Genomic DNA, 205,625 nt, shown 5'->3' with positions numbered 1-205,625 from the left:
TTGCCTAATGCGATATCTTCGAGCATCAACGCAGCCTCTTCATCGGGAGATCGCATGGCAGGGTGGTGCTTCTCAAAGTCTTCATGAGTCAGTTGATGAGGAGGCATGGTGATGGACTTTGGTGGACCGAAACAGCCGTTGTCGCCAGACCCAGACCCAGACGCGATTGATTTGGACAACTTGGAGACGGTCTTTTCCAGGACTGCAACGCGGTTGACGACATCGTCTAGTGTTTCGACTGTTGTTTTGCTAGAACTAGAGATGTTAATTGAGAGGTGTTGCGGAAGAGTGGGGTTCGTCGAGCAAGTACCTGGCCAGATTGCGGTCAACCTCCCGACAGACATCTCCTTCACCACGCAGCAGACATGGGGCACACGGGTAAGCTCTGTTGCCTATATAGGGTAACGTTCAGGTGGGTTTGGAGGCAACTGGATTGGGCGCACATTTAATCTTTCGTTTACGGCCTAAAGGGTCGCTCGTCAGCCCCGCGCTCGAGAGGGAAGGAAAGAAAAAAAAAAGACTTGCATTGGAAACAACTCTGAATCGGCCGCGAGCAGGTTCGCACTTCCGACATTGTGCGACGGACGGTGGACCACGGAGGGGAAGGCAGGAGGAAGAGCTGGGAACGAAACGAAAGGCAAGGTACTTAAGAACCGATGACATGTGAGAACACAACCCGAGGTAACTTGCCATTTGGGAGTTTCCCAAGCAAGGCGGCAAGGAACCCGCGAACCCTGCAGTGTCACACTGTCACGTTCACGATCGCTCACCGGTCCGATCTCCGATCTCGCACCTGTCATCCGAGCTTTTTTTGCCTCCGCACACGTCGGGACCTTCCCCCGCCATCGTCAAGAGCAACCTGCGAGCTCGGTACGCGCCACATCAGCTAATCGTCCTCGGCCGAGTTTTACCCACTTGAACGCTATACGCTGCGTGGACGACGGAGAACGGAACCGATCATCATCCCTCTGATTTTCGAAAACGACAAATTTGACGCGAGGGCGCGTCAACCCCATCAAGCTTCGATCCGAGTCGGCCTTTGTGTGGGTGTTTTGCCTCTTGGCTGATACCGACAACGGAGTCGGCGGGAGTTGAGTAAACTCCCGCCCCCCGCCCTGTCCTTTTCCGTAAATATCCGCAATATCCGGTCTAAACCCTCCTATCGATCAGCACTCTAATCGAGACATCCATCAGCATCGAGAGATATCGAGGGGGCACAAGGCTGTTTCTCAAATTTGGATTATCAGGGCGCTCGAATTGTCAGCACCCATGAAAAACGCCGTCCAAGGAAGTCGAAGAGGTACGCCACCAACCCTCATATGACGTGCGTCATGCACTTCACTATAATCATTCTATCACGGGGACCGCTCGAAAAAATCCCCCGAGAATCCCCACTAACTGAGTGTGGGTCACCTCAGCGAGCGTCGAGATTTCATGGATCTGCACGGTCAAACGGTTATTAAGTATCGCCTTCCCCCCGCCAGCTCTTTACTTAGCCGACACCCGAGTCTAAAATAACTAGTCGAAATCAACCCTCGAAAACAGTCTAGAGATGTCAACGGCTACGATCGCCACTAACCAGTCCCTCGCGAAAACCTTGTTTTTCAGCGTTTCGACGTTCACTTTACGACGCCACCCAACCAACCTGGGGTAAGCGCGCTCAACGGCGCTGAAACTACAACTACACCACTCTAAAGCGCTCTTTATAAAACGAACGGTGGCGACGGTACGCACAGGCTCCGACGATCCAAACTCCAAAACCCCAAAAATTTCTGTGTTTTTTTTTTTTTTTTTTCCGGACCCCGAGTCCAAGGCACACACACCAACTTAACTTACTGTAATATCCGTCCTCGAGGGAGAGGGGAAGTCGGGGAGGGGGAAGAAAAGGAACAGGTAATACAAAGTGATCTGCTTTTCTGCTTCGATGTGACGTGGTATCTGACAACTGGCAAATTGCAACTCAATAATCAAATCAAATCAACATCAACATCAATAAGTAGTAAGTATATGTATACAACACATACGCCCGAGTGACGAGTCATTGGGTTTCTGAATTGAAGAAAAAGTTTGCATCGTTGATGGATTGATCCAACGGCCGGAATTTCACGACAATCAACAAATCGACAAAATCCACAACTTTACAGGGTAGCCTTTGGTACAACTTCGAACGCCCTCGAGGGATGTGGGTAGGAGGAAGGAAGGGTGGCACATGGAGCGGCCGAGTCCTCCCCCCCCCAACCACCAAAGTACCGATCTACACGAATCTTGAGTGATTACAGTTCCAAGGAATTCAACGTCAACGGTTGGGATATTAAGGGGGGGGATGTCGATGAGGGGGCGGGAATTAAGGGAGAATATATAACGTAGAGAACATGGACATGGGCATGAAACACGATGCAGTGAAAGCTCTGCTTTCCGCCCGTAATTCGTTTCATACTAGGTGGGAGGGGCTGCGCTGTACTGCCCGGATCGGCGGAAATTCTTATTCCAGTAAATGACCGGACCACTATGTTACATATTCTCATCCCCTCAACCTGCGTTATCGCGCTAAACCCCCCCCTCCTGGCCATAACAGTACACGGTTTCGGAGAAACGAGAGGGTACGTGTACATATATGGCCCACATGAACGTTTGAACAGCAGTCGGGTGATGCTATCAACGCTACGCAGGCTTGGACCGCAAGCAGATGGCAACTGTACAATGTACAGTGTTCGCTTCCCCACCTTACAGTAATCAAGCTAATATGTTATAATTGCTTGAGAACTTCGGCACTGGGGTCACGGTTCCAGTCAGAAGATCTGCACCCTTGATAAAACAAACGATGACGCTACTCTATCCATATTTACATTTTACGCAGTTGAGATGATGGTGCTTGGATACGAAGTGCGTAATCCCGATTCCCGATAGTCTGTTTTTTTTTTCATTCTTCTGTTTCTGGTTTTCTATGTTTATTTTTATTTTATTTTCTATTCATTACCGTAACTTCTTTACCCGTGTTTCCGTCCCGACCTTTCCGATTTCCGATGATGTCACTACACTACTTTTCATGTCCTAATATATCCGGAGAAAGGCTCTTTAGGAATTTCCGGAACTGAACCGCAAGTAAACCAATCGTCGCTAATTCCTAGACAATATCATACTAAGCAATGTGCTCTGCGGCACCTCACTCCATGTACATTGTACAAGCCAAGAGTAAGTAACTACATACTTATGATAATACAATAACCACAAGGGACAAGGACAACGGTACGGACGGTCGAAATGAGCGATATTCGCCTTTCGTCGATCTCAGAATTCAAAGGGCGAGGCGGGGCGGGGGAGAAGAGTAAGAGTAAACAGTAAACACACAGCATCATCCAAAATTCAAAAGTTCAAAAGCCGACAATACCCAGCTTTCTTCTTTCTTCTTTTTTCTCACCCGTGTTTCCGATGACGTAGGACCAAGTACCCACCGTTGAATATTTGAATATCCGGAAGCATACGGGATATGCCTATGTCTTTTTAACGAATTTCGAATTGAACCGTAATTAGAGTTAGACTACAGCGATAGACAGTATATCAAGAAGCAGAGTCTCAGCCTCCAAGTCGCTCTACGTAGTTCTCTCCGTGTTGCCTAGAGTAACTACATTTCCCCTACGTATACTTATACTTACAAAGGCACGGTACGTCCAAATGAGCTATATTCGCCTTTCGTTGGCGCCCAGGAGAGAAGTAAAATTTAAAAAAAAGTAAACAACAAAAGGCAACAAACACCCTTTTGACTCGGATATCCGGAAAATCACAAGGCTAGGCGAGAGTGTCGGAGTAGATCTAAGTAGATCCTTTTTTTACCTTCTTTCTTATAAGATATACATATAAATTGACTGTGACGGATATATACATCTACATCTACATCTATGTACAATTACCTGGCCTGCCAGTGACTAGTGACTAGTGACTGCTTAGCCACGCCGTTGTTGTTGAAAACTTGAAAATGAGCGATATTCGCCTTTCGTTGATCTGGAAGGCTGAAGGGCGGCAGGCCTCACTGGCAAGGGGCAAGGGGCGGGAGGAGACAATCGCCACTCCCGCAATATGGTTATGTTTATATTATGTACCAATCAATACCAATGTACCGTTTTCGAGAACCCCCCCCCCCCCCCCCCTCCATCTTTCATTTCCGGTTTTCGCCAACCCGTGATTGATTTGATTTGATGGGCCGGTTAGTTATCGGGTTGTTGTGATTCAGTTTGTGCAAATCACCACCGCATGAGCTTTGAACTATGAAGTTTATGAGGTATTGCTAGACCTGGGTATTGTCATTGTTACCCTTCTTTCGAAACCTTGATAAAGTTCGTCCTCGAAGCTTTTTTTCTCCCTTTATACTTTTGAAGTGAACGGCTTATGCTTAAGTACACCTTCCCACCCCCACGAGCCCAGTTTATTGAAGCCCTTCGGAAGTTTTCGTCAGTTTGTTGAACTTGCGTTGAAACGGGGGGTGAAAAGTCCCCAACCGAGTCGCAAGCTACAACTTCACACTACGTCATGCGTGCGTGGTATAAATACAAATACTCGAGTACTGATTAAGACTGATCATACGTATATCAACCAACAAATTTAAGATACCCCGTACTACCATCTGACAGTGGAGCTCCTCTTCTTCTAATCAGCAAAATGTAAGTTCTGAAACACCATCTAGAGACTAGCAATCAGTCCGCCCCCCGCCCTTCTTGTTCGGTTTGGGTCCCCGTTGAACGAGATTGAACGCCGTCGCTTCTGACTTGGAGGTTACCCCCTTGCGGCCCTTAAGTTTCAAAGCATGAAGTTCACTTACACCTCTGATCATGAACAGCTCCCGGAAATAACATCATAGCACAAAACGCAGACCCGGGGCCGTAGCTCCACCTTTCAGCGCTTCAGCAAGTCTGCGTAACCCGGCAAGTAAAATCACTGTAACCGAATTTCGGGAGCGCAACCAGGTGTGTATGAGTATGCCAGAGAAAAAGAAGGGGATCCGACATTAATAACCAACCTTTATTTAAGTACGTCGAAACAAGCCCACAACGCGAGGAGGGAGGGTGGGGGGGAAACGCCAAGTCTCCCAGGTTCATCTCATTAGACTCATTTTTTAAATGCTACCATGCGATTTATTTTTATCCTTTGCAACAACAAACGATCGCGAATAGCGTCAGTGTCAGGGGGGGGGGGGAAAGGGAAACTCCGAGTCTGCGCGAGGTTATTAATACTTAACCCCCCAACTTACCCCCGCTTATCGACGAATTCGAACCGTAACTACGCAGTTGGAGTAAGATTAAAATTCTCTCGGTTCCTCATGCATCATATATCAATATTCGATTGTAACTGTAACGCGCTGTGCACACTGTGTTCACTGTTTACAGCAAGCTCGGATGTCGGAACGAAACATCCGGGTGAACATTTGAACCACCTCACTAGAACGCCCGGGTAATGTTCGCCGTTTCAAACGTTCAATTTCAGAAGTCATAAACGCGACAGAATCGAGCGTAAAGGACCTTGGGGAGCCACATGCGCACCGAGCAAGTTTCGAGGTTCATTTGTCGTTTTTCCATTCCAACAACATGAATTCGGAAATATGTTATGGTCGTGATATGTGCACTGAGGGCGGTAGGACGCGGGGTCAGTCGGGCCGGTTCCTATGAAGACTCATTGCATAAAACCGGGTAATGAATCAGATACTATTATGCAGTATGCCACGATACATACGTACCTGAAGAATCCGAGTCGGAGGATCTTAAGAGACGTCACTTGAGTTTATAAATTGAGAAAATGAGGAGCCCATGAGAAACGTAATGTAAACGAAACAACTTGCCGAAGCCGCTAGGCTACTATCTTGAACGCTTCCATAAGGATGGAGAAACGGTCCAACGGCATCTCCGCATCGGACCGTTACCCACTGGACCTAGAAAACAGCTGTGTATATAGGAAATATCAGAAAGGCTAAACCTTTGGAACCCGAAGTACTGAGGAATTGTCGGGATTTCAACCCAAGGAAGAAGAGAAACCACAAGATCCCTTAGGTCTGTGGTTCTGACAAAGTTCCTCGAAGAAGAAGCTATCCGGGATACTGGGACCCCCTGGACCCAAGGTTAGGCAAAGTGTGGGGTCAAACCACATTTGAGAAACCATACTCAAGGTGAACTCTCTTGGAAGGGGAACAACTTCTATAGCTACTGTAACTGGGTTCTGCCCGTGAAATATGGATTCGACGGCCTATATTAAGATATTTCCAATTACGACACGCCGATTCTCCCGAGATCCCCTTTATCGACGTCGGGATCACCAGTGAGAGCGCTCAGCGTTTCAACACCAGAACCTAACGCGTAAAGACAACAACTCGAACGCTCAACGGCACAAAATAACCCAAACCCTTCCTCAAACTGGCTGAGTTGCTAAATAAACTTTAAACATATCATGGAGTACTTGGCGGACCATATGGTAGAGGAATGTGCTCAGACTTCTGGAATTTGCTCTCCGCCGGCACAGTGTGGGGTCGGCCCAGGTACATGTGTAATTACCGTGACGGACACAACTAGGGACCTACATACATCATATCGATCGAGGTACAACCGATGATTATTAACAATATAACAACCGATTCTCCCGAGACCACCTTCCCCTCTCTCGGCGGAGTTGAAGAAGTCGAATGAATTTCAGAGTTCACCGATCGTCAAGAACGTGGTGAAGCCATGCTCTAGTCATTACACAGGGACTTATGTACTTTTCGTATTCAGGTTATAACCCGCGGTTTGGAAGAAGCCGTAATTCACCGTACAGTATTCGTATTTTCGGGACAGACTGAGTTTGCTGTGGCATGTCAGAGAAAGGAGAGGGTATATCCGCAGTTGGGTGACACTTTTGTACAACACTATACGCTATAACAGTGGGGGAACTCGGCAGACGGTAATTTCTCCCTACTCCCGAAGCCGGTGATCCCCGTTGCAATTATTAGTCCTTGCTCAATGACGTCACATAAGCAAGTATGGAAGACGTATTCCCGAAGTCTTCCGCTTTCGCTTTCTGAATCAGTCATCTACATATTTACAGAGTGGGATGATGATGCTTGATTGAAGATTAATTGGTGGTAATCCCATAGCTATTTTCTTCCAACTTCTTCTTTACCCGTGTTACCGTTCCGATGATGCGAAAAAGAATTTAGGGCGGAAAGAGTCAGACTTCAAGAATAACTTGCGCTTATTGAGTTGCCTAGATACCTTGAACTTTTCTTCCTACATGACCACACACGATATCTCTCAAGGGGGAGAAACTTGGTAAAACCAACAAAAAACACAAGGCGTACCCGGCGTATTTCCGTTGCGATGACGTCAGGACTGCCAAAGACGGATATCCGGAGAAAAATACGGGAATATGGCCTTTGTGAATTTCCGGATCGAACCATAACGAATCGTGGCTAGTAGTTATAAAGTATATTCAGAAGGAGATCGTCCGAGTCGCTCTATGTAGTCTGCGGCAGCTCATACTGGATTCATTACATTCTTCCTACAAGGCCACACGGAGACGGTGTGTCGAATGAGACATATTCGCGGCGTACTAGGGAAGGGAGAAAGGGTTAGGAAAATACAAGAAACCATTGACCATACCCATTTCCTAACCCGCGTTTCCGCTCCCGATGATGCGAAAGAAAAAAGCCAGGGCTACGGGACGGATATTCGGAAATCAGAAGGAGTTGGTCATTTACATGTGTGGCACGGGCCGTGCGTTGAAACGAGCGATATTCGCCTTTCGTTGATCTGGGAGAAAAGTAAGAAGACAACAGACGACAATCGTCACTCCCGCCGTTTTTTGTATGAGTCGAGGCTTCTTCGCCCCCGTCCGACGACTCATGATGCATGATGCATGATTGTATGATTGGCCGGGACTTGAAATAGTCTTACCACCGGATGGGAGGTCAATTACCGGGTTTGTGTAAATCACCGCATGTCTTTTGAACTATGATGGGTATCACTATCAGAATATACGTGGCATTAGGTATTTCCGTCCAGATTTTGATTCCTTATTCGTCCTTGTTCTTCTCTCTTTTATACTTTCGAGTGCAAGCTCGCACTGCCTTCAACTGGGCCGAGCCAGCATTATATTTTATCGAAACCTCAAGTTCGTCAGTTGCAGTTGTTTTGGCCTTTTTAATCTTTGAGCACAGCGTCATTATTGATCATATCAGCCAACAAAATACCCCGTAGCTTTCCACGCGTCCTCTCTTCCTTTTCCTAATTAGTAAGTCTCTGTAGCTACTAGTATTACTAACTCTATACCAAGCCCTCAGCCCTCATTGTTCGGTTCGGGTCCTCCTCGTTGAACGAGTTCAACCGCCGCTAGCCTGCGCTTGTTCGCGATTTGTATCAATTAAACACTTCCCCTTGCGGCCCTGAGGTTCAGGTCTGAGGGATTGTATATGTATTGTAGTGATTGAAGGCTCACTTGCGGTGCAGCGGACGGTTGTCTGGCTCAAACATCAGAGCGCTAATTTTAATTTCGACGAGTCGCCGTCAACCCATCTTCCATTCCAATTTCCTCATTTCTGCCTTGAGCTATAAACTTCGATCTTTTGGTGATCATGAGCAACTCCGGGGAAGAGGAAAGATTCAGCCATAGTTGATTAGCGCTTATCTTTTACGCCCTAGTCAAGCTTTGCATAACGTAAACCCGGCAGAAATCACAATAATTCGGGAGCGCAACAAGGTGCATGGCATGGAAGGGTCGGTAGGGGAAAAGAAGGGGCCGGCCGCCGAACATAGCCATACATAATCGAGAAACCAAGCTTTGTTTATGTCAAACTCTCATAAACGCGGGAAAATGCCAAGTCTGACCAGCTTCATCTCATTAAGTAGACTCATTTGAATACTTTCCATCAAGTGCATGTAGGCATTTAGTGGTGTTTTTTTTGGGACAAACGAAAAGCGTTGGTATCAGGGGGCTCTGCGCCTCGTTAATAATAGTCCATTACTTACCCCCGCTTAGTATCGACGGATTTGAACCGTAACTACGCACTTCAAGTACTTCAAGTAAGATTCTTCCGGTTCTCCCTGTCACAGCTGCGTGGATGAACTTGAAGCTCGGGCCGAAACATCCGGAATGGATGAACGTTTTGAACCACTCAGAATGGCACTGCCGCAAGCGTACGAAGATAGATAGATGCATTGTAGTGTTAGCCATTCAATTCCAAAAGTCATAACACGGAAGTCTAGTGTAAGAATTGGGGAACCGCATCGAGCAAGTCTCGGGTCATTTTCCATTCCAATCATGTATGCTGTGAGTGAAGTAATTATGTGCACTAGGATGCAACTATATACCAAGTCGGGCCGATGGGAAGACGCGCTATACCCCGGTACGTACTGTGCGTCAAGATTGGGAGTCCATTATAGGTCTTGAAGAGGCACGAACTCAAGAAATTAAGTATGATCCCTTGAAGCGCTAGCGCAAGCCTGAAAGAAACGAAAGCTCGCCGGAGCCATTCTGAACGCAGATTCAGAAAGCCCTTGAGACTCGGCGAGACAGATGGAGAACGGACTCATCGGACCGTTTCTCACTGTACATTCTCACTTTCAAGCTAAAATGTGCCTGCCATCCACAAGAATTTTCCATCCGTCCTTCAAGTTGACGATATAATTTCTCGAAGAACCTACCCAGGAGCCATCATCATCAAGAATGGAACGGGCTGTAGGGGTGGGTGATTTATGAAATCTGATGGTCATTTCAAGTGCGGGGAAGGAGATTGTCGGTCATTGACATTATCGTCAGGGAAGATTATTCTTTTACTCTACGACCCCGAAGAACCAGCGTCGCGCAATACTGTTCAATGACACCGATGTGCACAAAATTCCTCGGCCGACTTTGAGGGGCGGGGTTCTGTAGTATGCACAGGGACGGTGGGGCTCCGGGAACTTTCGTCCCTACATGTCTACACTGAATGTGGTCCCCCCAGTATACAGTATACGACAATCATCACTTAGGCATGGCATGACGAAACTTGTACAATGGAAGATCTTGCGGCAAGACATGCCTGAGATTTAACCGGTCTTTTTTCCCCCGCTGAGCTATATAGCTTTAGAATGCGGGAATCATTATTGATCATGATGTGCGCACAAGTACCAACGCTACCTAGTATCGCTGTATGATGTATTTTATCATCTACGTCTCGTTTCAAATCGTTTCTGGCGAGTAAGGAAGCCGAGAAAAGTGTGGGGTCAGCAACATTTACCAAGAAACGATAGAATGTATACCTGGCAGGAGCTGTGATTTGTCCGCCCGGAAATCTTGTGGATACAGCTAGGAATCAAAATCACGGCCTCACCTCATAATAGTGTTTGAACCAGTTACTTACAGCGAATGATTATCAACAAACCCGATTATCCTGAATCCCCTTCCCTCTTTCCCCTTTTCTTTCGGAGTATCGACGTCGGCATCACCCGGGTGCGAGGGAATATAAATATAACCTTAAGTCAACACCCGGGCCAACTAACGACGCCAGTGAACCGGATTTTCGCAACGCCGTAAAATCCTGTATTCCACATCTTCTACCCATTCCTCAAACTTGATGAATATCCCGACTCGGAGGTTTTTGGCAGCTAGTATGTAGGGCCATATGACAAAGGAATGTGGTATTAGATCCTCCCCGCCGGTACAGTAGTGTGGGGACCGCCCAAGCACATGTAAGGATACAACTAGGGACCTATATCCAATCACTCCCGAGATCCCCTTCTCCCTCTAACCTGGTTTCTCCGAGTCGGAAGGATTCCCGCTTGGGAGAGGGAACGTGTGCTCACTGAGAATCTCGCCTGAATGATTTCCCATCCAACGGTTCCAGTTCCAGTTTGAGGACGGGTTTGGGTGGGAGACGTACTTGATGAGATACAGAATTATTCTGTGGCGTTGAGGTGGTGTAACGTGTTATAACCTGTAGGGCCATACTATAAGAGAGGAACCCGGCGGCGTATGGTTCCTTTCCGCCGGCACAGTGTGGGGTCAGCCCAAACCTGAGCAAAACAAGGTACACACGTTACATGTGTAAGTACGGATACAGCTGGATGATTATTCAACAATATAACAATACAACAAAACCAGAACCCTAAATCCCCTTCCTCTCTCTCTCCTTATTTCTCGGAGTATCGAGGTCAGACCACGAATAACGCCCACCCACCACACCGCACCGCACCCCCAACTCAACACCTGGGCCGACTAATGACTCGAACATTCAACGGCTTCCTTAACGCCACAAAGTAATCCTGTATCCCATCAAGCCACGTCTCCCATTCAAACTCTTCCTCAAACCGGAAATGAAACCGTTGTATGAGCAGAACTATCACCATCATCATCTCCCTTCGAGCGAGGTTCTTGGCTACACAACTCGTAGGACCGTATGAGAAAGGAATGAAGGCTTCAGTGTTTAGAATTTCCTCCTCGCCGGCACCGTCGGCAGATCTCCGGGGGTCTGAGGGAGCGTTGGAAGTTGGGTTGAATTCGTGATCGGATAACCAGCGAGATGGAAGGAAGGATTCGGTTTTAGGGTAGAAGTGGTAAGGACGGCGGTGGACGGAATATGGAGGGATGTAGACTTGAGTGCCTTCGGGAAGGAAGCTATGGATAGTTAGTTAGTTCACAGACGTGGAATATCAAGAGTAGAATAAACAAACTCACTGTCCAGCCAATTCTTTTCCTCCACTTCCTCTAGGTACAGTTCTAGGTCCACCAGAAGGAACAGGTGGAATCAACCGTAGTGTTTCGTTCCTAAAGGAGGGGAAAAAAGTATAAGTAAGTAATTCGCGCTGATCGAATGACCACGAATCACTCACAAACAAGCTCCGAGATACTTCATCCTCGGATGCTTCGACGTATCCATCGCATCCTCGTCAGGCGGGTACACCTCATCCACTTCCCTCTGTAACCGTTTATAACACTCTGGATTCGCGAGCAAAAACCAAAACAGACAGGTCATCGCGGACGCAGTGGTGTCCGAACCAGCTACGATAGCCAGGGCGCTATCACTCGTCACCGTTTCTCTGGATGGTGGTGTCTTTTCAATCCCAGCTTCGTCTGTCTATTGTAAAAGAATCAGTAACCCATAGAACAAAGGGAGGGGGAAAGATCGAGAACTCACAAGATGATACCACAAATCCTTCGTCTGCGCACCGGAAGTCACCCTGGAATTTGACCATTCACGACCGAAATCCAACATCCGCTGAACGTTCTTTGCGAGTACCGTTTGGTAACCCGGGAGGAGCGAGATCCAGGAGATATGTGTGAGTATTTCTGAGGTCTTTGCGGCTACTTCGATTAAGGAGAGTAATCCGAGTTTATCACATCCGTTCTCGAGCATTTGAGGACCGGCAGTGCCTCCGAATCTGAAGGATGAGAATGAAGTTCAGTAAAAAAAATGGAGGTGAATCATATGAGGTGGGAAATGCGTACGCCATGTCAGCCATGAAATCAACGCTAGGGAGATATGAATGTCAGCATTACAGAAGGAGAGAGAGAGAGAAAGTGGGAGTACTGACGTGAAATATCCCAGCCACTTAGCCAAATCAATCTTATCTCGAGCTTGCAACGCCTCCACAAGCTGATTCGCTCTCCTCGCAATGATGACTTCATACTCCCGAAGTGATTCAGTACTCATACCGCGATTCCATATTCTTCGACGAGCAGCATGAGGATCCCCAATAAGTTCGAGTAGGCTTCCCTCGGTTCGAACGTCTCGGCGGACTTGGTATCCTAGAAAGGAACAAAGAAAGTGTAAAATGAGTTAAACCGATCAAAAGAGAAATCAATGCGTAATACGAAAAAAAAATCACGTACCTTGACCTTTCGGAAGCCCGTCGGGACCTAATACAGCTTTCATAGAGAAAACATCAATGATTGACACCTCGTTTGGACCTGTATGACCGTTGATAAGCACAAAAATCGGAAATAGGAAATAAGCAAAAAGCTTGTCAACCCACCAGTCCGAACAATAGTTCCGTACTCATCGTGAAGCGCTTTCAACGCCCGATGTTGTTCTCCCGTCCAACATATATAGGCTCTCCACAGCTTAGATATCTTGAACAACCTAGGTCCTGGGATATCTGCTAAAGGGTGGTACGGCGAGAGGCGGTATGTGATGATGGATGCAATTAAACATGCGAAGAAGGAAATGTATGAGAGTGGCGTCGATAGTGGTGTGGAATTATCGGATGAAATGGCAACGGAAAGACAGAAAGGAGACAGGAAGAGTAATGTCAAGTAGAGGGGAAGTGTTGCCCTCGTCGGTTCATGAGTTCTGAAGAGTTGATGAATGGCCTATAGAAATTGACGAAGACAGTAGAAAGTCAGAGACGCGCCAATGGGGGAAAAATCATGATGCACGTACAGCGCCCGACAATGCAGACGAGAAAATCAGCTGCAGTAACGTATTAGTACTTCCCATTTTGGAATGAAGGGGGGCGGGAAGCGAAGAATGAAAAGGTGTTTAGAGCGTGATGAAAAGGGTAACGATGAATTCTCGGTGACTCGTCTTTATGCTTTCGCAATTTATATCGTTTGAGTTTTCCTTTCAATCATTCTGGGAACAAATTTGAAAGAAGTCTGTGTATGCCGGGAGCGCGAATGAGGCTGTGAACACAGACTTCCATTAAGCTGTCAAAATCCCACGCTCCACAAAACCCGCTTCCATGGCAGTTATCCAAGAGTTATGGATAATTGACAGGTCTGCACATCTGAGCGGCGCATGGCAAGTTGACAGGCGATTCGGCGGCAAACCATTGCCGGGAGTGAAACGTGATGTTATCATGGATCATGATTTGAATTCAGGATGTTTTGATGATATCTGTAAAGTAGTAAGTCCTGTGTTAGATAGAGTTTATAGCTAGACCTCTACTGCTGGTAGGGATAGGAACAGGCGCAGCTTTAAGGTATAGTTTGTTCGAGTACACAGCCCAGTCACGGCCCTCTGGTCAGGTTTATATGTCACTGACGCTCACTACTGGTACACGGTAAGGCCCAACTTTTGAAACACCCACGCAGGCTCCCTCCCTCCCTTTCTTGCAAATGATCCAAAGGGGTGAATCAACCCCCTGGAGGCTAGAGATTAAGATTGAGATGAGAAATGGACAAGTGAAGGTCGATACGTACCTGAGAAAGTGCTCAATGGTGTAATGCACAGTACTTTTGAATGTACCCCACGTACCAGCTACAGACATCCGATCTCATTGGAAGTGGACGCCTCACGGACCGCGTAGGCCATGTCAACAGATATCGCAAACGACAAGGACGTCTGGCTAGGAGAACAAAGTCAAGAAACACTGGGCTTGAAGTCGTGAACTGTGAAAGGCGACATCATTGCTGTGCATTCGGGTGGGGTGAGAAAACATCAACTTCTATCAAATCGGAAGCACGTACTCATGTGAAAATACTTGAGGCTATGCGTTACCTCAGTACACATTTCAAAACTTGCAAGAAGTGGAGACTAGGTTTCTGACTTCAGCCAGCCGAGGGGATCGACAGAGATTGACTCGAAGCACTCGGCACCGTCTCTCTGAGATCAGGTCGTTAATGTGAACGAAAAGCGGGTAGGACATCTTTGGTAAGCTCCAAGTGTACTGGTAGAGCAGTGCACGCAGCTCCGATTGGAGTATGGCACTGACGTTGAGGTTGAGAATGCCGTGTTCGAATTACAAGCGCTAGGACAGCAGCCCATGTACCGCGAGCATTATTCTGACGAATCCTGGCGGGCGTAAGGTAAAGAAATCTTCGTGTCGATGGCATCTTGGGCGTCGAAACCGCAGGCACAACTCGACCTTGAGTAGTTCATTGCTCGATAAAGAACCTGTAAATCGTAAATTTATAGCCGTAAGGGATGTCTCAAGAGACGCAACGCGACGGACCCCACACCCTTGAACATCCACGAGGTCCTGAGCACAACACCTTTCCCTACGTGTAAAAAAACTCCTCCTCCTCCCAGGCTAGAAATCATGATTTGAACTGGACTCATCTTCATCAACAAATCACCTTTGTACTTGGATTCTAAAAGCATACCTTGAACGAACATTTAGCCTTGACTAAGGAGTTGAGGAGGGTACCTCGGCCAGCTGATCTGGCTTATAGATAGTATCTTCATTCTTGGATGTCATGATGCAGAGCATTCCTCGGTCTTGAATAAGGTTAGATGGGAAACGTGTAATGACCTGCGGCCGGGCGTGACCCTGTGGCCCGAGGAGTGAGCAAAAATGTGACGGTGGGAAAAATAAACACAGCCATTTGCGCTTGTGGCATCGGCCGCCCATTGAAAGGGCAGCAGGTACCGGGAATGTACGTAAACATACCGAGGAAAAAACTATCACAAAACCATCACTATCACTTAGCCAAGGCCTCCGCAACTGCACTCCCGCAAACCCACTCGACTATGCCTTGAAGCTACAAGGCCGTCACGCACGAAAATGCCTGCGACTATCTTTTTATAAAAAGCTCTGGCCGTGCCTAGAACTATCCTCTATCCCCTCGCTCCTCTTTCAACTTCAAGTCGAAAGAAGCAGAAACAGCCATGTTCGACCGTGACAGGACTTCGACTTTCCACATTATGGCCTACCGTGATTGGCATAAACATCACGAAGTCAAAGACAACGCAGGAAACCCAGCAAAACCCCCTTCAACGTTCCACGCATGTATGATAGTCGCTGCCTGTTCTCTCTCAAATTTGGTCAACGTAAGTTTTCTTCGGAGAAGTAGAAATCCATTTTGACCCTTCTTATCCAGACATTGAACATGACGGGTCCATCGATTTCACTTCCAGCAGTCCAACGGGAGTTCCAATCAAATCAATCTGACCTCGGATGGGTGGTGTCTGCATATCCTCTCAGTTCGGTATGTGCTTCCAAACATTTTCCGATTTTTCCCGCTCCCTGACGCGACTCCATTGATAGGGTTGTCTGCTGTTGTTGGTTGGGCGTCTCGCTGACTTGTACGGGAGGAAAAGGTTGTTTGAATTGGGTCTCTTGTGGCTATTCGGATTCACTTTGGCGTGCGGTTTTGTAAACGGTGGGTATTATCGCGTCTTTTCTTTGAATGCTTTGGTCCCTGATATCAATATCAGATCCTATCACACTCAGTGTTCTTCGCGGTCTTCAAGGTTGTGGCGCTGCAGCTACTATTCCCGCAGCTGTAAGACTTGTTTTCTTGAATCTTGCCAATGTCTGTTGGAATTGACACTTATCGTTTCAGCTCGGTATCATGGCAAATGTCTTCCCTCCCTCGAAGGCCCGTTCTTTGGCTTTTGCAGTCTTCGCCGGGGCATCTCCCATTGGGGGATGTTTTGGTATGGCACTCGGCGGTGTCATGACTCAGCTCACATCGTGCGTATAATTTCATTCGGCCGTGTTCGTTCTACTATGAATTATATCTCATCCGTTTTTTTAGGGTTACCTGGCGATCCATCTACTACTTCTCTGCAGCGATCACTGCAGTTTCATTCCTGATTGGATACCTGTGCATTGACCCTGACCAGCCGTCAGAGGAAGAGGATCAACGGGTTGATTGGATTGGTGGAATTCTTTCCATCTCAGGACTGGTATTGATTGTCTTCGTTCTCGGACAAGGTGAAAGTGCACCTGGCACCTGGGCCAACCCTTGTACGTCCATCCTCGCTCGTCTGCTAATTGGTCCTGACTGTACCCTCAGACATCGACACACTCCTCATCCTCGGTGTCTTGCTTACGGTTCTCTACGTATTTTGGCAACGCTTCCTCGAGAGAGTTCATGATGGAAAGGCTGTTTCACCATTCTCCTGGCTCCCCACCCCTCAACCTCTCATGCGAGTGTCACTATGGACAAGGTCACACGGTCAAGTCGGCATCACCTTCGTCATCGCCTTCCTCGATTACGCTTGCTTCATGGGCTGGTCTCTCTGGGTTCTGCTCTACTACCAGAACTACTCCGGTCTCTCCCCCATCCTCACCATGGTTCGCTTGATTCCCATGTTTATCGTCGGTTTTGCTGGTAATCTGCTCATCGCGGGTATCGTCGGTCGTCTATCTCTTGTTACCCTCATGGGTAAGTGTTCTTGTATACATTCTCCCTACCGAGTGATTGCTTATTTCCGATTTACTAGCTCTTGGAGGAGTGGTCACCGCTGGTGCACCTCTGCTTTTTGCCCTCATCGTCCCATCGACAACTTACTGGGCTTTCGGTTTCCCTGCCACCCTCCTTGCTGTGCTGGGCTCCGACTTCGTCTTCCCGACCGGAACCATCTTCGTCGCCAAGGTCGCCCTACCAAGCGAACAATCCGTCGCTGGAGCTGTCTTCCAGGGTATGACTCAGGTAAAGACTTTGATTAATTAACCTGTATCTCCCGCTGACCGACCCTTGTTAACTATCAGCTCGGAACCGCACTCGGAGTATCCATCTCCACAATCGCCTACAACCGTGACCTCCTAAAACAAGCCACGGAGCTCGGCGTGTCACCCAACGACATCCCTCAGAACCAGAGATTAGATGCTCATCACGCCGCGATGTGGGTCAACTTCGGCTTTGGTATCGGCGCTGCCATCTTGGCTTTGATCTTCTTGCGGGGCGTAGGTCCCGTAGGTGCCAAACCATGCAACAACCACCATCGTCACCACTACCACATTCCTGGCTGGCATCTTCCTCACTTCAAACATCATAACCGTAGCGCTTCGACTATCGTCGGTGAGGAGGAGCAGCCAAAGGAAGTTTCTGAAAAGCAGGTGGATAACCAGAAGGAGAACAAGGGCGACTCTCAGTCGACTTCTGTCGAGGTCCGTAATGTGAGCGAGTAAAAAGTTTTGGGGTTCGGGAGATTTTTCTTTTCTTTTTTGGAAAACCGTTTTTTTTTGTGGTGTTCTCGGAAGGAGGACAAAAAATTGGTTAACTCGCATGACAACTGATATGTATTTATGGCGAACGGTTTTCTCTTTCTCCCCATCCTCCCCCCCCCCCCCCCCCCAACCCCCTCACGACAAAGCTTCATTTGTACGGAGCCTCTGTTTTTACGACCGTTCACATACACAGTGCTCCTGACGATAGCTCTGCTAGTAAGGGCTTAGAGATCGCTTTCCTCTCCCCTTGTGTAATATGGTATTTAACTTGTATATTATACATGTAGTAATGCTGCTAGATAATACAAATCCGCATTTTGATATCTCATTTTCTGTTCTCGTGTCCCTTGTGCGTTGAAATGATCCTTCCAAAATTCCTCCCAAGGTTTCCTTTTTGAATCTCAATGCACGGTTCGGTATCTCTCCATTTTACGGTAAGTAGGAATGACGCTTGAAATTGAGTGCTGCCGGAGTGTTCGATTGCGGATGTGCATCCGACTCCGGTTCTTGCACTGAATCGAAACAGAATGGTAAAGATCAAGTATAGTATCTTTAGTACCATACTGACGGCCGTCTGAGAGCGAACAATAGCTGACATCAGCTCCGTTGAGGGGGATTCCATTCTAGTGCGCTGACCAGTGAGGCGGCGCTTGAGCGCTTGAGCCACAGCTCCCTTCGCGGATTGTGGATTCATTATAATCATTTACCTCATTCAACTCGCTGAATGATTAATGATTAATGATGACCCGCACAACGACTTGGTATACACTATCCGGGCGTGACTACTCAGTGTCGTCTGGTCTTCATTTGTGCTCGGACGTCCCAAGATGAATCTTCTTCTAGCGGTGAGAATGGTGTACCGGTACGTAACGACCTTGGTTTTCAGGCCTCGGAAATCAATATTCAATTGCAAAGAGGATAGCGCCATCAAGTAAAAAAGAAAAACAAGAAAAAACAGAAGCCAAGCCTCACCCTTTCAACAGACGCAAGGGTTCACGTCCAACGCCTTCACATAGGCAAGCTTGACTTCCTCGCTGACGAAGGAGGGGAAGAAGCAAGGGTGTCTGGAAACATTCAAGTGTGTGTTAATGTACAGTGACGGTATCAGAAAACAAAACGATTACAACTCCAGCAACAACACAACAAGGAAAGGAAACATCGATATAACCATTCCAGACACTGATACAGGCCTCGTTCACAGCTTCTCGAACATTCCCTCCTGATGTTTCAAAGAAATAACTTCATTATCCTTTGCCCCCGACCTGTCCTTAACATCCTGAGACAAATGAAATGGATACCTCATCCCCCCATCTACCCGACAGACCCAATCAAAATCGATCAACAAAACCTTCCCATCACTTTCTCGGACAATCAGGTTCGGTCTTCGAAGGTCCGCAAAAATATAACCAGCACCATTAAGGACTTGAAGGGCCTCTTGAACATCCCGTTTGACATGCGTAGGAAGCACGCGATTTTCGTACTGCTCGTAGAGTGTCCCACCCTCAACATACTCCATGGCTAATAGCACCAAATTGTCATATGGGGACTCTCCGTCTCTCAACGGGCAATAACCAAGTAACTTCAGTGCAAATCCTAGCTCGCCCATCATGACATGCGCTTCCTTGTTATAACGGCGGGCAAACTTGATGACGATGTAATTGTCGTCATCGGGGCCCGAGTCCTCAGCAAGAAGCTTTTTGGCGAGGAACGTGACGCAAGAAGGGTTCACCTCCAACGCCTAGGTAGAGGAGACAAATGAAAAGTAACAAGCAGGGGTTTTCGGGAAGGTATATCTTGTCCGGCTGGACAAAGAACTTCCTGAATAGTGAGATCTGGATCTAGGTCCTCGGCATAATCTTCCAAAGGCTGTTGCTTGATGTCCGCGCAGAATTTTTTAAACTTAGGCCTGCCGGGTCCGTGAGGCTATGATGGTTTGAGTATACTTTTTACAACAAATGATAAAAGACTGACACAATATATGGTACCTCTTTGAACTTTGTGCCCCTCGTAAGGTCGACGAGAAGTCTACGGTTGATTTTTTGGCAATTGTCATTCTGCCGCACCATTGTCCCTCGTACTCCAAATTATTCCCAGGCTTTCACTGGTCACTGAACATCCGCATCGGTGTTATTTACATCTACTCTTCCTTTCTGGGGTTGCTCTTTACACATTGCTGTCTTCGAGTCTGGGAATACGAGGCGTTGAAAGCTCTCCGAAAGGTGACGAAGGTTCGATACCAGTCTCCAATTAATGCAACTGTAAGTGCACGACGACTTGCATCCGGCGCAGTTCTCTCTTCAGCCTCGTCGAAGTGACCTTAGGATTCCGGATCTTACTTACCGAAAATTTCTTCAGTTTGAACAGGTGATCGGAAGAGAAGGGAAGGAACACGGAACACGGTGTTCACGTTGAGTGTAATGGCATTCAGTAGTTTTGGATCTGAGGGGAATAATTTGCCCGTGAGTGTTACTTTGTTCAAATCATAGCAACCGTCATATCCTTCAAACCTTTAGTGCTGACCAGGACCAACACGAGCCCCTCCCGCCCCCTTATCAGATACGGAAGTTGGAACAGGCGCTGTTCGCTCTCACTCTGGTAAACCAGGTATGGAGTCATGACGAAGAGGATCGCAACCGTGAAGGTAGCTCTTGTTCACTTCAAACAATCATTCGTCACCAAGAGCTGATGAGGAAGTTCCAGTGATCATGCCCGCACACAGGCTCGTTCATTCCGTCACCCAGGGCGGCCTGTTTCCAGGTTGGTTTCTGCGCCCTCTACACCTTGGCCACTGCCAGCTAGGTGGCACCCAGCACCCTTATCACCGCGGCCTCTGGCGTGGATGGCGACCAAGGTAGATGAGTAATACGATATGACTTTTGGGTGGGATGTCCCCCAGTGAAATTAGTCAGCGCCATTGCCAGCAACGCGCAACGCGCCATTGCCTCCTCGACAGCAGCTAGACGGAGCGGCTGTCACTTCTAAGCTCTGAAATTTGGTGAGTACACTTGCTACCATGTCTGTAATTTACTCTCAAATTTTCTATGATTCAATCTTCGATTACCCTTCTCAATCGCGTGTTTATTCAACTTGAACAAAGGATGAACGCGATGTTGATTTGGAACGGACATTGGGAAGGGACAGGTGACCACTGCTGTCATCTGCATCTTCATGCTCATCATCGGTGTTGCTCTTGTTACACCCTTCGCCGTCCGAACTGCTGACTGTCTATGCACAGCCCCGTTATACATGGAGACCGCAATATTTTTGAGGTCGGGACTTTGACATTCAGAGATATTCTTTGGTGTTTTTGGCTTCCTCAGGCAACACCATGTACGAGAATAGTCCCTCCCCTCGTTTCCGCTGATTCAGATCTCAGACATCATTCACAGGTAGATTGCTTGGCGTAAGGGGGTTGATTGCTTGGCTAGACAGGGACATTGTTGCCTTTGCACTATGTATACGGTACTATAGATGAAGAAATAAACTATGTTGTGCCATGCATGAGCACTTCAATGGCCTCTGCCATCTGTGCAAATATCTCCCACCCTCGCGCAACAGCTTGTGATCCTTCTAAGCTTGGTTGCCCAATTGCATCATAGGCATCCTGGGCGACACATTCAAACTCGTCACTAACCCACCGAAGGATTTCGGTACGAGCTGGGAGGCGTTCTCGAAGCAACTGGATGGCCTCGGGGGTGACATCAATTCCAACATCTGCCATGCCGTAGTCTTGAGGACACTGCATGACCTGAGTTGGAGTTGTTCCGGATGGCATGGGTGAGTCATTTTGTTTCCGAGTTCGATGTCCATTCCAGTATTTTACGTAGTCATCCAAAACCGACTGAACGATTTTGGGCCAGAGCCAATGAAAAAGATCACTGAACACTTCGGGGTAAGTCCAGTCTTCTCTCTATACTGGGCATGGACGTACCAATGCATTTGATAGCTTGAATTGAATAGCCCGTTGGTCTTCCCCTCCTCTATAACACCACGTAACTCAACACCTGAAAACTTCCGAAACCACTTCCAGCAAACCTCAATCATAATGTTGTGTTTGCTCTGGAGAGCACGGAAGGACGGATATTTCTCCAAGTCATAATCCCCAAATGCTGTTCTGTAATCATGTTAAATCAGAAAATTTCGGTAGATAACGGAAAGCTTGGAGTTAGCTTACCGTAAGGCTTCCTGTTGAGCGAACATTTCACCGGTCTCAGAACCTTTGTCGACTGTAATCTGAACAGGCATTCCTGACAAAACGGAGGATCAGAGGGTCAAATATGAGGCGGTACTTGGAACGGTACTCACGGAACCCCGCTTCCTCAATGACATCTAAGTGGATATGGCCAATAGCATTTGCAAGCCTCGAGTTTGGCACGACGACCAGCTTCTGGATAAATCCGACCTGTTGACGAAAGCCATAGATATCAATCCCAACAGGGCCCATGCTAAGGGCTTTGCTGGATAATTTTTCATGCCCGTCACCATGGAGCTCTTGCCAAGGACCTATAACAAGATGATGTCCTCGTGGAATCTTTCCAAAGCGATTGCTTGGAGCACGAAGAATGGCACCCTCGGGATACTCGTCTTTCATCACACCCCGTATAAAGTCGCTGTAATTTGCAACATTCTTGAGTCACGAAATAACAATTAAGGCAAGGAAATATGAGTTACATTGGGACAACTACATGTTTCTTTGCCATGATCTCTTGAATAGTAGCCGGCCCATTCCGTTTATTCAGATCGTTGTCCAGTTCAGTCATGACAAATGTTTTCATAACGCTTTTGCTCCAACTCTTTGCATGTCTTCTCGCAGTGTTGTGTATCCCGAGCTCTTTCATCTTTTTGAATATAAGAGCTCGTCTAAAGGAGGCACGATGGGTATAAAACTCTGAGCGCAATGATTGAGAACTCACTTGGGTGTATAATTGAACTCGGCAGTCAACCGTGACTGCATCTCCTGCCATTTCAACCTCTCTTCAGTATATTTCTCAAAGGCTGCACGCAGTTCAGCATCAGACGGGCCTGAATAGATATTCAATTCGGGGGTTTGGCGAAAAAACAAGAGAAAACTTACAGATGCCAATGTTTGTTCCATTAGCACCGGTGTCATTAACCATAGTAAGGATGAGAGTAAGAATGAGAGTGTGGCAAGCAGGTGGACAGTTGGCAAAGAATTTCTCTTGCTTTTATATGGACAAAATCACTGGATAATGAGGACATTGAACGCAGAATGGAAGACTGAAGTTGACTCGAAATCATGGCAGTGCATTACATAATACGCAACAACGACGTGTATTGTGCCCTGCATTCTTTCTCCTCCTGCCCATGATAGACTCGACTACAACTAGCTATCAAGCAGATGCAGAAGTTGATTCCTCTACTCAATGCTTTTCCGTAATACCTGGAGATGACTGTAAAAGCAATTTCCCAAACAAAATGCACGCTGGTCTATGTGTTCGTTGCTTACTATTGAACAACATGGAACCCGGCGAGATACGGTCTATTATTGCGGTAGTGTGTTTTCCATTGTCTTTATCCAGTGAGCAATAACACTGGGCAATAATGCCTGTTCTTTCAGGAACTTGACCAATGTTGTGGATGTGGACGTCTTGCAGAACAGGTGAATGCTACGTTCACCGAGGGACTCTGTAGCTTATGTTCAAACGAAGCAGGTATGGCATCTATCCACTGTTTAACAAAAGAGGAGACTCACCCGAGATTGGCCACAGTTTATCAGCAAGCACTTGAAGTAGTGGCACTTGCAAATCGGGCAAGAGACCATGCATGGGCCATTCGCATGCAGAAATGACTCCACCGGCCACCATATTCCTATTCCATCATCACGTTTTTCATTGTACAGTAACACAGTCCCGTTTTTTCAATCACCGAGCTCATTGTATAAATATGGCCCAAATGCTCGTAACCATCCATTAACACCTATCATACTTTCACCATATCCTGTGCAGAGATGTCTGATGCCAACAATCACACCAAGTGCCAGGGAGTAGATCCAGGATCAGGCTGCCTCGACATATTCCAGTTCAAGACGGAGCGGGGCTTGTGTGCGAAATGCGACCTTGTGGATGTCCAGTTCAAAGACCAGCCCGAAAAACAGAAGGAATACCAGGTACGCTCTTTGGTCATGTAATGCAGATCTGAATTGAAGCTCAACTCCATTTCAGAACATGCCGCAATGCACTGGTTGTGGTTCGTGTAGCAAGAATCTAAAGGGTGTTTACTGTGGTGCATGCAAGCAAAAGAGTGAGCTACGGCGGTAGTCCTTGACTTTATTTTCTCACAGGCTAACTATAATCTTTCTGATCAGACGACACCGTAGCTATGCCACCTCCGCTACCAAAGTCAACACAAGTGATTACGACATCTTCGGCTCCAATTCTCCACACGTCCCCGTCGTCTTCTATTTTGCAGTCACCCTTGGATCACGCTCTTGCTATAGTTAACTCAGCCAATATCACGACACACTCTGGTGCTACACCCACCAGTAACTTTGGATATGTCATGCATGGTATGAAAAAGATACAGCAGGAGCGGGAGCAACAGTACGCCAAAATCAAGGAGGCTAAAACCGGGATTGGACGCCGAGTCAACTTGCATTTAACCTTTCATGGAGACAACAACGTCAAGCCAATTCATGCAATTGGTCGTCTCGCGGACACACATTCAGACCAACTTACTCTCAAAGGTATTCATATTTTTAGCTCCTTACCCACTGCCGAGCTGAGTGATGCTTAATAGAAGCAGTGATGTTACACGTCGAGAAGGTCAACAAAAACATCTGGGAAGATGCAACGTCAGGGAGGTTGACAGGGTATAAATTTGTTGCCACCACCATCACCATCTCACTCATAGTAAACTTATAGCGATGACTTCTATATCCGGTTTCCCGGGAATAATGTTCTTATGGGATGCACTGAGTATGACACTCTCGGTCGCGTTCATGATGTGACATTGTCTCTCCCAACCAGACAGATAAGTTGGTTCAAGCCGCCAACGGACTCTGGAAAGACGGCACGTACTACAAATGGCAACATTGTAGTTCTCATTGTGTCGGTTATTCTGAAGATCTCAAAGGTTGAGGAAAGGGACGGTCGCCTTCCAGTTGAACTTGGAGGTACGCCTGTAAGTGGGAAGAGCAAAGGACGAGGCAAGAGATCGGCGGGTGATGACCTGGCATCTATGACATCAACTGTGCGTCGACGAATTGGTAAGACAATATTTCCAGGTAGATTCGGGAAATCTCACCGTGCACCTATAGATGCCCCTCTTCAATCAACATTCCGTCCCCGGGCACTTGTCTCGGCCACGGTTTCAGGGGGACAGGACGGGGTCACTCATGATGATTTTGAATCAGTCAAACTGTTGTTGGCACATGTAAATGTGCTCGAATCAGGTTGGGTGGACATTAAGTGGGAGGCGGGTGATACAAAGAAGGCAGAAATTGTGACAGTCCCATGTGCTCATGGAACCTCAAAGCTGGTATATAAAGTAAGTCTTTCTCTTGAACTTCAATCTGCGTGACTCTGACCGGTATTTGTAGCTGAAGATTGGTGGGGAACGATTTGTAGCCAAGCGCTATGCAAACATACCATCAGGAGGTTTTGCATTGCGCTCTAAGCCAGTGACTATAGCGGCACAGGCTCGACCTCTACATATGGTGACAAATGCCGAATATCTGGTGAAGGAAACGGAGGTCCAATACAGCATGAAATATTTCTTAGAAGAATTTTATGCAAACGCACGAACAACGGGTGAATCGTTCTCAGACGGTATGGTCTTCTCATTAGTAACCTGAAGTTGCCATTTTTCTAAGCAACATAGCAGATTTCATTGTTACCGATTGTCTCCTTGCCCGCGAAGTTGTCATTGATTCGACGCCCTCCAGGGCCTCTGGCCTTACCAAGGAGGACTTCGCCATCCAAGACAGCGTCTTTGACAATGACCCACCAGATAGCGAGGATATCGGGAATGATGGGAGCGAGACAGCTGGTCACCCGCTACCGGAACGCTTGGGGCCAACCTGGCTTATTGAGCATGAGAGACCAACTCAGGTCACGAAGTACAGTGGCACCCTTCAGCAATCCAGCCGCCAAACTCTTCCTTTTATGACGATGTCTGCATTTGCACATTTCAGCCTGATTTGGTCAAACGGAGAGCGGGTATTTGCTGACCTTCAGTGTATGTTGTTTGTTCCTATAATACGGATAATTGCTGACCGGATTACGGGCAGCCTCTCCTGGTGTCTTGGACAGTATGCCAGTGCGCATCCTCTTTGATGGAATGGCTCACACAGAGAAAGGGTAAGTAAAACTGAAGGGCATCAGGTAGTTACTCACCAATCTACGCATGACAGGAACGCCGGACCTGGTGACCATGGAGAACAAGGCATCAAGCAATTCTCCATGATGCATATCTGTAATAAAATCTGTGATAGTCTCAGGATTAATGAAACTGAGGATTCGGAGGACGAGGAAGACGAGGGCACCAAAGGACAGAAAAACCACATCATATGAATTGATTATCCTCGACGTCTAACTACGTACCACATGTATCATGTATATCTAACAGAAGAGAAAGGTGCTCATACCGGTAGTAGAGCCTGTATATGCCATGTGCCCCGTTCCTGTCATGATACGCCTCGACCATCTCACATGTGCCTTCATGTGTAGCAGATAATCATCCTACGAGGGGTCGTCAAGGGACGGTTTGCCTGCTCAATGAACGTTGAGCGGCTGAACACGTTCAGGATGAACCCGTCCAAACCTATCGTCGTGATGACCCTATCTTCAGTCTTCATTGAATTCCATCCTGGTTCATTGCAATGTTCAGCTGATGCAAACACTTGAGGTAATCTGTATCGAATGCGAGCGGGCCACCTCGGTGTCAATAGACCAGGTACGTTGAGGTAGTGGCGAAGTGGGATGAACGGACATTTTTGAGTATCCAATTCTGCACAGGTCCAATTTCGCTACAAATCTGATGGCATGTATTCAGCTTTATGTCTCGCCGTACGGTCTGATGTTAGGACCTACCAGTGGGAAATCCAATTTGGGAGACTTTCTGGTAAGTTGAACGTAAACGCAAACAGGAGCATCAGTTGATGTAGCTTCGAGAAGGTCCACGTCGAGAACAGGAACGAGAAGATCGTTGTCGAGAGCGCCGGTGTTGACAGATGGGGTGTCCTTGGAGAGGAATGCGGAGAGGGGTGGAAGGAGGGTGGCGAGGGGGTTGGTGGATATAGCTACTACGTTGGGTATTTCAAGTGCTTTGGCTTCATCTTCTTCGCCGTCGTCTACGGAGGAGGAGGCCTCCTCACCTTCTTCATATGGCCATGTTGGTGATGGGGTGCCTATGGATTTGTCGAACATAGAAGAAGCTTAGTTGTAACACCTGGCGAGTCGCGACCCCTCCAGAAGTCATTCAACGCTACATGTTCCCGGGCTTCGAGTACAGCGATGCGGAAAGAACAACTCCCAGAAAGGAAGAGCAGGTGGAAACCACTTCAGATTTGGCTGCGAATCTGGGAACATTGAGGCCAGTTGGTGTTTGTAAATGTTTGTGATTTCGCATTTCGCTGAATTCGCTGTGCGTAAATCCCCTTTGGACGCAGTGGATGCCAGGGACCTGATGTACACTAACTTTGATACACGTCTTTGATTACTCAGTAACTAGTGAACCCAGGAATAATTCGGAGTATGAGGGACAATGGTGCTGCGGAAGGACAATTGCCAAAAAATCAACCGTAGACTTCCCGTCGACGCCACCCTCGGGAGCCTCCTTCTGTGCCTTCTCCTCCGCATGGTCCACCAATGTTTGGACGATTTCGTCGAGGGAAATTCCGACGACTGCGTATCTAATTGGATTGATTGTCTCGATTACGGTATCTGTCGAGGGGTTGACGTAGATAATATACAGGAGGATGGTGTGGACGTTCATCGGAGCGAGAAGAAGGTTTGTCACAGAAACCCATTGTCACACTATTACAAACGGTGACACGTGATAGCCGCATGTCTTTCGCGTTGTCTGCTGTTTGTACTTGTCCATTCTCGTGTTTCTGTACCGCCGCTCGTCGCCGTCGTTAGCAACAACGACGGCGAACTGGCATTTCTTTTTTTTCACATTTGTCACCTCCTGCGCACCCCGCTCCGAAGATTACTCGATGCATCCAGACATGAATCTGAAACATTCCCCTTGGGCAGCGACCTCGACAACGCAGCCCTCGCCAACACATCTGTTCTCCCGTCGTTTGACGGCAACACTCATCTCCGCAGGTGCTGCCTTGTATTTGTATTTGCGGGCCTCACCATTGCCTCGTTTTCCGGATCATTCTTTCGTAGTCAAGTCTTTCGATTGTCAGTCTGGGTCGCGCAAATGGCGATATCGCCCGGAGAATCCCTCGATCCCGAAAAACAGAAGGAATATGAGTTTCCAGCAGACAGTGAGGTAAGGATCGAGAAGTACAGAATGTACGCTCTGTTTCCTTCACCCTTTTCTGAAACTAACGATGAATACATGACAGATTCTCGCCGAAAATGAAGGAGGATGCATCGAAGACTCTGCCGGAGGTATGAGCTAGGGGTGAGCGGAACCGTTGCCGCTTTTGCAGGCAAAGCTCAAGGCATTCAGTGAAGACAGTGATCAATGGATTCTGTACGTGCAAGATTACATTATCGATGTCTCGCAATACTGACATTCCACTATCTTAGGCTCAAGGTTGGTGCACGCCGAGCTCACAATGGTCCACAGCAAATCCCTGGTGGTAAAAAGAGAGCAGTCAAAGGTGCCCAGCTACGTCGCGAAGAGTGGCTGGGCCTTGTGGATGTTCTGAAGCAGGAGGTAACATTCGCAAAGGCAAAACCGTTGCTTGGGTACGTATTTACTACCTACTTCATTGTTTACTCATAATAGATTCCAGTCGGCTTCCAGTCTACTCAGTCCGAAGTCGGCTTATATTCACAAAAAGGGGCCAAAACACCGTTTCCTGTCAAGAGGCAACAAGGGGAGAAGAGCTGACGTTGTGCTGGCACAGTGGGGCAAACGAAAGATCATGATGGTCAAAAACTCGTCATCTTCGACTCCAGAACTCTGAACCTCTCTCTCCCGTACTCCCGCACGATTCCGCCACCGTCAAGTTGGGTGACGCTACCTCAGCTGATCGGGAGGGATACTGGTATGAAGGGACGAATCCAGCTTTCTATTGGAGCTTTACGGAGGTATGTCTTGTTCTTTTACTTGATTAAACGTCTTGCTGACCCTCCTTCAAGTTATCTCCAGGAACCCCCTTTGCTGCTCCAGCTGGAAATTTCCCAAATATCTTGTTCTCGAGCCAACTCTGGATATGCTCGACTTTTGATGCCTTTGACGTTTATAGTTTCGCGCGGGCCTCATTCAATTCTGCGTTTGATCGTCGTAACATTTCAATATCATGATTCACGAAATGTATGGCCTTCAGTCAACCCAGATGTTACCCGAAGACAGGCTGCCTGAACGCTCGAGGCAGATCCCACGTGGTAACTTTAAGCTCATTCAATCGTTAAGTCATTGAATCATGCTTTAACGTTCAATGTTCAACCTTCAGATAGACATAGCCCCAGGGGTCTGTCCTGTCTAAACGTTACAGGCATATCCGCGCCAGCGTTATCATTGTTAGTACCGTTGTTACCGTTGTTACCCGGTAAGGATGGGTCAACGGCGTTGAAATAGGCTTGTATTGTCCTGTCGGTCGTTGGTTTCGGAGTTCATGTGCTGGCGTGGTGGTGCAACTACAACACGTACGTTGTAACGCTTTGCGAAATGAGTTCAGAACTTTTCTATGCTACTATTTCCACCTGAATTCTCCGGAAATCTATAGAGACTCTTAATTAAACCCTGCAAACCAGTGCTGGTTCTGGATGTATCTAAAGCTGTCTAGGATGACGTTCTACTAATGACCAGATGGCAAACTGCGTTGCGGCAGACCCTTTCCCGGAGATGGAATTTTGCTACGTTTTAAGCAGTATTAACCGCGTAATAAGGTGATACAGAACGCACCTATACTTACCTGTTCTCTCACAACCCTTCGGCTCTTAATACACCAACCCGTTCAAATACATCGACTTAATTGCATGATCGACTGGTTCCGAGTCCGGTCTGACAATATCAGTGGCCGCAACCGTGGTGGTAGGTTTTGCGATGGTGGTGCTTGTGGTGATAGAGGATGATATTGATACAGTTGTTGTAATGGGATTATTAGGAGCGAAGATTGAGGTAACGAAGGAGTTCATTTTAATGTTTGCTGGGACGTATGTAGGAGATGGAATGTCAAATGTTTGAGGTTTTGGTTTTTGCGTTCGCTCGTTTTTATATTCCTACGCGCCACGCTCGTCAAACCGAAAGTAGACTTTTCTAAACATAGAAACCCGATGAAAGTTCGGCATACTTCGACGGTTGCCAGTTGCCAGTGGGTGCATAATGCGTTAGGCCCCGCAAATCACCCTCTGTCCCGTTCTGTCCCCGGCAGGCGGTTTGCTTCAACAGACGAGAGATCACCTTCAAGCAATTGCAAGGCTTTATGGTACGATCTTCAAGTTCGTTTCGCAATATCCGGAACAGTTTGCGTAACACTTGTCCATGCATACATCGGTCGACAGGAAGTGAAACAACCCATGATTATTTCCCCTTGTAAGGCTACCGACTGAGAACAACTCCAAGGAAATATGATATCCTCGCCGCCATCTTCTACTCAAGTATGATAAATACAGAACGATGGCGGTATAGGTATCGGCGAACGTTACGGGCCTCTCATGTTCATCGTACTTCACAGTATAGGAACTTGGAAAATTTCCCAGGCATTCCTGGAAAAGCCTATTCAACGAAAGTGTGAGCTTCAAAGATTCGAGGAACATGAGAACCTGAGAAAATGTTGTGTACCGCAAGCACTTGTAGCCTCAACCTCCCAGATAACCTCTCTTTGCCCTCAGTTGGATTTAACCGCGGTAGTACCAAATGCCGGACGAAGGTGCTCGCAATAAGAGACGAGCGATAATCTGAGAGTAAAAGAGTGGTCAATAAGTGCAGAAGGAGAATTAGTGAGTAATAGTATACCGGATTTCATGCTTAACGCGAGGTGTGGGGCTATCGTTAAAGTGTTACTGAACCGACGTCCAGCCAGTTCATGGAGTGCTGTTCGTTTACTTCACGCGTCATCCGGATTTGAACGCAGTAGCTTCGAAATCGAAAAACTATAGTTTTTCGTTTGAGCGGGAAAAAAGGCGCGTAGCCTCCGAATTCGACAGGCCCAAGATGCTCCACATCGCTTTCGACATTTTCGTCCTGGAGAAACGGTTCCTGCCAGGAGAAGTATATAACAAGACTCGACTTGGCAAAAAAGAAGTAAGGAATGAAGAGACCTTACTTCGATCCTATGCCAGTTCATCCAAGCCTTTGGAAGCGACGCTCGCGTGCCACGGCGCCGAAGTGGTTTCCACCCCTCCGTCGTGATAGGCTACTATAGCGAGATTTACATTCGCGAAGTAGACCATAGTAATCGCCCAAAGAAAAGATCTACGAAATGTACGGAATGGAAATGAACATTAGCTGTGACAGATTGGCAGGTGAAGGGATGGGTTCATACCAGATACCTGAGATGCCTGATGATGCTGTTAAAAGTGTAGAAGGGCTTTGAAGCTTGGAGCTTGAAGCCTGAAGCATCGATATTCTCGTTGCGACCATCTTCTGGTTTTTTATCTGCCTCTTCGCTCTCTCGTAGACTTAAGAACGAGCTACATAATCATACAAAAGAGTTGTCAGTGTGCATCTAGGGAGCGCAAAAAGAAGACACACCACGCAAATCTTCCTTAATCTCTGCATGGCAGGTTCAACAATTCTAAGAACATCTTCAACACTTTCTCAATCCGATGGCTTTTGTGAGAGTTTTGCAACGGGAAAAGTAATATATGGATAGACGTTATGTGAGAGAGGGATTCTGGTAGTATACAGGTGGGGGGAAGGAAAAAAAGTGACCAAGGTTTCGCACGATTCGGCGCCGAAATATTTTTTTAATGACCAAGCACTTTCGAGCTCGTACTTTCATGCACCCCACGAAATTCGAACCGCAGCTCCCGACCCTGACAATGGCAGCTCGTGACTCGGATGTGGTACATCAAGAAATCTTTGGGAGTCCTTAAGATCAAAACAGCTGCTATCCATAACTGGACGTGTATTCCAACTCTAGATGGGCACAGATCCTCAAGTTTGATTTGCAGTCCATCGTCTGGCAGGATGCACTGCAGGCTTTGTGGACCAAATCCGGGTGAGATTCCATGTATTTTCCTTATCTTTATCTCGCCTGGAATACTCAAGCTGAAGTATTCCATTTGTGTCAGATTCACCACGTAATTTCCTCTTCCGAATAATGTTAATGACCACGCGGCAATTCAGAGAAATCCAAAATCGTTCACTCGCGGGGGGGAAGCTTTTGAGAACGTTGCACGCAAAAACCCCCTTTACCCTTCAACACCGCATAAGCCCATGCTATCACAACATCCACTCGCCGTAGCTGAAGCGCTGACCGCCCGCCTCTGAACAACATCCACAAAACAGACATGAACACTCTCACACTCGCCAACGGTCCACTTCGCATCCGCATTCCAAACCCAAAACCATTCGAAATCCGGACGTATCAACCCTCTTCTTTCCATCGCATGAAAGGGGATATTCTTCGTGCTTGTATCCATTATTTACACTTCCTCCGCACAACTCCCACAACAAACGTCAAACTGTTCTTCTTGAACGCGAGAATCAGATTAGTTCCATCCGAAGGCGAAGGCAGCCTTGTTGAACCCGGCGAACTGGAGGGTGACGAACGTCAAATCCGGGCACGAGCACATTCGATAATTCAAGGCGCTTTGCGTATCGCTGAAAGTTGGGTTCGAGAACAGACGGGGATTGATTTGGTGCATAGGTTGACGGAAATGGGGCTGGATCCGAAGGAATGGGTTAAGGATGGATATGCTACGGAAGATGAAGTGTTGGATCGAAATTACCATTTTACGCTCATCCAAAACCAGGCCAAATGCCCTCCGGAGCTGGATGCGGCTGGGATTCGGGGGTTATATGATCTGATGAAGCTCTCGCATCGAGGACAGGAGATATACTCTGGAGAGGCACAGAGGATGGCGAACTTGTTGGATGATATTGTACCATTTGCGCAAGAGGAAGATGGCAGACATATTGAGAGAGGGGAATCGGGCGATCCTGACAGGACAGTGTCGACGATAGAGATGATGGAACGATTCCGAGGTTTGTTAAAACACTGTACAGGACAGAAGATGATTGTGAACAAAAGTGGCGGGCAATGATTCTGACGAGTCCAATAGTGAGATCCACAGTCTTATGAAGGCCTTCTAAGTGACCATTCTCCCTAGGTTGATGATGGAAGCTCTCCATTTATATAATCTTGATCCACGGAAATTGGCATGGAATCTTGCTTGGTTGGACTTTGAACTGCGAATTACGCCGTAGGAAGAGGTGGAAAAAAGAAGTCGAATTTGAGAGTTGTGTGCGTTGATGAGGACAAAGGAAAGCTATTGATGGCTTTGATCACTGATGTAGGCTACGTTTACTCCCAAGTCCTCCATGCTAAATGAGAACCAAAAATCACTTGATGTCAGGAATGAATAGTACGGCTCGGAAGTTTCCGCTTTCCGTTCAAACGCGCGAGTTTGCTTACGGGCCGGCTTCCTTTCCTGTCCTCCATCATCTCGAAGCCCAAGTCGTCTCATGATACTAGCGGCGACCGGACAGTATTCCTCCAAACAATACTCGTCTTCGCAAATTACTGCGCGTCGAGTCGTGCGTGACAAGTTCTTCCTGATGGTTCAATTCGTCCCCCACGGTTCCTGAGGTCAGCGGTTATGGAGGTCAGCCAGCATGGGACCTGAATTGTGAGCAATTAAACTCAATTACTACTTTCACTGGTTCAAATTGACCTGGTGTAATAATAGCGTGTTCTCCAAAATCCTGGCTGGAATCCTCTCAAAATGCGCAGAGCTTCAGTCGTAGTTTCGGTTCGGTATTCCGCTGGACGAAACCCGAACTAAGAAACTGGAAATTCCTGAAGGGGGCCATATTCGTGCCTTCGAGTTTAACTACTCACCTCTTATGGTCTTTCGTTCCTTCCCGTGGCTACGGGGTTTTTCCGAGGTCACACGGTGACCATTTTCGTTTAAAAACGGCCAGGGGCCCGGTTGAGAGCTTGAGATTCTCCAAAACATGTTACTATCTCTCGCATTTCTTGCTTTGGGTCATCTCGGGGCTGTCGTTGCCCAAACAACAGTAAGTGTAAGTGCTACCGCTAGCCATGCGATACCAACGACGCTATGTGAGTCGCGCTGAGGTTTCTTCTCTCCGTTCTGGTTTCTGAAGGGCTAACACGACAATTACTAGGGGGACAAATGTTCGAGGTGGGTCTTCTTTCCCTGTGCTTTACTCGTAAACACGAAATTTATCCCTGGACGTTCTTCTTTCGTCGGACTCAGGACATCAGCGTGAGTACAACACGACTTCTATTTTCATTCACACTGCTTATGGGTGACGTATTTAGCATGTGAGCATCTTTGGACATGTTGAAACCTTATACATTAACGGGAACCCCACTTCTTAGAGTGGAGATGGCGGATTATACGCGGAACGTGCGTTGGAGCATGGCCTCTCTTGATTCGCTCAATCTCATTTATTCATCGAAATTACAGTTCTTCAAAATCGAGCTTTCCAACAAGTCCAGCCTGGTTCGTAGCTTTTGCGTCTTCGAGGGCGCCAACAAGCTTTTGAACGTTGAACAATTCAGGATCTTCGGGAGCTCTCAATGCGTGGAGCGCTGTAAATGGTGCACAGATATCCGTTGTTGCAGATACCACCCCGCTCTCTAGCGCCATTCCAAATTCCCTCAACGTAGTCGTACCGACCGGAAGAACTGGAGCTGTTGGTGTCAGTAATTCTGGTTATTTCGGTGGGCAACGATTTCCGTTCTGTCCTTGACATAAACATAATTAAACGCGCTTCGCTCTTCTGTTTCTCATTAAAATAGGTATCAAAGTCACCGCGGGTACCAGATACGCTGCTTCCTTCAACTACCGTTTCACGACTGCATTTTCTGGCAGCCTCACCGCCACGGTCAGCTTGCAAAGCAGCAGCGGTCAAGTCCTCGCCAGCTCTACCGTCGCTCTCTCTGGTAGCCAGACTAGGTTTGCGCGCCAGAGTGTGGTGTTGACTCCAAGCAGGTCGGCTAGTGATACAAATAACAAATTTGTTGTTACGGTTGATGGTGCGGCTGCGAGTGGTCGGACCATACGTTTCGCGTTGTTTTCGCTCTTCCCTCCGACGTTTAAAAATCGACCGAATGGCTTGAGGGAGGATGTTGCTGAAGTGTGTTGGTTTTACTCTGTAGTCAAAACACTCTTGGTAACACTCCTACTTCCCTCTTCTTCAGGCTCTTCAAGAGATGGGTCCCAAATTCTTTCGATTCCCTGGAGGAAACAACGTTGTGTGTCCGAACATCATTACCTCTAGACAATTTACGCTCATTTTTTTCTTTACAGGAGGTATTTTATTAGTACTACTCACGATACAGACAGCTAATCCGGAAATGTGTCGATCACAAAAGGGACAAACCGTCGCTCAGAGATGGCAATGGAACAATACAGTCGGACCTCTCGAAAATCGTCCAGGTACACTCATAAGCTCTGCTTCATCGTTTAGCTCTGGTTTATTTTAATTCTTCTTTAACAGGCCGGGTGGGCGATTGGGGCTATATCAACACAGAGTGAGATCTAAATACACATTCTGCTTACCTCTAACCCTCATCTTTCGTGGCTAGTGGCCTGGGATTGTTCGAATATCTCCAATGGTGCGAAGATGTGGGTATGGAGGCCATCATGGCTATCTGGTCTGGTAAGTCTCTGGGTGTTCGGAGGCTACACTGTTTACTAAGCTTTTGACGGGCGGAAATTTTTAGGATTTGCTTTGGGAGGAACGAGTGTCGCACCTAACCAGTTGGGGCCGTTTATTCAGCAAGCAGCTGATCAGGTTTGTTTCGGAGGACATGCTTGAATTCCGGTTCCTCACTGAAGCTGAACGTTTTGTTTTCCCGGATTTAGATCAACTTCGTCATTGGAGATCCTACTAGGAGTGCACCAGGTACGGTCCTCGAAGATGGCCCTCGCTCCCGTCTAATCATTTTTTCTTCGATTCTCAACTATCTAGCGGCACTGCGATCGAGCCTTGGCCATCCGGCACCTTTCAAATTGAACCACGTCGAAGTTGGGAACGAGGTAAGATTAAGCTTTCAACACTCGGATATTTTCCAATCGACTTACTAACCGGCGCTTTTGTTTCCAGGATTTTTTTGCTGCGTCTACGTACGCTATGCTTGCCATCTCGACGTGGCTACTGCTAATAATCCGGTTCCCTTCCTTTCAATCACGACAGCTACCAAGGCCGGTGGAGCGCTATCGTTCAAGCTCTTCAAACTCAATTCCCGAATATCAGTAAGCGTTCAATGCATCTCGTTAAACCGACGTCGCGGTCTTATACAATCATTGGTTTCCCTAACCAGAATTCCTGGCTACGACAAACGTCGGTGACCCGGCTCTTACCCCAAAGCCGGCGGAGTACGATGTTCATGTGTACCAAACGCCCAGCATGTTTATGTTTCCTCATGACAAAGCGATCCCACTGACCGTTGTTCCGCATCTACTTTACAGCTTGGTTCTTCCAAAATGCATTTTTCTATGACAGCTTTGTGGTGTGTTTGGAGAACTCTATCATTGCGAGAACCGCTCTAAATCGTTTACCTTCTGCGATAGCGCGACGGTACACATTACTTCGAGGCACGTATGCGTTCGCTTGTCATAAACTATTAGGCGCTCTGCTAAAATTGATTTTTTTACAGGGAGAATATGCTGCCATTTCAACTAATGCAGGGGATATCTTCGGAACTCCTGCAGATGGGCGACTCGTTTTCCCCACGATGGCTAGTGAGTGTGGCCGGCAGCCAACCAGAGCCTGGCGTCTTTTCCCTTGAGGGTCCTTTTCTTACGCTTTGCTCTCGGTCAGGCTCCTCTGGAGAAGCTTGTTTTATGACGGGGTTGGAAAGTTCGTATTTCAGCTATTCTGCTCCGAGTATAGCTTACCACGCCGTTGTTGGGGGTGAAAATCAGGGAACAGTGATATTGTGTTTGCGGCTTCTTATGCGCCTTTGTTGAACGTGCGTAGTTTTTATTCAGGGGGTTTTACGTTCGTGTGTTTTAACTTCTTTTCCCTCCTCAAACAGCATGTCGCGAATTCGCAGTGGGTAGGTTATCTGGCTTTTTCCATTCTTGTTTGTTGAGAACTTCTGTTAACTTCTTCGCCTTTCTCTTCTCCCGCGAAGACTCCGAATCTCGTCAGCTTCGAGTGAGTTCTTTTCCCTTAAGAAACATGACAGAAAAGCTCATTTATCGTTGAACCTCCAGCTCGGCGAACGTCTATCGATCGACAAGTTTCTACGTTCAAAAGGTTCGGACTTAAACTTACCCCTACCTCACTCCGACCTACATTACTCATATCGACTACCCCCCACCCCCACTCCCCCTCCATCCAGCTCTTCGCTCAAAACCGAGGAGATTCCTACCTCCCGAGTACTCTTCCATCTCGGAATGGTTCACTTCACTGGAGCGTCGCACGTAGTGGAACCAACGGAATCATTATCAAGGCAAGATCATTCCCCGTGTTACGGAGTCTTACTTCAAAACTAACTTGTACCCCTCACTTGCAAAAAATTCAGGTAGCAAACGCCGGCTCATCTACCCAAACTCTCACCTTCTCCCTCCCGTTCAACACTGTCTCGAGCACGGGAACGCTCCAGCTTTTAACGGGTGCATCTACAGCGAGTAACACCCCCGATACGCCTAGCGCTGTTACTCCTAGGAATTCGACGATTACGACGGGGAAGACGTTTAGTTATCAGGCTCAGGCGTTTAGTGTTGGGGTCATTACGTTGACTGGGCAATGATCAGCAGGATTGGAGAAAACTTTATTTTTTCTTTTTTTTGTGTAGTATGAATTTGAATCATACGATTCATATATGTATTTGGGATGCGTAGGATCGGACCCTGGACAACTTCTGGATGGATGAAACTTCCGGGCAAGATCTTATTTTTGGAACGTTCACTGTAATATTACATGTTCGGATCGTGATTTCAAGTTGGCGTTACAAGGCGGCTAATCTCGGGGAAGCTAACCTGAACTCGACCAGACAAGTTTCTGATAATGGCCATATCTTCACCAGTATTAGACCAGATTGTCGCCTATGTAGACCGCTCAGTGAAGGCCAGATCGTTATGGACAAGGAAAATAAAAATCTCCTTACCCGAGCGCTACGAAGTCATCGCGAGTTCTCTCACGACTGTTGAACAGAGCAAGCATAGTCTAGTGCGATGGAATTTTTAAGGAATGAATTGGAAAGATATGTAAGGAAATAGTTGGGCCCACGTACGATGCTGTGGTTGTAGGCTCGGACATTGCCAGAACCGTAGTTCGGGAGGAGTGGTTCCGGGGCCTATGATGAGCCGGAGTGGTGATTAGCATCCGGTACGGTACGCTAGAGAGTTGATCGAAGCTTTCACCATTTCAACGTTAGATTCAGTAGAGCTCTGATCACGATAGAGATGTTGAAGGACGTAATCATCTACGGGAGATCGGATTAGGTCAAGCCATATACTAATAGCCTGTGAAGGTATGGCTTCGGAGGCGAGAAATGAACGTACGAAGTAGTAGCCGGCTTGAACTATTCATCACACTCGCAATGTTCTTCAGAATCGTAACTGCATCTGAGTCTGGCCAGTCGTGGATGATGTAGCCCAACTGGTCATGGCCCAAATGTGGATGAAGTAACGATTTTTCAGAATTCGAGGTCAGGGAGAGTCTGATAGTGAACTCACGAAATACACATCTTGCCCTGGTACCGGTGATTCTTTCAAAAAATCCACAGGAACAAACTGTACATCCCCGCCCGGGTGCTCGACCGACCAGATCTTTCCAAAGGTTTAGCGTGAGTAAGAATATAAACATCGGAGACATATTACCGTCTTCGCGTGCTCAAGTGGTTCAGGCAAGTCCTGAAGAACAACTTTGAACTTCTTGTTGTGAGATTTGGAGAGTTGGAGTGCGATAGCACCAGGTCCCGAGCCAACGTCACAAAATGTTAAGGAGTGTTTCCCAGAAGCGAGAGATGACTTCAACAACTCTTTCCAAGGATAAACTGATGGTTTGATCCGTAAATAGCTGACGGAATGGAGAGGCGATAGGGACAATGCACCTTGGACGACAGCATCTGAAGAGCCGACAGAACTACTCAATCCCTTCATGGCTAGTTGAAAGCGCTATAACCGATGAGATAATGTTTCGAAGAAAAGACAAAAATTTTGCCAGTACCTTTATTGAATGTGGCTAGATGTGCAGGGTCAGTAAAATTTTAGGGTTCATATCGAGAAATCTTACATTTGACTGGACCCAATCGAAATACGAAGCATTCTCCATCTCGTTTCTGATCAGATACGAAAAACTGCTTCTGTTGACTGCCCTGCTGGACGCATATTCGGGATGAACTAGCGCCTCAGGTAGCATGGAGGCGCCCTGGAGGATCTCTCCCGAATAGAGCGCGACGGTCGAAGACATTGGATTGGATGATAGGAGTTGGAGTGACATGCGGTTGTTTGCATAAACGTCCTTCGACACTATTGCGCATATTTATTTCTCAAGGATTGAGAACGAAAAGAAAAAAAACCAAAAACCTTCCTGGAAACACCCTCTAGTCGATAGAAGGAGCATCATCTGGTTGAGCTTTTCCGGGTCAACTTTATTCTTCGTCTTAGTAGCAATATCGTCAATGTGCATTCCCTTGGCGTTATTTGAAGCTGTGGATTCAAGAATATCAGCTATCCCTTCCTCAACGACAACTTTGAGGCAGGGTGCCTCGTATGGCATGGCGCGCTGGGGGACAACATAAGTGAGTTGAAATTCAACAAAACCACTTTAGAACAGAAGTCCTACATTGTGTAGTGTGTGCATTGGCTGAGCGAGAGTAGTGCATAACCGTTCGCAGGCAGCTTCGAGTGTCCGTATGGCCCTTCTTAATGCAAGGGCACCAGCTTCATTGTCCAACGGATGAGATTTCGAGGAGTTGGGGGTAGGAATGCCATGACCGGTCTTCTCATACTCTGACATGGCTGCTTGTGTTGACGAGGATATGAGGCTTAGAAGGGCCTCAATTTGTGTGCGAGGGCTCGCATCTGAGGACATGGCTGTTCAGGACGGTCACGGTGATTCAATGAGATGTAATTATAGCAGGTCTCGCTATGACAGTACTAACCCGCTGGACAACTCTAGGTTGACGTGTGAAGGTCTTTGGAAGATAGTGTCATTAGAAAGTCGACCGCGTGTCGCAAGAAATTGAATTCCCTTCAGTCGTGTGACCACACCGACCAACTTGTAGAATGTTTCCCTGACGCAAGAGCTTCCCGTCAACTGATTAACATTCATGAATCAAGGTGAGCCGCATGGCTTACGTACATCGGACCGACGAAAGTAACGGATGCGTTCGATGTGGCAGAAGCTCGACGGTAAGAAGCAAGGCGTAAGTGTCAGGTGATGTGAACTGCCTACCAGCCCGTTTGACCGGGCCGGAGGCTCCACGGTCAGATGACTGTTTTGCTATGCCACTTTTTTTTTGTGTTCCAAGTTTGTCTATACGCGTTCGTCGACCCATCCTGTTCCTCAAAAAATTCAACAGGCAACGTAGACTCACTACGTTCTCGAATCTGAACAAGTCGTCAAAAAGCTGCAAACAAACGTAGAGGATGGGATATTTGAAGAAGGACCAGAGAAATGAGTGTAACAACTCTTTCTTCTCTACTCTCGACTTTCTTTTTTCTTACTCCTCCTTTAACAGTCATGGTGAAAGTTTACTCACGAACGAACGAGGGCTCGGTCTCCGCTTTATCCGTCAAATAGTCAAGTTCTCATCCTCGTCTTCGGTGCAGCCATCCCTCTATCCTAGTACGGTGTACAAGACTTGGTAGAGGGTAGTGTCATCACGGTGATTGTTGTCTTAGATTTGCAACCAGTTTCATCCAAGAATACAGAGCCGGAAAAAACCATGGACTCTCTACGATCCCTATTCTCACCTATCGCCACAGCACGTTTCCTCGTGCCGGAAGATATTTTATCATCAATCGTACCGACAGACCATCACAGACCTTCGAGATTGATGACGACGGAACATGAACATCTTTTTTGACCCGTGGAGCGTTACCTGTGTCGAAGACGCTTCGATTCATCAAAGCAATGTTATCGCCTTTCGTGACACCCTCCCACTCCGAGTTAGAGATGGAACGAACACGGTATTCGCTTCCACGAGCATTGTGAAGGGAGGGCAAATGGCATGGGAACTCACGTTGGTGGAATCACTCGCGTGTTTCAGAATAAGAGAAGAAGCGCAAATCAGGCAAAGAAGGTATCGTTAGCCAAGAGGTTCCATGAGACCATCGTAAACTACTTTGGGCTTCGGAGTGGTACATCGTTACAAAGCAAGTGAGTTATCCTTACAACTCGAGTCTTCTCTGGATATCCTACAGACTTCGCCTTTTGTAGATTGAATAAATTGGGGTATACCCTTTGTTCGTAATCGTGATCATGTACGCCTTGACTCCTTTCCCTTCCCATGCATTAATGCAAGCTCATGTTCTTCTCCGTACTCTCAGCCACGCAATCATTGTGTTTGTTGTAGCAAAGGTGGGTTCCTATGTTTCGTCTCACGTGTTTCTAACCCGCTATCCCCCAGTTCAAAGTCGATACCGAAGTAGCTATTGACGCCATCGCTCTCGCCATCTGCGCCATCGAACCCCTCTGCGCCATCCTTGACTACCACCATGTTAGCGGGGACCTGGCGAAGGTCGAACCAAACGTTATCGCTCGGAAGCTCAACGCCACGGATACCTTTTCGGACAAACGGGTACACTGATGGTAATCAAAGCGGCTTGGATGCCCTCCAACTGTTCTCCGCCTTCGAGGCAGGAAGGAAAACGAGGCTGAAAAGCTCGAAGGAGACGAAGGACGGAATATGTTACGATCGCTAGTATGTGTGCTGTCGCTAACATGAGTTGTTACCCTCCTTCCTTCCTTTCCCTCGTTACTGACGACTACCCTACCCTTTCAGGTTAACCAAGACCGAAGGTGAAAGCAAAAAAATACATTGGAAAGCAACCAAAGTCGCCCTCCAAGTCTTCTCTCAACCGGGTGGCGTCCTCATATCCGTTACCAACGGCAGCCACTATACATACCGCTTCAATTCGTCCATCACTATCAAACGCAAGACTACCGTCTACGCCGGCGGTAAAGGTAACGAGACCGGAAAACTGAATATATCACAATCGCATACGAGGAAGGAACATTGTCTGAAAATCGATATATACGTTTTCCTACGACGCGGTGCAAGAGAATTAAGGCTCTCTGTTATCCCAAAATGTGGCTACAGTAGAATTTTAGGAATTGATATTGATATCAAATAAGATTAATCTAATAGTGGAGGACGTAATGAATGAACTATGAACTGCGTTGGGTCATTTAGATATTGAACTTAGTCTGAAGAAAATCATGGCTTACTTTGAGATCACGACCTCACACTGGTTGTTTTTGCGGGCCAGGAAAGAAAGCTCGGGAGTGATGAGTGACATGCGGGGTTATGCTGTATTAAACAGCAGATAAAAGATAGCTGGCTGAATAATCATAATATCAAAGAAAGCCAGATTTTACGAGGATTTTCCTTTGGAATGAATATGCTCAATGCAATAAACAAGTATCAAACTCGGAGAGGTGGGGAAACTTCTGTCCATCCTCTCCGAGAGATTTTGAGTCACAGTTTCGGGCTCGAGAACATGTTCGGGCCGGGCGTTGTCACCACCACCAAAAACGGCCGCCCCGAGCATGTTCACGAGAACCAGAACCGTGACTCAAGTTCCTCAGAGGATGCACAGAGGTTTGCCCTCCTCTCTGAGCTGGATACTCATTTAATAAATTGAACATAGTCTTACCAAGAAAAGAAAATCGAAATCGTGGCTTTCTTTGAGATAACGATTACTGAACGTGATGGAGTTGTGGCGTGGTGGTTTTCACTGGGTGGTAGGCGGCCCGTCGTTCCCTCTTGTGCGCAACTTGATCTAGAATCAAGGACGTGAGTTGTGGTATAGACAATTCGACAAGAGATAAAGCACATACAGGAGTCACCGTCATCACAAAGGACTGAGCTTCCAATTCTGGGTGTCCTTACGGTGTATTTGTGAGCGGGTACATTGGGGCTGATAGGATCTTCGTAAGAAGGAAGGTCGGCTGGAGAGTGGCGAACTGAAACTGACCTTGAAGCTTGACCGGCCGACCGCAAGGCACTCCAACCCACCGACCTGTATGCCCACTTTCTCCCTGGGAGACCGTTTTGAGTGAGAGTGAGGTTGAAGGAAAGAAACTTGGCAATTTTCGAGTTCCTTTTATACGACGAAGATTGTGGCAGGTGGAATGTCTCGGGACTGTTGTCAATGTATTAATTACGATGTATGTATGTACTGATATCCCGATGCATAGACCACATCCATAAAAGGAAAGTAGGTAGCTACAGGCCACACTTTGCCCCAACCTAGACAGAGACTGTTTCAAGCCAAAGCGACTCATGCCACGACTCGAGCCCAAATCGAGTCTCCAAGCCAAAGCGGGTCAGGATATGAATCAGGCCACGGCCATAGCCACGAGGACGTAGACAATGGTACAAGACCGATTGTATCCAGAACCAATGATGATAGTGGACAATGGGTAGCCGCACTGACTCCGGCGCCTGGTCAGTGCGCACAGTGGCCCCATCTTGACTCCTGATAGGTTTCTATTCGACGATTCAACAAGTTTCCTTTGAGAGCTCATTTTTTTTTCCAATTGAAGCTGCAATGCTACCCTTAGAACTTAAATCGCTAGTTAGATTCAAGACGGAGGGGTATGATATGGAGATATCGAGCACGGGCAAAGCGGTTGCCGTCTATCAAAATTTCAATGATCAATGCATCACGGCACCTCGGCCTCAGGTCCAGCGGCAGGGCCCGAAGAGATCGTGAGAGAGGAGCTGTCACTGCTTCCTTTTTCGCTCACCGACGCAAAGGCGGCGGCCTGCTGCATGTTACCGATTGCCAGTTGGAACCCTTGAATATTTGAATAGCTCAACCCACCCGCCTAGTCTAGTTACCTCGCCCAACTGGTGACCGTGCGGCGTGAATTCGACTTTTGAGTCCAGACGACTTTGAAAGAAGTATTAGAGCGCGCGTTATACAACGAGAGGCTGGTCCGGACGTATTTCCCTGATTTGAAACTCACCTTGGTGGTCGGAACGAAGGCGGCTTGGTTGTGCGCCTGGACCGCGTTGGAGGTTCAAAGTACCCACAACGCGCGGGTGGCGCGGGGCGCTGCGACACGACCGACGAAAACTTACAAGGTCATGGCCTGAATCATTCTGTAAGTCTCGCCATTGGAGGGGTGAGCTCGCTCTAGGGTAGTATGGTAGTGCCGATGGTTCCCATGTGGGACCATACCGAGTAATATATCTATCTATTTATCTGCAGCGCGTACGAAAAGCAACCTGGTTGATTATGGATGGATTTGCCATAAAGTGAAGAATCAAAAAAAATCTATCGGAGCCATTGAGCAACTCATTGATGTTCAAGGATAATCAAACGGTTCCATCGCTCGAACAGGGGTTTACACCAACAACAATCTGATATTTCACTACTAAATCAACTACCAATACTCAAACTTGAGACTAATTCGACGACAAGTACTACATCCAAATCAGGATATCCAATCGAAAATCCTTCGTTTCTCATCCGAGCGATGTTTAGATGGTAACAGGGACGCATCCGACGCTGATGAGAGTGCCTAAAGATAGAAAGAGAGAACAGTCAGTTCAAGAAATCCTCAACTGGATATATCAAGGGGCAGAGGATCATGTACCGTGGGTGTTGTCATTGCAAATAACTTTGGTGCCTCCGGAGCTAGGAGAAAGAAACAAGGCATCATTAGTTCCTATGTTCTATTAGTGGAAGAAGAGGCAACCCGTGAACTAACCATGCACCGTTGCCACCACCGATAACGGTAATGGGGCTGCAGTTGAGGCCAACTTCGACGGTGGCGAGGAGGCCCGCCAAGACAGAAACGACACCGAGGCTGGTAGCTTGGGCAATGATAGAGGGGTCGGTCGCGGACCCAACCTGTTGGCAGCATTGGAGGCCTGGGCATTGTTCATTAGGCTCTTCACCGCGGCGCTCGAGGGCTGTGGCGGCAGCAAGAGTAGTGAGTGCAGAGACGGCGAAGACTTTGTTGAAGAGCATGTTGGAAAAAGAGAACTAGTACTTGAACAGACGATTTTTGAGTGTTCGAGTGAGGAAAAGGTGTTCGATTTGGGGAGCCTTTTATACGTTTTCTTCAGTGGCTGGTGTCTGGGGTTACAATAGACTGTGCATGCTCACCTTGCTAGTTGGGAGAACCCCAAAATGCCGCTGTTCATGACAGGATGAAATTCATGGGAACGCAGCTTGACGCCTTTTGTGTTGAGCAGGAGGAAATCCCAGGAAATGTCAGTCCGGTATTAAAATTTCGTTGTGAAACTCCATTGCAGTGACGCAAGTGGCTGGTGGATACTTCGCAGGGTTGCAGGCGTTGTGAAGCCATGTACCCGTGCTAGAGTTCAAACGGCGTCATATTCAACTATTCTCCTTGAGTTCGATTACTCAGGTGCCTTCTAGAACATTCAGCGACAGCGTTGCTTTCGAATTTTCGTTCCGGCTGTCAAACGAAAAATTTATTGAGCATAAAAGCGCATTCACAGCGCGTACCTGGAATATGAAAGAGACGGGAACGACTTAACCTTTCATGACGAACCAGCTTTGTAATGTAGGTTTTGTGAATAGATTTGCCAACTGTGCCAAGTCAATTTTCTTCTTTTTTCTGGAAAAGCCATTGTCATCCTTTGCGAACGGGTCTTCCTGGTCGTTTGCTGTATTCCTGAGTCTAAAGTAGGCGATGTCAATATCCCAATACCCGGTATAGAGGTGGGGCACGGACTTGCCCAGTACAAACCAAACGTAGTGCAACGAAGGGATCACCGTGATCTTGGATTTGAAGCGTGAAACGTTATTGCTAAGGATTCAAATGTGTGTGTGGGCAACATAACGAAAGAAAAACTTTTAGCACACACTTCATAGGTTTCGAAGAAATCGGACGAGTTGTGATTTTTCTCCTGGTCCTACAACGAGTTATTTGAACCCCAGAAAGCAGTCAACATTAGCGAAACACGCGACTATTCAGAGAATAATTCGACTACATTACTTGTTCGCGATAGAGCCCATTTACGAGGTATAAACCCCGTATGACCATGAAAAACGAAAACGCAAAACCAGTGAGTCACAACCAACTTTCTGAGAACGTGATGCACCGGCTCCGAGGGGGAGAAGTGCCGGCGGCAGGCGGTGACCTCTGTCCACGTTAGTCACGTCCTCCATTGTTCCTAAGCTGGCAGGAACCCAACCGATGGAAAACGCGAAAAGGTGAGCGTCGTGGATATGCAGTCGGGTCGTTCAAAAACTCATTTCGCGTTTCCGACAGCTCTATTTTGCTTCCAGATAGATAGATAGATAGATAAATTACACGGCGTGGTCCCAGAATTCGGAACTGCCGGAGCTACCAACACAACCTGAGCGCAATCTCGGCGTACGTCCGAGTGGGGGAGATGTCATGAAATATTTATATATGTGTGAAGGGATGAGCCCGTTCGTTCGTTCTTTCTCAATTACTGTTCCCACTGCTACTTAGTAAGGAAGATGTACTGTGATGTATTTGGGACGGGAGCATCGAGTGAGGATTGGGAGTTTATGACTAAGTAGTAAGTACAGGCGGGTAATAAAAAGCAAGATAGAACAAAGATACAGAGATGGCTCGGTGATATAAATACAAAGGATTAGGAGGCTGGATGGTGGTAGATCGATATTATGATTATTATGAGGGACTTGAAGGAAAAGAAAGAAATGCAACGATGGAAGAAAGAAGTAAAGACGGAGTAGATTATGATTATTATGAGGAAGAAATGGTACTAGGGAGCGTGGAGCCTCGCCCAGCACAGCTGGAGAGTAGATAAGAGAAAGGAGAGAGGAAATATTAAAGGGAATGTGTAGATGATCCGCGTCAAGCGGTGAAGGAATAAAACCGGAAGATGAAAAAAGGAAAAGAAAGGAATGAATAGAGTGCTATCGGGATACCGAGATTGCAGCCAAGAGAGAAAGAGAGAGAGCTCGAAGAGGAGACCCGACGATCCAGCGCCATCAGAAAAGAAAGAAAAGTAACCGAGTTCCATACAAACCTCTACTCGAGTCCGACCGATACTACCCTCGAATTTGGATCTTAATCCTCATCAAAATCCTCTGAAGCCGCCCACTTGGACTTACTACTCCGATCAAACGTTACCCCAATTTCAACCTTCCAAGGCCCATAATAGGGGACTCCGGGAGCTTGGAAGAGGGATTTGATCCAAAAGTGAGAAGGGCTTTTGATACTTAGGAAGTTGTGGATGCGGCGATAGCCTGGACGCTAAAAAAAGAAGGGAAAAAAGGGTCATTATTAATTAGGTGGAACGGAAGAGGGGAGGGTAGGGTTTTCGACGAACCACTAGGAAGGCTTGGAGGTAGTATGCGATGTTGTACAATAACCCGTCTAATGACAAAACTCCGTGGTCGCACGCGAGTGGGATCATGACTTCTTCGGTTTCGGGGCATCCTGGGATCTACGGAGAGCGGAGTTAAAGATGGTAAAAGCGATAAACTGAAACTGTGGGTCTCACCTCAAGTATAACCTGTATATCCGTAGTCCTCACTATCTTTCGGTCGAACGGATGGGGACCCATCGTCATTGGTGTCAAGTTGGGTTTGAGTTTGAGGATGTGTAAGATTGAGATGCCGAGAGGTCCGACTCCTTTCCTTTGTGTATTGTTGCGACCGGCGTCAAAAGGGAGGATAGTGGATCCAGTTGGGACGGTGGTGGTGAATACTTCGGTAAGTGCTGAATTTGCGTTGAGGGCTTTGCCTAATATATGTTTACCCTGTTGATCGGGACATCGATTAATTTTTATTTAGTTGAAGTAGAAGGGGGAAAGAAGATATATATTTTGAAAAACTCACAGATCCCGTGAGAAGGTGCCTCGTCGCTGGGGCAGAAACACAACAATAGTCTTTTCCCTTTCTACAAAATGAAGATGAATCCGAGTGGCCGGGTTCGTTGATGATATAGGTGATGGGGAAATGATGGCCGAACATGGTGTTGTCCACGGAGGCGTATAGTTTTGGGGGAGGGATGTGACTACTGCCTGGGTCGCGCGTTTTTCTACGAGGTAGAGTTGCGGAGGTTGAGGAAGATGAGGAGGCCACGGCATTACTGGTACTTTGGGTAGCGGGTGGGTATGAGTTCGAAGAGGCAGTAGCTTGTGGTGCTCGTGGAGGAGCATCGAGGTTACGACTACTGGTACTTTGGGCGACGGGTGGGTATGGGGCAGTGGTTTGTGGTGCTCGTGGAGGAGCATCGAGGTTACGACTACTGGTACTTTGGGCGACGGGTGGGTATGGGGCAGTGGTTTGTGGTGCTCGTGGAGGAGCATCGAGGTTACGGCTACTGGTACTTTGAGCGATGGGTGGGTATGGCTTCGAAGGGGTAGTAGTTTGTGGTGCTCGTGGAGGAGCATCGTGAGGACGGGTACTACTGGCACTTTGGGCGACGTGTGGATGTGGGTTCGAAGAGGCAGTAGTTTGTGGTGCTCGTGGAGGAACATCGTGAGTACGGGTACTACTGGTAGTCTGGGTGATCGGTGGATATGGGTATGAAGGAACGGTGGTTCGTGGTGCTGGTGGAGGAGCATCGAGGGTACGGGTACTCGTATGCTTGGTGACAGGGGGATATGGGTTTGAAGGAGCGGTGGTTCGTGGTTCTCGGGAAGGAGTATACGGACGTTGTTCAGAAGAATGATGAACCGGCATCTGTGTCGGGTGTGGTGGCGGCTGAGGATGGTATCGAGGCGCACCGGGCGCATGTGTGGCAAGAGTAACGGTACGTTTAGCCGTTGGTGAAGTTTGGTTTGAACCAACACGGGGGTAGGGATAGGAAGACTGCGGAGGTTGTCGCACGTTGGCGACTTTCCCATTTTCTCCACGGATGCCTTCTGGCCTGTTCTGATAGGGTTGCGCCTGCTGGGAGGAGATAATCAAGTTTCAGAGGTCGAGAACACCAAAGGTACTTTTTTGGAATTGCTTACGCGGTTGTCAGGAACCACTGGCCTGTTCTGATAGGGTTGCGCCTGCTAGGAAGAGGTAATCAAGTTTCAGAGGTCGGGAAAACCAAAGGTACTGTTTTAGAATTACTTACGCGGTTATCAGGAGCCACTGGCCTGTTCTGATAGAGTTGCGCCTGCTAGGAAGAGGTAATCAAGTTTCAGAGGTCGGGAAAACCAAAGGTACTGTTTTAGAATTACTTACGCGGTTATCAGGAGCTACTGGCCTGATCTGATAGGAGTGCGCCTGCTAGGAAGAGATAATCAAGTTTCAGAGGTCGAGAAAACCAAAGGTACTGTTTGGGATTGCTTACACGGTTATCAGGAGCCTCTGGATCCTGATCGATTTGAATATCGCTCAGACGGCGCGTGAGCTCATCGGATTGAGAAGGACAGGGGAATCCTCGTCTTGCAAGGTTCTAGATTAGACACAAGCGATGAGTTGGTGTCAATACATGGTGACGTTTCGGAAAAGTCACCTCGGTTCGTCGATTCCTCTCCTCTGTAGCTAGGTGGTAATAGAAAGTGTGATCCTGGGAGGTTCGAGTTGCAGTAGATACGACTCGATGAGAAGAGAAACACGCACGTAAGTGATCACCGATGTAGATGACTGAGGGACAACTCTCTGAGTGTCCGGTTGGTTCTTGTGGTATTTGTGAGCAGGTACGTTGTTGGGGTTGAATGGGTCCATTGTGATTATTTGATTATTATTAATGACGGTTGCAAAGGGTATTGAGTGTTTTGAGGAAAGGAAATTAAAGCAGCAGACGTCGAGGATCCTTTTATACGACCGCAGATTGTGGCTGGGGCATATCTGACTGTCATCCATACATGGCAAGTCATGGTATGCCAGTGGACAGACCAGGTCTATAAGTGGAAAGTTCATAATCGCCGACAGACGGCTTCAGGCCAAAGCTGCTTGATTCCTCTTGCCATAGTAGCCAGAAGTGGAAATGGCTATTGAGCCAAAGCTGAACAATTTGTATTGGAAGGTGACTCAAGACACAGCCACAAGTCCAAGATGAAGAGGAGTCAGAGGGCCATCCAGGGCAAGAAAAAATCAGACTAGTAAGACAATGGTAGTTGCGTACTTGCACCAAATGGGTGCATCTTGAGATCTGTGTCGACGATTCATCAAGTTTTATCTTTTGAGAACTCGTCCCAGTTATTCAAATGATTACTGTCGTGTACTTGGGTAGAGCAGAAATCGAAAGTCAGGGAAGAAGAGCAAACAGTGTACACAGTGGACATCGAGGAGACGGACAGAAAGTCGTGAGAAAATTTACTTGTTTCCCGGCGCCGAAATCTGTTCTCCACTCTGTTCGTGCAACGCCTTCGCCTTCACGCAACGTTCTTCACTTGCCTCTGCTACCCAGAAATCGGTTACAGACTCAGAGAACTCGGGGAAAAAACGTCGCGACAGAAGTAAGATACACGAAATGTTTTGTAGACGTGTGTGCAGGAGGTATGCATATTTGCAAGCAGCTTTCTAACACCGTTCTCATGTCTTGCCAGTTGACGGGCTCACAAAACGAGTCCTGTTCATGGAGCTTTTGAAATCCAATCGGACCTTTGAACTCTTGGCATCGATGGATTGATGTGTCGCAAGAGGCATATTTGGACTGTTGGATTTTGGAAGAGGAGCGAGTCAGTTACATCCCAGGTACGCAACTCGCTTTGAACTCTCCTTTCCGGTCCAGCGTTAAACATTAAATCCTTGTCCCATCACCAAACAGCCTTTCATCTGGATACAACAGCAGAAAACAGATGAAAACGATACCTCCTATGAAAATACCGCCATAGACTCAAGCTCAAGAACGCTCAAGTACACCTCATCCTCGCATTGGACGCTGGTGAATAGCTCTTAAAGCTGAGGCGAACGCTGCGCTCCGAACCATGACGATAACGGAGGGCAGTCGTGTTCCTTATCCTACCTCTCATCATGCCATACTACCTTGAAGGACGCTAGTCTTCCCTCATTCCATGGTCATTTCATCTCTCTTTCCTGGTCGGAGCACGTGGAGGCTCGTCAAAAACGACTGTTCTGGCGCTCCTTTTTTCGCTTCCTGGACCGCTGTGCAGGTCTCTCGTTCCCTGGTCAACGAACTGTAATCCTGGGAGAAGGCGATTGGCAGCGCTACATTGGTGTTCGCCATCGATTCTGTGGGTCGATTTCTCTCATTCTCTATTACCTTCTTCTCATTCAGTCTGTGTTCTAGCGCCTCAAGGTCGATGTTGAACGAATGAAGTTGCGCTTTTGTGTCTGTGCGGGAGGTACGTGTATATCTGTAAGCTGCCTTCTGATACCGTACTAACATCTTAGCAGTTGAATGACTCTTTCTTGCGAGATGTGAACGTTCCGAAATTTTGGCTCTTTGAACTTTTGAGAATGAGAGGGCAGATTTGGGAATGTTGGATTCACATACACCAAGGTACGCAACTCGCTCCGAAGTTGCCTATTCCTCTATCGCTAAACCTTGACACATCAACGGACAGCGTGGACACCGAAGAGACGAAAGCGGTGCCTCTATAACAAGCTGCGCCATGAAGATAAAATTTTGAGAGGCCGCCGTGTTTGCTTATACGGTCCTCGCTCTTACGCTCAAGAACGCACAAGCACCCCCTCATCTTCGGATCTTCCCTCTTCTTCGAGTGCTGGACTTTCCCTTGCTCACAATGCCCCCCGAACTACGGCAATACCGAACGGCAGACGCGTCCCTTACCCTCTCCCCTTCTCATCATGCCATACAAAAGAAAAGGACGCTCGCCTCCCTTCGCTCGATAGCTATTCCATTTCACCTTTCCTGGCCGGAACACTTCATTAAAAATGCCCGTTCTGGTCCTGTCCTGGTACATGGACGGTGACGACATCGAGCATTCGAACACTCCCAAAACCTGCTTCTTCCTTGACACCCCACGAGAACGGAGGTGATGTGGTGGAGGGTGAAATCTATGCTCAGGAGGATTTACAGGGGGATCCTATACGGTTCTGAGTTCCATGGTATATGGTATATGGTTCCCTGGGGGTACGTACCTGCTTTTCCCCGAATTATTCCCTCCTCAAGTGCTGAAGCTTTTTCGATAGCCTTTTGTTTCCATCGGGATACAACGATGTGGACGAGAAGCATGGGAAATCCGAGTTCTGCCTGTGGTCATGGCCTATGATGACGATGGCGTCATTACTCTAGGTACCAGGAGGTACGTCCGAGCTCGTACCTCTCTTCGCCTAATGTTGATCTTGATCTTGAGGTTTTCCCCGTAACTGGAAGCCCTGTGTAGGTACTAGGACGGTTGCTACAACGGTTGGAAATGGACATCATCGGTCTATAGCTTCAAGCTTATATTCCGCAGTTTTTAACTGGGGCTGAGAAATGGGAAGATTCGTACGGTTCGCGTTCAATAGCTGTACGTCGGCAGGCTGACGTTCCACTGCGGACGTACAAGGATGACAAGGTAGGGAACAGTTGATGTGGCCTGATGGTCTAGTAGTATGATTCCTTGTTAGGGTTAGTTGACATGAACGCCTAATACTATCGAGGAGGTCCCGGGTTCAATTCCCGGTCAGGCCCGCGTAGCTTGTGGCTAAGGATATGTTTTTGTCCCCCCCTTCGCACGTCGAAAATAATAAATTTCCCAGCCAGAGTTGGGTACCAGAGAATCAATGCTATTGTTCAACAAATTTAAGAAGTACTTTACTGGCGGGTTTGTTTCTCAGGTTAAGAGTGGCTGAATTGGACGAGGGGTAAAAGTGTAATTGAGGTCACTCTACAGTCCACAAGATATCTGGAAACCTAAGAGAAGAGCTGATCATAGCGACGTGTTTGGGTGAAGGGAGATAGTCCCTTTCATGAGAAAGGCATTCGATACTCATTAGTTATAATCCCTAATTAACTCGCTAGCCTGAACTCGATCAGACACGTTTCTGATAGCGGCCATAACTTCACCAGTTCAAGACCAGATTTTCGCCTAGTTATTAGACCGCTCAGTCAATATCGTGAGCGACGAATAAAACAAAATAAAAAATCCTTACCCGAGCGCTATAAAGTCTTCACTTGTTCTTATGCAACTATTGTATAGAGCGAGCATAATCTGGCGTGATGAATAAAATAAAGATTCAGTGTGAACGAATATGTGAGGCCACTGAAGGCGAAAACGTTGGGTCCCACGTACGACATTGCAGTTGACGGGCCGAACGCAACCGTAGTTTGGGAGAAGTGGTTCTGGGGCCTGCGTGGGGTGATTTAGCATCCGAGAGGCTAGAGAGCTGATAGAAGGGTCTCACCAGTTCGCTAGATCCGATAGAGCCTTGGTCATGATAGGCATGTTGAAGGATATATTCATCTGTGACATTGAAAGAGAGTTTATAAGAGTATACTTGAGTATCGTATGGTTCGGAGGCAGGAAATGTGCGTACGAAGGATTAGCCGGCTTGAACTCTTCATCGCCTTAGCAACGTTCTTCAGAATTATAATTGCATCTGAATCTGGCCAGTCGAGGATGATGTAGCTCAGCTAGTCATACATTGCGTATCGTTTCAGTGAATCAGTTCGCAACTTCCAAGTTCCATAGTGAACTCACGAAATAAACATCTTGCCCAGAGATCGGCGACTCTTTCAAGAAATTGATAGGAACAAACCGAACATCCGCTCCTGGATGTTCAGCCAACCAGAGCTGAGTCGTCGAAACATCATCCATGAGCGGCAGCCTAAAGATGGAAATGGGCGCTCACTGTTTTTGTGTGTTCGAGCGGTTGAGGCAGGTCTTGAAGAATAATCTTGAACTTGTTGGGGTAAGATTTGGAGAGTGCTAACGAGACGACGCCCGGTCCTGAACCAACGTCGCAAAATTCTAGGAAGTTCTTCCCAGAAGCAGGAGACAGTAATTGTTCCCAAGGATACACTGATGGCCCATGGGTTTTATCCGTGAATAGCTGATAGAACGCGAAGGCAATAACGACGACAAAGACCTTGTACAACTGCATCTGGGGAACCAACAGTACGGCTAAATCCCACCATGGCTCGTTGAAAGCGCTATCGTAAGAGTCATGAGATGGAGCTCCGAACAAAAAAAAGCAGAGCTTTGCCGGTACCTTTCCTGCATGTGGCTAGATGCGCAGGGTCAGTAAAATTTAGGGTTTATATCGGGAAATCTTACATTTGACTGGATCCAATCGAAATACGAAGCATTCTCCATCTCATTTCTTATCAGATACGAAAAGCTGCTTTTGTTGACCTTCCTGCTGGATGCATATTCCGGATGCACGAGTGCCTCAGGTAACATGGCGACGCCTTGGAGGATCTCTCCCGAATAGAGCGAAATGGTCGAAGATATCGGACTGGACAATAGTAGTGGGAGGGAGATGCGGTTGTTAGCGTAGACGTCTTTTGAGACTATTTTGAAAAGGAAATCCGAATTTATCAACGAAGATTGACAAACAAAAATGAAAAGTGGGATGACCTTCTTGGAAACACCCTCTAGTCGACAGAAGAAGCATCACCTGGCCGATCTTCTCCGGGTCAGCTTTATTCTTCATCTTAGTAACAATATCATCGACGTGCATTCCTTTGGCGCCATTTGGAGCAGTGGTTTCAAGGATATCGGCTATCCCTTCCTCAACGACAAACTTGAGACAAGGTGCCTCGTATGGCATGGCGCGCTGTGGAGGCAACATAAGTCACAATCATAACGACTTTAAGATAGAAGACTCCTACGTTGATTAGCGTATGCATCGGTTGAGCGAGAGTAGTGCATAACCTTTCACAGGCACCTTCGAGTGTCCGTATGGCCGTTTTTAACGCAAGGGCACCAACTTCATCGTCCAATGGATGAGATTCCGAGGAGTTGGGGCTAGGAATGCCATGACCGGTCTTCTCGTACTCTGACATGGCTGCTTGGGTTGACGAGGATATGAGGCTCAAGAGGGCCTCGATTTGCGAGCGAGCACGGGAATTTGACTCGGAGGCCATCGTGTGACAGTGTTGTCAAGGGCGGTGGCATGCCACTGCCTTTGTCAAAAGGCAGCAGGGCGGTGCCTTTGGGGCGGGCACCAGGTGGTTTAGTGCCCCTGAACTGCCTTTCCCACGATGTATGGTGGTCTCCGCAAGTCTGTCCGAGTCTGTCTGAGAAAGTACGATCGGTGATATCGGAGTTCAGAATATCAGATCAGATAAGACTAGATTAGTTGTCATCACGAAAATGCCGGACTCGGCAGGTCACTAAAGGGCAGCTGCCTCAAAATGTGCCCATAGGGCGGTGCCCAAAAACCACCGCCCACGTTCAAAGGCAGGGCACCAAGGGGCACCGCCCGTCCAACACTGTCGTGTGATACAATGAGATGTAATGGTGGGTTGCCGACAGTGGGTACTGAATATAAGTCGCCAGGTGAGTAAAAATAAGTCCATGCTGACATGTGAAGGGTCGACTTTCGAAATGCGTGTTTACAAGTGTATTTCGAATGGCTCATGATCCAAACCGAAGCTGAATTTGCTGAATGGCTGGGGTTTCTTGGTTTTCTCCGAGGCCGAAGTTTCAATTCCTCTATTCGGTTCCCACGGTTTCCACAATTTTCCCATTGACTTAGCACATGAGACCTTGAAACAATTCCGTTAAGAACAGGTATAGACGCAAGAACACGAGACAGTCCCACAGAGATGAGGACAACCGTAAGGCGAACTTGAGACGTAACGCTGCGATGGAGGGAGCAAAAAGAGGATGGATTGATTACATACGATGTACCTAACTTACAAACGTGACACACGACCTAACGCCATTTCCGGCATCGAGCCAAAACCACAGGATTCCGACAAATGCTTGCTTAACGAGAACTTGAACACCAGGTTTACCGAAAGTAAATAAACTTATTTCAAAGTAACAGGCGGAAAAACTTGGAAGTGATTCAGCCCGCCAACAATCCCTTGAGGTATTTTGAAAGACAGGGAATGCGGATCTCGAGAGCATCTTTATCAGCAGAACTGTTTTCAAATTCCTGGATTTTGTTCCTGTTCATATTCCTACCCTGCATATGGACGAGATAGGCGATTTAAGTACCGAGGACGTAATCCTAGCAAAATACGTACACAAGAAAGCAAGAGCAAAAAGAAGGTATCCTGCATGATAGATATCCATCAGTATTAAAGAAAGGTAGGTAACCCGTGCCAACCTCAACTGCCCATGTACATTTTATAAGGATTCGTCTAAGGAATCTCATAGAAAGTACCACCAACAAAAGACGCAAATGAAGGACCGGATATCCGACATCGATTGTCGAATTCCGTGGAAAGGTAAACTTCATCGAAAGGATTTCTGTTGGATAGAGGTGCGGATGGGGAACACGGGGGTGTTGGATATGGGACTATCTGCCTCGGTGTTTGGAACAACTGAAGCTGAAGACTTGTAGATGGAGAAAGAGGATTGAATTGGGATTGAGGTAGGGTGAGGGGCATCTCTATCTGAGGAGACGAAAACGCTGACGATGCGGCGACCGGGTATGTTCCGTGTTCCGTACTATCTTGAAGACCGTTTCCAGGCAAGTTCCCTCTTCTAGATATGGCGTTCGTGTATGGCCCTACGGCAAAGAGTGAGAAACGTGGAGGGAAGGAGGATAATGGTGAACGTACAAGATGTCGCGCAGTTGCCATTTCCACGGCAGTCATTGATGCCTTCGTTATCGTCAGCATCGGAGTCATTCGTGTCCTCAGATCCATCATCCGAATCTCCTTCCCGAATGCCATGATCAGCAGATTTCCCATAATCTAGTGTTTGAACTGTTAATAAGTTGGAAATTTACAAGCAAGGATAAAGAGAGGCGTACTTGTTTGAACGTTATTACCAGTGATATTCCTGCTCCCAGAGTTATTGGTTTCGCACCGGTTGTGGATACGACGACTAGTGCAAGGACTTTTGTAGTAGGAACGGTAGGTCGGTGGATCCCTGGATGTTAAAAACCCGGCAATTCTTGCACATTGACCTTCGGAGAGTAAAGGGATGAGAGAGAGGGGAAAGCAGGAACCTGGACAATAACGGAGCCAGATAAGGAGGGCGTAACCGTTTCCTGCACTGCAATGATATCAACTGCGTTCGGCTTCACACGAAGAGGATATCTGGATTACGGGCTGTGACCGTCCGAGAACTCTATCGTATCCTCGTGACTACCCACAATAGGGTTAGTGGTCAAACTAGTCGAGGAAATCGCGGCCAGTTGGGACTTGACAGGAACGAGATGCGTTGATAAAGCGGGTCACGACGAGGTATCAACGTACCAAGCGAATATCTCGTCGTTCTACGAACTTGCATCGACTGTTTATCCAACAGTCTCCTCCGCGCCGTGACCTGTGGGATGAAAAATCCTTTTCTTCAAACCCTGGAGGTTGGAGACCGCAGTCGAAGCTAAGCAGAAGGTTTGTTCTTACGGTCTACATTCCCGATACTGAGGAACATGCCCTTAACAGTCCCCCTCCCTTTGGGATGATAAATCCTGCACCAATGGAACTCTTATCGGTTTTTCAAGAACGACGGACTAGCCCTGACAATCATTTGTGGAACCTAAAAAGACAACTCAGAGTTTTAGTCAGTATTTTTTCAACTGGAAAATCGATGGAAATATACCGAGCGAGCCCTTATAAGTTGTCAATTATCATTTTGGTGAACACTTTTTGTAGAAGGGACGCGTACGGCGTCGACAGAGGGAGACGACAAGGACGGAAAGGCTTACGTAGGTAGTTACTATATAAGGTACTAGAATATGTAATACCACATGGACTCGGGATGGACGGCGATGTCGGAGCGACCGCAGCCAACTATGATCGGCCGATCCTCAACACTTTTGGGTTCAGCGCGGTCAGGGGATCCGGACAAGGATGAGCGAGTGGCAGTGTGATGACAGAACTTTCAACAAGATCTTATCTTTCTAATCTAATCATCCAAATTAGATAGTCAACCAGTCATCGACCGAAGAGTATTGTTACACTTAAATCCAGACCTACAAAAAATCCACCGCGATTCACAACTACGCTCCACTTCCCGTTGATGACTCAAAATCTACAATCTTGACGTTCAAGTTTCGTTAGGAAGCAAGGATGACAGTTCCGATCTGCGTAGAATATTGAGACTACGAGAGTCAATATCAGTCTAGAAATTGATAATTGATCGTACTCACCCTCCCGGAAATTACAGTCAACCTCAGAGATTCATAGTTCCCAAACGGTTCCCCACAGTTGGCACCCTATTAACAACTCCATTCCTCGGAGTGACATGTACTTGAAGAGAAGGCACGATAGGACGCAGAGTCCAAGTATCTCCGTAATATGTCGCGCCTGAGCCAATCCCGAAAGTTTCTACGGCATCGTCCTCTTGAACAGCACTTCTCAAAATGACGAATGAAAAGACTGAGCCCTTTTCAGTTTAAAGGGCCCCGCCGATCTGGGGTGAGGATGGAGTGTGGTCTAAGCAAATACGAAGTAGGACACTTACGACCAGCGGCGGCATCTGGATAGAAGATTGGAGGTTCAGAAGGGAATAATTAACGATTTGGCCCCCATATCAATGATGTCGGTAGGAAAAGATGGGAAACTGACTGTCAGGAAGGACGTACCGAATTGTACAAGATGAAGTAGGCCGAATAATGAACCAATGCAGTCCCAATCAAACAGACCAAAGCGGCAGAATAGATGGCGGCTACGTTCAAGGAAGGTAAAAGACACCTCCACATATCATTGGTGAAAGAGAACCTTACCTGATTCCAGGACAATAACGGTCGTTCTTGTCGCATGATATCGGCAGCGGCTGGCACTGTAATGGTGATACTCGTGACCGTCTTCAACAAACTTTAGATCCCGCTGTGTACGCCACAATTTGAATCCAATGAGAACTACATCGTGACATTGGACACCATCAGACACCTGATGAAATAATGATGATGAGAAAAAAGGACGCACTGGTGCAAACCAGATTGAAAGCCAGCGTAGCGGCGAAAAAGTATAGGGAGCGCTGATATGTGGCTGAATCAAGAATACTACTGCCTGGTTCCGCTTCGCCCACAGACCAGGTATGCCATGCCGACATCGCTGTCAGTGAGAGGTAGGTCAGCGAGACATTTTCGGTAAATGTACTGAAGGTCGAACCCCCGTAGCTTACTTACCGACGTCCACTATAAACAAAGAGACAGTGACGAGCAAAATCCACCAGGTCTTTCTCCATATGATAGCCGTCCTATATAACTTTGCTTTATTCAGATTCACGATCGAAATATGACAAGAAAACACGTACCATGACAAGGTCACCAATAAGCGTCACCGTAACGTTCGACGCAACTTTGCACATGTTGAGCGAGGTATCCCCATTCTTGAAATACGCCTCTGCTGCACTTCCGACACTGATATTGGCCGTAAAAGCTTGGAAAGCTCTTGTGAGATTCGCCACAACGTGCTATCGGGAAGTGTGTGAAGGTCAAAAACGACACACGAAAGAAAGAAAATAGAGTTCCACGGACCACCGTTATGACCGACCACAACAATATCATCGTGAACATGAAATAGATAGCGACTGAGCTACCTATTTGCCCCTTCTGGCCCTTGTACCGACGCCAAAAGATTGCCATGCATCGAGGGAAAATCGTAAGGTAAATTCCTTCGAGAAACGATGGAAAGAGGGGGACAACGTAGTCAGCGACGTCACTGGTGTCCATCGAATGATGGATAACAACACACCATAGCTAAAGGTCTCAACGAATGTACCGATTAACTGAGAGGTAGCGACTGGAATCGTAGACGGTGGAGGCATGGTCCTGAGTAGAGCGGGTAGATGTCAAGACGCTATGAAAGTTGAGCAGAAAGAAGTTAATTTAGCCTATGTAAAGTGTATAATAATAAACACCCCCAGTTATGCCACGGTTGGGCCGCACACTTACCTCTGCTTTGATAGCCATACAATTATCCTACATCCAGTGTAGGTACATAGACACGAGCGGCAAGATTTCCATGCTGTGCGACCGTTCGTGACCGCCGTTCATCAACGAGTCCCGCAATTCGCAGGAGGCTGAATTCCAAAAGAATGGTCACAGTTCTATTGGGCTCTGGGGCGCAGTTGGAATGACAGAAGAGCGCCAAGTATGATTGAAGGACTGGTTGATGTTGATGGAGTCGACTTTTGAGTCAATGCTCGATGAAGCTTGACATGTGGCAAGGTATTCCAGGGGGATCAGAATCAGATAGATGAGCCCGATAAGTCACCAGCTGTGCTCTACACTCGCACTGAGCCAATCCACCCGTAGAGCTTTGGATACTACGAGCCTATTGGACGTTCGACAGAACCAGTTTGGAACCAGTGAAGCAAGAGGTTCAGCATTAACAGACGTCAGACGTCAAGTAATTGGTTCCCACGCACTGCGCTGTCTGGAGTCATATGATGATGCAGTGATGATCTGCACGCGTCAGGGTAGCAATGTACTGCAACTTGAAGATATAGATGGAAGGTTACAAGTGTAAGATAGTACTAAAAAGAATGAAAATCCCGAGAGTGCCCCTGAAAAGCTGAGATGAAGCTCAGAATTATCCACAAATGAGCCGAAACAAAGGAAGAAGTATAAGGTAATTGGAGCCGTACATGGTATTAACTTGATTAAAAATTCTATACGTCCAACATCCAAATCAACATTCGGGAGCCTTCAATAGCTCCCAGAAATGATAAAGGACGGGATTATAACGCTGGAAAACCTCCATTCGAGCCTTCGGGACTCGAGCTAGCGCTCTCGGTATAATCGGATATGCAGGATCGAGTTCCTGGTAATACCAAACATAACACATGAAGGCATGATGCGGGTAGTGTTGCGCATATTCTCTATTGATAATCAGATTCCAAGAGAGCGTGAGCACCGGTTAATCAAGAAACACTGAAAGCCACTCACTCTACCAACATCTTAGCAACCCTCATAGCCAACCAGACCTGATATTTCTCCGCCGCATACGCAAGACGGATTAAGTCCAGGAACACAAGCCTGTGGGCGGCGCTTTTACCGATACTTTCATCTTTTGTGAAAGCAGGATGCGTGAATGCGAGCAAAATTTTGACGATATCTCTCCTGCACCCCGGCATAGGAACGATCCGAAGTTGTTGTCGGATATGGAAGTCAGTGTACCGGCTTAGTTTACCGGTGTAGTGGCGGAGGTTGGACTCGTGAGCGCCGAGAAGGAAGCCGTCGGACGAAAGGAAGAAGACATCTGGAGTAATATCACAATCTTTTTCGAATAGGATGTGAGGTTCCCGGAAATATGAGAGAGGAAGGATAAGGTACTTACGGGTACATTGAGGTAATACATGACTGTCAGCGAAGCGTGATTCGAGAAGTTCCTCCTTGAGTGGCGAGTTCATGCTGGAGGAGGAGACATGGTATGGTTCACGATCTAAACGGCTGGAACTCGCGGATGCGTCAAGAGTAGAGGTAGGGGGAGGGGGTACGGATTCCAGGACAAACATTGCACGAGAAGGGAGGCGAGAAACACCAAAGTCGGTTATAAGTGGCATTTATAGAAACGGTTGTGGCTCATGCACATTTCCGACAACAAAGACGGGGACCTCGGTTTACATTTTGAGGTATAAAAGGGCCGGTATCGGAAGGTGAAGGGTGATCAAAGCTTTGTGTGGCATCACAATACGGATGGAAAACAGCCATTCCACGACGCAAAATGGAGGATTGTTGAGAACTGGGATGGATAGTGTGAAAGTCGTCGCGAACTCTGAACACCGCGCTTGGCTTGCCCCGACGAATAACTCGGGTTTTATCTTCCGACTGTTTCAAGAGGAAAGATTATCTGTAACGACAAGAGTAAGAATCGTGTAGGAGGGCGGTATAGCAGGAACAAACGCACAGTATTCAGATCATAGCACGAAATATCCCCAACCCGGTGTTAAGGTAGAGGCTGTGGCTTCCCCGCATCCACCGTCAATGCCCAACCTCCAACTCCATCGAATCCAACAGTTGTGTTATTAAGAGCGCCTGGTGGCAACCCTGAGCGCGAAGCGAACCTTGAGAATCATACTCAGCCCCCCGGTAGGCTTGAGGGGTAGCGGTGGGCACGTCAGTGCGCCATTCCAGAACAATGTCCTCGAGGTTCTAGATGTCATAATGTATGTAAGGATAGCGCAAAAGATTCAAGGATATCGCAAGGGCGGACGTACCATATTTACGTCGTTCCATCGTCTAGCCAAAGGCACATCTCAGGAGGGGCTCGAAGCTGTTCGAAACATTCGCGATGTCGTACCGAGGGGTACCTTAAAGCTCCATGACGGAGAGAAATCTCAACCATCAACCCCATTTTCCCGAGGGACGCGACCCGGAGTCGTTTCTGGGACAAGGGAAGGGAAGGATGATAGGATGATTGAGCCGCCTGTGTGTTTAGAGTGCCAGAATTTGCGAGGTGAAAAATTCGGGAGTTTTCTTCAGTGATGACAGAAATATGCAGGGTGGATTCTAGAAAACTGATGGTTACGAGAGAAGGTCCGAAAATCCGAAGACTAACGTACGAGCTCAACGTTCAACCATCACCGTTCACCAACACACAAACAAATCCGCTCCCGCAAGCGCGTTAAGCCGCCTCCAAGTAAAAACAACCTTCTGGAGGTCCCGGTCAAGTATTGCCCGATCCTCCGAGCCCGTTGCCGCCGAAACTGGACTGGTAAAGGTGAGATGTTATCAGAACGAGAAAAGCAGAAACGGGGGAAAGGATCAGAAACGCACCACTACCATTCACAACAAGAATGACCAGTACCGATTTGCGCTGCCCAAGACACCTGCCTCTCGTCGTGTAGATGGCAACCGCAACACTAATGATTAAAATGTGTTAGAAGGCTGGGTAGGAGCGAGTGGAGGCGAATTCGACAAACCTTCGGGGCTTCACGTCACATGAGAATGAACCACGACTAATACGTTGAGAAGCAGATGTTCAGTTTCGTTGATTGAAGAGAAGAAGCCCGAAGGGGAAGTTAGCAGTGGCCGTGGATATAGAACTACAAGCTGACGTGCACTTACCCGGTGTTGTCCAGTATCTCAATAACGCAGATGCGAGCAGTAGATCTCCTACGGATTTTAGATCAGAAACAACGAGGACCAGTAAGTCAGAGCGAACGCTACCGATTTGGTACAAAAGAGATGGAGATGACTGAAGCAAGGACATTAAGGAACGGGCGACACCGTTATCAGATTAACTTCCGAGTTTTTCATAGCGGGGAATATTGGAGGGAACTTTGCGAATGCGTTAGAGTGAACTGTTCAGAATAGTCAAGTAGGCTTACCGACACGTTGGAAGATTAAGATCAGAAACAAAAAGAAAAACACTTCAGGCTAAGCGCGGAGCGCGAAACCAGTTCTCATCACCTGACTCTTACGCGTCTGCTTTAACCGATACCACATCCATCCATGCTGGGCTGTAGAATGACTATCCTTCCCATTAAACTCGCCTCAGTATCACTTTACTGTTGATACTTTCTCTGGAAAACGCGAACGTTGCTAAACGTTGCCATCGGAACTTGATTTTGCACGAATATATGAATAGTTAATACCGTATGGACCCTTGTGGCTTACGAACTTTTCACCTCAGCCAACAGGACCTAACAGGGCTTGACTCAAGATATCCGAGTACCGATTTCTGTACGTCGCGCAGCTCTTTTCCACAAAGCTAGCATGTCGTCAGGTGCAGAAAAATCCGTAAACGGTTCTATGCGAACTGAGGGCACGGTGAGCGTGGCCTATTCATTTGTGCTCCAGGATAGAGGCTGACCTTACGCAGATGTACATCCTAGACTTGTCATCTCGATCTACTTCCTAAAAGGCTGAGCCAGCTGGTCGATAAGGAAAAATTCATACATACTACCGGACACGGTACATCGCTTCACAGCCTGCTTATATATAACGGCAAATCACATTAATCACACCTTGAGAATACTACAAACTCGACAACTCAAGAACCCATGTCCGAGTCCACAAGGCCGGTCATGGTATCCTGACTCAATGGAATCGAATTCGCTCGGCGGTGGTTGCATGCGCTCTCGAGTTTCCATCCTAGGCTCCCGAACCTCTTCCCCCAAATCACGGTTCTAGAACTCATGTCGTTAAATCAGGAGCATCGTGCGTGCTTTGTTTTGTTCCCGTTTCAAAATCCTCACACTTGCAATTGTCACCCGCTAAAATAAGCTTTCACTACACGACATTTGCGAAAGTGAGCGAGGACTTTATACTTAGGTAAGAGCTTTCATGGTATTCCCGTTTTTTGACGTGTTATCCCCAATGAAGCGGTCGGTACGGTAAACGAACTGGCCTGAAGGTCGTGAAGATATGGCCGTTTTTGAAAACATGCTTGATCGAGTTCAAGTTGGCCAGTCAATGAATAGCATTTTGACTTTTCTCTATTGGTGGCATCTCCACGGTGATTACACATAGGTATGTAGTCCTCGAATGTCCTTGAAACAAGGTCACTGGCTTCTGTTATTCTAGATAGAAGGTGGTTGACTACGGTTCCGACATCCTCAAGTCCATCCCAAAAGACAATGTAACCATCAAGTAACCATGTCAATATAACGATGTGTATTACTTCTCTCGCCTGTCGGTGCGCCGTCACTTTATAGTATCAGCGGGACAGCATCAATCGAGTCGTCGCCCACTCTATCACCTTGTGCCCTTGTCGCACTGGTGACCTAGGCAGTGGACTAAGAAAAATCTCCTAGTCCAACTCGCACTGGAATGAGTCGACATTTATCGTTGTTCACACTGTTCCGCTCGAGCGGTGAGCGGTGGCCAACAGAGAATTCGAAGTTGACACAGGTTATATTAAATCAGAGGCAGTGGTCTTAAAAGCCTCATGATCTCAAATTGCTGTAACTTACACGTCACGTTGGCTGCTCATGGTCCTAGATTAGAACATGGAGGCCAGAAGTACACCTTATGCTTGCACTTAAGAGAAAACCACCATCCGAAATGAATGAAGCTAAGAATTTAGTCGCAGTTTTAATTTTTCGTTATGTAGTTGGTAAAGCCGTACCCACCTGTAAACGTTCAATCCCATTCCTTTCAGAATTCCAGGTCTATTATTACGAGTGACTCTTCTCGTTGCAATATTTTCAACGCAGTCCTACTTCTGATAAACGTTCCAGAATTAACTGTTCCCATATACAAGTACAAGCGCTCGTGCACCGCCTTGACCGCCCAGCCCCAGATCGTTATACCAACTGACCAATCATCGCCTCGGTTACGACTGAATTACCATGTTCTTCAGGGCCCTTATAATTCTTCTTGCCCCTCCCCCCGACACGATACATTTCTCTCTCTTTAACCACCAACATCCGCTGCGCCATCCCCACGTCCAAAACTGCCTCAACCCTCCAACTCAACCCTCTAACCAGTATACGCCATAACGCGAAAGAGAGAATCGGAATTCAAAAGAACTGAGAAATGGCGGCTTCCGCACTATCTGGTTGGAACCCAGGACACGATCCATGGGAGGACATGCCTCCAGCCATACCAGTCGGAGGAGGAGGAGCACCACCACCACCAGGTGCCACATATCTAGGAGCTGGTGGAGATCCAACGTTAAGAACATCATTTCCAGGGTACGTTTTCTCCCCTTCCATATCGCACGGGTGAAACTGAAATTTCCAAACTTGCAAGTGCAACACCAGGACGATGGTCACATCCTAATCTCCCAGCACTGAATGACGGTTGGCACCAGCACCCACATTCCCCGTACACCCCAGCATGGCACGCCACCGGGTATCCTTATCCTCATTTTCATCCCACACCAGCACCCCACTACGCACCACTCCCCGGTTATGGGGGTTGGGCACCCCCACCCGTATGGGCCGCTGGCGCTAGTACTTCCCCCTGGCATGGGAATATACCGCTTGGTGATATTCCCGTTCCTCCAACGCAGGATTACCCGCCAGCGTGGTATTCGCACTCACCTTGGCCGGGAGGATTCGGAGGTGTAGGGGAAACGCGAGGTCGAGGTCAAAAAGGCGTTGATTGGTTTGCAGCAGATGCGAAACGGAAGCGTTCGAAATCCCGTTCAGGCCAGGGAAGGAGAAAGTCAAAATCGCCTCATCCTGCCTTTCCTGGGGTTGATAGTTACTTCGACCATGAGGATGAATACGAAGATGAAGGCGAAGGCGAACGATGGGGCCCTAGTTGGCATAGAGGGGATTCGGAGAGACGACGTCGAAAGTATGAGAATGGTGAGAGAGGAACGAACTGGGATCTCCTTGACGGATTTCGTGGTTTATCCCTTGGACAACAAACGCCTAGGAAACGGTCGTTGTCCTTCAACGCTGTGGATCGACCAGCGCACCACCGTCGAACGATATCTAACCCGATCTATAAGGGTTATCACGTCACATATGAACAACACATGGACCGGTATGGGCATGCAGCGAGAGAGGGGGATTTGCCATATCGACCCAGTTCATGGAGAACAGATTACTCCGTGAAGGGAGGGTTAATGCATGCGTTGGGAGTTGGAAGTGGGTTGAAACGCAGTATCAGCGATGTTAAAGGTACGCGTCTGTTGAGTCCGATTTCCCTCAAACCCAGCACTTATGGGTAATTGCAGAGATCAACGACACCCAAAAACGAACCCTCCACCCTCATCTCCGATACGACCCAAATGCAACGCTGCCTTCCATCTCTCTAGACCTCCGACTAAACCCATCGATACCTCATTTTGTAGCACCAGCCCTCAACCTCTTTTCCTTGCCTCAAAGCCCACACGGAGTATCCGCTGTCGACCTCGTGCAATTCGCAACTCATCCGCCTTCATCCACCATGCGCCTCTTCCACAAACGACTCCCTTGGTACATCGACATTGACGTGTCTTCGAGACGGGATAACAGCTATATCACCATCCAAGATATCATCTACGCCCTGTTCACGACTCTCACAGGTCAGGGTTCTGGTGGTAAAAGCCAAGTCACCGCTGCTGAATATTGGTGCGGGGAGATGGGAGACCATGTTGAAGCGACGCCTCCACCGCCTCCACCTGGCGCATTGCCCGGTAATGGGAACACACCGTTGTTGCGGTCGATTACGCCGTTACCGCTTCTGGGACAGAAGAGGGCGAAGCACACTGCTAGAGAGCAAGTGAGCATGTCGTGGAGGATACGAGGGCGACTGGCTCATCATGTCACATGGGCAGCCTGGCGAGGTAAGGGAGATAGTGAAGAGGCTGCTCTCGCAGAAGGCGCGAAGGCTGAACAGGACGAACTGGCAAGAGGTGTGAGGAGGGTTGATTGGTTGGCTATTGGTACGAATGTGGATGACCAGAGGGCGTTTAGGTGGATAGGGTTGAGAAAAGCCAGGAGAGGGATGTGGGAGATAGTTACGGAGGGTTAGGAGGGGTTGAGACTCGTGGACAGAGACGGCCTGAGGGATTATTAATTATTTCTCGAAGAACGAAGACAGCCATGGACAGAACGACTGAATTTCATTGTGCATTCTGGCATCGACGAATCTCGCGCCCTCTTCTATTTCCACAATCAAGTTCGCTTGGTGAGATCTGGACGTGTCGTGGATGTATTCTTAACGACGGTTTGGTTGCAGGACTGAACAGACGTGAGCTGGAAGAGATTTGAGGAACGATATAATTTTTTTTCACGTACCGCATTCCGGGCGGAATTAGATACCAACTATTAGAAGTGTTCTCCTTGGTATGAAAGGCAATGAGATTGATTGAGAATGACTAGATCAGAATGGGCACTCCTGAATGACTGGATAGTCGACAAGCACCTGGTACGAAGAGTGAGAATGACAACACAGGAGGCGTGCGAGGTTGAATTAAGGGCAGGTCAAAGCGGTTTTTCGGAAGCATCCTAGCGCTTAACTCACTCATGACCCACCGCTGAAGAATCTTTAGAACGGCACCTCGAATCAGCACCAATTCACGAACCCGAGAATCCGACAGAATGAAAGCCTGACATAGAGATCGAACGTTGAAGGAGATGCAGTAATAGTTTGAATATTATAATCGGTGTGTGTTTTTTGGCAACAATTACTCCAACGCTGAGTAAAACAAGTAGCCCAGAACGAAAGGGAGAATTATGGTATCAAAGGAAGGTATTGACAATATAGAACATAATAGTTACAATCAGGTAAGATATCGATTATACATCATACACAAAAAAGAAACACTGAAATAATGGTATATGATCTAAGCTCAGTTATAACTCGGCGGGCAAACGATCACTTTTTCAACACCTTCAACAACGCCTTAACACCTTCAATCCCAAATCCACCCTCCGTGGTAGGATAACAGACATACATCGGTACCCTTCCAGAATCGAACTTGGCCCTGAAATCGCCTCGTTTCAGTAATCCGGCCGTTCCAGCTACCTTCGAATACACCTTCGACAGTCCAGCAATTTTCCATCCCGAGAGGTTAGCTTTCGGATGGAGCGTGTCGGACGCTGTTATTCCAAAAGTGACCTTGGGAGGTCGTGAAGGCGATGCTTTTTGAAGGAGCTCAAGCGAGGTGTGGATGAGGAGCTCAGACGTTCCTCGGGGTGCGGAAGGGAAAGAGATGGCGTTTTTAATGAGGTAGTAACGCGAGGTGAGAGCGGACTTGGACGACATATCGAGAGAGAAATCGGTGTTGAGAGAGGAGGAAGATGAAGAGAGACTGTGGGACGAGAATATGGGGGATTGAATGGGAGACTCAGAATCCGACGAAGAGGTAGATTGGGAAGATCCTCGTTCGGGAGATGTCTCCGGAGAGGACTTTTGGTGCCCTCGTGCAGGAAGGAAGAATTTGCGTTTCTGTTTCGGCGATGCAGTTGTGACTGGGGCTGGGGCTGGTACGGATGATACCTCGGAGGCAGGGGGCTGGTATGGCCCGTGAATGGGAGTGAGGATCAAAATCCCGACAATGTGGCCCTCGTGGCGAGCGACCAAATATCGGCGGTGCTGCTCATCTACCCATGGAAGTCCAGTGGTCTGCAGGGTACACGGTAAGTGCTCTGATCCAAATCCCGTGGAAATGAGAGAAACTTACAGAGGCCAACTGGACACCTTTCAGACCTTTACTCCTTCTCCACTCAAATAAGCCATCTTCCACTTCCTGTCTATCATGCTGCGACCAGTTTTCGGTCGTCTCGTCAACAGAAACACCAGCTCTCTCTGCCCTCCGGAGATTCTTTTTCAAATCCTTGACTGCACCGACCCCTTCGCGTTCGTCAAGTTCAGGATATGATCCGGATCGAGAACTTCCTCGTGGATACACTCGACCGTAGACCATCCGAGACCACGTTCTTTGTTGTTGTTGGCCAAAACGGTCTCAAGAGCGAGATCGGTACAACACCACACGGGTTTTGCTTTTTGTTCATCGACTGCCCAGGACACAAAGGCCTTGGCGGTGGGACCGAGAAGAGAAGGATCGGAGACGAGAGGGTTACCCCATGCAAAGATGTATTGTTTGTGTTGCATGTACCCTTGGATGGGGAGGAAGGTGGAAGTGGGGTTCTCGGCGAGGAAAGAGGCGGGCGCCTGCCATATTTTGTAGCGGGAGAACTCGAGCCAAGCGGTGGAAGAAGAGGAACCGTAGGTGGAGATCAGTTGGGCGATGGAGGATTTGTCGAAGGAGGAAGACGAAGGAGACGAAGGCTCGGCGCGATCACGTTCGTCCTCATCGTGGTCAAAGTTGAATACAGAGGGCTCGTCAGAGTCCACGTAATTGGACTCCTGGTGTTCTTGGTGTTCTCGGGATTCCTGCACTTGGATCGACATTGTGTTAACAGGGGAGGCGAGTGTAGGTAGAGAGGATTTGAGTTGGAAATGGAATTGCAGAAGGTGGCTTTTTATAAGTAAGTCTGTACCGTGGCCCAAGCACATTCTTACTCTCAAGCGCTCATTTGTCTTGCATTTGTGTCCCCGATTTTTCGGAAACCAAGGTCGTCTTGCTGACCTCCGAGGGGGAAACGCCGTACACGGATTCCTAGGATTTTGGGCAATCTAGGCCGGGATACCCGATCGAACCGATGATGTACTACGACCTGGCGGAGTTTGGATTACATGTCTTTGAAAGTTTGTGCGTTGCCCAAATTGAAGCAAGTACGTTCGACGAACCCACATTGCTATGACTTTGACCAGTCTCTCGGAGGAATAAACTCGAAGTTGTTGGTGTTGGCGGGGGAAAAGCACATGACGTCCACATCTTATCTCATCAGTAATCAGTAATTTCCGGCTTTTGAAAGCCGCGGTCCAGGGAGTGCGATCTTAATTTCGATTGATAGCCACTGCGCATAAGAGTGTGAAGGAACCGTCTCTCTAGATTCTGCTCTCAAGTTTCTCGAACTAACGACAAACCAAGTTGTGGATGTCGCGCCAGCAAAAAAGCCAAAAAAGGCCGAATATGCCTGGTTCATCTTATCTTTCACCTTGAAGCAATCGGAGGCATGGAGGTTCAAGGAGAATGCAGATAAATTGCGTATTACTTTGTATTCTATTGAAATACATGGTACATCTGGAGTATGCATAGACACACATTTGTAATGTCGACACAGAGAAAAAATCGAGAATGTCTGTCCGGCGAGGCCAGCGATGCAAGTGTGCATGCCATGAGTGGATGGTAACGGCCAAGCAATGGCGACGGACTTCTCCCCGAATCACTCATGAGAACAAGAGCAACACGTCCGACGACACTTGCGACAAGAACATTGCAAGCGATAACAGTGATGCACATGGGTATCAAGCGAAATGGGAGAAAGGCCTAGGAAGTTCGGTGCTAAATCTAGTAGTGGCGAGAGAGTGCTTGTAACGTTGCCACCGTGAGCGCAACACCGAGGACGGGGAGCACAATGATGCCTCAAAGAGTGGAGCTTCAGAAAGGATTATGAAGAATATCCCGAGGGGTAACGAATGTTGAATATTGAATATTGACCCTACACACATGTACGGCCCGAAGTAAATAATAATCCTCCGTACATCATGATTCCGAGCACCCCATTACTGACTGTAACACACTGATGAAAACTTAGGAGGAGACATGAGATGAGAACTGGAACTGGAACGAGAGTTAGATTCCTGTGAATGGCATGATTAGGGAGTAAAAAACCCACAATGTTCAGTACTTCGTCATCTCATCCAACTTATATTATTGAGGGTCAGAGGAAATCCCTAAAGATAGCTTAATGGCATCCACCAGGTCGGTTGATGGCAACTGCCTATCTTCAAGCGATGCATTGTGGGCGAGAATGACAGCGCGGGCTTGCCCCGATATGCCCAAACCAAACCCATCTTGGCTTTCTTCCATACGTACCCCCGCCCGCTGAACCTCGTTTCGAAAGGAAGACCACATAACTCAAGATAAATTCTTCTCGTTTTCCTCGGCGTTGTATTGTTCTTTGAGGCGAATGTATGACGGGTGTTTTTTGAAACAATTCTCCTCGACGAGGAATGCGAGGGCAATTTGAGTTCCGTAGACGACTCGTAATTTGGGTAATATTTCGCATGGTCTCTTCTGGGTTTGTTCCATGATGGCCTATGTTGAATGGTTTGAGCAACAAGAATTTGTGGGTATTTCGGAAGGATAATGTTGGCGAGATGGACGTTGCGTAACGGCATATCCGGCATCATGTGTTAATACTACCATATATGGTATAATTTGCTCCGGACTGTACGGTATCTACGGTATGCCCGAGAGAAAGGGATCTTATCAGTGGATAAGATAGCGAACGGTGAGAAATCGATGCTTTGACTGCGCGTCGTTCATTCTTTCTCTCCATCGCGCACTCTTCACCGCGCCGCTTTCTCCAGCCTTTTTACAAGTAGCTCTTTCTCCTTTAGTGCTGGGGCCCACAGCTGCCATCCAGATCTCTCCACTTTTTGGCACCTGAGCTCGGCCTTCAAGCTTCAGGTTAGGCCCTAGCCCACGTTGGGGGCTTTTTCTTTCCCAGAACGCCCTTCACGTGTCCCAAAAAAAGTTCCAGCGACCCACTAAACTGAGATAAAGCTAGACATACAAAACAGTGATAGAGCAAGAGTTATCCTATTCTATGAGAGATACCTCTCACCCTTGCTCTACACTTCTTCTTTCTCCCTTAGTCCTCTCCTGAGCGGAAGCAAGGAGCCTATCTTGTCCACTTTCGGAGTACTTAACGCATGCACATGGAGGTGAGGTTCAAGGAGACGCTTAAACTCTGGGCCCGGCCTTCACTGACTCTAAGTTATTAGGGATGAAGTTCAAAATTCCCATCACCTGTCACTTACGCATACTTCCTCCTCTTGGACTGATGACAGTAGCCAGTGAATGAGTGTACTTCCAGCGGAACGGTGTCGAACCAGAAACGTCCAGAGTATACTTTTATTGCGTTGCAAACCTCCATGCACTTTAGAGAGCATGGCGCATGGCGCATGCCCGTCATGGGTTCGCATGTATGTAGCAGTCCACACCCACATCCCTTCATTCGTTAATGCCGTCGTCACACGACCTTCAATTGAGATACCATGCTCAGCTTTCAAATGAATCGAATGGCACAATTCGAAAGATAATATCGATAATGCTTCGCACATCAACATAGAATCGAAACCTACCATTCCATCTCATTGAACACCCATCAAAAACAGTATGACTTCGAATGCGAGTGCTCGCACGCAAATTGAGGCCCTCCTAAGCCTCATATCCTCGTCAACCCAAGCAGCCATGTCAGAGTATGAGAAGACCGGTCATGGAATTCCTACCCCCAACTCCTTGGAATCCCATCCGTTGGACAATGAAGCTGGAGCCCTTGCGTTAAGAAGGGCTATACAGACACTTGAAGCTGCATGTGAGCAGTTATGCAGTACTCTTGCTCAGCCAATGCACACGCTACTCAATGTATGACTTTTGTTTAGAATTGCTTTGTTAATGTTCAACCTTACCGACTAATCTATCCATCTATCTGTTACCTCTTAGCGCTCCATGCCATACGAGGTACCCTGCCTCAAGCTTGTTGTTGAGGAAGGGATAGCCGATATCATTGAAGCCACTGCTCCAGATGGCGCCAAAGGAATGCACATAGACGATGTTGTTACTAAGATGAAGAATAAAGCTGACCTGGAAAAGCTCAACCAGGTGATGCTTCTTCTGTCAACTCAAGGGTGTTTCTGAGCTAATAACATATGTCAAAGTATCTAAGGGCGTTTACGCGAACAACCGCATGTCACTCCCATTACTATCGTCCAATCCGATATCTTCAACCATTTTGATCTACTCAGGAGACATCCTCCAGGGCGCCTCCATGCTACCTGAGGCGCTGGTTCATCCCAAATATGCATCCAGCATGGCAGTCAACAGAAGCAGTTTTTCGTATCTGATCAGGAACGAGATGGAGAATGCTTCGTATTTTGATTGGATCCAGTCAAATGTAGTAAGATTCCGGATATAAATCCTAAAGTTTTGCTGACCCTATGCATCTAGCCATACTCAATAAAGGTACTGGCCAAAACTTTGCTTTTCTTCTCGAAACATTATATCATTGGTTGTAGCATTTTCAACGAGCCAAGAGGTGTTCACTGGCAAATTCCGAGACATGGGGTAGGGGGAGGGGGGGGGGGGGCCTGGAGGGCCTTATGTTTGAAAGGTGCATGCACCCCCAAAATGATGTGATACTGTCTCAAATCAGTGTGTTTGGATCCAAATTATTGTTTTTAAAAGGAAATGCACTTTTCCCCAGTTGTGGCAGTAAAATTTCCTTATTTAGCTATCAAAATTTGCTCAAATTTCTGCATCAAGTCTTATTGATCAGACTGAAACAAACAATCTTTTTTTTTCTTCATGCATACATATAGCAAAGGCAAAAAAAAAGGTACTATCTCCATCATATGTGGATTATTGATACTTTTGAAGGCTGTCTACCTTATCTGCTCTTTATAGTATCACCTGTGCGGCTGTGGTCTAGCTGGCAAGCCCATAGAAAAGTATTTTTGTGATGATAGATGTCACAAAGAGGCAGCAAAGCAGAGGAGAAAGTGAGAATGACACGTCAAATATCGGAATATAACGTGGAAAATTGGTCTTGCCGGGCATTTGGTAATCAAAAATTTCCATATTAGGAAGGTGCAGGGGGGGGGGGGGGGGGGGCACACCAGAAAAGCGAAAAATTATTTCGAGCTTAATTGACTACTGAAGGTAGCTAAATCAGGATGTAGATATGCTCAAATGTGTTATGATAGTAGACTCAGTGTTCGTAATGACAACTAAGGTAAATATATACTACCTGTTATGATAGTAGACTAAGTAGAAAGAAGTAAGTGAGTATGAAGGTACAAGTAAATTGTGGGGCTCACCTCAGTGTTCGTAACGACAACTGAGGTGGCCCCTGAATGAGTGCGATGAATATAAGGTAAAAGTGAACGGAAGTATATGGTATGAAATGCAGAAAGATAGGGGTGATTGCGGTGATCACTGGACCTACGGATACTATCACAACACCCCCCTTACTCCGTAGTGTCCAGTATTATTGAAACAGGTTTCTTATGTTGAGGTCCACCTAGAGGTTTGGTAAATACCTCCGCTATATTTTCCCCAGTATCCACATCCGTAATGGCAACTTGACGTCTCGCCACTTTTTCCCGGATGTGGTGGTGCCTCATATCAATATGTTTGACCAGTCCATGGTTCTTTGAATTCTCCGTCAGGCTCTGTGACCCCTCATTATCGCTGTGAAGTTGTATAGGTCTGTCGATCTTCATTCCCACTTCCGACAGCCATGATGCCATCCATACCGCTTGCTGGCTCGCTCTCGCCAGTGCGATATACTCTGATTCGACGGTTGAAAGTGCTACGGATGCCTGTCGTTTTGAACCCCACGATACTGGTGCTCCGGCCATGAAAAAGACGTAGCCTGAGGTCGACTTCCTTGTATCTCTGCATCTGCCCCAGTCTGCATCTACCCACCCAACGGGTGTCAAGCTCCCTCCACGTTTGTAATGGATCTTGTATCCCAACGTCCCTCTGAGGTACTCTGCTACATGTACTAGAGCTTTCCAATGGGATTCCCCCGAATTTCCTTGGAATCTCGCCAACAGGTTTACTGCGAATGATAGGTCCGGTCGGGTACAGATCTGGGCCCATTGGATCGAACCCAATAATTCATGATATGGTTTGTTCAACATGAACTTTCGTTCTTCTTCTGGTAGTGGGTTCGGTGATTCGGACAGTACAATTCCAGGGGGTAAGGGCGTTCCACGAGGTTTGTGTTCCCATAGATCAAAATGTCGTAGCATTCTTTCAATGTACGTCTTTTGTGTGAGGCATATTCCCCCGTCTGTGCGCGGCTCAATCGCTACGCCCAGGAGTATCCCATTATTTGCGTCGCTCGCCTCATATTTCTCTCCCAATTCCTTCCTTGCTCTGTCCCTGCCCTGTGTGCTCTCTGAACCTCCAAATACATCGTCAGTATATGTATTCGTGATGGTGTATTCCCCTTCGACTTGTCTAACTCGAACACATGGATCTGCGCGCGATTGATAGTAGTTCAGTTCGTTGTATGAGTTTGACAGTGTCTTGAACCACTCGTGTGCACCCTGTTTCATTCCATAAAGCACCTTTTTCAGTTTACAGACTAGATGTTCTTTGCCAGGGACCTTGAAACCTTCAGGCTGTCGCATGTATACATCATGTTTGATGGGACTGTTAAGGTACACTCCTTTGAAGTCGATCTGGAACGTTTTGAGTCCCATCGCTACGCACATGGCGATTGTCATCCGAACAGATTCCATCCATACCACTGCCCCATAAGTCTTGTCATAATCAATCCCGAAAATCTGTGTGAAACCTTGTGCGACCCATCTTGCCTTTCTTTTCACCACTTCACCCTTCGTGTTCCACTTAATTGCGTATGTCCATCGACCACCAACTAATTTCGCTCTGGGTGGCAACTCAACAAGTTCCCAACATCCCTTCTCCATTAGCGTATCATATTCTGTCCACTCTGGTGGTCCCCATAATTCGGGCCATTTCATCGCCTCTTTGTGTCCCCCGGGAATCCAATGTTCACTATTTGTGGATGTGAATGCCCACGGGCTGTTAATGATCATTGCATGCATTCTGTCTGTTGGGTTCCTCGGACGTTTCGTATTGGTGGCCCAATCTGATTTCGATTCCTTTGCTACCCTTTCTCTTTCTAACGTCTCAGTCATCTCCTTCATAGATCTCAACTGTTTGGTTCCACGTCGTGGCCGTCCTATTTCTTCTATCAGACCTGGTTCTTGACCTGCCGGATTATGGTGTGTATTGGTAGATTCACTTGGTTCTGCGGGCTGTTCTTGCAGTCGAGACTCGCTCGTCAGTGATGTTGGGGATAGAATCAATGGGGATGCCTACGTCGGCATCACCATCATCAGTAGCTTTGTCCTCGGCAATAGGTAACGTCTGATGTGGCGTTCCCTCTTCGAACCGAACCTCCCAAGATTCCATAATGGAACATGTTTCTGGTATCCAAAGACGGTAGCCTCTTCTTCCCAGGTAACCCAACATTTTCCCCTTTATTGCTTGTTTCCCCAACTTCCCATCATTATGCCTTGCTGGTAACTTTGCCCATGCGTTGCAGCCAACTGGCCTCAAATGGGAGACATCCTGTCTTTTATTTGTCCAAAGTTGTGCGGGTACGTCATCGGGGAATCGCTTGGATGGCATGAAGTTGTCTACGTAGCAGAATGTAGAGGTCATTTCGGCCCAGAGAAATGGTGGTAACCTGGCGTCTTCTAGCATGGTACGTGTGCCTTCTATAACTGTCCAGTTTGCTCGTTCTGCCATTCTGTTTGCTGACAACAAGTATGGTGTTATCCTTTCAATCAAGATACCCTTCTCGCGACAGTGTCCCTCCATCAATTGGTTGTCTAGCTCGCCACCACCATCAATCCGAATAACTTTTACCCTTTTTCCGGTTTGTCGTTCAGCCATTATCTCATACTGCCTGAACGCATCGAGTATAGTCACCGCTTCCTTATTAGCGAGGAAGTATGGGATGCGGTATGATGATCTTCCATCAGTGCATAGTAGTAACCACGATTTCTTTCCCAGACTTTGCGTTCTAGATGGTCCCCATAGGTCCATGTGGATTCTTTCCAGCACCTCCATTTCGTGAGTCACCTTCTTGTCGAATGGCCGTCTTGTCGCTTTTCCATATAGGCAGTCCTCACACATTCCTATTTGCTCCTTTGTTGTAATGTGTAAGCCGTCAACCAGATTTTTCGATGCTAACCGCAGGATTCGTTGTGTGCCATTGTGCGCCCACCTTCTATGCCAGGTCATTATCCCGACTGGCTTGTCAAGTGAACATGAGTATCTCGCTTCCGTTTCAGGTATGTTAGTTATCCCGTACATTCTTCCCTGGAGTTCGGCACTTAGCAATATCTCTTCGCTTTTAGGTCTGCAAATTGTAATCTGGCCATTACCCCACTTTCCATGGTATCCTTCAATGTCTAGTGTTGGCATGGACAGGAGATTGTTGGTAAATGTAGGTGTATGTTTGACATTTGACAGTGTGATTTGCTTCGGATTCTTTGACCATAGAGGTACTTCTCCAATGCCAGGTATGGGGAACTCGCCTGATGGTCCCAATTGGGCTGTCTGTCCTCTGCCTCTTGTCTCTCGGTACATTGTAAAATCACTTCAGTTTCTCCAGCAATGGTCTGACGCCCCTGAATCTAGTATCGTCCTGGTCGATGGGGACACCGATATATTGTGGGAGACATATAGGTAGCATAGGGTTTTGTCTACGAGTAACAGCGGTATGTCTACACCTTCCCCTCTTTCCCGCTGACTGACGTTCACCATGCCTTCTAGAATGGCAGGGTGTGTGAAGTCATCGCTAGGATTGTATGCATCAGGGGGCGGCAGTCGTATATGGGGAATTGGTGACATACTCTCGGTCATGCTGTTTGCACTGAGAGCATAGGTATTGGCTGGAGAAGAGACAGCAGCACTAATGGCAGGCTGCGGGCTGACGGCTGAATTGTTTGAGCTAGAGGTGGATACTGACGCAGCGTTAGTCAGTTCCTTCGGGTCTAATCCTTTTGGGAATTTCCACCCAGTAGGTGCTTTTCCCTCCATTCCTCCTCCTTTAGCCCAGCACCTCGCTTTTGTTGTCCCTTCCTACAGCATATTTCACATACAGGTTTGCTGGTGAGGGACTTGGTCGAGGTGGCTGCGGCAAGGGCCTTAACCTTGGCTGTATCGTTTGTGCGTTCTCGACGGTGTTCTTCTCGCTTCACCCAAACGGCCTCGAGGTGATTGATAGCATCAGCGCTGGAGGTACCGCTGACGTTTGTGGTGACGTCGTCCCATTCTTCTGGGAATGAGTCGAGGATGATAGACCGGAATTGAGTATTGGTAATAGCTGCTCCTACATATCGGGCATCTTTCCACAGGTTCTGCATAGCCATAATGTGGTCTTCAAAGCTCTCAGTATCCTCCATTCTTTTGGTACATAGGCATTTCTCTCGAATCGATATAAGTTGCTCGGACTTCTGATCAAAATCCTTGCAGAGCTCTCGCTATATGTACCATGTGTCTTGATGTTCGTCGATCCTGACTCCAACAGGATCAATCGTGTTGGAAATGATTACCGATGCGACATATCGGTCTCTCGCATCCCATTCTTCGGGCGAAGGTTTAGTGCTCCACAACGGCGTGACCTGTGGCGGTACGAGAGTTGCGGGAGACTGCTGTGTTGGTATAGTAGTCTCCTGGGGTTGCCGTGTATCGGTATTGGTAACAATGATAGCGGGCATGGGGGAAGGGGTGGACTTGGGACGTTGAATGTCGTTGTTAAGGTATCCTAGAAGACCTTTTGCTCCTATCTGAAGCACAACTTCTCGTTTAAAAGTTGGCCAGTTTTTCCAACCATCTAGGCGTTTCTCTTCAGTAAAAATGCAGAAAGATAGGGGTGATCGCGGTGATTGCTGGACCTACGGATACTATCACAACAAAATGAAATATGATTTGATATCTGGCCAATCAAACTATTCGAAATTGTACCTGATATTATCCTGTTCAGTATTGATTTCAGATGGACAAACAGGAAAATTGATTAGAAAACTATCTCTTTGGCCGAAAAGCAGGCAAGTTTTCTGCAAATCATTTCCCATCTTGGCTGAGGCAAAATGCCGGATTTCGCCTGACTTAAATGCCGTACTGATTTTTCCGCACTAACGTTGGCTGGAGAAAATCAGTCCGGCATTCTGCACAATTAAAATCCGGCATTTCGCTTTACCCAAAATGGGAGGTGATTTAAAGAAAATTAGTCTCCTTTTTGGCCAGATAGATAGTTTCCTAATCAATTTCCCTGTCTGTTTGTCTGAAATCAATATTGAATAGGATAATATCGGGTACAATTTTGAATGGTTTGATTGGCTGGATATCAAATCATATTTCACTTGAGTGTATCTACATCCTGATTTAGCTACCTTCAGTAGTCAATTAAGCTCGAAATAATTTTTCGCTTTTCTGGTGTGGGGGGTCCAGGGGTCCTTATGTCTATGTAGGAACCTCATATGTAAAATTTTCGGATTGAACACCTCTTGCAACGAGCCATGAAGGGATTGAGTACTATTGTTGGTTCCTCGGATGGTGTAGTACAAGGTGTGCCGAGTCCGTTTCCTTTTTGTTCCATCAGCTCTTTACAGACTAAATCTTCAGTGTATCCTTGGAAAGAGTTGTTGGAGTCATCTCTCGCTTCTGGGAAACACTCCTTAACGTTTTGTGACGTTGGTTCGGGACCTGGGGCTATCGCACTTAAACTCTCCAAATCCTATAGCAACAAGTTCGGAGTTGTTCTTCAGGACTTGCCTGAACCGCTCAAGCACGCAAGGACGGTAGATTCATTCCCGATGATGCCCAACTTGTTCTTTTTTACTCACGAAGGTAAACACTTTGCAAGGTCTGGACGGCGGAGCATCCGGACGGGAACGTTGGCTTTGTTCCCGTGAATTTTTTGAAGGAATCACTGGTACCAGGGCAAGATGTGTATTTTGTGAGTTCGCTCTTAATTTTTGAAAGATCGCTACTTCATCACATCCGGGCCACGCCAGATGGGCTACATCATCCACGACTGGCCCGACTCAGATGCTGTTACGATTCTGAAGAACATCGCGAGCGTGATGAATAGCTCAAGCAGACTACTAATTCGTACGTTTATTTCTTTAAAATTCTTGCCTCTGAACCATACTTAACCTATTTCTATTTCCCCGCTAGATGATTATGTCCTTCAACATGTCTATCGTGATCAGAAATCTACTGAATCTGACGTTGAAATGGTGAAAGCTTCAATCTGATCTCTAGTGTCTGTAAAGAGACCGGACGCTAATCATAATCCCCGCTCGGGCTTGTCATAGGCCCCAGAACCACTCCTTCCAAACTACGGTTCTGGTAATATCCGGCCCTACAACTACAGTGTTGTACGTGGGCCCAACTGTCGCCTTCCATTCCGAATCACTGGTTCACACTGAAAAATCTCATCGCGCTAGACTATGCTTGCGTTGTTCAACAGTCGCGAAAGGACTCGCGAGGACTTCATAGCGCTTGGGTACGAGGATTTTTAATTGTATACTAAGATGTGCCTTCACTAAGCGGTCTATATAGGCGACAATCTGGTCTAACACTGGTTAAGATCTGGCCATTATCGGAGACTGGCCTGATCGAGTTCAGGTTAGCGAACTGATTGAAGGGACGCATCCACGGTCCGAAATGATGTAGCATTATGAACGTTACTAAATAAGCTCTTGGCGGAAAGCTTCGTCCAGAACGGACGGCTAGGAAACGCGAGGGATTCCAAACACTTCACGAAGTTAATAGTGTGCTGGGCTCTAGCGGCCGGTGATGCATGATGATCCAGTGAGCCCTGACCTCCAAACAAGTTTCCGATCCTCGCAAGAACGTTCCTGCCTCTGAGTCTGTCGGCAACGAAGCTGTGCTGTTTAGAAGTGAACGTGCGTGAACTGTATGTGGGCGAGGAGATGGGAAAGGAATAATTGGACGTACTGCCAACTTTGCACAGCGGGTTTGCTTTGGCCAGAAACCAAATGAACCGTATTGATAGAGGACAAATCACCTGAAAAGGAGGTTGATAGTGAGCGGCTTGTTTACGACAGGTCAGTCTATCCGCCCAGAACTATATGCTCGTCTTCAGCAGGTTGGGAACAAGGCCATCCGAGCTCACCTCACTTGATTCGATGTCATCAGGCGCCTTGTCCACACTTGGCCGTCTTCATATCGTTGTATCCTGGGCACTTGCAAGCCTTCAAGTTCTGATGAGCTCAAGATCGGGAGGGACCTACGTTACAGATTCAAAAGCCTTGAAGTGGTCTTGAGCGCAGTTCATAAGTAATGATACTTGGTAGCGTTCAACTCGAGATCAGCGCACGCACGCACCCGCTTCCCGTTGTGGCTATGAAACCTTGACAACTGGCAGCTGCGAATTACCGCTTTTTGATGTATAACGAGAGTATACGAACAACGTTCTATTCCGGAGAGTACCCAGAGAGATGTCCTACTTAGATCAAATCAGGTGGAATGACGCGCAAACCAGAGCATCAGTACAGGAAAACGGTTCCGCAGAGCCATCTACGAGTGACAGACCTTATGAGATTGTCAAAGCAAGTTGGACCATAACTGTACAGGCGCCTCGCATTTGAACTTTGAGGTAAAGCTACCCAGATTGTATCGTTGCGAGGTAACATGGCTGTTATTCAACAACCACATCACTCGGGTGCGTGAAACTAGGAATAATAAAAGACGTAAATAACATAAGTACACTTCTGTCGCCCGGCCAGTTCTTGGAATTTGCAGGACGACGGACACGGTCTCCATTGTCTAGCGAAGGACTCACTAAAAATAATGGATCCGGGTTATAGTCGGTCAAGAATGCCTAGCGGCCACGAAAGGAATCTGACATCGTTTGCATCAATCAAAGGCTGTAACGGGTTGACGTTTTGGATACGTTAGCTTACCTATCAGCGATTTGGATGGATCAGGTCACTTCGAGCAGCGGTACTACCGGAACCAAGAGCCTCATGTCTGAGGTCGGACGATCTCACCAGCTGTCGCCGCGAGATCTCTCGCCAACTATAGTCTCTCCGTTTTGCCAGAAGCGGTGTGATTTCTCCTGGCTGAAAAGCCAAAGGCACGTAAGCCAGAAACCTTGTTGAGTGGCTGAAGGTTTATCGCCCAATTTTGATATCAGGTGATGGCGAGCTTTTCGACGAGATCCTGCAGGGGTTCAACTTGTGCTGTGTCATCGATTCCTACCGAGGGGAACAGCAAGTGGATTGCTACCATCAATAGCAGCAACGGCGAAGAAAGCAAAGCTTGTGAATAGCAGGTGGAGAAAGAAAGGTCGTCGGAGGGACGGAATTTGTGAATCGATTGTGAATGAAAGGCGTCGAGAATCGGGATCGTAGAGAATGCCCGTATGTTTGGAGTTAAAGAAACCCGTGTAGTCTTTGAGCAAGTTGACTGTCAGAAAAGACGCTTGAATGGTTGATGGAATGGATTGCCACGCGTCACGCCCAATGAGGTTTCCCCGGACATTATCGGACATTATCGGGCGGTCTTTGACTTCGAGTGCTTGTCCCGATAATGTCTGATACGGTTCACTGAAGTCGGAAAAAACCTGAATGTTGGTCTGGTTAAGGACCCTATCCGACCTTATCAGACGTTGTACGACAGTATCGGACTCAGCTTTCTGTACTAATTTTTCACCCATAAATTCACAATTTTTTCAATTTTTTCTAATGTTGTCTGAATTATCAGATGCTATCATAAACAAAACAGATTTATACGATTTGATTGGAACCCTGCTCTGCATCATCTCCGTTTTGCCATCCCCAGTCTATTCCATCAACCACGACAACAGCGTACAGAGTAGGGCGAAAATAGACAGATAGGTGGGAATGCATAGATTAGGGAGACGGAATGGAGAATGGAGGAACAGGGAACACAGGGAGGGAGCCCATGCGAGGGAAGGGTTGGACCGGCGAAGCCATAAGGAGCGTGTGGACACACAAGTAGGCGCATGAAGAACGGCATCAAAACATCCATCTGTTGTGGAGTAGACGACAAACAAGTCAGCGCTGGGCAACCCACCAACAAAAAAGAAAATGATCACTCACCAGGATAACAAACGGCCGCCGACTCTGGAATATCCTCGCCTTATACGCTTCAACCGCTAAACTTATGCACCACAGCTGAACGAAGAAATTCATACCTATCTGCGCAGCCAACTATCCCGAAATCTACAGAAGTTGTTAGCATGAAGCGGTGCATCTTGAGAGTCGAAGACACACGGTTTTGTTTCTATCAAAGAACATTCACCTTGTTCATAGTTCCCAGTTACCATCTTGCTAGTCTTCTCCCAAGAATCCCAGGGGATCTTAAGAGAGGGGAAAGGAAACAGACAAGAAGCGAATGGAAGAAGGTGGTGGTATGAGGAAGAGTTGCGCGGCACGTTGGTTAGGGCAAAGGGTTTGGAAAGACCTGCTATTCCCACGCACAGACTATGGTTTGAACTTAGACAAAGTTTTGGCGGCTGCCCACTGTACTTAGAAAGGGCGTTAGATTGTTTTTTTACTCACCCGGGCATGACTGGAGAATTCTGTGCGATGGATGCGGATTCAAAAGAAAGGTACGACACATTACGACGTCATTGTCACCATGTGTCCGAATTTTTCAGAAAAACTCTAAAGTTCACTGAATTGGAACGATAACGTCCAATAATGTCCGATACTGCCCACGGACACCTCACTGGGCGTCACGGGTGACACAAATTTCAGATTCCGTCTGGCGCTGCCGGGCCGATCAGCTGGTCCAGCACGTGCATGTCGCTTTTGTATTTTCTTCATTGTTCATTGTTCTTTGTTCTTTTTGTCTTCGTCCTGCTATTGTTCTCCAAGCTTTGGTTATGGCCGGGATGCAAATAAAGTCATTGCGTGGCAGTCATTCTCTCCAACTTTCCCTCTTCTCTCTCACCCGAACCCCATAACAGATGGCCAACCTCCACTCTTACCACGATGAAGCTGGCAAATCTTCATCGCAAACTAGTCTTACTCAATTCATTTGTGAACGGAAATTTCGTCGTGGTGCCGTTATTCGCAACCGTGTATTTGAAAGCAGCGACATGAATGAAGAAGCTATTACTTACGATGAATTCTGTTCACGGTTGGGAGGGTAGGTCTTTACCTTCATTTCATAAAATCAGAAAACCCTGACGTTCCTTACAGAGCATCTAATCAACAAACCGAAGCACATATGGCCGTGGAACGGGACGACGAAGATTCTTCTCGAGATATGAAAACGCATTCTTATGTTCAGAGATGGCGCAAGAACATCAACTTCAGAGTAGAAATTGGACCTCCCGTTTCTCCGTACGTTTAATTACCGCACTCTCTCTCAGTGTCTGATAATTAATTCATCCCTGATAAAGGCTTATTGCGACTGAATTTCCGTCTTCCCCTGTGGCCGTCATCCATCCATCCTCTTTAAGAATGTCATGGACTCCCAATTATGACGTTGCCCGAATGGCAATGACATCTTCTCCCGAACTCGCGAGCCCCTCGATGGTCGACAAACCCACCCGATTCTATGATCTTTACGATGCCGAGCTCGAACAACTGATAGACGAAGCCTCCGAAAGCCAGTCTTCATCCGGGACTTCTGACTCAGACACGATCTCGGTGTATGTTCCTCCAGGTACGTCCCATCGTTTGACCTGTATCGTAGCTTCGGCTGACTGTGGTTCTCTGCAGCTGCTACAACGTCAACGCGGCCTCAAAGCAAACAGAAAGCTCTAAAGTCCGCCATGCGATGGCTTCCAAAAAGAATCAAATACACATTTCTGTCTACGGCTGCCGGCCGTAGCCTTCGACGTTGAAGTGATGATGAAATGAGACCGGCCCCTCGAAGGGCAACCACAGACTGGTGGGACATTCTTTACCCTGATACTGCATCATTTTGTACTTCTCTCCTTTCATCGATCACCCTCATTTCGATCACTCCTTCTGACACTCCCAAGTTTAATCCCGACTTCCACGCTCTACAACCTCAGTCCTACGAATACACTATCGCACTAAAGGACTACAGGACCGTTGATTCGCTTCAACGATTGTTTTTATTGTACCTCTCATGTCGAGTCATCGCTTCTTTGTACTTATACACATACCCAAATCACCAAACTTTCGACAGCTCTGATACTCGTAACAAAAGGGGAATAGTCTGATGACTGTAGACTGTTCTTATGGTTGTCTGGAGAGGATGTATAAACTCCCCGATTGCTCTATTGTCATTCGGAAGTTCCGATCGTAAGTAACGTACATACCATTGGAATACAAGATACAGATACAAATCGATTTCGTATTGTTCGAGTCTGTTAGCAGCCCACCTGAACTTCAATTTTAGGAAAGCACTCAGAGTAGAATATGTTCTCCCGCCACCCGGTTGCGAGGATACGTACATTCATAACTTGCGAGCCGAACGGTAATATGATGGAACATTGAATATCTTGAAATGGCCGAGTTGTGAAAAGTTTTTATTGAACAATTCAATCACCCTCGTCTCTTGGATTTTCCCTCGCTCCCACCTTTTGAACGATCAAGGAGGCGAGCGCGAACAATATATACCGTAATCACTGCAGATCTGATGCTTATACATACATTCAGTTCTTTACTTCGAGATATCGCCCTTGAGGCCTGTGCCTTTTAACCGCATTAAAATTGTTTGATATTACAGACACCAGTACTGTAGTTAAGTACATACACAATCATCTTTGAAGGATTCTGCCAGCCCCGATTTTACCTTTTCCGTAATCAGTTACAAGAGTACTTGGTGCGTGGTACCATCGAAGATTCGAAACGCGGCGAGACCACACTCGATTGGTGCCAAGCGAGGTTTGTCGTGCGACTAATAAAATCTGGGTTTCCGGCCCTCGGTCACTGTGCCATTCCGATGTTCGCATCCATGTAGGGACAACAGCATGAGATCTTGCGAAGTATTGAGTCTATCCTCGTGGGTAAACATAGTATCGACTGAATTTCGAGGGCTCGATATTCAGAGCGTTGGACGAAAGTTCCATTGATCATGAAGTTCCAAATTGTGTGTGGATCTACTATTCGAGCAGTATTGTAGAAATCACGAGTACTTATAATAAACGTAAATACAACATATGTATACTAGTAGTAGTCCGGTTGACAGATGTCAAGTTGACAATCAAGAAAGATGCTCGACTTGACTACGATTCCGAAGTATTTTACGTTCATAAATCGAATGTAGTGACACCTCGTATTCACCTACCCGCGCTGTAAGAGCATTCCATTACGCCTAAGAATCTTCCACATCCATATCCATCATACTTCGGTCAGCTACTTGATCCTCCGAGGGCTTTAGGGGTGATTGTGGCGTTGGATTCCGAATAGGCTTGGTGCCCGCATCTGGTACGGTTCTCATGGAGGCTGGCGAGGGGAAAGATGAGCCCGGTAAGGAGGATACCTGCTTCTTCGAACGTCTGGAAGGATTGAAGTGTTTGCAATTTGGACAGACATATTCTAGGGTGAAGTGAGAAACCGGTAAGTCAGGAAGTAAACAATGTAATACGCACGAGTGTCCTCCCAAACACTTTCTTTCACCAGACCGTTATGGGAAAAACACTTTTCGCAAATCAAAGCGAACCGTGCGGGGTCTTCGTCTCCTAGAACGACATCCGCGAGCTTGTCGAACCATTGCTTTCGCGGTGGCCCAGGAGGTGACAAGACAGCTAACGAAAAAAAGATTAGCGCAAGAATATGGAGAGTGACACACGGAGGCCTACGGGACAACTGTGTTTGAAGACCGGTCGAAAGTGGAGTTTGGAGTCGCCCGTTCGAGGGCACATTCAAACGAGGCTGTTGGGGTGTTTGGGCTGGAGTGGCAGCCTGTGCTCGTTGCTGAGGCGTCCTTTGACGAAGTGGAGTCGAGGGTGAGCTTTGTTCATCGTAACGTTGAAGGAGATCGCGTGTTGAATAGTAATTGGTTTTCTTCTTTATTTCTTCGACTTTGGCTCGTTGTTGCTTCAACAACTGTTGAAGTGTTTTCTCTGCAGATCTATAAGAACGAGGACAGCGAGACAAAAGTATCAACTGCTCACCTTCAGCATCGCCAATACGAGTATACCATATTTGTACGATCCGGCGGATGAAGAGGATGCTACGGCCAGAGTGAGCAGCTCCGCAGATTATTGAGAAGAGTCTGACTCACACGATTGGGCCCAATACAACAGGTACACCTCGTACCGCTCTCTGGACCGTCCCACCAGTATATCTCCCAGGCAAGACACGCGTGTACCACAACGCAACATACGCCGCCCAGCCTGCCAACGTGTACAACGTCACCAGTAGAGTCGCCCTCCGTTCTCTAAGGCGAATTTCCGAGAGCTTCACTTGACGCTTCTGGATGTCCATCGCTATTTTAGATAGAATAGAATCGTAGTCCTCGTCATCTTTCTGCAAAAAAATGAACACGCTCATCAATATAAAACGATACTTTGGAAGACGTTGTGACCTACTTTTCGAAAAAGCTTGGTTAAGAATGACATTGTGGAGATTAAAAGAGCGAGTATGAAGTCGAGGGAGGGTGGTTGGCCGCCAGCAATGGGCTATAGGGCGTGGCACCGGTTGAGGGCGGACGTCGTGGATGGTGACGAGGAAATACACGTGACGTGACTTTGCCACGCGTGACGCCTACCTTTGTCACTTGTCAGTTCCTGTGACGGCGAGCGACAAACCCTCTAGTTCCGCTGACCCCATCATCCTCCGCGTCCTCCGCGAACGCTTATCTGAAATCGTCAACACAACGGAAACTATACGGTAAATCCATTTTATAGCCACGTGGAGCTTAGGGTGCATGACATGTATCATCGTGTAACCTTTAATTCAACACAGCAACTGCAAATCTCGATCACTCGACGCAAAAATCATACGCGTACGGTCATGTAACCCCAGTGAAAATCGACAATATTATCGGCCTTTGTCTACAATTGTCGGGTAAATTTTAGTGGCAATAGTTAGGATACCTCTGACAATGGTGGAAAACGGTAGCTCGACCTTGTCCCGCCTATTGCTCACAAATTGTGCATCACACCGGGTAAAAATCACATCATTAATTTGTCTATTCCCCGCTATTCTTGGTGATTTTAGGTGAAAACATCCAGTCAATATCTGGGATAGGTCTAACAATGGTGGAAAACGGTAGTTCAAGCATAATCCTAGCTATTGCCTTGATTAACATGAAAACATGTCATTGAATAACTATACGAGTAAAATACATGCATAATTAATTTAATTCACTAATCGTACGATATTGCTGCTGCCAACTGTCGCCCCCAATACTTTCTTGTACCCGCCCCCTCCAACCTATGCCCTAAATAAACTGCCCATCCTGCTCACGAATCACCCAAACTAGAACGAAGTCCGCTGCATTCAGAGGGGTTGAGTTTGCATTTAGTACTGTGCATGTATGGTTCTGATCAGCATAAATTAGTAACAGAGATACAACGATACCTACAGTCAGAAATCACAGATTGACAACTCAAAACATGGTAACCTGGTGGGTATGAAGGGATATCAGAACAAGAAATATGTGTAAGGCAAGGCTACACACCTGTTCAGCAACTAAGGCGACAACATGAGCCTGGACTTGAGACAAAGGGCGAAAGTTGAGCGTGATGGTGGTGGTATGAAGAAGAGTCGCGTTGCATGTTCAGGAGGTTTTAAGTTAGAATGTTTGAAAATTCCCACGTGGCAGAACAGCATGCTGAGCTCCAAATTCACTAAGTTCACATTTTTTACACTTGTTCATGTGGGCGGCTACAAACTCGGTGAAAAGAATAGACAAGAATAGGCAAGAGCAGCTCAGTGAGGGCATTGTGGTTTTGTTGTAGGGAGGGTTGGTTGATTTCACATGTTCATGCGCCCATCCATTGAGTTCATTCATGCATGCTGTCATAAATGTTGTTCATTTGCCGAGTGTTCTCATTGCTATTAACTGCTATTTACTGAATGATTTACACAGTTCTTGTTGGGCGCAATCTGGTGCAAAGCACTAGCTACAAATCGTTGCAGTGCCATAATCTTGTTATGAGAATAGGTTAGAAAGGTTGAGTATATTGTCTCAGGTGCGATAATTCCAAGATAATTCTATGTCACATGCTATGAGAATATGACAAAGACAATATGACTTTCAGGTGGGGATTTCCCCCAGGAAATTAGTCAGCAATTTAATCTACTCTAATTCAAAAGGAAAGAGTGAAAAAAGTACAGCTATACATTAACAAGCCCTTGGCAAGTCCGGCCACTGGCCAGAAGCAGAACATACTTAAATGCGGTGAAGTCAGGTGTATGCCATGTGGGCGGCTACTGTATAGGCGGCCGCTTCACATATTTCACCAATGTTGCACCGTGTTCAGCGCGGATGCCTCAAAGTCAAGGTCAACTTGGTGTCAACATTGGTTAGCCGGTTATGGATATATATGGGTGAGGAACAGAGTATTTTGGGCGCATTATGGAGCACTAGCTGCAAATAATTCATCTGCCATAATACATGGTACCGAATAGGTGTGAATTCCCCAGAATATTGTCGATTTTCACTGGGATGTAACCCTGGAGCAATCTTTAGAGGATGGTATGATTCTCAAAGCGCAATATCAAGTCAACATTCTTTGAGTATCGGTTGTGGTGTCTGCGGCAGTAGGCGGTACGCGGCAAGACTATTAGGACCAATGTAACGCCCTAGTATTCCGATATACTAGTAAGATCTCTAGTAAATGCCACGTTGAGTGAGTGCCAACAGAACTGTTTCATAGTTATAACAGCCACATCGCTGACCGTCGACGCCCATTTTTTGCACAACACTAAAAGATTGTATCGCTCTAGTCTACTAAAGAATACTAACTCCAAAGTTTCAGGAAGTTATTTTGGTCCTAGTGCCGCCTCAGGCACCAAAACGGATACTCTAGAAATTATATCATCCTCTAAAGGTTTCGCTAACATGGCTGTATAATCTTTGTGTCGATTGCTCACGATCTGCAGGTGCTACGGTGACTTTCAAATGTTCTAAGGGACATGTCCATGTGGGGAATAAAGTGTTGCTGCGCGCCCTAAATTTTCGCCCAGATGGTTCTAGGTCCATCATTCATAAAAACTCTCACCGCTCACCTCTTATCAAATCCCGTGGTAACTCCTTGATGAATTTATCACGGGCCTACTTAATAGATGGCAGCGCTACTAAATCCAATCAGTAATAACGGACTTTCCGGCTAAAATGAAACACGGAAACTTGTAAGATTGTCAGGCCTGGACCCTAGTACAGACGATTTCTACGGACTCGCTTTCGTAGAGATACATAATATTCCGTCATCAGCTTTCCTTCTACAACGGTGGAGATCTGGGAATCCCCTCGCAGTGAGTGAGCCGGAACCGCCTTCAATACTTTGAGCAAGTTAATGATTTCGTGGAACTCTGCCAAATTGAACAACATTTCAAGACTTTGAAGGCTCGTGCACGGAAGATATTCTCCCGTGATGATCGTTGCCACCATCACCTTATTTTACAGCTTACGACACAGATCGAGACGCCTAATTCGCCTTTTTTCCTTCCAGGAGGTGACTGTACCTGTTCTGCTACAATATCCTGTGGGCGGTCGGACATTGCGGTTTTCCATCCGGCGGTTAGTATTTACAGATGCTGTATGTATAGTAATTTAGAGATCTTGTTCTCGTTGGGAGCGTATTTACATCATCTTACTACCGGCTGCAATTATGGAATCGACTAACGATGTTGGGCCTGTGGATTTTCGTACTAGTAACCTGTCAAGCACACGAACAAAACGATCTACTCAGAATCATTTGTTGTAAGTTGGGCCTGTGGTGATTTTCGTACTAGTAACCCGTCAAGTACACGAACAAAACGATCTACTCAGAACCATTCGTTATAAGATAACAACTGGCTCTCAAACTCAACGACCACGGTTAAACTGAACCTTCGCAATTGCCGACCGCTACACGACGCGCGTACATAATTATAAGTAGGATGCTTTGATCGGGTGTACATTGTAAATGTTGCAGCCGTGGCATTTGATCGATTGATCAATCAGGTCCAAACATTTTGTATTGCCTGACTCATCCCCACGGGACCCTTCTGTACTACAAAATGGGGGCGCCGGGCTCAACTTTCAATCTCGGTTCTTGCCGTCTGCAAAGGCTCAGTATTCCAGCTGTGTTATGCTTACCTCGGGATCCAATTACGACAGTTAAGCTCAAAACAGCACGGGATTTCTCTGGGCAGGGATCCAAAAAAGCCATGTTCAATTTGATGGGCAACCAATTAGTTCCAGCGGAGTTCTTCATACGTAATAATAATAATAATACCGCTATACAGCTTGTGTGACATCTACGTCCCCACGACCCATTTCTCTAGTTCTTTCATTTCCCGACGGCTTCGGCATACCTAAAATGCAGGTTTAAGATTCTTGTTTAGGAGATTTTACTTTTATTTCATTATTTTATGATTATTTAGGGTCACAGCATCTTGATGGGGAGTCCAGATCCAACTAGTTTGCAACTAACCATCATTACCGATAAACGCCTCTAAGGCTCTCGGTTAAGAACCTGATACGGCGTATTTTCCCCATCACCTTAAAGTAAGTTTCGTTGTTACTTTATCACGCGTCGGCTCTTATAAAGTCGCAGACATCTCCGAAAACCTCCAGTTAGACCGCCCAAATCACCATGGCCGCCCACACAGATGTACTCTCAGGCTCACAGTACCCATATGTAGATCGTCATGGTCAATCACATCCATATGCTCGGAACGCGCCCATAAACGGTAACCCCTCAAATGACTGGAATTCTGGTGCGTGTTATACAGAGTAAAATTCCCCTCCATTGACATTCGCCGCCTTCTAGGAAACCTCGACTCATACAACTCGTCCTATTCACCTTACTCCATAAAGCCCTCCTTCCAAACACAACGACATCATGACCAGCCGCTGGACTCGACCAACTTCGGTGGATGGTCTCATCCCATGGGAGATCAAACACAAACCCACTCGATGTTGGCGGAATCTTACGCGCGAGGATACCCACAACATTATACTCACGATCGCTATCCTGCTCGCTACCCAAGAGGAGATTCGTATGAGTGTGCTCCCGACCAACATCTACTTTTCGCGAACGACGTTAACTCTCCACAACAGCTTTTACCAAAATCGTCGTCCAGCTCCTGGGTCCAGAATAATTCTTCTTGTTCCATCTCTCCCCAACAACGCAGCCATCTCTCACGCTCACATTCAACGCATTGGTTTGCTGCAGATCAGTCCCCTGGTTCGGCTCAATGGAATGACATACTACCCCCCACTATTGATCTCTACGAAACGAAGCCTGGTATCCAGAGTAACGCCCTCGAGGGATGCTCACCTCTCTCTTCAATTTCGTCCCCTTCGCCTTCCCCCTCCCCCGTACAACTACCGTCCACTTCTGCTTTCTCAAAACAGATGATATCGCGACAATCGAGCTCTGATGGAAAACCATCCACAAAGATATGTTCACACTGTCGCGCGACTTCGACACCTCTATGGCGTCGGGATCCGAATACTCAGCAGCCGTTGTGTAACGCGTGCGGTCTATACCTCCAACAAAGAAACAAGCTTCGACCGCAAGAGCTTATTGACGCCGATATTGATGATAATAGCTCCGATGCTTCAGCGGGCGACGGTACAGGTCCGGAATGTAGCCATTGTCATACGCATAACACTTCGGTTTGGAGACGGAGCAAGACAGGTGAACAGCTTTGTAACGCGTGTGGGGTTTACTCCCGTCTAAGGGGGAAGGATAGGCCTCTTTCCCTGAAGAGGAACAAGATCAAACCTCGTACTAAGCATGCACCGGTCCCGAAGCAGTCATAATCGGTAGTTCTTTTTCTCCTCTTCAGGGATGAAAGGGTTTTTGGAGTTATATATTGTATACCTTGACAGAAAACTGTAGAATAACGAATACCTGCATTAATGATGCCCAAGAATCTCAATGTATCACTGTTACTTATTGTATTAAATTACAGTAACCTGCTTTACCACCCGTTGCCTTCGTGTGCATCGACGTTGAGCGTGGTGTCGGACAGTCCTTATTGAATGTAATGACTGCGGAGGTTACACGACGCGGCTGAAATAAAGGGCAGAAATTCAATACAATTCATCGTGGGGACCTGGAAAACCTGTTGAATAGGTCTACTAATAGAAGCGCCGAGTTGACCGTATAGCCCAGTCGCACTGGTTTCAAGTGAAATGGGAAGTGTTTGGCAAGTACAATCCAAACGATTGATGAGTACGACGAGGGACGCTTTTATCGTGGGAGTTGCGAACCGTCATTCAACTCGGATATACGGGTCCTGTCACTGAACGGATCAGTAGTGCATCAATATATGGAGACTTGTTTGAGATGGAGTTGCAAGGTACTTGCATACTTACTTAGCATTGTACCATTCTGAATGCAAAACGTGGACGACGAACCCGCAATAGCTATGTCACGGTAGTAGGAATCGTAAGAGATGAAGGCATAAAGAATTTTATCCACCATACACATAGTACACCATGAGGCTGCTACCCAGTTATCCCGTCGGTAAACAAGGCGTTATTCCAGATATAGTTGTCTGTTCTCAGAAACTCAGCCTGACCCCGAAGAGCGAATGGAGAGTTCTGTCAAGTTTGGCTCGTTAGTTCGGAGAAGCTGGGGAACTCGATTACAATCATAATCATCCGTTTGTGGTGTTTGCGCTTAGTTGATGTTGGTTTGACGAATGAGGATTCCGGGTACCTGTCAGAATCTGTCAGGACGACACGATGCAACTCAAGACCGTCTACAGGAATATACAGTATGCGGAGTTCGCATCCCATTCATTTATCTTAATAAACAGAGGGTTAAACGGAAGAGAAATTGACAGATGCCCGTGGCCCACTTACTCCGAGTACTGACTGGTTTTATATCGCATTTCCCCTCTTTGACAAAGGGCCAAGGCCTTTTTCGAGGTCCGAGCACGTTCCAAGTTTGAGTAGGCCTTTGGCCCCATTTCATATTTCACGTCGTCGATCTTGATTGGGCCTGCTGCGATGATGCTAGTCGTCAATCAAACTTCCCTGTGTTCGTTGGATGTAGGATTTAATTATACTCATTGTGTATTCGAAATCATCCAATTCCGTATACGATACAGAAGATTGTTGGTCGTAAATTGAGGGCACGAAGTTGTGCGAGCCAGTGGGAAGGAACTTATCGTTACTGGAAACGCAAGTTAAGACGAGATAACAAAAAGATGGTCACCTGATGTAACTCGGAGGACCGTTCATGAAGCTGTCGAGCGTCCCGGGTGTGTGTCGTCATAACGCTGGATATTCCGTTTAACCTAGTGGAAACCAGCGTCTCCACAGAACAAGCCTATGTTTAGTGACAACCTTGGGGGCGTATCATTTCTGCGATCGCGGATCTTCTGTTACCAGGGACAAAGATGTAGATCGGTGTGCCAAAGCGAATAGTGACCAGTGACCGATCACCATATACTATCGAGGTAAGAACAACTGGGAAAGGGTTGAAAGATCATGGATGGAATGGATTTTCCAGAGAATTTCGGGCCGTGGGTATTGCCAGGAAAGAGTCGTACTCTCGAAGGTTTGACGAGGAAGACTCGAAAATGGAGGACAGGATTCCAGAATCAGTAACGACCGAACGCAGGTGTAGAGCTCTAACCTTCAATGTCGACTGAGATGGAGAAGATGAAACTCGGGCGATTCAGAGATGCGTATGATAATGTGAAGACTTGAGAGGGTTGGCAGGGTTTCTTGTAACGTTCCAGCTCAATATGTCCTAGCTGGTTCATGCTATATTTGAAGGTTCAAGTGTCCCGGAGGCTCATTATTCTCTCATGAACCCATCCGTTAATCGTTAAACCGCTAGGATGCGGCAGTGCATGCATCTGGCCAAGCGCCATGTCTCGATTGAACTGGCTGGAAGTTTTAGAGGAGCCTCCCGTTCAACTTTCAACAATCAGTCGTAGAGCCACAGATTTGACCTTACTTGGCTAGTTGGGTCGAGGGAAAAGAGTCAAGGCCACGAGGAACCGAGCCAACTGTGCTAGGATAAAACTAAGATCATCCAGATTCCACGTATCGTCTATGCTTGAGAATCAAGCCACTCACATTCGTAACCGTATCATGATGGTTTAGTTGGTAGTAGAGTATAGCTGATAGAAAAACGCTGTGAGTCTAGTGACAACATGGTGGTCTCCGCGTGATGTGGCATGTGCTGTCAGACGGTATCACCGCGGGACCGGCCGGTTGGAAATTCGGCGTAATCGGGCATTAGACCTCTAAGCCTGCCCTCAAGGCTCAAACCGTCATATGACCTTGGTTGTACTGTCGGCACTGTCTTCGTAATCCAATCTTTCCTTTTGCTCAGTCAATGTGAACGGTGCGGCGCGGTTTTATTTGGCTTATTACATTTTCATTCCTCCGTTGATCATCTCTAGAAACTTACTGTCGTGCCGGATACATGGTAGCTTGGGTGGAACGCGAATTGCTACGGGCCATGTTTTGATACGGGCTATCTTTTGGTACGGAAATACTAATAGAGCCTGCAGGCAGTGATTTAGTGTATCAAAATCCTGAAGTTCTGTTTCGTTATGGGTGAGCTTTCAACTTTACGAATTCGTGAAAAACATGGGACGAAGAACTTACACACAACCGATCACACAGCTAGGACAAACCCCTCCACTGGCATTGGAATAACGTCGACCTATCCATTTGTTCAAATGACATTCTTGCATCAATGCCTCTCGTGGGGAACGTTGAACGTTTCTCGCAGGAATCTTTCTGTAGAAATGTAACTTGAACTCCTCGACCAACTTTTTACGGCGTATTGAAGCCGTCGTCGTGGGTTAGTGTTTTCGGCCGTCCCTTGGGATGTATACTCCCTAGTGTTATGTCTACTAGTGCCGCAACCTACGCCCGAACATTGAAACAGTCGATAATGCCGCATGTCATGTTTCACGTTCATACGTTTGGGAACCATTTGGACAACTTCGTGGTAATCGAGGTGTACTAACGAGGTATGAAAGTTAGGTCAACCAGAGATCCTCCAGAACACTCGCAACTTTCTCTCTGTTGCAAATAATCCACCAATGTAGCTTCAATCTGTCTTGACTGCCTTCGTCCAGCTTCGTCAATGGGGTCGCTGTCCCGTCAGCCATCCTGATGGTGTGTATGGTACCTCTCGGGTGGAAAAAGTTCCCGCTGGAAGTTATCATGCCTATGCCATCCGTGGAGGTATCGTCGCCTATGTGAGTAGCTGCGGTGGTAATGGTCCTTGCGATAATTATCGAGAACAGTTGAGCTCAGCAGTTGCGGGAGGCTCAATGCGGAATGAGGTGGGGCATGGGTATGTTTGGATCATACTGGAAGCCCGCAAGACTTACAGGTAAGGGTCAGTAGGATTCAGTATTTGTGCTAATGGTGCCGGGACCGGTTTCCAGGTTATTAGGTGGTTCACACTATGCTATTGGATGTATATTTTGATTGGAATTTGATTGGTTATCCGGTAAAAATGTAACGAACTTCGTAATTTGCGGCAGTCATGCATTTATGATTTTATCAATTTTCCGGTATGAGTCGGTTCAAATTGTTGTAAAAACCAAACACTTCAGGTTAAGATTCTAAAGGGAAGAGATGATAATTTTTAGTGACACGGGTAGGAAACGGAAAAGCAAGATAATCGCCTAAGACTTACCCGTGAAACGAGAGATCCACACATCAAATCGTAATACCATTCCACAGCGGTCGAGATTTGAGGACTTCACGGACGCCCGAGCACCAAACTTCAAACGATTGGCAGTGCTTACAAGGATTCCCGGGACCGTGATATTCAAGTATGTTTTCAAAAGTTTCCAACGAGCAAAAGTCTCGCTTTGCAATTTGCCGAACAGCTTTGATACGCTCATCCGTAGTGTCACAGGGAGAGCGATAATGAGTGCAGGCAGAATTCTGAGATTTTGGCTGCTCCTGCAAAGCGCTTTGATATTTTTTCTCCATGGCCTCGTAACTAGCTTGGTACTGGAGCTAAACAAACTTATCTCAGTTATTGGCCAAAAAAATCTGTGCTTACGCTTACCCGATCGCGAATTCCTTCAAATGAGTTGCACCAAACTTTTCAAGCATATAAACCGGGAGAAATTCGACCGTTCTCCGGGCGATAGCGTCGATTCCTTCCATATCACGGTGGATGGCTTTGAATCGCAGAGCCTTAACCGCATCAGTTTCTGACGTTTCCGATAGAGATCTAAGGCAGTCATAGTGTAAGAGGCTCATGATACAACCCTCTGGGGAATTGAACGATACATACATCATTGGTAGTTTGCACGCAGAGAGGGCGAAATAGTTACAATATTTATCGGCCACTTCTGCAAGGTCAACTAGGCTGTCGATATCGAGGGTGGTCAAATCAGGCGCAGGATTGTTGTGGGTAAACTTCAAGAACAGTAGAAGAGTATCGCCCTTGTCGGTAAGAGGGACAATCTCAGGGGAGACCAAGTCCTTAAGAGTGGTTCCAGCCTGAGGAAATCCAGCGGCGAAGAACTCGAGGTTTTTACTATGAGCTCCTAATAGCCTGCCATCCGAAGATTTAAGAATGACATCGACTGGGATAGTGCAACCTTCGATTGCTATAGTAATTCGTGGACGGTGAGTGCCAGGATTATTGGACTTTCAGAATGCAACTGGCCTTCGCAGGATGTTGAAATAGAGGGAGAGCTGACAATATTACCGCAAGGTAATTTAGCCATTATACGTGTATCGTCCTAGCTTGAGATGTTGGGGAAAGAGATAAAAACACTGGGAAGCCCCTGACTCGTTTTGGTATATAAGTCACGGGACTACGCCGGCAACGAGGCTGTGTAGCGGACATCTCCTGTTCCTCGCCCGTCATGTTACCGCCTTCCTTTTCCTCCATAACCAACACAGGCACAAGCACAATACGTGGAATTGCGTATGTCAGAGCCCACTATTGAAAAGAAGGTCATTCTCGTTACTGGCGCGACTGGTCGACAGGGAAGGTCCTTCATCAACGCGCTGACGGCTTCAACAGACTCGGGTCCCCGCTACCATGTCCTCGCTCTGACTCGGAACTCAAAACAGCCCAGTGCTAAAGGTATTACCTCAGAACATGTCGCAGTCGTTCAAGGCAACCTCGATGCTCCCGAATCCATACGAAAAATATTCGAAAATCAAAAGAACGAAGGTCAAGCTATTTGGGGTGTATTCTGCGTACTTGCATTTCCTGGACTCGGTGTGAACGCAGATGGGGAAGAGAAGCAGGGAAAGGTTCTTCGATTCATACACTGAAGCTCGTGTTTTGGCTAATCTCTCTGGCAATCAGATGATGGCAGACCTTTCGTTGGAGTTCGGGATTTCGTTTTTCGTTTTTTCATCTGTGGAACGGGGCGGAGAAGGTGCAGACGATACGATGATGGATGACCGCTTAGCAAAGATACGGATTGAGAACCATGTGAAGCAGCTGGGAACGAAAGGATTGAAGTGGTCGTACGAGTGTTTCCCGTCTTGTTCCTATCTTCGTTTTTGACCTTCCTTCAATAGGATCCTCCGGCCTGGATTCTTCATGGAAAACTACGAGGGAACCTTGGGTGCAATAACGTTCGGTGTACTGAAGGCTGGGTTAAAACCAACTACGACGGTTCAGTTGATTGTACGATCTGTACTCATTGGTTCCCGTTTCTGTTCTCAAGATTTCCACAGGCCATTGACGACATTGGTCACGTCGCTGCGGGCATTTTCAACGTAGGTTTCTTTTGCGATGTTGTTAAAGTCAAGCTAATTGGTTTCTTATCTAAATAGGATGCATCTTCGTTCGAATCCCAGGTTGTAGTCGTGGTCGGTGATATTTGCGATACCTTGCAACAGGAGAAGGCTTATCAGGATGTCGTTGGGCGGCCAATGCCGTCCATTCCCGCATTGCTTGCCCGAGCGCTCATATCCCTGAATAGCCAAACTAAAGGCCTGTACGTTCCATTTTTGTTTCGCTGACGACGTGATATTGACAGTTCTTGTCATAGCATCTTTGATATGGAGCGGGTACATAGCGCTCGAAGTTCTGAGACTGCTGGAGGGGAATATTATATGCAACTTGATAGAGCAAAGCGGGCATACCCTCATATGAAATCTTTTGCAGAATGGTGTCGGTCTCGCGAGGATAGAAGGACGTCTAGGAGAGAGAAGAATTGGAATGGTGTTTCCCTGGGCAAGTTACTTAAGGGAAGACAGTAGTGCTCTGTTTCGGGTGATGACCCTTGGAGTAATATCCCATGGTATTCTTCCTTTTCTTATTATGTATTACCTTCTACTATATATACCTTGAAAAATTATCTATTTACAAGTACATCCTTGGCTTTGACAGTCCAATGATGGGACTATATTCAAATAAAATACACCTTGTTGGGGTGTTCATGTTTTGAATCCTTATAAATATGCCTACAAGTATTCAAAGTGGTTCTCATTTTTGCCCCAGACTGACGGGATAGAAGGGGAATTCACTGCAACACCAGCCCAAATCACCCTATATAATATTTACCTACTGCAGTGGCCACAAACTTATTCAGCACCTTGTAAGGCACCCACCCTTTACTGTAAGCAACTCTTAAGTAAAGGAGCCAAAAAGTTCAAGTTTCCAATGGCTTCTCAATGTTCCATGTCAACATAACATTGTTGGGGCCTCAAGAAAAGATTTAGAAAAGATAATTGATACTGCATTGAGTTACCACAAGCGATTTGGTTTTGGAACCAAGTCAGCAGCACCAGTACAACACTTATTCAAGCATTGTTGTTGCTCAAATGATAGTGTTTAGCTTGTATCTAGTTGAACATTGACTACCAGCTTCTGCTAAAATTGAGCACAACAGCTCCCAAATGATCTTCTGAATGACTTGAGGAGCTCAAAGTGTGTCTTTTCTTTGACCATTGTGAACTGTAAAGCAACTTATAGATAAAACTGATTTTGAGGGTGTGAATGCTGGAGGCTTCTTGTCAGGAGTCAATCCTTGGGTGAGGCAAGCTGACAATTGAAGGGGGGAAAGAATGACTCCTAGGTAGGATTGACCAGACAAGAGTGAAGTTCTACTGTACACTTGGAGTACTTATATACTACACTACTTAAGGGGTAAGGGGTTGAGGGGGCAGGGACCTCCCTATCTATGATGGTCTACAGCGATCGCAAGTTGGACAGAGTGGTCGACAGTGAGGAGCCGAAGGAATCGAAGGGAGGATGATCACAGAGATCGAAACGATCAAGCACGATGTCACGAATCGAGTTCCTGACGGCCCGACTCGCTTTGGCCAACCCATATTAAAATTCCCACGCCCCGCATTTCAGCAGTGTCTATTTGTGTCGTGCATTAGTCCTGATATACCCGCCATAATTTTCTTTTCAAAGTTTCTCTCAATTCCCCTCAACCCACATCTTATCCCTAATAAATTGTGTCCCAAGGACTGACTACATATGGAATTTATCCACTACCGCATGAAACTATGGTCCCTTCCCATATGGTGTGAGGTCAGTGTAGGTCCTGTGTTACCTCACGACTCACACCAGTCATTACTGGGATTTCCAAGTCATCTCTGCAGTCATCTCCTCAAGATGACAGTCACTACTCTGTCACAGTCATAGTATTCCCCATACTAGTCATTTGTAGTCATCCTGTACCTAGTTCTAGTCAACCTATAGTCATCCCTAGTCATCTAGTAGTCATAAAGTCAGTAGAATATTCTTTAGAACAGTACTATTTTCTGTATAAAAGGCAGACAAGTTGCCCAGACTTGCCAGCCTTGTTATTTTGCCCTCTTGTACCTAGTTGTACTCTCTCTCTCTCTGCAATTGTAGTCTCTACTACTTGCTATTCTTCCTCTCTTGTGTGCCACAAGCATTCTCTCTTGCAGCCAGCCTCTCACCAACTCCATTATTTTCTTTAAGTCCTTGAATATATCATATATTCTTGTGCTTAGTCCTTCCACAACTCTTGTGTTCTCAAACTGGTGCTATTAGTGCTATTAAAAGTTCTAATATACCTTACTTATTTCAGGTTCTCCAAGCATACATCTTGCACCCTCAATCTCCCTTCGTGTCGTGTTAGTTCGGTCGTTACACACGAGGACAGGAGGAGTCGTGATAGCATGTGAAGTACTATGGAGGAGTACTCGGAGTACGGCGAGTTCATGACACTTCTGTGTCAAAATAAGATAATTCCAGCTCTGAAAATTCACTTGGGTTGATTCAATATGAGCATTCAAGGAACAGATGGCTGTTCCACATATTACTGGCTGTAACATTGGTGGATCATTATAATATTGGATAAGGCCAATGTGAAAGAGAAGAAACTTTTGATCATAGTAAGATAGCCCTGGCTCTGAGAATTCCCTTGAGTTGATTTGATCTGAGCATCTAAGAAACACAGATGGCTATTCCACATATATGATATTATTGACTGTAATTTGGTTAATCATTATAATAATAAAGCCAATTTGAAGAAGAAATTGAGGGCAATAAGATGCCCCTAGTTCTGAAAATTCCCTTGATCTGAACATCTAAGGAACATGGATAGCTATTTCACATACTATTCCTGGCACTGTGTTTCAAACTGGTAGGTGTTTCAAAGTCACCTTTCCCTTGTTCCTAATTGACGCTTTTAGCTTGGACTTGAACAGAATAGACAGTTAACATTTATTAACATTATTTTTATGCTGGATGTCAATTTCCCCTCCAGAATTGCTTGTTTACATAGTGTTAATTTCTCAGCATTAATTGAGCAATAGCCATTAATGTCCCCAGTGTTCTCAGGAGCTCGGCTCCGTTCAGCATGGATCACAATGCAGGTCAGAACCATTGTGGCTGTGTAGTTCCTGGAGTCAATTGAATAATCGGCTATCGGAAACCTGTGGAAACTGAGCTGTTAGGAGAATTCGGCTTCTGGTTTGGATCATGAACTGGAACTGAGCTATTGATATCATTGTTGGCTTTCTCTGAGAAGATCCACCCAATGGATTGAGCTCAAGGGTTAGGAAATCTTTAGGTCGACCCAAGCGGATGACTTGCGACTTTCGGCTGAGCGGAGTTTCATGTTTTGGATGTGACGTCGCTGCGGTCTGAGTTTAAATTCTACGTGGTGGCGCATCGCTTGGGCACACCTCCGCACTTACATGTGAGTATTTTTCAACGCGCCGGATACAATGAGTTCAGATTTTGTTCTAACAAAGATCGAAGTCGAGGGCAAATTTGGAGTGGAACCTATCGGATCTCGTAAAACTTTGAAACACTCCACTCGGTGATACGCATTATTGGCTGTAAAATTGGTCGTTATAAATAAAGCCAAAATGAAGGAAGAAATCGACGTTACCGAAAATGGTACGTCAACCTTTTCTTATCAGGTCCGGCGTGCCAACGCGTCACGGGGCTTTGACAAGACTATGAACAACCTCGAGGTTTGCCCCGAGTTCCCTGCGATAGGGTACTGTAACTTGGGCAAATTTGATCACAAATTTGAGCATGAACCCGGACCTATCAACGTCAAGGCGTTGCGATGCATCCTGACATCAATCGAGAAAGACACAGCCGTCAGTGGTTGCCATAATATACCCACGGCCTTATATAAAAGACTGATCATAACGTAGTTACCTTTTGTTTTCAGGCTTTTGCTTATACTTGTACCGACAGTGGTTATAGAACCTTGTCGTGTCCAAGTCGAGCGAGAGTGAGGATCCGAGGCTTCAGCCTAACTAGCTCTTACCCTCCCAGCACGACGTCTATGCCGGATTCTCACGTTTTTTTGTCCGGTCCCTCGCCGATACCCTTTACCAATCCAGATGGTGTCCTGTCTACTCTCAACAATTTCGCGGCAGTCAAGTACACAAATCGTGCGGCGTTGCGTTTTGTTCTGTTCTTTCGTTTGAAACTGATTGTACTTCCAACCTTCAGTGGCATTTCTGGTGCGTAAACTCAAACTCTGAGTTATCTTCAAAGTTATCATTGAAAGCGAACAAACAGGTAGTTTTGGTTTACGACCACGCACTGACCCTCCACGTCGAGGTAAGTTGTCTGAATATCGTTACACATTCTCGATTTATCTCAAGCTCTTCGTATAGGTCGACCGGATATGGAAGTATGTTGCCCTTGCACCGGTCTGCTGGCAGGACAACTCACTGAAAACATCTTAGACTGCCATGGAAACTCCCTAAACTGGTCTTCCTGTTCGTACGGTATCTCGCTCCACCCATGCTATGGTGAGTTCAGCGTCCCAAACGCGAGCTCAATCCAGACCCGACCATTTACATTAATGCTCATCGAAATGTTTGGCCAGCTTCACTGGATTGTGTAAGCACTCACTGGTTTTTATCCTCCGGGCTGACGCAGAACGGTTATCAAATTAGACATGTTGTCTTATAACCTGGGTGAAGAAATGTAGGTCATCTAATTTTATTAAGACTACAGTTCTTCCTGACACGGCTTCGAACAAACAGGTGCATTTTTGTCGGGAGATGGACATCATGGTACGCAAAATCATCGAATTTTACTTACTATGATCATAATTTCAGTAAAATGACCTTTCTGCATTAGGCCGACAACGCTAACGGTATGCGCCACTGAAGTCATACTCATGCTTCGTGTTTCCGCCTTATGTGAGCGATTCGTTCGACTCCTAGTACCATGATAAATCTGATTCACTTGTTCACTACCACCAGACCAGGATCTCAAAGTGAGTTCTGTCCGGAACTATGTCCCTTGTCTATTAGCACACTGACCGGGATATCTCTCAGTACATGAGCCACTTTTTGATCACTCTATTTCTTTGTCAGTGGTATTCTCCATCACAAAACGTAACGATTTGACCGGTACTAATTTTTTCAGGTGAATTGGCCGCTTGGGTCACTCTATCCATGATCATATCGTCAAGGACTATCGGTTGGTTTTCTTAGTACTCAATCATCGTCCTTCCGGTGTTCTCATTCTGCGCTAATTGATAGAGACCACTGGGGGGGCTTTGTTTTCGGGATGTTTATTCGATGCGGAAGGTTGGGTCTGGCCTGCTTGGTATGGCTTCTACAAGAAAGTTACTGATAAGATCCCGAAACTGATATACCGGAAGGGTACCTCCCGTCATTGTTGAAAGTAAGCGACTCGTCTATTGCTTTGCATTCCTCCACACTCAAGGTCACCACGTCAGGTATCCTGGTGGCTCTTATCACTTTCAGGTTATTTCGATTCGACAGGTCAAACGGAATGTGAGTTAACATTATTTAGTGAAGCGATTTGGACTGAAATATGTTCCCCAGCATGCGGATGCTCGCAAGAGATTCGATCCTCTATTTCATCATTATATTTTGTGCGTCTAATGTTCCCTCCGCCACATCGTGGTCCGTGGTTTCACATTCCCATGATACTAGCTCTACTTTTGGCGAATCTTCTCATTTTCCTGTTTGGACAAGATTTCCTGGGTGGGCTGTTGATTGTGTGAGCTCTTTCCTTGCGTCAACAAGTGACTGCGTTGTTAACTGTAATCGCTGTAGTCCGGCGTCAGCAATTTCTTGCGTAGCTGTGGGAAATTTTATTGTACGCATTCGCGGCGCAAGGCTAATTTTCTCTAGGCGTCCCGGATGATGATCAACATCAAGACGTACGACCCTCTCGAAAGCCTACCAAGCCACCTTGATTTATCGTCTATGCGCTTCGGACCCGGAAGTTGAACGCGCCTCCGGAGCGTGTGAGTTGGTCCGGTTCTACAGTAATCCATACTCCGGCTCATCGTTTAGGCCAATAGTGGAAGAGATGATTTTCCCACTGTGTCCGTTATGATATAGTATCAGGCCGGACCTCTTAGGTCCGAGAACCTTCCATCAATCCGGGACCTTACCTAGCACCTATTTCCCTTCAAAACGAGACACTAGTCCCACTGTAGAACGTATATAGAGAAATATCAATATTTATTATTCCGTCAATAGCACGAAAAGACTGGGAAACAAAAGACTGATGAGAAACGGCGAACCATAAGTTATCATCCTACGGATCGTGGGGTGAGCTGGGTCAGCATGTCGCAAAGTTGCCCGGCGAAACTGCTTAAAAGCGCTTGTAAGCGATTTTAAGGTGAAATCAGGCAATAAGGGTTGATAATAAATCGTTCCTGTAGCAGGGCACCAATTAAAGGAGGTTTTAAGGGTAAAAAATTGAATTCATGTCGTAAAATGCCGCATTTCAAGGAAGACTCACCGGATGAGATGTAAAAAGTCTATAAAATGTTCCGCTTACAAGGCCGCCGATAACTTTGCGACATTTTCACGAAGACCCAACGAAGACCCCGCCTTCGAGACCTCCATCTGGCTTTTCCCAATAGCTCGTTATGTACTGGTGGAGAGCAGGTGTTGTAGAGATCTAGAATAAATACTAAAAAATTCCAGGGTCCCGCTCAAGCAACGCTCAAGCGCTCCACAGGAACGGCTGAAGGCGGACCGGTGATTTAAATTCAAACTCCGTTTACACAGGTCTAGGCAGAAGTACACTACACCGGTACCATCGTCTATCCAATATCTCAACTTACTGCGGCTTCCGCATATCGATTTGACAATCATGCATAATCTCACTTCCGCAACATCTCTGCGGTGAAACGGGTTCAACTTGGGCTGTCAAAGTACACCGCCTTCCTTACTCTGTTTTAACCACGTGCGAGCAGAAAAAAGGTGTGCCAGTACATTGATATTTTTTCACGATGAGACTGATGATTTTCCAGCCCCGCCAACCATCAGAGAGATGGAAAAAGAGGCTAATACGTCGTATCCAGAGCCAAAGTTGGTATGTTCCTTTCGGCGAATGTAAGAGAACGGCTGCAGCTGACACGGTTTGCTCTTAAGCCAGAAGTATACGAACATGGAGCACAACACGTTTTCTCTTTACCTCAATCAAGTGACTGTTGGAAGGAATGTCTGAATATGGTGGATGAGTACGACGCGAATAGGTGCAGAGGGTGGAGAGAGGAGATTGATACATTGCTAGTATTCGTGAGTCTTTTCCCCGATTATTTGATTTTCGTTCGAATGAAGTATCTCTAGGCTGGTCTCTTCTCAGCGGTAGTAACTGCTTTCAGTGTAGAATCATACAAATGGCTCGATACAGATCCCGAAGACGCAACTGCAGAAATCCTCATCCATATTGCCAACCATCTTAATCTTCTCAACTCATCCCTCCCAACAACTATTCCCACCAAATTCAATCCTCCTTCCTCTTCCATCCGAATCAACATCTGTTGGTTTCTAAGCCTCACTCTCAGCCTTACAGCTGTTGTAATCGGTATCCTTTGCAAGCAATGGATGCGGGAACACAGAAGTAACCCTCCAAAATTCTCATCCCACAAAGATACTCTTCTACTTCGGCAGATGCGACATCAAAGTCTTCGAAAATGGGGAGTCTCTGGGATGGTGAACACCCTACCACTCTTACTCGAGTGCGCCCTCATTCTTTTCTTCCTCGGCGTTTTAGACCTCCTTTGGAGTCTGAATCAGATAGTCGCCATCGTGATCACCATCCAGGTTGGCCTCGCGATCCTCTTTCTTGTCGCTACCACTGTTCTCCCGACGATATCTTTCACTTGTTGGAAGCCTAGCATTCCGTGCCCTTATAAATCCCCACAAGCCTGGCTCTTTTACCAGTTTACGGACTTCATCCTACCGCGCAAGTGGCCAGGATTCGGAATCACTGTCAACTCCTTCTTTCGGGGATTGTCGGATTGGTTCAGTAGTGATACTTTCCATTCGTCATATGTCACTTGAGACGTGGATGAATCTCTCGTCGAATCGGCGATGGATTGGATGAACGAGGCGTTTGGTGCCTCTCTGGAGATGTCGTTACATATTTACCGTTGTCTGGAAGATTATAGCACCTACCGAAGTTCCTATCTGCCTCGATCGTTACGGACACCATCTGATTTACACAAGTTTAATCTATTGACGAGGTATCATGGGTGGTATTGGTGGGATGATAATTCGCGAAGGCATCTATTGGAGCTATTATTGAGAGCTGTTAATGATCCAGCTGCTACAGCGGAGGATGTTACGAACGCTCTTGATAGGATCGGTCGGGTGGCGACGGAATTCTCGAAAGCCGCAAGAGGGGATTCGAAGGCGCTGTCTTTGGATGCGGATCCGAATATGTTTCGGAATTTGGGAGAAGGTAAGTAGTACGGCTTTTGGGTTTCTTTTCCTTTCTTTTCTGATTGAAAGTGTAGACCTACTCCTTCATGTTTTCTCGGCTCTCAAGGCGTTTTCTCATTCCGACCGTGCTACTCCCACTCATTTCCTCGCGTGTTACTCCATTCTTAATCAGTATTGGATTCGCATGAGGCAAGAATGGCCGGACCGATGGCCCGAGTGGGATCAACCTGTCTCGTTCATATCAGAATTGGAAGAATGGCTCTCAACTACCCCCGAGGACAATCGGTATCGAATACCGCGTATCCTCAAATGCGTATGGCTGTTGAACAGCATCGTGCTGCAACCCCCGATTGCTTTTGAGAGAAGACCTGTACTCAAGTTTGCGATGATGTTGGATAAGAAGATATTGAGTTGGGGGATCAGTCAGACGTTGATGGATCAGTTGGGGGATAGTGGTGGTTTGAGGACGATGTCGTGGAGTGATGCGTATAAGAACTTGAGGAGGATATCGTATCAAGTACAGGAGAGGCAATTAACGGATACAACGGTAGCAGAGGAGGAAGGGGGCTTGGATGGGCTGAAGGGGGGCATTGAGCCTGTGCCGGATAGGGTATACCCTCATCTGACTTGAATTTTTCTAGGAACGGCAGTTATTTTTATTTCTCGGTAAAACTTGATGCGAATTGTCTCTACTCCAGAGTTCGACTTAGATCTACCCGAGAATAAGGTTACGCTACATGTTATGACTTGAGAGGTAGGAGCGATGAGGGAGTCGAGTATTTCTAGAAGTTACGGAATGTGATTGTGTATTTGACTGGGGTGATACAGGTATATCTGGGCGCTGCACTACCGAGCTTTGAAGGGTAGACCGAGTCGAAGACGTCGCTGCCGTCGGGCTCGGAGGACGCGGAGGTCCCATGATGGGGAATGTGGTCGTCTCATAAGGGCTTACATACGGTACAGGTCGATGGTGTGAATGACTCCGCTCATAGAGACCGCATTTGTTGCATACCTGCAATATATGGGAAGGAAATGAAGTTTTGAGTCCACAACAAGCGAAACTACAGGACACTACGCACAATTTTTCCCCAAGTCAAACAGCTTCTCCTCCATGTAGTGGTTTCAGTTCTTCCGCAATTGAAACATTTGCGCTTCACACGAGACGATAATCTTGTTCCTGCGTCGTCCGTGTATAGGATGCGTACGGAGAGGTTTGACTGGTCTCGTCCAGACATACTGTTGTAAGAAGAAGAAGAGTATTGGTAGTTTTTGTCTGGTTGCGTTGCGGAAGACGAGGAAGAGTAAACGGGAGGGTGTATTTCATCGGGAGTGAGTGCAATGGTATATGGCCGTGTGGAAGGTATGGAAGAGGTGGATGAGTAGAACCCAGAGGTATCTGATGCAAGCGAGGGAGTTTGTGAGCACGGTACATGGGAGTCCTCGTAGGAGTACGTCTGAGCGTACGAGAGGTGCGAATCGTAGTTAACAGATGCCATGAGAAGATAAGTTATCGTTCCTTTGCGTGGCGTCTTTATAGCACTGTTATATCTGAATAGACAATAACTTGAGCACGAAGAATAGAACAGATACAACAAAAACTCCCGGGGGTGGTTTTCCGCACGAATGCTTGAAGGAAGAAGCAAGCCTGAACCGGAATGGTAGCGACTTAAACCAATTCTCCAGATTCTAGCCTTCTGAAGGACGCGCCGACAGTCGGGTAAGGGGCGGGAAGTTCCTGAGCTTTCCTCGAACACCTCGAATTCTAACGCGGGGTTTCAGACACCTACGTGAATCCCCTGTCGTTCCCGTGGTGAGAAAAGAGGGCAGCGGCCGTGAGGGTGCGACCCTGAAGTCCTCAAGGAACGTAATCATTCTCTACGGCATGCGCGTCAACCATGCTGGTGCGGATCTCGAACTGATGGTGAATAGTAGATGTTATTTGGCAGCTTTCTCGTGTCAAGTGAGGTCTTAAGTCTTAAGATAGTGCTTCTCTGTACCAATGGATGTAGCATTTCACGGGTTGCAAGTACTGCGGGATGAGAATGTTGGATGTCGGGAGGCTGTGTTCTTTCCTGTCGAATCAGATAGATTGATGATACGAGAGCAGGTGAATATAGTTGACGAACCTCGCTCGCTGCTGTAGCTTCATAGATGTGGTCGGTGACTAACATAGACAGCAGGGGGTTCGAGCCACACTAGATACGTTACGCTTGGCCCGACCCCCCGAATGTCGTACCGTCGGCGTACGTCCCGACTAATTGGTACTACCATCGGGAACAAGAAGTTCAAGGAAGATGCCCCGGGTGCCCCATATAAAACGTTAGAAGGTTTACGAATGGTATTCTGATTCGATTCCCGAATGCCCGAGATGAGTTAGAATCTGGATGTATAAGGACGGGATTCGGAACGATACAGGTCCATTCTTGTGTCCTCCTTACAGTTTTGACATCGAAGACGAGTGCATTTGCCACGTTTGCCCATAGTAGGGCGGCTTTTTCGTGGTTGGTGTATTAACTGTTGCAGTCGATAAGGTTCAATGAAGAAATGACGTTGACCGGAAAAACATACCTTAAAGTGGGTTCCCTAAACATTCGAAAGTAACTTGAGATGATGGTGGTCAAGGGTCAAGACAAGGAAGGCGTGCCGCTATCCCGGCCGAAGCCGGCCACCCGTCGTGTGAACCGTGTGACGCTGCTGTGACCAAACGAGAGTCAACGTTTCTCATGCCTCCTAATTGGTTACTCCCGTCTACTACTCTCAAAGAACGTCGGATCGCAAAATCAAAAACATTCGTTATGATGGAAGCTTAGATGGTTGAGAGACCGTCTCTTATGTGAATAGATCCTCGATATACGGGTAGCTATTAAGCTCCTACCACTGGCAGGTTCGCTTTCCATCTTCGTTTACTCTAATGAACGTTCCTTGATATTCCTCTCCCTACCACTTCGAGCCTTGTTACATCATGTACGACCTATTTTATGAACGCCCGACTGACATCACTACCTGTTGGTCAATGGTCATCGGATTCGGTTCAAAATGCTCTGACAAAGCGGGTCAAGATACGTTTCCCATGAATTTCATGCGGTTACTTACCCGGACGGTGAACCACATCGTCGACCATCCCCAGCTTTCGTCTCACTCCTTATGCCCCAAGCCACGAAACTTGCGCTATTCCAACCCGTCCAAGTCGGGAGGTTAAACCTTCACCATCGAGTCGTTCTCTGTCCCTTGACTCGATTTCGAGCATCCCAAACAAATGTTCCTATCTTACCCGTCGTTAAGGAATATTATACGCAACGAGGGAGTCGCGCTGGGACTTTATTAATAACGGAGGCCACTTTCATTGCCGAGAAAGCTGGAGGTTACGCAAATGTCCCTGGAATTTGGAGCGATGAGCAGATTGCTGCATGGAAAGAGGTATGTCAGACTTCATTTTTATTCTGCTGTTTCCCTGCCCTTACTTGTCTTTTTCGCAGATTGTATCATCCGTACACGCTGCAAACTCCTTCATCTACCTCCAACTCTGGGCACTTGGACGAGCGGCCATTACGTCGCATCTCAAATCCCTGAACGAGGCGTATGATGTCACTTCGTCCTCAGATATCCCGCTTTCATCGCGCAAATCCGAGAAACCTCGTCCACTCACCATCGAGGAAATTCACGAGTACGCCGATTTATACGCTCAAGCTGCTTCTAATGCAGTACTCAAAGCCGGCTTTGACGGGGTGGAAATGGCGGGTCAATAGAGAACCGGTGTAGGTTTGCACTACAGGTTGTTGAGAAAGTGGTGAAAGCTGTTGGGGAGGATAGAACGGGGATTAGGCTGAGCCCTTGGAGCGAATTCCAAGGTGAGCGGTGTACAAGTGAACTCAATGACTCTAGCTAACAACGGAGTTTTCCCTTTTCTTTGCAATAGATATGTGCATGGAAGACCCTACGCCAACCTTCGCTTATCTCGTGAAACAGCTGAAAGATCGTTTTCCGACACTTTCGTATGTCCACCTCATCGAACCAATGGCCAAGGGCCCGGAGTATACGGAAGGACCATCGCATCCGGATGCTTCTAATGATGTTTTGAGAGAGATTTGGGGAGAGAGGCCGTTCATACGTGCTGGCAGGTTCGACCGAGAGAAGGCCATTGTACTTGTAGAGGACAGCGCTAAAGATGGAAGGGTGGAACTCGTCGCGTTTGGGAAATACTTTATTTCGAATGTAAGTTCTCCTTCCTTTGAGTTTGGGATAGAACGATCTAATGCGTTGCGGTTGCAAAGCCGGATTTACCTACGAGGTTGGAGAAAGGCATACCGTTGACGCCCTATGACCGCTCGACGTTTTACTTAAGAGGAGAGACGACAACCAGAGGGTACACTGACTATCCTTTCGCTGGCGTTGACAGTCGAATGTGATTCTTAGATAACTTTAATTGTACGAGTGGATGAACAGCTATGAATTGTATTTAAAATTTGGTTCAACCAACTTGTTCCTCCTAATAACGAGATAACCCATCCTGGCTGATTGTTCCTCTCAGTCGTGCGTTTCTCGTAGAGACCTCCGAGATTCCTTCGGAATTCGACGAGATGATTGATGCGAAACCGAGCAGCATCGACCTATTCGAACATTTTGGCCTTCGACAACTCCAGACTTCAACATGAATGAGTCATTTTATATTTTGCTTGCATGTATGATGTTCTATATGAGCCTATCCTTGAAGCAATATTTAAAGAGAACTCGTAAAAAATGAAAAGAAAAATGTGGGGGCAAAGGTAAGGATAAGAGTCAATTAGTGTGAAGTGAAAGGCAAATTGGCTGATGTAAGCTTTTACTCCAAATTTAGCTTTTTCTCACACGCCGGTTCGTCTCTTCCTCACAACCTCTTCCTCATGGTGGAAACAACGATCGGGGCAAGATGTCTTGAGGATTTTCAGCTACATCACAACCATTCTTCTACAGAATCTTCTCCCTGTACGGACGCAGTGGTAGGTTGATGGCAGGTATTTCTGGAATTCATATTTAGCTAGAACAGGCGTACTGGCACTGACTGGCACTTGCATCTATCTATTAACAGGTCACTTTAAACTAAACCTTCCCAATTTATGCTACCGGTCTCATGGAACAATTGATGGATTTGAAGTTTAATCGATAATCAACGACTGTAAATTTGCTGTAAATCATAGACTCCCGTGCCCGGTATGTACGCGTTTTGAAGTTCTCTTGGTTCCCTCACTGTTTCCAATTCAAAGTTCGGAATGATTGATTCAGTACCCCTCGACTAGGAACGCTCAGACTGGGGTTAGCATCGCTAGTGATACGTCAGAACGTCCGACAAGTTTGTTTGAGATCTGTCAATGGAGCGTTATCTTCCCCCTCGTTTTCAATTTAACGGAACGGTTTCCCCGGGGTTTTGGGCGGTTGTTAATCACCTCCACTTTTTAGATCGCGGGCTCAGTATGTGAGTGACAGGAGGAATGGTCAACGCGGGGCATAGGCTATTGGTCTGGTTGTTTCTTCCATATTTTCCTGTGATGAAAGAGACGCTGACTCGGTCTTCCTGATAGGTAAATTATGCAGTGTGCCCTGAACAAAGCGACGGAAGAGAGAAGAAACGGACTACATCTCACACTCCATCTCACACTCGTAATCAAAACCTAGGCAGAGAGTCGACGTTTCCGAATGATTGACAGTCAATATCAATCCCTTAGTTGGAGGAATATTGGGAACATTGTCGATGTCCATGCACTCCCCAACTGTTATAGTTTGTAATGACCGAACTTTGGGCTACGTTGTGAGTGGACTGATTGTGATCTAATAGCGGTACTCGGGACAGGATCGAAGCATTCAACCTATCCCATCAAATCACCTCATGTAGAGTGTATTGAAGCCTATTATCGGGGGTGCGTCTACTAGTTTATCCGGGAACCAGTCACAAACGTGTCGGTCAGCTGCGTAGCTACAGCGTCACTAGCACAGGAGAATCTACGATTGTCTCAGCGCTACGGGTACCCGCTTTATAGCGAGTGAGAGTGTGAATGTATTTTGCGTCACCTTCGAACAGCGCGCTTTTCCATTCTGAAACTTAGCGATATTCGAATACTTGTGAGTAGCTCCTTCTGTGAAGTAGCTCCAGAGCTCAGATGAACTTTAGCCATCATGGATCCTACGCTCTACGAGATCAAAGATGACAATACACTCGAAATCATGAAGCTTCACACCCAAAAAATCATGGAATCTTTCCAAAGGCGATTCCGATCACCAGTTCTATCTGGTCAGGATCAGATCGATATCCCTTATCCAAAGGTTGGGCGAGTCGCTATAGTTGGGGCTGGTGTGGCAGGACTCCTATTGGCATTGAGGCTCGGTAAAGATACCCCAGTTGACGTTTACGAAGCTTCAGATCGTGTCGGTGGTCGCCTTTATACTCGAAAATTCTCGGGAGGTGGAGAGTGGGATTACTTCGTGAGTGGCTCACCGGTTCCATGCCGATAGTGACGAAGTATATCTGACTCCAACTACGTGATAAAGGACGTTGGTGCTATGCGATTTCCCGACACTGGAGTGATGAAGCCGACATATGATCTTTTCAAAGAGCTCGACATTCCGCTTCTCAAATATCAGATAAGCTGTGACGAGACATGGTTGTGCTATAATGATATTCGGGTTAACCGTGGTGATGCAACTGGTCAAGATTTCGGTGCACGTGTGAGCAGGGGAGGCAATGTTCCGGATGAATGGGTGAATGAAGGCGTAGAAGCACTGATGAAGAATGTATACGGGAGATTCCTCGCTAAGCTCAGAGCAGATTTCAGAGTTGGCTATGAGGAGTTGATGAAGTACGACGAACACTCGACCCGAAGCTTCATGGCCTTCGTGGAGCTGGAGGCATGGAAGGATCCCAACCCTCCGGGCGATGAGTATCCGGCAAAGGAGCGCTATCCTACTTCTGTCGTCAACTGGCTTGAGACTATGACCTCCTCCGTAGGATCGTTTGATATGTCGTTGAGGTATGTATATTTCGACTCCTTGTTATCGAACAGTTACGGACAACCCTCAAACGCTCGTCATTCCTCTCTATCTTAGTGAGACTATTTTGCACTACTATTGCTTTGCAGAAGGATTACCAAACACGGAATGGCGTTGTGTCAAGTGCGTAACTTATCTCATGTGAAGAATCGAAAAGAATCGAAGCTAATCAACGTTGTTTTTAGACATGGTTCCGAGAAGATAACCGATAAACTTTACGAGATCTTGACGACCACCGACCCTTTCAAGACGAACGTCACAATTCGTTTTGGTAGTAGGGTTACCCGCGTAAATTATCATCGGGATCCTCCTCCTCCACCACGTAACCCACCTGGACATCCAGATGATCCCCCTCGCCATCCAGATGATCCCCCTTGCCACCCAGATGATCCCCCTTGCCACCCAGATGATCCCCCTTGCCACCCAGATGATCCCCCTTGCCACCCAGATGATCCCCCTTGCCACCCAGATGATCCCCCTTGCCACCCAGATGATCCCCCTTGCCACCCAGATGATCCCCCTTGCCACCCAGATGATCCACCGCGCCAACCAGATGATCCACCTCGTCACCCAGATTATACGAAAGATATGGTGATGTCGGTCACTTCCGATAACACTAGCAACACCATTCGCCCAATGTATTCGCAGGTTGTCTTGACTGTATCTCCTCAGTGTATGAGATACATAGATCTCTCGACATGCGTGCTCGACTACAATCAGCGAAGCTCCCTGCTTATGCTTACTCCTGGCCCTTCGGTCAAAGTCGGCATAAAATTCAAACGAAATTGGTGGGCTGATCAGAATATTACTGGAGGGCAGAGCGCGACTGACCGACCTGTACGTACGGTCGTTTACCCGTCGTATGGAGGTGCCCAATCCACGGTGCTCATTGCGAGCTATAATTGGAGTAAGTTCTCCCGGGGTATAACTTGTTGCATGACTGATTAACCTTTGCATTTTTCGTGTAGCTCAAGACGCGAGCAACATGGGAGCTTGGATCCGTGGTCGGGGATCTGTCGACGAGAAACAATTGAAGGACACGATTCTAGCTGACCTTGCTTCTGTCCATGGTATCAAGCTAGAGGACCTCAACGATTGGTACCAAGGAATGTATGCCTTCGACTGGTCGAATGACTCCAGATTTATGAGTAAGTATATGTTGGCGACATGACTTTTTGAGCCCTCACTAAAGTGCAATACTTCAAAGGTGCATTCGCCGCCTTCAATCCTGGTCAGTTCAGTTTCTTGTTGGAAAGCCTTACGAGACCGGCAGCAGGTGGTCGCCTTCATTTCGCTGGTGATGCTATTAGTGCCTGTCATGGGTAGGTTGATATTTTTTTTTGATGTGACAATCAAGTCTAATTTGGCTGTAGCTGGGTTGCTGGTGCAATAGAAAGTGCGAACAGGGTCGTCAACCAGATGAACCCGCCGAAGTTCAAACTGCCAGAAGGCCCACTGGAGACGATGTTCGATTCGGATGTGCAATTGCTGCAATTGGCAGTTAGTGCATATCTACAGAGCAAAGAGTTTGGTCTTTAAGTAACTGAAAATTATCATCTTAGTTTTCGTACTGTGAGGTACCTAGCTAGCTAAAGGTGATTGTACCGTATCCAACCTTGTACATAAATCGAAAAGAGGCTTAAGTGACCATGATACTGACCTTGTACTGAGTTAACTGTGATTAACGCGGTAGGTAGCGTATACTGTAGCTAATAAAACCCGGGACACACGAGTGGAGTTAACGCTGGCGCACTACGAGAGGTGGCCAGCATACAGCGCGTGTTGTCATCCCATGTGTAAGATTTTTTTGCGGTAACTGCTTATACTTGCCTAGTAAATGACCAAGTAAGCCATTGGAGAAGGCAACGGGGATTCGGGAGAAGTTTTCAAAACTGACGTTCACCTGGGAGTTGAATTTTGATCACGGTGATACGGATAGTACTTGGTAAGATCTGAAAAAGGGATCAATATCGGATATGAAAACATCCGATGAGGACAGATGGAACGTACAAGAAGGAATAATCGGGTCCATCCCCCTCCCCCCGATACTCAGCAATCCATCCGGAACCAGACAGCCCATGTACTAGCGGAACGCGCGTTAGCAATCGAAATACATATTACAGATATCAAGGACAATTCTTTACCATCGCTACCACGCCCCACTGGACCTGATCTGCTGCGAGATATAGAGCGAAAAAAAAAAACGGCGCTATTGGGCAAAATATTAATATTACGCGCCAGTTAGGAGTATGAAACCGACTATACGTGTTGCTGACAGATCGTTCTCCACCGGCGACTGTCAGAGGGACACAGTCTTGTCTTCCAAAGAGAATGGCTGCATAGATTGTCCGAGGGGGTCCGAACGGAAGTCTGGGCGGCAGAAGGCGTTGATGTGTTGAGGGACACGCGTCGAACTAGTCCAAAACGCATTGAATTCTTCTGCGAAAGGCGGGGGCTGAAAATGTCGCCTTGAGTAAGGGTTCAGACGTTCAGACATGAAGAGCGATGGAACGATGGAGAAAAAGAACATACGGCCACAACGAACTAGAAAACAATGACCTCTTCCCCATGACCCAGTCTTCCTCTCCAACTAGTAATCGACTACATTTCCTTCCCAGTGACTGATGAACTCGTCCTCAACTCAGAGAGCACGAAATAGGCATCTTCGGCGGAACAGGTGTTGCAACGTAGATTCCTTCGCCTAGAGACCTCAGAAGTTCCCGACGCGAGATGAGGTTCATGGCGCTGGCCACGAGTTCAACGGTGCTATATATATGATTATGTTGATGAGGAAGAGGGGAGACTTGTCAGCCGCTGCAAAAAACGACTCAAACGCAAACAGAGCTACTGACGTGGTCAATAAATTATAATTATCTATTAACTTGAAAGTCCACGCACCGTTACGTGATATAAGTCTTTTGTTCTATTTTTCTGCCAAGCAGAAACGTTTGGGTGCGCTTTTTGTACAACGGGATTCCCGAACTCGAAGATATGAGAAGCAAAATGAGGATGGCTTTCCAAATGTTCGAGTAAAAGATCCTCGATGACGAAACGAGTCACGAATTGAGATATCTACCAAATTTGGCGATTTATTTCCCGCGCGTCTGCACAGCCCCTTCTCAACCTCTCCTTTCTTGTTGCCCTCATATCCTCGATATCCTCCAACGGTGGGCACATGAGAACTGCATTTGACTTCAAACATATTCTGATTAGACCCCATATTTCCACAGCATAATTTTGTCTATATACAGCTCAAATACCACAAATAATATGACTAATTCCCCTTCTAGGTCCAAAGAAGACCTCACACAGAAGTTGAAGCCCCTGCACCCCCGTTATTTGGGCGCCGAGACTCTGGCAGCGGTCATTGCTCTGCTTCCCTTGACCTCCACATCTCAATAGCGGAATTACTCTGTCCGACCCAGGAATTCGGACGTGCGTTGAAAGCTATCGCAGCGAACCCGTTCCGACTTCCTTTATTCCCAGCCTTAATCGGTACCAGCGAATGGACCGAGGTGCGGATACTTGCAAACGACCAATCGGCTGCTCGTTCTGTTACGGAACGTATGTGGAGCACACTATCAAGTTTTAGCTGGGAAGGGTACAACTGTCAAAAGTCGCTTCTGAACTTCAATGTTCATGTGAAGATACCGTTTGCTTTGACTTGAATAGAATCGGAATTTCAAGCCCGGTGTTTCTAATCGGTTAACAATGTCAACCTTGACGTGATGCTCCAGGAGAGTTAGCTAATGGGCGGCGGAAGTTGGTGCGGTAATGGAAACCCTGTCTTTCCGTTATTTCCGTCAGGAAGTATGGAAGCATGTACGGAGCACGCAAAGAGTGATATGCACGGGCGGTGAGCGGTTAATTGTCGTAGTTTGGGTTAGACTCTGACTCACAAGTGGATTGAGAATTAAAAGAACACACTGTATAATTCTAACGTTCTAATCAGCCGTTCGATTGTTTAGGTGTTTACTTTCACTCACTCGAATACAGGTGTTTTTGTTGCCGTGTTCGAATTCCCCATTTCAATTTTCTGTGCCAAATTCTCTCTTTGTCGTGGGAGTGGTCGTGAGAGTCGGGGTCGTATGTTTGGGAAATGTCAAACAAAAGACAGGTCGGATGGAATGGAATTGACGATCCATCAAAGAACACAATCCGATGAACTTTCCGCAACTCCGCTGCCACGATATTATCGCTTATTCAAATCTAGGAACTAGGCGGGGTTTATACCTTGAAGACCGGTCAAAAAAACTCTCTCCGGGTTTCGCCGGTGGACTTGTTTAGCGGAAAGCTACTCTTGAAAGCTTGACCGTCGACAGAACGTTTTCTTTTGGTGAGGTTCAGACAACTGCATGGCCCGGTCTTTGGGAAATGATGCTTCAACAAAGGACAGGCCCAATGGAATGGAAACTTGGAGATCTGTCAAAGGATACAATCGGTTCATTTTGCTCCAAATACCCTAACACATTAACGGATACTTGTGTCTATACAGCCACAGATCGTAATCGACGTCTTTTTGGTCGTTAAATACACGTTAAGGTGGTATATTTTTGTTCCTTCACCTCCACCATGATTCTTTCTCGTTTGATTTCGATTCTAACAGGCGTAGCAGTTTCTGCCTTAGCCACGAAACCGGGGAAAGTCGAGTTTGAATTGCAGATCAGAAACGGTGTTGTTTCCCCAGATGGATTTCCTCGCGTTGGCGTTCTTCCAAACGATTTTCCAGGTCCAGCAATCATTGCAAACAAGGTACATATCATATATTCCGTTCTGATCCATCTGTATGTTGACTCTCTCTCTTGTCAGGGAGATCAATTCAATATCACAGTTAAAAACAATCTTTTGGACCGAACAATGACTACTGACACTACAGTCGTCAGTTGTATTTCTCCATGATGCTGATAAGCCTCATTTAATACTTTTGCCCTTAGCATTGGCACGGTCTTCACGTCAAGAAATATATTTGGGCTGACGGGTCCGTCGCGTTTCCACATCGCCCTACATATACACCTTTCTAACTCAGTCTGGGAAGAGCGGCATTTGTTTCTCAATGCCCTATCGCATCAGGTCGAGCGTACACATACACGTTTGACGGTGGAGATCAAGCGGGAACATTTTGGTATCATTCTCACCTAAGTGTGTCTCTCATCGTTGTTTGCGTTTGTGAACTGAACATCGCCCTGTTATGATTGTAGCTAGTCAATACTGCGACGGTCTACGGGGCCCGCTGGTGATCTACGATCCGAAAGATCCCCACCTGGATTTATATGACTATGATAACGGTACGCGACTTCTGAGGGCGCACGCGACGAACTGCATGAGCGCTAATTAATATCCTTGGTCGCAGCGACCACGATTATTACTCTGGCAGATTGGTATGTCTATTACTGTTCAACTCTGTGAAGTGATGAATTAAATGAACCTTCTTATCTCATAGGTATCGTACGTCGTACTTGACACCATTGCAAGATACTAGAATCTCACAACTCCGAAAGACAAACCTTACGGCGTTAATTCGTGCGCTCGTCTTTTTCTCTCGTCGAGTCATCCGGTTTTTCTCAAGACTATCTAGGACATCCGAGTCGACTCTTATAAATGGCATCGGTGAGTTTTATCCAGGTGTAGCTACTCTCCGAGTGTCTTCATAGCTTGAATTCAGGCAGGTACAAAGATGGCCCACAGATACCTCTAGCAGTTGTGAACGTTGTACAGGGAAAGCGGTCCGTTTCTCTTATATAATATTGAAGCTCCGTTGACCTGCTACCTAGTTACCGTTTCCGCTTCATCTCGATGTCATGCGATCCGTACTATAATGTTACTATCGATGGGCATGAATTGACGGTACGCTCTGTTTTACTTCCCGCCAGGCAATTTTTAATACCTTTGCCTTCTCAGATTATTGAAGTCGAAGGTACAAATACCGCTTACCATTGATTCGTTTCCGATTCATGCAGGTATATTATATTTATTTAGCTGTTCGGGTTGAGTAGTTGCTGTACTGATTGATCTTCTCCTTTTAGGTCAACGCTATTCTGCAGTCGTCAGTCTATGTTGCCTTCTGGCCCTTCACCAAACATCGTTCTCACGCCATTAGCTTTCCATAGCTGCATGCCAATAACCAGGTCGGCAACTACTGGATCAGGGCCAACCCGTCCGAGGGACCTCAAGGTTTTAAAGGAGGAATTAACTCGGCTGTGTTGAGATATCTCAGTGCCCCGGAAGAAGAACCAGCTCCGAGTGAACCCGAAATGCCGAAGATGATGTTGAGGGAGTGGGACTTGCATGTATGTATCCTTCCGTGACTACCGACTTTTTGTTTCTTTCCCGCTAACCTCCCTTCTCTTCTGTCCAGCCTCTCAAAGAAGCTAAAGTTGTGCGTATTTCGAGTCGATGGTATACGCATGATTTACATTACGGACTCCACCACTTTTTAGCCCGGTGAACCGCATTTGGATGGTGCAGATATGAACATCAACCTGGATTTTACCACAGTCAGTTTGTGTTTTAACTTTCGTCGTTTGGGTCCTTGACAGGGATTAAAGCGTTTGCTGACTGATTGTCCTTCGTGATCTAGGATCCAAGCACAAAGCTTTTCTTGACAAATGGCCACGCATACATACCTCCAGTTATACCGGTGCTCTTGCAGATCCTGCGGATTTTGAATGGACCGCCAAGCGATCTTGGTGAGCATTTAGCCTACTCTTTTGGACGTCAATTAACAAAAAAAAAAACGTTATTAAATGCACAGTAAAACTCCTACCAAAGGAAACAATCTATTACGTTCCCCTGAATAAAACCATTCAATTGTCGATGCCTATCAGGAAGAAGAAAGAGCTCTCCGGTACTCCGGTCAGTCGTTGTTAAATATTTTACACTTTTGCATGGAAACGAAAGTCAATTCCTTCTTTGTTACTTAGCACCCGATGCATTTACACGGTGTGAGTATTTGTTTGATTTTATTCTATTCTCATAGTTTCGCTCCCGCTGAATTCACTTCTGAAATTCAAGCACAATTTCACTGTCATCCGGTCCGCTGGAAACGACTCGTTTCAATGGAACAACCCAATTCAGCGGGACGTAGTTGATACCGGGTATTCGGGGGATAATGTTGTAATCCGATGGACGACGGATAATCCAGGACCTTGGTTTTTCCATTGTCATATTGATGATCATTTGGGAAGGTGTCTATGCCTATACACCCTAAAAAGAGCATTACTGACAAAGTCGAGTAGGGGAATGGCGATCATATTTGTGCCAGAGGACCTCCGAAGCATCGAGGAAGACAATACTCCAGCGCCTGGTCAGAACGTTTGCTTCTCAACCGGGAGTACCATAGCTGACTTCGTTTTCAAACTACCTAGATGAATGGAAGAGGTTGTGCCCGGATTATGGGGACCAGTGGCTGGGGAACGAGCAGGATAATATGATGACGGACTGAAGTTGGTGCATGAGAACGTGACCCTCTACATATCACACGTTATTGATATTTGTACTCCGACTTCGTTCCGAAGCTCAGCCGAAAGCTTGTGAAATTTGAATAAATTTGTCTTACCGTTTTTTGACTCTTTGTTTGAGGGGGCAAAATTTGAATCGTAGGGAATCTGAGGGGTATGGAGTATAGACAAATTACAACCTTAGGAGGTTTGCCCTGCCGCAGTCAGACACTATCCGCGGAGTTTTGATGTTGAGCGCCGAGAGGTCGAGCGCAATCGCGTGTCACGCCTGCTCCAAATCTGGCGATCTTATTCCCACATGTCTGAACCTTGCCTCTCACCGTGACCTCTTTCTTTACTTCCTCATCAATGAGGCGAACACAGAGCGTGCAAGGTGTGTATAACATTTGAATGGGAAGTTTAAACTAGATCTAAATGCAATTCTCTGTCAGATAAGCGTATCCAGTGCACTCGGCGCGAAAAGAGAATGACTCGTACTTACCGTATTTTATATCGATGGTTGCGAGTCCCAATCGATAATCAGCGACTGTAAATAAACCGGTGCGTGTCTTCCACTAATTTAAAGTTCTCATCGACTCGAAACGCTTCTTTAGCACCGCCTGTGACGTGATGACCCGCGGTATTGGTGTGAGAACTGCCAGTGGAGTACCACCTTTCTTCCCCCCCTCGTTCTCAATAACGGATCGATTTCCGTGTTCTGGGCGGTCGTATAATAACCCTCTGATTCTGAAACTTACTGCTGTGGACTCAGTACGTGTGTGACAGGAGGCATGGTTGATCCGTGGCATAGGCAATTGTCTGGCTAATTCTGTACAGAGGTTAATTGACTTCAGTGTTTTTACTAGGTTACTTGCGCTGCGGCCGTGGACAAGGGAAGAAAAGCGGGAAAAATGTCAGTCCCAGCTTGTCGCCATCAAGATGTACTCTATCGAACGCTCATATTTCACACTGGGCGGTCTAGGGTATCAATGTTTTCAACTGGCAATCACTATCAAGGCCGTTAGGATCATCAATGATCACGCACTCAGGCTGGTTTGAGCTAAGCTTACCGTTCGTTTTAGTGGTAAAGCTATGAGAACATGGGTAAGTCGATTTTTTTATCTCACATTCCGAGGCGCGATGACAAGCCTCATTTGACGTTTCTTTAGCTAAGCCATCGATACTATTAACCAAAGCTGGGATGAGTGCGGGCTCGGCACCGCCCAGAAGCAACCCACTGGCAGAGCGGTATTCACAACCTGGAAGAATACGAAGGTTCTGGTAGTGATATACGGCTTCTTCGATGGAATGAGTGCGAGAGGAGCAGATATGGGTGCTCAATGCTTGTGGGTCCCAGCCGCAGACCCTCGAAGACTGATAAGATAAGGTATATCGCACATGGTTCGGCGGCGCCTGTTAGAAGTCACAGTCACGCTGGGATCCCCCTCTCGCTTTCCCCATGTCTCAACGGCGAGCAATGCTCTTTCCTGCGTGAGTACGTTTTTGCAGCATCGGTGAGTCGATTCTGATTTCAATTCATCCTCTTACATTCACCCGGGATGTACACTGCGCACAGCGTGTGGTCCACTTACCCGAAACAAGTTTAGGTTATTTCTATTTTCCCTGCTGTCGGTGGCAGCTGGCTACCTTTCGGCAAGGGAAGGTTGAGGCCTCGGGGCTGGTAATCCGGATTATCCCAGCAGCCATGGAACTTTTTAGACTATTCCTGTTCAATGGTGCGTGTATGATATAGGCCATTCGTGGAAGAGGATATCATTGATTTCATTGATCCGGGCTCTATGCAAAATGCGTCAAACAGCGGTTTACACTGTGGGTTATGGGCGGTCTATATATTTTTCATTTTATTTTTGTCAAGGAATTGAATCGCAAATGCAGTTGAGCAAACAGCCCTAACACACCGGCTTGCTGTCAGGCGTGGATTCTTCGCAAATGGTTCGTTATCGGACGTACAGGCGAGCTCTCTATTACCCACCATTTCCACATAGGTGGTATCGATAAAGGACTGCCATGGTTCCTCATGTAAACCAATAGAGTGGTCAAAACCGCTGATCAACAGAAGGTGAGTCAACAGTTTCTCAACAGTCACCCAAGAACAGTATTTTGAAGATTGATATCACTGCCGAATCGCTGTGGTCAAGAGATTGAACAGCCTCGAAGCACGTCATTCATTAAAAAACTGTGGAGTCATGAGACCATCAGCATTGTGTACGCGCATTTCCTCAATTTCTTCAAATGCTTAATGCTTATTATCCTCCTTCGCTCTCCTTCACTCTTCCAACCTCACTACCCCTCGTAAGATGCACGCCTTCCAAGGGGCATCCAAAGTATCCATTCAAAATGCCACATTCACCGAGATCGCTGGACATCAAACAATAAATCACTACACAACCGTTCGGGATACCAATGAGAGAAAACCTACGATCTACGACGAGGTGTGTAGTCCGAGTTTCGCAGGTACTAGTACTCACCGGCATTGTAGTTCAAGCAAATCAAGATTGGAGACGTGTACATTGTCCGGGATATCCATCACGACGAGTTTCCTCGATGGAAGTACGATCGGATAAGATTGCGCCAGGACCCGGCGAGACCAAACGCAGTGAGGACGATATCTGTTGCCGAGATAGATGGTAAACAGGGGAGGTTTACGGTCCTGTCTTACACTGGATCCGGAGCAGCGGAGGTGGGAGCCGACGTTCGTTCATTGATTTGCGACTGAGAACATCTTCCTGTCAGGTATGGGAGGAGGACTTCCGACACGTTTTTCGAGGCCGGTGAGTCGATCGTTGCGGGCCAAACGCTACTGGGGACTTACCTGAATATTGACAGAGACGCGAAGAACATTCAACTCTTTGGTATCAATCGGTCGATTTTCCCCATGTTGCTCTTTCACAACGGTTCGTATATCTTCCGTATTTGGTGAATTCTGTAGCTGAGGATTCTACTCAGAGCTTTTGCCTCTCAGTCATACGTGGGATCAGCTCCATGTGTTAGGACAAGCATACTTCCATTCACTGGCAGTAAGTAGCAAGTGTTCAATCACGTCCTTAGAATCAAACCAACTAATGCTGTGCACAGGAGAGTTTGGGATGTCATAGAAGTGAGCTGTGGATAGACTACAAACAAGGGGCTTTGATTCGTGGAGTCGAGGGGCCCAACTGCTCTCTCAACTCTTGGATCTTCTCTGGTGTCAAGACCTCGTCTTCAAGCGTCGAGCTTCTCCAAGCGGATGTACTCTGGCGCTACTTATCTCGAGTCGCGTTGGAATGCGAATTCGACGGAGATGTTATCTATTTGTTCGAGATACATCCTCGCAAGTACGATCATTGCGTTGATTTCAACCCAAATCAACCAATCATTTTTTCGACTTCCGAAGGTTCCACCATTGCGGTCGGAAGTGCAGTCTGGTTATGTTCTAGGAACTGCCTTGGCTCTAGGGCGGTGATGGCGAACGGGAAAACAAGGTGGGTGTTCCCGAGGCTAAGAAGATCATCGAGTCTTGACAGATTCATTATAGATTTACCCTCGTTAATGACAGTGATGATTCAATTTTGTTCTTGAACACCAGTACGTTAGACAGTGTTAATGCTTGGCTCTCGCAAGCTTCTAGTGTTTTCCATGCACTTGGTACCTCATTGGACCAAGACCTATCCAAATACAGTGAGTATTTTACTTTTTGGGTGATTTCCGTTGAATCTGATTTCCTTAGAAACCATCGTGCCGGACATTCGATTGATAGGATCGATTGATGACTCTGAGGTGGCACGGGCACGGCGCTCAGCAACCTCTTTCCCCATTTACTTTTTCGTTCCCCCATCCCATCTTCCAGCACATCATTTCTGGTCTCACGACGAACATGGGCGAACCCGCATTTCGAGCAAGGAGTGCAAGTACCTTGGCCTTCCCACCAAGCTACGAATGAATGTGCACTCTCCTGACCAATTTTCCTGGCCAACCAAGACATATAAAGACCTCCATAGATGGCAGGTGCTTCGAGGATTCGACCCGATCACCACCGAATTCGCTAAGCACCTAGGTCATCTCACTTTCGAAGTCTTACACCGGAAATCAAGTCCATTTGAAGAAGTTGGTGAAGGTGACAATGGCCCATATCTACGTTCTTCATCTGCTTCTAATATTCTTGTTGCTCTGCATTACTTCAGATGACCAGGAAGATCTATCACTAGATCAGCTATTTTATGACATTGAGTCCGAAGGTGGGCACTCACGCTTTCTCGGTTCCTTCATTTTTGTAAATCATTTTTTGTTGATCAAGGCCTGTCAGCTTCAATAGAGGCTGACCAACTTTCCGACCTGTCGACTACTAGTAGGGGTCATGGGCTCGTCTGGATTCTTACAGCTTTCTTGCCAACGTTATTCTCATATCTCACTACATGGGTCAAAGTCATCACACAGTAGCACGCTTTTGCTGCGTTATTCAACACGTACCATCAGCAAAAATACACAGGTATCATATACATATATGGGCTTTCACAGCCATACATGGGTGTATATAAACTTTCAATGTATTACGTACGTATATGAATGATTAAAAGAACATGATCCTATATAAACTGATATGAATTTCATGGCGTAATATGAGAGAATATGAACAAGCTTAGAAAAAGAAGAAAAAAAAGAGGTACGGTAAAGCTACATCACTACATCAGAGAAAACCTACTTCACTAAGTAGTATGAATTAGTACTAATTCATACTAATTTAAAACTAATTGGAACTAATTGAATACTAATTGGTATTAATTCGTACTTGTTCCTGTGAAACTGTCACAAACTCACTGTACTCCAAGTACTCTGCCATAGTACCCTGCATGTGGTCATGGCCCTTTCCATGGATATACTTGATTGTCTCGATTCCCGTGGTCATCCCTCGTTGACTCCTTAAAGCTCCTTACTGTCGACCATCCTGTCTGACCTGCAATCGCTGTTGTACGTCAAAATTACACGTGCCTTTAATCTCCGTTAGAGTATATAGTTACTAAATACGTACACTCACACCTCAGTGTCAAACCACCACTGAGGTTATACATTCCTTTTAGCCACTCTCTCGCACTCTGGAGCTCCGACGGACTCCGACGTTTTCCTGTTCTTACACGCTATTCAACACTGCACATCACAGGTTATGGGCCCCGGCAACGAAACCGTGTCGTCCTCGACAGCTTTGAAACTGGTACAGAAACTACCTACCCTACAGGAGGGAAGTGCGAACTGGTCAGACTACAAGTCCAGAGTCGTTGACCACGCCATGTCCAAAGGACTCAAACGGCACCTGTTCGGGACCGCACGGAAGCCGGAAAAATTAGTGTTACAACAAGATGGGAAGTGGTACAAAGAAGGATCGTTGCTACTACCGGTAGAAGAAGCGGCAGTAGAGAAGAATGAGGATGCATGGGATGAGTACGACCAGAAGGAGGCTCAGACCCGAGAATTCATTTATCAAACCATTCCGAAATCACTCTTCATATGGGTCTGAGATTTACCGACGGCATGCGACGTTTGGAAGAAGCTTATAGATGTCAACGAAAATCGTGGATCGCTTATAGCGGCCGATTTATTGACAAAACTTCAAAACATGCAATTATCGGAAGGTGGAAACCTCCGGAATCACATTACAGAGATGAAGGAACTCCGAGAAAAGTTGGCCGAAATGGGACACCCTGTTGACGACCTTATGTTTACATCTAACATCACTCGTTCCCTATCATCGTCTGCCATGTACAAACCCATACTCACCTCGATCTCCATCATAGCCCGAAACAGCAGTCAACCAGTTGATATTGAAGTACTTTTGTCAAGTCTCGAAAGTGAGTATGACCAATCGCTAATGCAGGCAGTGTTACATCCATGCCGGACCGATCCGGATCGACTGGTCAAAATCACTTACTCCACTTACCTTAATCTCCGTACTACCTATTAAAGCCTAGACTATCGGCTTGGGAGTCAGCGGTCCGAATACGGATCCGACTACTGGATCCGTCTCGGACCTTGTACATTTCTATCCTATATAAGATGTACGACTTAGTAGTTACATTCTTTAGAATTAAACTCGACTCTGGTTTCCCAGTGACCTGGTCTAAGGCAGTTCGACTCAGGGAGCCGTTGTCCAATAACTTCGGCTACTGTCAAGACTCCGTCATTCTCTTCAACCTCCTTCACTCTCCTCGTCGCTCTCCGACACACTCCGATCAACTCCGTTTCTTTCCTCTCCTCATCTTAGATCATTCCTCTTTAGTATATCCTTCAGTACATATCTTATATCTTATCTTATCGTTTCCCCCTTCGGTTCCATTCGGTTCCGAGTCATTCCGCACGTCCTTAACAGGCAGAGGAGAAGAAGTCGCAGGAGGCCCTTGTAGCTTCCTTTAATAAAGCTCGCGGATCCGACAGAAACCGAAAAGGGAACCGTAGCGGAAAAAGCGGAAAAGGTGGAGGTAGTGGAAATCCCCACAAGGATACCACTTGCCACAATTGTAACAAGAAGGGTCACATCAAGACTGATTGTTATGCCGAAGGAGGAGGTAAGGCAGATAGTGCGCCTGCCTGGTTTAAGGCATTGCCGAAAGAGAAGCAGAAAGTTGCAAAGGGTGCTAACGTAGCCGAAAATGAGGAAAAGTCCGATGGAGTTGCGCTCTTAGCTACTAGTTCTGTGGACTATGCAGCGTCCGAACACCGGATCATGTCAGATTTCTGAAGTGAACATACAGCCAACGCGGCTACCTGCACGGACTCCGATAAAATTATAGATTGTGGAGCAAGCAGCCATTTTACCCCAGATCGCGATAGTATAAGTGATTATGTCGAAATTCCTCTGGAGCCTATTACGGCCGCCGACCGACGATCTTTTAATGCCATTGGCAAAGGGAATATGCAAGTTTACTTTCCGATGGGACCCGGGAAAAGTCCGATGAAAGTTACGCTGAAGAACATCTATTATTGTCCACAAATGGTCTACACTCTTATTTCTGTCAGCAGCATGGACTGAGCCGGATGCAAACTTACAATCCACGACGGTACATGCATTATTCAAACATCTGATGGAAAAATCGTCGGCCGAATTCCCCGGATCCGAAATCTCTATTGTATCACAGATCATCATGCTCACGCTGCCGAATCATCTACTCCGGACATTACTCTAAGTCGTATGGAAGCACATCGGATTCTTGCCCATGTCAACTATGATGACATTGACTACATGATCAAACACGAAATGATCACCAGAATCCGAATTGATCCAAAGTCACCTCGAGAATTTTACGAAGACTGTGTCAAAGCGAAAATTTTTGTCTACAGAATTTGACAACTATCTTGTGTCTAAAGGAACCATTCGTCATTTGACAGCCCATGATTCGCTGCAATCCAATGGCGGATCCGAACGGATTAACCGGACAACACTGGACATGGCTCGCACACTGTTGATACGTGCCAAGTTATCCAGGAACTTGTGGGCCGAAGCAATTAACCATGCTTTTTGGGTTAAAGATTGACTTCGTCATAGAGGACTGAAGAATGATCAAACTCCACTGGAAGCCGGAACCGGATTAAAACTGGACATCGCAAAGGTACCAGAATGGGGACGGAAAGTGTGGGTGAAGGACTTAGAAGCCGGAAAGCTAGACTCAAGGGCAAAGGAAGGCAGGTTTGTTGGTTACGACCAAGCAACCAAAGGGTACAGAATTTACTGGCCCGAAAAGCGGAAAGTTTCGGTCGAATGGGATGTAGCCTTCAACAAAGACGAACAATTCGAACCTGGAACTGCTCACATTGAGGGGGAGACAGACTTACCTGATTTTCCAACCCCTAGGAAATTTTCCGAGTCCAATCCGAGCATTTCCGGTATGCCACAAGTCCCTGCCACTATTCCACCACCATTGCCACAAATCCCGGACGATCCACCACCACCAACACTGCCGAGAACTCCGGAACCCGAACCGGAACACCCTCCGGAAGCTCCAGAACCCGAAATAAATCGCCGTCCTGTAAGAACAACAGCTGCAAAACCCGGACCTGGTGGTTGGAGAATGATGAACAACATGAATGTGAAGGCTCATTATATCAAACCCTGAAAGGACGCCGCGTTCGCTGGATTTGTAGACGAGGAGGAAAGATTAGAACCAGGGGGAGTCCTGTTCAATCTAGAGGAATTAATCGCGGAAGCAATGGTCACCATAGAAGACGAACCAAGTGTAGAGGAAGCATTGATCGGACCCGAAGCGGAACTCTGGAGACCAGCCTTTCAAGCCGAATACGATCAGATCAAAAAGATGGAAACCTGGGATCTAGTAGAGTTACCCAAAGGTGTCAATCTCGTTGGATCTAGATGCGTCCTCCGGAGAAAATGGGATTCTGAAGGAAAAGTTGCCAAGTACAAGGTGAGAGCAGTAGCAAAGGGTTTTATGCAGAAATTTGGCGTAGACTACACAGATACGTTCGCTCCGACGGTGCGTCTGGCGACGATCCATACACTCCTTGCAGTAGCCGCAAGTCTTGGAGCCGAAATTGACCATGGAGATGTCAAAAACGCCTATCTCTATGGTACACTGCCACCAGACCAGAAATTCTACATGGAACTTCCTCCATACTACTCCGAATTTAAATCCATTCCAACCCACCTTCACGGAAAGCGAATAGTATGCTGACTTAAGAAATCCTTATATGGTACAAAGCAGGGAGCACATGAGTGGACCCGAGCGAAGGAGGAGAAAATTTGTGGAACCATGCAGTACACCAAATGTCATGCGGTAATGGGCGAAGTATACCACTCAAGAGTCAACCTAATATCAGAGCTACGGGAGTAGCACCAACACCAAATCAACCCAAAAACTAGTAAACCTCTGTGTAAAGTCTATCAATAACTCTACACACCAGGAAAGATTGCAAGGGTGGACTGCTTGGCAAAGGTTACGCACAAGATCACAGTCTCAATATCGTATGGAGCTCTTATGAAATCAATGTGTAACTGCAAGTGTAAAACACCACAGCTACGGGAATTCTAGAGTTTGTAGGGGCTCTGTTTATTGTCCAGTGGACTAAGTGGGACTATGAATTTCGTCTACGGTAAGACTAATTCGAACGATTGGAGACTATTGCCCTCGACGGACACGAAAACTAAGTCCTCGGCGGACACGAACGCTAAGACCCTCGACGGATCACGAAACAGTAATCAAGACCTCAGCAGCCTACGGACGGATAGTTCTCTAGTTTTGACCTCGACGGTCTCGTATAGTTCAAATCAAGTCTTATCGTTTCACTGCACAAAGACAGGGCAAATCTCTCTATTGGTGTCAAGAGCAGTTACTCACGGGCAACCCACTCAGGACTTTCCTATGCACGGGTAGTACTTTTTTATCTACGGATACATGAGCTGCTTTTATACTACTTCTACACTAGCTTTGTAATCCTATCTCTACTTGTTTCATCTCTAAAAATAATGCACCGTAGCTACGAATCCATGTGGAATCTTATCGCTAGGGACTGCTACATGTGCAGAATCTTGTCTACGGAGCTTTTCCATATTCAAATCATATGTTTTGGACCAATCTGGACCGTTCTTCATTCTTGTTTCAGCATGTAGAATGGACCTACATAGGCGTACCATATGGTATTTCCTGCCTACGGACCTTATCCTGCATTTCGACGTTATCAAATCATATGGACTTTGTGTGTCCAAGTAGTTCCAGCATATGGATCCAGAGTTCCTAACCGCCGTAGCACATGAACAGTGTGGACTCCGAGATCTGTTGTTCATTCCTGCCTGGTTCCTAGGTACTCTATCTGTGATCTGGGATCTGTATCATGTCTTTTTGTCTTTTCCTCAAATCGGGACTTGATCTACGGTCATATCAAATTTCTCCTAGTCTGTGTGGTCCTATGTCTGATTTCTTGTCAACTAAATCCCCTGTAGAAGTAGGTACTCCTAGTATGAAGGTCTTTTGACTCCATTAAGTTCTGCTACGAACAGTTCTGTGAAGACTACAAGTCTTCTAATAGTACAATCCCTTGATATGCCAGTGCATAGTAGAATGTAGAGAGTAGAACTCGGTGAATTACCGCTTAAGTCCTCTGCTCATAGTGTTCTACAGGTTTCGAACGGTCATACAGTTTTCTGACACGATCTACGGCTCTCTAACTGGTCTAGCTGCGCCTACGGCACATTCTACTAGCGGCACTAGCTTTAACTAGCAATTCGGGCTCACTCTAGTTCTTAATACGATAAATATCGCTTCGTAGCACTGTTTAAAGTGCAAAAAGAACCGTGTAGCATAGTCAACTAAGTCGCATTAGCGGATGAAGCCGTTTACTACAAATTTGATGGTACAGTTTGGAGCATTATAGCCAGCGCTACGGATGACTTCGTTTTCATCACGGACTCCAAAGAAACTAATGCACCTGCAAAGAAACAAGTCGGCAAGCACTTTGAACTTGTTGATCTTGGTGCGTTTAATTGGTTTCTAGGAATGAGCTCATCCCGGAACTGAGAAACCCGAAAAATCTACCTAGACCAACATGTGTACATTGACCAAATTGTAATGTGTATGGATCTACAGGACGCTCGGACCGCAGATACTCCGATGGAACCCGGAATTGACCTTAGTCTCGAATCTCCTGCCGTATCACCGCATCCATTAAACTCCGACGAAAAATCCCTTTATCGTGAAGCAATTGGCTCACTGATGTATGCAAGTATCATGACTCACTGAAACGAACTGTTCAACCTTAGAACCACTGCACCCAACTAGTGGGGTTTTAAGGCTTACGTGGCAAGCTAAACGATAGGGACCGCCGAGGCAACAAGATTTACTCGATGGTAAACACTTGCTGGAGAATACTGGGAGGGAGTTTGGAAGCGCTTGTAGCACACTGGAAAGGATACTGGGGCTGAGGACACTGGAATATTTGGGGGAACACTTGGGAACACTGAGGAGAGAGAGAGAAAAGCAGAAAGCACAAGAGACAAAACACAAATGGAGAGTTTAAAATTACAAGGCTGGGGAAAAAGCTAGATACATGGTGGGTTTATATACTACTGAGCTATCTACATGGGGATAAGACTTAGCCAATAGGAAATAAGATGGAATAACCATGGAATGACTGGGAATGACTGGAATGGCTGGGAATGACTGGAATGACTGTGAATAACTGGAATGACTGTGAATAACTGGAATGACTGTGAATAACTGGAATGACTGTGAATAACTGGAATGACTGTGAATAACTGGAATGACTGTGAATAACTGGAATGACTGTGAATAACTGGAATGACTGTGAATAACTGGAATGACTGTGAATAACTGGAATGACTGTGAATAACTGGAATGACTGTGAATAACCAAATGTCAAGGTTTCTAGAATGGCAAGGATGTCCAGGATGCCCAAAAATCGATTTCTGGGGATTATTTGCAGCTGGACATGCCCTGGAAAGTGAACGATTCGTGACACTTGCCCGGATATCACATTCACTGTTAATACCCTTTCTCAATTTCTTGAATCTCCCTGAACAACTCACCTAAACACCGTTAAACGTGTATTCCGTTATTTGAAAGGAACTCGGGACGTTAAGCTCGAACTCAGAGGAGACAAATTATACCTGTCCGGATACTCGGATGCCGATTGGGCGTCGCACACGCACTGCCATTCAATCTCAGGATTCGCATTTTTTATCGGATCCAGAGCGGTCTCCTGGAGTACGAAAAAGCAACCTATCATTACGCTTTCCAGCACGGAATCCGAATACGTCGCGTTAACTCATGCCGGCAAAGAAGCAATTTGGCTCAACAAGTTGTTATCTGAGCTAAGACCAATTTTACCAAACGCCGACAGCAGATCCAACGCAATGGACTTATACTGCAATAATCAAGGTGCTATTCATTTATCAAAGGACTCTACATTTCATGCATGCACAAAGCACATAGACGTTCATTTCCACTGGATCCGACAAACAGTTTCACAAGGACAAATTTCTTTATCTTATGTTCCGACCGACTTAATGATTGCAGATACATTTACGAAGTCCCTGTCTTGGGCTAAATTCGTATGCTTCGCATCCATGCTCGGACTTACTTTTGATTAGTGTTCATTTTGAGGGGGAGTGTTGTTGAAACGAACGGTTTACCCTAGAACCACTGCACTCAACAAGTGAGGTTTTAAGTCTTATGCGGCGAGCAGAACGAACTGACACAACACAAAGGGGAGATTGAAAAGCAAAATGGATGCTAAAAGAACTTACAGACAGGCAAGGCTTATTAGTACTTAGTAGTACTAATAAAAAGGACTTTAAAATATAGAGACTGGCAGGGGACTGAAAGTACAAGAATATAGGTAATATTCAAGGACTTTGAAGGAAGCTAGTGAAGCTTGGGATACTAATAGCAGGAGCAAGAGCACTTAAGGCACACAGAGGAGCTGAAGATAGCAAGTAGAAAGACTACAATTGCAGAGAGAGAGAGGAAAAAGTACAACAAGGTACAAAAGATACAAAATAATAAGGCTAACCAGTGGGGACAACTTGAACGGCTTTTTATACAGAAAATAATAGGTTTCTATGGAATATTCTATATAACTATGGCTGTGACTAGCACTGCAACAACTGTATAAAGGGCTATGTAGTTACTGCTAGAGGCTATGTACAGAGCATAATGACTATTTAATGGTGGAGCAATTCCGAAGAAAGTCCGGAGTTCTCGGGGACTTTGGCGGGAATACTGGGGATTCCGGGGATTTTTAGTGACGTAGTGTAGGTACTGCTGTTCTAGAAATTGTGGAGCTAACATGTGATGAAAGGAAAAGGAGATTGCGGTATTGTATTTTATGCGGGTTTATGTTCGATTCGTGACAGTTGTACGTCAAAATTACACGTGCCTTTAATCTCCATTAGAGTATATAGTTACTAAATACGTACACTCACACCTCAGTGTCAAACCACCACTGAGGTTATACATTCCTTTTAGGTATTCCCTATTATCGTAGTGTCAAACCACCACTGAGGTTATACATTCCTTTTAGCCACTCTCTCGCACTCCGGAGCTCCGACGGACTCCGACATTTTCCTGTTCTTACATGCTATTCAACACTGCGCATCACAATCGCCATAGACCATTGTAGATAGGGAGGCCCCTGCCCCCTCAACTCCTTTACTCCTTAAGTAGTGTAGTATATAAGTACTCCAAGTGTACTGTAGTATATAAGTACTCCAAGTGTACTGTAGTATATAAGTACTCCAAGTGTACTGTAGAACCCTACTCGTGTCTGGTCAATCCTACCTAGGAGTCATTCCTTTCTTTTTCATTGTCAGCTTGCCTCACTCAAGGATTGACTCCTGACAGAAACTTATCACACAGAATTGAAGAGGGTAATCATGATTATATTAGAATATAGTGTAGTAAGCATTTCTATCACTGAAAGCATTTACAAAGAAAGTAGAACAGTGATCTAAAACAGTACTTGAGGTCCATTCTGGTGGTAATACTGGGCCAAATCTAGGGTATAAGTGTATGCTATGTCTAAATGACCAGACTTGCTATGAACTGAACCAGGGGTAGCACCTTACCGTCGACTTTTCTGCCTATGGAGTCAACTACAGTCGGACTTGACATACAATCAAGGGGAATGTCAAGGGGAATGTCATGTGAAAGGGTCGATTTATAGGAGAGTACTCCTAATCTTAGGAGAAGGGGTCATCAGTATAGGAGTACAACCCTTTCTATTAGATAGGTATATAAGGAGTACTTAGTAGTAGGTAGTTCTCCAGAATTTGATCTTCTTTCGTCACCTCTTTGTCCTAATTCTCTATCCTTTTCCTATCTTTGTCTCTTGCCTCTGCTCTATTCACTCTGTCGCTCTACATCGTCCAGGTCGCCTTTATTAGAGGACTCACTATCCAGCCGTGAGTCCAGACTCGTTCTAGAGTCCCTTCCTTTGTGTTAGAGTACAGGATGGGGTACACATGGATTAGGTATGTGGTACACTACATTGGTGTACATTGGGTACCATCTATTGTATGCTCTCGTCATTGTCGGAGATTCACTCTTGCTATAGGAGTACGGTCCATTACATGGTCCACAGATATTCACGATATTGGACATCATCATTATTCATTCTCCTTGGTCGCCAGCCTTTGTCATCCTCTATTGCTGATAGGCCTGTAGGATGGTTTGCCAGCCTTTGTCATCCTCTATTGCTGATAGGCCTGTAGGATGGTTTGCCAGCATTAGTCTGGAGTACGATCTCGTAGTAGGTACTGGGGGTTGGTACCCCTCGGAGCATGCCCTGTGTGGGTGTTGGGTTGTTGTAGGCGTATGCTATCCTCAATGTCAGGGCTTGAGGCCTGGCACATGCATAGGTGGTTCACCCTCTTGACATTAGATCAAATTCTAGAAGTTGCTCAGGATAGTGCAAGATGATCAGTTGTCTACCCTTGTTCATTTAATCCTTTCAGCACTTTCCTTACTATCCACTACATTACAATTGAAGGAATTACTGATAGTGCCTTTCAAGTCATCCAAGTAGCAAGAATGGTGCTACCCAGGTGAAGAATCACCAGTTCGACACTATGGACCACCATCTCTTGTCATTGTTGCAAAGTCACGATGCACATTTATGTTCCTTTGCAAACAGTCACTCCATAGTTGATTTAGGATAGGTCAACTGAGTTAGCAAACTCTTTCTGAAGTTGGAATGAGAGGAGTATGGATGTCTTGGGACTTCATTCTGATTAATGGAGAAGCCACACAGGATGCACTTCACATTCTATGATCCACCATGACAGCAAGCAGTTTAGGATCGTTCAGGCATCAGAAGTCAAGGACTGGACTTAGATTTCCCACTTGATCATGAGCTGAACATTTTTAACATTGAAGATTTAATTCAAGAATACGAAATTTGCTTCATCCAACGGAACAATCGATGAGTCGGTGATTGGAGTACTACATCAATCAGGGGTACAGTGATAGCTTATGCAAAAACTGGACCTGATGCCTGTACTCATAGTGTTCATACTCCAAGAACCACTGTTGTTTGAAGGAAATGGAAGTTGAAACAACATTGAGAATGTCTTGGTACAATGTTTGGGAAGTAGTAACCTCATTGGTTTTACTTCAGGTATTTCTGGACAACAGAAGAGTTCTCAGTAGGACGTTGCTGTGGTATGGAAGACCATTAGCTGTGCCATAGTGGTGGGAACAACAGCAACAATTGCCCACAAGTTTGGAGGAAGAAGGTTACCCAGTATTTGGTTTACTGCAGAATCATCTGGAGTACGGTTTTGAAGCTAGGAGTACTGCTATGAGAACACGTCACCTTAGTGCCTTATGAAAATCACGCAGCAGAGTACCAATCATTGAGTACCATCACTTTCGATTCATTGGTACAAGGAAGGATACAAGTATTACTCTACAACAGAGAGTACCGCTACATCAAACAAAATACAAAAATACAAAAATATAAAACCACCCTTGCCTAGGGTTTCTGACACAAGTCCCAAGTCCCAAATCCTGATTAAGTTGACCCACTAGTCGAAGCAACCCCTGCCAATGTGACACCTGCACCCAGGAAAGTGAATTGTTCTGATAATGCGACTTAGTTGACTATGCTACAAGGTTCTTTTTGCACTTTAAATAGTGCTACAGAGCGATATTTATCATATTAAGAACTAGAGTGAGTCCGAATTGCTAGTTAAAGTTAGTGCCGCTAGTAGAATGTGCCATAGGCACAGCTAGAGCAGTTAGAGAGAGCTGTAGATTGTGTTAGAAAACTGTATAACCATTCGAAACCTGTAGAACACTATGAGCAGAGGACTTAAGCGGTAATTCACTGAGTTCTACTCTCTACATTCTACTATGCACTGGCATATCAAGGGATTGTACTATTAGAAGACTTATAGTCTTCACAGAACTGTTCATAGCAGAACTTAACGGAGTCAAAAGACCTTCATACTAGGAGTAGCTACTTCTACGGGGGATTTAGTTGACAAGAAATTGGACATAAGACTACACAGACTAGGAGAAATTTGATATGACTGTAGATCGAGTCCTGATCTGAGGAAAAGACAAAAAGACATGATACAGATCCTGGAGCTGTTGGGACTGCATTTGTAATGGTCTTGCGATATTGTCACAACACTGTCATGAGACTGTCGCCAATAGAACAATTCATTGCCACACCCGAGGGGATTTTCAATGAGTTGTAGCCAGTTGAAGTGGGTTGTGAGGCATATTGGAGCATTGCCAGCATTGCAGTGTGTTCAGAGGGTTGCAATGGGTTCCAGGAGTTTGCAGCGAGTTGTGGGGTGTTGTAGTGGGTTATAAAGGTTGTAATGGTCAAAACCCATAGAATTCAGTAGTCATAGTTTAGACGAGTACCACTTGCTATAAGGAAGTTACAACTCGAATCAACACAACCTCAAAAAAAAATGAAAAGAACTATATAATTAATCATTCTCAGAGCACTCGGAAGGAAAAAAAACATGTCTATTCCTTTGATACATGGTATGTACAGTTGCATCATGTCTAGGGTGATAAATAGTTGAATAGCCTCAAATTGCACGGTGTTGCAACAATATTCAGGACTGCAATTGCCAGACTGGGGGGTGGGTTGTTATCAGCATCTGGTCAGTGTCAGTCAAAGAATTAGGAAACAACTCACAGTCTGAGATGGTAATAGATGACTGAGCCACTGCAGCTTTGCATACTATATCATTGCAGTTGAAATATCTGCTGAAGGGTCAATTTATGACATTGTGGATTGTGGAAACAAAAATATACCAGGACATTGTAAAGTGTGGTTGGAGACAATATCTAAAGGTAGGTGTGCTGTGGAGAGGGTTTGAGTATCTGCAACACAATAGAGGAGGAGTATTGCAAACCTACATGGTCGATGACTGCATATATGCGGTCGAGAACGGGGATAATTGACATGGACAGTGGTGGGCATCTTGAGATGTGCAAAATGTAAAAGCCTGTGAGAAATTCAAGGTGTGATGAGGTTCATTCAAGGATCTGAAAAGAACATATGATGCACCTTACAACCACCCTTCAAAGAGTGATGTCGTCTGCAGCTGGAAAAGTGACGATGAACTGAATATGTTGAACTATCAAGTATAAAGAACGCAATAGTAACAGGATTGGTGTGGACAGAATGGATGAGGGAGGGCAACATTGTGAGAGGGAGATGGTGGTGGGAGGGAAGAAAGAAACGAGAATGGTGGGAGCCAACTTGTTCGCTTTATATTTCTCTGGGGATGGTCTGTGCACTATGAAGTCAGAAATACGTCATTGAGATTGTTGCTGAGGGAGGAGGGGAAGAGAAAGACTTGCAAAGATGCATCGAGGTAGATGAGGCGACGAGGTAAAGGGAAAAGTGTGGGAAAAATTGGCTGGATGCTAGGCGGTCCTAAGCAACTGGAAAATCACCGAAAACATTGCAAAGACTGGTCACCCAGATCACCCACCAACACTCAAAACACGCTGCTATGGCCACAACTGCTCACAGTGGCCAAATCCTGTTACTAAACCTGCTACACACTGCCACAGATTGTCATAGTAGTGTAGTTTTCAACTGTCTCACTGTTGGAAATAAAAGACCACCCCAAAGAAATCAGAGTAATCAGTTATAACCAGTAAGTGTGCGAGTTTGTGGGAGGCATGGATGTAGTTGTCAAAACAGGAAGTTATTTGTATAAGGCAGATATGTTACTACACACTAATGTGTAGTAGGATAGTAGTTAAACAAGGTAACAATAACACAGTCTAAAGTCAAGGTTAGTTGAACAAATGGCAGTGACAACTCACCTAGTGCAATTGATCAGCAATCCACCCCGGGACTCTGTCAACTAGCCAACTAGTATGATCTCTTCACTAGTGAGTACTTTCTTTTCTGGGGAAAGGACTATTTTATAAGTACAAAATCTGTAGCTTTTACAGTGACCCAAAAAACCATCCAGTTGGGTACATAGTCCAAGAAAATTCTTAAATAACTCCATGGAAAATCATTATTACATAAGACTCTAAGTGTATGAAATATAGCCCTACATCCCTGCTACACATCTTATTTTGTTCTGCACAAAAATATTGACATTTCATGAAGTTATTACTAAAATATGAAAAGATTCCAACTGGACAGTTTTTTTGCTACACTAAATTTATACTATATTTTAACTTCTAATACTTTGTATGACCTCCTTTAGCCTTTACCACTGCTTGAACCCTTCTAGCCATACTCTCTATAAGCTTTTGGCACCCTTCCACTTCAATTTTACCCCACTTCCCAGCAGCTCTTTCCCACAATTCATAAACTCCACTAGGCTGTGTTGAATATTCGTTCAACCTGTGTTTCAAGACATTCCAGAGATGTTCAATTGGATTAAGGTCTGGAGACTGTGCAGGCCACTCCATAGGCTGGATTCCATGTTCATCAAACCATTTTGCTGCCTTTTTTGAGGTATGCTTTGGGTCATTATCTTGCTGAAAAATGACCGTGTCCATCAAAAGTTGTAAATTTTCAATGCTATCTGGCAGGTGGTCACCCAGAATGTCCACATACTGCTGTGCATCCATCCTCCCTTCCACCTCTACCATTTTCCCCACTCCATTCCACCCCATACATCCTCAAACCATGATATTTCCTCCTCCAAATTTGACTGTACCTTCAACCTCCTTCTCTAACAGTGGACCATCCTTCTCCTTCCACACCCACTTGTGCCCATCTGACCCAAATCTATTGATTTTAGTCTCATCTGACCATATAACACTCTTCCAGTCATCTAAAGTCCAGTTCAGGTGTGCTTCAGCAAACTTCAATCTTGCCTTCCTATGGCGAATGCTGAGAAAAGGCTTTTTCTTCTTCACTACAGCATGAAACTTGTGTTTATGAAGGACATTGTGGGTGGTTTGGGAGTAATAGAAGAGGAGAGTGATATATTAAGGTTTTGAGTGAGCTCAGTAGCATTCCCCACATGCCCTGAGCGCATTTGTGTAATAATATAGTGTTCATCAGCAGGTGTGAGCTTCTTTGGTCTGCCCCCAACAGAGTTCTCCTTGTCAGGTAGCTTCTTGGAGACAATTGGTCACTGTAGTCTTGTTACAGCCCACTTACTGGGCAATACTAGCACTGAGGCCAGTAGTGGTAGAGAGATGAAGAATTTGTTTTTTTCTGAGATTGAGTGAGGTGAGGCATGCTGTTGATGGTTTTGTGAAGGGAATATCACATTTTTATATTCTAAAGTGGAGCATATGATGTCATATAAGAGTCAACTAATGATGTCATTCAAAATTTAATGATATATAACATGATATCATGCAATATGTCATAATGACATGTGTAAAATAGTCAAGCAAAAAAACCATCCAGTTGGATTTTTTTCATATTTTAGTAATAACTTCATCAAATGTCAATATTTTTGTGCAGAATAAAGTAAGGTGTGTAGCAGGGATGTAGGGCTATATTTCATACACTTAGAGTTTTATGTAATATTGATTTCCCATGGAGTTATTTAAGGATTTTCTCGGACTATGTACCAAACTGGACAGTTTTTTGGGTCACTGTATACTTGTTATGAACCATTCACTTTTCTGGCCTGCCAAAGCATGCTAACCAATGGACAGTCCTCTTACAATTTTTTACAAACAAACCCAACTCAATTTGGCCATACACACAGCCTGTACAGCCTCACTGAGTACCCCTTGCCAAGTACTCCTTTATTTCCCGAGTACCCCTCACTTCCCAAGTACCCCTTTATTAATTTTCCCGAGAAAACTCCTTTTCTGAGTGTACACCTCATCCTGGCAGCTTTTCATTACTAAATTCTCTCAAGTAATGCTTGTGCTGAGGGTACACCTCACCTTTATTTCTTTGTACCTATTTACATAACTGTAGAGTATAAAAGCCCTGAGGTTTCCTCTCGAAACCTCAGCCTAGATATTTTTTGTTCCCTGTTACCTGTCTTCTGAACCCTTACCTCTTATTTTTACTGCTGAATATACAATATTCAACCTATAAGCCCACTCACTGTGTGAATCACCTCAACTATTACCTTGTAACATTGTTACAAGCATTGAAGTCCTTCAAGCACACCATCCAATCACCCTTTGCTCTGCAAAGATCACCATTAACATTCACCAACCTGTTGTACAAGCAGATACTCTAACTACATACACCTTGCCTCTAATCCCAACACTAGTCCTGATAGTCGTAGTGAGTGTGCAAAGTGCACGACTCCTAACAATACTACAAATATTAGGGATTTGCTGACTAATTACAGAGAATATGAGTCATGATGATTCAAGAAAGAAGTCTAGATAGAAGATTCTAGAAGCATAAAACTGGTTCGAGGCAATGCTTGGCTGTCCAGAGCAGTGGAAGGCTGTGGAAGGCTGTGGTAGTACAAGTAAAGAAAATAAAACCCAGTCCTCCAGTCAAGAGTCCAAAATATCGTAAAATGCAAGAAGGGGGATGTGCTTGATTCAATGACCAACTTGATTTAAGCTTGACATCACATCGGATTTTGCAGGATACTAAGAGTCTTACTACAGTGCTGTAACACTGTCAAAAACCTGTCCATTCCGTGGCAGACATTGGTGCAGGTCGTACTGAATTTCATACTGGTTGCAAGACTATTGGAAGGCCATCACAAGTCTCTCATAATCTTCACTACCTGTAGTTTAGTGTTAGGTTGGCCACTACTCATGGTACTGGCATTGCAGTGTGGCCAGATATTTGCCGATGCCGTTTCACTGGTATCATGTCCACACCAGATAAAACCTCGTTAGCAGGCTGGCAGTTATATTTTCATGACTCCATGAAATCCTTCAATTTTAGCCCATTATCCCAACGGCTTGACAGGAAGCTCACCCTTTCTCATACTCTTAAAGTCATCCATGGAATGTGTGGGGACCATGCTTCATCAGAAAAAAAGACAGCAGTAATGATCAAGGAATGGAAGCAAGTATTTCTCATGATTGAGCGGGGGAAGAGAAGATGTTGAATTTGGAATTGGTAGAATTGCTATCAATAATACAAGGAGAGAGAGAAGTACAGGTTGCAGCACTTGGCAGGAAACTGCATATCATGGAATGTCACCAGTGGAGAAAGAGGACTTTGAAAGCCCTTGTCAATGGACTGAAGCTTCACCTTGGACATGAAGGATTTGGTGAGCTCCCCAAAACTGAACAGCGGAATGTCGAGCTTTTTTTGTGGTGTGGTCGCTGTATGCATAAGGACCTGAATAGTTTTTGTGGAGGAAACATAGCAATGATGGCTTACTGGGAGAAAAACAATATTACACCACTGATTCCACTCACCAACAAAGCTAATGCATCCCTTGTTCAGCAGGCATTGGATCCATCAAAAAAAGGGGAGCCTACCAAACAGGAAGTTGCAGCATTAGAGGCATCAACTTGTAGCACCATTAAAATGGCAGCTCTAGCAGGTACAATCTTCAAGAATAAAGATGATAAAAAGGGTTACAGTGACACTTACCAGCATTACTTTAAGGTCTGGTACAGTCCAAGCTATAGCAGGTTTCCCAACACCAGTAACACTCACATTGGCTCCTATGGAGCTGCTTGTTGCCACCTGCTCGAGCTCTGGGAAGATCATCTCCAGTTCCTTGAGGATGTCCATAACGCCAAAACAAAACCTGCATTCACCAATATTGAAGTCAATGTTTTTTTAGTGCTTAAGGCATACCAACACTCACGGAAATGGTGACCATTGCCCTCTATACCAGTGCTGTGAGTGCGATGTACATGTGAGCTGTTTGGGAACCTGGAGTCAATGGTTTGAAACTGGGCTCCCTTCACAGAAAGGTACACACGTTCATTAATAAGATCATTGAAGACCCCAGTCTCTTGCTTGGGCCAGTCCTTTTCTATACCGAGTCAACTCTTGACTACAATGAAATACCCTGTTAGGACTTGGTAACTTAACCTGTAGTCTCTACTTACGAGGGGTGATTAGGAAGTAAAATGTATGTAGTTAGAGTAGTGTTGGGTTGTTGTCTAGCTTTGGAAGCTGGCCATTAAGGGTGGTGTCTAGCCTGGAGGCTGGCTGTTGGGTGATGTCTAGCTTAAAAGCTGGCTGGAATAATAGTTTCACACTAGATGGCTGTTTGTAGAGACAGAATATAATTCAGCACTACTATGAGAGGTTAGATGGGTTACAGAGTGGTTAAAAAGGGTTAAAAATATCAAGGTTGAGGTTTTGGTGCCACAACCTCAGGGTTTATATACTCTACTGTCATCTATGTATGAGTCAGTTTACTTATCTATGTATGACTAGGTTTACTATGTAAATGGATGGAAAGATAAAGGATTGAGTCAGAATGACTGTGTATGAGTGAAATATATACCTAGTGAAGAGATAACATGGGAAATATTGATAAGGAGTGACTGTAGAGTGAGTCGTAAGGCTGTAATGACTGTGCTGTATCTCAGATAAGGCTGCTGAGGGGATATCACATGTGAATTGAGTGAGGGTTGCTGATAATGAGGATGTATGATAAGATTAGGACTCAGGAAAATTGCTGGGGGTCCTGTGTGCTGGTTAGCAGGGTATGGTGGACCTGAAAGTGAACGGTTCGTAATATACCCCCAAGCAACAGATTGAAACGAACTGTTCAACCTTAGAACCACTGCACCCAACTAGTGGGGTTTTAAGGCTTACGTGGCAAGCTAAACGATAGGGACCGCCGAGGCGACAAGGTTTACTCAATGGTAAACACTTGCTGGAGAATACTGGAAGGGAGTTTGGAAGCGCTTGTAGCACACTGGAAAAGATACTGGGGCTGAGGACACTGGAATATTTGGGGGAACACTTGGGAACACTGAGGAGAGAGAGAGAAAAGCAGAAAGCACAAGAGACAAAACACAAACAGAGGGTTTAAAATTACAAGGCTGGGGAAAAAGCTAGATACATGGTAGGTTTATATACTACTGAGCTATCTACATGGGGATAAGACTTAGCCAATAGGAAATAAGATGGAATAGCCATGGGATGACTGTAAATGACTGGAATGGCTGGGAATGACTGGAATGACTGGGAATGGCTGGAATGGCTGGGAATGACCAAATGTCAAGGTTTCTAGAATGGCAAGGATGTCCAGGATGCCCAAAAATTGATTTCTGGGGATTATTTGCAGCTGGACATGCCCTGGAAAGTGAATGATTCGTGACACAGATGCTGCATGAGATCTTTTCCCGAATCTACCACATATTCAAGGTATCCTTGTTGAATTCTTGAAGGGATCACTACAAACATGGATCTGCTTCAGTCAGGAATATAATGAGGGAGGTAGAATTGACTTAGCTTTATGGAGGCATGAGGACTTGGATGATGTTTGGATGCCTGAAACAAACGATAATAATGAGGGTAAGTTTGGATCGTACCGTGTAGATGCCAGAACACACCCAAACCAGTCCCTCTACCAACACAATGCAAAGTCTGTGGTGCGCTAATGCGACTTTTTGACATCTACGCTATATTATGTCCATTTCAGCACATATACTAAGTGCTTTGGAACGATATAGACATTGTATGAGAACTAGAGTGAGCCTGAGCTGCTAGTTAAAGCTTATGGCCACTAGCAGAGTACACTAGTGGAGCTGAGAAACAGCTAGAGAGCATCCTGTAGAGCTAGCCTGAAAACTGTAAAACACTATGCAAGCGGTCACTATTTAAAAAGACCACTCTCTGTACGCTATTATGCACTAAGTGATTAAGGGATATTATGTTGAGGCTTAGGCTTCAGTACTGGACTTGTAGCTAAGAAGGATGAAGTCTTAAACAGACACCTGAAGAAAGAGCAAGTGCTCTCGAACAGAGACAGACTTAGAAAGGCACGCCGAAGTGTTGAGTGCTAGCACTTCATACAGACTGAGTGGATGCTACAGAGAGAAGCAAAACACACGCCCAAGACCAAGGACGAGATGAAGTTAAGCATGAGTGATCAGAGAGGTGTCCGAACATGTGAGAACAATAGGGACAGACTGTCTTTGGATGGGTCGGAGAGAGCTGGCGCTCTCAGATAGGATTGAGGGTCAGACCCCATGTGCCAAACCATATGAGTTCTTGCTAAGAGACTAACCGATAAATAGAGACCAGTGATGTTAAGAGCTAGACTCTTCCAGACCGTGTGCAGATGCCTGGCAGAAAGAGCTAGTGAAGTCAGAGGCATATACTAGTGGTGCTAGCAAGCAAGAATGCAGCTAGATAACATCACCTGCAAGAACCCAGCATGGGCAGCCAAGCCCAAAGATGATTTGTAAGCTAGTATAGAAATTATATATATACCAGGCCTGTATCCATAGTTAAGGCAAGCAAGTACTGCCAGTGTGTAGGAAGTTTCGGAGTAACTGCCCATGCATAACCTCCAAATAGAGATTAGATTTGCCCTGTTAAATTAGTGATTGGATAAGAGATTGGATAAGAACGAGCAATTTCAGAGAACAGTTCAGAGACCTTCAGAGATATTCAGAGATAGACCAACGGAGGTCAAATCCAGAGAATAGTCTTCGTATCAAGTTTCATAGTCCACAGAGGACCCCTAGCTTTCCACTCTCCATTCTAAGTCCACTGGACCCAGAGCAACCCTACTACAAAAACCCCTAGCTGTTTAAGTGCATAGCACAGATAGCTATAACTAAGAACTAGCTTTTCCTAGCCTTTAGTATTACCCTTTTTGAGATAAGAAGCGTACCCTTTGGCAAGCATTTCCACCCTTGCAATTCTTCTGGGGTATTGAGTGGTGATAGACTCTTCACAACTGGGATAGCTATATTGTTGAGGATTGATTGATTTGTTAGTGCTACACATAGCACTGATAGGTTGGTTTGTTCTTGAGGATAAAGATTGATATATCATTCCCAGCACCCATTAGCGCCACAACAATACCAAAGCATTTATGACTTCTGTATCGAGAGGAAAATTATGCTGCAGGTCATCAGGTGACACAGGAGCTGGACACAAGTGGGTTAGAAAGAAAAAGGAAGGAGGAAGTTGTGCAGGGTCAGAATCAAGCTGCAGCAATAAATCATGAGTGGGCCGTCGACAAAAAGACATCAGCAAAAACCTGGAAATGCTGCAACCCCAATCTTATGGGTAACAGTGATTACCATCCAGTACTAAGATTGGAGAGGCTTAAAGTAGTATTGTAATACTCTTGTATCACTTGTGCAATACTATCACGAACTTAAATTACTTGATAAAACTACCAGTATGAGTTTTGCAAGTTAAGATACTGTTATAATTTGGTTATTGTTAATGAAAATCCGATGGAACACTGGTGAAATGTGATGCAAGAGCGTCAAAACTTAATACTAGTGTAGCAGGAGGTTGTTTCCTTATTTGTGGTAAGGTACTTAATGATTTACAAGGGTTTATAGTCATAGCATTGGGTTTCAGCTGTTGTTAAACCATCCGGGGCCATGCTTTTCGGGCATCGCCAGGCGTTATATTGGCGGGCCAGAGCCTGTTTGCAACATTTTTGGCAGTGACTTGGCGGTGACTTGGAGCCAGTTTTCCCATGATTCTTTTCCTCTACCTCCACCCATCGATTCAACTTGACACACCTCTAATGCCCCATCCTCTGTCCTCCATCTCCACTATAACAAGTCTATGATGACCTTCAGCAATCTCCGTGCACAGGCTCCTCTGGAATATAAAACACTGAAGACTTCGGCCTCTCCCCATCCTTCCTTTCCCCCCAACCACCACCATTGCTTGCACATCTGTTTTACTGCTACCACCTTATGCCAATGTGTTGGCTTGACTTCTTCAACAGTCAGTTGATATTATCTGTAATTACCTGTTTTCTGCCAACGCTTCAAGCTTCACTATTCAGTGACCCTTTTAGATACTAGGTTATTGCTTGATGTTGACATTGGATTGGCTTTGAACCTTGAATATTTAAATGTGCATGCTCCAATGACTCCACCCTGCATGTTCCTGACTTCTACCATATTGAACAGCAGTGTTATGGTCCTCTTTTCATCCCCAGCACCTACCGAACCTCATATATGCACTTTTTTCTCCTCACTCAGAAGCTATCCGGATATTCCTACTACCCATCACTCGACTCCCACTCAACATAAGTGTTTTGCACTACAAATGTTGTTTTTTTGTCACTGTTTCGTTCAGATTCCACCTTTCTCCTCTTGTAGTTGAGATCCATAATGTTATTAGTTTATTGTGGTGAGTTCATTGATGATCTTATCTTGATGTTATCACTGTCCTCCCATACTAACATGATCGCTTTTTCAGTGACCTTGTCCAAAGCTCTTCATTGAATCATACTAAGGGTTAGATAGGGCTGCCAGGGTGTTGAAGCGATATTGTTGAATGTAATAGTTCAGATACTCGTTCCATGTATGTTACAGTATGTATTGACATGTAAAAATATATTTGGTTTGCACCATTACCTTGTCGTCCATTTCTCGAGCCTGCTGTAAATATCACAAGCAGTTGCTATTCTTATGATCCATTTTTACATCTGCAAACAGATAGGACTTCTTCAACCCATGGTAAGTTCTGCAACTCACTGCAACTCCTGTAATCGATTACTACACTCATAATACATTCTAACGTCCTACAACTAGATGAAAACCGTACAATCAAACTGTTGTAAGCCCAGCAACCCACTGCAACCACTAGCACTTGTACCAACTGCCACAACCCTGCACCATGCCCACCATTCATGACAGCTCCCACAATCTGCCACGACCCTCTCAACTCGCTGGACTTACCAGAAATCTGTTGAAACCCACCAAACGAATTACAACAAAATAGAGGGTTCACAACAGTGTCATGCCTGTATTGTAAGACTGTTGCAAACCCCCGACATTAGATAATAACAGGCATTTTGGATTGCACCCGATATAATGGATCGTGAACACTGCAATGGCATTGCAGCGTTTCCAGATTTTTTGCTGATGCCAAGAAAAAAAGATGCCGAGGACAAGCGGTAATGGGCGCTGGGAATGAATATATCTACCTCTATGCTCAAGAACAAACCAACCTATCAGTGCTATGTGTAGCACTAACAAATCAATCAATCCTCAACAATATAGCTATCCCAGTTGTGAAGAGTCTATCACCACTCAACACCCCAGAAGAATTGCAAGGGTGGAAATGCTTGCCAAAGGGTATGCTTCTTATCTCAAAAAGGGTAATACCAAAGACTAGGGAAAGCTAGCTCTTAGTTACAGCTATCTGTGCTATATGCTTGAACAGCTAGGGGTTTTTGTAGTAGGGTTGCTTTGTGTCCAGTGGACTTAGAAGGGAGAGTGGAAAGCTAGGGGTTGGACTATGAAACTCAATATGAAGTCTGTTCTCTGAATAACTCTGAAGGTCTCTGAACTGTTCTCTGAATTGTTCGCTCTTATCCAATCTCTTATCCAATCACTGATTTAACAGGGCAAATCTAATCTCTATTTGGAGGTTATGCATGGGCAGTTACTCCAAAACTTTCCTACACACTGGCAGTACTTGCTTGCCTTAACTACAGATACAGGCCTGGTATATATACAATTTCTACACTAGCTTACAAATCGTCTTCGGGCTTGGCTGCCCATGCTGGGTTCTTGCAGGCAATGCTATCTAGCTGCATTCTCACTCACTAATACCGCTAGCATATGCCTCTAACTTTGCTAGCTCTTTCTGCCAGGCATTTGCACACGGTCTGGAAGAGTCTAGCTCTTAACGTCACTGGTCTCTATTCATCGGTTAGTCCCTTAGCAAGAACTCATATGGTTCGGCACATGGAATCCAATCCTCAATCCTATCCGAGAGCGCTAGCTCTCTCCGACCTGTCCAAAGACAGTCTCTCTCTGATGCTTGCACATGTTCGGACACCTCTCTGATCGCTCACACTTGACTTCACCTCGTCCTTGGTCTTAGGCATGTGTTTTACTTCTTTCCGTAGCATCTGCTCGGTCTGTATGAACCACTAGCGCTCAACACTTCGGCATGCCTTTCTCTAAGTCCATCTTTGTTCGAGAGTGTTCGCTTCCTCTCTTTAGGAGTCTGTTTAAGACTTCATCCCTCTTAGCTACAAGTCCAGTACTGAAGCATAAGCCTCAACCTAATATCCCTTAATCGCTTTGTGCATAATAGAGTGCAGAGAGTGGTCTTTCTGAATAGAGACCGCTCACATAGTGTCTTACAGTTTTCAGGCTAGCTCTACAGGATGCTCTCTAGCTGTTTCTCAGCTGTACTAGTGTACTCTTCTAGCAGCCATAAGCTTTAACTAGCAGCTTGGGCTCACTCTAGTTCTCATACAATGTCTATATCGTTCCAAAGCACTTAGTATATGTGCTGAAATGGACATAATGTAGCATAGATGTCAAAAGTCGCATTAGCGGCTTCATCAGATTGGTTCGAGATTCTGCTTGTGGTTGATGCAGGTCAAAACCTTACATCATATTGACGATGTCGATGATCAACTGGATTTCCTATGTGAGTTTGGGGGGGATACTGCGATCCCGAAAGGTAGAGGAAAAGTCGCAAGGGGTCTCCAGGCAAACAAAAACATGCTGCTTTGGAATGCAATCGAGCACCATCAAGGACAACAAATTACTGCGCAAACTGCATTTCCTAGTGTCGAAGAAAACGGACAATCAGTCTCTCAAGTGTCTGAGGGCAGTCACATTGTCCTTTCATCTTGGGAGGAGGAGGAAGAGGAGGCAGAGGAGATAAACAATAGTTTCGTTAATTGATGTATTAGATTTACCTTAATTTTCATACACATGTTCCCAAGCATCCGTATAGGCGTGTATAAAGCGATAACGCAGAGTTCTGTTGATAATAAAGCAGTAGTAGAGACAAAGTAGAGATGGTAGAGAGGGCGGACATGTTTTTGGTGGAATTATGTATTAGTAAGCTGGACGCGGGCGAACCGTGAAATGCCCACCCCCATAAGTAGATCTAGGTTTTCCTAAATACAGATGGTCGGCGGGAATACAAGCTAAAGCTAAATATTCTTCAAACTCCGACATCAGGGATTTAGAAAATCCTAGACGATTTTTTTGGCAATGGAGAGTCATCCACTCACAAATTTTGCAATGAACTTCAGTGTTTTTCTCCATTGCTAAGGTACATAGAGTCTTGTACATATTGAACCTGCATGACATTTCGAATTCCTACTTCAACGTTTCTCCTCGTTCTTCTGTAAGTAATCACTGATAGCCAATTGCAGCACCGCAGCTTCCGGCTCGAGTATCATTTCCAGCGTTTCGGAGGCAGGTTGAATCTGATTGACGACCCTGTTCGCACTCTCGACTGCGCCAGCGACCCAGCTAATAAAGTGGTAATTCAGATTTGTCGCGTTTGCGAAAGGTGGGTGGAGACCACACTTACGCGTGGCATGTGCTAATAGCCTCTCCAGCAAAATGAAGACGGCCGCCTGCTGCAGGCCTCGTGAGGTTTGCGTACAAGGAACTGAATTGGCCAGGACCGAAGAAGGCATATGCACCTATGGAAAGATGACAATCATTTGATATCCAGAAACTCAGGTTCACAATGAAACTAACCTATGGTTTGGGGATTCTGAGCCCAGTCGTAGGCGTACATACAGTCGTATTCCCTTTTGATATCAGCTAGCGGAATGCCGTGGATAGCCGAAAGGTCGCCTAGAATCAAGTCCCTCAATCGTTCCTCATAGTAAGACTCTTTCGGAAGACCATCTATCCAAGCCCCAAGATTCCTCGCATCTTGCGCTGTATAATACGCGTCATCCTTCTGAAGAACAAGAAATGAAGGAAGAGACTTACTCCAGCAATAACTCGCAATGAGCACTGTGGATTCACCACTCCCATGAGACGGATACACGACGGCACGCGCGGACCGATCAGTTACACTCTGCCCACCAGTGATCTGCTGATCAGCCCACCAGTTTCGTTTGAATTTCATGCCGATTTTGATTGAAGGGCCAGGCTGAAGCATCCGTAATGCATTTCGCTGGCCATAGTCAAGCCTGCATGTCGAAAGGTCCATCTGTCTCATAGACTGAGGGGATATGGTCAGGACAACCTGGGAGTATCCAGAGCTAGTATGGCCGGTGTTCGGGTTGGTGGAGTCCTTCCAAGTGACAGACAATGATTGATCCGGCGGGTCGTAGGTTACGGAGGCCACCGGTTTACCGGTGTAGATGGCGACGCTATCCTTGAACTTGGTCTTCAACAATTCAACCATTTTATCTGTGACCCTCTGAGAACCATCCCTAGACCGCATTGTTGTTAGCTTGAACTATTGAGGTATCTTGAGTCAATTAGTAGGATGCTCACTTGACGCAACGGAATTCTGCAGGCTTCGGCAACCCTTCGGCAAAGGCCAACGCTTCTAGAACGGTTTCACTAGGTTACGCGAATGAGAAAAGTTATGAGGATGGCCGAGTAGTAAGTACAATTGCTCAAGAATAAATCCCAGTACACATACCTGAACGCCCGGTCGAACCATCCTGTAGAGTAAGTCATCGTCTCGAGCCAATTGATGACAGAGGTTGGATAAAGGTCCTTCCGAGGATACGTCTTTCCAGATGAGTCGACCCATTCCTCCAGATGTACGAATGCCATAAAGCTCCGAGTCGAGTGTTCATCGTACTTCATCAATTCCTTGTAACCTTCTTTAAACTCCTTTCTCAGCATGGCGAGGAACCTCCCATAAACGTTGTCCATCAGTTTCGAAATACCGATGTTAACCCACTCGTCCGGAACGGTTCCCCCCTTGCTCTCACGCGCACCAAAGTCCTGTCCGGCTGCGTCACCGCGTTTAACCCGGATATCATTGTAGTATAGCCAGTTCTTGTCAGTGTGCATTTGGTAGTTTAGAAGCGGAATCTCAAGTTCTTTGAAAAGATCGTATGTCGGTTTCATTACCGCGGTGTCTGGGAATCGCATAGCACCGATGTCCTTTTAATCGAAACGTGAAAAGAAGGAGTCAGCTATCCGTGCATACATAGACGAATGGTACTCAAAGGTCCACTCACAAAGTAATCCCACTCCCCGCCGCCAGGAAACTTGTAGGTGTAAAGGCGACCACCGGTACGATTCGAAGCTTCATATACGTCGACTTTCATCCCTTTATCGGCAAGTCGCATTGCCACCAGGAGTCCCGATACGCCAGCGCCGATTACGGCGATACGATGCTTGGTGTCAGCGACCTGCTCGGCGCGACCAGCAGGTGCAGCTGCCACTGACTCAGTGGGAAGGAAGGTAAGGAAGGCTTTTTGATAGTTTTCTATGATGTTCTTGCTGTGAAGCTTGAATACTTCGTTGGTGTTGTCGTTTTTTGTCCTGTAAAGCATAGAATCCATGATGAATAAGTGTTTCCCCCTGAGCATGGGCCGAAAAGTGGTCGTTTATCAGCAAGGCAATTTTGTGTCTCAGTATGATTCGATCTGTGGGACACTCACAAGGGTTTGAAACGGGCTGCAAAGCTATAGTCTGAAGATTAGCCCAAGACGAGTTGACTAACGTTGGAAGGCGACGCAAAAAAATCACTCTTGTTCACACCTTTATACACCAAATTCCTGAGCAGTCCCACTGACTCGGATACACTCCACAGAGATGAATTTGAAATTACTCCAAGCTCCACAATAAAAGCGAACACAAGCACATTTATAGGCTTTTGAAAATTCTTACTGTCGAACCGGTGGTAGACAATAGGCTTTGTTCGGACTCTAATTCGAACAGCAAGGAGCACTCATTCATTGAAAGCTGGGAATGCCCATGTAGTCTATGTCTTTTCTCCTGTGTCAATGTAGCCCCAGGTGGCTTATCAATGGTGAGCTTGGAGCTAGAACTTGAAGACGCGATCACTTTACTAGAGTAACATTCCTGCTGACAAAAATGGATCGATTCTTAAACTGAACAGACTTGGAATTCCGGAGATTTGAAGCTCCGTGCTCCACTAAAGTCAAAGCAAGCAGTGTTTTCTTCACATGAACATGGGAATTGGAGTACAACGTCGATAGTTTTGTGCACCCTAGAATGACAATCACAATGCTGGTTGGGGCTTTGGAGTTATACGTACCCTTGAGTCTATTCACTGGTGGCATGTTGCATTAAGAATTAGAACGATGACATTGTACCCATGATAACTGAATTTCACTGAAAGTGATAATGGAAGAATAACTGCGGAGCAGAGTTCTAGATGTCAATCTACTTGTTCGGAATCTAATCCGAGCTACGAGAAGAAAAGTATTCACTCACTGCCCGTGTGGTTAACGTCCTTTATCCGGTAACGCTTCTCGAAAGTGCCCAAAACCTCAACTTATAGCGAGAATGCTTTACCAGATACAGCGGCCGCGTGGTATCAACTATTCCTCTTGATCATTGTGAGATAATCGATAAAATCTCGGAGGTCTGAAATTCCAAAGGAAGATCCAATTTACTGCGACTTGATTCAAACGCAAGGTATGTTTCAAGGACGCTGCTCCCAGTGGGTCGAACAAATTAGCGAGCGAGTCCCTATCGGGATGAGGGAAGGATACGAGGTAAGTACTATCCAACTATTCCGTGAATTTCAGTTGGATGAGACGTGTTCCTCCAGGGATGATAGAGATTGAGGTACAAACCAAAGCTTCATTTGAGTCAGGTACAGACATTGGCACATTGCTCGTCCACCCCGTGTCTGCAATAGGATGAGAAAGAGGACAAGAGACTGCAGGTGTGCGCGAAAATAGTACCCATAGAAAGTCAAACTGAGCACATGATCGACGTTACCTTCTTGCCTCGACAGACCGACGGACTGTAATCGAGCCCCGACCCGGCAAATAGCGGCCGTAGGGCGGCACGCCTCGGAGTCCGGACCATAGAATTTCCACATTTACTCACTCTGCATTGACAGCAGGTTTCAATGGACCTTATATGGTTTTACTGCTGACCATAGATTGAGAAGGTTCGGTTCAAGGTGGCCTGTCGTATTAAATGCAAGTAGGGCTCCTCGTTTCTTATCCTGATTTCGCCGGGTGCCAAATGTGACGAATTCAGGATCTCATCTATCGTCGGGTAAAGGAAGAATATTCTATGAAAGAATAGAATTCGATCGGAACCAAGCGGAACAATGGACACCTTTCCCCTCTTTGTTTGCCTCAATCATGACGAAGGATGTGGAAAAGATGAAAGAGCAAGGGGGTGAGGCGTGACAAAGCTGTGCGGACACGCGTGGACAAATACGATATATCCTCTTGGTGTCGTCTCCCGGGTAAAGTAAAATACGGTTTGGCCTTCTCCTTGTAGACCAATCAATTTTGAAGCTGAAACGCGTTAGATTCTCTTCACGCCAAAACGCAGATCGGACTTACGTTCGAAACAAAGTATCTCCCAAACGCGACGAGCTCCCGGATCTCACTCTACACCCCTTCTGCAAGTGGAATAGACTTCTCTTGATTGTACTTCGCGACGACAATGAACGGTTCCCCCCCCCCCGAATCTTCCCCCAAAAGCCGCCCGGTCAAAGTGAACCTTTCCGTTATCCAGGGGCATTGCGCACAACGAAATTCAAAGATGAACACTGGCGCCGAACAGTAAGATTCATACGATTCAACCCTACTCGAAATCATAACAAGGAATGTATGTAGAACAGACTCGAGGAGCCAGGAAGGATCACCAACACCAAGATGTCCGTTTTATTCCTTGGTTTCTGGTTCAGTTTCAGAAACTGACCGTACCCCTCTGGTGGCAATATCATTTTGATGTATTTCTCTGCGTGCTCTATGATCTCGATGCCATATCTTGGAGGGTCTTCGTCGAGCATATAGAAGGAGACGAGATCCTTTCCTCGCGAAGACCCGGGTTGAAACTTTTCTGGGTTGTTGAGATAGTCGTCTCGTATCATAGTATTAACGAGGTTCCTGACGAAGAGCTCGTCTAGGTGAGATACATGATATCCGTAACCTGTTTTACATATACATGATTGAGTTGACGGTGCACATTGTTTGGATTGAACTGACTCACCATCCTTTAAAGTCGTAAAGTTTCTGCACTCGGTACGGTGTTTCTGGCTCCAGTCCTCCTTTTGACATTCGCGGGAGCAGTACATGGCGACATGGCATTGAGAGCACCGCTTCAGAAACTTGGCCTCATTTGACAAGGAAGTACACTGATTACATGCGATCAGTTTCTTTAAATCTGAGAACATTTGAGACCTACATTTGCGTTCGAACACGACATCTTGCCAGTTTTAATCCTGTAGTTGTCAAAATTCTCCATATCAAGCTTTGTCGAACGCGCTTTTTGTTCGAAAGCCAAAATGGCGTTCAACATCGAATTCTCAGAACCGGAGCGGTATTGTAAACTCCTGGACGAGTTTATGAGAGTTAAGTTGCGGAAGACGCGACGAAGGACAGGTCGATAGAGAGTGAAAGGTCGGAGAGTTGAAAGCAACATGGAATAAAACTCGCCCAACGTCAAACCAAGCCGACCTTTCTCAGATGAAAACGTCGCAGGAAGCTTAGCAATCACTACGAGTAGCTTCTCATCCAGTGCCTTTGAAGCCCAGCTAGGTCCCTTGCCCGCGTGCAGGAGAAGTTGCAGCAAGTTGGTTCCTAAACCCATACACTCTACGATTGCCATAATCTCATCTCGGTGGGTGGCCCTCCACTCCTCCGAAAGAAAAGAAGTAGACCTGGACAAAATACGAATTATCTTGCAGATGAGGCCCTGCCAACGGAGATGTTGCGGATTATCTCCACCGACTTCTTGTTGGATCCTCTCGGATAGCATGCGTTGAATGAGAGAAAGACTTTCCCGCACTGTGTACGGGTCGAAAGGCTTTTCGAGACGGTTGTCTAGAGTGTGCATGGAGATCGTTGCGATGTCGTAACGGGAACCCGGCAGTAGCAGTTGTTTGCAACTTGCGTCGAGCTGCTTTTCGCCGGTAGAATTCATGGAGGACAGGAGGCGGACTTGTTCCCACATGGCGTAGGAAGCGAGGTGATCCGTGGCCGCAAGGTAAACACAGAGCTCCAAGGCTAAAGGAACGAAGGTGGGAATCGACTTGAAAGCTAACTCGTACAAGGTAGAGCGATCAGATAAACTGTTTGACGACGTTCCAACCCAGAATACGGAACAGAGAACCCAGATGACCTTTTCTTTCATTTGAACAGGTGGTAAATCGGCAGGAACGGACGCGTCGTTGTCATTCAGTTGAACAAGCACAATGTCTCGGATGAAAAGAGCCGCCCACGCAAAAACCTTCGGCCATAGTGATCGAGCGTGTTCTGCAGGTATTTGACCTTTAACGAAGGAAGTTCCAAAAGCCGCGAGAGCATTAAGGACGCGATTGGATGGTTGATCTAGGATCGGTGAATGAAGGGATTTCGGCTTGATGGACGATGGAAGCTTGATTCCCATGAAAGAGTCACAAATTTGAGTGACTGACATGTGGTTGAACTGCGCCAGTGCGGCTCGAGCTTTTACTTGACCAGCATCCCTATGTGCTTCGATTTGGGAAATCTGTGGGTATGGTAGGTTTTATAATAGAGGAAGTACGAGGCAGTACGCACCATCTTTTCCAAACGTCGTCCCGACATGATAGTTGAGAAGAAGGTTTCAGTCAGATTATGTAAGGTGTTATGTCACATTGCTTGTTACGCGTATCGCAAGATATTGAACCGCAAGTGAAGGCAAGAGCCACGACAATTATAGAAGTCCAAAAATGAACAAAAATATTCGAAAGAGTTTAGAGCACTAGCGTGTTCGGTCAACCTGCATTAAATTGTTCTGAGAAAAATACATTGCGAGGCTGAACCGTCCGGGAGGCGAAAAGTAGAGTGTGTGATGTTAGAGGGCTTCTGGTCTCCATTGTTGGTACTGCATCAATATCGACTACCGCAGCATCTAGGGAGGGGAGAGGTGGATCAGGAAACAACAGATGACCGGATGGGACCCTGCAAACCTAAACAACTCGTTGTTCCCAGATTAATGAGGTACCCAAGTGTGTGGCTGCCCCATTTATCTACCGCCGAAACCTTCCGCCTCCGGTTTCGTTAACGGTTCTCTGTGGGTCTAGCAGGGCACGCGTACAGAAGTTTGGATGTCATGCCCACCGTCAGAGGTAACGATAGACCTCGGAAGTGGTTACCATCGGAAGAATATTTTTGGTATATTCCAAACCTCGAGCAAAGCTACCTCATGCCCAAGTCGTGTACCTGCAAAACGGAGAACGCGCCAGCCATCCGAAGAGCAGAAGTCATAAACAGCAGACCGCGATACGGTGACCATATTCATCGATTACTGCATTTCAACACTGTTTTCCACCTGTTTCTCTCGACGGTGCCAAAAAGATGCGGTTTTACTATCCTTCATAACAGTCTGCAAAGCTTGAAGTTCGGAATCAGTACATGCACTTGAGATAGTGACCAAAAGGACATACCGTTCTCCCCGAGGTAGCCCTAGTGAGGGGCTGATCCTTACTTCCGTTCAAGCACTCCGTCTTTCTTCCACATGCGCCAGCCGCGATGAACGAACAATAAGGGACTTGAGCCGTCGAGAAAGTCGAGCCTGGCGTTGCACTCGATGTGTATCGTGTCGTCGACTGAGGTCACAAGCGTTCGAAACGAAGCAGTCGCGGTGAGAGTAGAAGCAAAAACGTCTGGCGACGGACTGAACAGAACGGGTTGAAGATGGAATATTGGCGCTGCTGACGGGGGGTGTTGAATATAGGGATGGGCGCCATCTGTACTTTTCAAAACCCTGAGGACTGAAGAGATAGGCGACAATGTCAGCTCATATTAGAATCTGCGAGATCCAGGTGGCACGTACCCTTCCGTTCTTATTCTTTCTGTCTCTCCCTTTCTTCAACTGTTCCAAGTTGGGATTTTTGGTGTACTGTAAGCCGACCTTTCCCTTTCCCACCCTGCTACGCTGACAAAAGCGAGTATACAAAGTATATTGTCTTCGTGAACGTGCGAATCATGCATGTACTGTAGAAGTTCGCGGTGTTGGATGGCTGATTCATGCTTGCTCATGAAATACTTGGAGTTCTGGATGTCGGACGTTAAAAGAAGCATCCCGTGGATGACTCGACCGCAAAAAGGGACGTCTCGGTTCCGCCGTCACCTTCAGGGACGCTGACAGTGACCGTGAGAACCTCAGAATACCACTATGTGTTGGTTGAACGTTCTACTCTTCGTTTTTTAACCCTCGGATGCATCAATTATTATCATCGTGTCGTTTTACCGGTGAATTCATTCAGATCACAATGGCTAGAGCTGCCAATTTGGAGGCAATAACATATTCTCCTTACCCTCGAGCGGGCACTGGCATATGGGTTATATACTTAACTCCCTTTTGTTCTTCTTCCTACAGTTAGCCAACCCTCCTGTGACAAGCTCCGGATAACTCGGAAGGTTATGAATGTTCACCGTGACCTTTGACTGATTATCTCGATGCGAAGTCGGAACATTATTAATAAGTCGACGCCCATCTCAATGTTATCAATCCGTTATTCTTGGATCCGTTCCAAGCGAGTTTGGTTCCTTACGATGCTGCCATTCGCAACGGATTTTCTTAAACAACACTTACTTGGCGCACAGGAGCCGTGTTGCTCAGGACACTGTCGGACAGTAGCCGCCCACGATCATGGGGCACCAGGACATCACGGCGACGAATACGTAGATCGATAATTGATTATCGTTATCGACGAACGACGCTCGGGTAGGCGGATCGAGACCGGCCCACTGTTTTTCCTGTGTCCGCGTAACGGACACATTTGTTCTCCGCCACTGATTTGGCCACGCTGTCCACACATTTTGTCCATGGACATTGTGTCCGAGCAACACTGCGCAGAAGTGGCAAAAAGGCTATACGATCTCACTGAGTCTCGCACAGGCGGGCGCACGCCGCAGGCTTATAAGTGGCTGATGGGAATGTTTCGCCCTTGAAACTGTTCGTATGTAAAAGATGGTCCACGCGGTTGTCAAACGAGTGATGGGGTTCTCCCGAAAGGAAGAGGTTGAAGCCTCGACCGGTGGTCTGGGGTCCAATAGAAAGCCGATCTTTCGGAGTATCAGGTCTTCCAATTCCGATGATTCGATACAGAATGCTGCATTCGGTTGCACGCACCCAACCTTCACTAACTCACGACTAGTCCTTGGACATCTGTCCCTCCGGGATGACTAGTGCGAAGCGGGAGAATAAACAATATAACGTCTGGAATAAAAAATAACGGGATGACTAGTGTGAAGTGGGAGAATAAAAAATAAACGGCTATCGCTGACCATAGGATTTTACCTATATTTAGCTACCGGAGATTGTATATAAGTAGCTAGTCTACCTCAATTGTTATCAGTCCTACCACCTCCGCCTCTACCTGCAGTAGTCATCTTCTCATTATTCTTTTCATATTAAAAGGTCCCTGAAATGGCCACCGTCACTCCAATCCCCCCAAACATAGTTAATAAGTAGGTCATCTTATATTTTCTGCACCGTCTATTCAACTGACTGGATGGAATATATCAAGAACAGGACCTCTTGTGCGATTTATACCTTTCCTTGAGGTGTAGTGCACTAAACAGAGATCGGTTTATATATATAGCTCATTGGCTATCTTGTTAACTTTGGTTTGTTTGGTGTATTGTCTATACAGACATGTGGGTGGTTTAAACATCCCCGTTCCTACTCAGAGTATTTTGACTGAGACATTTTCCTTTCTATTAAAGATTTGTACCGCCTATCATTTCCCAACGATGCAAAAAAATTGAAGGTTTTGGTTTATGGTGTTTATGTTGTTGAGATGGTCCAAACATTGATGGTTGCCCATGATGCTATGCAAACTTTTGGGTATGGGTTTGGTGACTTGGACGCAGTGGATAGTGTTCAAACTATATGGTTCCATTCAGGTGTTCTCAGTGGCATCAGTAAGCCGTAACTTCCCTCGGTATCATCACATCTTTTGTTACTAAACCCAGTCTCTCTTACAGTTGCTTGTGTGATTCAAAATTACTTTGCATACCGGATATACATTCTATCTCATTCAAAGATTATTCCAGCAGTCGTGTCACTTGTATGCTATTTTCAATCAATGGCTTCTTCCTAAACTGATAACACTTTCTTGCTTTCCAGTTGGCATGGACTCAATGTGTGGCAGCTATTGCAATGAGTGTAATGGCTGAAACTAACGGCAGCACTTCAAAGGTGGCAATTGATAAGACCATGCTTCCTATTGCAGTTGTAAGTTTTTCTATATTAACAAATCACAATTCAAGTTGGACTGATACGCCTTCTCAAGCTTTGGCTTGGTGGCAGCGCACTCTGTGATATCTTGATTGCACTAACCATGACCTATATGGTAAGTGAGCTCCGCTATATATCAGCAATTTTTAAGTCAATAACTGCCATTTGTCTATTCTAGCTCTCTGGCTATGATGGTGGCTTTAGAAAAACTCAAGATCGTATAAATCAAATAATAAGACTCACGATGGAGACTGGGAGCTTGACAGGTGAGTACAATGAGCTCTAACTTCATCAACTGATTCAAATTATTTAATGACTACAGCAACCTTTGCAACAGTTGATCTCATCCTCTTCACAGTATCTCCCAGTGTGGTCTACCACATGTGTCTATCAATCATTTTAGCCAAAATGTACTCCAACTCACTCTTGGTCATATTCAACAGTAGGATTCGGAACTCTACTCTGCAGGGTCAGCAAGCAGATCTGAGTTTTGTATGCAACAACTTGGAACATCAGAATACAGACACAAGAATGGAACAAGCCACTTCCGATGATGCTATAGAGACTATGCATCAGGTAAATTTTCTTCTTGCTTTTAGTCCAGGTTATAAATCTTAGTGTCTACAGAGTATTTCTATTGACAGGATGGTGTACAATATCAAGCCCAGTGGCTCATCTAATGTATAAGATCATGTAAATTTCATGAAAGCAACAGACTACAAGGATATCATCAATGACACAGTATTTGAAACAGACAAGTGTTTGAAAACTTGATTTCTCTCTTTCCTCTGTTGCTTCCGTAGTCTCAGGCTTACAGAGAAAATACTATTCAAATAGGATTGTGATTTTTTTGCAATTTAAGTCAATGTTTATTCTAAAGGATACCAAGTCATCTCTAGACCCTTAGGTGCTGAAAGTAATGATCTCTACAAATTCTACATATAGGGATCTGCGCGGGGCAATTTTTTGCGGTCTGACCAACCCACCCCGTCAACGTTGCGGCTTACCCGCCAATAGCACCAAATTGGCACTAAATATACTTGTGTTTGAATACCAAAGGAATCGATGCGCAAAATTCTGTATGTGTCTGCGGAAGGATCTTTATGCCTACCTCCGGGGCAGTTCTTTAGGTCTGTTTAGCCATATTTATCCGATCCAGTGCAAATCCAGTCGATATATAGGTAGAGAATCTCTCGCCTTTCATTCCTACCATCATCTTTCAATCCCCCGAATCTTAGTTCTGCTTTTTTTCTGATATTCCTAGAAATAATGTCGCTCGGCTCTTTAGTAAATCCAGCTTACATGGCCAGTGGTGGCGGCTCCAAGTTGGAAAATTACCACCCTCCAACGAATTTCGAGGTGCGCGGTTCTGATGTCATTGATTTTCTCCTGACCTCTTTGTCTGCAGACGTTCCGGGATGGAATACCCTTGGCGAACGCCCAATCTTTTTCGAATGAAGACGGCCTCAAATCGAACGTTATTAACTGGATAGCGAAGTACTTGGGCATTGACCCATCGAACGTCGAGTGGACATCAGGATCCTCTATGGATGGCGGCTTTTCGACTGGATATGTCAGGCAGGCCTATGTATCTACCTTCCGCGTCTCCTCAGAAGAGATCCGAAAAATCTAATCATGGTTCTTCCAGAATGGAATCCCTTTTGCCAATGCGGTTGCTAATGTTGCGTTCGTGGGCGATAAAGTAACGAGTTTTGGGAACTCATTTGTCTCGATCGATCAATGTAAGTTTTCTCAATCCGTTAACTTTTCGCTACTCCCGTGAATAATCAATTTATACAAATAGCTAAAATCGCCCCGTCAACGCCCACCAAAACCCCCGCTGATGCGATCGCCTGCGCAGAGGTTAGATTTGGAGGGAAACACAACGGGACCGAGCCGGTATTGCAATACCTCGCTCGACCGGATGGTTCGGTATCGTTGGTCTATTCAGTTCAGGTTCAGAAGGAAGATACTGGGGCGTTTCTGGAAGTCTATGTCGATGCACATTCCGGAGAAGTCTTATCGATGACAGACTTTGTAGCACATTAGAACAGTTGCTTATTCATTACACGTCTTGGGCGTCGCACTTGTGGTACAGCCTCCCGCTCCCATTAGAAATTCAATTCTCAGTTCCGTTCTTGACTTCATCGGGATTCTGTACCTCGAGGTAAGCGTCGATAGTACGGGAAAATACCTTGTGAAAACACACTCTCTGTTTAACGGAGCTTCCTTCAAACACCGCCATTCTTACCGTGAGCTAGCGCACTATTAACGTTCAACGTCCGTGAATGAAAGGTGAAGGGGTAAAGTAAAGAACCATCGTAAATTTTGTGTCAATTCAAGGTGAAATAGAACGAAAAACGAGAATGTACACCTTGAACGAATTCAACGCTGAAATGTTCGTTCCGCCATCAAGTTTGCTTATCCCGAGCTGTAAAGGAAGTTCCGTTCATTTCAGATACCGTAAAATGAAGAAAGGATCTTGAGGGAGGTAGAGAGGTCCTTCGTCCAATTGAATGACGTTCCTGGGCTGACGAAAGCATTCAAAGTTCCCGGGTTAACATGGAAGGAATTGTGACAAGCAACTTGGAAGTACTTAACCTCAGCGAAGACGTTCCCGCTGGGACTGTTATCGATGTCATGTCCGTTCAGGTCGTCTGTGGTTGGCTTATCTTTAATTTGTCTTTAATCTTAGTGACTAACCCCCATCGTCGTGGACAATCGATGATGAAGTATCACTGGAACGGATGCATGATGCAGAATGTAAACGTACATCGTTGTCCAGACTGGGTGCCATCCCCGCGTTGTGGGAGGAAGAGAACGGTGTGAAAATTCGAATCGGATATCGGATAATCATATCGTGATTACACACGGTGCCCAAAAGTCCTATAGATGCCTCAGCTTCACTTACAATGTAACTCCGTTATGGTGTAGTGGCTAACATTATCGCCTCTCAGGTGTCTTATCGCGATAGCCCAGGGTTCGATTCCCTGTAACGGAATTTACACAACTTTTTCCTAGTCTCTTACCAGAAACAATTGTGACATCGTGGGTAGCTACAAGAACAATGAGCCGACTCGCAATGTCAGCCTCAACTTGGGCTACCGTACGTTTCAAAGTGGTCGCGAAGGTGGAAAAAGAATAAGCAGCAAGAAGGAGAACAATGGTGACTCGGAAGAGGCGTGCCATTGTAACCGGGATACTGAACATGTGAATGGCGAGTGTTGGGCTACTGAGTCCCGAAGACCTCTGGCGGTTTGGAAGGAGAACTTAGAATGGGAATATGGGACCCGATTTGATATACCCAGTGATGGATTCTTTCTGTTCGCTTGCGGTCCTGGGGAAAGGAAAGACAGGTAAAATGGAAGTAGAGTTCGTGATGGGGTAGCACCAAACTTGTATTAAGTAGAGTTGCATGTGGTTGTTCAGAATCTACGGTGGTCCTTGCACACGTTGGTGGTATCAGAACAAGAACGACATCAGCAAAATTCTGGAAACGCTGCAACCACAATACCATGGGTTGCAGCGTTTATGATTTAATACTACAGTTAGATAGTGTTAGAATAACTTTATAACAGTATTTTAATAGACTTACAATAGTATCACAATTCAGACTGACTCAATAAAATTATTTGAATGAGAAATACAGGTCGGGATACGATCGCAACGCTGTGGTAAGACGGTCAGTACATAGAACAATCCGGTACAACCTTCCCAATCCATTTTAACCCCATACAACCGTCGCAAACCGTAGTTATGGTTCGTCGGCGTATTATTGGGTTGCAGATGTTCTAACGAGCTTTAAGCATAGGAAACTTGTAAAACCGTAGTATTTTATTAAAACTTCAGAAATACGTTGTAACGGGTCGTAAAGATCCCAATCAGTTATTCCAAATATATTGAATTGTTGTGGGTATAACAGTAGGGTTCAAATTCTAAGTGTTCTTTTTAGTACATTGAGTCGTCGTGCCAATGGGGCAAGTCTACAGAGTTATACAGTGGCGTGTTGGTACTCATCGCCGTCACCATCGGCTTCCTCATCCTCGTCATCTCCACTATTCTCGTCCTCGCTGGGCCGTCGGTCACCTGGGTCACTCAGAACCCAGTCGCTATCTGACTCTGACTCTGAACAGCTTGAGTGTTGTAGAGCAGTTAGTTCTTGCTGGTCATCATCGTCATCGTCGTCGGTTGCGCCGGTTGGTATCTCCTCACCGTCCGAGTCATATAGCGGTAAGGTCTGCTCAAGCAGGCCAGCGTCCTTTTCGAAGTATTTGAGATATTGGTGGAACTGAATATGGCCGACGCCACCTCCCCGATACCGCATGACCATGTCCCTATCCACAAACCTGTCATATAAGTCAGTTTAGAGTCATTAGTGTAGATATTCGGAGGCTTACATGTTTATGTGGTACAACTTCCAGTCCTCCTCTTCGAGTTCCCGTAGTCCGTGAGTATTCAGTCGCTCAAGTTGACGTGCCGTTGAGTATGGCACCAAAGACGTGGTCGTATCCGCGCCTCCGTTGTGGAAAGACGGAATAAGGTGACAACCACGTATAACGCTGTCTGGGCTCAGGAACCCAAAAGCCTTGGGGTTATCGGGTCGTGGAAAGAACACACGGTACAACCGTTTCTCTTTGAACCCAGCCTTATGCGTTGTATCGAACTCGTACCACCGAACATAGATGAAGTGCATACGTTTGGTAATGGGTATCTTGTTCGTTTGAAGGGAAGGGGAGAGGCGGACGTTGGCGTGAAAAATTCCAACGACTTGTGCATATTCGTAGGGGTGTATTTCCTCGTTCTCGGCTGCATCAGGGTTCAGAGTAATAACATCGGGATGGGTGCGTGGGTTGATGGAATCCTGCGATCTGAGCCTGTCATAGGTGTTGTAGTTGACACGTAGGGTATGGTGGGCATAAACGCAATCGTTGGTGAATGTAAGAAGGGAGCGTTCGTCTTGAATGTATTCTGTCTTCGAATCCGGCCCAAGTAACCGGTGGAGGAGGTGGTCTTTCAGTTTGGGAACAAAGTCCTACATTGAGAAAGTCAGGAAGCGAAGTATTCAAAGTAATGCGGCAACACTTACCAGGAGAGCGAGATCCTCATCTCCATCTTCGTCCACCCAATCAAACTCGGACAAGTTCACCCGTAATTCTTGTCCATTCGCGATGTGATAACGCACGGAGGGGTCTGTCTTGGGCAGCAATTCACGTCCCCCTGCTAGGTACCTCACCCTCCTGGGTTTGCTGATCTTTTTCTTCCGTTTCGGAGCAGTGGGGATGTTGCTACGGATCGCTCGAAGGGCTCGGTCACGCTGTTCATGGCGAACGACCTGAGCAGTGTGATTCTGTTTATTGGTTCGTCGATAATAATGTTTTACTTGCTGGTGTTGGCACTCGCTCTGCAGGGAATGTAATCAGCAACCGGCATGGAACAGAGGGGTTGGAAAGGCACACACATTACGGGTTGTATACGAATCTGTAGACCCATACTCCTTGATCGCTTGAGGGTAATCCCCAAGAAAATGTGTCTTCGCCGTCGAAAGGTTGAAAGTTTTCTTCTTCGCCGAGGCTTTCGCGTTCTTCTTTCCCTTCGTTGGCTCCGTCTCGCTAGCTGCCTTGCCTTTAGACTTCTTTCGCAATGCTGCCTCGCGACGCTGACGAGTTTCCATCTCCTTGGGTGTCTCGTACGTATCAAAGCTTTTGGACTGCTTCTGGAATGACCTCAAGCTCTTTCCCAGGTCTTTGGTGGCCTCCTCAAATGAAGCTACAGTTGAATCTGTGTGCAAACGAAATTTGGCGTACGCATGCCATGTATTAAGATCGAAGAGAAGCGACGATATGAGAGCTTCGGTCTTGTTTGACTTGCTCTTTTCAGATTTGAACAAGCCCTCGAAGCATGGAATAGCACATTGGAGGATGTCTTCATAGTCGCGGGCGGCCAACTTCTTCATTTGCGAGACATTGTTGTGAAACCTGCGTACTGTATCTCGTCCGAACGTGGAAACACGTCGATATCGTTCGTCCAAAATATCCACAGAGCCATCCTTGAGAGCGTAGAGCATGCGCACTAGGTGAATGAGGACGGCTTTCCACACTCCCAGTTCAAACTCATGGAGGAGATCCACCGTTAGAAGCTGGTAGACGTCGAATCCGAACTGCGAGAGTTTCTCCGAAAAGGCGTTGATGACAGGCGTGAGCGATTTATTGTCAAGGAGATCTTTCACCCTTGAGCTCTCAACGCCATATCCATTGCTGAATATGTGCCACCGTGCGGTCTTGACCAAGTTCTGACGGGCAGTACTATCGACACGATGCAGTGTCTGTCGACGTCGCATATCGAGCTTGGAGCCTAGCATTCGTACTTGATGTTTTTCAATCAAGCAACGAACACAAAGGCAGTTGCCCAGATACTTCGTGCAGATGACAGAAATCTTCTCGGGGTAGTCTGCTGAATAGGAAAAGAATTCTGGAAGGAAGCGTCGAGAGATGTGGTCGAAACATTCTAGGACAATGGAGTTTTCGTAGGCATCTAGGAACTCTTCGTCCATGATAAGACTCCAGACGGCCTGCATGACCTCTCGTTTCAGATGCCGCATAACAGCGTCTGTAGGAGGTTGATCATATGCTTCGCGATATACATCGCGGGCCAAGTCGGCGATCTGGGGAATGTAGGCGACGTGATGAGCTGAATGGAATTTAGGATGTGTATGTTCGTACTTGCTGCGATTACCGAAGTAGAGATAGATGGGCCAAAGGGAGGCAGTTCCAAAGTTCGTGAGGTGGGTAGAGTCGGATGCCATCATCATCCAAAGGATCACAACCTCCAAATTGTCGCCCAGAAGGTCCTTCTCCCTCAACCGCTCCATTTTTGCTCGCTCAATCATAATGGCACGATTCGATGTGTAGGCCTCCCCATATAGTCGCTGAACGCGACCATCCCAACCCCAAAATTCTTTGAACGGACGAAGGTGAAGCTTCATGAATTCTTCGTCTTTTGCAACAGACTTGATGATGTCCAATGGACGGCGGTACCAGACATCGTTGATAACAAGCTGGGGGGCCGCATCCTCCGAGTCGAACTTACGGCCTTTGCATGGCATTGCAATGGAAATTGAGCCACGACGCCAAACGTCATTCGCTTGGAAGGGAAGCAAGCGAGTGTTGGTTGCGTTGTCAATGAATCGGTCGAGTCTTTTCAACTCGCGCTGCGCGTCGAAATCTTGGAAATGACACGGATCGAAGTCTGGCTGAGAGAGAACATTGACGGCAAGTCTGTTCAAGGACGCCGTGCTTATGCTCTTCTCTTCGGCAGCCCAAGACATCAATCGGAGGCGGGAGACGTTGTCGAATGGCCCAAGGAATTTAGGATCTACATTGATGGGTACATCCTGTGGCTGATTCAAGTCCGAGGGTAAACCCATGCTCTTGTGGATGAGTTCAACTGCGCTCGGTAACGCAGGTTGTTGGATAGTGGGAGCATCAATGAATCGAGATACGTCCCCGTCTAAGTCAGGGCATCGTGTAGGTTCATCGGAGTCGTAGATTCGATATACCCTGATGTCGTTCGGTTCAGTTTTGAAGTAGAACCGTTTGATGATGGGCAGATGAGGAGGAAAAGTAAGAGGGGTAGCTAGAGCCGGAGACATAGCTAGTGATGGAGGGGTAGCGGGTGCTGGAGGTGTAGGAGGCGCAAGAGGTGTAGCAAGCGTCGAGAGAATAACATTTGATTTCCCTCGTCTTCCCTTGAGAACTGCGGTCATCGACGAGAGCTCAAAGTCTTCGAATCTTCCAGGTACTTTGGTCTCTCTCCTTCTTCTCCTCGGTGGTTCTTCCGCCGCAAATCCCTCCCGCTGATCCACTTCCATCTGTTCATGACCTAAATCCTGTCCCACTTCCACTTCCAACCCATTCTCCTCAGACGGTCCTGATTCTGAATGGTTTAACTTGACGCGTTTGTTCTTCTGCACGTAGGTGAGTTCTTTCTTCTTCTTGCACTGCGGTTCGTGTACTTTAAGCCCGTGGTCGGTATACGTCTTTCCGCAATCAATACATTGAGGCATTATCTAGATATTAAGTTAGTTTTGAAACGAAGAATGAAGGGTTAGGACTTACAAACGAGCGTAATGTGAACGAATGTTGGACAACCGCTGACAGCCAACAGATGGACCTGTAAAGGACCTAGAAAACAAGTAGAAATCGTCAGCATCGAGCGGCATGACGGACTCTAGACTTTTTGAAAAAAACCAACAGGTTTAGCGAGTTTGTTGGCTCAATTTTTTGTACGATGTATTCAAAATGTTTTTACATTGGTTCTACGCTACCTATACTAAAAAAACGGTACTTACAGTGGAGGAAATGGGCGGGAATTGGCCAGCCTAACGTTGATGATGGAGGTTGAGGAAGAGGAGTGGCATGAATTGTTTCCCACGCCAGTCACTGTAGTTATTGTGCCGTGCCGGACAGATTTTGTCGACTATCCCACGGGTGTGCTGACCGGCAACCGGACTTCAAGTATTACCGGTCCGCGCGGGATAAGATAGTTAAATTAAAAGATAAGATTTAATTATAAGATTTAATTTAACTATCTTATCTTTTAATTATCCCGCGCAGACTGGTAATACTTGAAGTCCGGTTGCCGGTCAGCACACCCGTGGGATAGTCGACAAAATCTGTCCGGCACGGCACAATAACTACAGTGACTGGCGTGGGAAACAATTCATGCCACTCCTCTTCCTCAACCTCCATCATCAACGTTTGTGTTGGTGAACTTATGGTAAGTTTCCCTTCGTTCTTCGTCAATTAGTAGTGTAGACTAGTATTAAATACAATAGAATCGCCTTCTGAATGAATGAAAGTCAATGGGAGCACAAAAGCTCCCTAATTCAAGTTTTTTTCGTTGAAAAAAAAAAAAAAAGACAAGCAACGGTGCTGACGGTCGGTATACAGGCTCAACCCTTGCGATTTTTCTCTGTACTGTCGGGCGTAGACGTTCAAATTTGACATGGTAAGTCTTAATCTTCGAATTGTTCAATTCGCTCAGTTCTCTCAAGGCCTCAGACGCTCGCCGTTTCCTTGACATAGAAGCGGAGCAAGAAGATAGCATTGATTCGGACGAGTTCGAGTTCGAAGACGATGAACCATATAATGGTACGTCTGTTTTTGCATCTCAGTTCGTGCACTGAGACTTTGACTCTTTTAGCCTTCCTCAATGATCAACAAGAGGAAGGGGGAAACCAGAACCCTCCCCGCACCTCACATACGCCTACATTCAACGAAGAAGATACAGAAGAGTCGCAATTCATACAGTATCTACAAGCCCGTTATGTCGACAAGACAGTAACGCAACCATCGGAAGGAGCGCACGGTTCTGAAAGTCAGGAAACGAGCAGAGTGAGCGGGAAGAAGTGGATGAAACAGACGATAAAGGATATCAGGTTCGAGTCCCGCGAATTCAGCGCCGGTGAATGGGTGCGCTTGCAGTCTGGCAGGTACAAAGGCGACGTAGCCTTAGTTGTCGAAAAGCGAGGCAACAAGTACCATGTCTTACTCGTTCCTCGCCTGGACGATCCAAACGAAGAGTTTAAGTCTCGCAAGCGTAAAAGAACTCGTACAAGACCTGTTCCTGCGCTTTTTCAACCTCGTCTGTTCCGGAAATCCACAGCGATCGATGTGGATGCCTCACGTTATTCGTTCGAAGGCGATACTTTCATTCACGGCCTCCTCTCTGCTACATTCACCAAAACCAGGCTCGAGGCAACCTCCACCATATCTCCTCGACTTGAGGCTGCCTTCAATCGTTCAGGCCACCCTCTCGTCAAACAATACCCGATGCCTCATTCGGAAGACTGGGAGTTTGCAGTTGGCGACCGTATCCTCCCCTCCAAACAGTCCCTGAGGAAAGTTCCCGGCTCCTTTGTGCATCTCGACCCACGAATCAACGTTACACTTCCCCAAATGTGTACGGTCTCGTTCGTCGATGGTGATTTCGGCATACCTGTGCGACAGGCTTGTAAGGCCATAGACCCCGGAGATTTTGTTCGCGTCTTGAAGGGCATCCACGAAGGCAAGGAAGGCCTCGTGTTCTCGTCTTCAGACGGTATCTTGGAAGTAGCGCAAGAAACCGTTCACCGGACTAGGGTGAGTTTTATTGGGTGCTATATCAAAGCGTGTACTAACCCTTGTACAGTTCAAAGTTCATGCCAATTCTACCGAGGTCATTTCGTCCACGAACACCGATACGCCTTGGGTGGGTGTAACCGTTAGCGTAAAACGCGGCCCGTATACATACAGACGTTGTATCGTGAAGGATGTTGTGCGGCAAGAGCGAAGGGAAGGAAGACGCTTGATGTTAAGCGTACACGTTCTCGAGCTACAATGTCATGCGCTCCTCAACCACAACGATGTAGTTGAGTCGAGTTCGCAGATGAAGCTGATTGATTGGCGGCCTCTGAATGAGGTCCAAGAACGAATCTACGGCGTGGGGCCTGCGATGTCAGTGGCGAGAGAGCCTTGGATAGGGACGAGAGTGCAGGTCATAGGTTCTCACTTCAAGGGCCTGACTGGTACAGTTCGCCAAGTGGCTTTGGACCGGTCTCCTGATCCAAAGTCCGGACTACATCTGACAATCGAGTTGGATGTTTTCCAGGCGCATCGAAGTCAGCCCTCCGAAGTCATCGACTACCTCCACGTCGTCGAAATCGCTTCGAAGAAGCACCTCAACGTCTGGCGCCCGCTTGGTCGTAGCCACGAGTTCTGGCTCCCTCGCGAAGGTCTAAAAAACCCGTTCGATTCCATTGCTCGCATCGCAGCAATCGATCTCAAGGATATCCCGAGCGGCCCTGAAACACCATCACTCGAAGAGCTGATGAGAATGTACCAGGAGGGAGATGAGAGATGGAGAGGTTTACTACTTGACACTTCTCCTGGTACTCCTCCTGGTACCCCCCTTCCATCACCCAACGAATTGACGGAGATGCTAGAGACAGGAGAAGATGCCTGGAATCCAAGAGCACGTTCTCCCGTACGAAACGAAACAGGAGATTGTGGGCCTTGGGATCCAGACTGGGAGGTTGCGGTTTCCTCAGCTGTCGGGGCCTCTGCTGCAGACCCTGTTAACGCAGTTGAGGCAGAAGCAGCAGCAGCTCCTCCTCGACACTGGATTGTTCATCCAAAGTTGGTTGGTCTCGATGTTGAAGCAGCCGTTGGTGGTACAAATGACTACGTTCGCATTGTTCGAAAACCCAACGATGAAGTTGTACCACGCATCAAAGTCAATGCGGGTAGCCAAGACGTTAGCGATCTCTCCCGGATTGATAGGTCTTCAGACGCCATCAAACCCAGCACTGAAAAGAACTTGATGGTGGTCATTGGGGGCACTCCTGAGCATGTTGGGAAGCTCGTACGTCGCCTCTCCAACTTCTACCTTGGTGAGAAGAGCGAGGATAAGCACTGGATTGTCGTTGGGGTCGTTGAGAAGGATTCCGAGACTGGCGATGAGCGTTTGACTGACGAACGGCTCGAACTGGATCCCAGGTCTGCTCTGGCAAGGGTGAAGGAGTCTGTGAAGGACAGGACAAAGGCCAATGAGACAATGAAGCCTGTCCGAGATGCTATCCTCAAACAGAACGGCCGGAAAACGAAAATACGCCCTATATCTTGATTTTTATCACACTACCATACCTTGGACGGCATATGTATCATAGTACAACCACTTCTTGTAGCCATATTATCTAGAACAAACTGTATTTTTTTTTGTATGTAGATACCATAGATCTACGTTATCTTATCTACTCACTTGTGCTAGAAACTGACTGACGCGTATACCAAACATACGCACACAGACGCCTCTTAAATTCGCGTCACCTCCCTCCATCCTCTTTCTCTCTTGAACTCCATCCTCTCCTCCCTTCTCTTTAGCTTCCTCTCTGCTCTGATCCTCTAACTGATTACTCTTCAGTTCCAGATGCCTCCAGCTTCGTCTCAAGCTCCCACTCGCAACTCCAATGGACCTTATCCCACAGGCGATCGGCGCCGATTGGCGGAAGAAACCAGGCAGGCAAATCGGGAGGCGCAGCGTCGGAAGAAGTTCGCAAAATGGTCCAAGAAGATTGTCAAAAGGTATGCATTGAGACTCGACACTACCTGCGCTGATACCTCTTCTCATAGGAATAAAAAGTTATTGGCTCCCTATCGAACATGTGGTAGCTGGTGGCCTCGAGGAATCGACCTTTTTACACCTTGCATCGGCACCGTCATCAGGTTCGGCCTAAAGGAAGAGTTGGTCGCAGAAGGCGTCTTGTGGCCTCAAGATCGGGAAGATGGCGACGACGACGTTGATGACGACGATGACGACGACGAGGGCAATGGTGGAGACGATGAGAATGAAAACGAGGAGGAGGATATCTTCGCTGTTGGACAGAATATGTACGCATATACCCCGTTAATTTTCTTTATTCACTGATAACTCGCATTTCCAGGTCTCAGGAAGAAAAGGAACACTTAAATTCGACATATCGTCTATGGAAGGAACGGTACCCTACCCTACACTCCCAGTGCAAGACTGCCCTTCGTTACGGAGCCCATGACGTTTTACAAATCCTCGTCAGCACGGTATATTCCTCTCTGCTTTTTGCCGGCCCAATCTTGTAGCTAACTGTTTCTTAGATCACCAATGTTTCACGCGGCGCACGTCGAACAGACACACATTCTCTCAAGGGTAATATCCTCAATATCGTCCCAAACAACCCCCAGCAAAGGATTGTCGACGACTCCGTCGTCAAACCAGCCCTCCAGCGTGAGGTCAAGTCTAATCGCGGTCACAATCATCCAATGATTGCTGCTCTCCTATGCCCGTCGAAGGAAATGGCGCCCTTGGTTGATTGTCGAGAAGACGATGATGATCGTAAACGGTACGTCTCCTTTCCTCCTTCGTTCACTTCACTTACATGTCGTTCCTCTAGACTCATCTCTCTCATACAGTGCCAAGCCGTGAGGCTCCATTGCACGCAGTTCCCAGCTTTTCTCTTTGATTTATCCAAGTGTCGACTGGTTGTCATCGACAGCAGGACCAGCATGGCCCCCGATCAGACAGATGCCATGTTTCGTGGATATCTGATTGTACGAGTAAGTGTCTTTGTTCCCTGCTTATCCCCAGCTGATGTCTGGCGTAGGCATTCTGAACCCTTTGGCTCTGCCCAAGTGCCGCCCTGGAGGCTCCTAGCAAAGCCACTCGCCGTGGTAACGCCAAAATACATAACTTGATGGCTGTGACTGACCGTACCTTGGCGTACACCATTGCCCAGGTATCTTTCTTTTCTCATCACGACGATCCCACTGACCTCAAGTTCTTCCAGACCTGGTTCGCTCTCTCTTGTGGAGAGGACTGGAAACCCATGGTTTGCTCATTCAACCTCAAGAGGTTCTACTACTTGATCTGTTCGACTTTGGCAGCCATGCCCGAGGCCAATAAGAAGGCACTATACCAATGGTTTAACAGGTGCGTCTTATCTTTCTCTTGTTATACATTTTCTAACCTTATATGATAGCCAGATTTGGTCCACCAACGAGAACGAAGTGACGGCGGAGGTTGAACCCGATAGCGAGATTGGGACTGTTATTGCGGGTTGGGCGGCTGCCAGTGATGAGCATGACGACGCCGGTAGTGACGGCGGCGATTGGAACATTGACGGTGGTAGTGGCAGCGGTAGCGGTAATGACGGGGGTTCTTCTTAGGTTTTGTTTGCTTTCTTGCTCGCTCTTTTGTTCTGCTGCTTTGACTGTGCTTGCTTGTGGTTGTAAATGCCAGTAATTATAATGTGTTTCTCATTATTCATTATGAGTGATTTCTGAGGGATGCACACTAAAAAATTAACTATAATTGGTCGTGCTCGCTGTAACTATCACAAGTTGTTGCTATTCTTACGATCCATTTTTACATCTGCAAACAGACAGGACTTCTTTAACCCATGGTAAGTCCTGCAACTCGCTGCAACTCCTGTAATCTATTACTACGCTCACAATACATTCTAATGTCCTACAACTAGATGAAAACCGTACAAAGTGTTGTAACCCCGCAACCCACTGCAACCGCTACCACTCGTACTAACCCCCACAACCCTGCACCACGCCTACCATTCGTAACAGCTCCCGCAATCTGCCACGACCCTCTCAACTCGTTGTAAGCACTCCAACTCGCTGGACTTACCAGAAATCCGTTGAAATCCACCAAAAAAATTGCAACGAAATATAGGGTTTGCGACAGTCTCGCAACAGTGTCGTGACTGTATTGTAAGACTGTCGCGAACCCCCGAGATTAGATAACAACGGGCAGCTTGGAGCGTGCCCGTTATACCAGATCGTGAGGGCTGTAATGGCATTACAGCGTGTCAGGAATTTTGCTGATGGAAAGGCGTCAGCTTCTCGTAATGTCGTCGTGGGAAGAGGCTTGTTTCTATTACGTATTCGTAAATTCCTTTCTTAGTTCGTGAATATTTGAACATTGGAACGTTGGACCGCGCCCAACCTGAGAGGCTCGTCCAATGGTACACACAGGCCCTCGCGATCAACCTCCGGCCTGGACAATACTAGAAAAGAAATGCCAGCCTTTGCAAGTTGGCACGCTTGATCCGATTGATCGTACCCATGCGATCAGTGCTAACAGGTAACTTCAAACCCACTTGATAACAGCCTATATACCACATAAAACCTACTTCAATGACGAATTTTCCCAATAAAACCTTTTTCTGCTCCCCGCTGCTCAGAACTGTGCATAAGCAGCCTGTGCGGAAGCAAGAGCGGCGTTAACCGTGTTCGCAATGCTCTGAGCTTGGCTCTTCAAGTCAGTCTGCACGAAGGCGAACGAAAGGTTAGAAGACAAGCATACGCAAGGGGCAGGGATAGATCTCGACGAACCGGGGCCTTGGCAATCAGACCATTCTCAAATGCAACGGTAGCAGTATTAAGATTGGCCAAATCCTGTTTAACAAGTGCGGGTATACCTCCGATAGGAAGAGCCTGGAAGGCAGCTTTCTTGTCGATGATGGCCTGCAGTGCATCAGTAACGGATGGAACGAAGCCTTGTACGGAGTTAAGAATTGTTTGGCTGTCGGATTCAGATGGTTGTGGGGTGGCCTGTAAGAACGTTTGCATTAAGATGCCTTGGTGGTAAAGAACAACAGGCTTACGTTCACATCCGTAGTGCCCTGGTTGATCGTAGAAACGAGAGCTACGGCATCGTTGTGGATGGCCTAAAGAGGGAACCCTATGTCTAGCTTGCATTATGCAAGGATAACGACGCGACGTACCAGGGCTTGGGTAAGAGAGTTTGTGAATCCCTTGACAGCGGTGTCAAGGGCGGCAACCTGACTCGTAATTTGGGCGATGTCAGCCTCAATTTGGGCTACCGTGCGCTTCAAAGGGGTCGCGGCGGCGGAGAAAGCGGCAAGTAGAGGTAGAATAATGGTAAAGAAGCGTGCCATTGTGAACAAGATATTGACTGAAGTGCGAGTGGATGACTGCGGAAGTTTTCGAATAGAGCAAGATGAGGAATCCTTGTTGAGTACTTGTCGTCGTTTTATATCTGGTTCCGTATCCTCGGGATCCTAAGTGAAGGCGAAAATGCGGATGAATACGGGACTCGTGGTGGGGCCAATTGGTAGACGTACTGCACTTCAATTCTCACGATACTCACACATTGTGAACATCAATCTAAAGGAAGAACGAGAACACAAGGCGTCGACACAATCCATCTTCCCGTAGCATCGGGTTTGGGAAGAACGAACGAAATTTTATTCACATTCCGTGACCGTTGGGAATCGCCGAAACTTTCCACATGAACATCGTCGATGGTGAGTATGGCGGCAAGAGGAGGGAGCGTCTTCATTTGCATCCGCCCGAAGACTCGTGACGGTCAAGCCAGTGACATGAACGTGAATGTTCAGATGGCTTCTCACAACCACAGTGGTAATGACCCATAGGTCGTCTACAATAATAGAAATAGGGTTGATCAAAAATACCAGAAGCATCAAATCGACCGAGTGACCTTCCTTCTTTTTTGTTGTTACCGCTTACCCTCCCTATCTTCCCATCTACAGCGGGGTAGTATTGATTATAAAACGCACCGGTAGCCTCTCGGAAAGATATCACATGGTAATGTGAAGAGTATGCAAAATCAAGGAAAACATTGCCTTCTCACGGCTCTCCTCTTCCCGGATATTCCGAGATATTTGAGGAAATCACGGACTGCACGAGAAATGACGAAGTGCTGGAATAGTGCATCAGCTGGTGGCTCGTCAAACCGAGGACGACTACCAAGGTACGTACCGTGTTACACCCCTGTGGTTATTGACCAACTCCCGACGGAAAGTTTAAGAACCGATGACACCGACGGACTCCCAGGGTACGCAAGTAGAACGCTGTGTAAGGTGGAGAATCAGGGAAGCTCGATGCCTTGGATGTGACTGTATTCAACGGTCTGCGGTAGCGCTATCTTGGCCCAGTCTAGAGTCGTTGATCTGTACTATTTCTGATCATAAGACCTCAGGCAAGTTGCAGGCACCTCGTCGATTCCGTGGACGAGGAATACGTAGCTTTGACTTAGCGTGCGCCTCCAGCAAAGGACAGTCATTGAAATAATATACCCAAAAGCCGGGAAGTACTGAAGCGCTGACCTGTCACCTGTGGAGTGTAAATAAAATGCACTGGGAGGCAGAAGGCTGGACTCTGGACTCTGGAGGTTTGGGTTTGGGCTGCACGCTGCACTGCGGCCTCAGGTCCAGGGCCCGGTTAAGACGACGAAGACTGGATGAGATTGGAACTCGTGAGTAAGAAAAACTTACCGGCACGTGACGTTCAAAACGTCTGGATTTGTTTGGCAGTTATTTGGCATGCCATGCGGACCGTATCTAGTCACCTGATCTCCCTTTTCTTGAAGAGTTCGAGTTAAACTACACTCATTTCACCTCCGGCGAGGTAAGCTTTGCGTCTAAACTATTGTATCCTTTATTTTAAGCACACAATCTATCAGTGTTGTACGTTCGAACTCAGCGTACTAGCAAGAGCGTAACCCGTAACTCATATGTTTTGCGAATATCTGTGATTCTTTTTTTGACAGATTTTGAGTAGGACCAGCCTGCTCACTAGCACTACCGACAGCTACGCCAAGTACTTTTTCACGTTTGTACGGTTTAAAATTGGTTCGAAAGGAAGATAGAGACGACTTTTTAGTTTTATTCGATTGCTAATGAGGTGCGAATACACACGAATTCAAGGTCGCATGGGATGTGAATATTAACTTCCACTCACGCCTCTCCTTTGGGTTTCTATGCCAAGAGCCCCTACTAAATGCAAGGAAATCGAAATCCCTTTGAAAAAGGTGCTTTTAATCACTCCCCGATGCCTAGACTCCCACAACAACTTCGATTTTACAACTGCCTACCGACGCGTGAAACTTTGATGGTCAACCCACGACGTTTACTCAACGAGACTGGCGTCACTGGGCATACGTTACACCCATCTTTGAAGCGTATAATATGACCCAGTGCACTTGCGTCCCGAATCGAAGTTTTTCTCCTCCTTTCAACCCACGCTTCTCTACCTACCGCTACCTACTCTTCACTGGCGTCATGATGACCTCTGCATCAACCAAGTCCAGGGTATTCTAGGAGTAAACGTGGGACTATGGTCCCTCAATAGCAGAAAGCCATTTATGCATCCCGGATGGTACACAGTGATAACCGCAGACACGGAGACCGAGTATTCCGTGATGGAAACGTTTTTTTTTCTTTCTTCAAGTTATTGGATGACTTCCCGTAAGGATTATTTGTAAATATCGTTGCAAATAACGCTGAAAATCATCGGAGATATGTTAAGCGAGTGATACCTGGCAACAAATACCAGAATCTGAACATCAGGGCATGTTCTAAATTCTTGAATTTAGAAAGGCCTAGCGACCCCTTTCTAAACTGTTTTTGCTGCAATATTTCGTTAAGCGAGGTGAGTCCACATGATTTCCAGCCCAGATATGGAAGTTTGTCCGCGCTTACGCCCTTGGCGAGCTACCACACGTGTGATAAATCCGAGCACTTCATGCAAATTTCCAGCATTGCGGGAGGCATCTGCAAATAATTCGACAATTTCCCAATTTCCAATTTACATCAAAACTTTTATTTGAAAGGAGATTATTTGCACATCCTTACGGGAAGTCATCCATTGGTGGCCTCGATCTTTTGCCGCTACTTATCGTTTTTGAATGGTTCGCTTTTTTGCCGTAGCCTATCTTCAATCTGCCCAAAATCTGCCGGCCTATCCTGTGTTGACATCTTACGTTACCCTAGCCGTACCATCCACTGGAGGTAACAGTGGAGGTCAAAGTGGGAATGGAGGTGATCATGGCGGCGACGGCGGTGATCATGATGATGGGTGGTGGGTGCGGCTCATGCCGATGACTATTACTTCCGGATTGGTCGATACCATGAAGGGTTCGTGCGATATTAGATATCTGTTTTGGGCCTTTCTGATTCTCATTTTTTTGCCAGTGTGAAGACGAGTGTAACTTCATTAACAGTAAGTTTCTCCCGTATTCAATACAACTTGTTCTCAGCCTGATTGTAGGCCAGCGTGTTGTTCGCTAAACACCGAGCTCGGCAACAGTAGCCGTACCCCCGATTGATCACTTATCAACACAGTGATGGTCTGTCGACTTTTTATTCACGTTGTCGTCGGTTTACGTAACGACCAGTTTCAATACAACGCGGCTTCGACTTGCATACAGCGTTGTTATTACTTTCTTCATGTTTTGCTTTCGTGTAACGCACTGACGGTAAACGAAATGAGAGTCCTTGAAAGATCATTCAAAGCCTTTATAGCACTAAGCCTCAATGGTCCAAGTAGCCATGAATAGCGACCTCGCACGACGACGCAAGCACGGCGGACGGCCCGAAGAAGCACGACTCGACAACGTGGATTTACGGGAAATTCCAGCAAAAAAAATGCCACTCGGCTTACCATGCGTTTTCCATCTCCCTCAAATCTGAGTTCAACATCCAGACACCTCCACATCATACGTTTAAACCCATTCAATGGATATCACCAACCCTCCCACTCCCGAACACACGCCCATACTCACTCTGGGCCAACTTCTTCAACCCGATTCTCAGCAGCCGGCGGCGGCGGCGACGGTAGCTAAACGTTTCAGGACTTCAGCTGAACGAAAAGCGGAATTGGAACGGGATCCATGGATAGATCCCGCGAAGATAACGCCGAAGAAGGTTCGATGTTTAGGTTGCGGGAATGAGGTGAAGTTGGATATGAGGGAGGGGTCTGAATATTATCCTGCGCCGTGGAATAAACATAAGAAGGCTTGTAGGTATATTAAGGAAGGGAGGAGGAAGGCCGATGAGACTGAGGATGGGGAGACTCGGAAGGTATGCCTTTTCGTTCCGCCAGTTTGGGTGAATCAGATCATCAATTTCCTAAATATTCAGGCCTCCGACGCCATTATCACTGATACTACGGTTAACTCGAACCAAAAGGGACCCGTGCTTCCTGCTGGTTGGACTAGAGCGAGTCTAGAGGGGGGAGGGCTAACCTTGAAAACTACGGGGGATCTCTTGCGGGAGCTAGGTCGACAAGGTCCGATGATGTGGGGTAGTCGACCCTCAACTCCCCCCGCTTCATGAGGACGCAGATTCGAGCTTGCGATAAATTTGTCAATCGATTTGTTTGTGACAAAATAATAATTCTCATGGCTGGTGGTTTAGACCTGGTGATACCCTAAGAAGTCCGCTTTAATTTCCAATGAAGGATACTTCCATATGAAAGGGAGTCTTCTAGCCTTGAACCTTGAACTTACATGTAGGGTGGCGGAAATCTGGACACGCAAAAGGCGCATGACGCCATTTGACAGTTTATCGCCATGAATTTATGTCCGCCGTGTAAGCATAGCGTACCTGGCCGCCTAGGATATCGCGAATAACACGAACACCCGCAGCAAAATAAACGAGCATATGACACACGTTTGGTGGCAATTTTCCGCAGTGTCCGCCGCTCAGACTTCAATGGCGGTGCCTTACCTTGCTTGCTGACTACGAGGAATTGACGCTCGAATATTCCGATGCAAAGTAGAAGTGGGAAACGACTTAAACAGATTATCTCGGAAATGGAGTAAAGTGGTAAGTCTTAAATTAGACATGAGGTGAAGCGACTCGAAATATATGCACTCCTAATAGGTATGGGTCACGGTCGGTTTCCGGTAACTAAGCATAAATCCCGGTTCTGCTCCCCGTGTGGCTTAATTAACCACCCGACACGGCTGGATCTTCAGTCTGGTGATCCGCAAAGAGGAGCGGAAGGTAACACATGATCGGATGATCTTCGATTGGTAGCGCATTGGCAGTGTACTCGCACTCCCAGATGATATGATTGGGCGGCCAAGAGATAAGACATGGATAGTCGGTGTATCAAGGTCGCGCACAGGACCACGAACGCCATGATTGATGGGGTTATTGGCGAGGGTTTAATCGAGAACTTTCAGTAGCTAAGGTGAGGACGAAAACGGCACCTAAAACCTGAGATTCCTGAAGGGACATGTATCCGTAAAGCTTATTGAATATGGATGACGAAGCAGATTCACCTCTATACTTAGGACCAAAGCGGCAGGAAAAGAAGGCTTCAGGGAAGTTACCGTATCAACTCCTGAAATGAGCTGAACGCCATCTACGTGTGCTTGTTGAAAGTTCCATCCCATGCGAACGCGGTTCCGCGAAAAAGCCATCTAGTGATTCCGACTTTAATGAGAGCGAGGCATGGTAGGAATGTCGGTTGATGATGAGATCCTGCTTTCAGCACTGGATGTCATTGAATAACGGAAGCCAGTTTCAATCGTTACCATAGGTGGGAAGCCGAGAGCTGGTTCGAGAACGGAAGATGAACCAAGGGACGAAAGACTCGCCGTTCAATGATACCAGTCGTTATAAGTATCGTTGTTTGCTCACCTGGTTTTCGACCACGGCTCAAGCGCTTAGACTCGGCGCTTCAGATTCCATGAGCTACTTCTTCGGCTTGTTTTCCGAGCCGGACCCGAACTTTATACTCTTGCTCGACCTCCGGCATCGGGTATACTAACCGTTTACGTTATGTATATTAAGGACCGGCGATACGTACCATCAGTCCGCATCGACCTGAGGTCGAGATGGCACCAAGAGTACACCCAGATTACGTGTATAGCGTTATAGGTGGTGCCAACCTAATCTTTGTCGAGATCGAAATTGGTCAGAGTTCATGGACTGGAAGTCAATGGAGGATCTTGGAAGGAGGTTAGTGGGTACACGATAGGATATTATGCTCGAGGCGTTGAAGTCTATAGTAAAGTTCACCGAAAAATTAGCATAACTCTACAGCATATCCTCGTGTAAAGTTTTTCCCCTTCCTTTACTTCGTAGAGCGAGGTGATCACTCACCAAATCCGAAAGAACCCTGTTCCGACATAAGCATGCAGTGCGGTTTCGAATATATGAGAAGTGGAATAGCAGGATGGGGGAGAGGACCGTGGAAGAAAAGCAAATGATTGGGGTTGTGTGTTATTGTGGGCGTTTGGTTCAAGGTATGACTAATGTTTGGTTATGCTTGGCAGGTGCAGAGAACCCAGGCGCTTATTGACGTTGCTCCGAACCTCCACCAGTCTCTAGCATCCTAAAAAGTACTTTCGACTGCACCACGTTTAAATCACATTTCTGATGCCGATACCAAGAATCAATCACTACTTCTAGGTTTCTTTCACGCAGACACGGTTCTAGGACTTCCAAGCTCCGACTCTATTCATCAGATAATCGATTAGCCTACCTTCTGGCATGGGTCCCATGAACTACGGCGGCTGTTCTCAAATTCAGCAAAAATCTTGCGAGGCGACTCTTCTTTGTTTTATGGACCCTGCTCCGGAAGTCTCTGTGCTTTGGCGAACAAAAGCGTTTTTTTTTAAAAAACTCCCAAAGCCACGTCGTCCTTGCTGAAAATCTTCCTCTGGCAGTTTAGACGCTGAGAAAGGCGCTCAGTAAGGGGTATAAAAGTCCTCGTTCTGCCAGAATCCCGCGAATTCGCCCTCTTTCTCGAACTGTCACTACCATGGTGAAGCACCTCACAATCCCGACTCGAGCTGGAGTTTTGGCTGCAGTCGTTGCCATCGCCTTGATCTACGCTCAACGTCCTCTTGTAGCGCACGATGGATATGTTTTGTGTTCTCCCGTAAATACCAAGTCCATCTACACTGTCGACCCGAGGAACTCTGTTGTCGAGTGCGTGTTGGTGAGAGGGAAAAAGTTTGTAGCGAGTGGGAGTTTAGGTGAGTCATTGCAAACTATTCCATTCTTCGCCCGCCACATCCCTTCTTCGGCGGTAATTAGTTTCCGAAGCTAACAAGTGAGTTTCCAGATGAAGTCAAAGTAAAACGAACATGGTATCCATGGACAGAGAAGGTAAAGTACATTCCTAAAGGTTCTATCGTCGTCCCTGGCCTCGGTGGTAAGGTTCCATGATCAGCGGAGGGGGTTATTCTCGTTGACGCACGTCTTGCATGGTATTTACCGTAGACTCCCATGCACACATACTGGAATACGGCAAGACCGCACAGCTTGAATTGGAAGGAACAAAATCAGTTGATGGTACGATCCAAAGTATGCTCTTCATTCCCGACCTCATGAAATGCAACGTGCCCCTTCTAGAAACTGTTAAACTCGTACGGCAGCACATCCTCTCGAACCCGGACCTCCTAGGAGATAAGTCCCGAGTCATCTTTGGTGGCGGATGGGATCATATGTCTTGGTCGACTAGGCAATTCCCGACTTCAGTAAACAGCTCAATTGAACTTGATCTTCTTCTCCTCTCATTGACTATAATTGACACAGAAAGACCTTGACTCAGACCCTGTTATTCGTGGGAGGCGTGTCGTTTTGCAGAGCAAAGATTGTCATGCACTTTGGGTGTCTTTGGCCGCACTTGATACCTGTGGCGAGATACCTTCGGATATAGAGGGTGGTGTAGTGGTAACAGATGTGAATTCGAATCCTACAGGTGTGTCCGTTTGGTATCTTGTAACTTCCTTCTGGTGTTGAGATTCTGGGGTCTGCGCGTAGGCGTTCTTCTCGACAATGCTCAGGAACTACTCAAACTGCCGCACCCAACGGAGGACGAGTTGAGATCTCGGTTCCTTACGACGGTAAAAGACGCCTTGTCGTACGGTCTGACCTCGATACACGATGCCGGCTTGGATCCCATGTCGTTGGATTTCTTTGAGAGGTTCGTAAAGTTCAGACATTTCATCATTTATATCAACCCGTATATTGATCACGCCTTTTGTGTCCGGTACAGAGAGGTAGCACGGGAGAAGTCGCTTCCGGTTGATTTTCCACTCAGAATTTCCTCTCGGTGCTGTCTAAATGATTTCATATTTTAGATACGAATATACGCCATGAAGCACTTCGACGAGCAAGAGCTGTACTGGGGGAACACAACCATCCCCTACAGCGGGGCTGCTAATGGCTGGCTGAGCGTTCGGAGTGTCAAGATTTTTGCAGACGGTAAGAGGCGGCCGCTACCTCGCTCGAGTTACCCCCTTTAATCGACCGGAGCTGTAAAGGTGCCTTAAGAACGGGAGGAGCAGCGGTTTGTTTTCCCCGTTGAGGATTTCATTCGTTCTGTCCCTCAAACCTACGTCGTGTTTTCTAGCTTCATCACCATTATCATGACAACCCGAGTACAAAGGGGTTTATGAGATTGTCGGAGGACGTGTTGGTTAGTGTCATCCCGCGATTTCTCAAGGACGGATGGCAAGTGGTGAGTTTGATGGGTCGATTTCCGTCCCCTCTCCAAAAGTTGATTGTAACCATTTTTTAGAACGTTCATGCGATTGGAGACAGAGCCAATGGGCTTGTTCTAGACGCGTTTGAATCTGCTTTAAAAGATGCAAATGTTACAGCGTTGAGGCCTCGTTTAGAGCACGCGCAGATAATGACCAAAGAGGATATGGAGAGGCTTGGAGGGTTAGGAGGTAAGGCATCTATCTTTCTGAGAAAGCTTCCCGCCAAAATTTTGAATGACCCACCTCCCAAACCCATAGTCATTGCAAGTGTTCAGCCGACTCACGCGTAAGTTGATTTCTCATACGTATAACGCGAAGGTATTAGCAAGTTGAGTACGTGACTGTTTAATTTGAACAGGATTAGCGACATGTCGTATGCTGAAGATCGTTTGGTAACATCTGCGTCCTCCCAAAGCTGTCTTGTGCTCGAGATTAACCTCGAATCGTCTTGAATTGATTGTAGGGTCCCTCCAGAGTTCATCAGCTCTACGCATTCAGATCCATCCTCAATTCCGGGACCAGAATCGCTCTCGGTACCGATTTTCCAGTTGAAGAAATGAACCCGTTCAAGACGTTTTACGCGGCTATTACGAGAACTACGGTTAGCGGACAATCGCCTCATGGACGGGGAGGATGGTGAGTACGCGTTATTGGGACCTCTGAGGGTCTTCGAATACTAGGATTGATCTTACTGACTCACCCGTTCCCCGTTTAGGTTTCCGGAACAATGTTTAACTCGAGAGGAAACTTTGAGAGGTACAACTTGTGGCTTGAGTTTTAGCTTCTAAACCGTTCACACGTATCCTTCCTTCCAGGCATGACAATCGACCCAGCGTACGCTTCGTTCACGGAGTCGACCTTGGGGTCTATCGAACCGGGAAAGTTGGCAGATTTGGTGGTTCTTTCGCAGGACGTAATGAGGGTGCCCGTGGATAGGATTATGGAGACGAAGGTTGTTGCAACGGTCATTGATGGGAAGGTTGTTTATGGGGATTTATGAGTTATCTTCGTGTAGACGGAGAATTCGGCGATCTGCTTGTATTTCGCCCGAAGCGCATTGCTTCGGGATCTCTCGTGTGGGTCACCCGACTTTAGGAGTGTCACCTTCAGGAAGGTCGGTAAGTAATGACGCTGTGACGCTGTTCACCTCTCGTCCCGTCCATTTTAGAGAACACCAAGAGTCACTAGTCAAGACTCATAGCGTGAGGGGATGATTTCCCTCGCCCCACGGAGCACCAAATTTGTCTCGAATGGCCAGCCTCACTGTACCAAACGACAGCACGGTGGTCGGTCTTGCGAAGACAAACATCTATTTTTGACTCTTTTATTCCCAACAGCGGCGCCACTGTAACATTTTTTCTAGCCTTATCTGTCAATCATAACTCACGCAGCTTCTTCAAATTCCCGCCATCACCGTCTCGCCCCATACTTTGATTTTGCAAGGTTTCTCCGGGTTGGCCAGGGTCCCCGAACGATTGCAAATGAAGGTGATCGCCTGTGAAAGGGGCTTGTCGATGGTTTTTCCATCCTTTTTCTCCATCCTCCACATTCAGTTCGTCGCTATTGCAATAGGGGTGAACGTGATCAAGCTAATTCCGGAAGATTTGAAAGTTGTAAGTCAGGAGTTCTCATGATTCCGGGCCCCGAATTCCATATCACCGTGTAATGCCACCCAATTCTTCCACGCTGTACTTCTCTTGTCGTGGAGTTGAAAAATAAAAATATAACCCTATCGAAGAAGTTCACCTTGCTTTCTCCCCTACACCCCGATCGTATCACCATGTATCGGTTGCTACTCGGCACTGCTCTCATCTTCAGATTCGGGAGAGCATCCCCAACTTCAGCTCCAGATAGCGGGGAGATTAGTTTACGAGATCTAGCGGAACCGCGGTTTTTTGGAGCGGCGGCAAACACGACATTCTTGTTTCATGATCAGAACTACACGCGGTTGGCGGAGACGCAGGTAAGATCCATTCGATGGCACGGATGGATGGAGATCTGACTTTCATATCTTCGTTGACATAGTTCTCGATCTTCACTCCCGAAAACGAGAGTGAGTATGACTACTTTTACCTTGTGATAGGGTAATAAAGCTAAACCCCAGTGTTTGAATACAGTGAAATGGGAAAACATTGAACCTTTCCCGAACGTCTTCAATTTTACGGCTGCCGATGAGATTGTGAGGTTCTCTGAGTTTAGTCATGCGAAAGTTAGAGGGCATAATTTCATGTGGTTCGACTTTCCTTTCTTCTTGCGGGTTTCGGTGACTCCACTTGAACGACTCCTAGGGGAAACCAACTGCCGCCTTGGGTCAACGATTCTCTTTCGGCCACCGAGTTGGATCGCGTTTTGAAGAATCATATCGACAAGATTATGAATCATTATCGTGGAAAGCTGTATGCTTGGGATGTGATTGTGCGTCTCATTACTACTTGGCCTCGCGGGACCGTTCGATTTCTTACAGACCTAATGTTCATGAAGAACGAGCTTATTAGTGACACTCCAAACGCAACTTTCAAAGATATTATCTGGACTAGGAAATTCGGGGAGGAAGCCATGCCGAAAGCTCTGGTGTACGCTCGGCAGGCAGACCCGCAGCCGAGACTGTAGTAGGTATATCTGGCATGTCACCTGCGCATAGGTCGACTGATAGTCCCCAAAAGTATTAACGATTACGGTATTGAAGGGATCAACGGTAAATCTAATACCCTTTTCGAAGTCGTGAAATCGTTCAAAGAAGATGGTACGTCTCTTGAGTCTCTTAGCCCCCGAGTCATCAATCATTCACCTCTTTTTTTCCCACGCCACTATAGGTATCCTCCTTGATGGCATCGGATTCCAGTGTCACTTGACACTCGGCCAAGTGCCTCCTGATCTACAAGAGAACCTACAGCGATTTGCAGACCTTGACTTGGACGTTGCCATCACGGAGCTTGATATTAACTTGCGAGGGCCAGCGAACGATACGGCGCTTGCGCAACAGGCCAAGGATTATGAAGAAATTGTGAATGCGTGTGTGGCTGTGAAACGGTGTGTTAGTGTGGTGAGTTGTCCTCGAGAGGTCGTGGTCAGTTCTGAGTGTGATTACTTCGGGCGTTAGACGGTCTGGGGCGTATCTGATGACCATAGTTGGATTCCTCATGGAGAAGTGTTACCTTGGGATGGGGAAAAACGGCCAAAGCCGGCATTCTTTGCTATCGCGGAAGCTTTCGGGGAGTCCACTAGTTCGGGTTGAGAGTTTAGAGTTCGAACGCAGAAAATATTGGGATGTACTTCATGGAAAAAATACTTTTGTATGTAAGAATATCTCTCGACATGATCGACTAGTACATCTCCGGATGGTCCGGTAGATGACCTTCTTCTCCTCCGAGCTCTTGCATTTTCGTTTCCATCTCTGGACTTCCGCTTCCGGTTTGAAGGATTGAACTTTTCAAGGACTTTCAATTGGGATTGGGGCCGTGGTAACATGTTCATAAATGTACCTTGCAACCGAAATCGAGACCTCCTTCTCGTATTCATATATACCTGAGTTATCGGCTCCCCGTAGTATGTACCGACGGCGTTTGTATCGAGGTCTTACAAAGCTTGAATATAGAAATATAGGGAGGTTATCCATTCATTAACGACTCCACATCAATTTCCGTGGAGGCTGTCGGTATGTGGCGTGCGCCCTGAGAGAGGGCGATCTTCCAACTTTCTAATTATGTAGTGCATGTTGAGTAACTTACGTACTGGTAAACAGTACCTCTTCGGAAATGAATTCGGGGGGTAACTGCGTTCAATTTCTGGAGCTTGAAGCACTCGAACATGAACTTGGTAACCGGTTCCGAGTCCCGACTTATTCGCCTCCGTTCGTGTCTGGGGTTCTAGAAGAGGTAAATTGAGCTGTACTGACTGTTACTACTTATGAATGATAGGACTGTGTCTGCTGTATGATATATGAAGAGCTCACGAAGCTGATGATGATGTCGCATCGTAAACCTGTGATTTACTTGGTCCTGGAGTCGGGTTTAGGGGAAAGGTACGAAATCAAGTAGATTCATTGAAGGGTATGGGAATGATGAAGGAGACAGTACTCATGATAATCCCTGGTACCTACTCTGGAGTAAAAACGCTGAGGGAGCTTGTTGAGTGCTAGGTCGTGTTTTGTGGTAATTCGGCAGTCCCTGTCACGCAATATTGCCCTATTTAGTTAATTTGAATAGGCGCGATTCCCCCCTCCCCGAAACCTGAAACGTTGTCGGTGACAGATGCGGCTCGCACTTGTCACCGACATCATCATCAACACTGAACACAGCATCACGAGCCCATATAAGGTATTTGCTGTAAAGAACGACGGGAGACTACGGGGCTCTACTCTTGCTTATTAGTTTCAAGTTGAACGATCCATCAGGAAGAACAGGCAACTTGATTCTGAGGTCGGCAATCTGAGGTGTGTAGCTTCAGTCTTCAGGGTCGGTCGGTCGATCCGGGGACTCGAGTAGGTCAAACAGGTCAAACATCAAACATCGGGTTCGGGCACGTTTTCCGAATTTCGGAATCGCCTGTGAGGATGCACATTGCAATGGGTCAACGCTTGGGATTTGCATCGGATTCAAGAACCTACAGTAGGGTCGATGGTAAATAATGAATTTGACATGTCGGCGACTCGAGAACCACTCACAAACTCGCAGTCAAAGTAACTCTCTTGCCTTAGGTCCGTTGACTTGGCCGTGAGTTGATGAATAGGCCAGCGGTTACCCTAACCTCTAGTCCGACACTCGTCCTAGCGGACACTATAGTAAGTTACTCGTTATGAGTACTCCTGTTGGCGTCACTGATCAGGACTCACTGATTCAGGACTAGCTTCGTCAAAAGATAGAGCCGTGTTATCATCGGACTCACCATAGAACGCTACTAATCCCAGGTCCTCGGGACGGAGGGTCCACCTTTTAGTGCTAAGGTTCTGAGACAGCTGTTCAATTGGAGGGAATGGGGGGCCATTTACACGGAAGAAACCTTTAGCGCATCTGGTAGGGCCGTGTGAATCACTGATGGTAGGAAGGCGTGAGTAAAACAAACATTGGCACGACAACCCGCCAAAAATGGCCTAGTCTGTGGGTTGTTAGTCCTGTAGGTATGAGCTCCGAGTGCGCAATAAACCCCTCGGGATCGTTCGTCCTACTGCTTTTTTCCCCCACTTTTTCCCTTTCTTTATTGCTTTTCTGGCTTTTCTTTGATTTTTGACGGCAACTTGAAAAAAAAAAAAAGAAAAAATAACCAACAACAAGACTGCGAATTCAATGACTATTACTGGGATCGTCCTCCGTCTTTCTTATTTTGAGGCAAGAAAGTTCATTGGTCTACTTTCACGTACAAGTCCGCATTTCTCCCACTGTTCACGGAGCGTCAATGATCTCCATCCTCATCACGATTCTAGATCTCAGATCAATCATAACCAGGAGCCCGGTTAAATCTGATGTGTGTTCAGTCACGTGTTGATGAGTCCATGTCCCGATTTTTACGTTCCTTGCGAGGTTTGCACTCAGCTATCGACAGCGCTTACCACCGTGGATTCATCGAGTTCGCCGCTAGTTTCAGCTAGCTTGCAAACAAAATCCAACTTTGTCGTTTTCGGACCTTAATTGACATAGTTGGAATATATTTCGGTTTTTTTTTTTGTTTTCATTCCGCGCAAATTTGACGGATCTTGGTATATGATCGCCTTCCCTACACGGAACCAAACAACTTGGTTCAACCTTCGTTTGAACTTCGCGCACCTCTGGAATTTCCAATCTTGAACACCCCAAACGTGCATGCACGCCTCCCAGCTTGTCGTTATGCGGCTGCTCTATGGAGTAACCTCTTTTCCCACCCGGTGACACCGAATCTGAGATTTGTAATTTTGTTTTCTGAATATATTTGTTTCCCAGGACACATGTCATTCTGTGTTTATGTACCTCAACAAAGAGGCGTTTTCAAGGTGAGAAGCACTGTTGAAGCACTGGATGAATTCAGCGAACGTCAAACAATTGATTTTTTCCTACTCTTTGTTGCTAAATGCATCTAAACGAATAAACTCGGGACAATCGATAGTGATGCCCACGTGTTCCGACATGTCCGAAAATGGCAAAGTTCGACCAGTGCGGGACTGGACTGAATCCGGTTGGAAATAAGTACATGGCGGAGTCCAAAAGAGGTTAAGATCCCCACTTGCTTCCCATTTTTTGCACGTGCAAGGAGTTTACGTCAGATGATAGCCAAGACAAACAGTCACACTTTCCTCAAAACCGCGCTTAACCACTGCCTGTCCTTTCTTATCCGACCCCACTCAACAGAATTTCTTATATCCTCCACGCGCGCGCCCCTGCCTATCCTTCCCTCGCTTCGTTTTCTTATGCCTCGTTCGGACCCAAAAAGTAGTACCTCCTCAAAGGATCCTTCTACTTCGTACGGTTTTGCTTTCTGTGGAACTAACTGCGCCGAATTGACTCGTATTCTAGCAATGCACCGTCTTTCACTCCTCAGGGTCACAGCCCGGCTCAGAAGAAGAAGCATGTTTGCCCTACCTGCGATCGTGCGTTCACGACTAGTGGTCACTTAGCACGCCATTCAAGAGTTCATACTGGAGAGAAGAACCACAAGTGTCCGTTTCCTGGTTGTGAAACACGTTGCTCGCGTCAGGATAACCTTCAACAACAGTGAGTCCTTCTTTTCTTCTGAAGTCGTACCGTTTATTTTAAACATCTTTAGCTATCGCATCCATTTATCGTCGGGTTCTCGCCGGTCGTCTCGTTCTGGTGTTTCTCGAGCAAAATCTTCCGTTGGAAACTCAAAACGAACATCCAGCTCCACGGTTCTACAACCCTCGCCTCCCGCATCGGTTCCCCCTCCCCCAGATTCACCACCACCGCTAGAACATGCCCGCGTCTATGTTCCTCAAGCTCCTTCTCCCCCAGATTCACCACCACCGTTGACCCAAGCTACTCTTCCTGCGACCGTGATTCACGCGCACAGACATTCAGCTTCACCCACCCTCGATACTTCGTACTCATACGATCACTCCTCCGTCCCTCCGCTTTCAGCAACCTCTATGGCCCACAGCGGCGATCATACCTCCTCGCATTCACCCACTTATCCTTACCGAAGCAGCAATACCACTTACCATGAACAAGCCGGTCGAAACAGCTTTCCTTATGTCCATACCTCTGCACTCCCTCCCACTTCACATTCTCCGACAACGTCAGAACCGAGCTATCCTGGCACCTACTCTACACAAAATACTCTTCCTACCATCACCAATTTAGCTTACTATAAAGATCTTTCGCCATCAACCTCCCCCGCACCTTCCTCATTCCCATCGCGGCATTCCATCTCTCACATTTCTCACAGTTCGTCCTCTTATCCGAGCCCGGAGAGTACACAGCCTCCTGCTTTGTCTGCCCCGCCTTCTCCTGCAAGCGGTTCCTCGCATTCGGTCTCTTCACATACATCTCCCTCTACCCCAGCTTACATGTATCAAGATGACGGCACCGCCGCTCAAAGCCAATACGAACCCGGGAATGGGATGATGACAAGTGGCCACCATACACACACTATGATGAACCACTCGGAGTATTCACCCTCCTTATCAGTGCACAGTGAATCGTCGGTTAACCTTGGTCCATCTTTGAGTCGGTACACTTCTCCACCTCCGATTCTCGCTCCAATTCAGGGTTACCAACCTACAGATGACGGACACGGACATCATCGGATGCCTAGGATTATGCCTTCGGATGTCCGGATTATCGATGAGCGTTATGGACCGGGAAGATATATGGAGGATAGGCACTCGGGTTCTCAACATGCGATACAGCATTCAGGTCTTTATGGTCTTCATCAGCAGCCTTTGGGCGCTGTTTCAGGTGGATACGGGTACACTGATAGTATGGCGATGGGACATGGAGGCTGGAAGACGGAACCGGGGTTGCGAACCAGAGGTATTGGTGCCTTGGTTCAGTGATTCATCGGCGGAAGACGTCGCTCGTTTTGATTTCGTTCCAAAGATTTTCTTGCATATCATTTCTAAATCTCCCCTCACCTTCGTCTTGTTTTTTTTGTGTGGGTTCGCCCTAATTGTCTACACCATACATCATTATATTATTAACTCACGATTTGCAACTACAGCTCGCTTGATATTCATCTGGTTTGAACTTTTACCTAGAGCTATCGTATATAATCTTGTAGTTACTCCTGTGAATATGTACTTCCAACAATTAAAGAGTCTTCCTGTTCGACACAACGGATAAACGTGTACAGGATCTCCACTGAGTTACATTGGGTGCGTCGTAATGTGGTACCGGGCCGAAGGCATGTTTTCTTTCTTAACCACCCAGTACGCACTCAGTTTCTTCCCGGTACACTCATCCACTAACGAACTACTTATTTTGCGCCGTCGATTCATCGATAACGTGTGTTGAAACTAAAATAGACTAAGAACGGATTTTCTGAAGTGATTGATCTATCAAAACTGATGCGCCGCCCCCCTGGCAAGTCTTTCCTTTCTCATCGCACTGCGACAACTTCTAAGTACTTGGGCACGATTCGGGGTGTAGATGCTTTTCTCAAAAGAAGATCGATTGTATCCACGCCATATCCACGACAGACAACGAGGCAGTTCTTCGATTGTTTCTGGCGTACCAGGCAGGTGCCTTGTTTTTTTTCCCGACAACATAATCTGACATATCTTTTAACTCGTGGCTGTCCTAACCCGGCATGCATCATTTTTCAGGTTTTTTCTTGTTTCGGCTTCTTCGGGTTAGGGATGCTCACCGATAAACCCGAAATATCGGAGCTTGGATGCGGTAGCGAATGGTGGAGGAAATAAGTCGTATTCAACTCGGAGGACGACTCAATTTTCCAATTTCATCTGCGTTGGACCGGAACCAGCGAAAATATGATTGTAACGCCTGGGAGCCTAGGTTCCAGGGCGATTTTGCGTACGAAAACCAGCGAGCAGTTTCAATTCTCCTTGGGGGAATTCGGAGTTAAAATGTTGAAAGGCGCGGCTTCTCTGGGTTCTTTTCGCTCTTCTAGCCTTCCGTTTTTTCCCGTACTCGAGTCACTTCCATTAGTACCCCGCCTCATGTTTGCCGCGCCACCTGCCTGAGGTGAGAGAAAATTTCCACCAAAGCCCCAGGTTTCTTCGATTCGTCAGAGGGGAAACATGCGATGGTGGTATGTTTTCCCACATTGGCTGTTTTTTTATTACGCTTTGCCCGACCGCCTTGGGGTTGCTAATCCCGAATCAAAAAGCTGGTTGACCTCCATGGTGTTCAGTAAGTTGATAGTGGAACTTCAATTGGCACGTGTCATTCGGCGTGTTCCGAGTGGGTGTTGCGTCGTGTCTAGACTTCATGCTATGTTGTACCATTTGCTTCAATTCGAGGTCTAGCTAAAACTCAGCCTTCTTGCGATTTCCTATCACAGCTACCCGTTGAAGTTTTTAGGAATATAACGCGCCGTCGTTTACAATCGGTCCGGCTGGGCGCTTGACCATGGATGAAACATGAATGGAGGGTGTATATCTTTGCTTTTCCCGCTTTGCTGTTGACTGTCATAACGATGAGACCATTTGGATCTAGTCGGAAAGCCGACCCACGCCAGAATTTTTGATGGTAAATGACATACATTCTGTGTATGCTAACTGTTGCTCTCTGCCTTTGACGAGATGGAATGTATTTCCTTGGTCGACGACAAGCCTTCGGGTCAGGTACTTGTCAGCCCGGTAGAATTAGAAGTTCGTCCGACTCGGATTGTTTGACATCGAGAACGTACGAAATCCATTGCGGCGTTTGAGCTGAAGGTTGTTTATCTTGATGATGGAAAGACTTTAATCACATACTATTCCGAAATGTAGGTAGCTTTCGACGGTTCAAAACTGATATTTTCTGTCGTCAAGGCCGCAAAAATCGGTACTGTAAAACTCTGTATGTGGCAGCGCTTACTTTAGTGTGTCACGGCAGGGTATAGAAATTTGAAATGTTTATTTGAACGTAATCTGTTGGGTTGAATAGCCTCGTTTCCTCTCGCGCAACCCGCGTTAGCTTTCCTCCACAACAAATGAATGTCTAGTCTGTAGACTGTGCCACTGAAATGGCTCGCTTAGGTGCCCGTAATTTCTCGTGCTAGCATGTCATTACAGGTCATTTACTCTGGAAGTCTAGGCGTGAGACTAAAACTCAGTGCTTCTTGCCATCCTGTTAATCGGACAATCAGGGTGTTGGGTAGATCACCTCCCATTGGTTGGTAGAGCGCCGAAATGTATAATATCATGAGTGATAGATATCAAGATCGATGTGGTTCTTTTGAATGCCTCCTATAACAGCCTCCCGACTTGTTGTGATGATAGTGATTTATCCTACATACATATGGTCGCTCCAGTCGGGAGAGCATTACGACGAATGGACTCATGCACCAACACTGGTCGGACTTAGGGGTACAAATTTGGGTTTCACCGCGAGATATCGGAGGCGAGTATGTACTGAATCGCTTTGACTAGTTGTCAAACGGCCCTGTGTAATGGTACCTACTTACGAGAGGAGGGACGGAATCAACTCTCCTGGGTTGCTCAGTAGAATAAACAACAGCAGAAACTGAGGTCGAGGCTTTCCTGCCCGAGATGTCCATCAATAAACGCATCCTACCTCGGGAGGGACTCATCAGAATACTCCTCGTCCTTGCCTCGTCCCCCAACAACTTCGCTAGACGATACTATGGTACTTGAGGGAACTTATACACGGCATCCGACTTTTCGCATCCGTGCACCGCTGCAGCGTTACTGTTTACGAAACGTTGAGACGGCGAACTGCGATTCAATGAAATATTCACCTCGAAGGTTTGGATGGGTTGAAGACCCGGGTTTTTGGTTCCTTGACTTCGAGAGAAAAAAGCAATGTCGAAAATTACCCAAAGATCTCATGTCAGATCGCTGTGGTTCGACCCATGTAAAATAGAATGAAATACAAATTCAATGGAGATTTCAATTGAACGCTACACTTCCTCAGGACCCTGATGATCACCTGAACGAGAATGTCAGTTCCTCGCTCCAAAGCGGGACCGAGTGTTACGCAATAGTGCAATGTTTAAGGAGAGTACGCCTGCATCAATGTAAGGCTTTAATCTATAAGCTTCATCATTTATCAGTAAACATATATGGAGTGAATGAAAGGCATCTAGTAAAGGTAGGTGACTACCAATTGCGGGTAATACAAACGAAACACCGAAACAATGTAGGACAAGCGATAATGAAATGTACAAGCCATGAAAACACTACGCGTACATGAGGTAATATCGCCTTCCCTCAACCTGTTTTGCCCTTGGGTGCAGTTTTACTGAAGAGCTTCGCCTTCTCGATAGCGGCGTTACCTAGTGAGAGATCAGCAAGCGTAATAGAGCGGTTAGGTAGCAATGACACCAGTGAATGACAGCGGGAGGATAATGAAAGAGATCTAAAACACATAGTGTCCGAAAGGCATGGATGTCACCGAATAAAGGATGGTGCAACGGTGGTGAGGCATAAAAGCACCGTCGACGGCGATCAGACGTCATTGTAGTTGAGAGGCGCATCAAAATACGCCCACGACGAGGAAGAGGAGTATAGAAGGAAAAATGAAAGAAGCCAAGATCAGATGTACTCACTCTGTTTGACCAAGTTCTTCTTGTAGTCGACGATACTAATATCGTACTTGGTAAGGTTTTTGATTTTCTTGTCTGCAACTTCCCAAAGTTCCTCCGCTACTTGCGAGATCAAACCTTCGAAACGAATATTAACATATGATAGAAAACTTGGTGAAGTAACTACTCACGGAAGTCATGGGACACGATGACAACCCCCCCTTCGAACTCCTTGATGGCGCGGGCGAGCGCATCAATAGATTCCATATCCAAATGGTTAGTGGGTTCATCTGGTGTGAGAGAGAACGGTTAGCGACTGAAGACCAGGGCAAGCACAGAATATGATTGAAAGGTGGAATAAGAAGAATGATATCTTCGTTGTCTATGCGTCGGCAAGAAGCATGGCAACATAAGGAAAGTGAAACCCCGGTGAAAGGCGACTTCCTGCAGCTTCCCGCCATCGAACAAACCGTGAGTAAAATAATAGATGATAGTTGAGTTGACTTATGCATAGAATAAATGGGGCGCTGACGAGCCGGTGCGCGGTTATCGGGATCCGGTTTAGAAAAGGAACGAGTGCGGATGGCGGGTACCGCGCAACACCCCAGGACGTCCCGAATGCCCGACTCTCGACATCGTAACGAAGTAAAAGCATTTGGTGGTAGGGAATAAATGATGGACGGTTGTTGTAAGTTAAAAGCATGATGGAGGTAACAATTGAGAGTGGCAGGTTGTACCTCACTCTCAGGCATGACAGCAGAAAATCGAAAGACAGAGAAATAGGAAAGAAAGAGATGCATCTCCCATATGGAGAATCTCGACGATATGGAAGAGCATCCAATAATAGAAAACAAGGGCTGAGGGCTAGAAGCGAACTGACCGAGCAGTAGGATATGTGGATGTTCCATCGCAAGCTGCGCGAATACGACACTAAAAGAGATTTAGGGTTAGTCGGCGGAAGACAATTACGCAACCGCATCTAAGCAATCAACCGACGGGAAGTAAAGATATGAAAGTCTGAAACGAATCGAGGTGGCAAACGCAAAAAACTTCCGAACAATCAAACGAAGAATGAAGAGGGCGAACATGCATTAACGCGAATCAAACATCATTTTTTCGAGAAACACCGGTGGTTCCGACAGACATCCCCGCGAACCACGGGGAATGACCAGGGGTGACAAACGCGAAGCAGATGAGGAGAGGGTCCCTGAGCAACAAGGCACGAGTTGGCGGGTTAACACCAAGCCACCACAAGTACCGCGATGCCCCGGGAAATAAGGGGTTTAAATTCAATCATCGTCGAAATACGCCCCGGTCATCCGCGAGAGGCAAGTAGGACAAGACAACGACCTATCAGGCGAAGCGCGGAAAAGACAGAAAGCGGGTTTGCGGGGGGGAAACGGCAGGCAACAGGAGGAGAAGGGAAATTCCCCAGGAAAAAGAGGTCTGGGAGGAGTGCGAACGAGATCACCACATACCGGTTCCTCAATCCGTCGCTCAAGTGTCTGATTATGCTCGTCTGATGACTCCCACTCAATCCGAATCTCCCTAACTGCGCTCTCCATGCTTGCAGGTCCTTTTCGGGAAACTTCTCGGCGAAGAGTGACTGGAAGTATTCTGTGCATAGAAGTAGTGAAAGCATGTCAGTGCGGGATCTCTAAGGAACAAAAAAGATATTCAAGAGGTGTCAAACGCGAGGAAAGAAGCACAGGACATGATGGAGAAGGAGGTGAGCCGTGAAGAAGAGTAGCATGACGGGGGAAAAGGTAAGGAAAACACCTCCATAGAGAAATATACTCACCGATCGGACACTTGTCATACGGTAATTGGTCAGCGCTATGCTGCGAGTATTTCGCCAACTTCAATGACGCATGTTTGCTTATTGTCCCCTCACAAGGCTGCAGTGCTCCGGTGATGAGGTGGAGAAGCGTAGACTTTCCGGTCCCGTTAGCACCGAGAATGGCAATACGGGAGTCCATGCTAGATAAAAAGCGATGGTTAGCGACGTAGGAGGAAGTATTGAATATGGAAGGAACTGACTCGATACCGAAGCTTAATCCCTGGTAGAGATAATCTGCTTTCTTCCCCGAATACGAAAATGCCACGCTATCAAAAGCGATAATGGGGGGTGGTAGCTTGCGGATGTCCTCGAAGTTGAATCTGTGGAGCGGAGAAGATGAGATAAGAATAGACGCGACCGAGTAAGGCGGGAAGATGGCTGAGCTCGAAGATTACCAAAAGAGCGGACGCCAGCGCGAGTGATAGCCGAAAAGCGACGAACGAAAAGGAAAGTATAACGAGGTACCAAACGAAACAGAGCCACATACCTTAATGGTTTCTTCATCTCTACGGGCTCAATCAATCCAGCGGCTTCCATTTTATCGAGAATCTTTTGCTTGGATTTGGCTTGTCGTACAAGGTTAGCATAAGTTCCCGCTGAAGCGATGAACCTGCGACAAATTAGGGTGAGTTCTTCGCCATGAATATACGGAAGACGTACTTCTTGATATGTAGGATCTCATCCTGCTGTTTGTTGTACGCCTTCATCTGATTGACCTCGTTCTCCTGTTTCGTCTTCACGTAGGTGGTGTAGTTTCCGGAATAATATACGAGCTTCTTTTTGAGGGTGAGGTCCATGATGTTTGTACAGACACTGTCCATGAAGTCCTGGAAAAGGCGGAATCGAGGTGAGGTTGATATTCGGAGACAAAAAAGTCAAAATCTTACCTGTGAGTGACTGGTAATAACCAAAATGTGGTTATACGTCGACAGATACGCCTCCAACCAGACCACGGCTCCCAAATCCAAGTGATTTGTTGGCTCGTCTAACAACAGCAGGTGGGGCTTCACAAAAAGCGCTCTTGCCAGGGCCACCCTCATTCTCCATCCACCACTCATGTCCTTGGTCGGCTTCTTCATCATGGCCGGGCTGAACCCGAGGCCGTGTAATATACTTCCTGCCTTGACCTCGAAGGTGCTAGGGTCAAGTTCTTCAAGCTCCTCGTATACGGCTTCAAGGGTTGCTTCGGAATCAGGGTCGTCTGAGATGGAGAGCTCTTCGATGTAGGCTTCTAGTTTCGCGACTTTCGCTTTGGCGGAAGCGACGATGAAATCGACGGCGTTAACGTCTGAGGGCTCCGCTTCGCCACGTACTAGATATATGTCGATATGAGGAGGGATTTCGATATCCCGTTCCGCGATAGATTGAAGGAAAGTTGACTGCAAAAATAAAAACGGTTCAGTGAGCGATAGCTGAGCGGAGAGACAGAACGCACCTTCCCAGATCCGTTTTCACCAAGTAATCCGTATCGCTGACCATAGTTCAGCGCGATTTCGGCACCTTCGATGAGTAGGCGGCCGTGAAAAGAGAGCGTATATTGGTCGATCTTGATGTCGCGAGATTTTGGGTCGGATACCAGCACTCCAGCGGCGCTCCTACAATAATGGAGAGCCATTTAGTATGGAAGGATTACAAAAAAAAATCGGAGGAGAAAGACCACGACAACGGGGAAAAGAGCAAAAAATACGAACCTTTCGGTGGCGAGATTGAGCTTGGCCATGCTAGTCAGATCTTCATTACTGGTAGCGGCGCTTCTGCTGGTAAGAGGGGTGTTAAAGCTACTGCCATTGGGGGTCGATGTGCTAGTAGGTGTTCCCGTTGTCGATCCGTTGGCTCTTGCTGCCTGTTTTGCAGCTTTTTCGGCGAGACGCTTTTGTTTCGAGGAAGAGGGGGGCATTATGGTACTTTTCGTAGAGGTAAAGAGTGGCAGAGGATGTATAATCGTTACTTGAGCGGCAACGTCGTCGGTACGAACGAAGTGCTGGTCGTGGTCGTTATCGATGATGGCGAGTCAACACCTTGAAATTTTGCGGAGGATTTGTCAGCCGAGGCGGTTCCGCTGATGTCATCTGCCTCCCGGACCGCCTGTCCGCTGCACAGTAAATATGACCAAATCATCGTCGTGTCTTGGTCAGGACCGCGATAACCCATCCGTAATGGCAGAGCCTACCAAGCAAGAAACCGAAGCCGTCTTCAAAGTTCTCAAATCGCAGAGGGGAAACAAGGTAATAATTCTCTCTTCTTATCTTCTTGCTACTTTTTTTCGTTCGCTGACTGATGGATGTACGCTCGCAGTCTTGCTTCGACTGTAACGCACGAAATCCGACATGGTCCAGCGTAACATTCGGCGTCTACATCTGCCTCGACTGCTCGAGTAATCATCGCAACATGGGCGTGCATATCTCGTTTGTCAGGTGCGTTGGGCGGGTTCTTGCAGACGACGGTCTTCTGACAATCCGCTATGTAGATCAACAAATCTAGATTCATGGCAGCTCGTCCAACTGCGGAACATGAAGGTCGGTGGGAACCAGTCGGCCACAGAGTTCTTCACAAAACACGGAGGACCTTCGTTATCGAACGAGACGGATTCGAAAAAGAAGTACACCAGCAGGGCTGCCGAACTGTACAAGGAAGAGTTGGCGAAGAGGGTTAGAGACGACGTTCTGAAGTAGGTCATCCTCGCCTTTCGCATCCAGTTCATTTAAAGAGCGTCTCAGGTACCCCAAGGGCATCTTCATTGAAGGTGCAGCAGCTGCCCCAATCACATCGCCAAAGGAACAAGAAGACGACTTCTTCGAGACCTGGTCGAAACCTTCGACACCCAAGCCATCGCAGCCGACCACCCCTAGAGTCTTAACGCCACCAATTGTCGGACGCACGCCTTCACCTGCCACTACTCCAGCGACTACTCCTTCATCGCCGCCGTCAAGTACGACAACGTCTGTACCTCGTACAACGACGTCCTCAGCCGCAGCTCGTGCAGCTAAGCTAGGTGGAGCATCTCGTCTCGCCGCTTCTGGAAGTACTGGTAGTGCCTCTACAACAGGCGCTAAGAAATCCAAGCTGGGTTTAGGAGCGGCGAAAGTCGCTAAACCCATCGATTTTGAGGAGGCGGAGAGGAAGGCACGCGAGGAAGAGGAGAGGATTCGACAGTTGGGGTACGATAGGCAACGGGAGGAGGAGGAAGAGAAAGTGAGGAAAGCAGCCGAGGACAAGTTGAAGGCGCTTGAGATTGGGGCAAAGGTGACTAGTGCAGCCACTACTGCAACCAATGGCACGAAGGCTGGTGCTGCTGTTCCCGCGCCATTCCCGAGGTTTGGGTTCGGTGCTATTCCAGGAGCTGGAGCTGCTGCTGCCACCGCTATGGCCGCAGCTTCGTCGTCTTCGAAAGCCAGGTATGTTCTCGCAATGCTACATGTCCCTCTTATGACTGATATCCTTTGTGTTCAACAGTTCGATCCCAGATGGGTCGCCCACTACTGCACGAGACAAATTCGGAAGCCAGAAGGCAATCTCTTCTGATATGTACTTCGGTCGAGGCTCGTACGATCCTCAAGCTGTATCCGAAGCACAGACACGGCTGCAGTCGTTCCAAGGCGCCTCTTCAATTTCATCCAGTCAGTACTTTGGACGAGACGAAGAAGAAGAGATGGCTATGCGCGCAAGAGGCGGAGAGTCGATATTGGGTGATGGAAGCTTAGCGGGTTTCGAGTCAGCTGCTAGGGACGCGGTTGCGAGGTTTGTGGCCAATCCCGAAGTGCAGAACGCGGCAGATAATATACGATCCGGCGCGTTAAAGGTGTGCATCTTCCTTCGTCCTCTCCTTCTTTTGATTATGTTCTCATGGATTGGCTTATAGCTGTCTGATTACCTCGCGCAAATGTCAGAAGGAAGATGATTTAGGATACATATTACCCGATTCCGATTCTCAGGATCTATGTATGAATAGTATACTTCGAGAATTCTTCCTGGTCATACGTATCACAGGGAAAGGATCCAATGTATTCTCTCAATTCAAGTGTCAGAGGCGTCGGCGTCTCGTCACACTGTCGGAGCAGTGCGTTCTTGTCCGTTCATCTGCTCCTCTAAAGGAGGTCAAATCGATGATATCAATATCATCTCCATCGTCGGCCTCCTCAATGTCAGTGTCAGCCACAGTTTTCGGCCTTTTAGAACTATTATCATCTGCTTCCGTAACGAGCCGGGCTTGCCACGCTGGCAAAACCCACGTTTCTGATTGCAAGCCCGCATGTCAACTTGATTTCGGACCACCATCTTCCTTGTCCTCCGATACAAACAACTTCTCGTCGCTCAATTCAACATAGGCCGTCATGGAACAAACCCAGAAGAGGCCATGCGAGAGATTACCCAAATTGCGAGCCGTCACCAGAAAACACATTGCCCTCGCATTCATCGCCGAGGACGCTTACTTCACAAACCATCCACTATACCTTCACCTCAAGAGCAAATGCGACACTCAAGAAAAGGAGGAGTACTTAGGCCGCGTTATGTGGTCTGCATTTGTAGATTTAATTCAAGAGTTGGGGTGGAACGCCAAGATGGGTTTGGTTTGGGCCAACCAGAGTGGGATTGCCTCCCGCGCTGTCATTCTCGCCCACAATGCAACGCTGGAAGACAGGCAGCTGCCACCACCTCGGCTGGTGGACAACATGAAGGACGTTTTAGGGACTTCTCGTGACCCTAAATGGTTTAAGTTGTACCCCTTATGCTGACATTGTGGGTTTTACTCTCTAATCATGACATTTCCAGTTATCTGATTCTCGTTCCAGTTGCAGACTCCAGTTCATCAGTAAAACAACAACACCTTTTTCTGAGCTTTTTTAAACTTTTTTGTCCTTAACCTTTTTTGTGGTTTTTCGACGTCACCTTTCTCGAGGTTGAAGCAAGTTTTTGTTACTTATCTAGTTGTAGTACTATGGACATTCTGAAAGGTTGACGGTGTGAAAGCTGCGGTTATTCATGAAAAACCATACCAGAATTCACAAAAAATTGCTAAAATGTGTTGGATTTGTGTTAGAAATCTGAGAAAAATTAGAAAGCCATTCTAAAACCTTGATAAATGTTCTTCGACATTATTCCGTCGAAGTCCGGGCTGGGGATCTTCGTTCTTAAACACGAAAATCGGCGTTGTTCGGCGATTTCAGCGCTATACACTTGTGCGGGTCGAATTGCCGGTGGCTGTACGAATATTTGCCGGATTTCCGCGTCGACGAAATCGTGAGAACCTTGGCCCATATTGGTATCGCTGCGGCTGCACTGCCAGTAATTCCGGCTTTGACTCGATCCACCATGCTACTCATAGACGCCTCCAACTTAGGTGCTAAGTTGGGCCCCCAAAGGGGCCCTCTTAATTGTGGGCCCCATATGTTCCCATCTGCTGTTCCGATTCGCCCAATTTTTTTTTTCCTCAAAAGCCCTTGCATAGACCTTGATTTCGTCACACTTAATCAACCCCGCAGGTGTAGCCCTTCCAGAGCTGCAAACGGCGCATGTCCTGGTCCCCCAAAAGCCTGGTGTCTGCTCAATATGTCGGGGTCCCTCGCTTTTTTTCTCTCCGTTCTGGTGAGAGAAACGCTCTTCCAGATCCGGTAAACATTTCATTACACTTACGCTAAGCATCCGGATCAATTTCTGACGTTCCAAGCCCAGGGTAACTTACACACGCCACTTCTCGAGGGCAGGGTGCATTCGGACCCAATATGTTGACAACCAACCGTTCGTTTTGCGTGTTCAGTAGCTCGTTTCAAAGCCACAGACTGGGAAAACATTTAATTACACCTAGCCGAAGCCAGGGACCCACTAGTACACGACCTAACCCCCAAAATGTACCCGTAACCGGAAAAACCGCCATCTGCACTCTATGTGACCAACCACAATTTAGTCCCTCTTTCTCTTGGTTAGAAAAAGTTTGCTTTCGGTTATTGGAACACTGCGCTTACCATTCGCCCGCTGTCCGGACTCTTCCTGCACGACCTAGGGTTATTAGGACTACCTAGGGGACGACTAGGGGCGGAAACCTTAGGGCACGGACAGGGGACAGCTAGGGACAGAGAAGGACAGATGCAGGGGACGACTAGGGACAGAGAAGATGCAGGGGACGACTAGGGACAGAGAATGAGAGAGGCAGGGCACTGTCAGGGACACAGAAAGAGAGAGCAAGGGGAGGACCAGGGTCACAGAAGAAGAGAGGCGCACAGAAGAAGAGAGGCATAAGACCACTAGGGAGAGATGAGAAGAACAGTAGGGACATGCTACGGATACAGAACAAGGGAGGGGACACATAAGGAGAAGCACATTATTTGCAACACACAACCATTGCGGCTTATCTCTTTGCAAGTGGTGAGTGAATTTATTGCAGATCTATTCGTCCAGGACGAATGCGATGAGTGACTGAACACACACGGTGAATTTGTAACAAATCTATTCGTCCAGGACGAACACCGTGATTGACCAAACACACACGCCTTGCAGCGGATCTTTGCACAAGTGGTGAGTGAATTTATTGCACATCTATTCGTCCAGGACGAATGCGATGAGTGACTGAACACACACGGTGAATTTGGAACAAATCTATTCGTCCAGGACGAACACCATGATTGACCAAACACATACACATTGCAGTAGATCTTTGCACAAGTGGTGAGTGAATTTATTGCAGATCTATTCGTCCAGGACGAATACAATCAGTGACAGAACACACACACATCCCAGCGGATCTCTACGCAAGTGGTGAGTGAATTTATTGCACATCTATTCGTTCAGGACGAACTCAGTGAGTGATCAAACACATACACATTGCAGCGGATCTCTGCACAAGTGGTGAGTGAATTTATTGCAGATCTATTCGTCCAGGACGAACACCGTGAGTGCCTGAATCCACACATCTTGCGTCGGATCTCTGCACAAGTTGTGAGTGAATTTGCAATAAATCTATTCGTCCAGGACGAACCCAGTGAGTGACTGAACACACACGGTGAATTTGGGTTAGGGGGTTAGGGGGGGTTAGGGGGTTAGGGGGTTAGGGGGGTTAGGGGGTTAGGGGTTAGGGGTTAGGGGGTTAGGGGGTTAGGGGGTTAGGGGTTAGGGGGTTAGGGGTTAGGGGGTTAGGGGGTTAGGGGTT

At 46.6% G+C, this 205,625-nt stretch overlaps 51 protein-coding genes and 2 non-coding genes across 57 annotated transcripts in view; 33 read left to right on the top strand and 20 right to left on the bottom strand.

Moving 5' to 3' along the window:
- The window catches only part of E1B28_008152 (uncharacterized protein), a gene marked incomplete at its 3' end in the record, with an annotated part of 3,941 nt that extends 3,259 nt beyond the window's left edge, over window positions 1–682 (bottom strand). The window contains exons 1-4 of the mRNA XM_043152938.1: window positions 526–682; window positions 444–464; window positions 311–392; window positions 1–255 (exon numbers count right to left, since the gene is read on the bottom strand). The exon at window positions 1–255 is cut by the window's left edge and continues 286 nt beyond it. Coding sequence (XP_043008221.1) covers window positions 1–255; window positions 311–392; window positions 444–464; window positions 526–574 — 407 coding nt within the window. The 5' untranslated portion in view covers window positions 575–682. The remainder of the gene's footprint in view (window positions 256–310; window positions 393–443; window positions 465–525) is intronic.
- Window positions 683–11,192: 10,510 nt separating this feature from the next.
- On the bottom strand, window positions 11,193–15,204 carry E1B28_008151 (uncharacterized protein; the record flags this gene model as incomplete). The annotated part of the gene is made up of 12 exons (XM_043152937.1): window positions 15,037–15,204; window positions 14,401–14,982; window positions 14,134–14,343; window positions 13,373–14,082; window positions 12,966–13,302; window positions 12,823–12,900; window positions 12,525–12,738; window positions 12,439–12,462; window positions 12,128–12,371; window positions 11,823–12,067; window positions 11,668–11,757; window positions 11,193–11,607 (listed from the first exon to the last, which is right to left on the bottom strand). Exons 4-12 carry the CDS (start codon window positions 13,427–13,429, stop codon window positions 11,193–11,195), a joined length of 1,704 nt encoding a protein of 567 aa, XP_043008220.1. The 5' UTR covers window positions 13,430–14,082; window positions 14,134–14,343; window positions 14,401–14,982; window positions 15,037–15,204.
- Window positions 15,205–15,324: 120 nt separating this feature from the next.
- E1B28_008150 (uncharacterized protein) lies at window positions 15,325–17,966 on the top strand. Its single transcript, XM_043152936.1, has 9 exons — window positions 15,325–15,703; window positions 15,754–15,861; window positions 15,921–16,035; window positions 16,091–16,158; window positions 16,219–16,349; window positions 16,414–16,625; window positions 16,675–17,046; window positions 17,105–17,313; window positions 17,373–17,966. The coding sequence occupies exons 1-9, from the start codon at window positions 15,542–15,544 to the stop codon at window positions 17,790–17,792; spliced, it is 1,797 nt and encodes a 598-aa protein (XP_043008219.1). The 5' UTR covers window positions 15,325–15,541; the 3' UTR covers window positions 17,793–17,966.
- Window positions 17,967–19,026: 1,060 nt separating this feature from the next.
- E1B28_008149 (uncharacterized protein) lies at window positions 19,027–20,077 on the bottom strand (the record flags this gene model as incomplete). Its single annotated transcript, XM_043152935.1, has 3 exons — window positions 19,803–20,077; window positions 19,647–19,737; window positions 19,027–19,569 (listed from the first exon to the last, which is right to left on the bottom strand). Exons 1-3 carry the CDS (start codon window positions 19,895–19,897, stop codon window positions 19,027–19,029), a joined length of 729 nt encoding a protein of 242 aa, XP_043008218.1. The 5' UTR covers window positions 19,898–20,077.
- Window positions 20,078–21,315: 1,238 nt separating this feature from the next.
- Window positions 21,316–22,948, bottom strand: E1B28_008148 (uncharacterized protein; the record flags this gene model as incomplete). Its single annotated transcript, XM_043152934.1, has 7 exons — window positions 21,316–21,709; window positions 21,763–21,945; window positions 22,006–22,078; window positions 22,137–22,458; window positions 22,517–22,691; window positions 22,745–22,853; window positions 22,906–22,948. 7 exons carry the CDS (start codon window positions 22,946–22,948, stop codon window positions 21,316–21,318), a joined length of 1,299 nt encoding a protein of 432 aa, XP_043008217.1.
- An 851-nt stretch (window positions 22,949–23,799) lies between these two features.
- Window positions 23,800–26,362, top strand: E1B28_008147 (uncharacterized protein; the record flags this gene model as incomplete). The annotated part of the gene is made up of 10 exons (XM_043152933.1): window positions 23,800–23,958; window positions 24,014–24,092; window positions 24,157–24,534; window positions 24,588–24,660; window positions 24,713–25,056; window positions 25,108–25,337; window positions 25,390–25,618; window positions 25,674–26,027; window positions 26,080–26,149; window positions 26,203–26,362. The coding sequence occupies 10 exons, from the start codon at window positions 23,800–23,802 to the stop codon at window positions 26,360–26,362; spliced, it is 2,076 nt and encodes a 691-aa protein (XP_043008216.1).
- A 370-nt stretch (window positions 26,363–26,732) lies between these two features.
- On the bottom strand, window positions 26,733–27,217 carry E1B28_008146 (uncharacterized protein; the record flags this gene model as incomplete). The annotated part of the gene is made up of 2 exons (XM_043152932.1): window positions 26,733–26,825; window positions 26,882–27,217. The coding sequence occupies 2 exons, from the start codon at window positions 27,215–27,217 to the stop codon at window positions 26,733–26,735; spliced, it is 429 nt and encodes a 142-aa protein (XP_043008215.1).
- Window positions 27,218–32,431: 5,214 nt separating this feature from the next.
- Window positions 32,432–33,187, top strand: E1B28_008145 (uncharacterized protein; the record flags this gene model as incomplete). The annotated part of the gene is made up of 1 exon (XM_043152931.1): window positions 32,432–33,187. The coding sequence occupies one exon, from the start codon at window positions 32,432–32,434 to the stop codon at window positions 33,185–33,187; it is 756 nt and encodes a 251-aa protein (XP_043008214.1).
- A 913-nt stretch (window positions 33,188–34,100) lies between these two features.
- Window positions 34,101–37,878, top strand: E1B28_008144 (uncharacterized protein; the record flags this gene model as incomplete). The annotated part of the gene is made up of 22 exons (XM_043152930.1): window positions 34,101–34,209; window positions 34,275–34,291; window positions 34,367–34,375; window positions 34,492–34,519; window positions 34,580–34,615; window positions 34,675–34,836; window positions 34,915–35,252; window positions 35,317–35,554; window positions 35,616–35,649; window positions 35,704–35,777; window positions 35,842–35,912; window positions 35,984–36,023; window positions 36,090–36,157; window positions 36,225–36,244; window positions 36,315–36,373; window positions 36,590–36,862; window positions 36,942–36,980; window positions 37,046–37,092; window positions 37,159–37,179; window positions 37,258–37,280; window positions 37,340–37,382; window positions 37,468–37,878. The coding sequence occupies 22 exons, from the start codon at window positions 34,101–34,103 to the stop codon at window positions 37,876–37,878; spliced, it is 2,160 nt and encodes a 719-aa protein (XP_043008213.1).
- An 87-nt stretch (window positions 37,879–37,965) lies between these two features.
- Window positions 37,966–40,497, bottom strand: E1B28_008143 (uncharacterized protein). Its single transcript, XM_043152929.1, has 14 exons — window positions 40,437–40,497; window positions 40,237–40,368; window positions 39,918–40,168; window positions 39,659–39,857; window positions 39,366–39,601; window positions 39,300–39,314; window positions 39,184–39,247; window positions 38,951–39,126; window positions 38,807–38,899; window positions 38,633–38,729; window positions 38,492–38,553; window positions 38,362–38,424; window positions 38,236–38,294; window positions 37,966–38,173 (listed from the first exon to the last, which is right to left on the bottom strand). Exons 3-14 carry the CDS (start codon window positions 40,164–40,166, stop codon window positions 38,077–38,079), a joined length of 1,410 nt encoding a protein of 469 aa, XP_043008212.1. The 5' UTR covers window positions 40,167–40,168; window positions 40,237–40,368; window positions 40,437–40,497; the 3' UTR covers window positions 37,966–38,076.
- A 1,097-nt stretch (window positions 40,498–41,594) lies between these two features.
- On the top strand, window positions 41,595–41,886 carry E1B28_008142 (uncharacterized protein; the record flags this gene model as incomplete). The annotated part of the gene is made up of 2 exons (XM_043152928.1): window positions 41,595–41,657; window positions 41,707–41,886. 2 exons carry the CDS (start codon window positions 41,595–41,597, stop codon window positions 41,884–41,886), a joined length of 243 nt encoding a protein of 80 aa, XP_043008211.1.
- Window positions 41,887–44,744: 2,858 nt separating this feature from the next.
- E1B28_008141 (uncharacterized protein) lies at window positions 44,745–45,459 on the bottom strand (the record flags this gene model as incomplete). The annotated part of the gene is made up of 4 exons (XM_043152927.1): window positions 44,745–44,831; window positions 44,907–44,947; window positions 45,021–45,361; window positions 45,422–45,459. 4 exons carry the CDS (start codon window positions 45,457–45,459, stop codon window positions 44,745–44,747), a joined length of 507 nt encoding a protein of 168 aa, XP_043008210.1.
- A 1,317-nt stretch (window positions 45,460–46,776) lies between these two features.
- Window positions 46,777–50,477, bottom strand: E1B28_008140 (uncharacterized protein). Of its 2 annotated transcripts, XM_043152925.1 has the most exons (10): window positions 49,847–50,094; window positions 49,740–49,793; window positions 49,575–49,679; window positions 49,466–49,510; window positions 49,356–49,400; window positions 49,246–49,290; window positions 48,122–49,180; window positions 47,785–48,042; window positions 47,611–47,727; window positions 46,777–47,534 (listed from the first exon to the last, which is right to left on the bottom strand). In XM_043152925.1, the coding sequence occupies exons 1-10, from the start codon at window positions 50,087–50,089 to the stop codon at window positions 47,349–47,351; spliced, it is 2,157 nt and encodes a 718-aa protein (XP_043008208.1). In that variant the 5' UTR covers window positions 50,090–50,094; the 3' UTR covers window positions 46,777–47,348. The 2 variants fall into 2 exon arrangements, with proteins under 2 accessions (XP_043008208.1, XP_043008209.1); XM_043152926.1 differs by having other exon boundaries at window positions 46,777–47,727; window positions 49,847–50,477.
- A 2,254-nt stretch (window positions 50,478–52,731) lies between these two features.
- On the top strand, window positions 52,732–52,829 carry E1B28_008139. Its single transcript has one exon. It is a non-coding gene; the product is annotated as a tRNA-Pro (tRNA).
- A 318-nt stretch (window positions 52,830–53,147) lies between these two features.
- Window positions 53,148–55,226, bottom strand: E1B28_008138 (uncharacterized protein; the record flags this gene model as incomplete). Its single annotated transcript, XM_043152924.1, has 12 exons — window positions 53,148–53,226; window positions 53,291–53,349; window positions 53,431–53,487; window positions 53,543–53,601; window positions 53,675–53,771; window positions 53,839–53,931; window positions 53,990–54,159; window positions 54,227–54,290; window positions 54,350–54,364; window positions 54,415–54,650; window positions 54,718–54,916; window positions 54,972–55,226. 12 exons carry the CDS (start codon window positions 55,224–55,226, stop codon window positions 53,148–53,150), a joined length of 1,383 nt encoding a protein of 460 aa, XP_043008207.1.
- A 1,227-nt stretch (window positions 55,227–56,453) lies between these two features.
- E1B28_008137 (uncharacterized protein) lies at window positions 56,454–57,696 on the bottom strand (the record flags this gene model as incomplete). Its single annotated transcript, XM_043152923.1, has 6 exons — window positions 56,454–56,824; window positions 56,877–57,011; window positions 57,071–57,315; window positions 57,369–57,463; window positions 57,519–57,610; window positions 57,669–57,696. The coding sequence occupies 6 exons, from the start codon at window positions 57,694–57,696 to the stop codon at window positions 56,454–56,456; spliced, it is 966 nt and encodes a 321-aa protein (XP_043008206.1).
- A 963-nt stretch (window positions 57,697–58,659) lies between these two features.
- E1B28_008136 (uncharacterized protein) lies at window positions 58,660–60,036 on the bottom strand (the record flags this gene model as incomplete). Its single annotated transcript, XM_043152922.1, has 9 exons — window positions 58,660–58,677; window positions 58,729–58,743; window positions 58,850–58,932; window positions 58,991–59,125; window positions 59,193–59,321; window positions 59,396–59,474; window positions 59,524–59,682; window positions 59,747–59,883; window positions 59,964–60,036. The coding sequence occupies 9 exons, from the start codon at window positions 60,034–60,036 to the stop codon at window positions 58,660–58,662; spliced, it is 828 nt and encodes a 275-aa protein (XP_043008205.1).
- Window positions 60,037–60,902: 866 nt separating this feature from the next.
- E1B28_008135 (uncharacterized protein) lies at window positions 60,903–61,776 on the bottom strand (the record flags this gene model as incomplete). The annotated part of the gene is made up of 3 exons (XM_043152921.1): window positions 60,903–61,092; window positions 61,160–61,490; window positions 61,551–61,776. The coding sequence occupies 3 exons, from the start codon at window positions 61,774–61,776 to the stop codon at window positions 60,903–60,905; spliced, it is 747 nt and encodes a 248-aa protein (XP_043008204.1).
- Window positions 61,777–65,695: 3,919 nt separating this feature from the next.
- On the top strand, window positions 65,696–67,627 carry E1B28_008134 (uncharacterized protein; the record flags this gene model as incomplete). Its single annotated transcript, XM_043152920.1, has 3 exons — window positions 65,696–65,853; window positions 65,912–66,792; window positions 66,849–67,627. 3 exons carry the CDS (start codon window positions 65,696–65,698, stop codon window positions 67,625–67,627), a joined length of 1,818 nt encoding a protein of 605 aa, XP_043008203.1.
- An 846-nt stretch (window positions 67,628–68,473) lies between these two features.
- On the bottom strand, window positions 68,474–70,012 carry E1B28_008133 (uncharacterized protein; the record flags this gene model as incomplete). Its single annotated transcript, XM_043152919.1, has 3 exons — window positions 68,474–69,223; window positions 69,282–69,451; window positions 69,508–70,012. 3 exons carry the CDS (start codon window positions 70,010–70,012, stop codon window positions 68,474–68,476), a joined length of 1,425 nt encoding a protein of 474 aa, XP_043008202.1.
- A 2,839-nt stretch (window positions 70,013–72,851) lies between these two features.
- Window positions 72,852–73,650, top strand: E1B28_008132 (uncharacterized protein; the record flags this gene model as incomplete). The annotated part of the gene is made up of 3 exons (XM_043152918.1): window positions 72,852–73,100; window positions 73,179–73,337; window positions 73,402–73,650. The coding sequence occupies 3 exons, from the start codon at window positions 72,852–72,854 to the stop codon at window positions 73,648–73,650; spliced, it is 657 nt and encodes a 218-aa protein (XP_043008201.1).
- Window positions 73,651–79,801: 6,151 nt separating this feature from the next.
- On the top strand, window positions 79,802–80,809 carry E1B28_008131 (uncharacterized protein; the record flags this gene model as incomplete). Its single annotated transcript, XM_043152917.1, has 7 exons — window positions 79,802–79,850; window positions 79,908–80,083; window positions 80,149–80,241; window positions 80,300–80,396; window positions 80,463–80,524; window positions 80,603–80,665; window positions 80,735–80,809. The coding sequence occupies 7 exons, from the start codon at window positions 79,802–79,804 to the stop codon at window positions 80,807–80,809; spliced, it is 615 nt and encodes a 204-aa protein (XP_043008200.1).
- A 3,440-nt stretch (window positions 80,810–84,249) lies between these two features.
- Window positions 84,250–85,134, top strand: E1B28_008130 (uncharacterized protein; the record flags this gene model as incomplete). Its single annotated transcript, XM_043152916.1, has 4 exons — window positions 84,250–84,431; window positions 84,485–84,628; window positions 84,688–84,953; window positions 85,010–85,134. 4 exons carry the CDS (start codon window positions 84,250–84,252, stop codon window positions 85,132–85,134), a joined length of 717 nt encoding a protein of 238 aa, XP_043008199.1.
- A 12-nt stretch (window positions 85,135–85,146) lies between these two features.
- E1B28_008129 (uncharacterized protein) lies at window positions 85,147–85,479 on the top strand (the record flags this gene model as incomplete). Its single annotated transcript, XM_043152915.1, has 1 exon — window positions 85,147–85,479. One exon carries the CDS (start codon window positions 85,147–85,149, stop codon window positions 85,477–85,479), a length of 333 nt encoding a protein of 110 aa, XP_043008198.1.
- An 829-nt stretch (window positions 85,480–86,308) lies between these two features.
- E1B28_008128 (uncharacterized protein) lies at window positions 86,309–87,949 on the bottom strand. The gene is made up of 6 exons (XM_043152914.1): window positions 87,796–87,949; window positions 87,489–87,733; window positions 87,379–87,437; window positions 87,064–87,327; window positions 86,854–87,009; window positions 86,309–86,800 (listed from the first exon to the last, which is right to left on the bottom strand). The coding sequence occupies exons 1-6, from the start codon at window positions 87,823–87,825 to the stop codon at window positions 86,577–86,579; spliced, it is 978 nt and encodes a 325-aa protein (XP_043008197.1). The 5' UTR covers window positions 87,826–87,949; the 3' UTR covers window positions 86,309–86,576.
- A 3,970-nt stretch (window positions 87,950–91,919) lies between these two features.
- Window positions 91,920–93,357, top strand: E1B28_008127 (uncharacterized protein). Its single transcript, XM_043152913.1, has 3 exons — window positions 91,920–91,925; window positions 91,975–92,137; window positions 92,191–93,357. The coding sequence occupies exons 2-3, from the start codon at window positions 92,014–92,016 to the stop codon at window positions 93,186–93,188; spliced, it is 1,122 nt and encodes a 373-aa protein (XP_043008196.1). The 5' UTR covers window positions 91,920–91,925; window positions 91,975–92,013; the 3' UTR covers window positions 93,189–93,357.
- Window positions 93,358–97,427: 4,070 nt separating this feature from the next.
- E1B28_008126 (uncharacterized protein) lies at window positions 97,428–97,667 on the bottom strand (the record flags this gene model as incomplete). The annotated part of the gene is made up of 2 exons (XM_043152912.1): window positions 97,428–97,599; window positions 97,663–97,667. The coding sequence occupies 2 exons, from the start codon at window positions 97,665–97,667 to the stop codon at window positions 97,428–97,430; spliced, it is 177 nt and encodes a 58-aa protein (XP_043008195.1).
- Window positions 97,668–98,232: 565 nt separating this feature from the next.
- On the top strand, window positions 98,233–99,727 carry E1B28_008125 (uncharacterized protein). The gene is made up of 6 exons (XM_043152911.1): window positions 98,233–98,639; window positions 98,695–98,858; window positions 98,913–99,021; window positions 99,072–99,113; window positions 99,171–99,334; window positions 99,389–99,727. Exons 1-6 carry the CDS (start codon window positions 98,307–98,309, stop codon window positions 99,597–99,599), a joined length of 1,023 nt encoding a protein of 340 aa, XP_043008194.1. The 5' UTR covers window positions 98,233–98,306; the 3' UTR covers window positions 99,600–99,727.
- A 3,399-nt stretch (window positions 99,728–103,126) lies between these two features.
- On the top strand, window positions 103,127–103,605 carry E1B28_008124 (uncharacterized protein; the record flags this gene model as incomplete). Its single annotated transcript, XM_043152910.1, has 5 exons — window positions 103,127–103,235; window positions 103,297–103,307; window positions 103,366–103,407; window positions 103,464–103,480; window positions 103,536–103,605. The coding sequence occupies 5 exons, from the start codon at window positions 103,127–103,129 to the stop codon at window positions 103,603–103,605; spliced, it is 249 nt and encodes an 82-aa protein (XP_043008193.1).
- Window positions 103,606–103,975: 370 nt separating this feature from the next.
- Window positions 103,976–105,028, top strand: E1B28_008123 (uncharacterized protein; the record flags this gene model as incomplete). The annotated part of the gene is made up of 10 exons (XM_043152909.1): window positions 103,976–103,997; window positions 104,061–104,074; window positions 104,136–104,169; window positions 104,227–104,280; window positions 104,343–104,409; window positions 104,465–104,600; window positions 104,652–104,701; window positions 104,763–104,829; window positions 104,886–104,913; window positions 104,964–105,028. 10 exons carry the CDS (start codon window positions 103,976–103,978, stop codon window positions 105,026–105,028), a joined length of 537 nt encoding a protein of 178 aa, XP_043008192.1.
- Window positions 105,029–105,877: 849 nt separating this feature from the next.
- Window positions 105,878–107,370, top strand: E1B28_008122 (uncharacterized protein). Its single transcript, XM_043152908.1, has 4 exons — window positions 105,878–106,049; window positions 106,100–106,161; window positions 106,221–106,367; window positions 106,419–107,370. Exons 2-4 carry the CDS (start codon window positions 106,120–106,122, stop codon window positions 107,133–107,135), a joined length of 906 nt encoding a protein of 301 aa, XP_043008191.1. The 5' UTR covers window positions 105,878–106,049; window positions 106,100–106,119; the 3' UTR covers window positions 107,136–107,370.
- E1B28_008121 (uncharacterized protein) lies at window positions 107,166–108,147 on the top strand (the record flags this gene model as incomplete). The annotated part of the gene is made up of 2 exons (XM_043152907.1): window positions 107,166–107,535; window positions 107,591–108,147. The coding sequence occupies 2 exons, from the start codon at window positions 107,166–107,168 to the stop codon at window positions 108,145–108,147; spliced, it is 927 nt and encodes a 308-aa protein (XP_043008190.1).
- Window positions 108,148–108,249: 102 nt separating this feature from the next.
- On the bottom strand, window positions 108,250–109,012 carry E1B28_008120 (uncharacterized protein; the record flags this gene model as incomplete). Its single annotated transcript, XM_043152906.1, has 2 exons — window positions 108,250–108,528; window positions 108,596–109,012. 2 exons carry the CDS (start codon window positions 109,010–109,012, stop codon window positions 108,250–108,252), a joined length of 696 nt encoding a protein of 231 aa, XP_043008189.1.
- A 1,648-nt stretch (window positions 109,013–110,660) lies between these two features.
- On the top strand, window positions 110,661–111,262 carry E1B28_008119 (uncharacterized protein; the record flags this gene model as incomplete). The annotated part of the gene is made up of 2 exons (XM_043152905.1): window positions 110,661–110,933; window positions 110,993–111,262. The coding sequence occupies 2 exons, from the start codon at window positions 110,661–110,663 to the stop codon at window positions 111,260–111,262; spliced, it is 543 nt and encodes a 180-aa protein (XP_043008188.1).
- A 172-nt stretch (window positions 111,263–111,434) lies between these two features.
- On the top strand, window positions 111,435–111,922 carry E1B28_008118 (uncharacterized protein; the record flags this gene model as incomplete). The annotated part of the gene is made up of 2 exons (XM_043152904.1): window positions 111,435–111,728; window positions 111,788–111,922. 2 exons carry the CDS (start codon window positions 111,435–111,437, stop codon window positions 111,920–111,922), a joined length of 429 nt encoding a protein of 142 aa, XP_043008187.1.
- A 1,741-nt stretch (window positions 111,923–113,663) lies between these two features.
- On the top strand, window positions 113,664–116,072 carry E1B28_008117 (uncharacterized protein; the record flags this gene model as incomplete). Its single annotated transcript, XM_043152903.1, has 7 exons — window positions 113,664–113,969; window positions 114,036–114,514; window positions 114,591–114,656; window positions 114,719–115,440; window positions 115,502–115,681; window positions 115,741–115,855; window positions 115,907–116,072. 7 exons carry the CDS (start codon window positions 113,664–113,666, stop codon window positions 116,070–116,072), a joined length of 2,034 nt encoding a protein of 677 aa, XP_043008186.1.
- A 3,033-nt stretch (window positions 116,073–119,105) lies between these two features.
- E1B28_008116 (uncharacterized protein) lies at window positions 119,106–121,974 on the top strand (the record flags this gene model as incomplete). Its single annotated transcript, XM_043152902.1, has 19 exons — window positions 119,106–119,285; window positions 119,343–119,411; window positions 119,468–119,511; window positions 119,569–119,672; window positions 119,732–119,818; window positions 119,884–119,911; window positions 119,974–120,140; window positions 120,196–120,256; window positions 120,305–120,377; window positions 120,432–120,447; window positions 120,557–120,576; window positions 120,641–120,820; window positions 120,889–120,909; window positions 120,971–121,027; window positions 121,111–121,219; window positions 121,285–121,385; window positions 121,454–121,474; window positions 121,545–121,836; window positions 121,898–121,974. The coding sequence occupies 19 exons, from the start codon at window positions 119,106–119,108 to the stop codon at window positions 121,972–121,974; spliced, it is 1,707 nt and encodes a 568-aa protein (XP_043008185.1).
- A 1,202-nt stretch (window positions 121,975–123,176) lies between these two features.
- On the top strand, window positions 123,177–126,453 carry E1B28_008115 (uncharacterized protein). The gene is made up of 14 exons (XM_043152901.1): window positions 123,177–123,483; window positions 123,572–123,922; window positions 123,976–124,049; window positions 124,129–124,195; window positions 124,288–124,422; window positions 124,470–124,670; window positions 124,724–124,761; window positions 124,817–124,884; window positions 124,937–125,007; window positions 125,066–125,451; window positions 125,505–125,647; window positions 125,697–126,083; window positions 126,151–126,204; window positions 126,264–126,453. The coding sequence occupies exons 5-14, from the start codon at window positions 124,288–124,290 to the stop codon at window positions 126,404–126,406; spliced, it is 1,626 nt and encodes a 541-aa protein (XP_043008184.1). The 5' UTR covers window positions 123,177–123,483; window positions 123,572–123,922; window positions 123,976–124,049; window positions 124,129–124,195; the 3' UTR covers window positions 126,407–126,453.
- A 24,677-nt stretch (window positions 126,454–151,130) lies between these two features.
- E1B28_008114 (uncharacterized protein) lies at window positions 151,131–153,296 on the bottom strand (the record flags this gene model as incomplete). Its single annotated transcript, XM_043152900.1, has 6 exons — window positions 151,131–151,281; window positions 151,343–151,457; window positions 151,516–152,204; window positions 152,269–152,337; window positions 152,420–152,892; window positions 152,970–153,296. 6 exons carry the CDS (start codon window positions 153,294–153,296, stop codon window positions 151,131–151,133), a joined length of 1,824 nt encoding a protein of 607 aa, XP_043008183.1.
- Window positions 153,297–155,542: 2,246 nt separating this feature from the next.
- E1B28_008113 (uncharacterized protein) lies at window positions 155,543–159,010 on the bottom strand (the record flags this gene model as incomplete). Its single annotated transcript, XM_043152899.1, has 7 exons — window positions 158,749–159,010; window positions 158,360–158,686; window positions 157,883–158,306; window positions 157,491–157,824; window positions 156,136–157,440; window positions 155,941–156,085; window positions 155,543–155,880 (listed from the first exon to the last, which is right to left on the bottom strand). Exons 4-7 carry the CDS (start codon window positions 157,515–157,517, stop codon window positions 155,543–155,545), a joined length of 1,815 nt encoding a protein of 604 aa, XP_043008182.1. The 5' UTR covers window positions 157,518–157,824; window positions 157,883–158,306; window positions 158,360–158,686; window positions 158,749–159,010.
- A 1,269-nt stretch (window positions 159,011–160,279) lies between these two features.
- Window positions 160,280–161,901, top strand: E1B28_008112 (uncharacterized protein). Of its 2 annotated transcripts, none has more exons than XM_043152897.1 (10): window positions 160,280–160,388; window positions 160,448–160,460; window positions 160,523–160,577; window positions 160,647–160,844; window positions 160,908–160,990; window positions 161,050–161,157; window positions 161,216–161,275; window positions 161,339–161,426; window positions 161,483–161,736; window positions 161,788–161,901. In XM_043152897.1, the coding sequence occupies exons 1-10, from the start codon at window positions 160,348–160,350 to the stop codon at window positions 161,845–161,847; spliced, it is 960 nt and encodes a 319-aa protein (XP_043008180.1). In that variant the 5' UTR covers window positions 160,280–160,347; the 3' UTR covers window positions 161,848–161,901. The 2 variants fall into 2 exon arrangements, with proteins under 2 accessions (XP_043008180.1, XP_043008181.1); XM_043152898.1 differs by having other exon boundaries at window positions 160,448–160,577; window positions 161,483–161,543; window positions 161,604–161,736.
- A 463-nt stretch (window positions 161,902–162,364) lies between these two features.
- E1B28_008111 (uncharacterized protein) lies at window positions 162,365–163,296 on the top strand. Its single transcript, XM_043152896.1, has 4 exons — window positions 162,365–162,519; window positions 162,569–162,748; window positions 162,809–162,902; window positions 162,965–163,296. Exons 1-4 carry the CDS (start codon window positions 162,430–162,432, stop codon window positions 163,207–163,209), a joined length of 609 nt encoding a protein of 202 aa, XP_043008179.1. The 5' UTR covers window positions 162,365–162,429; the 3' UTR covers window positions 163,210–163,296.
- Window positions 163,297–164,079: 783 nt separating this feature from the next.
- E1B28_008110 lies at window positions 164,080–164,161 on the top strand. Its single transcript has one exon. It is a non-coding gene; the product is annotated as a tRNA-Glu (tRNA).
- Window positions 164,162–174,613: 10,452 nt separating this feature from the next.
- On the top strand, window positions 174,614–174,893 carry E1B28_008109 (uncharacterized protein; the record flags this gene model as incomplete). Its single annotated transcript, XM_043152895.1, has 2 exons — window positions 174,614–174,657; window positions 174,707–174,893. The coding sequence occupies 2 exons, from the start codon at window positions 174,614–174,616 to the stop codon at window positions 174,891–174,893; spliced, it is 231 nt and encodes a 76-aa protein (XP_043008178.1).
- Window positions 174,894–175,917: 1,024 nt separating this feature from the next.
- E1B28_008108 (uncharacterized protein) lies at window positions 175,918–176,638 on the bottom strand (the record flags this gene model as incomplete). The annotated part of the gene is made up of 4 exons (XM_043152894.1): window positions 175,918–176,004; window positions 176,073–176,291; window positions 176,345–176,407; window positions 176,465–176,638. 4 exons carry the CDS (start codon window positions 176,636–176,638, stop codon window positions 175,918–175,920), a joined length of 543 nt encoding a protein of 180 aa, XP_043008177.1.
- Window positions 176,639–180,238: 3,600 nt separating this feature from the next.
- Window positions 180,239–180,838, top strand: E1B28_008107 (uncharacterized protein; the record flags this gene model as incomplete). Its single annotated transcript, XM_043152893.1, has 2 exons — window positions 180,239–180,583; window positions 180,644–180,838. 2 exons carry the CDS (start codon window positions 180,239–180,241, stop codon window positions 180,836–180,838), a joined length of 540 nt encoding a protein of 179 aa, XP_043008176.1.
- A 1,982-nt stretch (window positions 180,839–182,820) lies between these two features.
- Window positions 182,821–186,051, top strand: E1B28_008106 (uncharacterized protein). 3 transcript variants are annotated; one of them, XM_043152890.1, is made up of 17 exons: window positions 182,821–182,856; window positions 182,908–183,495; window positions 183,585–183,674; window positions 183,743–183,814; window positions 183,875–183,999; window positions 184,058–184,223; window positions 184,286–184,448; window positions 184,521–184,548; window positions 184,606–184,729; window positions 184,789–184,814; window positions 184,878–184,985; window positions 185,046–185,199; window positions 185,269–185,296; window positions 185,369–185,402; window positions 185,474–185,646; window positions 185,726–185,766; window positions 185,826–186,051. In XM_043152890.1, exons 2-17 carry the CDS (start codon window positions 183,279–183,281, stop codon window positions 186,008–186,010), a joined length of 1,734 nt encoding a protein of 577 aa, XP_043008173.1. In that variant the 5' UTR covers window positions 182,821–182,856; window positions 182,908–183,278; the 3' UTR covers window positions 186,011–186,051. The 3 variants fall into 3 exon arrangements, with proteins under 3 accessions (XP_043008173.1, XP_043008174.1, XP_043008175.1); XM_043152891.1 differs by having other exon boundaries at window positions 183,585–183,814; XM_043152892.1 differs by having other exon boundaries at window positions 182,821–183,495; window positions 185,369–185,646.
- A 739-nt stretch (window positions 186,052–186,790) lies between these two features.
- Window positions 186,791–188,245, top strand: E1B28_008105 (uncharacterized protein; the record flags this gene model as incomplete). The annotated part of the gene is made up of 8 exons (XM_043152889.1): window positions 186,791–186,973; window positions 187,036–187,063; window positions 187,128–187,242; window positions 187,299–187,425; window positions 187,492–187,619; window positions 187,674–187,753; window positions 187,824–188,053; window positions 188,111–188,245. 8 exons carry the CDS (start codon window positions 186,791–186,793, stop codon window positions 188,243–188,245), a joined length of 1,026 nt encoding a protein of 341 aa, XP_043008172.1.
- Window positions 188,246–191,276: 3,031 nt separating this feature from the next.
- Window positions 191,277–193,270, top strand: E1B28_008104 (uncharacterized protein). Its single transcript, XM_043152888.1, has 3 exons — window positions 191,277–191,439; window positions 191,493–191,690; window positions 191,743–193,270. The coding sequence occupies exons 1-3, from the start codon at window positions 191,387–191,389 to the stop codon at window positions 192,989–192,991; spliced, it is 1,500 nt and encodes a 499-aa protein (XP_043008171.1). The 5' UTR covers window positions 191,277–191,386; the 3' UTR covers window positions 192,992–193,270.
- A 2,876-nt stretch (window positions 193,271–196,146) lies between these two features.
- E1B28_008103 (uncharacterized protein) lies at window positions 196,147–200,513 on the bottom strand. The gene is made up of 12 exons (XM_043152887.1): window positions 200,176–200,513; window positions 199,920–200,079; window positions 199,372–199,863; window positions 199,145–199,311; window positions 198,972–199,094; window positions 198,685–198,804; window positions 198,446–198,624; window positions 198,123–198,261; window positions 197,525–197,574; window positions 196,836–196,934; window positions 196,669–196,782; window positions 196,147–196,395 (listed from the first exon to the last, which is right to left on the bottom strand). The coding sequence occupies exons 1-12, from the start codon at window positions 200,379–200,381 to the stop codon at window positions 196,331–196,333; spliced, it is 1,914 nt and encodes a 637-aa protein (XP_043008170.1). The 5' UTR covers window positions 200,382–200,513; the 3' UTR covers window positions 196,147–196,330.
- A 127-nt stretch (window positions 200,514–200,640) lies between these two features.
- E1B28_008102 (uncharacterized protein) lies at window positions 200,641–202,382 on the top strand (the record flags this gene model as incomplete). Its single annotated transcript, XM_043152886.1, has 6 exons — window positions 200,641–200,709; window positions 200,780–200,898; window positions 200,952–201,152; window positions 201,202–201,879; window positions 201,938–202,283; window positions 202,344–202,382. 6 exons carry the CDS (start codon window positions 200,641–200,643, stop codon window positions 202,380–202,382), a joined length of 1,452 nt encoding a protein of 483 aa, XP_043008169.1.
- A 43-nt stretch (window positions 202,383–202,425) lies between these two features.
- Window positions 202,426–202,809, top strand: E1B28_008101 (uncharacterized protein; the record flags this gene model as incomplete). Its single annotated transcript, XM_043152885.1, has 1 exon — window positions 202,426–202,809. The coding sequence occupies one exon, from the start codon at window positions 202,426–202,428 to the stop codon at window positions 202,807–202,809; it is 384 nt and encodes a 127-aa protein (XP_043008168.1).
- Window positions 202,810–202,815: 6 nt separating this feature from the next.
- On the top strand, window positions 202,816–203,217 carry E1B28_008100 (uncharacterized protein; the record flags this gene model as incomplete). Its single annotated transcript, XM_043152884.1, has 1 exon — window positions 202,816–203,217. The coding sequence occupies one exon, from the start codon at window positions 202,816–202,818 to the stop codon at window positions 203,215–203,217; it is 402 nt and encodes a 133-aa protein (XP_043008167.1).
- Between the last annotated feature and the right edge of the window lie 2,408 nt (window positions 203,218–205,625).

This window comes from Marasmius oreades, chromosome 5 (genome assembly GCF_018924745.1).
Source record: "Marasmius oreades isolate 03SP1 chromosome 5, whole genome shotgun sequence".
Taxonomy (NCBI): Eukaryota; Fungi; Basidiomycota; class Agaricomycetes; order Agaricales; family Marasmiaceae; genus Marasmius; species Marasmius oreades.
The sequence above is the reverse complement of the archived record's forward strand: the minus strand, read 5'-3'. Positions and strand labels throughout refer to the sequence as shown.

Coding starts and splice junctions, on each gene's coding strand:
- E1B28_008150 (XM_043152936.1), top strand. CDS start 15,542: ATGTTCGACCGTGACAGGACTTCGACTTTCCACATTATGGCCTACCGT. Junction 17,047..17,104: donor ATCTCTTGTTACCCTCATGG/GTAAGTGTTCTT, acceptor CCGATTTACTAG/CTCTTGGAGGAGTGGTCACC. Junction 17,314..17,372: donor TCTTCCAGGGTATGACTCAG/GTAAAGACTTTG, acceptor GTTAACTATCAG/CTCGGAACCGCACTCGGAGT.
- E1B28_008111 (XM_043152896.1), top strand. CDS start 162,430: ATGTCGCTCGGCTCTTTAGTAAATCCAGCTTACATGGCCAGTGGTGGC. Junction 162,520..162,568: donor ACCCTCCAACGAATTTCGAG/GTGCGCGGTTCT, acceptor CTTTGTCTGCAG/ACGTTCCGGGATGGAATACC. Junction 162,749..162,808: donor GATATGTCAGGCAGGCCTAT/GTATCTACCTTC, acceptor TGGTTCTTCCAG/AATGGAATCCCTTTTGCCAA.
- E1B28_008103 (XM_043152887.1), bottom strand. CDS start 200,381: ATGCCCCCCTCTTCCTCGAAACAAAAGCGTCTCGCCGAAAAAGCTGCA. Junction 196,935..197,524: donor TCCACATATCCTACTGCTCG/GTCAGTTCGCTT, acceptor CTCTCACACCAG/ATGAACCCACTAACCATTTG. Junction 196,783..196,835: donor CATCGTGTCCCATGACTTCC/GTGAGTAGTTAC, acceptor TTCGTTTCGAAG/GTTTGATCTCGCAAGTAGCG.
- E1B28_008122 (XM_043152908.1), top strand. CDS start 106,120: ATGGAAAAAGAGGCTAATACGTCGTATCCAGAGCCAAAGTTG. Junction 106,162..106,220: donor CGTATCCAGAGCCAAAGTTG/GTATGTTCCTTT, acceptor TTTGCTCTTAAG/CCAGAAGTATACGAACATGG. Junction 106,368..106,418: donor TTGATACATTGCTAGTATTC/GTGAGTCTTTTC, acceptor AAGTATCTCTAG/GCTGGTCTCTTCTCAGCGGT.
- E1B28_008104 (XM_043152888.1), top strand. CDS start 191,387: ATGCCTCGTTCGGACCCAAAAAGTAGTACCTCCTCAAAGGATCCTTCT. Junction 191,440..191,492: donor TCAAAGGATCCTTCTACTTC/GTACGGTTTTGC, acceptor CTCGTATTCTAG/CAATGCACCGTCTTTCACTC. Junction 191,691..191,742: donor CAGGATAACCTTCAACAACA/GTGAGTCCTTCT, acceptor AAACATCTTTAG/CTATCGCATCCATTTATCGT.
- E1B28_008112 (XM_043152897.1), top strand. CDS start 160,348: ATGGCCACCGTCACTCCAATCCCCCCAAACATAGTTAATAA. Junction 160,845..160,907: donor AGGTGTTCTCAGTGGCATCA/GTAAGCCGTAAC, acceptor TCTCTCTTACAG/TTGCTTGTGTGATTCAAAAT. Junction 161,276..161,338: donor CACTAACCATGACCTATATG/GTAAGTGAGCTC, acceptor TGTCTATTCTAG/CTCTCTGGCTATGATGGTGG.
- E1B28_008127 (XM_043152913.1), top strand. CDS start 92,014: ATGGCCGCCCACACAGATGTACTCTCAGGCTCACAGTACCCATATGTA. Junction 92,138..92,190: donor CTCAAATGACTGGAATTCTG/GTGCGTGTTATA, acceptor GCCGCCTTCTAG/GAAACCTCGACTCATACAAC.
- E1B28_008140 (XM_043152925.1), bottom strand. CDS start 50,089: ATGGATGACAGTCAGATATGCCCCAGCCACAATCTGCGGTCGTATAAA. Junction 49,181..49,245: donor CAGTGGTTCCTGACAACCGC/GTAAGCAATTCC, acceptor ATCTCCTCCCAG/CAGGCGCAACCCTATCAGAA. Junction 47,728..47,784: donor ATATACAGGTTATACTTGAG/GTGAGACCCACA, acceptor CGCTCTCCGTAG/ATCCCAGGATGCCCCGAAAC.
- E1B28_008106 (XM_043152890.1), top strand. CDS start 183,279: ATGGTGAAGCACCTCACAATCCCGACTCGAGCTGGAGTTTTGGCTGCA. Junction 185,403..185,473: donor CGTATGCTGAAGATCGTTTG/GTAACATCTGCG, acceptor AATTGATTGTAG/GGTCCCTCCAGAGTTCATCA. Junction 185,767..185,825: donor TCGAGAGGAAACTTTGAGAG/GTACAACTTGTG, acceptor CCTTCCTTCCAG/GCATGACAATCGACCCAGCG.
- E1B28_008143 (XM_043152929.1), bottom strand. CDS start 40,166: ATGTCCTCAGATGCGAGCCCTCGCACACAAATTGAGGCCCTTCTAAGC. Junction 39,602..39,658: donor TAGAGGGTGTTTCCAGGAAG/GTTTTTGGTTTT, acceptor TATGCGCAATAG/TGTCGAAGGACGTTTATGCA. Junction 38,425..38,491: donor CTGAATCTAACGTTGAAATG/GTGAAAGCTTCG, acceptor GGCTCATCATAG/GCCCCGGAACCACTCCTCCC.
- E1B28_008115 (XM_043152901.1), top strand. CDS start 124,288: ATGCACGCCTTCCAAGGGGCATCCAAAGTATCCATTCAAAATGCCACA. Junction 125,008..125,065: donor CATACTTCCATTCACTGGCA/GTAAGTAGCAAG, acceptor TGCTGTGCACAG/GAGAGTTTGGGATGTCATAG. Junction 126,205..126,263: donor TTATGACATTGAGTCCGAAG/GTGGGCACTCAC, acceptor TTGTTGATCAAG/GCCTGTCAGCTTCAATAGAG.
- E1B28_008128 (XM_043152914.1), bottom strand. CDS start 87,825: ATGTCATTCTTAACCAAGCTTTTTCGAAAA. Junction 87,734..87,795: donor TAACCAAGCTTTTTCGAAAA/GTAGGTCACAAC, acceptor ATTTTTTTGCAG/AAAGATGACGAGGACTACGA. Junction 87,328..87,378: donor TCGTATTGGCGATGCTGAAG/GTGAGCAGTTGA, acceptor ATAGATCTGCAG/AGAAAACACTTCAACAGTTG.
- E1B28_008125 (XM_043152911.1), top strand. CDS start 98,307: ATGTCAGAGCCCACTATTGAAAAGAAGGTCATTCTCGTTACTGGCGCG. Junction 98,640..98,694: donor GGGAAGAGAAGCAGGGAAAG/GTTCTTCGATTC, acceptor TCTGGCAATCAG/ATGATGGCAGACCTTTCGTT. Junction 98,859..98,912: donor ACGAAAGGATTGAAGTGGTC/GTACGAGTGTTT, acceptor TTCCTTCAATAG/GATCCTCCGGCCTGGATTCT.